The following is a 288,358-nucleotide window of genomic DNA, read 5'->3' on the forward strand; positions in this document are numbered from 1 at the left end:
CATAACACAAATACTGGTCTGTGCACTGAGTACCTTCATGGGAGCTTGAGGGAAAAGAAAGCAATCTCTTATCAGAGAGCTCAGTTCTCCGTGGGTGTTGGTGTGTGCTGATGTGCAATAGCCTTTCTGCTCCTCAAGAGTGGGGAAGTGGAAACTCCCCACGGATGAGACTCTGACCTGAGGAATTTGCCTTGTAAATTACACAGAAGGGTCCAACTGGTGAGAAGGTTTTGTTTTGTCCTCCTGCATTTTTTTTTTTCATTTCCTCTCCTCCCCCAATCATATCATATGCAACTTGCAAGGTATATACTTAAAAAAAAGAGGGAAAAAATATATGAGGATTTAAATCAGGGCTATTATATCCAATCCCCCTTTACTCTGTCCTAATTGAAAACCATTTCTGGCAAATTATGAGAATTTAATTATTGGAGCATGTGAGCTACTAAACTTATGTCAAAAACCAGATTACCTGAAACTTAAGCTGCCTTGAAACCTTTGTCATCCCAGTAACAAAAGCTGGAGGTACAGACTAAGTATCATCACCTTGCCCTGCTAATACCACTCTTCCTCAGGAATCTCAGACATTTCCTGCATTGGGGATCCAGAGAATTTCTCATGAAAACATTGCCCAAGACCTATTTAGGCTAAAAACATCTTGATTTATGGCAACTTAAAAATATTTTCAACTGTCTGTTGAATCATTAAAAAGCACAGAGAGTTTTGCGGGCATGTGTTAAGGAAGGAGGAAGAGTGGCTTTTTGTTTAATACTAGCAAGTTGGGTGTTGGGGTTTTTTTAATAGTAAAAATGTTAAGATCAGGTAATCAAACCAAATATGGATGAAAACATAGGTGACACCTCTCCTTTCTCCTCCAGACCCAATTTGTCCCATGACTGAGAACGTCAGAGGGGCAAGCCTTGCTCAGAAGGCCCATACAGGGCACTACAAGCAGCCCTGGACCCCAGCTGTCTCCCATGGGAGAAGGAGGGTAGAAGAGGTGTCCCACCTGGGACATCCCCTGCCATGGTCCAGGGGGCCTGCTGGGGTGGTGCAGGTGGCTGTGCTGGGCAGGTGCAGAGCGGCATGGCCATCCTCATCACACTGAAACGAGTGTTTGTGGAATGAGGAGAGGCATAGCGAGGACGGGCAGCGGCCATCAGCTGCCACAGCCAGAGGTCGGGGTAGCACTGGACAAAGCACCGGGGACCAGAAGCTGTGGCTTCCTGTCATTGTCCTCCCTTTCCTCTACCACACATCTGTCTCCATCCATTTTCCGTAAATCTTTTTTTCTGGTCCTGCCTCAGGAGCCTGGTGAGTGTAGGTGGGGTCACCATCAGGGTGCCAGGTGCCCTGTGGCTCAGCTTGATGAGAAGGGCTCTGCAAGGTGAACAAGCTCTTCCTGCTGCCAACTTCGGATGCAGTAGCCCCAGCCTCGCCTCCTCAGTGCAAGGGGGGCTTTTCAAGCACTTTTCTCCCTGGCCCAGGTTATTAAGCCAAACCATTTCCCCAGATGAGGCAGGCACAGCTAGGGACAGAGCAGACGCACTCAGGGTGTGAGACGGCACTATGCTATGCACTACAGAGCATAACCAGAACATAAATAACTTTTTTTTAAATTAACCTGTTTTTCATCTCCTCAGCCTCCCTTCCCCAGCAGGTTTTCCTTGTCACAGGAGGTACCTGCTGGAGTTGTATCTCCAGGCTGTTAGAAACAGGACTGGGTAATTGGTTTTGGGTGTATAGTTTATTCAATAAAAAGGCCAACAGACATTAGCTAAAACCATTCACAGCTAAATGAAAGTAATGGAAATTACTAATGGAAAATGGTTTTAGCCATGAAAAATTGCTGAGAAGGTTGAAGCTCTTCATCTCAACATTTCTAGAACAAAAAAAAATTTTTACCTGCAGAAATTGTTTCTAATCAAGAATTTTAAAAACCAGAAACAATACTTTCAGTTTCTGCTTTAACAACATGTTCAAAATATTTGGCTTAGCCAAAATAATTTTTTAGTGAATGCATTTTCATTCTGGCTTCCCCCAAAACAATTTGGGGGAGAACATCTTTGCAATGGCTTTGCAATTGCAATTTGCTCTGGAAGAACTTGCCATGGCAGAATTAACAGTGTCAGGTAAAACCCTGAGCCAGTTTTGGAAATGTTCTGATACACATCCCGGCACTGATCCTGGTGTATCTAACAAAGTACCCTGTCCTGCAGATATAGCTCTCCTCTCCGTTGTCTCCTCAAGGCTCTCTTGGTGCGGTCTTGGGGGGCTGTGACAGGCCCTCACGCTTTGAAACCTGGGACTGAGTGGACAGATTGCTTATCTCAGCTGTTGCTGGATGGAGAAAATCCCCTGTCTTGTGATCTGAGCACAACGAGGCTTCTTAGAAAAATATGACCTTCTGAAATCTCTACTACTAATCACTCAGAGAGCAATCATACCCGACAGAAATCCTCTGTCTTTTGTTAGTTTCCTGTAGCATCATTACTCACCACTTCTGGAGCTTGCTTACCCTTTTCATGTGTAGGACTTCTTTGTTTGAGACACTTTAGTATTGTGTTTCATGTGCTTGAAAGTATTCAGGCAGGACTGAAGCTGAATGGTGCTAGTCATTTCATAAACAACTCGGGGAAATACCTCCCCCTCTCTTGACAGGTTTGCCATTTAATCTGAAGCAAGATAGGACAAGTGAATGCAATGAGTTGAAAGAGGGAAGGCCACGAGAAAGATGTATGGCTAATGTCCTTGTAGAACATCATTTACCCCTTGAGCCTCATGAAATATTTCCAGAAAACACACACATCTGACTATCATTCAATTCAACCTTTAATGGTTGCCAAGTTTTTTGGAAGGTTAAAACAGTGCAGTTCTGAGGAAAGATTTGGAGATGTTTCTGCTTGTGTGTATTCATCTAACCATGTACTTCAAGTGTTTAAGGTTTGTGTTTTTTTCCTGTTTTATTTTTTCCTAGACTGATCTCATCTGGGGACAGGATTCTCCCTGCCTTGTCAGAAAGAAGCTTGCACATTTTAGAGGCACTTGTCTAAATAATAAATATGGTAACAATTATAGCAAAGCCCCTTTTGACTTTGACTTATCAAACTGGGGTTACATGCAGTAACTGCATCTCAGTACTTGAAGTTCCCAGACATTTCCAGTTCTAACAGGCGATCTGTCCATCTTTATGTGTGTCCCCCCCTCCCAGTAAATGAAACACAGCAAGCCACTTTTTGTGTACCTCTGTTTCCAGAGAAACATTATCTCAAGTAATACGGTCTCACCAAGTCGGCCCTTGCTAGTCCTAGTGAAGGACAGAGCTACCAGGGTAGCTTAGTTTCTTTCTCTGTGGCAGTGGTTGCAGCTGAGACATTGACTAATATGTGGGGCAATCTGAGAAGAAATGAGGAGGGGTGAAGGAAATTCCATCAGATTTTGGGGAAAACAAATAGAACTACTGATGTAAAAAAGTATATATGTTATGCCATAGATAATTTTTAACAATATTCTGTTATTCACTAATAATGCATAATCAAATAACACAACCTGTTATATGCAACATTAAAAAACATTTCTCAATGCCTGTTTACTTTTGCTTGTGCTTTTGGGTTTTTTTATTAAAAACCCTGAGATTCAGCTTAAATATGACTTGTGTTAGCACAAGTTTATTATGAACACATGTGAATGTTTATGTGAATGTGCCAGTCCTGGTGGCATTATGATTGACTGTACTTAACAGGAAAGAGGAAAAAATACATTTTTAGATGTACTATACTCCCCATAAAGATGAAAACAAGCTGAAGAAGTCATGGCAAAAGCTGAACTTTAATGAAAAGCATTTTAAATGTCATGCATATAATACAGGTCTTTACTGATGCTTGGCAGTAACTATGCAATGATGACGAAGGTGGGATAAGCCATGCTCCTGTTGGCTTGAGGTAGTTTTTAAGGATGCTCAGTGTGGGGATGTTGGCCCATGGTGGATGGCACTTCTAGGCGCCTTCGGTGCTGAGCATTTTCTTAGCGCTGACCAGGGTTCAGAGCAGCAGCGGGGCACTGCTGCCCCTGTGTTTTTCTGAGAACGATGTACAGCTGTGGGATGGCTGGGGGGAGAATTAAAATACAAAGCCTTCACAGGAAAGCTATACTTTCTGGAAGAAAGCAAGCCTCTGGCAAAGCAGAGAGACGAGGAGAGGTTTAATTTTGCTGTAAGAAGTGTTTTCACAGAAGCTGGTTTGGGTTGTGTAGCTTTTCATAATACCATCTCTCATGGAAGCCAGGGGGCAGCTTCTGGGGTCCGGACAGGCCTGCTGCTGCTTTCATATCATGAGCTGTCTGGGCTTTTCAAGTGCAAGGAGTTCAATTGCTTTCCCAGGAGGTACGGCTAAAAGGCCTAGACATAAAAGCTAACAAAGGTTTATCTACTGAAAAATGGAATAAATATGCGTGAGTAACTAAAATCATGAGGGCAAGTACAGTATGTGAGTCAAGAGTGATGGCTTAAGTGTCTGACTAAGCTGAAAAGAGAAATTGCATCACCAAAGCTTTGATGACTGTCAGAAGAAAAAGCCACTTTTGACTCTGCAAGGTTGAACTAAAATGCTGAAATCAAACAGAATTTTCCCATGATTAATTTGAAAGTTTGCTTGGATTCTTTCCAAACTTCTCATCATGAAGCAATCTCTAATGTATTTAAATATACACAAACTTATATTTTATAAATATAAAACTATATATCCATTGAAGTATACTCATATATATTGCAAAGTGTATGCTTTCCTCTCTTCCATAAATGGAGCAGATACTAGACATTTTCTCTCAGAAGAAGCACATCCATAACTCTGTTTATTTGTGACAAACAATTAAGAAGTGATAGATGCAAAGATTATTTAACAGTGGTAGATGCAGACAAATTTATCAGAATCAATATACTTCATCACACGGTGCAACTAAATGTATAAGTGTAAAATAATTATAGCAAGGTACTAAGATATACCAAAAAAAAAAAGAAAGAGAGAGAGAGAAAGAAAACATTAAAACATAACACTGGAAGAGTTCCAAAAGAATTGGCATAAATTCACGGAAAAAGTTGCGCCAGGTCTCAAAGTACGTGTGAAATAAAAAATTGAATAAAATAGTCGTGTGTGTCTTTATTGGGAACCATATTTATTCCAACTAAAACTACATTACTGAATATTAAAAAGTAAATCACATTACAGATGTCTCCACATTGTTCTAGCATCATAAAAGTGGACTATTAAAATTTCATTTTCATGTTCAGTGTTGCTGATATACACTTCATTTACAGTAAATAAAACACATGTATTGGGTTTATAACCGAGACCATTACTGCTGTATAAAGTGATAGTTGTTTGGTTGAGTTTCCTCTGAAGCAACACACACCCTACATTGCCAGGTATATATTCATATGAACAGCAGATGTGAAAATGGGAACTCCACTTGCCATTTTTAGTGTGGTTTCATAAAAAACAGGCAATGTAAGGGATTGTCAGAGACACCATTTATTGTGATCCCTGAAAATGTTAACTCCTTGTTTAAAATTCCCCTCATACTATCCAAGAGGGGAAAAAATCCAGATTCTCCTAATTCACTCATTATTATAAGCCATTCTGGATGCTTCTGCAATCCGTAAATTTCTTTTCCATCTTACTCATTCGGTATAAATAATTCCTGTTTCCTGAACGTTTGTCCTTCACTCCAACCTTCTTGCACTGCTAATACCTAGACGAAGAGACTTCACCCTCCTGTGCTGCAGAGGCCCTTCCTCTTCCTCGAAGCGGTCCTTGTCTGCAAGGGTGTGTTCCCCAGTGCCTTTCTGGTCAGGGCCTCAAAAAATTATTTGCAGGACTGATAAGGTAACCTAGCAATCTCTTTAAGAAAGATCAAACATTCAGAGTGGAACTCCCTTCACCTAACGTAAATGTATAATCTGAACGAAAACTGAGACTCCCCATTTACATTTATGGTGAGAAATAGGAACTTCCCTGGTGTAGTTCACTGTATGCTCAGACAGACATCTGGAAACAGATGAGTCATATCCTGGAGTGCTTTAAAGGCAATCTGATTGATTGCTTCAGCCCTAAATGTCTGAAGTTGAGTGGTAAGTGTCTTACCACTGGTGTCACTTACCGCTGGTGGTAAGTGTGAAGCAGTGCCTATTTCCCCCTTGTTTCCCTCTTCGTAGAATACCATGTGCGTTCTCTGAGAACGCTGCCCGTGGTGGATCAAATACTGAGGATAGCCTTTTGCAACCGGGGGTGAACTTGAACAATTATTTCCACAAAAATAGCCATATTCAGGTCATTCTTTCAAACTCAAGGACCTTTACAAAAGCAACTATTCTAGTGGTGATTAACTACAAGATGGTTTTGCTTTGGACTACATAGGAGAAGGCAGCAGTCACAGATGAGGTTCATAATGATTAGAAAGAAATGAGAATGTTACTCCTATGGCAACAGCAGAGCAAGGAAATATATAATGGTCAGTTCAAACAAGTCCACAAAATCTATTTGTTGAGCTAACACGACTTTAAAATATCTTTCTGTAAAAGCATTCAGTAAAATAAAGATTGGCTTCTTCAGGAGAATTACAGGAAGGCTTAGCAAGTTTGCTTTGGAGCATGTGATACTGATGTCGTTGGACAGGCTGGGGATAACTCGAGCGGATGTGTGAGCTTCCCTAAGGGCACAGCAAATTATTATTTCCAGATGGAAAGATATACTTCAGAAAATAGTTTCTGGACATTGCTGCTGATGAGCCAGGTAGGCAATAAACACTAAAATGAGAAGATGACTGCTAGAGTCTCAGGTAGATAAGAGCTGCCTGCAGTCTAGATGACAAAGCGCAGCACAGAGGCAGATGGAAGCAATCCAGTGTAAATGATTCACTTACTGAGAGCAATGACCAGACTTCTGCTGAGAAATTTTTGTTAATTTTAGAGAGTAATCCTTTTGCATCGCTATTGCTTTTGGCACTTCCCCTCTCATCTCCGTCTGTCCTTTTGCATCAAATCACATGGTGCAGCATCTGCTGTGTGTGCTAGGGAAGGTGCTTGAGGAGGAAAAGCAGCCCAGGCAACTGGAAGAGAACAGTCAGGGAGAGCTATAACCCTGGAAAACGTCAGGGTGATGGGCAATCTGTGGTAAGGCTTATATACAGAGCAGCTGGAGGCTGGTAAAGAATAGTGAGGCAACTGGATTCTTCTAGCTTCGCATAGAAAACTATCAGTCCTTTACAAGTACCTAAGGGTCAGGACTTAACAAAATAAGCCCCTCAGGTATATTTTACAAGAAGAAAATACATATATGTTGTTTGTGGCCTCGTTGCCTAGCTATTTCTCTTCTTGCGTAATGACATTGAAGATCTCAGAAACACCTTAATGTCTCAGACATGGAGATGTATTTTACAGAAGTCAAGTTTGTCATACAGCAGTATGGGTACACGGAAAGAGGTCAAGTAACGTACTGACTTTCACTCACTGTCTTAACCACGTCATGTACAGTTTGGCTATAGCTGTAATGACTGCCAAGCCACATTTCTCCAGTATAATCCAAGCCCATTTGCAAACAGAAGGGCCTGGAAAAACCTTAAAAAAGCTGTCACTTTATTTCCTTCTTCAACAAGACACAACCACAGCCCCAGATAAACTGTATGAACTCTTCTGCTTTTGGTTGTTTCTCCTTAGAAAAAATGAGTTCCCTGGGTAGAGCACCCGTGGTAGCAGGCAGCGTGTGAGCCCTAAACGCAGGCAGAGCTGGAGCATTGCTGTGACAAAACGCTTCTTCATGGAAGGGGAGGCACAAGCCTCATCCAGAGGAGACACTTAACCCTTGAAATCCGAACTCCATCGGTACTAGGTTATCAGCTGTCCTACTGATATCTACATGGTGGCACCTAGCAGATCAAGATCTGCCTTTTTTTTAGCACTGTTACAGGGGTAGCTTGTAGCTATTTTCCTAGAGCAGACACAGTCCAGGAGAGCAGTTTCTCTTCAAACCCTCCAACAATGTCAGGTGCGCAGACCTTAACGATCCTGCATAGTTTCTTAACGTTTCCCTTACTAATTAGGTGAAATCACCGACCATTAACATTTAAATAGGCCCGCTCCCAGGTGTGACAGGAATTTCCTAACGCTCAGTATGACAAAAGCCCTGCGAGCCCTCCCTCAGCCAGACACATTCCCACTTGCAAGCACAAAGTGAAAAGTCAGCGGTACAATGTATATTGATTTTAGCCAAGAAAGACGGGTTAGGTATTGCCCGCCACAGATTGTTTAGCAGAATTTTGCAAAGTCTCCGAATTTTAATTAAACCCATAAATCTAATCCAGGTTAAAAAAATAAATGAAAAGACACATTGATGTAGTATTTCAGCTGACCCTAAAAAAACCTCCAATTGTTCTTTTCACCCCACTTTTCAAAAAAAGATCGTTTCTAAAAGTACAAGGGTTGTGAATTGCAATTTTAATGAAAGCTTTCCTTCTTGCCATACAACCAGCATTATTAAATAACTTCTTTATGACGATGCGTACTTTACAGGTTTTAGATGAATACAAATTGAAATTTTATAGGCTGCAGAGAAAAGCAGACATCTGGGAAAAATCAAGTGATGATAAACATTATACTCATTTACTGTTTTGCAAACAGCGATATTCCTGAATTGCCGACAGGTATTTCAAACTGAAAGAGCACATCCAGGAATGGGAAACTTCGACACCGGCTGGGGCTGGTGCACTCCAATGCTCATACAAACAAGAGCACAATTAACTCTTTGAGGCCATAAAGATAATCGGGTCCTGTGCCCTCTAGTTCACATGCTTCTGTCAACTACTTATCCCATCTCTGGGGCTTCAGTCTGCATTAGTAATTAACATTTAAACTAGACTAATGATTGCAAAGTTTTAATCAAATTTAACAGCTATGTATGATACAACAGAGTCAAGTGGCTAAGAAACACTCAATCCTTTCTCCAAAATCCCTTATGAATGCCTTCTCTGAAGTCTTCACTCTCTTTTTTGGGACATCATACCTTAATAATTCCCTAGGAGGCTTAGATCAGTGCTGACATAAAGCAAGTGTATGGGCTAAGCGCTTCTCATCTAGTCATGAACAAGGCCTTTGGCATTCCTGGACAAGTATGGGCTGATGTGTTTCCTTCCTCACTATCCTCATGGCAGTCATCTTAGGGGTGAGGTCCCCAGTGACACCAGCAGCGACTCACCATATTGTGGGCACGTTTGGAGAACACTAGCCCCTCCTTGGGCAGGGATAAGGGAAGTCTTTTTTTAACACTGACACCTGGGGTAGATGGCAACACAGGACAGAGAGTGATGGGGCCAACAAATCCTCTGCTTTAAGATGCGTCCTCATAGGCTTTTCATTTCTGTCAGGGCTAATTCTTTTGATCACTATATCAGTCTAGGGTTTGGTGCTAAAAAAGTGCTTTTAACATGCGTTTGTCCCTGAATTTAGGTCTCCTTTTAATCAGAGCACAGCCAGTCTGCAAGATCTATGGGCATATCCAGCTGGGAAGGTGACTTAGTGTGAAATAAACCATCAGAGCATAGACTTTGTTAATAATGCCTACAGGCTGAGCATATTAATCTATTTATATTTCATGGAGTCAGTAAAGTCATCCACAGCTCAGTCTGTCTTTTAGCAGGCATGCAGTAGCACGCTTTTTTGTCATTCTTACAGATGTTCGGGATTTTGCTGTTTCCTTGCTCACCATCTCTTTTGCGTTGGGTAGGACTTGCTTTTGTCTGGTGTTTTTCTCAGGTCTGCAGCTGATCTTTTAAACAGGGCTGTGATATAAGTGGCTTTTAGTATGTTTGTATTGAAATAAATCAGTAAAGTGTGTTCTTACGTTGCATAACATCTCACTTTTGAACTTAAGTAAATCAACTCTGTGTACTTCAATTGTGTTTTCTATCTCCCCTTTTTAATCATGTAAGAGCAGAGGATGTTCCCAAGGCACATCTGTCTGGCACTGCTCTTTCCCCACTTGGCTGCCACAGCCCAGAGCGGTGCATACATGTTCCCTCCATCACAACATCGGCACCTGCTCCTTCTGTCCCTGACCAAAACCCACACCTACCTTTCTATAAGGAACAATGTGACACAGTGCTGCCAAGCATCTTACTTCAAGACCTTTATCTGTTTATCCTTAACATATATAGCTGGTACTGAGTCTGTCCAGCTATCGCAGCATGAGAGTGCTCTATGTAAACAAGGATGAGGAACATGCCAAAAGGGATGGAAGTGTAGTCACTTTTCTTTCCATGGTAGGTAATGTTGACCCCTGAAAGAGCAAATAAGGGGAAACACAAGTCACAGAACTTATTTTTCTAGGCTGACCATGCTGCAGCTCTTTCAGCACCTTCCAGGTAAATAGTGCATATTTCCTCTCTCCTCTTGCCCCTGTGCTACTAAATAATTCCATGCTGGTGGGAAGGAAGCACATTTTGGATTCTTCTCCATTATCTGCATGGATGTGAATGCAGTATTTTCCACAAAGATGCTCCATTAACTAGCCCCAGACGTTAGATGATTCATTATGTTACAGAGCCTTAGCTTAATGGTTATCTCCTCTATTTATATATTTAAATTAATTTCCCATTTTTACTTCATCTTACTTAATTGTTACTGCAATAGAGTGTAATGAATGGTAATATTAGAAAAATTTATTATTCATTACAATTGTAACGAAAAACACATATACCCAAAAGTACAAAAATCACTCTTTCCTTCCCCAAAAGATTTCTGGATTAAGAAGGAAGATATTTTATTTTCAAAACTGAGAATCAATCTCTACTGCTTGTAATTTTAACTCCAGTGCAGAAACAAAACAGGGAAAAGGGAATTAATTGGAGCCCACATTGGATAATTGGGAATGTAATGAGAGCAGCAGCTCCTGTGGTATCTGTCCATCATGAGGAAGTGAAGAGGTCACACAAGAGGGGTGCCTGAATGAGAGATAACTCCTCTTGTAACAGTCCCTGAGAAAAACCACGTGAGGGAGAGTGCCTGTATTTATTTTGGCAAAGCGGAGACCAAAATTTGTTTTCTTTTGTGTGTTTTATTCCCCTCGTGGATCCTGATGCCAGAAAACAATTGAAATTAGCAAAGGAGATAGTCATTACTATAGGTTTTGTCTGCTACAATGGAGCACAGTTATCTGGAAATTATAAAGTACTGCAGGTTGCTCCAGGCCATAAATCCTAACCCAAAGCCACGTGCAAAGCCTTGGAAAATTAAAATGCTGCAATTGGGTTTAACCAGCCAAAAAAAACAGCTGCTGAGTCACTCTGACTACAGAGTATATATTCTTCAACTGTTGAAGGATGTATTGCAGCACCCTGAGGAATGTATCAGAGGCATAAACGATTGTTAAAGCACATGTGTAAATGAGTTTTGCCAACACTTAAAACAATCTTTAAAATTATTCATAGAATCATTTAGGTTGGAAAAGACCCTTAAGATCATCAAGTCCAACTGTTAACCTAACACTGCCAAGTCCACCACTAAACCATGTCCCTAAGCGCCACATCTATTCAAAATGAAGGATCCCATATTGAAAACCACTTTTAAATTTTTTTTTCGTTAAAGAAAAGCTATTTACATGGCTGACGTCAGTCTACTCCAAAAGGAGCCATCCTAGCTCCCCTGGAAGACTTTTGAAATTACCCTGATGGATACAAAGAGTGATTAAACTCTGTTAGGTCAGCAACTGAAAAATACTAAACAAAACAATGGTATCTTTTACGTCAATTTATCTCTATATGGAAGGCTTGTAACTATTACAATTATTGTCTGAAATAGAATATTGAATCTTCAAGAAATGCGTGAAGCACAGTAATATTAGAAATGTGGCATAACGTGGGGGAAAAAAAAAACCAAACAAAACCACACATCCAACCCCTTCTCTCTAAATTGAATACAAATGCCTTTATTTGGAATCTCAGCAGTAAGAATTGACAATCACCTTTATCTAATTAAGAAGATTTTATGGCTGCATCTGGCTGGTGAAGAAACCCAAGGGGCAAGCACAAGCACCAGTTCACTGCATATCCATGATGCTTAACCACTGTCATACTCTGGTACCACCTTGGTCTATAGCACCTGGTGTGGGCCAGGGTTTGGGGGGACAGTGAGAGCAGGGTGCCCCACCTAAGCTGTGGTGTGGATGAGACTACTCCATGTCTGGCTCCCTCCAGATCACACAATCCCCACAAATGCCCACCAGACTCAGCCCCTGGGGCTCCCCCGTGCACCTTCCATGACCCACCCCCGGGGCATGCCCTGCTCATCCCCACGGATGTGTGGGGCAAGGACTACACTGGCTACAGCAATCAGGCTGCAACACATGGTCCCTGCTCCAGCAGCACAGACACAGCCAACCTTAATTTTCTGTAAGCTTTTCACATCTTCCCAGAAAAAAAAAAAGAAATTAATAAATCTGCAAACAGTACTAATTAGAGACTTGTGCATTTACAAGGGCATAGTAGTGTCCTTCCTTTGCCAGTAACTGGCTGTGGGTGCCCTGCTCAACCACCCTGCCGTTCTGGATCACTGCAATGATGTCCGCAGTCTGTATGGTCGTCAGGCGATGAGCAATGACAATGCAGGTTCGACCTTGCCGGGCGTTATCGAGAGCTTTCTGGACGATCTGCACACAGACGCCATGAAAATGCTGTTAGCACCTGGAAAGCCTTCACTTGTCATAGGAGTCACCTTTGATTTCTCACTCTTTGTTATCACCTGAATACATCTCCCATAGATATACAAGGCAGTGCATACAAGAGACACCCTTACTCAACACGATTCCTCACTGAGGTCAGTGAGACTGATCAAATGAGCATGAGACATTGAGAAGTGGGTTCTTGGGCATCCAGTTTGGGTCGGAACACAAATTCAGTATTTACCGTCAAATACAGCTAATAGGAAGACAGCTGAAGAGTATCAGCTGTCCATGGTGTTTTCTACTTAAAGTTTTGGTGTTTTCTACTTGTTTATTTAGTAGATATGCACACCTTCCTAGTGCCATTCAATTCACAGCTTGCAGCTGGAAAAGCTACCGTGATACACCTGCCCTGTTGTTTCACAGCTGAGCATTTGCAGCACGCTTGTATTGATTTTATTCTACAGAAAGCAACTAGCCATGTACGTAGACATATATATTTCAGGTAATAATCATTACTCACCTTTTCACTTTCTGTGTCAAGAGCAGAGGTAGCTTCATCCAGAAGCAGAATGGCAGGATTACGAACCAGAGCACGGGCAATTGCTATTCTTTGTTTTTGACCTCCAGAAAGTTGTGTTCCTTTGTCACCCACCCGGGTATTATATTTCTGGATGTTAAAAATTAAAAAAGAAGGCCTGTGAATCCTCTTAGAGAAGGAAGATTAGAAAATTAATTTTTTTTGTGTGGCTATAAAAATGATTAGATATTTCCATCTTGAAAGAAAAGAATAGTGCAAGTGTTTTTAAGAAAGCTAAGGTTTTATAAAAACCTCTAGTATAAACAGTTATATATACAGCCACACATATTTATACCTGGTCTGAAAATTTAGTTCCCCAAAGATTGGAATAGGTCTTGAATGGTACTACCAGTGATACGGAGGTAAGGTATCCACAGATATTTGGCCATGAGCGTATGATCATAAGAGTAATTAGAGGTTTAATGTTTACCGACATACACATGAAGAACTTGATCCTGTGTTACTTGTGAATAAAGAATCCCAAACGTCATTAGCAGTAATGAAGATGAAATATTTTTCAGCATCATTATATCATTTTCAAGTTACACAGAACTACAGTGAAAACAAACTATCAAAGCATTTTTTCTTGTTAGAGCCAAATTCTTGGCAGGCTTGAAGGTTAAATGCCATGTCATTCACTTTTGATTTATTGCCTCTTAGTATTTGTTAAGAAACACTCCCTATGTATGGCTCATCCAATTAGAAATAGAGCATTTCATTTTACTGAATTATTTTAGAAAAAAAGAGATCATATTTCTCAGAGTACCTTGAGAAGTTTCAGCTGTCAAAGGAAAAAATATCATCAAAATTTCAAGGACCTGTTTGTACATAAAATGTCCTCTTACTTTTTTCCTCATATTATGCTTTATCTACCACTATATTAATTGGAACATTGACTTTTTTGAACAAACTAACAAGGATTTTAAGCTTGAAACACACTGATATTTTAAAACATAAATTCTATATTTTTTCCTATTAAGGGAAACAAATATACTTATTTTTAATTTGATCGACATAAGTGAGCATTGCCTAGATTTCTCCATGTCACTCCAAAAATCTAATCTCACTGTGAAGAGAAGACCACTATCTCTTACCTCTGGCAGTTTTTCAATGAAGGTATGAATATTTGCCGCTTTAGCTGCTTCTTCAATTTCCTCCTGACTAACCACCCTACTGTTGTCTCCATATCGAATATTTTCAGCAATGCTGCAGTCAAACAAAATGGGCTCCTGTGACACCAGGCCCAGTCTGGACCTCAGCCATTGTAAATGCAAAGATTTGGTATCAAATCCATCTGCTAACTAAAAAAAGCAACAGAAAAATGATGCCAGGTTGACTACAGAGCTCATCCACAGATACACACTGTAAACAGGAAACACAAATTGTAACAGGAAGCCCGTTACATGTTAGATTCCCAGCTGAAATCAAGTAAATTTTGCATGCAAAATAGAAAAGAACCAGCAGTATAGATGAAATATTTCCTTTCATTAGTTTTTACATTTTTCTGTGTTTTTGCTTCCATTTCCCAGCAGACAGAAACACAGAGTGCAGATCACAGGCTGTTCCTGCAGTCCTTCCAGCCCTTATGACCACAAGAAGCACCGGGAGCCTCACAGGAAAGCCTATCCCTAAGAAGCTGAACACAACAATAAATATTCTCAGCTGCAGGCCTTTAACTCAATCTTAAAACCTCCAAGGAGGTTTCCTTGGACTTTCTATACCCACTAATGGGGACTGCATCAAAAAGCCCATTGCAATCTTCCGACGGTGATGCAGTAGCATCCCTATGGGATTACATTTGTATTATCTGAAGCATGTATCTATGTCTCTAACGTGTGAATTCATATTAATGAAATGACTTACACACTGACAAGCAAGTGGCATGAACGTTATGCCCCTGTGTGACCAGGCTGTGAGCAGCTTTGGGGAGGCAACGTGGCCTCACCCTGTCATTCTCTTCGCTGGTGAGATCAGCGCCCTGAGCCACCGCACTGTGCCAACACGGGTGCCAGTGCTGGCATGTGTGCCTCATGCACGGGGCAGGCAATGAAAGGGGTCTTGATGTTGACTACAGCTCCACTGGAGCCACGACCTCAATAACCCACACTTCTTCAAAAGGCATCTCTCCAGAGATGTTGCTAGGATCGTTTAAAGCCTCTGAAACCTTGGAAGATAAAGAGTTCTGTAGATTTAATTGTTATTAATAGCCACACAAGTCTATTTTTACCACTTGTCCTTCCACAGGGTCATAAAATCTCTCCAAGAGCTGAATGGATGTGCTTTTGCCACAGCCACTGCTTCCTACTAATGCCAGAGTCTGTCCTTTGTTAACCTTCACGTTGAGTCCTTGCAAAACTTGAAATTCTGGCCTTGTTGGATATACAAACTGGATGTTTCTGAATTCAATGTTGCCTTCAAAATTGCTCTGAAAAGGTAATAAAGAGTTCACATGCTCATATTAGCATTTATTAGCTTTAATTAAAATAACACTTGTAAGACTTGGTTATTTAAGTGAGAGAACTGAAAAGGCAGTTTGGGAGGGTGTTTTCAAAACTGCTTTTGAAGTTGTTCTTTTCATTTGCATATTGGATCAGTGTAGTATCATTATTTATGGGATGATCTGCAGATGTAAGTGGCTAGATCCTTCTGGAGAAACATTTTCTGCATCTCTTGTACCTATTTTTCACTTCAGCTTTTAAAAGAATATCTTTAGGCAAATAACAACATTAATATTTTTCATTTCTGACACATGTAATTGAGGCACTTCTACTCTTGATATAATCTATAGTATTTGCTTTCCTATTCTCACACTGCAGGTAGCACAACTTGAACGAATGTAACATAAGGTCAAGATCGGCTATGAAGACAGCAGAACTAAATTCTTTGGTAGGTAATTGACAGGCATGTAGGACAAGCTGTGTTTTAAAAAGCAATGATAGTTGTTAATTAGCTATTCTAGCCAGGCCGATTTCTAAGCACAAGTGGAAGAAAGGGGGCACACATTAAGGTAGCGTTTGGGGCAGGAGCCAGCCGTATGTACGTACTAGCAGCACTGCTACCAGTGCTCTCACAGCAGTAGCTGATGATCTAATTTAATGCGCTCAAAGCTTTGCTTTGCTGAAGTCACAGGCATCGCTGGTATTCGAGTCCAGTCTATACTAGAAATATTTTCATGGAAGTTTCATTTTACTGGGGACCTACTGCCAAATCTTTCAACGTCTGTGCCGGAGGACCCTGGTTCAAGAAGATATGTAAGTATGCTCATAACTTTAAAGGCTGAAAATCCTGTGTATAAGCTTAAAGTTATAGAAACTGGATTATGGCTTCCTGAGTAGGGGCTACCATCTAAAACCTACACAGGAAGTTAATTTTAAACTTAGATGGATGTGTAAATGTAATCCTTCCAGATCACGTAAACTGAAAGCATTTCATGCAGAAACTTGACAAGTGCTGAGGTCAGTTTCCTTAATGACAATTTTGGTTTAGAGGTGAGTTTTTTGGGATTTTTTGAGTGTGTTTTGGTGTTTTTTTTCTTGTTGTTGTTTTTTTTTCTTTTTGTGTGTTGTCGTCCCCCCCCCCACTTTAGAGCAAAACAGGTTATTCATTAAGTTAGTTTTGACTTCACAGGAGCACATTTTTACTTGTAAGAGTTTCCACAGTTGTAAGAGGATGGCTTTTGGCAAAAACTGTTCTGTCCCTGAAGGAACTAGTCTCTCTTATCTACAAAAAGAGTAGAAAAATGCATTTGTATCTTATTTCTCCTGTAAACCCTTACAAAGACAATGCAACTGTTAGTGGAACTGACATTGTCAGTGCCTTCCTGAAACCATTTAAGATGTGGGTCAGTAGAATGAGAGGTATTTTTTTTAGCCCATTCAGAGCAAAACTACATTTAAGGCTACACACTTCTGACTGAAAAATAGAAATAATATGGTCCATTAAAAAAAAAAAAAGAGTCAGTACCACTATTTTATATAATGTCTGTCTTTTGTGACAACCTAAAAAATATGAAGCTATGAATACAGTTGCAGACAATAAAACATTACTAATTTAATTCGTTTCAACATTTTCCTGAAAAACAAAAAACCCAAACAAAAAACCACCACTCTTACCAATTTTTCACCTTCTTCACTGTAACTGTCAATTAGAGGTTTTCTGTCCAAAAGTTGAAAGATTCTTTGGGCTGACATTCTAGCTTTGCCATAATCTGGTGCCAGGGAAGCAGACTGACCAACATTGATAGCTGCAAATATGACGGAAGAGAAGACTCTAAAAACAAAAGACAAAGAATCATTCATTTCAGGTAGAACAATGCATTGTTTTCCTCATGTGTAAAAGAAACCTTCAGAATAAAGTTTTTTAGCATCTTTCGATTATGAAATTTCTGGAGCTCCTCACCCCCCAAAATGTCATCCCAAAATGTCATTAGGAAGTTCTATTTGTTCCTATAACTACTTTATAGATGAGCAGTGGTGTCACATCATTTCTCTATGTAATACCCTCTCCCTGGAAGGAACGTCAAACAGCAAAGACTTCTCCAGAGTAGGTGCGCTGAGCATGGCCACATGCTTGCTGCTTCACTGCCCGCATACGCACCTTTCCCCAAAACAGCCCTTCTGCCCAAACCGCACTCCCAACCAGACTGAATTCCTGAGTCTCTATGCCCCATTACCTCTGTAATTTGATGAAATAGTTTGTATGCATTGAAATCACTATCACATTTATTGATTTTTTCTTTTTACATTTTATAAAGTATACTCACATAAATACATTTTCGAAGTTGCTCAGACTATGGGCAATGAGCCATGCCCCAAATCTGAAGACTGCCGCATTAATAAAGTAGTTTGCACACTGAGCTACTCCGTAGGTAAATCCATAGAAAGGAGCTTTTGACAGAGAATCTCTGATAAAGGAAGAGACTTTAGTAAATAACGTGTAAAACAGAAACAGCAGACACTGGCTGGGAGATGGCCAGATTTCTCGGTTAAAGCTTTCAAGCAATATAGCTCACCACCTGAAAACACAACCAATCAGCCCAGAACACATGCACACTCACAAACAAGCCCTGCAAGACCCTAAAAGCACCCCGTATCATGACATGGAACTGCCCTTAGGACAGAAAGTTAGAGCACTGTGATCCTTCATCCTTGCTTACACTATCCTGAATCTCTTCCTTTGCTTTTCCATAGCAGGGCAAGTCACTAGAGCAGTTAAAAAAAAAAAAAAAAAAAGGTAATAACTACCACATATGACCCATTTTATTAAGAAAACAAGTAGGCTCCAGCCCAGCCTAAGAGCTGCCTGCGGGCTTCCGCCAGGTCTTCCCATCCGAGCAGAGACGTCTCATCCCAGTTCGGAGCAGAGACATATTGCTGGGTATCCCCGCAGGGATTCAGACTAAGCCTCTATTTCTCAATCCATCCTTCTGGAGAAGTTTCATTTTGTGTAGCTAATTGAACGCACACTGAATCAGAGTCTGGAGGACTCTCTGCCCTCATGGTTTAGGATGCTCTCTGAGGAAATGAAAACGTCCTTTCTCGTCTGAGCTGTAAATCAGAGACCTTTGATAGTCCAGGCGAGCATCAGGCCCCTATCTGCGGTATTACCAGTTCACCAGACACTGAATTTTAACACTGTTTTGGCTGAGGACAGATTACACAATGCATCATTTTCAATTCCTTCTTTTACATTAGTTACCTTGAAGAAGGAAAGAAACAAATTAGATTTTGGGCTATTTTGTTTAAATAAAATGGAGCTAGAAAAATCTGGCATCACTGATGATTAGAATGTGTTTCAGTGGAGACAAGTTAGCAAGATGTAGCTGGTCAAACAAGGGAAACATATGAAGTTCATTTCAAGGTTTCAAAGTCATATGAGGGGAATAAAACTGCTTTATGTTGTAAAGGGTGTGGTATGTGAGTTAACTGTCAGTTCCTGAGTTAACTAGCATCAATCCAATACACTGAAATGGAGTGAACATATGTCCTATATACTAGGTATACACAAGAAAACACAATTTTCTGTAACACATATGCAGAGAATGCAGTTTATAAAGTGTTTGCATAATGAAAAGGCAAATCCTGCAAATGTTTTTTCACTCTGCATTTAAGAATGTATATTAAAATAAACCCAGTGAACAAATTTCAAAACTATGTAAACTGCTATTGATATTCTTCCCAATCTTTTGCGTATTGGATGTTTTGCAAGAAATGTATTTACAATCAGTCTGAAAGACTAAAATGTACAAAGAAAGAATTATTAAAGAAAAAAATCCCACCTATATGGACCATTCAAACTTGTAATGTATCTTTCATAAAATGCTTCTTCTCTGGTCAGTGAAGCTACAGTTCTTATGTTTTCAACTGATTCTGTTGAAATCTAAATTGGGAGATAAAACAAATAAGAGGTAATCCCTTACAACTGCAGTCTACAACATATCTCCTAAACACTCGATCTCTTCTCTAGCATTTGTTGTTTTAGATCAGAAGGTGTTTGCTTAAGAGAAGAGATTGAGGTCTATTACCAGGTGAAGGAAAGCCCAGAGCAATGAGATTATTCACCCCACAGTCACAAGACAAGGGGGGGGCTGAAGCCAACAATGTATTTGAGTTCAGAACCTTGGGCCAGCACACAGGAAGTGTCAGCAGCCCCTGCCCTAACCTGTGGGTTGCGATCCTGATGATTTAAACCCTATTTCATAAAATGGGAACAAACCCCAGTCATCTGGACACAGCTTGCACTTTTGCATGGACTAATTCTGTCTCCTGGAAGAGTGCTACCAGGTGAGTGAAGGCAGTACCCTGAAACTCTTGAGCACATTAATGGTTTGCATTTTATGATGGAATAAAAAAAGTAGCAATGTCCGGGCTTGGTGGCTCAGCCCAGCAATGCTTCTGGCCACAGCACAGAGCAGTGCAGAGCTATGCTGCTTGCCCTAGGCACAAGGTGCACCAGCGCCGGGGCTGCTGCTGTTACAGCTGTCCCTGCCCAGAAATCCTCTATGCAGGCTTTCAAATGCATTTTTATAGCTTAATTTACAGATGTTTTGTGTTATCTATGTTTTGCTTTTCTTTGGGATATATAAATATTCCCTTCATCCCCCACTCTGTCCTGTCCTCTCCTCTTCCACCTTCATTTATTTTGGATAATTGAGTCAGCTGTAATATAGCTACAGTGTCTTTAAAAGCGATCTCACACCATAACCCTGTAGTTAAAATTGGAGAACTTACTCTTCCAGCCTCTTCCAAAGCTTTTTGATCTTTTGTGGCATGACCAGACACAGAGCTAACTCTCGCAGCGTTTGTAGCAATAACGAAAGGAATGCAGGCCAGGATAAGCAAAGTTAACTGCCAGCCGTACACAAAAGCAATAACGATGGCAGTCAGAAGGGTAAAGACAGTCATAGTCATCAGTCCCAGTCGGCTTCCAGTTGCCTGAGAAAACCCCAGAAACCCCCAAACATCCATCATTAGATTTTCTTTTTGTTACTTATCTCACCACTTGAAATTGCTATACAGTCAAGGCCAGTGGTTCAGCTGGAAAATGAAACCATGCGTGGTCACATGTGTGGACATTATGCACCTACTTATGTAACTGTTCCTAGACATTCCTCCTACCTGTCAGCATTCAGGCATTCAAGCGAGGTTAAAGGAGTCTAAACAGTTGGTCATGGCAGTTGTTTAATGAAATACATATCTGGGACTTGCACTACCTGAGCCACAGAAGACTGTGGCCACTGTCACAGTAGGGCAGGTTGGCTGCTGAGTGCCCAGCATTAGGCAAGAGGGGCTTCTTTCTGACAACAGTCATCCACTGATCCATCCCACTAACAGTGGTGGAAACTACTCATCCTCAGGTTCTCACAGTGTTGCACCTGGGGTTGCGTTCTCAGAAAAAAAAAAAAAAAAATCTGAATTTGGCCACCCTGCAGAAATGCTTTATCTCAGCAGGGATAACAAGTGGGAAAGATGAACTCATACCGAAGAACTTCTGTCTCTTCCCAGCCTGTGTAACCTTTCCATCAAGAACTTTTAAAATTAGAGATGATTAGCATCCAGCATCCGGGTGGGCTCTGATCTGCAGAAAAAAGGTCTGAAAACAGCCCTGTGGAAATAGTTCATCTTCCAAAATTTGGCTTGATGGAAAAAACAAAAATCCTTGGGCGGGAAGCAAAATTCTTCTCTCTTTTGCCAAAGACTTTCCTGCCCTGAAAAGACTTTTCTTGTTCAATAAAATTTAAAATAGTAATAATTAAACCAATGCCAAGGTGAATTGTTGCCATATGTTCTAGGGGCTGCACATAAAGATAGATTTGGAAACTTCAGCCAGCGCAGCATGAGGCACAGTACTTACTTGCTGACACCCTGTAGCTCTCCAGAGAACACAACAGCTTTGGAGAGCAATTCATGGCCTTAGCTGGCTTTTGTAGTTAGGGGACCCTGTGTACCCCTCCTTTCTACTGCCCTGACAGGGTGATATAGTTCAATGTCACTGAAACAAACTGGAACTTTAAAAAATGAAAATGACTAAGTTTTGTCAAAGACTATTTTCTCACTACTAGTCCATAAGGAAGACAGGAGAGAGAAACAAAAGTCTACTGGGACTGAAAGACATAGCAGTGATTTTTTTTTTTTTTCCCCCCAGGGAGAAGGGAAGAAATGGAGAGACATTTGGCAGATCATCAGGGACTGGTGAGGTGAGCAGCAGGAGGAATTGTGCAGAATTTGCCATATTCTCCTGCCAGTGTCCAGTGGCCATCTCTCCCATACCAACACCTTGAGTCATTCTCTCCCTTGGCCATCGCCCTCCCTGGTGTTCTTTATTAAAGCCAGGCCATTTCTCACTGTTTGGCCTGCTGGTGTGTGAAGCACGTTTGGTGGGGAGGGGAAGAAGAATTCTCTTCATTAAGGTTAGTAAAGGTTTGTATCATCTGCAGATGCAACTTCTTCATGGTACTCAGATGACACCCATCACAGGGTATAAAAACCTGGAGTCCACTGATTCTGGTCCCCAGCACATACAGATTTCACTTTGCACAGTGAACTGGTCTACAGTTATTATATACTTAAAGACTTGCAGGGAGGGAAATGAAAGGTACATGAATGTCTGCTGGATTTTTCATAGTTCTCATAAATCATCAGCTGGGAAGCCATTTCCAAGTTAAGTGCACGCTATGTAAATGCATCTGCCAGTCTGTGAGGTAGATTTACTACCTTGTGTTCTGAAATAATCTCAGTGTCCCTTGCCAATTACAATTAATATTTGTAAGGAAAAAAAAAATTAAAAGTACACAAAAAAAGAATCAGCATACCCCTTTGACTTGGGAAGCATCTGTGGCAAGCCGAGTTAGCAGAATGCCAACAGCATTTTTCTGATCATCGTACCATCCAACCTCCTGCAAGAAAAGGCACTGTTACTAATTTTTGTTTCAAAAAATTACATGTTCTTATAATATTTCAGATTTATCAGGTTTACTAATAAAATGAACAAACGTTTCCAGCTCAGGTAGCATGCGGGGAAATGGAAGTACAAGTCATGATGGCTAACTACAATATTCTTCCTCTGTAGTCAGCATCTTCCAAGTAAACTAAAAAAAAAAGCTTAAAAAGTATTATTCTGTTGGGAACATGTAATTGTTCACAATCAAAGTCTTACTAGCTGTAATGTTCTTCTGAATGTGCCTATTTAGAAACTTTTATTATAAACCCCTTGGGCCTGAAGAGGTTAACTATTCTCTTGTTACAAGTTACCTATTCCATTAACTATAGAAGAGCAATTACTCATCTGTATTTGTACATACAGAAAGGAAATGAGGCCTTTTTACCTCCAAAGGCTATGGCAAGTTTTTTTTAATCACTAATTTTCCCTCTCCTAGTCCCTTTTCAGAAGTTTCTATGAACACACAGGTTCTTGTCCCCAGTGGGTGTGTGGGGTGCCAAGTCATGCATTCTCAAAACTCCTATGCAAGTAACATGAAATTGCACAAATTAACAGGAAGGGTTTAATATAAGTAACTTTATTCTTCTCATGGGTAATTCTTGATGCAATAGGGCAATTTGAATTTTTTGCAGTAAAAAATTATCAAATTGTCTACTTGCTATGGATTGTAGTATGTAGATTTAAATCTAAATAACTAGACTTAAATCTCTATATTAGATACTTGCATCATGATCAGCAAGGGGAGATTAAACTTTTTAGGTCATCCTTGCACACATAGACAGCTGCAAACTGTGTGCATGTTAGCATGTCAGAAGTGTGCACATTTGCAATGACACTCCTTCAAAATTAGACTATGTGCAGTAGCAGCACTGAGCCAAACTGCACATGGGACAGGAGACTTTCAGAAGAAGTTGTACTTTTTCCCTCAGCTAGTGGTAGAAGAGACACATTTTTGTTTTCTTTTCTCCAGACCACACAATTGAAACCCAACGTGTACCTTGTAACAGTCTGCAAAAGCCATCTGGCTCTCATGATACCCTAACTGCATAATTCATACCTGCTGAAGTAATGCTCTGAAGGACAAAGAGCGCAGCCTCATTGTTAGTGTTTCCCCAGACTTCCCAAACATGAAACCCTGGAGGAGGAAAGAGAGTCACGTTTTCTCATCTGGTGCTTTAACTCTGTTTATAAAGCTGCACAACAAAAGCAATGACACCAAAAAGTCTCCTACAACTCCCTGTACATATATAAGTCTTGGGAAAAGTGCCATTCACATTCCTGGAACCTGAAACTCTTATTTTCCCACAGAAAGGAAGCAACATGGCAAAGAAGGCAGGGGTTTTGTTGTAATGCCTTATTTGTATGCCTTAGCATCATTAGAAGATAAATCATCCTATCTAGTCGTTGGCCTCCCTATTCTGACTGCTACCAGAGACGTTCACTCACAGCAGTCATACCAATGGATTTTATGATATGGACATGAACATGCAGTAACTGTGTCCTGCAAGCTGTGGAGCAGTCATAAGAGGACAGAAAATGATGGAGTTTGTTTGGTGTTATGAAAAAGACCATCTGCTATGGAAGGAGTCTATTTTATACTTACTTTGGCAAGAGCTTATAGACTGTCAATGAGAAATGTCAGTCTTAACTTTGACTTTTAAGGCCAGACCCTCAACTTTGATTCCAATCATGCTGAATCCACATTGCCTTCAGTGGCTTATTTAAACCAATGGCAAATATGGACATATGTCTTTAAGTAAACACATCAATAAAACCTACATATCTCAGGAAGAACCTTGTCACTTCTGTGTGTTTTTGTAAGCTCTGATTGGTGTTTTGCTTCTCAAACTGCATTGATATGAGTTATACCTGCAGACTGCTGGGGAGTTAAGAACTTCTAACATTTCAGTGTAGTGACACTTACTTGGATTATGCATGCTGCTAAGGTAATCACTCCAAGTAAAAGAAACATTAAAGAAAGCACCAAAGTGTTTTTATTCCTCTTTTCTGGATCTGTTTCTTGAAAAGCCTATGCAAGAAAAAAACCCCACAAAAATGAGTACATAGACAATGAGTGCCAGTTACATAAACCAGCCTTCATCTCAAGAACTTGTCTACTTCAATTTCTCTTAGCAAGTATCCTGGATCCTGAAATCAGTCTGCAGTCAACTTTCTGTTGAGGGCCAGAAGACAGTCCAGCTTTCCATTTAACCTACATCTCGCGAATTTGCTCCCCCAGCTCCAACCATTGTTCCCCCTTTCTTCTGCTAGTCAGATGCAGTTCCTCTAGAGGGCCACTTCACCAACACTTATCCATTGGATCCATTTATACAAGTGAATCCCACCCAGAGTCTTACATAGGGAGAACTGGCTGAGCATGAGGGAGGCTCAGGACTGCAACGTCCATTTGCAAAAAAACTTACCCCAATGATTTTTCCAAATATAACAGCGAATGCAGGATGGACCCCACCTGAGATGGCAGCAGCAATCACTCCCAGCAGTACATACAGCCACTCAGGTTTGTTCAGAGCCAGGATTCTTGAGTAGGGCACAGCAGGGAGATTTTCTTCCTACAGGAAAGGGAAGGCTGCAAGTTTTCCTTGGAAACATGAAATTCCCCAGACAGTGGGTGTTCATTAGGCTTTGAGTAGTGAGCTGTCTTGGTAAACTACTGAAAGCCCTCTCTGTGCACTCAGAGTGAGCAAACGTGCTGGAGATCTGCAGCTTTGCTGTTTCGTATCCTAGAACTTCAACTGCACTGTAAAAGTTTGGAGGCAAAACTTTAACAAAAGGCTAAGTCATGAGGGGAGAAGGGCTGTGACAGTTCATTGAAAGTCAGATAGGACTGGTGACCATGAATGGCAACTTTAACACTTGAATCTTTATGAAGAACTAAAAGTCTCACTGTTGAGAGCACAGAAAAAGATTCCTCTGGTTCAACTAAATGCTACTGGGCTGGCAGTAATACAATTGGGTAGAGAGGTCATCCTTCTCTTTTGCAAACTATAGCCTATCCATCATTACCAAAAGCATGAAAGAGGCATATGTAACCGTCAGTTAGCCTGCATCTCCTTTGAAAGTACAAAAAATGCCCTGTTCTGCTTTACTAATTTATTCAAGTGTCTATGCCTCCACAGGGGGAGTTCTGGAAAAGCAAAAAATGAAAACATTGGAAATGAGACAAAATATTAGGCAGGATTACGAGTAAGTTGCTCTTGCTTCCTGGTTATTTTATCCCATGTTTCAGATGCTGAATGAGGGTGGCTAAGCCTCAACCATAAAAGTGGGCTGAGCTTTCTGAAATCGTTACAACCGCTGGATGCTTGATTTCTTAATTTTTTGTGACTGTGATGAATACTGAAGTCTTCAGCATGAACACCCACTACTTCCTCTGAGGCAGTATTAATACACAGACAAAAATTATCTTTTGAAGTTGCATAACTTTTTTGTGATAATAGGAATGGATCCAGCTCCTTCGTACTATTTGAAATATGTATTAGCTGGAAGCTATATTTTAGTGAGAAGGAATAACGATAGATAAAAATTACACTAAGGCTTCCATAAGTATTTTAAATAATCATATGCTGTATTACAGATGAGATCCTAACTCCCATAGATTTAAAAGGATCCATGCTTTTACTTCAGAATTTACATTTTATTTTTTCACTTCAAGGGTCCTGAAGTCAGATTAAAAAAAAAAAAAACCAAAACAAAAAAAGCCAAACAACTCTTCCAATAAATTTCATGCAAAAAAGCTGTAGTTCAAGCAGTACAAAATAGGAAAAAACAAAATCAAGTTTCTATTGAGCTGCCTACCCAAAGTCTGATCCAGAGTCCACTAGAAATGTGCTCCTATTGATTGCCATGAGCAAGTTTTACTCAACTTTGACAAAACAAATTTTGATTTCTAAAACCTGAACTTCCTATATGACTTTTATTTCTATATGACATTTGTCAACTAAAGTGTTTTGTCTGAATAAAAACCTCCAGAACTGGATGTTTTAAAGCACATACTAAGACTGAGAGAGAGCGAAAGAATAATGGTTCTTTTATTTAGAATACACTTCAAAATGTTAAGGTTTTGATTTTTTTTTTTCGTTTGACATAAAGGTAGTATGATATTCCAAAATGCCTTAAAACTTGGTTTGCATACCCCAGGGATTACGTTATCAACCAGTATTTACAAAAGTGAGTACCAGGAAGTAAAGAATCCTGCAAATGAAATCTCACAACTTGTTTTAATTAGATAGAATTAAAACATCAGTAACACTGAAATAATACACTTAAGTTTATAAAGCATAACAAATCAACAGCACAAGTTTTATCCAGCTCCACACTAAGTCAATAGTGTTAAAATGAAGTTTTTGGTAAGACGTACACGATTGTCCTCATATTCCTAGGACAAATACTCAGCCTGTTGACTGTAATAGCACCAGAGTAAAGGTTGCATGGCAGCCAGCTATCTAAAAGTAATTAAAATTATGTGCTTTGTGCTTATGTTTACATGTTATCACTAAAATTCTAAAAGAAAGTTTTAATACCAACCTCCAGCTCTTTTTTTTTCTTTTTTGCAGAGGACTTTTTCTTAGAAGAGCACCTCTTGCTCTTATATCTGCTGGATCTTCTTCGCATGCTGCTTCTCCTAGAGATCACTGATTCTTCAAAATGATCTTGAAGAGTCAGCTCCTCCACAAGATGATTTCTGTCATTTTCCTCATATTCCTCAGCCCCTGTGTCTTCACTTTCTTCTGATGTCCCATCATCTTGAAAATTATTGCTACAACCCTAGTGAGAATTCAGGATATACAATCACAAGACATTTGGAGCAGGGAGAAGGAAGAGTAAAATTTTTTTCTCATGAGTACTGCTATTTCAGTCATGTGATCACTGTTGCCTATAGGCCACATATATTTCAGTCTGTAATGGCAGAGCAGTAGACTATTTGGTCCTGATTTTTTTTTCCTCTTTTCTCTTTTTCTTCAAGCAGTCTATGGAATCCACCTGGAATCTAACAGTTTTGTGGTTATGCCATAATTGTGTAGTCTGTGCCTTCAACTCACTTATGTTTTTGACATATTGGATTGTGTAAATGTGAAACACTTTTATGGGTAAAACCCCCAAGAATTCCAAACCTGTGTCCATGCCCAGACTAGAGTGACTGAGCAGCTGCCAGCTGGACAACATGCAGGAACACAGAGAGAAAATGGCTCCACATACCAGCATTTCACAACTTTGTGAAACAGAGAAAGAAAATAAATAAATTTGCCCTTACCTGCTGCATTACAAGAGAATAGTAGACTCCCTTCTGCAACATGAGTTCACTGTGTGTTCCTTGTTCAACCACGACGCCTTTCTCAAATCCAGCAATAGTGTCAGCAGTCTTGATGGTAGACAGTCTGTGAGCAATCACAATGGTGGTACGTCCAGTCCGAGCCTTATAGAAAAACAACAAAAGCAATTTACATTAAAATGTGCAAGAAAACAGCACAGAAATAAAACAAAGTTATTTTAGGCATTTATGATATAAAATAAATCCAAATATTAAAAAGAATTCTTTCTTCTAAAAGTGAAGATTTTTGTTCCTGGTTTCATGTCTCTTGTATAACAGTCTAGAGGACACTTTCACTTGCCTAATTCAGGCAGAGAAAACCACATTAATCTTATTAGACAGGTAATGCAGGTATTAAAGGCTATAATTAAGGTTATTTGACTTTTTACCAAACTTGAACTGTTTGAGCTAAAGTTGCCCATAAAGTGTTTCCATGTGTATGCACGCATGGGAGGGAAATGCAGTGAGAATAGTTAGATCTTTCTCAAAATAAGCTAGGATAGCTAGTATATAAAGAAAGGATATTTTCTTTATATACTGTCCATGCATATTTTTGGAAGTATAATGTTAGCATGACTTCTGACAAGACTTAGCAGGAAAGCGTAGAGGAGTGGAGCACATCTGGGGTCAGAAATGGGTTTTAGCCGCTCCCTAAAGCTCTCTCCCAGTCTTTTGAAATAAGCTACATCTCAAATCAGGGGCCTGCTGGGATTTGGCAGGGAGAGCTGCCGAAGCCTCAGTCTGCAGGTTACATGCTCCATCCCTCTCCAGCTCCCACACGCAGGCCAGTGGTGCGCACAGTCCTCATGCAGCAAATGAGCACATGCCAGCTTGCGGCTGCTGGAGAGAGCGGCTTCCCTCCTCGCTGACGCCTGGAGCAGACGGTGGCTTGGGGGAAGGAGGAGAAATCCAAGCGGACCTCACACAACAAATATGTTCTGCAGTCAAGGAGCCTGCTGGAAGTTACTTGCTGCAGAAGTTATACATTATATGGGCACAGGAACAGGGGTGTGGGGAAGATGAGGGCAGTTTCAGTACATGAATGCTTCCATGGAGATTTGGATTCTTCCCCTACACCTGCCACCAAGTTCTCGTGGATCTGATGTTAGTCACTCAAACCCTGTCACACGAGGTCTGTCTCAGTGCAGTTTTCATGCCCGTGCCCTAATGCGCAGAGATGCGGAGCCTTCACCACTGCAGCTGGGAGCTGAGATCAGAACAAGCACAATGCTCTAAAAGATGCAAAGTAATCTGAAAAACAGAAGACTACAAGCATCTGCATATGACTGCTCAGAAACAGTGTGCATTTGTGAGGTTAATATCTCTGCTCCTCAGCTGTAAAAATAATGAACGATATTAGCACCACTTTTTCCACTCAGGGATATCGAGAAGAAATTTGTAAATCCCATTTGGGGACTACATTGATGGACATCAAAAAGCTGTGAAAAGATGAATAAGTTATGACTCGGGGATCATTTTGGTGTGTTCTGGGAACATGATGAAGAATGAGGAAGAGTATATAGAACAGTCCCCTTAACAGAGTTATCTTCCTCTATGTTATGCACTAAATGAAGCAATAAGCTTCTGGAAAAGGTTAGTATTTGATCATGGAATTAAAGAACATGCAGAAGAAAGCTAAATTATGGCTGAAGCAGCAATCTTTTAGTGCTTAACTTTGCAGCAATAATATCATTTATATACAAATTAGATTAGATGAATATTATTTTTGCATCCACATGTTACCTCAATACTAATAATATCAGTATAGTCATGTGAATATAACCAACAACTACATTTTGCCTCAGATTTAAACTGACTGGCAATGAATGTGGTAAATTCTGTACTTCCCTTGAGCCATACTTGTAACTCTTATCTTTCTGTTCATAACTGCTGAAATGAAAGGCAGGATTTTTTCACTTAGCTTTTAAAAATACATGAAAATAAATATTAGATAAATGAAACAACATTCCAGCCCAACCATGAATTTCTTTTTTAATCAAAGCCTCCAGGATCCATTGCATCTTGGTGGAAACTGCTGATGAAGGAAGGCTGTGAGGAAGGGACTGTGAGCTGGTGGGACAGCTCTGCCTTGCAGTAGCACTTGCCCTAGAGCTGTGGGGCTGATAAAAAACACAAGGGGCAGAGACGCACTATTTGTAACTGTCTCTGCTTTTTGTTCTGTGTAGGGTCTGATTTGCACTCAGTCTCTGTAAAGAAAGAAAATTACTAAATCCCAAGAACTTTCTGAAAATTATGAAGCAACTGTTCAATGAAGAACGAGTCCTAGGAATATTATACTATACATTTCTATTAATCTACCTGAAAAAGGCCATTCAGTCCTCATGCCTTGCCTTGATAAGATGCTATCCATATTTCACCAGCAAACGAACAATTGTGATTTGAGGAAGGGAGTGCAGGAGACCTTAGTTACAGTTACACATGACTGTAAGTGTCTTGGTAATTAGCAACAATGTTTAAAAAACCCCGCAAATAGACATGATTCCCAAGTAAAATTTTGATTGTTTAAACTCCCTGCTAAAACCCTGAAACATCCATTCAAATTTTATTTTCCAATATTCTTTATTCCAATGGAAAGCTGCAGTAAAAACTGTATGTTAATTTTTCTTAAGTGTTGTTGCACCTTTTCATGGTAGCTTCAATAACATGAGTCCTACCTTATCGAGAGCTGCTTGCACTATGGATTCACTCTGAGTATCTAGTGCAGATGTAGCTTCATCCAGAAGAAGAATCTTGGGATTTCTTGCAAGGGCACGGGCAATAGCTATGCGCTGCTTCTGTCCTCCACTCAGCTGGGCTCCTCTTTCCCCTACCATGGTGTTAAATTTCTGAGAAAGTAGAAAACAAAACAGAAGTTGTGGAATGTCTCAAATGAACTCCTTGCTTCTCTGTGCGATCATAAGTACTCAGCTTCTAGACAAGAGGTAGCTTTATCTGGCTGACTTGAGCATGGGCAGAGCAAACATGCGACGACACCCATCCATCTAGCCCTTAGCCAAGCACTCCTAGCCCCATTACATACTTTACATGCCTAACTTTGATCTTATGGTTCTTTAAAGTCTTGATCTTCACTGCTTGCTCAGAGAGGGCTCCAAACCCTGGGTTTTTTCAAGGCAAGCCCGTAAAATGCATCTCTGCATTTGCTGAGGACTGCCTACCTTTCCAATAGGGTTGGGATCATAGGGACCCACCAGGACCTCCAACATTGCCTCCTCTGAACCCGAGACACCTCCCTTGGAGCCATGGCTCAGTTCCTACTGACTGTGTCACTCACTCCAAAGTGGCAAGTCTCAGAGTCCACTGTAGCCTTTTATTATATAGCTGTTTAAGAGTAAATATGATCAAATAACTCTTCCTGAGAAGAAGAAACCTTGGAAGAGACTGACACACTAGAAATGGCACATGCTTGAGAGATGGGGGTCGAACTCTCAGAGGTAGTAGAAGAATTGAAATCAAATCCCAGGTGGGCACTTTTTCCACATCTTTTTAACTGCAGGACCAAAAGGAAGGACATATCATTACCCGTTCCTGAGAGTGTGTTTTGAATGACTGATCTCACTTCCTGCTCCGACCCTGAAAGGAGTAAGGCACCTACTGCTAGGAGAGGGCTCAGGCTGTGAATCTCAGGCAGAGGGAGAGCTCAAGCTCCCAGCTACTAAAAATGGCCTTGGTTCAGGGCATACTTATTTACTTCCACCCTCCATTTCCTATTGAATGTGCAGACAGTTCCTGACAAAGGATTTTGGTTTTTGGGACCTTCTCTTTAAAAGCCCAAGTCTTCCCATGCCTCATGAGATGGGTAGGGATGGTAATACAGCTGTGAAGCTTCCTTTCTCCTGAGTTAAGGCATTGACATTTTTTTCAGACTCAGGCACAAATCCTTTGAGGGCAACCAACCAAAGGCATAATATCTAGTTCAGAAAGTCCCTGAACTGAAAGCTGCTGGAGGCTATAAGAGTATCTTGGGAAGTTGTACTAAAACTTGAATTCCCATGCTCTCCCTCTCAGAAACAGGACACCGGCCTAAATGGACCTTTCATTCTTACACTCAAAAGAAGTTCATGAACTCACATCAGGCAGTCTAGATATGAAGTCAAAAGCATTGGCTTCCTTGGCTGCTTGCTCAATTTCAGCATCAGAAATATCTTCTCGGCCGTAGCGAATGTTCTCTGCTATTGTTGTTGCAAACAAAACAGGCTCCTGGCTCACAATACCGATATTTTCTCTTAGCCACTTTACATTAAGTGTCCGAATATCCCGACCATCTAAGGTAATCTGAGAGGAAAAGTGTATGTCAAAGTTGAGGAAATGCATTCTGTTAATAATAAATCAATTAATTACTATTACTTAACTTAAGTATCAGCTACAAGGACAAAAAAAAAAGAAAAAAATGTTGTCTTCAGTAGAAAACTATGTTGGGAGAGAAGTTACAACTGTAGTTTTTCCATCCACTGCACAAGCTAGACAATGATAAGGAGCAGCATAAACAGAGAAGACATCAGGTTGGGGTTTTTTTTTTTTCCCTCCCCTTCAATAACCCTGTTCAACTTTTTACCCTGTTCTCATGCCCCTCTGCCAGTTTGCTGCCCTCACAGTTGTGGCTACACAATTGCCTCCGTGGCTGGACTTTACACCAGATCAAAGAAATAATCCAAGATGACTAAAAAGGAAAGGGAAGTTATTTTTAACCTAGATGATTTGCAATGTGGTCCTATGAACACTGACATTAGTACAGGAGAGGAACAGCAAACTGAGGGGGCAGGGATGAACAGCCACAGAAACAGTAAGTTTAAGAAACAACTGTGTTGGTACTAGATAGCCATCCTGATACATTATGTATGTGGTGATTGGTCAATGTTTAATATTTGAAATGCTTATCTAGTTCCAATTAGCAGTAACAACTACTAAGTAGCATTCTTCAAATATTAAGTATAAAAATAACATTTTCCTTAAAAATATATTGTTTATTTTCCTTCTTTTTTCCTTTGGAAATTTCTTATGAGAAGTATTTACCATTTACTGACTGGATCTAATGTTTAGTGGTAGAGCAGATGTACAATGTGTAACGATGGAAACTTTTGCTGTGGGTTAGCTGATAGAGAAAAATGAGCCAAGAAAACAACCATTTAAAATAGGAAAACTCTCTCTAGGTTTTAGTTTACATTCAATGAAAAGGAAGCAAAATACTGCAGAGCACTGTTTGCTTTAAAAAGTTATACAGAACCTTCAAAGCTAATTGTTGATGAAAATAATTTTAAATTCAGATCTTGCATCTATTCAAAGATTTGTGGTATTTACTACTTCTGGCATAGGACTGCAAGAAGGAGGAGAATAATGAAGTCAAGCCAACAAGAGAAGATAGTTTATTTGAAATTTAAATTGTGGAGATACTGAACTATGCAGAGATATGCTCAAATTCAATAAAAAATAAAAATAAAAATCAAGGTTCAGTTAATATAGGAAACTCGTGCTTATCCTAACAACTCTCATCTTTTACAGTTCACTTGCAGGCACTCACTTCTCCCTGGACAGGATCGTAGAATCTCTGCAGCAACTGAACAGTAGTGCTTTTTCCACAGCCACTGGCACCAACTAAAGCAATGGTCTTCCCTGTTTGCACTTTCAAGTTTAGACCTTTGAGGATCTGGGGGAAAAAAAAAATAAAAATAATAAGTCTCTCTCTCTCTCTCTCTTAGTTTGACAAGTTTGATTAGAGAACAGTCTGTCAAGGTAACTGTAGTGATAATCAAGGCAGTAGTAAGCGGCGCAGTCTGGAGGTATGGCAATACTAGCAAGTTAATTGTACCTGGGAATATTCTGGGGCACCGATACGAAAGACTCTGCATCTATGCTTGTGAAGTGTATTAGCCTTTGAAACAGGATGGCTACATGCAACCTGCCTTTTGGGAATGGCCCCTGGATCCTTCTGGCTACCAAACCAAGCCTGGGAATTATTTGAGAAGATTGATAACTGGAACAGGCCAAGTTCATGCCAAGAAACATTTTAAAAGTTCCCTTGCATAGACCATTGCATTCCAGTGCCTGGGAAAATTCCCCAGCACACTCCAATCAACTAATATAGACACAGCCACAGTACTCTAAACTTGATAGCTCATTTTCTCCAAGTTGTGTGATCTGGTAGCAGGCTCGGGGTCTTACGTTCTCCTGCTGTCCTCTGTTTTCCAATGCTTAGACAATGGCATAACACTTAGTTATGAATCTCACAGAAAAATATTTCTAAGGTGCTAAACATTATTGCTGAGAAATGAGCCTGTTTTCTTCTATTTTTAGAATATAAATGGCTGTTTTGACAAGGTAACTGCTGGAAAGCCCTGAATAAATCCCAGTCCTTATTGTTAACAGCCTCAGCAACCTGGGGAGTAGTTACAAATTAACGATAACTTTGTTGCCATTTTCACATTTAGGAACATTTTACCTCAAAAGATGTCCATGTCATATATGAGTAATGCTGTGTAGTTGCCAAAATATTTGGCTGCTATGGGAACTCTTCTTGTTTATACCAGGCTGATTTATAATTTTGCCTACACATGTTTTTGCAATGAGAGATTAAAATAGTAGCAATATTGCTCTCCTCTCCCTGTGTTACATCCAGCAGGGTTTGTATCTCCAAGAAGCTGATATCCTGGTGCCTGCATTATCAAGTAAGAACTATATTCTGGATACCGTAATTTCTCCAGATGCAAATAGTCACAACCACCTAATAGGCTATTTCTAACTCTCTTTTATCGGGCAAGGTGTTGTCAAGATTAAAACTGACAATAACTAGACTCCTTAGATCTCTCTCATTTGGTTTAGCCTGGAGAGGGGAGATTACACTGTGTTGCATCAATTGCTTGAGAGACTGTAGACAACTTCTACACATCTTTGCTGATTCCTTTTGGCTCTATTAAATAACATTGATACTCGTAGTAGGGAGAGCTGCTGACTCAGTGGGTTTGGGAAGGACAACAAAATATTTCTTATTTCCCTCCCGTTTGGCGTGCAGACCCATAACATAGCTCATCGGCCTGAATAGCATTTTTAGGAAGAAGGATGAAGTGTCTGCTCTGTCACTTCTGATTTCTGATCCAAGAGTGAAAGAAGATGCATTACACTGACTTCAGTTAGGCAGAAAGCCTAGCTCTGGGTCTGTCCTTCAGCAGCCCCAGTGTCCTGGAATCAGATTTGATGCACCATGGGACAGATCTCAGCTGGCTGAGGTGCAAAGAGCTATCTGAAAAAATAGCCACAGTGTATGAACTTCTCCATTCTCACCCTTAATTGGCATGTCCAGCTTTTAACTGTTGACATTTGAAATCTCTCTTTCTACCTTTTTCTTCATCAAGTAACAGCAGCAGCAAATCCCTTTTCCTTTCACCTTTGTAAGTGCCTTCAAAAGATTATAAACTGTTGAATATGGTAGAGAGGTCAAACCAACTGTATCACCACAAAAGCAGATCACCATCACGTGACGTACATAGCACTGCGCAACACAGTTACTAAGGGAAGTGCACCTGGCAAAGAATAGGGACATCTGTTTATTGAACAGCAGTTTTAACATCTGCCCAAAATAACAACTCAAAATAAACTTCCAAATTTATATTTAGGATGATACGTTTCAATCCATTTGATGGCATAATTGTTGTAAAGCCTATCTCACAGTCACTTTTCACATGGGATATCACAGCAACTCAGAACAACCAAGGGACTGGAAAGAGCAACTTCCTGGGTTAACTGTGTAACGTCTGGAAGTTTTAATGACAGATCTTGAAAAATCTTATTTGGTTTATCAGAGCTCTTGTTCACAGAAATTCAGACTAGAAGCAACACATTCTTCTTAGCTTTGTCCAACACATGAGAATGGTGAGCAGGTAGCCAGTGGCAATAGAGCTAGAGCTTTGTCTTTGGACATCATTTTTTTTCCAGTAGTACACAATCTCCCAAGATAGGAATGCATTTTGCATTCAACAACAACAAGATTAGAGAAATAATATTTCAACAGAGAAATAATATCAACAACAACAAGATTAGAGAAATACAGACACAGGCTGCAGAATCTCAGTACAGTAGAATAATCCAAAATGAACACTTACTTTAACATCAGGTCTGGATGGGTAATTGAAATGGATGTTTCTGAATTCAATTTCTCCTATGAGCTTGTCTGGTTTGTAGCCTTCCTTAGAACTGCTATCTATGAGCCGTTTCTGGAAAGAAGTTTTTAAAATATATTGCTGGTTATTACACTTTTGGAACTGCTATTTCAGCTGAATACATTGTTCTCTCCTTTACTTTCTTAGCTCCTGGTTTACACTGCAGCACACCATTGCAGAGCTGCTGCATATTACTCGCAGGATGCTGAATGCAGGGGAACATTTAACTGTGAATTCTACTTTGACAAATATAGCACATTTTCAAATGCAACAAAATCCAGAGCAGAACATCTTTAATTGCAGAACTTAACTGTACTATCTTGCAACCAAAACATGGGCCTCAGTTATCCATATAGGAGGGTTTTATACTTATATCAAGAAGAACCATGTAGCCATTTCTGTATGAACTTTCTAGTCCTACTTGTTTAAAATATTTTATATACACAGATATCCAATTGCTGCATAACACAGCAAGATCAAGATAATAACAATGTGGAAACCCTTTTTCATAGCAACATCAGCACTGTAGCTTTATGTTATTATAGCTTTCAATAGCACTATTAATCCCCTTTCCACCTACTCCCCCCCCCAAAAAAAAGCCAGCTCAGCTGAAATTGTGCATACATGCATTTTTAAAAAATAGCATAGTGCCTTACTACTTTCCCTCTGCAGTTGCAAGTCTAATTTTAGAGAAAGACCTCATCCATAAATCTCAGATATTCATGCCAGCTTTCCCAACATTCATTGTAACAAATAAAGAGACAGTTTTCTTGATATGAACAGAAATATTATGGGTTTCAGTGGCAGGCATCTATGGAGTTTATGGTTTAAGGACTTTTGAGTGCTTTTGTTATGTCTCTCAAGAAAAAAAAATAGGAACAAGGGAAAAAAAATAAGTCTGGTTGAAAATCTTCTTTTCTACTTAGATACTTACCTTATTGATAATCCGATATACTTCATAGGCAGCCCCACGTGCATTAGCCACACTCTCCAGGTTGGGAGCCGCCTGGCCCAGGGAGAAGGCTCCAATGAGCACAGAGAAGAACACCTGTGGGAGATGGAGGGAAGCATCACAGTTAACAGTGATTACAGAGCCACCAGTGCCCGTGTCTTTCTAGTGCATCCTTTCCAGGAGAATTAAATACAGAAGTGAAAGGAGCATACCACAGTAACTCCTGTCTACTCCCCATTTGCCTGGGGTGAATGGTAACTACTGACACATGCTTTTGTGGCATGAATGGCTTTTCTTTTTGATGCTTTTGCATTTTCTATCTTCTACAAATAGAACAAATAACTTTCTCTGTTGCTTTCCAGATGTTCCCAAAGTTAAGAGGCTTGCAAAACTCAGTCCAGAGTTTCTTAACTGAAATCTCACTGTGGGATCCAACACACAATTAGCTTGACATGCTGTGAAGAACCATACTGAGGAGTCAGGACATCAGAAGTCACTTGAGTGTGGAAGTTAAGCACGTAGCCAAACTTTTGACGGCAAGGAGATAGTGAAATATCCTTAATACCAACTTAGACATATTGGTAATGTACAGTAAAACCTTGCAAGTAAACAACAACAAAATGCAGAGAAGACATTGTGGCTAAATGAGATCTTGAGGACTTCCAGTACATATTCAGCACACGAGTGGGATTCATTAATCCTAGTGGCTAGCTAGAATTTTGCTGGCAGTCCAAGTTACTTGTCTTTGCTCCCTGACCTCCAGCTCTGGATTGTTCATCCTGCCCTACAATAGGATCCAAGACAAGTGAGGAAAGTAACCTTCTGCAGATACTTTTGCCTCTGGGTTGATTAGAGTGGCAATTTAAAGTGCCCTGTTCAAACTTGTTATATCATAAGCTAGGTAAGATAAATGCCTTCCTTTCAGTTGTTTTATATCAAATGAGTCTCTAACAGCTAATTTAGCAAGCACAGGGCAGAAAATAGAGATAATTCTATACACCACTTACATAACTATTTTATTGAAATTACAGAGAAATTTTCAAAGCTGCATTGCTGTACTTACAATTAACACACGGCCAATGTCATAATTTTCCTCCTCAGCAGTGAGCTTGGTTCCATACCAAAATGCAAGTGCATAGGATCCAAAGATAAGAAATTCTGAAACACCTAGAGATATGTTGGTGGTAATGGATTTTTTCACTCCAACACTTCTAGCCATCTCTAAGTTAGCATCATATCTGGAAGTGGATAAAGAAACCATTAATTTGACAGGTACCACATGTCATTCTGATTGATATTTCCCAGTGCCCTGTTTTAATTAAAAGTTTTTTTGCCATAAAAACAATTAAAGTCTCACAAAGAGAATACAGATTTTTTTGACAGAGGACTAGCAGGGATATAATTCCTTTGAATAAATCTGCTCTGACATAAGCTGACAACATTCTTATACTGCTATGGAAGACATATTTAGAAAACAATTGAGTAGCATGTCTTCCATCATGATAACAAAGTCAAGATACCTCTCCTGAGCCATTTTTTTGCATTAGTCCTGAAAGAATCATAGAATCATAGAATCATTTAGGTTGGAAAAGACCTTTAAGATCATCAAGTCCAACCATTAACCTAGCACTGCCAAGTCCACCACTAAACCATGTCCCTAAGCACCACATCTACGCATCTTTTAAATATCTCCAGGGATGGTGACTCAACCACTTCCCTGGGCAGCCTCTTCCAATGCCTGACAACCCTTTCCATGAAGAAATTTTTCCTAATATCCAATCTAAACCTCCCCTGGCGCAACCTGAGCCCATTTCCTCTTGTCCTGTTGCTTGTTACTTGGGAGAAGAGACCAACAGCCACCTCACTACAACCTCCTTTCAGGTAGTTGTAGAGAGCAATAAGGTCTCCCCTCAGCCTCCTTTTCTCCAGGCTAAATAACCCCAGTTCCCTCAGCCGCTCCTCATAAGACTTGTGCTCTAGACCCTTCACCAGCTTCGTTGCCCTTCTCTGGACATGCTCCAGCACCTCCATGTCTCTCTCGTAGTGAGGGGCCCAAAACTGAACACAGGATTCGAGGTGCAGCCTCACCAGTGCTGAGTACAGGGGGATGATCACTTCCCTAGTCCTGCTGGCCATGCTGTTTCTGATACAAGCCAGGATGCTGTTGGCCTTCTTGGCCACCTGGGCACACTTCCAGCTCATATTCAGCCAGCTATCAACCAACACCCCCAGGTCCTTTTCCGCTGGGCAGCTTTCCAGCCACAATTCCCCAAGCCTGTAGTGTTGCATGGGGTTGTTGTGGCCCAAGTGCAGGACCTTGCACTTAGCCTTGTTGAACCCCATACAATTGGCCTCGGTCCATCGATCCAGCCTGTCCAGGTCCTTCTGTAAAGCCTTCCTACCCTCAAGCAGATCAACACTCCCCCCAGCTTGGTGTCGTCTGCAAACTTACTGAGGGTGCACTCGATCCCCTTGTCCAGATCATTGATAAAGATATTAAACAGAAATGGCCCCCATACATGACTGGCCACCAAATGGATTTAACGCCATTCACCACAACTCTTTGGGCCTGGCCATCCAGCCAGCGTATGCCCGTCCAAGCCATGAGCAGCCAGTTTCTCCAGCAGAACACTGTGGGAAACGGTGTCAAAGGCTTTACTAAAGTCTAGGTAGACAACATCCACAGCCTCTCCCTCATCCACTAAGCGGGTCACCTTGTCACAGAAGGAGATCAGGTTGGTCAAGCAGGACCTGCCTTTCATAAACCCATGCTGACTGGGCCTGATCACCTGGTTGTCCTGTACGTGCCGCGTGATGGCACTCAAGATGATCTGCTCCATAACCTTCCCCGGTACCGAGGTCAGGCTGACAGGCCTGTAGTTCCCCGGATCCTCCTTCCAGCCCTACTTGTAGATGGGCGTCACATTTGCTAACCTCTAGTCAATTGGGACCTCCCCAGTTAGCCAGGACTGCTGATAAAGGATTGAAAGTGGCTCGGTGAGCGCTTCCGCCAGCTCCCTCAGTACCCTTGGGTGGATCCCATCCGGCCCCATAGACTTGTGTGTGTCTAAGTGGTGTAGCAGGTTGCTAACCATTTCCCCTTGGATTATGGGGGCTTCGTTCTGCTCCCTGTCCCTGTCTTCCAGCTCAGGAGGCTGGGTACCCCAAGAACAACTGGTCTTACTATTAAAGACTGAGGCAAAGAAGGCATTAAGTACTTCAGCCTTTTCTTCATCCTTTGTCACTATGTTTCCACCCACATCCAATAAAAGATGGAGATTCTCCTTAGCTCTTCTTTTGTTGCTAATGTATTTATAGAAACATTTTTTATTGTCTTTTACGGCAGTAGCCAGATTAAGTTCTAGCTGGGCTTTGGCCCTCCTAATTTTCTCCCTGCATAACCTCACGACATCCCTGTAGTCCTCCTGAGTTGCCTGCCCCTTCTTCCAAAGGTCATAAACTCTCCTTTTTTTCCTGAGTTCCAGCCAAAGCCCTCTGTTCAGCCAGGCTGGTCTTCTTCCCTGCCAGCTCCTAGTTCAGCACATGGGGATGGCCTGCTCCTGCACCTTTGAGATTTCCTTCTTGAAGAATGCCCAGCCTTCCTGGACTCCTTTGCACTTCAGGACTGCCTCCCAAGGGACTCTGTCAACCAGTCTCCTAAACAGGCCAAAGTCTGCCCTCCGGAAGTCCAAGGTAGCAGTTCTGCTGACTCCCCTCCTTACTTCTCCAAGAATCAAAAACTCTATCATTTTGTGATCGCTATGCCCAAGACAGCCTCCAGGCGTCACATCACCCACAACTCCTTCTCTATTCACAAACACCAGGTCCAGCAGGGCGTCTTCCCTCGTCGTCTCACTCACCAGCTGTGTCAGGAAGTTATCTGCCACACACTCCAGGAACCTCCTAGACTGTTTCCTCTCTGCTGTATTGTATCTCCAGCAGACATCTGGTAAGTTGAAGTCCCCCACGAGAACAATGGCTAGCAATTGTGAGACTTCTCCCAGCTGCTTATAGAATATTTCACCTGCCTCTCCATCCTGGTTGGGTGGTCCATAACAGACTCCCACCATGATATCTGCCTGGCTGGCCTTCCCCCTGATGCATACCCGTAAACACTCAACCCTATCGTCACCATCATTAAGCTCTAGACAATCAAAACACTCCCTAACATACAGGGCTACCCCACTACCCCTCCTGCCTTGCCAATCCCTTCTGAAGAGTTTATAGCCATCCATTGCAGCACTCCAGTTTTGCAAGCCATCCCACCGTGTTTCCGTGATGGCAACTATATCATAGTTTTCCTGCTGCACAATGGCTTCCAGCTCCTCCTGTTTGTTGCCCATGCTGCATGCGTTGGTGCAGATGCACTTCAGTTGGGCTATTGATCCTGCCACCTTTTTGGGGGGAAGCCCTAATTCCTGTGTGGCCATTCTCAGGCGCTTCCATGGTTTCTAACACATCCATAACCTTGTGTCTTTGCTGCCGCATGGACCTCCATCCCCTACCTCCACTGAGATGGCAGACCGAGGGACCTCACTAGCACACTGTCCCTCAAACATTGTCCTGCCACCCCCAGGCTTATCTCTAGTGAGCCTGGTTTTATCCCTTCCCCCCTTCAAACCTAGTTTAAAGGTCTTTCAATGAGCCCTGCTAACTCCTGTGCAAACAAGGAAGGAAACCTTGAAAAAAGTCTTATCAACGTTACCTATCAAAGGTAAGGTTTAGTCTCCCACATTTAAAAAAAGCAAAACTAAAAAACAAAACAAAACAAAAACCCAGGCACTGTGGATGAAGGCAGGTAAATGAATAATAGCCAGAGCTCCCTGTGATGCCAGAGTTGTTATCTTATTGGCCATTCTGTGAAGACAGAAATCTTTCCTTTAGGTTAGTTTACTGATTTATATGGCAATATAGCATCCAAGTGGACACAGAAAACCAGTATAAAGACTGACAAATTCCATGTGAGAATTATTTCTTCTAAGGATAGTTCATATTCATTCGTCTATAGTTTCCAGCTAATAGCTTTCACTTACTCAAGCTCATTATGGAAAGTATAGCCTAGGAATAGTGTATCTTTCTACTTGTCGGTAACATGCTCAGCAGCTTACATTTTTTGCCTAATACATATTTTCTATGCAAAACACTCCCATAGTAGGAAGACATGAAATTCAGTCAGCTGGGAAGGAATCTTAAAACAATGTGCATTAATTTTGTTCATGTAAATTGCTCACATGCTACCAATGCTGTATTTGTTACTCAAATATATTTAAATCTTTTGGCTTCATTGTATTCTTAAAACCAAGCCCTACCTTTGAGTCGGCAGCATCATAGTTCCTCCAGGGAAATGAGAACTGGATTTAAGCAATGTATGCGTGACCACTTGACTACAGAGGAAGAGCCAAGCCACTGCCAGAAACAGCAGATAACTGGAGGTCCCTTGCAAGTGTAAACATTTATGGTCAGTGAAGTGAAAGGTTGCTTTTCCTAACTCTGAGGCCATCGTTCAAGAGCTGTGTAGGAGTCACAATCCACGGTTTGCAAAATGCCCGAGTCAGTCCCTGGTAGGAGTTTGCCTGTCCCTAGTAGAAGATGTTCCTAGGAAAACCACCAGTTCTGTGGGTTTTTTACATTAAATGGAGGTGCAGCTGTGGAAGAGGCTGATTGGCCAACCATGGAGGAAAGAAAAGGCCTTACTGGTACAGGGTTACCCAGGTATCAGTTATTTTGTCTCTAGGCCTCAAAAAAAAAAGAAGAAAAAGTAGTTTGAAGCAGCTCCTACCATTGGATTTTCAGACACTGGTATTTGCAGGGACCAAGAAGAAGATGGGGAGGAGAGGGGTAACTGATCTAGGCCATCTTAGGGCTTTTTTGCCTTTATTGTGTAAGCAGGAAGGGTCTTAATATAGTTGCAACTTAAGGACAAATCCCTGTAAGCAGAATACTGTGCTGTAAGATAGTCAGAGCTCCACCCATGGAAGCAAACAAATGCAGGAACAGGCTGTAGGACCTCGTGCTAGGGCTAGCATCACCTTAGAAATTTTGCACAAGACCAGGGTAAACATAAGAGTCGAAAAACATAGAGGAGATTCATGGGTCATATGGATCAGGTCTTCTGGTTTGCCTTTCCCAACTGCGTGGTATTGGTGATGCCTTGTATTTGTATACTGTATTTGTATTTGTATTATTGTTTATGATATGTGAATAAATTTGTGGTCAGCCATATCCACCTCACCATTTACATGTGACTAGGGCCAACACTGGATTAGGTCAACTACTAGTGTTATGTGCAAATCATTAAAGTAATAAAAGCCAGTGATGCAATTATACTTAAGGCTGTTATCCAGTGAAGCTTAAATATAAGCTCATTCATCAAAGATCAGAACAGCAGTGCACATGTTCTAGAAGTTAAGCAATTAATCACATGCTTTGCTGCATTTGACTATTAGGCAAAGATAACCTTCTCACCACTTTGACTTTAAATTCAACTCCAGATCTCAATCAGAGGAGAAATTTGAGTCTATGCTGCAGTGATAACACAAAATAGCCTGTATTCACTGACTAGGTCTATTTCCACATCTTTATTTTCAGGTGAGCTGTCCATTTACAGAAGGATAAAATGACACTAAGGAGAATCCCATTCCCTTACCCCTCCAAAAAAAACCCACAAACCACAGACCCAACCCACAGCCAGACTCCTTTTCCATATTTTAAATATAATTATTATTTCAAAAACTTACTTTGCTAATGCCTTCTGCTGTCCATTGAAAGCCATAACGGTCCTGATTGCTGTCAAAATTTCTTCTGCCACAGCTCCTGCTTTGGCATAAGCAGACAGCTCTTTAGCAGTAAGGGATGCCAGGAGCTGGAAAGTTGAAAAACAGATGTTATTGCAGCCTACTGAAAGGGTATGCACGCTGTACCGGTGAAAGAGAATGATCAATGTTCAAGGCACAAGACGAGGTTTGGGAAAGGGGCTCAACTCCTCTCTGTGCCCTGAATTTCCCCAAATCCAGCTCATTCTCTCATTGCATCCTCATTACAGTGAAAGACTACACGAGCATCAGATGAGCTTCATGACTGACACACTTTCCTCCCAAGTTGAGGACAGCCTATGAGCCACACTATGCGCGTGGGGTCAGGGAGGCGTGCCGTAGCTGCTCTGACGGGTGTCTCAGGTGTTCAGAAGCTAGAGCAAGAGTAGACATTGAAGTAAGCAAGGTAGTCACATTACAGCTTATTCTGCTCTTCTTCCTAGCTTATTTGAAATGCTTGCAGTACAAAAACCCCCTTAGTATTATGTGTAAGTAACCACTCAGGAATACAAGCAGTACCCATTAATGTGGCTACAACAGATCACAAAGGGAAAATGTTTTCCTATCTGAAAGGAAAACTTCTCCAGATATTTCACTAATTTTTATCACTCCAGTCTATGGCATCTGTACATACGTCCTAGTGTCTACTCTGTACACAGCATGAAACTTGGTAAATTATTTGCAAGAGATGTGGTATTGTATATGTGCAGATGGAAAGAGCTTGACATGCACTTGTGTTAAGAGGGAAGAGTAAGGGTCACAGGTGTGTGCCCAGGCTTCCCCAGAGGAAATCGCTGTGCAAGGAAGATGCTCGGATGCAGATTACCCTCCTGCCACATGGCACGAGGACAGAGTATGTGGACAGAGGAATATGACTTACAAGTATGTGCTTGGGAACCCGGAGAAAAGCTACAGGAGGAGCGGAAATCATTAAAGTAAGCACGGGGCCAACCTCCCAACTTAGAAACCACACTAGTTTTCTCCCATTCTCTCCCCCTTTCCTGTGCATAAGAGTTGTAATGTTTTTCTGGTTTGCTTTGTTTATTAATCTCCACACACTTACAGTTGACCAAACTGCTGCTGATGCAGCAAGCAGAGGGCTGACTGACAAAATCACCAGTGTCAGCTTCCACCCGTGGATGAATCCTATAATAATCCCTGCCAGAAATGTGGCAAAAAACTGTACAAATATACAGATCTTGTCTCCGATGCCTTCGTGGATGGTGTTGATGTCACTTTAAATAATAATAATAATAATAAAAAAGATTTGTTAGGTTTGAATGCCTTTCATTGTAACTCCCTCCCCCTCCATTTCATGCTGTGTGGCCTAATGTCAGAAGCTTTGCCATTTCCTAACTGGCACAGTGAAATTTCTAACCACAGCTACTGAACGGTACCATTAGTCTCTTGTGTGGCCAAAACACAGCAGAAACCTCCTATTTTTTAGGACTCATTTTCTGTATTTTCCATCATTCTCTGCTGTTTCTATGCCCCGTCACTAGGTCACGAATGACCTAGTTTCCTTATCCAGAATCCAAATGGAGCAATACAACTAAACAGCCTCCTCACCTCCTGTGACCATCTCCAAATGACTCCTTCCGCTCAGCTCTCTGAACCATTTTATGTTCTTAATTTTGGCTACAGACTCAGATCAAGGGTTATCTCCATTCTATCAGAAAAAAACACTACTTGGAAGAACCTCTGTTTTTCATACAAATTTCCTTCCACATTTTCTCTTCCCAGCACATACAGATGTGAGAGCTGAGAGGGGTTTCCTTTAAGCTTCTCTTACACCTTTCAGGACACAGCTCTGTCCAAAGCTACCTTAAATTCCAGGAAAAAAAAAAATAAATAAAAAATCTGTGTTCATGCATTTAGTCCCATTGCATCTTGGGGCATACAGTCCTCATCCCTAAATCTATTTAAGTCTATGGAAAAGCTCCAAAGACTTTAACTGACTGGACAGAGTCCAGCCTGAGATCTGGCTGGATGTAAATGCAAGCTCATTTCCATTCAATAAAGTGTCACAGCTTTCAGTGTTTGTAAACTAGCTGGAGACAGCAGAGCTGTTTATCTAGTACTGTCTGTCACATACTTCATGGACATTACAAAGCCAATGTCAGGCATTTCACAGCAAAACCCCTTCCAATGCATATATCACAGAAACTGCACAAATGAAGCTGAAAAGGATAATTAATTTCTCCCTCAGAGCTGTAATATTTGACACGGTAGGTTTGGGTTTGGTTGGTTGGGGGTTATTTTGGTGTGGTGTTTTTTGTTGTTGTTGTTGTTAGTTTTTTTTTTTAAACTCTCTATGGGCTATTCTACAGAGGATAAATGGCAGTTTTCTTTTAGACATCATACTTAGTGGGGTCAAAAATGAACAGAGCCCTCACTCTGTCAGTCTGGTGTTCAGTGTTCCTATCTGGGTAGTATCAAACCAAGCCATCTCCTGATGGAGCACTGCAAAAAAGAACTTCTGTCGGATCCTTGCTGTCTGCCTCGTAGCAGCAATCAAAAACGTCCACACTTGGATGGTGCTCAGGATCAACACAGCACAGCCAATTCCCACGTAGTAGTAAGCAAACCTGTGATAAGGGAACAAAAGGCCATATGACCCACTGTATCTTGTGAGCGAAGTCAGACACACAAAGCAACAGTTAGTCTTCATTTACCCCATCAAAGTAAATACTGAAGCCTGTGATACATTATTGGGAAGCCTTCTTGAGAAGGCAAACATTTGGCTTCTGCTCAAAGGGATAACACAGTAAAAGAAAATCCCTGAATACTCTGTTAACAAAATAACTACAAAGACTCTTACTTTGTCATTTCAGCTTCTATATCTATGCCTGGAATTGATGAACAGCTGGAAGTATTTACTGAAGTATCTGTGTGGGGGGGAAAAAAGTAGTAATATTCATGAAAGTATTATATGTGGAAGATAAGTCATGGCAATCTAGGGTCACCAGTTGTTGAATGTTTTGTATTTTGCAAGTGGGGTTTTGCAAAATACAAAATCATTTGGCAAATACACATTTATTTTTTCTGAACTTCTAGTAATTACAGTGCCTGATAACTGATGATAGAGAAGATGGTCATGCTCCTTACTATCTCACCAAAGTTGAAGATCATTCATAAAGAGCACAGCCAATGCATTGCTTTTGTCCTGTTCAAGCCATTAAAGATTGATTAAAACAATTGGGTACTTTGCAGCAGGATGAATTTTCCTCATTATATACTTGTTCAGATGAGCACCAGTTCATAGTCTGGGGAAAAAAAAAAATCTTAGCTCCTGTAGCAAAACATAACTGTTATGTAGAGAATTCTAATTTTAACTTTTTACCTTCTGACATGTTTGATTTCACACCGCTTAGCACAAAGCTGTTTGTCATATCTCCAAAGACAATGATCATAAGCGGCAATCCAGTACCATTTGCAACAGCTGCAATCAAACCAACTACCATCAAAAGGACATCCACCCAATCAGCATAGCGAAACTATGTGAGCATTAAAAAAAAAAAAAGAAAAAAAAAAAAAAGAGTGAAGTTATGCCTGACAGTTCACGTATTTGTTACAGTACAGCAGACTTACAGAACATGCTTTGTTTCTACCTACATATTATAAGTAGCAACAACACTCCAACTGAAGGTATACTCAAAACATAAGGATTTTGTAATAGGTCCCATACATCTTTAAATCAGTATTCAGGAAGGCTGCTAAGGGAATATTGGCAGGACACATGGTTCTTCCCCAACTCAGCAGGAAAAAAACCCGAAGTGTATGTCCTACATGTTTCTAAGTGATGATCTTCTCTGTACAATATATTGCATTTTGTGTTCCAGTAAGTTACATATTTACTAAGATAATGCCTTTGAAATGTAAACAAGAGTGAGTTATTGACCAGCACCTGGCTTATATCAACCAGTAGAAAATGTTTGCAGCAGAGATTGTATCTTAAGGCTTGTCTACCCTTGAATGTTTGTTTGGTTTAAAGAAGGATGTGAATTTAAACTGCTGTAGCTATTCTGGATGTGGTTAATCTGAAATCAGAACATTTTATTCCTGAGTGTCCTAACCCTCTTCCAAAGTGTAAATGGACATGGAATAAACCAGAGAAGAATAAAACTTCTCTTGTTCCAGAAAAAGCAAGTCCACGTGTAAGAGTTATTTGGGAATAGCTGTTGTACGGAAAACTGACACAAAACCATGCCACCGGTTCTCTCAGAGAGCAGATCCCTCAGACGTCAAACACAGGATAAATCCTTTATAAATAGAGCCAAGGCAAGGGCCTGTGCAGTATGTATGTATGTCCTAGATCAGCCTCAGCAGGGGTGAGCTTCACCCTCCAACAGCACTAAGGTTGAACTGCTGTCAGTGCTAGCAATACACTGAAGGAGGAATCTGACCTAACAGGGCAAATTTTAAAGAGGGAATCTGACCTAAAAGGCCAAATTTTAATCAAAGGTCTCAGGCTTCTTCTCTGGTTTTTGATTACCTATTAATTGCAATTCATAAAGAACTCAACATGAAAAATAAAGAAAATAAAATATAAAGCAGACCATCAAACTGGACACTAACCAATTCAAAAATGCCAACCACCTGTTTCTCTGCCTTCTCATTTTCCTTCCTAGAGGAAAATACAAAAGACTAATTAAGATGAGTTTTTTTCTAGCAAAGCCATATTAAACTCTACCCCCGCCATACACCCAGTACACCAGCAGCAAATGTGTTAAGTTCAAAGAATACCTACTTTTTTTTCTTGGGCTTTAACTGGTCATTTTGTTCAAGATTTTCATCATGTTGGAAAGACGGGTTGTCATATCCCTTGCTTGCAGATTCTGTGAAACAAAAAGCAGACTTTTTTTTTAAACATAATAACCCATCTTTTGTACCAGTTTCTTGCAACTTTCCCTGCTGATTCTTTTGCATTTAAAGCTTAAAGTGTAGTTTTTCTTATGTTCTTGGAACAGCCTGGTGAATTTTTCTTGAAACTTCCTTTTTCTTCAATTAATCTCCTGTACTCCAGAAAAAGGCTTCCAGCTCCATTTCTGGGATGGAAACAAACTTCATTTTTACAATTAAAATATATTTATACAGAAAGGCTATCAAAGACCAAAAGCAAGAATTAATTAATTCTGCAAAGACCTACACAACTGAATGCAAATGAGGAGAAGTCCTACTGAAATAAGTGGAACTGCTTGTAGTGAAGGCTATAATTGCTGTAGGTAACACGGAAGAGATGTGAGTTAACTGAAGAATCTTGTCTTTCCCTGTAATAACCATCTTCATTATTCCTTTGTATTGCAGTAGTTGCCACATGTCCTACTTCCTTTGTGCTAGGAGCTTTAGAAATCTACACGAAAGAGGAATCCTACCCCAGGAAGTTTATGATTCTAAATGCATAAAATGAGATGTAATAAATGGATAAAGAAACTGATGATCAACCATGGTAGGGAGCCAGCTGTGAATCACACAGGGAGAAAAGGGCTCCACACACCAGCCACCCCCCATTTACATTTACCTTAACTTTAACTGCTGACTCACTATGAATAGAATTTTCTGCATACTGTTCTTAATGTCTGTCAATGAAGACTGGTTTGAAGGCAATTTGAAGGCAATAATGTGTTTCCACCTTACTGAGCTTATCTTAAGAGCATTTTCATGCCTAGGCTAGGACCCACCTAAATAGTTTTACCCATGTAAATGAATTTTGTTGAACTTGATGGAATGATTCATGCATAAACATTTTCCAGGTGGTGGCTTTAGTTCACTGGAAACTCGTTGTGTTACCTCCTATAAAACCACTATGGCAATCAGGAAAGACTTATAATGTACCTTTAGATTTGGAGCTGTGGAATATATTCCTCAAACTCACACACGGCTTTCGTGCCTGTGGCTTACCAGCATCAGAGAGGTCCTTTTCTGTGGAATTCACAAAACAGTCCTTCATTGTTCTTTGTTGTGTGCTTATGAGATAAAGTCACATTAATCAAGACCTGCATTAAAAAAAGCAACAAGAACTTTAGAAATAGTAGATATTTAAAGAGTTCACATTAAAATATTTGTGGGTTTTTCCACGACTCGTTACATTTTGGCCTCAACATTGTCCTACTTAAATATAATGACTAAAAAAACCCCCCCGTAACAGCGTGATAAAGAACTACTTTTCGTGAGATATTAAGAACAGTGCCAACTATCACAAGGGAACCTAACTCAGTAGCCTGTTTTGGTAGTCTTTTACGCTAAATCCCTAGATCATTCATATACAAATTATTGTGGATGATCTATGACAGAATAGAGGATTTCCCTCATTATCTTACGTTTGAGTAAAACTTACTGAAGAGTTGTAACACGATCATGATTATAATGACAAAGAGTAAAGATACATGTACGCGTTATGCCATACACCAACTAAGCAAGATTTAGAGGCGGTAAATGACCAATGCTCCAAGTTTCCCTGGGCTTTTCTTCTTGATGTATCACATATAGAGGTTAAAAAACAAGCAAAAAACCACACACGAATTTGATGAAGGCTAAAATAATAATGATAACAAAATGCGTAATCAACCTGACATTAAAAAAAATAATAATTTTTTTAAACATCCTTTTTGCTAGGTTTCTGTCTGTGGTTCTTTCCCTCACGTTATTTCGGCTTACCTTCACAACCCACGCTGTGCCCATACGTTCGGGCCACTACGGCCCCTTACGGCCGGTGCGGCGGGGCGCGGCGCCCCCAGCCCCGCGGCGGCTGCGGCCGCCAGCCCGGCCCGCTGCGCTGCGCTGCGCTGCGGTCCCCGCGGGGCGGTCGCTGCGGTGCGGTCCCTGCGGGGCGGGTCGCCCGCGCCCCGGCCACCGGCTTTATAGCGGCGGACACCGCCCGCCCTCCCGCCCTCGCTGCCTCCCGCCCGCGGCTCGGGTGTCAGGTGAAGGTCGGTGCCGCAGCCGGGCAGCAGGCGCTGCGGACGAGGGGCCCGCAGAGAGATTTCGGTCGGTGATTTCGGCCGGCGGGCTCCTGCCCTCAGCAGCCCCCTCGGAAACAGCCCACAGGTCTGCGGCCCTGCAAGCCGCACGCAGCGAGCCCCTCGGCCCCCTTACCAGAGTATCGCTTTCCGGCTTGAGCCTCGTCATTACTAAAACTAGAAGAATTTTAGTTTGGAAAACTGCTGATAAGCAGAGGTGAGGGGGTATTTGAAGAGGAATCACTCGTCCAGTGAAAAATTCAGGCTTGTGAAAGCTATCTGCAAGGTCATACCAAATTTGGGGAATTGCTTCACTGCGTTGGGTGAATGTCAATGAAGAGTAAAGATATGCTGGTGAATTTGAACTAAGAATTGTTATTACATAATAAGAGTTTTCATTTCCCACTTCTAAATGACATGAAGATCAAAGCTAGCCAAATTTATTATTGTTTTTACAGAAGCTAAGCATCACATTTTGCTCATTTAATTCCCACCTTTTTTCCACAATTTGTGTGGGGTTTTGTTTTTGCAAAAGTATGACTGTTTCTTGGTTTGGGTTAGCTCAGAGGGTGGTTTTTCTTTTTTTTCCTCTGAAGAAATCAGGTAAACAAATTAGATTTTCTGTACAACCCTAAAAACAACAGTTCTTCAGCTTCCCCACACGCACATATTGGAATCTGTATCATTTACTTCCAGTAATGCCTTTAGTGTTTATGAAAACTAAACTCCTAGTCATTTTCCCATCCACTCAAGTGCCATTATCGCAAAGCCAAGTCCCAGATAATTAAACTAGTTACTCAGCTGAAGTTATTGTCAAGTAACAAGTTCAGGACTCAGCCTAATTTAAGCTTCCCTTTTCTGCCTTCCCCACAGGATTCAGATTACGTTTTACATGTTGGTTATGATGCCCTGAAAGAACCTCAGAAGAAAAGGCATTATTATGCATCACTGCCTCCTGCGCACTGAGACCCTGTATGTTCAGTTAGATTTAAACTCCTACATGTCAGACCTATTACTTTTTTAATACTTTCTTGTCTCGTTAGCATTACCCAGGGTTTATATCACAGACTCAGCGTTAAGCCTACAAAACGCACATCCATGGCTCAAAATTAATGAAAAGCTTTGGCTTCTGCTGCCATGAAGAATCTGAATTTACAGATTTTTAGGAGAAGAGACAGAACAGCAAGCTGAAGTACTTCGCTGTCCCAGCCCCAAGGTTCACAGCTGTATGCAGTATTTCCTTCACCGAAGGCAACAGGTTTTTTCTTATTCATCTCAATGGAAGCAAGAACAATGCCTCACCATGTCTCAGTTTTTGTTAAAAGAGCTGATTAGCTATTATTTTCAGAAGAAATAACATCACATTTAAAATTTTAAATGTAGGGACATCCCACCTAGAAAGCAAATGCCTGGGTTTGATGATGGGTGTGGGGCTGACAGAGCACATGGATAGCAGAGTAGAGGAACAGATGTAGTATGAACCCACAAAACTCTCTTGGACCAGTTTTCAGAGGTGCTAAGTACCCACACATCCTACTTGGGATTGCTGGCAGCTAGAGAGTGTTTGGTACCTCTGAAACACAGACACTTTCACTTTTCAAAACTTCTTTGTCAGTTACTCACACACAGTAGCAATAAAGTGTCAATTATAATTCCGATCCATTGCTCTACACAGCACATGCCTGGTAAGAAAAAGCCTCAGAGTTCTCCTGCATAGAAAAGACAGTCCAAAACGGGTGTGCGAGATGAGCAGGGCAAACAACTGATAGTGCAGAAAAGAGAAGCTTTCTGAGAAGTTCAGAAGAAAGCTGTTTCCTTCTCTCTCGCCCCCCTCCCCATTTCACCCTTTGGGAGTGATGTTATACTCTATGCAGGTTAATGAGCATCTCCAAAGGTGGTGGTGGGGGGAGGGCAAGGGGAATCCCAAATCATAAACAAACAGATAATGATTATAAAAGATTAAAAAATAAAATGAATAAAAGGAGGAAGAAATAGCTTCCTAGAAAAAGATTCCTGATCTAACCTGCTGAGAAACATCAACTCGTACTCTAATTACAGCCAACTACTCTGCGCTTAAATAAAAAATAAATTAGCACAATCTGACATTTTCACAGAAGCAAAAGTCCTGGACTAAAACATGCGCGTGTCAAGCAGAGAAGACTCCCATCAATAAAAGAAGGCAGAGAAGCAACACAGGAAATGGTAGTTTACAATAATGCCCTTGTAATTTTGGGGAGGACATTATGATAAAATATCATAATGTGATTTGGAGGGGAAATACTCTTTCTTCTTTTATCCAAAAATATTTGTGTAACTTTGGAAAACACTTGCTGCGTCTGAGAAGTATTCTATTCCAACAGACAATATTCACCCATGCCTCCATGTGTTTGGTTCATCTGTCCAAAAGCAGTCAGTGACAGGAAAAGCAAAATTAAACACAGTCAAGCATCATTAATTAACACCAGCCATAACTGACTGAACTAGAAAAGATATCTACTTTAAAGAACTATTAACCATAAGCACAACATGATTAAAAACAAACAAACAAAAAACCCCACCAAAAATACCCAAAACACAGGCTGGAAACGAGAACTCATTTCCCCAGCAAAGCATTAACACTGAAGAGAATACAATGTATGGTATGCAAAAGTAGTAGACACCCAACTTTACTGGAACATCTCAAAATAAGAGTCAAATACAAAGAAGGTGTATTGTATTTTACAAGTGTCATAGCTGCTTATTGCCTTTTGACTTCTGCAACAGACCAGAAGAGCACCAACAAGACACCCAGCCTGCACCCAGAAGCCACACATGGGGAGTCAGGGCTAGTTTTTGACCCGTTGCCTTAATTGCAGCTGACCACCTACCTTTCCCATGCAGCTGGGTTGTAATTAACAGGATGGAGCTATAGAAGACCTTTATCTTTACTTACTGTTCTTCAGTGTTAGTTGCTTTGTGACTTTTGCTTTTTCATCTGCGTTGTACCTGTGATTCAGCCAGAAAAGACTTGCCAGAATCACTTAAAACATAAAAGAAAAAGCTCCTGTTTTCTTATTTACTTGTCAGAAATCGGACCAAAATGGAACATTTATACTGTAGGTCTTGTAGGCTTTGTGGGCTCGTCACCATTAGTTGTAATCAACTCCCACATTTCTACAGCAGCACAGGGCCATATGCATTGTACTCAAGCTCAACAGTGATATTGTTAATAACCTCCGGTAGTGGCTGTAGTCATGGCACAGTACTTGCAGCCTTACTCTCAGAGAGGGTCATATTTTGGTGGGCATAAAAGGAGTGGCTCATTATCATTGGAAGTTCTTCACTGAATTTACTGAGTAATAGGTTATGTATGTTGGCCATTTGGGTTATGAATGTGGGACTTATGAATATATCCTACATAGTTAACTTTTGTCAATATAAAGATGAATAGAAAGATTCTGCCTAAGCTTAAGTAATGTCTGGGCGGGGAAAGGTAGGGTTTTCTCCATCACTGCCTGACTGGTCCAGGTTGGGCTATACAAACTGGCAGTACCGAGTACCCACAGGGAATGAAAAGGACTCTCTTGCGGAGCAGCTGTGGGCTTCTGTGTCTTTTAGAAGATACAGTTTTTTCCCCATTCTCTGTCACAGCAATCCATGCTAAACCTAGCTGGGGTAGTACAAAATAGAAAGGCCCCAGTTTCAGACTAACAGCTGGTGCAATGAGAGTGGGGTAAATTCTATTGACTAAGGTAAGCTTAATTACACCATTGGTTAAGCTAGTCAAAAAGTTTGGGGATATTAATCACATTTACAAACTAGAAGTTAAGAAGTTTTCTAGTTTCTTTACAGGGAGCAGCTAACTAAAATGTTGTAATTCTCCAAACCAAACCCAGGTTATATGTATACTACTATAGCATTGGCAACTGCAGAGCTATCAGGGATTTGGCGCGATGGATGGAGAAAGTCTGGGTAGAGGTGAGTGTTGGAAGAATTAAAAATCAGGTAGAGTAGAGTAAAGAAATATGTCACAACACTTTTTGAAGTTTCTGAGAAAGTCTGAGCTATGTTGTCCAAAAGTCCTTATGCTGTAATGAAGCAAAACAATTATTTGCGGTTTTCCTGAAATTGGGGAGCGGGAACATATCTGATTCTTTTAACTAAACAGAATTATATCAAAGATAGCTATTTAATCATAATTGTTTCTAACCAGAACAACTTGCAAGAATTTATTGAGGCTGAAATGGTTTTACAAGTTCTCTGTAGTACACATTTGCTTTTTTCTTTTTCTTTTGGCTTTTTTCACACATTTTCACACATTTTGCTTTTTTCACAATGCATTTTATTCTCTCCTATGAAGTTTGCACATCTGTTTTAGGAGAGACTTAACTGATAAGTATGAAGAATTTGCAGATTTCTCAAGTAATTACTATAATTCTTCTTGCCTTTAAAAAAATGTCACGTCAATGTGGTTCATTGCTTTCCATAAAAGAAAATACCCATTTTTTTTTTCTTCTAAGTAATAGGGTGATATAAGTAGTAAGATAATAGGAAGCACAGAAGGCAGACTTTCTGCTGAACCCTTTATATACCTTAAAAAGGAAAACTTAATGCATTATCAAAATGGTGAGTTAGACTGATAAAGATGTATAGAGATAATTCACAGGACTGAATGTCAAGATATACACCTATTTCAGAAAGACAGGGAGGAAAGAAAGGGAAAGGGAGGAGGAACTGCCTTATGTAAGCAAGTTACTTATTCTAAGGCCTTCCCTATATCAGGAGAAAGACAAACCAATGGTTTTTGGTCCGTCACACCAGGAATATTAGGAAGATGATGTTTCATTAGTCTAGCAAAAGGAAAGGACTAAAGAAACCGTTACATGCCTGGATATCTGTTGGGCAACACAGGCCCCCAAAAAATTCTTGGAAAGTGCCGGGAACAAAATTTTCTTTTAAGAGGTGAGAGAATTAACTGGAGATAGGCTTTTCTACATTTCATCCTGAGAAGTAGAATGCCATCAAGGAAGAAAATTTGGATGAAAGTTCTGGTGAAATTATGAAGTTCACAATTCTTTAGGAAAAAAGAGAGGAATGACAACAGAATAAAGAAAATAAGTTTGAGTATAGGAAGATTATTGTTATTCATGGAAAGGCAGTCTAAGGGCAAAGGGGATAAAAAGAGTTGTCAATTCATATGAACTTGTTACGGACTTGAAACACAAATTAGAGGTCATTCTTTCATGCAGGAGCACAGGATACTATCTTTGTGTAGGAATAATCTATCAGTAAGTAGAGGCTGGCAATGACTTTGTAGGCAGCTTTTCTGCAGAATAGCATCTAGGAGATATAGTGGATGGAAAACTGAACAGAAGCCAACAATGTCAAACTGCTGTGAAAAAAAGCAAAATTCACAAAAGCACAGAAGAGTCATATGCAAAACACATGGAGTAGTGTTTTCTCTGCTTAGCTCTGTTAGGTCCTCAGCTGGAGTGCTGTGTCTAATTTTGGTTATTTCAAGAAAGATGTGGGTGATAGGAATTATGGAAGAAAACAAAATTAAAGGGCTATAAAAGACATGACCTCTGAGGAAAGACAGATGGAACTGGGTTTGGTGTAGTGGAAAATATGCAATTTAGTTTAGAAAAATATGAGGGACTGTTGCAAAAACAATGTAATCCAGTGTCTTCCATATCTACTGTTGCACTGATTTATGGTACGAAAGACAAAAAGTAGGTAATAGGAAAGTGGCATTAACTCTATGGCTAGTTAAGCACTGGGCCAGATTACTGATGGCATCTAGATTCTTGTTTTTTTTTTTTCTTTTCTTTTTTTTCAGGTCAAGTCAAGCAATTGTCTACAATGAAAAGTTTGGTATAGATGATCTTGCCTTGAGGCTTGGGGAAAGATAATAATTGTCTTCTGAGATCCTCATCAGCTTTATTTTCTCTGTTGGGCTAATAAGCATAATGAAGAACAAACCAGAACAAAGCTGGTACATCTTGTATTTTGGCTAAAGAGATGAGGTCAGGTATAAACTGAATCTGTGGAACAGCTGGCAACAGTTTTGGCAAAGGTTTCTACTGTTGAGAGATGGGAAATTGGACAAATGTCAGAGCACTTAGAAAAGGTGATGTAGAGGTGAACTCTGGTCCTCAGATACATCCTCAGGATGTATTTATAACGTCCTTTTCTGCAGCTTCTTCTAGCATATATCTGCCAGGTGCCATCTCATGCACTGTCCAATGACTTCACTACCTAGTCCATATCCTGGGGTGGGTCATCAACATGGAGTACATATTAATTAACTTCCAGGCTTCTTTTTGGAGTGAACTAATTAGTTCACTTTCAGATGAGTTTGCTCTCAAAAACTAATATCTATAGGACAGTTTTGGTTCTTTCCATCTTCTGTAGTCCTGGAAGGCCCTTGTGCCCTCATTTCTGCACACCACCATACCATATCCTAGAGCATGCAATCCATATCCTTCACTTTGGACTATAAAAATATCTCTCTGTAGTTTTGCTTTCTGTGTAACATCACTGTATGAGCTCAGCACTCATACACAGCACTACAGACTGTTAAAAGACAAGAAGTAATCAGTATGTCTTAGGGGTTTGGGTGCACCACATGAGATGCAAAGGAAACTCAGATTAAGTGGTAGACCATAGAAATGCGGCCAGTCCACTCCAGAAGGGGTATTTCTGAGTAGAATGGATAAAAGCTGTTGAAACCATGAAGGCCATGGAACTCTTGAGGAGTTAGATATTTTTAGCGGTGTAGACATAGCTACTGATACGGTTTGTTCACTGGTAGGATTTCATAGTGTTTTACTAACATAGCCCTGGGATGAATGAAGTTGTGTGGGTAGAAACCACATATTCTATTTCTGAAAGGTCTTATTCAAGGACTGTCCCATCTCACATCAAAAAGTTAGGTGATGGTGAATTAGCAACAGTTCACATATGAAAATGTGAAGAAAATATCAAATGTCTTTACTACAAGGGTAGCACCAGCGAAGCCCCTTTCTTTAACCTGAACAACATTTTGAATGTGCTGCACAGCGCTGGACAGGGTGTGGGCAACGTAGAGAATTTAAAATCATTTATTCTTTAATCCCAGACTCTCAGAGGAAATGAACAAGTGACAATTACTTTCCTTTAAATATTTCTCAACACAATGTCAAATGTCGAGGGCAAGGACCTCTCTCTTTTGCTCTAGCTTTCCCCCTCCAATAATCTAGCATTTTGTAGATTTTGTTTATATTTACATATATAAATAAATATATATATAGTATTTAAATAACATGACTCAATCAAACAGGTATTATTCATACAGGTAGTATGTGTTTACTACTGAATGATGTTCTGATTAAATGTTTATATGCTCCCAAGGGTCAGTGAATGCGGTCCTTTTCATCTAAAGGAATCAGTGTAAACATCCCTGCTCACCGAGCATGCACTTCATGACTCTTATGAGCACATCACTGAGTGTTTCCCTTGCCAGGACAGACCACGGTTAAAACGGAATGGTTTTTTTGCAAAGATGTGCGTGGGCAGCGACCTTCCACTGATACTATTTAATCTAGGAAAAGGAAAGTTTAAAAAGCAGAGGCAAAAGATAAGTGTTTGAAGATAAATATAAAGCATTTAACCCTAACTAAAATAAAACTTAAGAAGACAAATAAAAATGGGCTCCCTATTTAAATAACATACATGGTTACCTTCCTGACAGATGAAGAGGGTGGCTGTCAGGACTGCGCTGGAGGTGATGCCACGGGGTTCAGGAGCACAACTGGTCCTAAATCACCTGCTACAACACCCTCCCCCACAGTGCTCCACACCATGGTTGTCCTCTCTTCTGAGAGCTGCAGCACCTGCCTGTGCAGCCGGTATCACCACTTCCCTCACTCCAAAACCATATTTTTCCTTTGTTTAGAAGTTCCCATTCCTTTTTCTGTGCCTTGAGTGTTGAAAATCCTAGCTATCCCCTAACATTACACCTCATGGTCACCTCCAAGTTACATGGTTCCTGAGGGCATGAATGAGAAAAGGCATCCTAGGATTAAGGAGGAATTATCCTGGAACAGGGGAGATGGGGCAAATTTCTGAAGCCAGCTGCCCTGTACTACTTGTGCATAAACTACAACCGATCACCAGAATAAATTATCCTAACTGTAAACCTGGCTTAAATCTCTTGGGTTAGAGAAGATGTTACTTCTGCTCATAAAGTTGCATTATGTGGTCACAGTATTGTTTTCCCTTGGGATAGCTGGGTTTTTCACATGACAGCCCATTCACACGCACTTGTCCATATTCTCTTCTGAGGAAATATGTTTTGGCACTTCAGACAACAGCAGTAGGATTTCTGTCAACCAGTGGTTCCCGCATCTCAGACTGCTGTGTTTGTGGTGGCCAGTCCTGATGCTGGCTTCCACAGCACCAAGTTCTGGTTCAGAGGGAACAAGACTGACTGACAGGGCTGAGAGAAGGAACAAAGTATTACACCTTGCTGATGTGTAGACAGCTTGTGATAAGAGGCAGAGCAAGAACTCCATGTTCCAAAGCTGACTGAGTCAAACCCCAGTGCTTAAAAGGAAGATGCTGGCATCTTCTAAATATCCTCCCCTTTCGAGCACCATGTGGTAGACTCTCAGTTATCACTACAATCTCCTTTTCCTACTTCTTTCTCCTTCCACTTGAGAAGTAACAGTATTCACTGACCTTAGTTATCTGAATACTCTGCAGATTGGGATCTAAAACTACCCCCTTTTCCCATCAGTTCCTGGCCCACTCCTTCGGCTGGGTGAGCAGCGTTTAGGAGCATGTTTTGTCCAGTGTAATCTTTAACAATTTGTGCTCACAAGAGTGAAGTAAACCCTTCATGTGGACCAGGGAGTGCTCAGGCAACTAAGGGGGCTAGTGAGATACAGATACTTGTTTTTATCCTGTTGATGTAAACCCTAGATCAGGACTGTCTGTACTGCTTTCATGCAGTGCTGAACTTTTAGCTCTAACTGTGTTTGCAATATTAAACTAGTTATGTAAGTCTACATTTCTGTATGCATCACTGCACAGTCATGCCTAGGCTTTTACCAAACCTTCCTTCTGTTGTACTACTTTCTAAACAGATTACAAGAACTCTAATGAACTTCTGGTTGGATCTAAATTAACATGGGCATCAAAAAGGTCTGATGAAGGATATTTCCTTTTAAGGAGGACTTGGTGCTTCCAAGGTATGCACAAGAACATACCTGAATAGCTCTTAAAGATTCAGAAAACGGTTAGGCTTTTCTAGTTAGCAACAGACTGCCAAAAAAGATTAGACTAGCAGAGACTAGCTTTTGCAAGATATTAATCTTCTTTTATGTGCCTGTGATTATGAGAGAAAGGGTAGGAACACTGAAAAATAACTGTAGTTGCTGCCATGTATTTTTTAATTCTCCCTTATTCTTTTCAAAAGGATGTCAAATTATCTATGCTATACTACCAAAATCTATTTGAAGCTCCTGAATGGTCTCCTAATTGTCTAATGAATGACTTAGTACAGGAATGAATTCAGGTAGTGTATCAATTAATTAACTGGCCCATAAAATAACTTATGTTCAGAGAAGCGATACTTTGTTTTAAGGAATCTTTAGGTGCATTGCAGAATGATAGTAAAATAGGCTTTCTAAAAAGTAACTATTTGGGATCAGTTTCACCAAAAGTAAACTAAAAGAAAAAGAAGAAACTCAGTTTTAAAATGGTTGTTACTCAAATATTACTTTGATTTATTAATGGATAAAAATTTATTTAGGCCAATGAAAAAGGAAAAAAAAGATTTTTTCCTGCTGTGCCTCCTTATAACAGTCTATGTAATTCACTAGGACCCAGTTGTACTATTCTGATGAACTGATACTTATGGAAATAATTAGAAGATCCCAGCTGCACTGCTCATTACTAAATATCCTTGAAGTCAATATGCACTGTGTTTTTTCCTTTTTGATGTCATTCAAAAAAGCTTTTAATGAATTACAAGTAAATTCATACCATATGTCCAAGACAGCAATCAGGAGGAGCTTTCAGACAGTATCACTGTGAATGCATTGATTTTTTTTTTTTTACTCTGTTTATATTGGATGCTACCCTATAACCAATAAGAAGACACAATCTGAACATTTATCATTCACTTTTACACCTCCAAGCCATTTGTATTGTAATGCTGTGGAATAGCAACATTCTGCAACATTCCCCTACCTATAAACCTGGTAAAAATTAATCTAGGCTCAGAACCCAGTTATTTCTCCTGAGAGCCTGGAGATCTATTTATTTTTTAATCAGGAAAGCTACTATTGTCTCTTTTCCAGCCCCAGACCCCAGTGTGAGCTTATGATAGCTTTAACCAGAGTGCAACAGGGAACAATCCCTCCCTCGCCAAAAGCACATAAAATCCAGCCGTGGAACAGGACAAAGCCAAGATTTACTGAAGTGCTAAAACCATTCAAGAAGGAGGGAGAGAAGCCCTTCTCCACCAGCAGCTCAGACTGTCGGACACACAGCATTTAAATTCCTTTTCTGCTGGATGTGTGTCATGGGTTTGGCTCTGAGTGTCCCAAAAGAAAAGGGTGCCCCAGTGCCAGGCCACAGGTCCCGCTGCAGCAGGAGATAGGAGACGAAATCACGCTGGTGGGGCGTCCAATAGCTGGCAGGGCACTTCGAGTCCTGCTTTTGCTCCAACTAATGCCGAATTATGTACACAGCATGAAGCAGTTTTACAGGCGAGATTAGACACCTGGTGATTAGCAAATTCTCCTTGCTAGTGGGGGAGGATTAAAATTCTCTTTGGAAAATTACGGGACTGCACTTGGCTCTTCTACAGCCTACACAGGGAATGGGATTCAGCTGACAGACTCAGATACCTACATTTATGTGACTACATGTTGATGCCTGCATATGAACTATGTGTCCAAATTCCCATTATGGCCAACAGGAGTCTAGTCAATAATGTAGATATCTACTTTAAGGTGAGCTGACCAGATTTCTGCACTCTGGATATCTCACTTGCTCTATAGACTAGAGCTTCATTGAGAATAATGTGAGCTGGACACCTTCTTTACAAGCAGACATCTAAAATGATGTGTTTGAATGTGGGAACTGTATCCCAACTTGAATATAAGGGGTACATCATGACATGTTTGCAAATGTCAACCCATTTTTTTCCCCAAGTGAAAGCCTGTAAAGAAGATGGTTCACGATGATCAAAACTTTCAGTAAGCATGTTATTTGTTTAAATAATCAAAACACAGAATTCATTCAGCTTTAACATCCTCTTGAAATGTTGCACTGAATCACAGTAGTCTTAACTGACATTCTCATGGAGACCAAAAAATTAGGTCGAGTTTAGGCTAACTGTGCTTCTTGCTGTCTGAGTCTCAGTACATAAGGCTCACTCTTTCAAAAAAGAGCATCTGACTTACTTAGTTGAACCTTGCATTATAAAAAGCTGTGCTTGTGGTTGTTTCCTTCTGACGATTTTCATTTCACATGTTTGTGAAATGTTTACAGTAATCAACAGCACTGAAGAATTTGGTAAATATTATGGACTTGCATTTAGTGATTTGAGTATTTACATGCAGAAAAGTCATGTGGCTTGTTGTGTCAGTGGTCACACACATGAAAAAAGACTAGCTAAAATCCACAGTTTTTAAACTATATGTATTAATTTCTCCTGCTTTGATGGTCTGTTTTATATAAAGCTAGGAATGTTACTGTGTCGGATAAAACTTGGTTACTGATGTCCTCATTAAAATGTCTTAATTGAAGAAGAAAGACTGCAGTATCATGGGCAAGACTTATCCTGCCCATTGAGGCACATTTAATACAAGAAAATAAAATAATAAAATTTGTCTACACCAATGTAGCATAATAGTGCCACCGTAACTGGCAAGGAAGAGTTACAAGTTGAGTAGAGAGTGAAGGAGAGACATATATCTTGTTTTCCTTTGTTTTATTTCTAAGAATCACAGTGACAGTGGAAAGGACCTGTTATAACTTTAAAATTCCATATAGATTAATAGTAGGAGTGACAAACTGAAGTAATTCTAAAATGCTGCTGTCATGACAGCCTCAGTATTTCTATGGTTGAATAGTTGAATAGAGCTCAGGTTATTTTCTGGTCATTGTCACCTCCACAAAGAAGGAATCTCTTCCCATGGATTTCAGTAGGAAGAGCACCTTGCACTAAATGTAGCAATCAGGGAAGTTTTCAAAATGTATTTAAAATTATTTTGTGGGCAAATTAATTTTTATATAGCTACGAAAAGGCAATGGCTTTTCATATATAGTTTTTATTAAATAAAATTCTCCAAATGGCTAGATTATTTTTATACTCTTCAAAATACTACACTCCAAAAGCTTTCCTAAAAATATTGCAAAATGAGGGTTCAAAGGAGCTTCCTCAAGATAGTATTTGAAACTTCAAGTACTGAGGAGACATGAAGATGGAAATTAAGGAGTGTTATTGTATTACCAGCAGCTGCTTTTATGTGCATATCATGAACTACATTAGACTGAAGTTCTTCCACCAGAAGCTAGAGTTCATAGGAGAGGCAAATCAGACACTGAAGTGGTTGATTCAACCTTGATTCAAGGAAGCGAATGTGGAGAATTAAACTGATACTCCACACAAAACCTTCCTTATGTTATACCCCTTATTCCTGTTATTCTATCACTTTCCTGGGCTTATAATAGCAACTTCACTCCGAATCTTTCAGAAAACAATTGTTAGAGATGACATGATCTAGAAAGTTAGGATTTGTTTGCTTTTTTAGCTCTCTTACCGCTAACTCACACGATCTTGGGCAGATCACTTTCTCCCCCTACTTATTGAAAAAAAAAAGGAAGATTTTATTGAAGTTATTAAATATCTATCTATTTATGAAATTGAATTTATGAAATACACCTTTCCTGATCCACAGAAGTGCTGTAAGAATGCAAAGAAAGCTTGAAGTGCCCAGGTTGTACAGACAGAAAAGTCAGATGTGTACCTGATACTGAACAGGTTATCAGGGTTCGAAGCACAATTGCTTTAAAGGCTACAAAATCATAGGCAGTAAATGCAAAAAAAAAAAAAAAAGAAAAAAAAAAGAAAAAAAAAGAAAAAGAAGAAGTGCAAGAGCTACTATTGCATTTTATGAAAAAGTCACCTTCCCTCCTTCATTTGCTCTCCTGTATGTTGGTGGAATTAGTTAAAAGAGAGAAAAAAGATCTCAGTAGCTGAAGCCAGCACTGTTTCTTATCTCAGTAACAACCCTGCCATGACAGTAAAACAGTAAGGAAACACCCGTGGAGACACCGTAAGAAAAAGCTGAACAAGCTGGTCAATTATCAGTATGCAGGGACACGTGCGTATACAAATACGCTCAGCCTGACTTTGCAGCAGCCAGCATTTGCAGTCTGGGCTCCAGCTGAAACATGTAATAAAAATGTGAAGGGCAATCTAATTAAAAAACTTGAAACACTGCGCTGAGGTCATTCCTGTTTACCTCCCACTATAAAAGACGTGCCCTCTGTTGCATGCTATATAGTCATAAACAACCCTATAGAAAGGCACTGTGGCAACCAGGATACCTCCTGCTCTAATTCCTGGGGCTATTCTTTCTCCCCTCTGTCCTCAACCTCCAATAACTCCTCCTTTCTGCCACCACTGACCTCACCAGCCTTCTTGGGCAGCTACTGGCAACGCTCAGCCGTGCTTGTCCCTGCCTCGTGCCTCTGAAAGGTCACCAAGGACAGGTGCCCTTGCTGCTGCTCTGTGTGCCACCAGCGAGAAAAGGCAGCCGGAGGCCAAACTTTACTCTGTAAGAACTGGCAGAACAAACCAAAAAATCCCTGGGCATCGAAGGAAAATGCAGGAGTTTCCCTCCCTTCTCTGATCACTCTCGGTATTCAGCCATTACCCGCTCACAGCAGGAACAATTTTATTCTTAGAGCTGTTATTGCTTAACACCCCTAAATTAGTAATACCTGAAGTTTTGATAATGACTGTCATCTGAGACTAAAGATGTTTTGCAAGCATTACATTATTGGCTGGGCTTCAACTTCCTAGTGAAGCAGCAAAACCTTTTGTCTCCCTTATTTTATATCAAGAAACTGGGGAACAGTGCCTGGGTAGACAATCAGTTAAGTCAATCATAGTAAAGTAAACTTAGCCAAGACATACTGAGCCCTAGCATTGAGCTCCAGCTACAAAATCAAGCATTAAAATCTGGAAAGTGATGGTAAAAATATAATTTGAAATACACAAGTGAAATTTTAGGATATGAAGTGTCCCTCTCACCACAACGCCCTTGATGGTTATGAGCCATTGTGGGATATGCAGATGGGATATATTTGGTGACTGGTTCGACCGATGTTTAGTCTGAACTTTGCTACTAAATCTCATCTCCATTTAATGTGACAATTATCAGAATCAAATTACACCTAAAACCTTTGATAACAAATTAGTAGCAAATAGACTGGAAGTTTATACAGTGGCAGGCAGATAACTGGATATAACCACTAACAGAGAGAGAGATGCAATGCCTTCCTCCACCAAAGGGGCCATAAATAGGCAGGGAGAGCACTACTGATTTGTTGGAGCAGTCAGAAAATGCTAAAATAAAAACACAGTTCCTGTTTCTTCTTATCATTTAGAATTTGCAATTATTACGCGAGAGGCGCAGTACCCTCACACCTTCATTCGGTTACTGTTATTCTCTCCCCTGTAGACTGATTTTGTATGTGAGGAGCAGGAACTTCCCTTGAGCCAGAGAGAAAACTTTAAGTCAGGTTTCTTAACTGCCTTATCTGTTTTACAACTCCCTTACAAAATGCACTATCACTGCTTATCAGATGGTGGTTTATGTTTAATATTTTCAAGAGATAAAAAGGTTGTGAACCAAGAACCCGTTCCTGACATTCACACAAGGTGACAGAAACAGAGAGTGGGGTTAATTTCAGCTTATTTTTCAGTATAGAAAAGCTGCCTTTTGCCATGCACATCATACTGTAATGAACAGTCATGGCAAGACATTGTGACGAGTAGGACACATCCCTTCTAACTCCCATTCTAATCCCCTTCCCATTCTAATGTTAACTAATTAACCCAAACAAACATCACTGACAGAGGGGCTAGGCAAGCTGCACAGCTGCTTAGCTGTGCAGAAGATAAGAGAGTTGCCCAGGTGCACAAGACCAATATTTAGAAGCCGATCATTACTGGGTACAGCTCAGCAGATCTTATATTTTACCAGGTTGATGTATACCAACAGGCAGAGAACTCAAAGAACAATCTTCACATTGCATTGGATTTTGCTGTATTGTAAGTTGGCCCAGGGGAAGTACACTTACAGCCTTGTAGGCAGAACAGAGTCTGTAACACCACAACAAGGTGATGTAAGGATGTAAAAGGTGGCAAAAGGATGTAAACAATTTAGAGGTATAAGTTTGTCTATTATCTCAGTTACTTTCTTTCTAAAAATAAATTTTAGACACTTTTCTAAATTTGTGTCTGTCATAGGCCACAGTTTTAGCTGACACAGGCATGCTCTTGTCCAGGAACATGCACAGGCATGTGCTTTGGGCGGTGGAGAGATCAACGTTTCAGTTTTAAGTTTTGGAAAGTGGTCTAATTTCTCAAAAATAAAACAAAAACTTCAGAGTTACTGGTGGAAAATGATGTTTTTCTTCTTACAAAAATCATAGTGTTTTCAGGGAGGTCATACATAATATTGGTAAGTTACCACCCATTTCATACCAAAAAATTAATTTCCCATACACTATGGAGCATTTCCAGCCTTAGTGATAATGTGTGAATGTTTGTTGGGTAGAAATGTAGTGAAAATTATAAATTACTTTCTGATAAAATGACCTGCTGCAAAAGTCAAGTCTTTGTCATATAATTTAATATCTATAAGAACAAGGATTATTATTTACTTCTTCATGATCAATGTATACTTCTATGTATTCCTACATGTCTGTGCTTAAGCGATGGGAGTCTGAAATACATAATAAAGATGAATTTTCTATCATTTTCTCCAGCACCTAGGAAAACCATGCCCAGGAAAGTTGGAATTGTTTCATGTTTCCCTAGAAGGGATCCACAAAGCTGAATCTTTCACTCCTTAAAAAGTATCAGTTCCCAGTTGTCCTTCTGACCTGTCTTCAGTGAACCAGATTCCAGCCAAATTTGACATCTGCTGTATAACACTTGAAACATTTTTCCTATCAGTGTGGCATTTCAGCTGGAGTTTTCCAAAATACATTAACATTTATTTCATTCCTTTCTCAAATTATCCCAGTAGATAATTTCCTTGTTATTTCCAGTGCCTGGATTGGCAGGATTTTACCTGTAAGACAGTAAGGTTGACCTTAGTGTCACAATAACTTTAAAATGACAAGGTTTCTAGACAGTGGATTTCTGAAATGCATGCCACTTACTGAAAAATCAAATATCAATACAGATAAATTTATTATTTTCACCTGATAGACTTTAGATGTTTTCAAAAAACTTCTATAAGCCACTGAGATCTCCTTTATTCCATTTTATATATATTTCAATTATTCCATTATATATATCAGTTCTCTCTTTAGACGCATGCAAAAGCCAGTCCTTTAATAGTTGATTTTTATAGAATGTGTAATGATGAAAGGCCTAAAGAAGAGGAAGACAACTGACGGCTGTGACAGGGTTTGCACAGGTCTCACAGCCAAACATTTGTTAGAATCTGTTTTTACTCTGGGGTTACATGAATTATGAGTACAGCAAATTCTTTGCCAAAGGGAAAGCAGGATAAAATACAATGAGATCTTTCTAAAGTTGATGACTTTTCTTGATTAGACCACTGATTTCTTATGTGAGGAAGATGTGTCTGTTCCAGAGTACCTGCCATTCCTTAATGCATTTGCACACTACATGGAGAAGTGCAAGTCAAACTGGAGCAGGTGCAGATTTGTACAAATATTGTGAAGCAATAACTGGGCAAGCAAAGGGGATCAGTATGAGGCTTTGTTCGAAGAAAAAAATATTAATGTGAAGGGAAAATTTTCTCCATGATCTGTTTTGCTTTGTGGACGCAGCTGTTCCCCAAAACTATTATCCTGCCCTAAACGTGGCTGGATTGCAATTTGACTTTACTTCATGCAAAGTTTGGGTGAATGTTTCCCTGCAGGTCAGAAACTTTCTCTTGCTTCAAGATCCTTTTCCAGGTGTATCTTTAGGCTCCAAAGCAAAATCCTTATGGATGACTGTGGCTTTAGCTATAACTCGTAACTGTCATTGTTGGAGGCACTGTGACAGTTCTAAACACAAGTGCTACTTCGAAATAAGTGCTACTCCGAAATTCAGTCACCTTCTGATCCAGCTTACTGGACTAATGGAGGTGGCCTTAATATGTAAATGAAACAGAATGGTCAGACTTTTTAGCTAAGCTTGAAACTCATGTATTTAAGTAGAGCAGGACTGTATGCCTTTTTCTCTCCCACACATATAGTTAGCTTAATTTTTGTCCATAAGCTGCTATCAGTAATTTGCATTAGTGTATTTATCAGTTTCAGTATATCAGCTAAAAATAATAAAATATTCATTTACCCTTGGGAAAACAAAGTAGGACCATTCATATAACGCTTTAAAACATGGTTTGCTTCATTTACTGTGTGCAGTTCCTGTCTCGTGGAACATTTGTTTCTTAGCATTTCATGCCCTACTCGGCAAATTAATCACATGAGACCTCACTGGCACTGCAAAAATCAGGGCTTTCTAACTTTGTATTTATTATATGTTCAATACCTGAAAGGAGATAAAATCATGGAAAACGGACTCCACTGTGTAAGTCACGTGAAGGGGAGATGGCCAATTCAGAGAACTTGCAGACACACTGCATGCTTTCAGGAAACTAATAAAAAACCTTCATAGCCAAGGGGCAAAAAAAAAAAAGCAACCCCAAACAAATCAAAACCAATGGCCCAGAAATGTTAAAGCAGATAGTGCTTTTCTTGGAAGTTAACTATTTACTGCTGTTACCTTCACTGAAATGCTGATTTCTTTCTGATGCACCATTCAGGTGTCAGATAATGGAACTGGATGACATAAGAGTGTATTTGGGTTTATCCCAAACTCAGTATCCAGCATTTTTGGATGTTTGCTCAAGTTGGCTCTCTTCTTAGCAATGTTTATTTTTCATATCTGCTTATCTCAAAATTGAAGGACCCAGCTGGGACTGCAAGTAGAAAAGCCAAAATGATGTTGGAAAAAATTATGCTTACAGTATTTCTAAATCACAGAGCACAGTTAAATCTCTAAAGGAAGATTGCTTTGGAAAAGTATAGCCTCCATTTGCAACCTGAAGATGTCCAGTTAGAAGTGCTTTACAGCCTGCACTGCAGTTCATGGTACAATTCCGTAATTATATTAATTAGGAAGGATTTTTCTTTATGCTGACATCAGTGAAGGAGAACAGGAAAATAAAGAATATTCTTAAAAAAAAAAAAGGGGGCCTTACTTCATAATTTAAATGATCCAAGCCTGTATAGTCACAGTTGGCCTTCTACTTATGTATTTCTGAGAGGAAGAGAAAGCCAACCCCGCAAAGTCTGGTCCAGGAAGCACTTCACTACAAGCACCTGGGTAGCTCAGTCCAGCAATCCTGCCCTGAAGTTGCATCTGAAGAGACAACCGCATCCAAATTACCACACAAACAATTTTTAAATTGCATCAGAGTAACAAATTCCATGGCATTGTACATTTCAGCCAAATACCAATGTCTCCTACATTACTGGAGAAAAAATTGTTGAACCTACTTGCACGTGCAGAGTGGTCCAGCTGACAGCAGTAGGGGTACTAAAGGATACTGTGCTCTCTGTGATTGATGAAAGAGGCTGAGGTTATTAATACTGTGGAAAGTATTCTGTTAGGTAATAAGCATATATGAAAATTTCTTAAGTACTTTGTCATATCTGGACTGATGCTTCTGCAAATGATTTTTTTGGCTTTTTTTTTTTTAATGGGAGACCACATAATCCAACAAGCATGTAGGGAGCTAATACCAGGAAGAGGTGGGCATTATGGCTGAAGGGAAGAGGAGACGAGCACGGCTGGTGGGCAGAGAGGAGAGCTGTGTAGCTTCAAGGGCAGTGGCAGCTGGTTGATATGGCAGCTGTGTTGGGGCTGCCTTTTGATACAAGTAGTCTTGTCAGGTTATGCGTTTCCCATATCAGGCAGAGATGGCTGGAATGCTTTACCTCAGTTTGTGTAGCTTGAGCTGTTCCAAATATGCACTTCATAGATTTTTCATTACATTTTTGAAAGCTCATTAAATGGACCAAAAAATATTAGAAAATACTACGGTCTGATGGCTTTCATACCTTGCTCAGCTTGAGATAGTATTTACTCCATGCTATCTGATCTGATACAGCACTTAATGAGGAAACAAAAATACAGGCTGCTTTGAATTAGTCATTAAAGTATGGACAAATGTAAAGAAAGAAGCTATCATTTGGTCGAATCAGTTTGTCTAGTACTAACTGGAAGGCCTCTGAGGGATACCCAGAAGTAAAGGGGGAAAAAGAAGGTTTGCCATAATAGAAGGCTTATCTTTTCATGTTGAGTTAAGAACTCCAGATGTGCAGACTAAGTGTTATGTAAAACCCAGAATTAACTAGTTTTTCACACTGGCTGGATTTTGGGCTGTAAAAATTGATCAAGTAGTTCACTGAAAAAGTGTACAGAGTATATGCAGAAATAGCCTAGCTTTTGTTGGATGAGTAAAATGGAAAAAAAAAGTGGAAGCTCTATGAGGGGAAAATTGTCCAGCCCACTTATTGAGGAAAGTTTAGAAAACAAACACATCTTCAGTCAGAATTTCTAGTGCTGTATGAATAAGCCACTGCAATAACTAGAAACCGTGACTTGAAAATATGAATGGGACCACATTTGAAAAGGAACAACACAAAATCAGATTAAACTTTTCATCCATTTTGGTGATTTGTACTTTTGTATTGAACAAGTATGCATGGCATTTGAAGCCTGGAGTTTTCCCAAAGCCTTCCAGTGCCTCAAAACCATGATAGGACTCGCTCTCTTTGATGAAGCTGGTTAGAAAGCAAATCATGCAGCCAAGCAGTGAGAGGACCAAGCCTTGCACTGTCTCGCTGAGGTTTGGACACTTGCTGGGTGGCACTGAGGTCCTGGAGCCCCTTCACTGCTCTGGACTCTTCATCTGCAGATTGAACTTAAAATACAAATGCAGAAGCTGGAAGCAAAGGATAGCCTTTAGGAGTCTGCCTTCCTTGTACTAATAGTCTGGGGGTACAGCTGGAGATACCAGTACTGGAGAGGAGTGGCAAGGTGTAGTTCACACATTTTTTCAAGTGCCCATTGACTAACAGCTTCTGGGAGGTGAACATTTGAAAACCTGACCTTATACTTGGGAGCAGACACATTTGTCAACATTGTCACTGGTACCTGCAAGTACCTTTTGTACAGGTGCAACAGACTGTATTACCTGGTATGAATGGCTGTATTTTTCTTTAGAGCTCATAAATTCAGTGTCAGTGGGGGAGGAGAGGAGGGTTTCTTGCACGGCAGGTCTTCCAGTTCTACAAAACACACTACCTTCAACTCCGGAAATATCTGCAGTAAGAAGCAGCAATGATGTGGGAATAAGCTCCACATCTGCTTGCACTCAGCATTTAACCCACCCTGAAGCAGGCAGGAACATATCTACTCACTGCCAGCAAAGCCACTTCCCTGCAGCTGACCTTAGACAAGTGCTTGTTCTTGGGTGTCCCCATCACAACTTCATTGCTGTCTTGCCCAAATTTCCTTATTTTCTCTCCTTAAAATTAAGCACTTCCTTTTCCTGCCCTGTGTTAACTGATTTATTTAAGTCATACAGCTTCGTGCATTGCATCTGACATGAAAAGGATGGATGTTGGTTAGGGCATCTTTGTGCCACTTTAACAGAAGTAAAGAAAATACAGTAACACAATTCCATCGTCTTCAGCAAAAGACTACTGGGTTGCTAAGCAGCAGCATTTGATTTGGTGCTGCCAGTAGTTCCCAGATCCCACCAGCAAACACTCAGCAAAAGCCTTTCTTCTAGTTTTTAGAAAGAAATTAAGGCAGCCTGTTAAAAAATAATAAAAAAGTAAATGAATAACCAGTTAAGTCACCAGAAGTTCCTAAGTCTGTGATTTTATCTCAGAAAAAGCTGACAATGGTTCTGTGCCCATTTTATTTTACAAAAAGGAATTTGGAATTAAAAACTACCTTAGAACTTGCACAGTCAATTTTTGCAGGGAGCAAACTTTCATCTGAATTTTGTTCAACCTGTTTCTGCACATGCATTTTGTCGTGTCACGTGCTAGTGACACGACAGCAAGTCCAAGAGATCATAGGCAAACTGAGCCCATAATGCTACTCTGCCCTTAAGCTTTGCTCTCCCATCCCAATGCTGGCCTGATGATCAGGTCTAGCAAATTGCCTGTGACCAATTTTAATTTACAGGATCAGAGTGAAGTGTCTACCTGGGCAGAGGAGCTCCCAATGATTTGGAAGCGAATTGCAAGAGAGAGGACTGCATAGCTGTGTAATTGCAGGAGATGCCTGCCTCTCATTCAATACTTAATTACTTTTATCTTAATTCACCTTTGATTCATGGTAAAAATGAATTAATCTAGGAATTTCTGCAGTAAGGTGAGCTGAAATTTGTATTAACCTTGCTCCTTTGTGTCCTGTTTCTCTTTTTACCATTCATGGTGATGAATTTTCTCCATGCTGTTACTCTCAGTGTTTTAGACTAACCCAAATTAAAGTACTTCGGTGACTTAAAGCGTACCTACAGAAAAAGGCCTGGCTTCTACATTGCTCTGCCCTGCCCTGACACAGCCTTAGCCCTATGACATTTCTGTACACAGTGTGACACTCTCCATGGGGCGTGGGGCCTCTCTTCTCCACTTGGTGATCCAGCTCGCACAGCTGCCACCTGGGCCCACATGTGGTGGTGCGTGCCAGCACACATCTGCCCTCCAGCTGGGCTCTTCCTGGATGACCACAGAAGCCCTGCTTGTACTTTGCTCATCTGAGCATGAGGACCTTGTTGCAAGTTGTCCCCAAATGGGACAAAGGTATTTCCGTAAAGCTCTCCCATAAAAGAGATGGTATGAAATGGTAGCAAACTCCCTAAGAACAAAAGGAAAGTCAAACCCATCAAAATAATAGTTATTTGTCAAATCAACCAAAACCAGGCAGAAATGAATCCTGGGAGCTTTCAACAGGAGAAATTTTTTTAGAAGCCGTGACAGCTAAAGCAGTGCTGGAGCTACTTTGATCTGTAAGTTACACAATGTGTGATTGTTATTAACATTGACTGAGGATCATCTCTTCCAATTAGAGTTCATGCCTCTTGTAACTATTTATAATCAGTTACCTTATTAGTAACTCCACCTGTAACCAGACAATGTGCGTTTATGACCCATCATGGTTAGGTATGTACAAAAACCAGACCTTGAGCTGACACGTACACACCAGAGGTGGTCAGGGCAGAGAAACAGTTTTGAGGGAACCACTTTAAAATCGTCTTCCCATGTCACAGGAAGGCCAATGCCAGATGTGATGGGCAAAAGCCCGTACCTTTCAACACTATCAATGTTTTAATAGTCCACAGCTTGTCTACTTAATAGTTCTGCTTCCTCCCCCAAAAGTTAGTGATGCTGCAGATGTGGAAAAAGACAACGAGTGAATGTGAAGTTCTGGAAGCAGCTTCATGAAAAATTAAGGTCAGGTAGCCTCTTACAAATTAGGATTATCCTGCAGGTAGTCTGCTTCTCTTCACAGTTATATAAATCGGCAATCACAGCAACAGAAATAGTCCTAGGAGAGCAGGAATGTTAGAAAGAATTTGGAGAACTGTCGCGTCACAAGACTCCAGACCAGTACTGAAAGTGGGCAGTAGCTGCTGACTGGGTCCTGAGCTTTCGATGCAACATATTACTGAAGACTTTTAAAGTAAAACCATAATTTCTCTAAAAGTGAACATGAATTCCTAAGACAAGAGAGTCTTACACATGAAAAGTCCACTGGAAAACACAGCAGGAAAATGATATGTGGAATAACAGTACTAAAAAGGAGGAAAAAGTCTATTTACCGTAACCTTAGATGGTGAGAAAAGATGAGTGAATACAGGTTACCAAGTAGCTGTAGGTCTGGATGTGAACACAAAACAGTGCAGCCAAAAGCAAACTTGTTGCTGAGTTCTAGTAGTTTATTCCTGATGCTGCCTCCCTGTCTGAAGTTTTAGGAATCAGAGTTTCAATTTGTACACGTACTCATTACTTGTGACTAATGAGACAGCACAAAAAGAGGTTTGGCATCATCCCCTGGGTGGTGACCACTCAGGCTGAGAGAGAAATTAATTATCGAGAGCAATTTGTGTCAGGGTAGCTCACAAATACTACTGCTACAGAAGAATTCATAGCTGGAAGAAGACAGAGAATCGTCTCTGAGGATTGCTTTTGACAAAGTTTTCCTTACAAACTTGATATCATGGTAATTGCTTTTTATGATAAATGAAAACGACTATTTAACATTGTGCTAATAAATGTGTCCTAAGGAGAGGTCAGGCTTGGCTGTTATCTTCTCTTATACATAAGCTGTAGATGGGGCAAACGTACAGTCCTAAAAAGCATGAGCCTGACTCATCATTGTGTTTCTGCTTTTACAGAGCAGACCCAGGAAGATGGCCAGGGCATATCAAAACTATCAGAGATTAGCTTTAACTTCAACAGGAGTTCATGCCTGCACAGCCAAGAGCTTCCTGAGGAGAAGGGACATGGGCAGCCAGGCTTAGGAAGGCAAAAATGAAAGGGAAAGGAATGGAGGGAACCATGAAAACCCAGCACATGGGAATCTGAACACAGTGGGATAACTGAAGCCACACACACACCAGTGGGCTGAAAGCTCAGCCCAGTGACCGCCATCTTGTTTGCAGGTCCAGTCTTCACACCAACAGGGCAGCCTCACCAGGCGGAGGGTGTTTAGCGTGCCTCCTTCCCCTTCCACCTCCTTGTCACCAGGCATGCAATTCATCTGCTAATTATGCACAGCCATGAGTGACCATGCCAGCTCAGGGCCCCAGTCCCAGCTCAGAGCCCCAGTCCCAGCTCAGAGCCCATGTTCTCAATGCCAGTGACCGCTTAACGCTCACGCTGGTGCCAGCCTGCAGTGGAGGGCCTTCTCGGCTTGGGAAGCTGAGGTGCTGCCAGGAGCAGAGGGGGTACATGTTTTTCATCTGACCTGACAAGCTACTGTGGATAAGGTTGGCTTAAACCTCAAAGGCTGCAGTGTGGCAGGGTGTATTGGGGTCTTGTGGTGAAAAGCACTGGGCTTCTGGGGTGTAGGTGGCCTGTTCCTGTGAAAAGTAGCAGAAGTCTCACCACAGCTGAAATCACTAGGGCTTCACCACAGTTAAGGAACTTAGATGAATGAACTGCTCCAGGATGGAGGAGTAAGGTTTTGAAAACCACGAAGTGTCACTGAGGGACCAGCTTTGAATTTCTTCTGGTTAATACATACCATGGGGAAGTTTTGAAAACTCCAAAACCCCTTATATGCCTTCGGAAAACTCTCCCCCACCAAGTCAAATGCTCAGGAGTTCATGCAAATTGGAAAGTTACTGTAACAGCCTCTGAGAGGAAGACTTGCTCTAGCTAATGATCATGGCCTTTTCTTCTTCCTGCTCAGATTTGACTCAAAAAGCTGCACTAACACTCCTAGCAATATGGTGAGAATGGAAAAATATCCCTACCAGCAATTCTCTTCATTTGGCTCATTATTAACTACATGGCAAGAATATTAGCCATATTAAAGCACTAATACTGCTTTGTTCTCTTGGTGCTAAATAGGAGGACTGCAGTTTACTGTAAACCCGTAAAATATTCATTTAGGCTGTAAGAAACTGTTAAGCTTTCCCAGACCACATTAGGTCACCTATTCAGTAAAAATTCTTCAGTAAAAATTCAATAATGTTTCTTCAAGAGGGCTCAAACTGAACATTTTTCTCCTTTGATCTGAAACATGGTCATCGCAGCAATGCTGATCTCAGCCACAAATCTGTATCCACACCTGGCCCCAACTTCAGCTGGATTTGATCAATGGGATCCAGGCAGGAGGGGTGGCAGAGGTCTGCCCGGCAGACACACGCTCAGTAGGAGTGAAATAGTGATGACTGTCAGCACTTCCCTTCTTCAAAGGGCCCCAAAACAGTGAATTCTTGGTCTGCCTCAGGCATCTGGGTCTTGCTCTTGGGGAGGATTTCCCCCCCCCCCCCAAATATTCAAAATTGTCATTTGGTCTCCTTAGAGTTTTGCCATTGAGGAGGTGAGAAAAATTTGGCTTGGGAAGCTCTTGCTTCTCCATCCCTCCTGACTTCTCGATGCTAGGCTTTGTTTTTTGTTTTGAGTTTTTTTTTGATATGCATTGTTTTTTTATAACAATTTAGAAAAGAAAGAAATCAACTAGCAGAGAACTTCTGCATTTAGTTGTTATTCATCTCTATTCTGAAAATAGATTTGTATATATTGTAAATAATAAAATAAACATAGCATAACTGGATACAATATAATATATGATACAACATAACGTTACATAGCATAACATAATATAAATAATCTATACATAATGTAGTATTATGTACTCTCTCCCCACTTCCCTCCCCCCCCCCCCCCCCATTTTTGAAGAACTGGTGATACCTAAAATAAAAATAATAGTATGAATGTTCTTTCCAGGTGTGGAGGTACGGTGTGAACAAACACTGTTTTGTAAATGTGAGCTGTGTGCATCAGGGACAGAGTATGTCAAAAAACTCACTTTCAGAAGTGACCAGTGATTTTTCTGCCTCATTTTTAAGAAGCCTTGAAAATGCTGGGTTTTTGCCAGGATAAAAGTTGTTTAAAGTTCCTCTTAGATTGGCCCTCTAGGAATCAAGACACTCTCTAAATCTCTAGCCACCTTCTGAACTTCAGGCCAAGATACAATTTTGTTTTGACCAAAGAATTTCCTTGTGGGGGAGCCTTCCTGTGTCTCTGTAGCAAAAGGATTATCAGCGTGTTAACTAGTCTTTCATATCACAGCATGGTGGAGTACATAAGGCACTGATGTGCAGTGATTCATGTCCCCGAAAGGCAGCACACAATTACACAGAGATTTCCCTGGAAGTCCTTCTTGGCATAGGGGAAGTTGCTGCTTGTGTTCAAGAAAATATGTTGGGAAATACTTAATCCTCGAGGAATCACATTGAGATATAGTGAGTCACACCTATGTTGGGAATGTAGTGGAGAAGGGAGACGGGGAGGACGAGCCAGAATGGGGGCTGGATTGGCTGCTGTATGTGGAGTAGGGTGCTTTGCGTGGGGTCACAACATGTGTTTATGCCTCTCCTGGAAGGACTCCACAGCTGGACTGCGTGCAGAGCCCAAGAAGCTGAAAAGCTGCAATTAAACCCAAGTGAAAATAAATGGACAGTCTATTTGTTGAGAGAGGCGGCCGGGCATTCCCCTCCCCTTTGCTGCCAGGGTCACGAGAGCGCAGGGCTCCTGTATGAGAACCAAGCTGTAACTGCTTGCTGGGACTATGAGATTTCCCTTCGTGAGCCGTACCCGTAGCATGAGGCCCCCACTCTATTTTAATGATGCCCTTTTTCACCAGGTGACAGTCCCTAGGATGTGCAACTTCGTCTGCACAAGATTATTGTTTCAGGGCAATGGAAGGTCTCAAAACACAGGAGTAGGAAAAGGAGCCAGAATAGTCCATCAGAATCCATTTCCCTTCTCCAACACTGTAGCAACTGTGCAGCATTATACCTCTGACTTTTTTCCCTTGCATTTCCCCTCCACTGAGCACCTTCTGCTTGTTTTTTTCTTTCCCACATGTTGCTTTTTTTCCAAATTGGAGGCTTCATATGGATACCAGAAAGTTAATTTGCGCAATGAGGCTTTCCCCCCAAACGGGCTTGTGGTTCACCAACAAAACGTTGCAATCAGGAAGGTCCTTCTTCCTCAGAAGTGATCACGGTAGACTTTAGTTTGGAAATGAAGTGACCTTTTCAAGTCGTGACTCATGGCCACATTTCCCATTCTACTCAGTACAGACTCAGGCAACAAAGACCAGATCTCACCTTGTGCTCCAGAGAATTGCTTTAGAAATTATGGTGGTGAAGCAAGTGAGACTGATCCTATAAGAATGTAATCATACTGTAAGATTATTTTGTCATATTGTCTGCTCCCTCTGACTCTTTCTTTCAAGTCATCAGTCAACATCACAGAGATGTTTCACGAACCAATTTATAAACTCAAATACGGTTGTTATTACAAAAAAGTTATATTGGGAACACTTCATCAAAGGTTCTGCCACGGTCCATGGGTACAATAGACAAGCTGAGTCAAGAGCTATGTTTTTCTTGTCTCACTGTTGTCAATGGTCCATGACATTTGATGACAGGATGTGTAGTAACCTGTAACTTATCTCTGATTGATCCAGAAGGATATATGGCACATCTTTCTTCTCTTTTGGGCCTTCAGTTTGAGTAGGATATTAGAAAAAAAGTGTGAATAGAATTAACACTTTTATTACATATAGTAATGGGATGCAGCAATGGAATGAACATTGTACATTACAATAATTACGTATTTTTTTAATAAGAAACAAGAGATACCAAATGGTCATGTGGAAGGAGAAGAACTGAGTTAACCTAGCTAGCCACTGGATGGCACAATTGCTCTATTTAACTATTGCAAAACTGGGTTGTTTTTTTCTTCAGCTGCAAGTGAATAAACAAATCAACCCAGATGCAAGGTCGTTATTTACAGTGTAATAAACCAAACTAGAAAACCAAAGTCATACACCAAGTAGGAAGTATAGTTTGTCATTGCACAATTTATGATGTCCCACAAACACTACTACTTTAGTAGATCAATCAACCAAAACAACTATTTGAGCAATTGTCACAACACTGAACTTTGTTTTCCATCCTGTTTATGCAGCTCCACTGTCTTCAAATTCATTTAAAAAAAAAAGTAAAATGGCTGAAAATATAGAATTATAAAGCTCTAACAAAATGAAGTTAGGCTTCCTGATCAAATACTTATTGTTTTAAAAATAAATTACAATTAATAGGTCTAAACATTGAAATTACAGTAGTGTCCCTAATTTCCCAGTTGAGTTTTTTGGAACCTCATTGCCTATTTTGTTTCAAGGCCTCTGTTTCATGGTGTTGAGTGTACTGTAATTACTTTTTTTTCTTGCTGACATTCTTTGGATCCACACCTTTTTTCCTCCCTTGAGGAAAAGTGGGGAAGATCTCTATAAGCCATAGAATGGAAGGCTATGACATATGATGTTTGCCTTCAGTGAGATATGTTACTAGTTAACCCAAGCAGTATTTTGAGAAAAAAGCAGTCATATAAGGCTCATATTCAACCTTGGTAATACAATAATAATACACAGCAACAGCAGCAGCGTCCTTTTGATGGGCTTTACTGGCAGCCTATTGCTCATACGGGACCTCTCCTCTCCAGCTCCATTTTCAGCTGTGATTTTAACTGTTTTTTCATGGGAAGATATAAACCCAGTGACAACTGCAAAGTAGGTGGGCATCATTGTTTGCCCAAATCAACCACAGAAACAAGCTCAAGAACTGCTCATTTAACTTTTATTGTGTTTTTCTAAAAAAATAACAACTAAAAAAAGCAGGAGAAAGAGATATTTGCATGATCACATAGTTTTTCAGTTGTCCACTTGCCTTTAATAACTTCTTAGAGATGGCAGCAGCCTACAGTTCTTAAATGTAGAAATTAATCCCGGTTTGGGGTGGAATAAAATGGTACCTGGGGACACAAGCCATGGAAACAGCAGTGTCCCCTTACCCTTCCGAAAGCTGGCTGTTGCTGGCCTGTCAGCACACCAGCCTGCCAATTGGTGCACGCATTGCTTCAACCTCTGGTCTGCCAACCAAGCAAACAGGGACATGAGAGAGGGTGCTGGGGTTATCAGGGAAAGATGGGGAGGCTTCTGGTGGATGGAGAGCAACCAGACTTCATCGGATCCATGACTCATGCTTTTTAAAATTTGTTTTAAAGTCTGAAAGGCACAATCAGATGCCTAGTTTCAGACACAATTAAAAAAGTGAGGAAATAAATAAGTAACAATAACCGTGAAGGCTGTAGAAGCACAAAGCCACGATGGAAAGGCTGAGAGTAGCTCCAAGGGTTTGCATGTGGAAACGGTGGCACGTGGCCAGTTCCAAATCCCAGGGACGCCGCTCTAGCAGCAAAGCAAATTCTTTAATAGGCTTAATTCAAAAACAGAAGAATAAACAGTATTTGTACAAATAGCTGACCAGTTCATGTGTGGAGGAGGGATCTCCTTGACAGGGAAAAGGAGTAGTACCCCTGAGACCTAAAACCACGGGATGAAACTGAAAAAAAGCCTGTACTTAATATTACCAAAAACTCCTACACAAACCTGAGGCATGAGCGTAAAGGAAGAGCTTGCTTTTCTGTAAGGAGAAGAGAAGTCCTGGCATACCACCAGTCTCTAGCGCACAAGTCGGTTCTCCTATAGAAGGCATATGAGTTACGGATCCTAATTCTTTCTCCTCAGAGGGTTTGAAATGCGGAAAAAGAGGCGAAGAGGAGTATGATACACTAATAAAGAGGGCAGCGGCTGACTTGTGTGGGCGCTGCTGCTGCTCAGCAGAGGGGCCGTGGTGATGGGGCACTGGTCGCAGTGCTCAAATCCTGAGCTGGGGCTGGAATCCCCCCATGGAGCTCCTCCTGAGCTGGCCCTCGCTGGCCCCAGCCCTGTGGCACTGCTATGCTGCTCTCATCCCCCTTGTGGTTTATAAACCAGCTGCTACAGAAAGTGGGGAGGAAAGCGTGATAGGTCAGAGAGGTCCAGCTGGGGGGTTTTTGGCTGGGTGGGTCCTACCCAGCCCTCTACCTTGCCCCCCGTCTGCTCTGCATGCATCTGTGCCCATCTGCTTGGCCCTACCCAAATAATGGAGAGCGGGTTCTCCCACTGTCATTCTGGGGCACCCACCAAATGCCCCCAAACCAATGCTCCTCCTGTCCACAGCATCCCAAACGGATCGTCCTCACTTTGGTGGATGCCTTGGGCAGGGACAGTCTTTTTGTTTGGGGTTTGTGTTGCCCACAGCACAACGGGTAAGTAACCAGGATCTTGGCTGCTCCTGCAGTATAACTAATAACCTCACTTTGAATGGAGTTAAAGGTACATGTGGAGTTATTTGGACCTACTGAATCCACAGGGAAAATCAGCAGTTTTCTGGTGTCTCTGAAATGAAAGCTTTGTGGATAAAAGCCTTCCATTCTGTACATCCAGTGCTTATTTCTCATAAAGAATTAAAACAATTATCAAGAGAATAGAGCCCATAGAATAAATACACTGTAGGCCCCTAATTTATTCTCAGAGCTTTACTGATGCCGCAACCCACAAACAGCAACAGATCTCTTTGTGTGAATTAAAGCTTATATTCAGTTACAACCATCTGTTTACAGTGCAGAGGCCTGATTCATTATGGCATAACTCCAGTTTTATAAATGGCATTTAGAGTAACATTAGAATCATGCTTGGATGAATCTGGCTTTTTAATGTTTTAATAGTTTTTTTTCCTTAGCTATCAGAGTTATTACCTGTTGAAAAAGTAACAGATGAATGTAACTTTCATGGTCATGAGTCCACTAGAAGAAATACACCGCAGATCTACTGCTGCCTAAGAAAAGGACTGTGACTATGGACTAAGAATTGGAATATGTTATAAAACGGAAGTGTTGGGCAATATATTTGGGATAGTTAATATTTTTTGTGGTGTGCTAATCTGTCATTAAGACTTAAATGTGTGATAGCTTTGTGGGATGTAAATATAGCATCCGTAGAAAGTTTATGAGTGCATCTATACTGGCAAGCTGGTGTCTTTCATGTTTTGCTCTGAAGCCATGTTCTCCTGGTAACCCAAATGGCACATGTCCACCTGAAACAAGCCACGCGGCTCCCCAGGAGGGGGAGGCAGCCTTACTCATGGCACACTGCTGTTGCCTTTCCTGCAATGCCAAAATGACAGGTCTGTGCTACACAGTTTACACATGAACAACCCACACATCCTGGCTGGAGGCACAAAGGGCTTTCTGACACTGGTGACAAAATAGTGCAAAGGAAACCAGTATGAGCTGTCCTTAAGGTACCTTCCTGGGTTGCAACATTGAGATTCTTGTAAACCTGATGAAAGCACAGTGTTATTGACATAAGAGATCTGCTATTGATGTAAGTCCCGCCAGATTTTGCCCTTCCCTTTTACTATCTTAACGCAAAGTGAACAACGCAAACATCAGAACCTGCACCTTGCCAATATGGAGAACACTGGTCTCAGGAGAGGTTTGTGTCCATTGTTCCCAGGTTAGTACATAACCTATTGCAAGATTAAGTTGTAAGGAAAAAAAAGTGGTGTTTTTTTTTTTTTAAGAAATACCATCCCATCTCCAGGTCTCTTCTGGGATCTTAAACTTATAGAAATACATCCTTTACAAATCAAGCTAATAATGTGTATTTTTGGAAAATATTCAGTTTGTGTCTTAATCTCGGACTTCTACCTTTCTTCTTGTTTGTTAAACAAGCTAAAAAGCAATCTCAAAACATCGGAGAAGGCACAGATGCAAAAGTGAAGTTAAACTCAATACTACTTTTCTTTAGCCTCATTCTCGACATTTTTATTACATAAAAATGGGAAATTAACACCAGATTGAGGAATCTTCATTCTTTTTTTTTTTTTCTTTGAAATATCAACATTACTGCAGTTTCACTTTAGACTGTCAGTCAGTCCATTTTTTCACAGGAAAAGGAAACAATTAATAAAAAGATACCCATATCTAGTGTCTTTTCCTTTTTCTTCCCTATGAAATCAATCTACCTTCACTGCTGTAGTATCAGAATGCCTTCCTAAAGTTATCATGAGTGGCATTACATTTTGCCTTGTTTATAGAATCTCTCTGTTATATTCTTCTGTTTAATATTTAAAATAGCTTGGAGCCTTCAATTTGATTCTGAAATGCAATAAAATATTTGACAGTGGATTAAGCTTTCTCATAATCATACTTTTCCCTGCCAAACTCTATTTTTTTATAAACTATCGGTCAGCAGTTAAAGGCTTAAGTCTGTCTCTCAGTTATAGCCATTCCTGCAGTTGTTTTCACCTCAAAAATTTATGACAAGAGTTTTCCCCTTAGGATACCAGTTTAATAAGAAAAATGTTACTGCTGCATCCCAATAGTTTAGGCAATATTATAGATGCCCAGAGGGGGAAAAACAAACAAACAACAAACAAACAAACAAAAAATAAAACACATTTCTGTATGACCTTGAGCAACATGCATACCCATTTTATGGTTTCTATTGTATTTGTTCAAGTTTTTTACACAGAAAACTCAACTGTTTTTTCCTAGTCTGTCCAGTACGTGCTAGTAATGACTCGTGCCCATACAACCCTGGGCTACAATCTCCTAATATCTTAATAGGGTCACTTCTGCTTGGTGCCTCAGTGAGAAACCTCCAAGGAAAGTGAGGGTTTGGGAGGAGGTGGCCCTGTTGTCCCCGTCCCTGGCAGAGCAGTGGGGACAGTGCTGAGGAGATGTGAACCAAGCACTTGTCACCAGCACTGAGGTGCTTTGCTCTCTGCTCAGCTGCTGGACTGTTAAAGCTGGTGTGTCACCGATATTTCATCCTGTGGCATTACAATCTCTCTAGTTAAATTCTTGCAGCAATTCAGCCAGGAGAGCCTTTCTTTATAGCCCCCCCCTCCTCAAGTGCAGCCGTGTTAGGCTGCATTTTCAAGATGTTTCAAGATGAACATGGCTGAGCTCAGCCCAAGGAGACAGTCACGTCTTGGGACAAGCCTGATACAAGCTTCGCTGTCACTATTCCACTGAAGACAGAATACGGCTTAAAAGTAAGTTACTAAGAGTAAATTTTAACTTAGAGTTTGTAAATACACTTCAGGATCTTCTGGGCTGAAAATGTTGCAGTTGTAAACATGTTGCTGTAGTGTAAAAGCCGTCCATGCTGCGTTCCCTTCCGTGCTGCAAAGCAGAGCATTTGCTTGTTGGATATGAGGGAAGTGATGAGATGCTAGCAGATGGGATACAGCGTCTCTCTCCACTCCCCAGCACTTCCCAGTGCGCCTTGTGAAGGGCCACCTGAGTAAAGCATGGGCACGCGCATGTGTAATCTCATCCCCTCCTCTCCCTGCCCTCTGCCCATGCCTCCAAAGGCAAATCAGACCTGATTTCACACCCACCGCAAACACTGTGTCAGATTGCCAAAACTAGGACTGGTTCAGAATGGCTGTAAGGTTCAATTTTCAAGTTTTTATAGTCATATGTGAATAATCCTGCATAATCACTTATGCATATCTAGAAAAAGGGCATAGATGCCAGCTGTGTTTATTTTATAATATTTTATCTTGCTAGCTCTATGGATGCAGTCTGTACCTGGCCTTGGACGCTGCAGTTGGAACAGATCTCGTGTACACACGAGGCTTTCCTTGGGAAAGTCACAGGAGCTATCCTGTCCATGGAGCCAGCCCCGGCAAGATAAGGCCTAACCACATTTTGTCCTGTGTTGTTATTTTCTTATGCCTTGTGGCAGTCTCCACTTCTGCCCAAGTTGACACTGCATAGAAAATTTTCTACGCTGGTACTCCATGCTTTGCTGACATATGGCGGACATCAGTCTGTTGTGAAGTTTCTCATACACTTGCAATATATCCCCTTTAAATTCCCTATAAATTAACAACTCCCTTCACAGTATTTCTAAATTGCAGTGAACCAAGTTATGCTTTGCAACTCCATGGACATGGAGGATGTTACCCTGGTGTAATGGACAAACTTCAGCTTAATGTGGGAAGGGGAAGACTGTGAGAAGGGACATTTTTCATAGGAAATGTGAGAATGGACTATATAAGGAACATTTGACACTTCTCTGATACGTCATATATATTCCACAAACTTTTCAAACCCAGCTCATGAGTGGGAAGAGGGCATACATTGCAGAACAATTGCATAATATTTGGTCTAATATTGCTGTGTGACGCTTTTGGCCTGAAGTGATCTTGTGACTGTATTTCAGATTACCCGTGGTCTTTCTCAAGAAACCTAATTAGACTTCAAAGATGTTCCCACTAAATTGGACTCTATAACTGCAGCAATAGGAATGACATCAGAACCTTTGGAAAGGAAAAAGATGAAGACTGCAAGAAAAAAAATGTAGGAAAAAAGCTTTTAGGAGGCTATTGACCATGGGCCAAACCATGCCCTCAGCTATGTATATGCTATTCCCATTGAAGCTAAGGGGATCTGTATATGCCTCAGAGCAGAATATGGTCCCTTGCTTTAGATGGCAAAACTTTTCCATGGCCAGATGAGAAATACACATTCAAAAATCAACACATGCTATAAATTTCACTGTATTGAGTTTCCTTATATAGCTATTTCTTCAATGAAGAAGATGTGTCTGCTTTGTAAAGGATTTTGAAAATCGCAGCTTCTCCTTCCCAGCAGATTCTTAGTAAACCGTTGCTAGCAGTACCGCTTACCACTTGCATACAGCCAGCCTCTGGAAGTAAATGCAGGTAATATGGAAGGGAACAACAATGCCTTCTTGGGAGTAACGAGGCTCCACATTGATCACAGACTCACAGACCTATTCAGGTTGGAAGGGACCTTGTGATGTCCCTAGTCCAATCTCCTGCTCAAAGGAGAGTCAACACTGCATCAGATTGGTTCGCTCAGGACTTTGTCCAGCTAGGTTTTGAAAACACTGAAGGACAGAGACCCCACAGCTTCTCTGAGCAACCTCTTGCAATGCTTAATTACCCTCAGAATGAACATTTTTCCTTATATCCAGTCTCAATCTCCTGTTTCAATTTATGTCCATTATCTCACCATGGACCTTGGTGAAGAGGCTGGCTTCATCTTCTTGATAACGTCCCCATAGGCCCTGCCAGGCTGCTCTTTGGTCCCCTGAAGTAATCTCTTCTCCGGGCTGAACAAGCCTAGCTCCCTTGGCCTCTTCTCACTGGGCAAGTGCTGCAACCCCAACCATCTCGGTGACCCTCCACTGAACTTGCTCAAGGTTCTCAATGCCTTTCTTGTACTGAGGCCCTAAAAGTGGATGCAATATCTAGATGTGGTCTGATGAGTGCTAAGTAAAGAGGGACAATCGCTTCCATCATTTTACTCACGACCCTCCTGTTAATACAGCCCAGGATGCTGTTGCCTTGCTCTGGTGCCAGGGCTCCCTGCTGTCTCACATTCAGCTTGTGTCCACCAGGACTCCCAGATCCTTTCCAGCAGAGCTGCTCCACAACCAGGCAGACCCTGACCTGGATTGGTGCAAGGGGTTAGTCAGCCCCAGGTGCAACACTTGGCATTTGCCCTTGCTGAATTTCATGATGCTCCTGTCGGCCCATTCCTCCAGCCTGTCAAGATGTCTACCTTAATCCAAATACTCACCCCATGTGGAAAAGCCTTAGAGATTCATACTGTGGAAAATATCTTAATAGATTTCTGCCGTGCTGACTCTTAGTTTCAGAGTTATCCCAGTAGTCTTTTCTTGTTTTTTAATTTTCCACTTCTTGGGATTCAACAAACGTAGGAGTGCATTTGGGCCTGTGCTGTGCCAAAAGTTGGAAGAATCTCTGCCAAAATTTTTAAGTTCAGAACTTTAGACTTTGAACAAAGCCTAGGAGTGAAATAATGATTTCCCACCCCCAAAAGACCATTTTTAAGGTGATAGTCAGTATAGTAGAGGACATGATAATCCTTGTTTTAACTGTTTTCAGATGCACCCTTGTTTCTCTCTCATTTTAATTTTTGTCTTAGAAACAATCCTTCCCATTGCCATAGTTGTGCCTAATTAAAAATTCATCTTATAATTCAGGGAGCCTCACTTACCAAATGACCTGGTTATCATATGATGTCATTTACAGCAGGACAGTTTAGGGCCCATATATAAAAACTTTATCTTCTATGTGACTCAGGCATAATCCCTTAACTCTAGCCCCCAAACCTTGAAACCTCCTCAGATTTCTGGACTCTTTCTCTAAGATCTACTGAGTTTGAATCTAAGTTACCCAACCACAGATTAAGGTTGTTTTTTTTTGTTTACCCCCTCCCCCAAAAATATTTTTGCAGAAGTGCTGAAGGTAGAAAGGGATAGATCCCAAAGGATGCAGAAGCAATGCACAGGAAACCAGGCTTAGACACTGAACGAGCTGTGCTATGAAGCATGGGGAATGGACAGAGAAATTTAGCCAGGAGGTAGCAGTTTTGCTGAGCAATTGTTGTGATGTTATAGGTACCTTCCCCATTGTGGGAAGTTGTGGACTGGCTAGTAGGTAGAAAAGCTAAAAAGAAGTAATAGGCTGAGCTAGGAGCTAAAGACCTTAGTTCTGTTACAGGAAAATTAAAAGTATTGCAATCCTTTCAGTTGTAAATATTATCATCTCCTTAAATAAAATTTGTTTCCACATCCCTCTTACAACTCTGCAGGTTGTAGGACTAATTCAATATCACATTTAAGAAATTTTCCCTTTTCAAGAACCCTCTGTATAGAGCCAAGGTGCTAATTAGCCAATCAAGTAGCCAACCAAGGGCATTCAAGGACAGCAACCCAGTCTGGGAAGAGTTTGGGGGGGGGCGAGTGAGAAGAGGCCAGCCAGCCACAGGTATAAAGCCAAAGGCAAGGCGAGGATGCCTTCCTCTGTTAAGGCCAGCTCTAGCACAGAGTGGGTAGGAGTCTAGAAGTGGCTGGACAAGACTTTTTGCTCTTGTAGAGAGACAGGAGCAGAAGAGGTTGGTGGCTGTCTGGTTTTTGTGCTATGAGAGGTTAATGGAAGAAGGAGCAGCTGGCAAAAGAGACTGCTTTAGGAATTGCTCTTGCGCCTATTCAGAAAGGTGAAAGGAAAGGAGAACACTAGAAGTACTTTTCCTGCAGGGAGAGAGGGACACTTATATGAATGCTTCCCCTGTGGGGAAGCCAGCATATGTGTGTATGGATATCAGGGTAGGGATAGCTGACCCAGAGGAAAGTGGGCCAGTGGAGATGTTCACTGAGGACACATTGAGGTTGCTGAACAGTTTAGTCTTCAAAAAAGCAATTTACTTCTGCTGAGACCTAGGCTGACAGAGGAGATATCCAGGAATGTCATACTGGCAAGTGAAAGGAAACATGACTCCTGTAACAGGTTTCTCTTAGCTGGATTATGTCTATGTGCCCTCTCTTAATGCGAATGCCCTTCTGGAATTAGGATGTCCAGCAGGAAAGGATGGACTCTAGGTCTGAAAAAATCTGGCTGTTCTCATGGACGACTGGTATAAAAAGTAAGTGCTCATTGGAACATGGTTCTGGTGCTGTGAGAGCACTTGTCACTTCTGTATCCCTAAGGTAAGGAAGGCACAGTGCCGCTCACCTTCCTTGTGAATACTGTAAATGAAATCCTATTTTAACGTCTTGTAGGGAGGCACCCTGGGGAAGTGAAGTATCTGAGAAATATCATTCCAAGGCACATCTCAAAAAGATTCTACTTAAAAAAAAAAAGACTCTTCAAGCAAGTCCCTCATACAATAATCCTTAGGATTAGCAAGATTTCGAGTATGCTATACTGGTGACTTCAGGAATAGCTATGTATAAATTGACTATAAATTTTATATCCAATAAAATTGCAATCACCCAGGTGTTGTAATCATAGCAAAATTATACTACTGTCTTCTTTGCCAAAGCTTGCTTAAGAATAACAATTCCCTTATCTCGCTGGTTCAAAGGACACTGCAGACTTCACTTTGTTGGCAAGCACCTGCATTGGCCTAGAGAAGCAGTAGTAACTGGGCACTGACCAAGTAGGGAGTAAAATTTGGCAAGGTAAAAGCACTTGAATTCCATACGAACTAGGTCACCAAATGTATCAAATAGCTTAAATGGTAGTAATTAAACTCAGTAACACACTTTCCTTCAAGACATTTCAAGTGATGTTGATAGCCATTTGTTTTCCTGGGTAGTACAGGAATTTATAGTGAATTATAAATTGCATTATTTTCAGGTAGTTCAAATGCAAACTGTTTTTTTCAGTGAGTGAAAAGGGGATAAATAGAAAATGTAAGAATACTCTTGCTTGCATAAGTTGCTTGCATAAATGCTTTGTGATCCAAGAGGGAACATAGCTAAGACGATAAATAAAGCTTCTTGTGTTTTGGCTTGCCGAACAGGTCCTGTAAGATATAGTTTTTTTCAAAGAAGGAATATAACACATGTTACATTAATATTCCTAATATGTTATATATCTGATCTCAAAGGGAACCTTATGGACTTGATATTCAAAGATGCTCAGCATGCTCACTCCCAACATGGTCTTCAGCTGAACCATAAGGGCCCAGCAACTTCACAGAATTGAACCTTGGACAAAATCTTTGAAACCTAAGTTATCTTTGGGGTTTGGGGTTTTTTTTGTTTGGAAATTATTCTACTTGGTTTTCATTTTAAGCAGTATGAAACACTCAGTCTGTTGTATGGCATTAAATCTTCTTTCTGAGAATGCCACTTTTTTTGGTTTGCAAAATGATCTGACACATTATCTTTTCTTTCTTTTGACCTAGCGATTCTTTCCTTTTTAAAAAGCAAGACCTCACTTTCAAAGGCATGAGGAATAAATTGGTTAAAGAAATATTCATTTATTATTTTTAACATCATGATTAGAACCTATTCATGAACCAAGAATCCCTGTGTAAGGTGCTGTGTCTGTCTTCCATGATTTAGGTTTAATGTGCAAGGCAGCAGCCAAAACCAATAAAAGGGCAAAGACTGAAGGAGATGAACATTGGGGAACACTTCAAGTCATGGTTTCAACATGATAGCAGCCTAGCCATTAACAGAAACTAGGATATGTATAGGAATTTTTAAAGCAAGATCCTGCTATGCATGAGAAGTTAGGGGAGGAATCCCATTTTAAATATGTACATAAAAGATATGTGAGACTATATCTGTATATATAGTACATGCATTTATATAGTACATGTATTTATATAGTTTGGTCTAACAGGCTATTTAGCAATCAGAGGTGGACTTCTTGATGCTGAAGGAAAGTTAATTTGGATGGAATATGCAGACACACGCACACATAAAGGTATACATGAAAAAATATTTACAAATAATAAAAATTGCCATCAGAATGGTGGTGCTGGAATGGAAATGTGTCTCTGGGTTCAGAAGCTGTGAGGGTATCAGATTTAAAGGTCACAGGAGAACCCCTGCAGGTATCTGAGGACTGGCTAGTTCACCAAGAAATAGCCCTGACTTAACATTGGAAAGGAGCAGAGGAATGTGACTGCATCTGACCAGGCTCAGAGATGCTCTGTTTAGCTTAGCACTACAGACTTTAGCTTGTTCCTGTCTGCCCAAAAACTAAAAAAGCTCTCCTCCTCATCTGTTCGCCGATGAAGCCCTCTGATTCTTTGTCTGCAATTTTCAAAGACAGCACAGTGAGGACAATTTTCTCTGATAGCCCAATTTAGATATGGAGAGATGCACAAGAAGCTGAGAAAGTCGGGAAGTATTTATTTCAGCTTTTTTTTTTCTTTTGCACAGGAGCCTGGGCACAGCTGCAGAATGATTCAAGGACTGAAGCCAAACCACAAGCTGTACACCTTAAACACTGCTGAAGACAAAGGTAATCTAGGTAGAGAGCACCATGTCTAAGTTGTGTCTTTAAAATTCCTGCTTTGTCTACAGCACAGTAAAGCAAAGGTGTGTCTAAAATCTCTGTGGAAAACCCATCCACTGACAGGTCCCCTGTCTCCTCAGCAGTTCAGCCACATATCTTACAGCCTCGGTGACGCTTTCAGAATGGATGTGCTAAGGCTATGGTCAAAGGCTAAAGAGTAGGAAGGCAGTTTGTGGGAGAAGCTGCTCCTGTAAGCAGCTTAGAGAGCAGAGGAACCCCCCTCAGAAACACGTCCTGGGCTCTCCAGATTGTCGAGGCATAAGCAAGACGCTTAGGATGAGGCTTAGGGCCCCAAAGGGGGACTTGTCAAGCTGCAAAGCTGAAAGAAATATATCACATGAACTGATTTCAATAAGCACATGTGACCTAACTTGGCAATATTATGCTTTTGTGGTTAATCATTTAGTTTTATCAGCTTGCATACACATCATCTTTATTAAACAGTAACTGTCCTTCATGAATAATGCAGTTCAAGGCCAAGAAAATAATCAGAGGCCATATTATGCTCTGGGCTGAGTAGATGGTGGAACGGTTTGCAGAAAGGAAGACACTGCTTTCTGCCACCCACCACTGTTTCCCTGGGATGAGGGGCCAGGAGATGATAATGTCAGGGCCTCTTCAGTGCTAATAAATCAGACTGGCAGCTTATGTCTAGATAACATGAATTCTGTACAGTCCAACCCAACTTGGAGCACCCCGAGACTCCCAAGCAGAGGATGAGCAGCCAGAAGCCCCCGCACCACACAGACAGTACCTGTGCTCTAAACACAGCTTCAGACCATTTGGGTTTCTGTAAAACTAGACTTTTTATTTAATTCATACAATACATTTAAACTGTTTGGTTTTAAACCCAGGGTAGCAAGAATGTATTTCCAAGGTTCTTGTCTTTGTTGTACACCTGAAAGCAGAAGAAACCACCCTCTTTTCAGATTAATTCCTGACTAGTCAAAATCAGTCTGTTAACAAAGTTTTTATTCTTAATTCTAGTTATTGCCTTTTGGCTGTCATCATGCATATTCAGATCTTCACTCAAACCAACTGTCCCTAATGCCGAACTGTTCTCCTCCCATCCTCTCTGCATATTGGATCAAACTCTGCAGCTACCACAAAGGGAATCATGCAGGGAGAGAAATTCTGTAATAGCGTGCACCTACATGACTGGTGTCAAAAAAGTGGCTGAAATCCGGATCTCTTTCCTCCTCTGGCTTTAGAGGCTGTAACTTAGGTTTCTTTCCTCTTTGGAGAGACTGAGCAGCAAGCCTTTTTCTTGTCAATGGTATCTGCAACAAAATAGCAGTTGCGTTACATTAAAGCCAAATTAGGGCACTGTTGTGCCCTCACTGACAACTTCGTGGATGTGAATAAAAATTGGCTAAATACAATGCCACTAGTGTCAAAAACCCTGTCATTATCTGGACATTTTAAGGTATATAGGCATGATTTAATTGCTGGATTTCAGGACACAGGAAGAAAGAAAGACTTCATACAGATCACTTACTTACCATCATTCCACAACATATAGGGTATGCAACACAGCTTGGTGCCAGGACCACTGTCTACAGGAGACTCAAGAGTCAACACTAACCTTAGTTTCAAGATTACTATCAAACAGCAACATGAAGCCCTATGTTGGTAGCTCAAGTTATATGCTTAAATTATATGTCTGAAATTCAGATCTAGGTTTATGTTTACTCTGAGTCGGTGACAACATTAATGTTCCCTCAATAAAGAGCTTTCAAGGAAAATGTGTATTTCTCATTTTGTAGGACTGGTTGCATGTGCTTGCTCTGTGTGTCAGTGAAGGCTGATGACTCCTGCCTCTGTGAAAGGAAATTTCTCAGCCTCAATCTCATCAGGCATATATTGGGATTATGTTCCTTGCTTTGACGGAAGCAACAAAGATGAACAGATTGTCCTTGTGATATTTACTTAGTTTTCTTTCTAGTTTTGCTGTCCACCTTTTCCCAGGTTTTTCTATTGTATTGTTCAGTCCTGGACACTAAGTGATGTGATGACTTAGCATGTATCAGTTGTCACTTGATTCTGGCTCGCTCTCTCATCCCCAGAGGAAAAACTAGATCATGTTAGAAGCATGAACAGCTAGTTTTACCACTGATGTCTGTCAGGTGTCTTAGTGCCACAGCTGTCTCTTACTGAGGCATCATGGTCTTAAAGCACAAATTTTGAATGTCCTTACACACAGCATGTCTGAAGTCCATTTCATGAGAAATTTCGTGGCATCATGCAAAGCAAATCCTATTATTGATTCTGCTCGAGAACAGAACGTGTGCCTCCTTCCCCATCTAGTGATGCGTTTTCACCAGTACTCACAAAGCAACCTATGCCTCCAGTGACTGGCGTAGATGAAGCATCTGCGGAGAGATTTACCCATTCCCAGAAAACCAGCTCCTCTACCACCCAACAGAGCAAAGCAGAAGAAAGGCTATCGTAATGACCTATCAATCTATAGATTATATTTCTACAAGTATCTTCTTGTCCCCTACAAATTGCTAACTCCTCCTGGTGTATTCATGTTTCAGTTGGATGAGGCAAGGTAAGCCAGCTGCACCTCCAAGCTGCTAACTGCTATCGTGTTCCTTCCCACCTTCTCAAACTTCATCCTGAACGTGCATTCATCTGTTTGCCTACATCTGATAAACACGGTATTCTTTGTATTTTATCTGTCCTGACAGAGTATTATTCCATTTAAAAATTACTGTAATCATATGCTTCCCTTTGCAGACATTTGTGCACCTTAATGAAAGTGCTTTGAATTTTTAAAAGGAGGTGAGCATCTCTTCCTTAACTTATCACAGACATATTAAACATTAAAAATCTGAAAAATCCATATGGATTAAATATTGATTTTATTTTTTAGAGAGCAAGTACAATGATGTTGCATTAAAATAATGCTATGTCATAGTTGTTACAGCTCTGATTGATTGATAGAAAAATAAACATCTCAATATACTACAGTGTCAACTCATTAATAAATATCAAAATAGAAGTTAGTAGTCAACTGAAATTAATAAACAGCTATAAAAGTATACTATTTTAAATAATAAAATATTCAGTATATTTCCAAACAAAAGTAGTGATTTAAAAGTATCATTTAAAATGTAAAATGAACAGTAAGAAGTTATAAATTTATTTAAAACCTCTTCCCTTACTAACATTCTCTATGCATAAAATCTAGAGAAACATTATTTATCTGTATATACTTTTTTTACAAAAGGTAGTATATGTTAAATAGAAAGTTAAAAACTGTAGTATTATTAATAGCTGGCACACCATTGCTAAATAAGACACTTTAAAGTAGCTTTATTTTTTTAAGCAGTAGTAGGTAAAAGTGAAGAAGATGTTAGCACAGTAAATTCATCCAACACTAATACCTTCCCAAAAAAATCTTTCATCTTTCAACATCTCCAAAATATAACTGAAACACCCCAAATACAATATAGGTATCAGGATGAAATGTTAGGATTTGGGTAGAAGCCATTATTTTAACAAATGCCAGACTTTTTTTTTTTTTTTTCAAATAAGTAGGTACCTTTTTTTTAAGAGTGTGTGCAGAAAAGGAAACAAAGAGAACATGCAATCCAGAGCAGCATTTCTAAAGCTTAAGAATCTACTAATTTTTTTTCTCCCCCCCCCCCAAAAGGCCAACCATTCTGAGCTGGCTTGCACTCAGTGAAACCCCACTGATTTACCTCGCCATAGAAATGCATTCACGCTAGCTAATTTTAACCTTTTTTCCCCTCTCCATGAATTTCAGTTCTCTGTAAGATCCATGTCTGTGCATCGGAGCAGTATCAACATCATCATTAAAAAGTAGTGTTCTTCTTAACTACTCCGTTTCTGCTTAGCAAATAAATCTTTCCCCTCTTTTGCAAATGGACAGCCAGAACACTGGCACTGTGCTTCACTCAGAGTCGGAGCAGAGTATGTGTCACCCAGCACTGACTCAGCATGAATGCCTCTATGAGAAGTGCCCTTTCCCAGCTACAGGTTACATTCCTTAAGGCTGGCTGGTGGACATCCTGGGACTGGTGGGAAGTCAATGGGCAGATGCCCAAAGACTTCCCAGAAGCTTTAATGGAGGTCTGCAGCATCCAGGTTTACAGTATGTACTGGCACCGGCAGTCCCTTGCTGTATTACATGCAACCCTTTTTTGATGAGTAAAGATGCGAAAAGCCTGCAGGGCTGAGGATAGCGTGTGGCCAAGCGCCTAGGACAGACACTGTACTACCTCTGCCAAGCCAGCCTACTCTGAAGAGGCTTCCTGCCCTGACAAATGGGAAGTGTGGTCTCAGAGCACCATCTCTGTAGGGATGCTGTAGGATCATTCCCAGTTCTGGGAACCGTAGCACGCATTGCGCCTGCCGAGGATGCCATCCCTCCACAAGTCCCTGCACAGGCAGCAGTACCCTTGCATCTCTCTGCCTTGGGCATCGCTAGGCCCTATGGCAACTTTAGGACTAAGGGTTGCTTGAAGCTGCTTCACACGTTCACTCCCACAGTTTGCAACACATGTACATTTAGGATGCACACTAAGCAGGAAACAAATATTATATATGATCAGACTGGGAAAATAATTTTTTCCACTGCAGTCTGAAGAATACTTTACATAGCAGGTTTTCATGACACCATAGAGAGGAAAAAATAAGTCCAGTTGAAAATAATGGATAAAATGTAAACTATGCCTATACAAACGTCCTTCCTTTTTAAGGTTCCCTTTCAACATTCCTTGTGAATGTAAGGGAATTTCAGCTGGGCACAATGAAAATTCCTCGCATACCATGTGCACGTTTTCTGGATGAAACAGCTATTTTCCCACACACTTCTGTAGCAATGTTATTAACGTACTCATGATGCTTGGAAATAATCAATTCATAGTATTTCTTCATTTTAGAGTCTTCAAAAAAATCTGAAGTCAAATACACGCTTTTTAATTGCATAAACATGTCATTTCTGAAATGTTAGACAAATAACCAGTTAAAGGTAAAAAAAGTGGGATTAGAATTCGAAAATTATACATATGGATTTTAACATTAACAAATACGCTGTGAAAAGTCATGCACATGCTCTGTTTGTGGAGCAAATCTAAAAGCAACTCCCAAAACTAATGATGAGATGCAACAGTGTCTGCTGGTATATTTTTGGGTATAGGCATGCAGTGAAATTATTTGACTTTTTTTTTTTCACTTTTTGAAGAAGCCTAGTATAAGAAGTTTTATTTAAGAAGTTTGGAACATTCTATTCTGAGGCTAGATATTTTTTCCCCTATTTTTACGAGCATCTTTGACGCACAATACATTGAAAACTAATATGAACTAATTTGTCTTTAATATCTCCCATATTAAGCACTATAGGAAGCAGAGTCCTTCTGCAATCGCTGAGGAAATTCCTTGTGAATTACAGGCTGCTTTCTCATTTAAGGTCATGTGCTGAGGGAACACAGCTCCCTAAATAGTGAGGCTTTTGTTGGGCTATTCATCTCCTGCAGCAGCTCTTCTGAAAAACATGGTCAAAGGCAGGGGGAAACAAGTACCAAGCAAAGCCAGAGTTTCTCATGGATAGATTCCATCCCTAGAAACAAAGCCTCCTCCCAAGGATCCTGCTCTGTATAAGCTCCCCATGGGCCTTCTAAAAGCCTTGACCTGTCACATTAGCAGCAGCTTATTCTTTTTCACCAGCCTCCTCCACAATACAGAAAAACCATGAGGGAGATGCAAAAAAGCTTTTTTTTTTCTTTTTTTTTTTCCTTAAAAACCTTTTTTTTTAATATACTTTTTTTTAACCTCAGGACAGCAAGCAGCTTACAGTGCAATTTGTCCTGTGAGCCTGCTCTATTTGACCAGAGCATTTAAAACATTCAGGAAGGTGTCTGATAAGGAAATACTGGCCGTGCCCCTTCACGGCAGCACTGCAGAAGAAAAGTAGTAGCAGTGTGATGTGTGTGGAAGATGGGTGTTACAGCTCAAATCTTTCTCCTACAAAGAACCCAGCTCCATTGTCCTCTACCCACATAATTTAACTCCCTCTAACAGTGAAAAGTAATTTCTAAAGAAAAAACATTAACTATCACTTCAGTAAATGCTTTCAGGGCCATTATGGGGAATACATCTGAGGAATCTTTTTTGCCAAAAAAAAAAAAAAAAAATTATCACACTGTTTAAAGAACATAATCACATATTTTGTTATATGCTCAGATATTCTCTGCTGAGCTTTTAAATTTGTTTTGTTTTGTTAAGTGAAATAGATACCCAGAGACTTTTTTTTCCTACTCACTTAAAAATACAAATGAATTGTGACAAGGCCAACAGCAGGTAAACCTTTATCGATCTTTTATCTTAATCCCACTGAAACCAATGGTTTGGAATCTGTTAATTTACATAAAAGGAAAATAGCTCTATGTGTTTTAAAAGAAAATGAAAGTTTAAGGTATACTTGATAGATTACAGAATGAATCTATAATTAAGATATTACAATGGAGATATCACTAAAATCAGGGTCAGTGTAAGGAACCCCCCTTTTCTTTAAATGAGACACTTTTACCTGTATGGTAGAAAGCTCAGGGACTACTTTGAAGACTGCTTTAGAAATATTTAATAGTCCAGTTTACATTTTTTTTTTAAACAAGCCCTAAAAACTAAAGCTTTTATGACAACTTAATGGAAAGCCCACTGTCTCTATATTATTTTTCTCGATCCCTCAGTTGATCCGCAACCCAATAAATTAATTGTGAACACTCACATAATACTTGTCATTTGTTCTGCATCCTGCCTTCCTTTCACATGTATACTCCTCAGATTTCAGTGGGGATTTGCAGAAGAAATACAGAATAGGAAATAAGAATATATATTAATTTCTAAAAACTGGATATAAAGAGGTCCTGCTTTGTTTCTGTAACTCTTATCTATGACCAGTACAGACCAATATTTAGTTATCAGTAAATAATGTTGCTAAAATGATACACTGCATACTCTCTTCTGAGATGATTTTTTTTACTAGCAAGATTTTAGTGCATCAGAGGTTGATCGGATTTTCGTAGGGTTTTGGCAGCATAAAGTCAGTAAATCAGACTGTTGGCTGACTCTTCCAACTAGCATATAACAGTAACACATCTTCTACCACTATAGTCAGGTTCAGGGGTAAGAAAATGCTTCTGCTTGACCTTGTAGCTCAAATTCTGCTCTCAGATAAACTCATATTGGTCCCGCTGCATTTAGAAGAGTTTTGCCCATTTCTGAAGGCAGAATTTGATCCCACATTTAGTCAATGAATGTGTTCTTTTGAGAAAAAGACTCCTGTTTTCCTCACCTTCTTCCAAATTGCAGGTTCTTTTCCACATCACACTGGACACATTTCTCAATGCACAGTCACAAAAATTGGAGTGGTTATGTAAGAATTCACGAAATCTAATCCTGTCAACTAATTTACATAGGAAAAAAGAGCACGTGTGTAAAATCAGACTTATGTCTGATGTCATACAAAAAGAACAAAGCCCTTATTTGGCAAAACACTGACATGTAGCTAGCAAACCAAACACAGCTCTGCTGTAATTTATCTGCTTGCAATGGAGTTGATGGTGCTGACTCCAAAGGTGAAGTCAGCCGGCAGTGATCATCATGTAGACTGTGCTGTTCAACAGAGGAACTCTCTCATTTTCTGTAGCCACTCAGTTTCCAAAAACCTTAAAATTCTTATATAAATTTTTATGTTGAAACAAGTAAAAAAGCTAAAAATTACTCTTTATCAGATATAAATTATCTTTAAATGACATAATAATGTATAAAAAATTATATATATAAAATTTATCTGCGTATGTGTGCACGCATGTGTGTGTATACACACACAACTATACATCCACACCAGTAACTACGCACTCATTTAATCCAGTCATTTTTATTAAGTAATGAGAAGCTAAGAGGATAAAGCAGACAAATCAGTGGAATTTAGTCAACTGAGAGAACTATAAAAGTACCGTTTACTCTATTTAAGAGTGTTTGAATAGTTTTATCTATTGCTATAATATACAGCAATGTTAATATTTCAGTCACAGCTTTTGTCCATTCCCACAGAGCACATCAGTACTAGCTACATGTAGAGTGAGATCAGTGCTTTGTCAGACCGGTTCATATCTACATTCTAGGCCATAACTAAATAAATTAGAATACGCTAAAGTGCTACATCAACACTAATGTTCCTGAACAGTAGTAACGCACATTTCTCTTTCAAAAATAAAAAAAATACAGCAGCTATAGTTTCAAACATAGTCACATTACGTGAATATGCTTACATGTCACTTTGTTACAGTATTCAACAAAATGCATGACACAAAACTATACGGCAACAGTCAAGACTCCAACTGAGTACAAAAGGTAACTTTTTAAAAGTCGAGCATGACGGAAATAGACATTTGCAGAAAACACACTGTCTTCAGAATTCACACTTGAAAGTTTCGTTTAATCGTAACTTGCTGATGTCGATATTTATTTCCTCTGGTTTGTCACGTCTGTATGTTACTGTTCTTGTACAAACAGTAGGCAAAAACATCTTATCCTTGAAGGAGAAGATACAATTTTTATCAACAATTAGCTAACTTTTATGTGCAAGAAAAAATTACTGAATATGATGGCTCTGAAATCAATTACCTTCTTTGTTGCAGATACTCTGTAATCAGCTGAAGATTTAACTTTATTACTACTTCCCTGCAGAATTATCTGCCTGATGATAAGGACAACAAGCAACCCGATCAGAAAGGTAACTATAAAGATTATGGAAAAGACTCTAAAGTAGCTTCGTCCAGAGAAACATTCTGCAACGAAAGGAAAACACAAGTGTAAAGCCTAACGTATGGAATAGGCACATCCCTCAAACACAGTTATATCCACCACTGCATAGTAATGTCACATAAATGTAACACGAGCCTGATAAAAGTTAAGGAAGTTAAGGGGAAAAGTTGCCATATGCAAGCTTTTAAAGAAGGGCATATCACAAAAAGCAATTCCGATTAAGATCCACTGTAGAAAAAAGGTGAAACTATTATTCCTTTAATCTACAGAACTAAGACTCGGGCTTCATTGTGTTGGCCACCGTAAATTCTCTGTAAGCTGGTGAGTTTATAGCTGAAATAGAGAGGATGAATAGTTAGAGATGTATGGGGCCAAGACAGTTTAATGTTCACAAGATTACAGTGCAGATCATTGGCAAAATACGAAAGAAAATGTGGTTTCTTGAATCTTTGTCCCGTGCTCTCCTCATTGGTAAACCTCTCTCCTACAGCAAGCTTTCCTTTAATTAATACTAAAGTTATGAGAAAAGTATTCACAGTTAGTTTTCTCATTTATGAACAACTGTAAGATAAAAAGACGTACAAGAATGTGAAGTGACAAAAGGTAACCATTTACCTGCATTTTTGTTGCAGTGTGGACTGACTAAGCTTTACGAGATTTTATTAAAAAAGAATTTATTCTTCCACAGCCCTCATAACTGTGCTGTTTTTTATACTTGAAAGGAATATTTAAACGTTACTGAATGTGAGGTAAGCATTCTGCTTCATTCTTCTTCATTTCTGGTAATGTCAAATAACATAAGCATATCCAAAGTAATAAAACATACAGATGCCATAACAGATTTTTATAAGTATTTCTTTAAGCATTGCTCAGGCAGGATTCATTATTATTAGATATGACTTCTCAAGGAGCTGGGAAATCTGATTTAGCAATGCTTGCCCATCACATTTGCTGTTATTATTTATCTTTTACTTTCCCTGAAGCTATGAGTATTTTTTCTCTTTTTCTTGCTTTCTTTCTTTGTTATTGTAATAATATGACACACTTTTGAAAGACATTGTAACAGTGGTGAATTCAATTATTAATCCCAACAGATTTTAATCTCTTATTAAAATTACCTAGAAAATGTCACATACCTGAAGTTTGGTCAATATAATGCAGCAGGTAAGCGCACGAGGTTGTGCACTGGTCAAGTTTAGCTTGAGATGCATTGTTAGAATGATGGCACTGAACACAATTCCTGTAAAATAAAAATTAATTAAAACCCTATGTCTTTCTTTGCACTACCCTTAAAGAGATTCTAGCAACAGGCTGATGTATCGCTTGCACATAATGCTTTCCTGTTGTTAGTAAAAACATTGTGACATTTATTTATTTTTTTCTGAAATGTGATGCCTCCCTCAGCATTTTATCCCTGTGATGCTTCTCAGAACCAACTAGTCAGAAGTCGTAAAGTAAAACATGTCTTTGGCTTTGAGCCACCTTCATCTGGCCCCTGCTCTGCATTTTGTGATGTGTGCTTTTCAGGGGGTGTAGCTAAGGGTCCAGCACCCTTTCTTCAGCTGTCAGCCTCTAGTTCAGTCCTAGCCTTTCTTGTCTATCAATCTCATTGGGATACACGCTGGGACTGAAGGCAAGAAATAGGTGTAGGAAACACAGCTTTGTTAATAATTTTTTGGATGCTATGTTAAGACAAACCCACTTAAGGTCCTGCTGCTGGGCAGTTCAGAGGGTCAGCAGCACAGTGGGAGGCAGCGCTGTCAGTCTTGACATCTTCACTTTATAGCCTTGCAGAAGATGGACATCACAAGTGATCCTGAAAAGGCCCTGACTGAATTTTTAACAAAGCTATGTCATCTTCTGAATTTATTAAAGGCACGCATTTCACAGCGACTTTGAACAAGGGTAAGCCAGCAAGGCTAACTGCATTTTATCTAGTGAAGTCTTAGCAGTCACCTTTTCAGACATGGCCCAGCTTGTCTCTCCAGTATATTCCCCAGATGAGCTATAATTCAAATGAATACGAGTAAACAACAATGCTGTTTTGATGACAATTCCCTTTCCAACTCAAGGCTGATCTCTCACCCTCTCAGCCACACTGGGATGCAGAAGAGTACATGTGCTGACGGGAGGGCATAGAAGAGCCATGCCTTCATTGAGTCTTTAAGCCAGCACCAGCCAGTGTGCCACTGACAGCTTGGTCTAGTTTCTCTCCTCCCCGGGCTGCTCATTTCGACCTCCACACTGTCCCTTCCTTTACATGGCTAAGGAAAAATGGCATGCTTTAAAATTAGCACAGCAAAGACTAAGTGGTTTAAAACTGAGTAACGGAGGATGTTGTTCTCTGTGTAAGACCGGATCTGCTGAGCGATGGCAGTGATAATGTGCAGGTACTGCTCTTGTTCCACACCTCCTTCTTTCAGCTGAGAAGCACAAGGAGTGTGCAAAAACAAATTTGGAGAATATTATTGGACTTGCTGGCATTCAAGAGAAGGATCTACTGTCCATTTTTAAAATTCCAAATTTATGGGCTTTATTTCCTACCCAGAAGATTTCATATGAAGAACCATCTTTTAATAAATACATGAAAAAAAAGATACTCATAGGACACACCTCCTTTGACTTCAGAAAGCTGAAATTTGGACACAGACTGGTGAACACAGATATGGACATGCAATTCTCTTAATTGCCAGTGTGAACCCCTCAGCTACATAGAGAAAAGTCTCAAGTATGAACTGTTTCAATTTCCTACAGTCTAAATATCTAAGAAATACAGCACATACCTAGCCAAGCAGAAATATTTCTCCTGTTTTCAACACTACAGAGTTAAAAAGTCAAGTCTAGCAAAAGAAACTTACCAGTTTTCTTCACAGGCTTTGTTACAAGTAGGGCAATATTCACACAAACGGCCAAAGCTTCTTGGATCTGTGCACTCACACTTTCCACATACACATTTTCCTCTTCCACTGCAAATCTGGCCCTTTGAATTCAGGCAGTGCTTTGCTGATTGTAATGAGCACTGGCAACGGTCACCTTCCCAGCCAGCAAAGCATTTGCATTTACCAGCTTCACATTCACCATTACCTACAACATCAGATAGCCTTGTGTCATATGCTTTTATGAAAACATAGAAAGTCAATTTTTATATGCACACGTTTGTATTGCTGGTGCTTTACGTTAAACAGAGCTAATTTAGACCTTGGCTTGCTAATTAGTTTTTAAGTTAACAATTTGGGCTGAAATTACCAGCATGATACATGTTTATGGCTGCTGTTTCTTGTTAAATTGAGCAAAAGCTGCTACCTTGATGTCATCCTAAAACGTTTTACTAGAATTTTCCCTGTTGCCTTGGATCAAAGCAGTGGTGATTAAAAATTACACAATGACCAGGAAAACAGTCTTCAGGCAAACTAAACAAACTTCTCTTTAGCCAGAAAGCATTCAATTCAAATAAACAGCACGATTTGGTGGAGGAAGGAGTATCAAGTTCATGTGCACATGCCAAGTTGTTTTTTTTCTTTTCTTTTCAGAAGCATGCATGACAGCACTGCTTTTCTGCCTTTCTAAAGGACAGATGACTGAGCTAGACAGGTGGGTATGCTGTACTTATGAACTGTAGGTGGTTTAATAAGAACTTAAAACGCACAGCCTCAAGGATTCAACGGCTATGAAGAACCTCTAGTGGCCTTTACAATTTTCCAGGCAAAGCAGTGGGAGCTTTAGGGCAAAATCCATGTTTTCCATGTTGTAGCACATTTAGGCAGGTGCACAACTGACATGCTGATAATGTTTAGCCACATTTTTACAGTGTGTGAGAGCACTTTTAGGAAATCTAGAAATAGCACATAAAGCACAGGCAGGTCTAGCAAATCTCATGAGGTCTCCTCAACCATGCCTCAGCAGTACCTAAGTTTCACCCACACTGTGATGGCCCTTCTTGCGCTCCAGGGATCCACAGAGCCGCGGCAGGGACACAGTCCCATCTAACAGACAGGATCCCCTACATGGGACTGAGGCCAAGGTATAGGCTGTCCCTTTTTTCACCTGGGCTGGGGAAAATGGAGGGGGGAAGGGGATCACAGGACATCTCAGAGAAAGGCTCTGCACGGGAAAATATCCCATGAAGAGGCACACTGCTCAGCCATGGCCCCAGGTGGCAGGTTCCCCTTGTGGTACGCTAGGGCAGGACTCCATCACATGTGACAATCTCCAACACCTCTTAGACAAAGACCTCCCTGTGTCCTCTGCCGACCAGGGCACCACATCTCAGGCTTTAGGAGCTTATAAGTTTGAAAGGTCTGCTTAGGTTAAGAAATAGTAAATTTGCTAAGTTGGTTGAGGGGAGGGAAGAAGAGTGAGAAGATGAACCGTAATTCTTTGTGTTGGAATGAAGTATTTAAAGGATTAGGTAACATTATTCCTCTTCATTTTATGTAAAGTTCACAGTCACCAGCACAGCAAAACTAAAATAACTCTACTAAAGTCCATGGTATTACTCTAAATTTATCCAACTGCGGTTGAAAAAATTGGTCCCTCAATTCACTCATTGGTCAGTATACAGTGAAATTAAAGGATGCAGGACAGCAGTACAGATTTTAAAATATTTAATTACTTCTGGGGGAAAAAGTATTCTGGTAGAGATAGAGTAATGATACTGATTCAATCCCCTTTTTCCTTAATAACTCTAACTTAAAAGTAAGTGTTTTTTATTTTGTTCATATGCAATTTTCATTTGCATGTTTTCTTTAAAAAACATAAAGTAGGCCACAAAAAGAATAAGAATTTCTAACAACTCTCCCTGTTTATGTTTCATTTCCACTCTCCTCTTTGGAGCAGGTGTTCTGAACAGTGTCAGCATATATATCAGCATTTGAAATCAAGTGACACTGTATTTCTGACAAGATTGATTTAGAGTGTTAGAAAGTCGGAACCTCATCTGGAAGTTATGATTCCTCCTAATCTCTTAGTATCTCATATTCCCATTAGACTGAAATGTATCAACTTACTTTCTGGAATAATGTAACTGTGTTATCCAAGATATCAGTATCATTACCTCTGAAGAAGTTTGAAATTTAAATCTAAAAATAGCTAAACGTGGAAAAAACTCAATAAACCCCCTAAAAAGCAGTGCTGAAGTTTAGAAGACAGTGCATAAGTTTAGAAGACAGTGCATATCTTTGTGGTGAAGAAAGCCCAGGAGCACGAATTCCTACCGGGCTGTTCAGGACATTTCACACACTAATTCTGCACACACAATTCTTGTACTTGACAGCCTTTTATCATTGTTTTCAGCTGCATCATGTATATAAGCTTCAGAAAACAAACCAAAACAAAACCAAAATACAGACATAAACTCTGCAGCTTACCAGAACATAAGTTTCCCTGGTGATAGGGGCAGGAAAAATCATCCATTTCACAGTACTTGCCATACACCTTGCCTAGCTTGTTTTTGTAGCAGAAACATTTTCCATCTATGCAATTTCCTTGACCACTGCAGATGGGCTGGTCCTGGTGGCGTCTGCACCTCTCAGAGGGAAGCGTATCTCTATTAGAGCTACAGTTATTGTCACTGCAATGGGACTGTTTGCCATCAGAAAAAGTTTCATCAGCCCATACTCCTTTGTGCCTTGCACTGTCTCCATACTGACAGGCACAGCTTTTCTGCACATTAACAATGGCGGTTTCATTGAAACCAATAGGTTTAAGTATTGCATATTTTCTTCCTCCAGTTGTATCACATCCTTTCATTGTAACTGATACATTGAAAAGTACCTAAGAAGAAATAAAGACAGATTTCACATCATTATTATTTCCTGTAAATTGCTTAAAATTTTTAACACATAAAGAAAGCAGAATCTTACATTACGTACGAATGTGCAATAGCTAATAATAACAAAATACACAGTGGCCACTTGTCAAATATGATATATTAATAATGATAGGCATCACAAATACAGTTAAAACCCTAACATTAGAAGATTGACAGCAGTCTACTTTTCATGTGAAGAAAGCATAGTTCCAGAAGACAATTTTAATACAAGTTAAATAGTCATAGAATTACCATCATCATCCTCCTGATCTTATTGAATGTGTACATTCTGTGTATATTATAGAAATACTAGATTGAGCAATACAATACACAAACAGCTACTCTTCATAAAAAGAACCTATAATGAATGTTCTTGCTGCAGAAATGGTCTGTGCAAATAGAAACCACACAGGTTTTCTGGATGGCCCTATCTACTCCTACTAAAACACAGAAATGGCTCACACCTTAGCAGCAGCTTATTTTTGCCATTCCGACAATGGGGATTGAGCAAGACAGTTTGGCTGCTCTTGCTGTGGCCCTGGGCAGACCAAGTGCTGCTTTGGGGTGGACCCAGTGCCTATGTCTTGGCCACATCATGGCCATCACCACCATGCCCCAGGACCTCACCCAGGTACCCAGGACCTTACCCAGGTAGCGCCTGCTGCAGCAGCAGCCCCTGTGGCTTTCCAGAGTCCTGGTACAGGACCCCAGATCATTTTGGTAGTTAGGTGACTGCCATAGAGTTTGCATCAATCGCTACCAAAACTCTTTGACAGCTCTGACATCTGTGATACTTTCACTGGATAGAAATCTTGTATTTCACAATTGGGTTTGGTTTTTTTTTTTGACTGGTAGGCTTCTAACAGGGTATTCTCACTAAGGCTATTTAGCCTGCTGACAGAAAACAACTCTTCCTCGCCTCCTCACAGAGAAAATACAATCAAGAAGAAAAGGCAAGAAAGGAGCCGAAGAGAAGCAAATACCTTTACTCTTTACCACCAAAGAACAAAGATTTCCAAATAAAAAAAAAAGAGAAAACCTAAGGAACAGATTACATACAAGGTTGAAACTACCCGCAAAGACTAAGACCATTCATTTCTCATCGCTGTCTCCCCCTCCTGCTGCACCCCCACACAAGAACAGCCGAGCCCTTGGGGACAATGGTGGCTTTGTGGCAAGCGGGGCTGCAGCTGCCTACACGGACAACAGGAGAAGAATGCTGTGCAGAAGCATGCGCTTCTTAATGTTGTATTGAGGGGGCACACAGGCTTTGTCTCACCCTTTGCTTTTCTTCTTCTTGTTTCTTAAATGTGCCACTACACACATAACCCCTCAGTTGCCTACACTCTCTGTGCATGAGACTTCTTCCCTTTGTTTATGGGGCAAAAGTGTGGCTATGCGCTAATTAATTCATACAGCAGGTGTGTATCACATGGGGAGGACAGGCTGCAGCTAGAGAATGTGCTTTTTATTCCACACAGAGCCCTGCTAGAAAATATCATCTTCATGTACCACACACTACTGGAGGAATGGCAGGGAGACGGGAGGGAAGGACAAATCATGTCTTGCGTATGAGCTGTGAAATTTGATGGGTCTGAACACAGCAGCAGAAAGATTAAACATATTGTGACTAAATAATTACAACACCGTGAACACTGACACTCGCTAATAGCCAAAGTTAGTTTTGCACCCTGAAGAGGCCGTAGGATTCTTCCAGAATATAATACACTTTGTGTTTTGGTAAGAAAAGGAAGGAAGAAGGATTAGACAATGAAAGCAATGTAAAAATTAAGGAAAAGCATTTTGCTTGTAAACAAATACTGAAAGCAGGATTTACGGTTAAAATAAATTAATCTCTTGAGGATGGCTCATTTTCAACAGCAATAGAGGTTTAGGACCACATGCAATCTTTTACAATCAACTGGCTTGGCTTTTTATTAAAAAGAAACAGATATAAATATTTTTCTTTTCATTAAACAGAATGAATTCCAGCCCTCTTTCTTATGACATGCACAGGGAACACCACTGGAGAAGAGATGAATTAAGATGAGAAACATAGCAAATCTCCCTTAAACTGTAGAAGTTAATCAGCAGCGAGTCATGCAGACAAAATTCAGAAGAGCATAAAATACATCTAAATGAATGTATTTAAAATTCACACATTTAATCTACTGATTTGTTTTGCTATTTCTACACACAGACACAAGTAAAATCACACCAGCTGAGACGTATGTACATGTCAAGAAGGAAAGAACTCCTTGACCCTGCTCTCCAGAAACACAGACCTCTTCCTGGCAAGCTAAATGAATTACTCTACTAGTCCAAGCAATTAAATAAATATATCAAGGCACAGATAAGTTGTTCTGGGAATAAAACCATGTTCTTTATATTAGCCAGACATCTTCCCCCACATTTTCACGGTGCATGATGCTCCAGTTTTACAGTCTGTTTCATTCAGTAGGTGGCACCGATCCAAATGGGGATAAATAATTTTATTAATTTGATTTATAAAATAAACTAATTATCCACAACCCTGAGTGTGCATGAAGACTACTAGGGCAAGGAGAGGGAAAGGTGGCGTCTCGTACAGACCCAAGAAACACAAATTCCAATGACTCTTTTCCACTGGGTGATTATCTTTCAACCTCTTTACGTACAGATTTCATCACAATGAACGTGGCCATTGTGCCCAGTGGAGGACAAAGGAGGACAGTTTTAATGGACGTTAGCTTTCAGGAAAAGCTTTGAGCCTTAGTTCCATGAGATTAGTGAGAATTAAAATAAGATTCAGGAAAAATAAAACCAGAGAATAATAGAGAGTCTGTGATCATTAATCACATAAATCCATTTTCAGTTTAAGTAAATCCCAAGAGGATTTCACACCATTGAAACCCAACCAAAAAGAAAAATAAGTATTCCAGTTCCTTGAAGAACGAGAACTATCAACATACTTCTTCATTATACCCCACATTTTTACATCCTTCCATGCCAGTTTTTTTACTTCCATCAGGACAGATTGCAGTGATATTGAAATGAAGACCTTGGATCTGGTTATCCACTTGAATTTTCACTTCAGAGATTAGTTTCTGTAACCAGAAAACAAGTTTCAGTCGCATTGCATCTCAACATATAATGTGCATTAGTGACTAACACCAAGTACAGCTACTATGTCTGACTAAAAATGAAGAAAGCTTGTCTGTGTGAATAAAGGAATGAATTAAAGCATTGTTTCCCATATAAAGACCCGATTACATTCCAAATATACACAACCAGTGAACTGGTAATTCTGATAAAGAGGATTACATTTTCCAGATAAAAACATTTTCAGCTTTTCTAAAATGGTTTTGAGACTGTATTTTTGGCAATTTGAAAATCTATTCTAACAATGGTGCACAACAAAAACTGCTTATTGTTTAAGAGACTACAATGCGTTTTAGCTACACATTTAAAATAAAACAGTAAACATACATACAACTATTGTTATCCAGCAGAAAAGGTTCCTATTGACTTGACACTTTATAAACTTCTGATATTTTGCATCTGTCTTGGAAAAGTTTTCTCTGAACAAACCTTAGGGTGATCTAAAGACTATTGGGATTATTCTTACTGATTTATTTGGGTCAGCTAGGACTATATAAATCAACAACTGGTTGATTCCCATTAGGGCTTTTTACAATATAAAGTAATGAAAAAGCCAGCTACTTTGTAACTTGTATTTACTGCATGCTCTAAAATCCTACTTCTCTACAAGAAGGAATATTGCTTCTTGACCTTTTAAAAATTTATTAAAGCTCTGTATAAACCTATGAGCTGAAAATTGGACAAAGAGATTATTAAAATTCCTGGCATATTAGTATTTAAAAAATTAGTTTAGTGGGATATTTGTACTGCTACAAATGGAAATTTAATTACATGAATCTGAACACATGTTTATCTTAGTAACTTTTTGAAAATTAGTGACTCATCTTTGGCTTTTTAGCCAGGGATTTTCAGCCAGGGTTTTCCACAACTAAGCCTAAGGTTTCCCTGCCTAGAACAAGAGTGCAAGAAGCCCGCTGTCATCAAACATCAACAGTAAATTTATTTTCTTATCTAAGTACTTTTGCTTTCAAGAAAACAAAACATTCAAGCCCTGTCACTGTGTGTTTGTATATTACAAGCCCCTAAAACTATGATAAAAATCTCAAAGTATCAAATCCAATGAAGTTTAGGATGGGAAGGAAGATACTGTCTAAAAAATGAAAATAAAGCAAGAGCAAACTGGGGGTGGCTGGAGCAGGAAAGTCCCACAGAATCTTCCATTGAACTAAATTATTATTTTGTAAATTTTCATTTCCTCTCCTTGAATGTTTGCCTTACACTGCGCTCTCAAAACTGGGATACAGTTTAGGATGGACAGTGTAAAAGTGGCATACACAAGGACTATGATCTTAAAAATTATTTGCCAGCAATTTCCTGCAAACCTCCATATTCAAAATGAGATTTCTCGATTTTGTAAGAGAAAGTACAATATCAGTGAGAACTGCTCTGCAGTTTGATTACACCTAACCTCCTCTGCTTTTGAATGTCTTTGCCTTCTGCACAATGTTTCCAACATGACAGTGAGAAAAATGTGCACAAACCCACTCTATTGACGAGGAACAGCCATGGGACTTGGCTCTTCATTATAGCCAATTTGCTGAAAGCAAATAGCCTGATTTAGATGGTTAACCTAGTACAATGGATAATTTCAGCCTCCCATGTCCAACTAATTAAAAATAATGTGATACATGTTGATACCTTGCATATAGTTTTGTAACTGATTTTTCAACTTTTGGAACTTGCATGTTTGTGTAACTTGCACACCTTAACAGCATTCAGCCATCTAACCCATCACGTTCATTTTGATGCTGCTCTATGGGCTCCCTGTGCTCTAGTACATCGAATGTATACTATGTGGCTTCATTTTCAAAGCTGTTTATGCCCCCCCTTACCAGGCTATCTTTCATTCACTATCAAGATGCCAATTTCCACTTTCAAGCTGCCACTCCCTGACAATCATTTGTGGAAAATGACTTTATGCTCTTTCCCATAGTATTACTTTCTCTTTCCCGTACTATTACTTTCAGTTAAGAACTCCAGGCAGGAGTTCACAAAGCCATTTCCATTGTTCTCTCCCAAATCCCCATCAAAACTCTTCTTCACTGCCATGCCTCAAAACCCTGAGTCATTACCCTGCTTTGTGCAGTGTAAATCCTGCTTTCCACAATATCCACTGTTGTCAAACTACCTCCTTGTAAATTCCCACCTGTTGTCCATTTTCTAAGAATTATGCTGTAAAACCCTCTAGATACCGCACTATCTTTTTGCTCTGAATTTATATGGTGCCTAGACAGTGGTGTCTGGTCTGTAATTAAAGATCTGAGATGCCAAAATTCAAATAAGTCAGACATTTCTTTTGAAGTTACATGGCAATGGGTGCAGAGAATCAAACAGCATACTTAGAAGCATCCTTAGAAAGGAAAAAGTGCTAGCTCTTGGCTTTGAGATCCCAACAGCCTGGAAATTTGAGAGCTATCATGGGATACTGTCACCCACCAACCTGGACATTCAGAAAAGTAGGGAACATCCTCATGGGCTTCAGATAGAAGCCAAGATCCTGGAAATTCCAACTTTAGGCTATGAAAGGTGAAAAATCCCTGTACAAATATGGCATCCAACATTGTCACTCTCATCATACCTGATAGGCTTCTACCACCAAATCATTGAGATTTGCTGCTTGTGATTCGATCTGTCTTGCAACAGTACCAGGCAACAGAGGTAACAGATCCTATGAAAAATACAATCATTTATGCACAGTTTTAATTTTTAATATAAATATAGGGCTTTCAAAATTGGAAAAAGAAATCAGGTTTCTAACCTACTTTATACCAATGGAACTGGCTTCCTTGAACTGCAAAAATAACATTGATGTTATTGTCAATCAATTTTTCAGAGAGCTGCCCAAGAGATGGATGCTCCTGCAAAATACAACAGAAAAGAGAAGACTGCAGATTAGTAGGGAAAAAACTTATATTTCACATATGACACAATACAGGATTACAAAACCACCCCAATCCTTATTTCTAAATGTACAGAGAAATGCTAGGCCTGCATCCAAAAGAATGGGATGTAACAAATAAACAGATCATGACAAAAAAAATCATCAGTGCATCAGCCAGACTGTGACAGGCTTATCTGTTGCCAACTATGCAGGGGTGCTGCACAGTGGGAGGACTAACTCATACAGTACTATTTTGTGGGTTTGAGTCTGATGCTTAAGAAATATAGCTATGATGTTGTCCATGGTCCATCTAGAAGAATAACAAGATTCCTGAGAATGATAGGTGGGTTCTTGTGCAAAAGTCAGGGAGAAAGTACAACATGTGGGCACTCAGATGAGGTGTGCTTTTTGGAACAGCAAGTTGAGTAATTAAAAATTTGTTTCTCAGAAATGTATTTTGGCACCAGGGATCAGACACATCAGCTAAATGCAGCCACTGGGTCAGGTTCTAGCAATGTCAGTATTCTGTACATATCTTACGGCTGACAGCCTTCTCCTTCTCTGTATGTCCGAGACCTGCCTTAGGAGTGATGTCTCCAGTCCTCCCCGCAACGACCTGCTACATTTTCTTAACCATGCTTGTGCTTGAGTTGTGCATGGGTTTCATGTCTCTTCCCCAGTAATGACATTGCTCTATTTGGTGAAACACTTATTATGGCATGTCCTGTGCCAGTGACCTGCCCTTCTACACTTCTCACTGAGAGATCTGACATGGATTCGAGAACAAGAGGTGCATTGCTATCCCTTCATCCAAGATCTGGGGAAGCACAAGGGTGTCTGTGTGGTCCCAGTGGGCTTTGTACACCTGGCCTATGTGAGATCCCTCCAGTTCCAGTACTCTAAATCAAACTCTATCTGAAAGTCACCACTTATTTACCATATATCTGTGAATACCTCTCAAGAAGTAAATTCAATACTTAAAATTAATGACTAAACATAGAGAATTGACTGGGGCATTGGCCTGTGTTTCCCCTTACAGAGATTTCATTCGGACACCTCCACTTATGTCAGGTCTTCAACCTCTTTCCCCCAGATACTTCTGTTGTCTTTCTCTTCCTGATATTTTTCACCATCTGCCTCATATTGTCTCTCTCTTGCATAAACACACTCTGTTTCCCTGCACAATTCATTTCTCCTCAGACTGCCACTTGTTACTCAAGGCACCCTGCAAGTCAACTGCTCTCCTAACAGTAATCTGAATGCCAAGACAGCTGAAGCAAAATTATGCAAGGGGGCAAAATCCGTTTTCCATCATATTGCACCATTATAAAGAGCCTCATATAGAAAGAACAAAGGACTTTCTTGCTGTAGTTTGATCTTAGCCAGGGTCCATGCCTCTCTCAACTTTTCTACCCTTTGGTAAGAGATTATATTCCTTAAGATAAGTGATGAAAGGTAGCAATAAACAGGCTTTCTTACAGCTGCAGCTAGGGAGTGTGCCATATGTGAGGGTCCAGTGAGCATGCATTCCCACTACACAGCAGTTGTGGGTGAACTGCAGCAGCAGTGGCTTTGTTGCCATTCTCAATAGCCTGCAACACAGTACTACAGCCTCCTGCCTTCTCCATGACCACAGACCACAGTGGCGGGGCCTCCATTGTGCTGCACAACCCTATAGGCCGCATGCAACTGTCTGGAAGATCACAGACACACCAAGCGGTCCCAGGACACAGGCGAGTGAAGTCAGATGTTCTGGAAATACCTCCTGCACTATAAATGTGTGAAAGATGGGGACAGTGTTGAGGTATCATGAGATGGTGGTCAAATAAGTCAGTCTTCCTGCGTAACACATGACACTAGACATGTCCGAATTCCAGCAAAGTGGCCATTCAACGTCTCTGCAACTAATGGCAAAACTCTGGGATCAACGGTATCAGAAATGGGTTTCCAAGCTCTCATGAGACAAAAACTTATTCAGATGGAGCTTACTGAAGTCAAGAGATGACACGTATAGACGTGCAAGGGTTGCAGGGACTACATCTCCAAACTACCTAGTCTGTTTACAAGAGTACTTGTCAGCTCTAGCTCACTAGAGTGTCCAGCTTGGTTAGTAGCACATTGAAGTCTCACTTCAGATTAGAAAGAAAAATTTTCTTTTTATTAGAAGAGACTTTAAAAAAAGCATCAACAGACCCACACCATCTTTTTCATTTTAAGCATGTAAGGAGATGACATAAGGAACTGTTGGTCACTCATGGAGCCTCATTTTGCTTGCTGTAAAAACCTTGCTGTACTTTATGTATTTTATCTTATCTCTTCCCACTACTGCTCAGGTGAATGTACTTTCATTTTACATCATCTTTCTTGTTCCAATTACATTATTAATTTTATTATTTTAACCTACTGTGTTAAGCTGAGAAGATAACTAATACTAAGTTAAGTATTTCAGAAAGGGAGTTAACCAAGCACAGATCTAATTAAAACGGACTAGTTTTCTTTCCTGTCTTATGCTTTTTTGCTGACCTCTGCGTGAGTGCTTAGCAAAAGTTAGAAAGAAACACACAGAAAAGTGACTAACTGGAAACACTTCTGATGTAAAGGTTAAGCTTATGCAAATAAATAAGGCAAAGTCCTCTTAACTGGCACAAGGAGGAAATAAAAATATGCCAAAATGCAATCTTCTCAAGACTACCAGAAGCTAATAATCAAAGTAGGAAAACAATGTGATTACAGACAGCTCTTTAATTTAGCATAGCTCAACAAAATTGCATTGATAAGGAAAAAAAAGGCAAAAATATGTTTCATATGACGTATTTCTTAAAAAGCTAACAGCCTTTCATGACATTTCATTTAAATATCAAATAGTCTCTTTTCCCCCCCCTGATTTTACTTGTTCATGTGAAGTGTCTTTATGGCTTTCTATGACTAAAATAATCACAGGCTATATACCACTGAGAAGAAAAAAAAAGCAGGAAACCAGTACACCTCACCTTACAGACACTATTGCATTATGTCAAATCTACTCCAGAAAATATCTAATACTGAGAAAGAATTCCATTCTACCGCTTTTCTATTACTAAGTGCATGCCCACTATTACATATGGGCATGCAAGAATTAGCCTGCGGTTGAAAAATATATGGGCTAGCAGCCAGAAAACACATGGGCCAAAACGTGCCACCACAGATCTAAGCATCTTTCAAGGTCATTTCCTTTGCGTGGCTAAAAAGACTACTTCATTTCACAAAAGGCATCAATAGCAATAATCATGGAGATTTCTTATTCTATATGGGACAGTAAAATCATGATCTTTCAGCCCAGAATCCAGAAAACACTTTCTTCAGTCAGCCATCAATCTGTCTTAGTTCCTTAGAAAGAGATTAATTAATTTTGTCTGTATTTTATATTGGTGAGGTTTTCCAGCTGAAACAGAAGTTAATTTCTCAAGCTGGACAGAAAATAAATATAGTTGTGGGTTTTTTTCTGAAACAGACAATATCTTTATTACCAGAGGAATCCTGAACATCAGAATAAGATTTGTACCTTCAGCAACTGGTAATAAGCAGAGAAAAATTCCTCTCATTTATAGCACTGAAATTAGGGGCGGGGGGGAAAAAAGGAAGAAAAATAGAGATAGGGACACCATAACCTATAAGTATGCTCTGCTTTGGGAAAGGAAAGTTTCAGGATTATTTGCTTTAAGTAGAATAAAGGAAGGGGTTGTTTTTATCCCAGGGACACTGCAGAAATACTGAAACTGAACAGACTGGATAGAAGGAAACAAATAATCCTGACATCTGTGAGGGAATATCCAAGAGGTGACAGAGGGAGTATATGAATGCAAGAACATCAGATAATCGGAAATCCAAACAACCTTCCTGTTAGCACACGCTCAGCTCTCTCCTCCGCTCAGCAAGGTCCCGAACACCCACTGATTCCCAGAAACCTCCCGTATTTCATGATCACACACCATACAGGGGCTGCTTCCTGCTGCCCCACCATCCTTGTAAACACCAGCTGCTGGGATTAAATTCAGGTCTAGCCTAACTTACGTGTAGCCCTCACTGACTTCACTAGCACATCGCTGGCTTGGGCTGAACACAGGCTATATACTGTAACTAAGTGCAGCTAGCACTGAGAATAAAACTGTAATGTGCTCTAACGATACCACAGTTCATGTTTCTGTCTTCTCGTGATTACATGGCAATTAAGTAGTGATTCATGTTTCTTAAATAAATGATTCATATTTATTTAAGGAAATAGCCAAAGCAATTAAAAACTACAAATCTTAGAAAAAAAATGCCTGTCTTCAATCATTCATGACTACTTTATAGATTCCTGAAGAAATTATTTTGAAAGCTAAAAATATCTGCTGAAAGCGTATTATTTCGCAACAGATTTGATGCATTTTTTTGCACAGGTATGTATTACCACACATTGGTTTTATACTGTGAGATTCAAATGTATTTAATGCTACATTACTACAGCAAAGCTCTGTGGCACAAGAATATTGTCTAGTCCATCATGGTTGAATTAGGTCATTGCTGTTGTACGTCTTCCGTTTTACTCTTACCAAGTCTTTTCAATCAATGCAACTCTGCATCTTCTGACCATAAAGCGTGACCACGACCTTTGCCTCATTAGCAGGATCATGCAATCCTTACATATGCCTGTAAGAATTGCTCATCATTATGACATGGTAATAAAAAACCACACCAAACCCAGTAACATATTCTCCTCTGCTGTGTCTCAGACTCCAAAATACTTTATCCCAGACAAAAACAATGTCAATATTTACCAGTGATTGATTCTTCATTTCACATCTTGCCTACCTGGGAAAATACTATTCTGGTAACTGAATTAAAAGCAATGCTTTGGCAGCAATCTAAAAACCTCATTTATGCAGTTTTACACTGCTTTCCTGAAGGCAGAATGTATGACATATACCTTACCATACTCGTAGCTTTGATGTACACATTATCTTTCAAATGACAGTTTCCATCATGGGGAATTACAATCCCTGCTAATTTACTATCAAGGGCCAGATGGGAAGTTTGATCTGTCATCACAAGAAGCAGTCGCTTTGCTTCTTTGCGCCATCCAATGTGGCTCTAAAAAGAAAACAAAATTAAGCATAAGAAAGCAGTAACTACCTATTTTCTAAAATAACAAATAACAAAAAGAAAAATTAATCTGAAAGTCTACTTTCAGATATTACACTGCTTAGCAGCCCTGAGTTTAAACCAGGCTATTTAAAACATTTTGTGTGGAAACATATATCATGTCCTACATCTGAAAACTACTACTGCGAGGCAAAGATCCACTTACTACTTTCTTCACTTTTTGAAGAAAGATCTCGCTAAAATACATACAAGTTACGCATTATATAGTGGGCTGGGGTAACAGCTGCCATATCGTGTGTGTCACTATCACATCCAAATGCAAATGCATAGCATTTGTGTAATTCTCTGGGATCCAAAAAGCATTACAACCAAAAAATACACATTCATTTGTATTGGTACTTGGTGCCCTCTTCTATTTTTACTTTATATTTATTTACTTTATATTCTCATCATTCTGTAATTTCCTTTTCCTACACAGCTTTCCAGAAAGGACATTGGCATATGATCAACCAATAAACTGAAGTTTGAGTGTCTTCATGCACCTGCAAATTGAGAAATTCTTTATTATGCAGCAAAATACTACCTCTATCCACCATCCTAAGGGATTAATAGCAAAGTGGCACCTGTGGGAGTGAATTTAATGTGTTTTAGGAATTCAGTAATGTGAAGGAGGTAGCAGGGCAAGCTTATATCTAACTGGGTTAGATGCCAATTTGTATTGCCTTAACATTTATTTCCCTGCAAGGAATAAACGTCTGCTTTATATCAGACTTTAGAGGCACACATGAATCACCTCATGTTCTTTTTCATTATTCCCTCTCTTGATTATTCCATCTTCTTCACGGATTCCATTTTTCCTCCTTTTTCCTCCTTCCTTGCTCCTCCTCCCTACAACACTGTCTCATCTCCATCATTTCCCTTAACGCTGCCAGGTATCTTTCATCTCATGTGAAATGTGTATCTGCAATACAGTCCATGTATTCAGCCAGGCTTCATGACTTATTCTCTACCTTTCCTTTCTTTGCTTTACAAAGAGGGATTTAGCTCCCTTCTCAGGCTCACTCCCTGCGAGCTCTGAACAGGGAAGGAGTATCTCATAACATTAGGGATGATAAGTACAGAGGGGTGTGGTGTCTTTTCCTGCTTACACGTTAGGCATTTAGCCTCCCTCAGACAATCCTAGGCAGCATTCCCCTAAAGACAGGGTATCTTAAGTTTTATTTATAAACAGGTCATATTTAAAATAATCTCAAATTCTCCTCCAGCACTGTACAAACTTCTTGCTCCCAAGACTACATAATTTCATTTTCTCACCTCAAGACTCCTACCTACATATGTCACAGCAACCAAAATCTTAAAGAAGCTTCATGCCCTAACCTGCTAGTGCTTGCAACAGGGCTGTATTGGTTAAAGCAAGATGGAACAAGTTATAAAGTTCTATTGTAGGCAAAATGAGTGCACATTAATATAAATTATAGTTCATGATAGTAGTTATGAATTACACATTGTTCTCATCCATTTTGTTTCACAATTCAGTTAGCAGGAAAGCCTCCCCATTCTCATGAATGTTTCAATTCTATTGTTTTTGGAAGCATATTTTATTCTAGAGCTCACATGTCGTAAGTGTGGAATGTGTCCAATGAGAAACACTGATTTTAAGGAATTTTTCCAAAGCTTCAGAATAATTTTTTATAACAGCTGTGATCACAATGTCTGTGAAGAGTGGCTTTTATTTACCTGTTTTACAACTCATCAAAATGTGAAAATAAAATTGGGGCCAAAGTATTGATTTTTAACACAGTCTGGATTCCTTTTTGGCCTTGATTCATTCTAGTGCTCCAAAAGAGGATGTGAAGATGGAAAAGATAAAATAATTGTCCTGACATCATCTTAAGAGATAAGAAACACACCAAGCCTGTGATTTGGACAGGAGTTGAGTTACTTTCTTTAATAGCACCAGAAAGAGTATCTTATAGAGCATGAGCAAACCCATGAATCAGCCAACTTTCAAAATTTTTATTGCACTACTATGCATAGAAGAAAAACAACATGCAAAAGACCCCTTTAGAGCAAACAAATTCTTATTATTTAATATGCTTATAGCTTGGGAACTACTGATGCAGATCTTTTCCATCCTTTTCTGCATGGGAGAGATGGTGATGAAATTTTATCAGTATAAAAAAGTTAATTTTTAGTTGATTTGAACTCTTTAAAAGATAACACTGAAGTTCAATTGTTTTCCTTATCTACATGAGCAGGTATGTAACTGATCCTTCAGTTTTCAATACATTCTGAAGTAGAAGAAATGGCAAATGGTATGTTTTGACTTAGGAACACAAGGAGGGCTTTAATAACTTTGGAAACAAATTTTGTAATTGGCTGAAATGAATACATGTCCTGTTCAAGCAAGAAGCAGTTGCTTTCATTGTCCATCCTACGTTGGTTAGGCTGGTTAAAGAACATCATTAACCAACACTGAAAAGTATTTCCTTATGCTCTCCTTTGTCAGTTTCAATGGGAAACAGAAATGTATAGCTAAAGGGGAAATAATGGAAAAGGAGGAAGAAATCTTACTATTATCAGTCCTATAACTGACATTTTGAATTCAGGAACACTGAGCACTGTTGTACCAATATATATATATATCCGTGTCTGATCTACCATTTAGTCTTTTGTTAATAAGCTCCTTACCTGGCACACAGCTGCTTGGAGCATCGCATCAAAACCCCCTTCAGGTGTATCAATATTCCCAGAAATCTTTTGTTTATTCACTGCATTTCTGAATTCTGCTATATTGTCGGTCAGGGATAGCACGTGAATATAACCGTGAGGAGGCATACAATCTAAATTATAATCACTGTACAAAAACAAAACAAAACAAAAGGTCTAACACATTCCACATTTTCCATTTGAAGGAGACGTAAATATTCCCTATCAACCCATAAAATCCTGTTAGTAATGAAGATGTAAATACGCACAGCAAAAGAAATACTTAAAGAAAGAAAAATAACTTCAATGAGATTAAGCTCAGTGGGGATTAGTTTGAATTTACTACGAACAACAGATTTTTTTTGTATGTTATGGAAATGTATACAATATAATTTAGTTCCTATAGTAACAGTACACATGTAGTGTTTCTGTACAGAACAAGAAGAAACATGAAGTGAGCGATGGTATGAGCTCAGAGACTATATCATCCCTTTTGGAACATCTGTGGAGCGGTACAGCTTTGCTTTTCATTATCCTGAGAAAGGGCTATTACACCACAGGATTAAGATCCTTTAATAGCTCAATACACGGGCTACTGGATCAAAACTAAAATAAAATTTAAGTTCCTACATCCACTATTAGTAAGTAAATGTACACAAAACTATTGTTAAGACCAGTGACAGTTACCTCATTAAATGGATGGGAAACTCAATTTACTGTATCATCTTAGTTGTAAAAGATAATTTTTGAAATTATATTTAAGGGGAAAAAGAATGAAGTCTGACATAAGTAAGCTAATGGCATAGCACTTGTACAGGTCGCTGCTCTGCAACCCATTTAGGGCAGTGGAATTTACAGCACAAGCTGAGGTGCTCATCTGATTCAGAGATGCTGAGCAGGTTTCATCTCACTTAACTTCCTTTGCGTACAGTGTAGGCATCTGGACTATAACCTGCCTGCCCCCAACTCAATTTACAGTCAGTGAAGAGAAACTGGCACTGTAAGGATTAATACCTCTGCAAATGTCTACTTTTAGGCAAAATGAATCATGTCCTGGCAGTGCTACCTGATCTCCACTGACTGTATAGACAGTCCAGAGGACTACTTCAGACATAGACATTTATGTCTATCCAATGAAGTCCACTAGTAGTGCCCAATTCAAAAATCACTGAAATCAAAAAAGATACTTATGGACTTCACAGAACTTTGGATCACGTCTTCCCAGGAAAGATAATAATGAGCAAGAAGATATGAACAGTTAATATTCACTTTTCAAAGTATTACGGTTTATACAGACTTGAATTGATTATGCATAATCTTGTTCTTCAGAAAGTTTTGGAAGTGATCCCTCACATTATGTAAGTGTTGAATGCAAGGTATACAAGACATGGCATGAAAAAAGAAATGTAAGCCAGAACACCTTTCTTATTTTAAATGGGAGTTCATTCATATGACAACTGTGGAATTAGATCAGAGGATTGCTTTTTTTCATTACATAAGCTGAAAGTAACTGCATCACATCAACAAAAGTAGAGATTTACGAAGAGTTAATGAATACACAACCTTATACCAGAAGAGAAATCCTAGGTCAAAAAGTACAAAACTTTGTGATGAATCTAGGCAACGTATATCCAAAATAACTAAGACTAAGAACACAACAGTTGACTATAAAATTAAATGCAAAACATATTCAAATATACCAAAGCAGCATGTTGTTTGCATGGTTTTGCTAAAGAAAATATTCCACATTTTTTCTGATACAGAAGCAGTTTTTCTGAAATCACTCAGCAGGTATTTCAGAAGTAATCATTGTACAATAACTTTCAGCATTTTATTAGGAACTTTGCTGGAGAACCAAGCTATAATGAAACAAAGACAGATTCTGAAGAGCTTTAAAAATAAATATGCATAATGCATATTTGTGGAATTAAATAATTTCTCGGTGTTACAGTAAATATACAAAGACTACATACCTGCATTGGTTATGGATTCTACCTGGATGAATGCTAATATAGGGTGACACAGTTTTATCCACATAGGATCCAAATCCAAGTCGAAAATCAAGAGAAATATTCGCCATCTTTTTAGATAAAGCAAATCCAACGGAATTTAGTTTTTCTATATTGTTGTGCATAGAGGCTGAGACGTCAACTAAATAATAAAGATCCACAGGGTATTTCTCTAGAGGACGAACTTTTAACATAAAGTTTGCTTCACTTCCTGATTCAAAGGAAACAAATAAGTTTGTTTATTATTTTTGAATGGACACTCTTAAAAATACATTTATTTTTGCAGCAACCTCAGCACAAAGTTGTTTGTGTCAGCAAATAGAAAAACAAACAAACAAGAAAACCTCCCAACAGTAAATGAAACTTTGAAGCATCATTCAAAAATAAGCCATGAAGAGGCTCTTTGTAGAACATCTTGCTTTTTTTTTCTTGCAGGAGCACTGTGCGATTTATTGTAAAAATCTGCTTCTCCCCATTTTCTTTTAAATTCCTCGTTATGCAATCCCTTTGGCATTATACCAAAAAGCAGTTATGACTCACAAATGTCACAGATCTGCATACAAATTGTGGGCAGTCACTTCAAGGCTGACACTTCTAAGTATGTAAGTGTATCCTGCAAATAGTTTGTCATATGAGTCTAAAACTAAATGTATACCATAAAGACAGCACAGCCTGAAAAACTCACATAAGTTATGCTTCAAATTTACACCAATCTACTTCCAAAGATTCAATGAGAAAACTCAGTAGGATCAAAATATTTTTTAAAAAAAGAGGTTTTAATATTAAAAAAATCCATCTTTTGGTGTACACAAACAGAACTCTTCTTTTATTTCAGGATGATAAATGTCTGTCTCTCCTGCAGAACTACATCACGCTCTCATATGTAATAAAAACGTTAATGCTTTGGAAGCCACTAAAAAGAGTCCCCACATTTTTGCTTGCCTAATATTCTGTAAAGCCAGCAAAAAGAATGATGTGACTGAAGTATGGGCAAGGTAGGTACAGTAATGCATGACTTCAGATTGTTCACCCAAAGCATGAGCTCACAGAAGAAATGAGGGAGGAGGATCTTCGCGTGATGAGTGCAGAATGTAATTCAGTATTATGCAATGAAGATACAGCAAAGGACAGGAGGAAGGGAGACATTATAGAAGAATTATGCAGGTTTTTAATAAAAGCTATCTAAACATATTCAGAAACAGTTTCACTAAAAAAAACACCTGAAATGTGACTTATCTATTAATGACATTTACTAGTGCATATGACACTGCTAGATAGCATAATTAAAGTACATGTAACAAAGATCTGACCCAGAGAAGTTAAACATGCAAACTACTTTCTTCCAATGGTCTTTGAACATAATCCATCTGAAAATTTCAGGATTTGTCTGTATCAGGTCTTGCATGAAGAAAACAGAATTTCAGTGTGCTATAAATTATGCGTTTCCTCTTTGCCAATGTAAATTGAATTACTTTTTGTAAATGACACTTGCAGGTCTCCAGTTTGCATGCAGTGAAATGCTGAGTGCAGCTTTTATTTTTTCCCACATAAATCCTGACAGTTGGGTATATGTAAACAGTGACAAAAAAACCCAGTATCAAAACAAAAACATCTTTGTCTGCATGATTATACTGTATCAAATTTCTGTTTTGAGGCACAACTATAGCTATATATCTGTGCATTTCCCTGGGGAGTAAAATACGGGCAGGATGTCTGTATATCAAAAGTTATTCTTCTGGAGTCCTCAGAATTTCAGTCTTCTGCCTCCCTGATGCAAGACCTTCAGCAAAGCAAACTTAATTTCTCTATTTACTGGCAAAAAGGTTCATTAAACCAAATTTTAGAAAGCCAAGTGTTTTCTATTAATCCACTATGCCTTTGGAAATAAATGTGATTACAGACATTTCTAGAGCTAGCTCAGTTCCTGAGACCATTTCTCAGTACAAAGCAGAGTATCAGTCATTTCTTTGGAAGGAGAGTGGGGAAAGGAGAGGAAGTGCTGATGTTACTTTCTTAGTTTTATTATTATAAAGATAGAAAACCAGAGGTCCTTTGTGCTTTACACTCATGCAGATCCTTTCTTTTTCTCTTGTAATTGACAGAAAATTATCTTTTATGCAGTGAAGATCAGCAAGATACTACGATAACTCAGACTTTTCTTACTCACTTTATGTTTTTCTATAAAAGATTGATCCCTCTTAAATGACATATTTATTTCTCCAACTATTGTTTGCAAAAGAAAGAAATAAACTAAATTTTATGATATGAAATATACTCTGCATCCCTTTATATCACCTTCCACTTCTGCTGTTGGCTACAGCTCTTTTAGAGACAGAGAACATACATTGATTTAACTTGAGTTCAGCTGAGGGCAAATAGAGATATACTAGAAAATCTCAGATCCATAAAGGGACTTGTAGGTTCTGTTAGGGCCAGGTGTCTCACATTTTATAAATGAAATGTTAGGCAGTGAATACCTAAGTCTCCTTTAGGAATCCAGTCCTTTCTTATATATTGACTTTGGTGTCTTCATAGTTGTCTAGTCAATGCACTTAAAAGTAGCCAAATAATCAAGAAGCTTATAAAATGATGAATTTAGGAATTCTAACCCAATTTACTTTCAGTAAGGAATACAGTTTATATGCATGTAAGGGAAAACTATTTGTGTAAGTGGCTAAAGAAAAAGAATCAAGAAACCACAACAGAAAATACTACCTAAAATCCCTTTTCCACTTATCACTTGCATTATTCTGATGTTCAGCTGTGTTTGACAGAAACACTTCTTGCTGAAGACCATACTTGAATATGGGAGCCACACCATCATAGTCCTACAATATAGCATCATACTTCAAAATTCCAGCCACTTCTTCACAAAATATTTGTACTTAATATCATTGTATTTAGTTTAAATTGACTATAATATCAATGTGTTAGAGACAACCCAACCTGGACGCAGTTGGACTGAAACTTTTCCTGGTGTCACTTGTGTATTTGTCTCATGGTCACTAGGTATTGTGACATGAACTGTGGGATTTTCTACAAAATCTGATTGGCAGCCTCTTTTCATTAAGTTGAAAACAGTGTCACAGCGTCCTTTCTGTGTTGCGTCGGCAATGAAATCCTGTTTTATAAGAGACAAAAAGTACAAAACAATCTGAGCTGAAAAAAACAACTGTAATATCTTCAAAGGAAAGAGAAAAACAAAATAATAGTCTTTGAAACAATAAAATAACTACTATAATTGCACAAATTGTAGAATGAGTTCATGGAAGCCATATGTTTTTAATAAGGGCAATGACAAAATATTTAAATTAGAAGTTAAACCTAATTGCCACAATGACTTTCTTCTACAAAGGACAAAACTTTTGTATGAGAAAGAGGATCTTGCACAATCAGAACAAGCTGATTTTGGAGAAAAAGGAAACTATGTACTGTCACTATGTCACTAAAAAAAATTCTGTGCTATGCTATGAGTTAGTTATGCCAAGAAAGTGTCATTCACACAACATTAAAACAGGTTAGTTTTCAGAGGAATCCACTGGTAATGTTACTTAGGCTAATATTTAAAAGTAGCAGCAGAATTCAACTTTAGATTTACCTAACCTGAATTTGTCTATCACAGATGTTTAAGTTTCACCCCATACCCTACACCAAATCCAAAGACCAGCTGGACTATATTATTTCAATCCCCAGACAGAGGAAGCTATGTAGTACAAGACTGGATAGTTTAAGATGCCACCAACATAAAAAAGTCCCTGTAACAACAGAAAAGTGATTAGTAGTAGGATGATCTCAGAAGCAGCACATCCTTTGTTGCAGTGAAAGGGCAAAGTTGCCAAAATTGTGCCAACATGATCCAATGCAAAATTCCTTCCTGACCACAAATCTGATGATTAACATGATCCTGATCGTGCAAGGAAAAAAAAGACAAGATCTTTTGTACCCTTTCAAAGCATTGGTCCATCCCAGCCACAGCTGGAGACCAAACAATGGACAGTCTCTGATATTTCAGAGGCAGATGGGGAAAATAAAGAATCAAAAAGTGCATACAGCCAATTGTGTATTAGAGAACAGTCACCCAGACCCTGAAAAGACCAGAGAAAGACCCTGAAGAATGCGACTCAACAGTCATGTATCTTGTTTTCCAAGTTCCAACTCATTTTTGTAGTCTACCGCTGATACATTTTTTCCATAACCTTCTTTAACATAGACAAGAGAGACTACTTTTTGAGGTTACTGCTATTTATATACCCTTTTTCATGTATATGCATTTCAAAAAGGTAGATTTTTAAATGTACAAAGAACTTAGCTACTCTCATTGTTATCACTAATGACTGGTAGATATGTAGCATTTTCTGAAGTTTGCTGTGTGGGGATATAAAGTCAAAGCATCTCAAGTGTTCCTCAGGGCTGATTTTCTCATTAAAAACATTGTTTAGATGAAGCAGGCAGGCTAAGCTGAAAACTGCTCCTGTAACTTTACTCTGGAAAATTTCTGCCTGCGTTAATATGGGTTTTGCCATTCCACAACCATGGACGGTGCACGGTGAACCGGCTATCAAAGCATGGTCTAAGAAGGTTTGACAAACCCCTGGCTTCCAGGAACAGCTTTCAGGATTGACATGAGAGGTGAAGCAAGACAAGCAGGGCAGAAGTGAAAGCTGGTCAAATCTGAGTGTCTAGTTAGAAGGAGATTTACTGCAGCTCCATAGCACTGGAAAGCTAAGAAGTGCTGTTCCGTGATAAATACAGATGTAGCAGAATAAAATCGTGCCCTTTGTAAGACAGGACAACAGGCCACAATAATGGACCACTCCACATTGTAATCCATTGTGCCACCTACACAAGCCCTAAAGGCTCCTCTTGGAAAATAAGCGCTCCATGCCTCTATTGCATTACTTTTCCTTATATTTGTTTCAGACTAAGTTAGTCATTCCAAGACACAGTATCTCGGATAAAGTTACACCAGTGCCTTACACTCCTCATCCCTTCCAGGCACTCCCTAGGAATTTATCTACCTTCTCTGCTAATGAAAGCTACTACAGATAATTTGCATGTGACCTTCAAGAGCGTATGAGTTCGTAGTTGCCAGTGATATTCCTAAAAACCTTGCTCCTCTGAAGTGCTTAAAATGGTCCAGCCTTACTCAAAATCACTTAATCAACTGTAATTTTCTGACAAACAAAACCAGAAATTCCCCTATTCTTAGAGTTCACAAAGCAATAACAATTTCAGAATAATTCTTGCTACCCAAGATCTATCCTCTGTGCTAAGTCTCAGAATTGATGTTTCAAGTGTCAAAATAAGAAAGTATCATTTTTTCCATTTGTGACAGGGTCATAATATATGATGAAGTCAAAGGTAACTCCACTGTTAGTAAAACCTTTTGCTAAATGGAATAGGCATATATGTATAGACTTGCTCTGATATATAATGAGGACTTAATATAAATTACTGATAAGTAATTTTGCTTTTGAAGCCAAAAAAGTTGAACTCTCAAAGTTACTATAAGTCTGCCAAAGCTCTCTATGAAGCAGATGGAATGCATTAAAAAGTTCTCACTTTATTTAAAATTACTGCAATTTTCCAAATAAAAGATTGTATTTTCTCCTTTGGAAACAAAATATATTTCACATGATTTCACAGGTTCTGTCTCCAGAGGTCATTTAAAGAGTTTCTTGCTATTTCTCACTATAATTTTCACAGCTTAAAAGTCTTTTATCTTTATAAAGATCAGAAGCAGCTAAAATATAAAGTCAAAAGTAAATAAGAAAAATGCCATACCTCTTGAGCACACCAGCCACACTCTGGACCCAAAGCAAGACACTTTGTGCATGTTACTGCATTTGAAGTGGCACATCTGTTTTCCGCTGCAATGAAATATAAAACCAAACATTCATGATTTATGATGATATGTGGGAATTGTAAAATACCTGATTTTAAACCAAGATTTCAAAAATTACTTCACCAGATTAAGAGTGATGACAACGTATCCAAACAGAAGTAAAACAGAACAAAGGCAGCCCAGAGAGGGAACACTTGCAGCATTTTTTTTATCTACAGTCTAGAACTATATGTACAGATTGAATAAACTCCATTCTCAAGGCCAAATTTTTAAGATCCTGATTTAGAATAATTTTGAAGTGAAAGTTTATTTTTGGCATGTACCTTGCTGATTTACTGCCTAACAGAAAAAATTTACCAGGTAGCTTATCTCTTCATAGACATTTGCTTTTTAAGTCATTAACGCTTGACTGAGTTATTCATTATTCACTCTGCATGGAACCCAAAATATTTTCTCACCTTCTATAAATATTTCCCCTCTGCATTTTCTGGAATGAATAGTTTCCCAGAAGAGGCAGATTTTTTTTTTTTTTTTTTCAGAAGCGAATACAAATTTATTCAACATTACGTGTGTCACAGATTGAAGACACATCATCCTGTACTAACAACTGCAAAAATTGTGCCTACTAACAGGTCTATCAGCAAAGCTGTTTATACCCTTTTCACAGCTTTGTTTTATAGGTCACTGCTTAAGTTACTATTCTTTGCTACGAAACTTTGGCAGTCAGAATTGAGAAGAAGAGATAGCCTTTTCAAGGGACTTAGTCACCTCAACTTCAATGTCAGCATCAGCGTATCCTTTCAGCACGTTCAGCAGAAGGCTCTTGCAGATCAGTGTGCCTCTACACGAGACAGAATTCACCTGCCAAGAGCTATGAGGAAGGCACATGACCTTGAGTAACTGAGATCCAAGGAACTAATCACAGCTTGCAAGTTATTAGTATCAACAACATATATACCATTATCAGAATTAACAAGATAGAAAAGCCTAGTACAGCACAATTGCAGCATTATATTGATAACATATAGGTTAGTGGCAATTTCATTAATTTCAAAAGTCAGACCTATATTTCTATTTCATATAAACTGCTGTTGACAATTTTTGCCATGCAGGCAATGTGAGAAAAGAAATGTATACGAAAGGGGGAGAAACTCTGAAGATATGATAAAACCAATAAGCTGAAAAGCAGCCCTGTAAGGTGCTGGAACAGAGGGAAAACTGATTAACGGGTGGGAGAGGTGGGCAGGGATAAATAAAGGAGGAGTCGCTAAGGAGAGAGAAAAGAACAAGACAAAATCCAAAAGGTTTTTGTTTGTTTGTTATAAAAACAAACACAGCAAGTTTGACTTGGATGTGAAATGAGGGCAAGCTCATTCAGCACTGACACAACAAAACTTCTTTGCATTTATAAGAAGACGGCAACAGCACTTTATGTTCTGCAGTCTGAAAGAGCAGACCTGGAGGCCATAGAAAAAGTTACCGCAAACTGCAGGAGAGAACGAGGGTGAGGATTCCAGGTAGGTACCAACACGCACAGGGTTGTAGAGCTTGCCACAAATCCCTTTCTAGACAGCATTGGTAAAGCACAAAGACACAGGATGAAAAGTTGTTGAAGGAGTAAAAATAAAAGGAATGTAATTTTTCTTGGCCCAGAAACATCACTCCCATCTTCAACTGGATACCAAAGACAGCAGAGATGAAAGGCATTACAAGAAAAAGAGAGTAAAGTGATGGATTCAGTAAAAGTGTCAAAGGACAAGGAAAGGTAAGAATTGCTGATATGCAGTGTAACAGTGGGTAAAGACGACCATGGGACAAAACAGGGAGGAGGTGACGTGAACTTTGAAGTTACCAATCAAGTAACATCCACCATAAGAGACAGAACTGTTCTGGTAAGAATAAATAGTTGACAGGAAGAAATGAGAGGCCTGTGTATCTAGCTACACAGATAAGGCATAAGCCAAATTAATTCCTGATCATCGTAATCAGTAAATCAAAGTAAACCAAATAATGAGCTTGGCCTAATTCATTTCCTGTAGTAACTTCTGAGACTTCTTTCTTAAAATGTATAATCCTATCCATAGAACACACCCTTCCCAAAATTAAATGCCATTGACCGTGTAACAAAACATTCATGTCTTATTGTAATGTGCACTTGCTAAAAAAAATAGTATGTGTCTATGACTGGAACAACTGTACTGTATTTCCAGATGCATCGGAAAACTGACTGAAAAATAACTGTCCCAAATTTTTTTTCTGTATCGTTAGTTTAGGTACTGACTCTATTGAAGCTTGATTTAGTTTATTAATACAACATACATGGTAAAATATGGGGGGGAGGGGAAAGCAGTGTGTCTTTCTAAACTGCTAAGGCAGGAGAAAAGATCTTAAAATCCAGTTTGGGTTTTCGATGTGATCATGGCAGATGAAATGCTTTAACAAATGAGATATACAGTATTGCTGGATGCAAATCTCTTTGCTGATAACTCGCCAGTCTCAAGAGCCCCATTTTCACAACATGAAGTCACAGACTGGCAATTGACAACCTTGGTACCATTGGCTCAAAAAGCTGATTTTTTTGGACTAAAGAGAAACTTGAAAAAGGTTTATTAATGCCTGAGACACATTCTGGCTGCATCACTATTGTAGTTCCCAAGTACGTAGTCCCTTATAGCAGTAACATTCATGGACATGCTTTCATTCACCAAATATTTATTATTTAGTTATAAGCCTACTCTAAAACCATAACTGATTTAGTATAAGCTTCTCAGTTGCTTTTAAAAATCATATGCTAAAGCAAGAAACATTTTTTAATGAGTTGGCTGAAAAAAGAACTGAGATTTTTCCTGCCACTTCACCAAAACCAGAGTCCAGACAAGACTGAGTTACTGTTCAGCCAAAGCTAAGGGCAAGTTTCTACTGGCTTAGTTATAACTGATGTACGCCAAAAGGTATTTTCAACAAGGGCCAAATTTTGTGCTGGGAACTGCACAGGCATATGCATGTAATAAAAAGTGAGTGCAGCAGGTTAAACTGCACTTTTCCGGCCTCCTCCACAAAATACAACCATGCTCCAACGACTGCAGCTACTTACAGTGATCACAGGTGTGGCAAGCCTAAACTCTCAGCAGCAAGAGGGATCAGGGCAAGACAAATATCATATATGTTATAATCATATCCTGCCTCCCTATTATGAAAATAACTTTATCATGATCAGGGTATTTATCTCCGAGATGGAATAACAGTAACGCACAGTGGTGTTTGAGAGGGGATGTTAAACAGGTTTTCAAAGGACAGCACTTTGTTCAAGTACAGCCAAGAATTCAGATTTATATCAACTTCACTGTTGGTACACGTTTGTGCTGTTTTTGGAGGGTGTACCATTTGCTTTCTTAAAAGAGAAAGCCAAAATATAACTAGCAGCTTATACTCCCTGATCATGGTCCTCAGACTGTTGAACACCAGTCAAGGCAAGAAGATATGAAATTAACTAGCCTCTACAGAGTTTTTTTCCTTAAATTCTGTATCCAATCTTGTTCTAGGGCAGTAATCAGCCAGGCTGTCTCTCTCCACAGATAATGTGGCCTTCAATAACTTGTGTGTAGCATCACTTCCGAGGAAAGTCGCAGCTTTTATGCAGTATACTGCAGTTATCTTCACCTTTCTGTCTTCAGGAGCTAAACATGACTCCTGCAGAGGGGACAGGCAGTAACTGTCCCAGCTAACACACAGCTTCTCAATTCACTTTGGCTGAACGTGCAGATACAATGAAAAGCATTGTAAAAATGTTACAGAGGGGGAATTTTTTCCATGATTATTGTGTCTGACACTTACTTGCTCAGATTACAAGGAAAAAATGAGTGCCTGGGCTTTAACTGCCAATCCTAAAACCTAATCCTGGAATTAGGGTTTTTTCCCCCTTTTTTCCAAACAAGCAATAATTCTCTCTACCCTTTGTGCACAATGCCATGCTTTAAAAGCACGCTTTGTCACCACCAGTTTTTCCAAGAGGGTTACAAGGTACGCCTCAGCATCAGCTTTAAGAGGTCCTCACCCTTGCCCAGAAAAGGACATTTCAACTTGAAAACTGTACACCTATTATGTTTTACAATAAATTGCTAAGATTACTTGAGCAAAAATACCAGACAACTTTTCTTCCCTCTCCCTTTTTTCTATTACATACTGGATTTGTTAATTGGTTTCACTTCTCTATTAATGGTTGTCCACTTCAGTTTCACTATTCAGACAGGAGCTAAGCTGCACACTGATTTGAAAATATCCTTTACCAGCAAGAGAAGCTGCAGTAGACTAAAACTCAACATGTAAGAGACACATGTGTTTGCTAAGGAAAAGATGTATAAAAGAAAGGTGCAAAACATGACTGGCACTGTTAAATCCTGAGCCCTGGAAAAATACTTCTGTAAACCTGGCAAGTGAGTAAAAGGAAAAATACTTCTGTAAACATGGCAAGTGAGTAAAAACACCTTTCCATTAAAACAAACAAGCAAACAAAAAAACCTCCAAACCAAAAAACACCCTAGACCTTCTCTTTCTACTAGTCATTAAAAAAAATAATCAAGTGTTATAGTGTTCCTAGAAAGAAAAATGGAGTATACTAGAAGAGATAAACCATAATGCAGTTATAGAGAAGATAGGAGATATAAATGAGACATAAATAAGAAGTATACATGCATATCTGGATAAATGCAGTGAAAAGCATCATTAGCGAACAAGTCCTGATGACTGATATGGGTTCCCATTCCTAACTCTGCCAATATCCCCCCGATAGTTTTGGGGTTCCCCAATTAATCTGCATTACCATATGAACACAGTACCCTATGAACATGAGGGGCATTATGGGCAGTGACACGAATTATATAAAAAGCCATCAAATGCAAAGTAATGCAGCAGTCTGCCTCATTGTACGAGAGTTCATGCCTTTGCAAACTATGCAGCAAAATAACCAAGATCTTCCTTTTTTGCACATTGTGCAAGCTCTGTGTGACGCCACTTGAGAGAACTGATTCTGGATATCAGCTGAACAAGGCAAAGGCAAAGGAGGAGGAAAAGGGGGAGACCTCTGTCAACACAGCATTAGGAGAGCTCTGGCAGAAAAGTACAGTCGTAGCTGATGCTGGAGGACAGCAAATGTATCAGAAGTCTGCTGTGTAATGGCACGTGGAGATGGAGTTCCTGTGTATGGACACTTCCATAATTAGGCAATGGTATAGACACTAGGCTTCAAGGAGGTACTCTTGACACCTCTCTCAGCCTACATGTATCTTTCTTAGCCTCATCTCTCTGAAAAGTTCCATCACTTCTACGAATGTTGCACATCATTCAAGAGGAAAACTTGGAGCACAGAAGCCTCACACAGATGCATATAAACTCAAGTTTTTCATATATATATATCACTTTAGAGGATTTTTTTATTTTGTCAGAAAGATGCATATAGCAGCATTTTGGAAAAGGTACTACCCAAAATAGCTACTGGTATAGCAGTTAGGACTCACAAACACAACATTCAAACCACAGCCTCAAACATGACCTTGACTGTGGGAGACAGAGCTATTGACTACTCCAGACCGACTTTGTTCCCAAGCCGCAATACAGAATGAAAACAAGCAATGTAACCTTGAAATTTTTCACAACACAATTTTCGTTTCTTGGCCAACTTTACTTGTAGCCTCTCCTTTCTATGAAACTTCCTGCTTTTACGGGAGATGGTTAAATTTTGTTGATGCAATCCATGCCTGCAAACAATGAGTCAAAGACTATTTGGCTTCTGAAACCAACCTATTCTGTCTCTTGCAAATAAAAACATACAGGACAATTTACTCTGATTATATCATTAGAAGAGACTCATTTCTCACAGCCATTAGCTTTTATGGCACAGGTTTGCACCAATAAAAATGCAAAGCATATGCAACCAGAGAGCTTAAATCTTTCCTTATTAAATCCCTTGATTTAAAGGGAACTTCAGGATGTGCGGAGCTGTGTTAATTCCCTTGTTTCCTAGGATGGGATATGGGCACAGGAATCATTACAGTCTAGTCATTTCCAGCTGCTAGAATCTCCCTTGGAGTTGGCCAGCTTGGATACGGTCATGCTGCTCGAGCAAAGCCTGGAATGGCTACTGCCGTATTTCATTGCTAATTTAATTTCTTGTGTATCAGTAAGCACTGCTAGCAAGTAGCACATCAACAACCTAGAATGGTCAGTATATTCCTGTGTATACTATAAAGTATTTACCTAAATATGAGGTCATGATGAATACAAAGGTAGACACAAGTGACTATTTTTTGCCTGCTTAAGAAGTTCAACCTTGAATAAAAGCCAAGTCCAAGCTGTATCTCCCACTATCTTCTATAGCTCCACCTCCTCAAACCAGGCCCTCAACTCCCAGTTGCCTCCCTAGTCTACCTTTCTATTGCATATATAGTCTTCCCCAAATTCTTGCTTTCTGCTCCATAAGAGCACTACTTCTTCCTGCCTCAAACCCAGAAGCAGTGCGGAGAATGGGCAGCAGCTCAGAGCTATTTCTTCACAAGGAATGTCACCATAGACCACCAGATCCACAGGTTCTTAGTCCATAGCAATGCAAACAGCTCAATTCACTTATTTTTATCTGCATACATTGTGAGTTGGAACAAACCTACTCTGTATTTCAGACCGTAATTCTCAAAGCTGAAAACCTACTGGAACCAGTCCCTCAATTCTGAACACAAAATGATAACTGAATTGTGCTTCTACAAAAGTTTTTCCTGAAAGAAACCAAAAGCCCCAAACCAAAAACTGTGTGCATGTGTATATTAGGAAGACACGTCAGGGTTAAAACAAAACATTGAACACATAATACATAGTTTACACTCACAATGAGAAAATCTCAAGAATATTAAATAAAAGCTAAGACTGGTAGCAGAGAGGATAACCACCACTCCTTAAGGACTTGTAGTATGTCGTGCACAAGTTTGGGAAGGGCATTTATTCAGCACAGCTATTTTAAAAATGTTATTGCCTTCTGGAATACAAAGTGTTTGGTATTTGTTATTTCAGTAATTTGCTTTTCAATAGGGTTTTCAATCTCCAAACATGGTTATTGGCCCTGAGACAAATGGAATGTGGTAAAAACTTTCTGGGATTTTCTTCTAAATTATTTTTGTTACTTTTATGCTCTTTGAATGCAGAAACAGTTAGATGTCAGATTTTAATTAACTGCATGATAACACAGCACAAAAGACTCTTAAGGTCCCATTTGATGATTAACAGCTGAATTAAAAGTCCTTCAAAGGTCAGTTAAACTAGAGTGCTTTTCTGAATATATCAATCAAAAATGGATGAACACAAAGATCTTCTAATAGAATACTGAGAAATTAGTTTCTCAAATAGGAGATACATGCATTGTTCACAAACAAAAAAACCTGAAACCCAACCATACCTCTCTAGGAACAGACACTGGCCAACCTCTATTTTAAGTTTATATAAACCTTTATAATTTGGGGGCAAAGATTACACACAACATGACTGCAGGCTATAAAATATGCAGACTCACATACTAACTATAACTACTGGTGCACACATACTGTTTGAATGCAAGCTTCTGCTTGTGCTTCTGCAAGTAAGTACTCACATATGTGTATGGTCTGCAGGTGCAGTTTAAATGCTCTGTAAGGGACAGCCTTCAAACACACAAATTCAAGATTTTAAACAGGTAGTGGTTTATTTAATGTTCTGAAGTAATGCCACAACATTTTTGACAGCAAAATGCAATCCAACAGTTTTGCTTAGACTGGAAGAGCGTGCTTGCTGATGTCATTAGTTTTATTTAGGTAATTTTGCATCATTTGTGCCAGAGTGTAAGTTGTCTCCAGTTTTCGTATTTCCTGGGAGTCCTGTTTGTACAAGAAGATGGGATCCTGGTTCAGCTTTCTAGCAAGAAACTCCCATCCAAGAGAAGCAAATTGTCCTCAGCACAGTACTAACCCCTGTCACCCTGCAGAGATGACATGGAAATAAATCATACTCTTAAGTACAGTAGAAGAAGTGGAATTCACTTAGCCTAATTCCCTTGAACACTGAGAAGGAACAGAATTTATTTTGGAAAGGGCAGTTACTGGTGTAAGCAGACTTGGACTACTTTTGTGATGTCACCATACATCATGCAGCTGTATTCATAACACAGCTACAACAACAGCAAAATACCAAAAATACTTAAGTTTTCAAGATTTGAACCCAATGAAATCCTGCTGCTAACAACTTAACTCCCAAGTCAGTGGGCAGAGAAGGGGCCTGAAGAAAAATAAAAATCGAGCATCCAGGAACATCATTCCACCTGCCTGGTGGTGCTACAGGCAGTACAGCTACAGAATTTTCCTCCTCCAATAATTGCAGTTAAAATCTCTGTCTTAATATCTCTTGATAATTATAAATACTTCAGACTCTACTGTCACCATGGGTAACAGCAGTTAAGAAGTCACCACAGGCATATGACAATGAAGTCATGGGAAGCACAGAAACATATGAAGAAAAAAGTCAATTATGAGCTTTGCAAACTTTTCAATTTAGGCAAATATAGCCTCAGCTAGAAGTTGCTTTTTTGGCAGCTTTCTAATGCTGTAATTTCCAATCATCCTGAAACACTTACATTTTGCTCAAGGGGTTATTCTTGTTCTGCCACCAGAACAAGGGGGAATCCTGAATGGCTGGCAAGAAGCTTACTTTTCTTCTTGAAGAAAGGTTCCATTACAGTGGACAGTGAACTAATTCATTAGAGCCCTACTTCCTTCCCAAAAGCTCAACTAAATAGCCCAAGTCCATTTATGTAAACTGCCAAAAGAAAAAAAATTATCTTTTAATAAAGTTCAAGTGCTTAGAAAAGAATAACAGACCATATCCTGCTTTGTCCATCATAAATTATGCCTATTTAAGCAGATCAGAAAGAAGTATTACATCTTTCCACTGGTTAGACAGAAGTCAGCAATTAGTAATGGACAAATACAGGAGCTTTGAAGACAGATTTTGCTGGAAAGGAGGACGTAAGTAGAAAGAGAAACACTGAGGCCTTAAGAATTTGATTAAAAAAAAACACAAAAAGTTTATTACACAAAGGAATTGATAATCTTCTCCAGAATTTTGTTTTCATTACGTTCAACTTGAGAAGCCAGATTTATACCAAGATGTCTGCACTACCAGTTACAGTAAAAGCACAGGATAGTTCACATATATAATTCTTGAAAATATAACATATGATTTTAGCATCATTAATGTATTTTAAGAACACTGAGCAAACTTTAAAGCTCAGGACACAAAGCCATTCCACTTGTCTTTTTTACCCTGACAGAACTCCTTAAATCCCAATCACGGCCTAAGACACACCTATCCCGATACTAAAAAAATTGGTTTTGAAATATGCAGTTTTTTTAAATGTACACTGGTGATAAATAAAATAATTCATGTATGTAGCGTAGATTTTATTTGTACAATAAGGCTAATGTTTCTTACATCAGGCCTGTTCTAAAGAAGTGAGATCCCTAGCTTCTAACTAAGGACTTACTCTCCAAAACAATGATGAATCTGACTTTCTGAAAAAGTCTTGATAAATATCAGCAGCCCATGTCAACTTACACAATTTGTAAATATAATATCTTATGTTTCTCTTCTCATACCTCCTACTGTAGATTAGTAACTAATCCAAATTGTCCCAAATTCAAGACACAGTTAACATGGACATCATGAGTTCTTTCTAGGGACTTGAAATATATTACCAGCATTTATGCACTTTGGAAGTACAAGGGAGATTATAATCTGACATTTTAATGTCCTCTTGTTGAACATGCAAGGAGATGAGGGCTTATTTGATGAAGATTTTCTTAAGCTTCCGTAAAGCTCACATTCTGACACCTTTCTGATGCTCTGGGGAGGTAAATTAAACTTAGATTGTACTTTAATGGAAAATCAAATTCATTCATACAGGCCTCTTGACTAATGGGGTATAATTCCTGCTTGCTCAGTTGTTGCAGTTCCAGCCCTCAAAAGTTTAAGGACCAGAAAAGAAGCTACTGCTTCTTCAAACTACTGTACAGAGTATTCCTGCTGCATGCAATCTTCAGGCTGCCTTCACAACTTCATTCAGTGACATGTCCTAAATGACATAGAGACAACATTCCCAGAGCACCAAGAGTGTGGTTACTGCTCTTCTAGTTGGTAAATTGCCCATCTCCTCTCTTTTCCCAGTCTCACCCCATCTCCAACATCTGTAGCACGGAAACATTGTAAATACGATACATGCAACCACCAGTATCATTCAACTTGCAAAAACCATAAAATAAAAAACCCTACCACATAAAACCCCTGAAGACACATGAAATTGTAACAGATTATGAGAAGTGTACAATCTGCAAAGCAAATTTATGCATACCATTGGCATAATATGCTCCTTGGGCAATGTGCAGACAAGCAAACCTCCCCCTCACTATTCCTCAGAACTGCAGCCTACAGCCCTCTCAAATACCCAGGTCGGCTTTCCCGAAGATGGTCCAATACCCCCAGGGAGCAGATCACCCACGCAGACTCAGGAAATTAAAAATGGGTTTTCTCTTCTTCTTGGATTGTTTTAAGCCTTAGGAAAAGCAGAACTGTCTCAGTGCTGAGTATCCCATACAACACAGCTTCTTCCACTGAGCCCCAAAAGGAAATGGGCCAGCACAGAAGAGAAATCAACAGACAAACACCGGTTAGACCTGTCATGACGTATCATTTATTTCAGACTTTTTTGTGTGTGCAGGGACATTTCCTGACACCTCTCTCCAAAAAGAGGTCTTCCATAGCTGGTTTGAATGGCTTTTCCTATTCCTTTGAGAAGTAACACAGTAAAGATTTATGAAACTTTCTAAGTAGAGGGAACACACATGAGAATCTGATGTGACAAGACTGGCAAAACACCAAAGACCCACATGAGAGAATGTTAATGAATCTGTTTGGCATCAGAAGTCATGCTATTGGGATAAATCAATTAACAGTTGTCCCTGCCATGATCACAGATCCTCTACTTTCCTAAAACCCCTAACTGGACTTTCCAAATGACACTCTAAAGAAGTCAAAATACCAACTTTTAAAGGGTCAAGAGATTTGTCAGCCATGACTATGTAACAGAATTGCTGTGTGACTGTTCTCCAACTCTAAAATTCGGAATAAAGATTTTCATGCCATCCCATCCCTGTGTGCACATCACAAGTAAACTCTGTTTACTTGAGCTTCACACAGGAATGACTACCTACATATTTCTGAAAGCACCAATTACCTTAGTTCTCAAATTTTAATATACATAAAAACTGTTTTTGAGACACTGCTGAGATTTGAACCAATGTCCTCTGTTAACCTTGACCAGTCAGTCATTCCTCAGTATTTAAGCCCTACATATTCCATGTGCTTATACAGCAGATAAAAACTAAAGAGTTTCAACAGTTTAGTTTCTGAACAAGGCAAGGGAACTGACTGTCTCCAGTGAAGTGAACACTTACACAACTGGTTAACACAATGCATACACATGCTCTCACTGTAGAACCCTATTCAGTTCACTGGTTTACATCTTTAGGAGTTTGTCAGGTTTTAGTGTTCAAATATAAATTTGGGATCTGTAGAAATCACTATGGAACTAACTCCATTCTTATGTCAGCTATTTGTTTTAGTTGGCTTAGTGAACTGCAAATTTCCTTTGGTGAGACTTACTGAACAAGGGACCCTTTATAGAAGGCGGCAACACTAAACCTTTTTATCTGAGCTTACAGAACCTTTAATTTGGGACTTGCAACTTTACAGCATTGTGAGATTTCCTTTTGCACTCCTCGTAACTCCAAACCCAGGGCCAAACTCTACCTTTACTTATCCCCAAGCAGTAACTCACATCTCAAACTGCAGTTTGCAGAACAAATACCTCAGGTAGCATCAAACTGTCCATTTTTCAATTAGAAGAGCCACAAATGCTCCAACAAGAATGAATAAACTTGAGTTCCATGTACATTTCATATTAATTCCAGTCTCTTTTAGAACTAGAGATTCAAGGCAACAGTTATGCAGGTTCTGCCAATTCTGCACATAAATAAACTGAACTAGCTGACGGCACAGGAACAGCACGATGCTCTTCTCCATGCCCAGCACTGTCAATGCAGAAGCAAAGAGGAGTGGCTGCTTCAGCAAAGCTGTGCTGCCAGATAGCTGTACATGGAGCTGCTGCTCCGAGTCTCTCGGAGCAGCCTGCAGAAGTTCAAAGAAACCAGGTGGTGCTGCACTGGCTGATAGAGCTATCACAACCAAAAGTAAAAAGCACACAACAACAACAACAATAATAATGAAAAATTTCATGTGTTCATTCACAGGGAAACAAACCAAAACACTCTTCGTGCTTCAACTGTGGCTCTAGCCTGTAAAGTGATTATGTATGAAGGAAAGAATTCAGTGTGACTTTCAGCTTTCATGAATTAGCAGAGGTTTCAACTGAAGAGGAAAAAAACAAGGTCTATCTGAGTTACGGTCTGCGCAATCTGGGAGCTGTTGTCACGACAGACACGTAACCCATGACGTATCACTCGTATATTTTCACTATCAAGTACAACAAAGAGAGCAAGCATCCTTTGGCGCAAAAGCCCCACGCACAATCTTCCCCTATGGCATTCTGTTCGGATGCACTATTTGCACTAGTGTGTACCCACAAGCTACACTCATGAGCAAGCACAACACTGCACTCAGGCACAGAACCATCCTTTCCATAAAGTTTCAATTAGCCTTTCAACTCAATTACACTGCATAAAAAAGAATCTGGGATACTAAATACAAGATGTCATGTTTCCTAAGAAATTTAATAATATTATATTTTATTTTTCCTATTGACATTTAGTTTGGTTTTGAATTCAAAATATGAAGCCAAAAAAGCAAAATAAATTATCCTATGAAAGTTAACAAATTATTCCATTGTTTTTAATAGCACTGGGCAAATCCCACTGAATTAGGCATGAAGTTGTCACATATGCAATAAAGAGCTTAAGACTAATACATTGTTCCCATTGTAAATCTTATTTTTAGAGGTTACATGTTAACATTTTAAATTAACTCCAGGCTTAAACTTGGAATATGCAATTATTCCATAAGGGGGAAAAAAAATAAGGCAAGGTGATTGACAACTCGATCTGCTTTTCTGACCGCTACTAGTTAAATAAGATCCTCTATGAAATACTTGACTAACCCAATAGCTCTGTCTGATCAACTGCTGTATGATCTAAGGCACATTTCCACAAACTCCTCTCAGCCTGCCCACATCAAAACTGATGCCCGCGGGTTTGGGAAGCCCTTCCACAATTTGAGGGGTTACCCACATTTACCAGAGCCTCTGCCACCATCAGTACCACAGCTCCCGGGGAACTGTCAGCATACAGGTTACTCCAAGGTAAAAAGAAGACAATCTTTGCATAACTATCCATTTTAAACCCTGCCGCTAAATGCCATAAATACGATGTAAACCCGAGTGTTTTCATTCCTAAGAACTGTCCGTCCGCAGTTTTGTGACCCCCGAGGGGGTCTGTGTGCCGCTTCTCGGAGGCTTGCGGAGGCTGCCGGGGCAAAGCAGGACCCGCAGCAGCCTGCTGCGCGACACTCCCCGCGGGCTGCCCACGCTCCCGGGGAGCTGCCACGGCTCCGCAAAGGCTGGACAATTCAATCACGGGCTCGCACTAGCAGTGCTTAAGCAGTGTGAAGTTCGGGCAGGGGCCAAGCGCTCCAGCCCGGCTCTCCCCGCAGGTACGGCTCTCCTTGGGCGGCCGGGGCGGTGGGTGCCCGCGGCGCCGGGCAGCCCCAGCTGTCAGGGCTGTGCCCCGGGGGCAGCGGCCGAGCCCGGGCAAGCTCTCCGCCCACGCACGGCCCCCGCGCGAAAACCAAACCCAACCACAACCCCAACCAGCCAAGGGCACGGCGAGCAGCCCCGAGGGGCTCGGCAACTTACGGCGCTGGCAGAGTCCCGGCACGGCCGCCAGCAGCCGGGCCGCCCCCAGGAGGGGTCCGGGGCCGCGCTGGCACTTGGGCACGGAGACGATCCCCGCGGTGAGGCACGCCAGCAGCGGCACCCACATCATGCGCCGCGAGCGGCACCGTTCCCGCTCCCGCTCCCTCGCCCTCTCCTCGGGGCCGCGTCTCGGCGCCGCGGCGCGCTCAGTCCCGGCCCCCGCGGGGGCGGCGGCGGCGGCGGCGGCGGGGCCGGGGGAGGGGCGGCGGCGGCGCCGGGCCCGGCACAGGTAGGGCGCGCGGCGGCGGCGGGGCGGGCGCGGGCCGCCGCATCTCAGGGGCAGCGCCCGCCGCGCCCCCGCGCCCCGCGAGGGGCGGCCCCCCGGCGGCGGCGGCGGCGGCGGCGGGGCCCCGGCCGGGCGCGCAGGGCGGCCCCCTCCATCCGCCTCCAGCCCGGCGCGCAAGGGGCGCCCGCCGCCCGCCCTGCCCGGCCGCGGGGAGGCACTTGGCAGCGCGCGGGGAGCGGCGGCGGCCCCGCACCTCCCTCAGGGAAACAACCGCCCGGCGGCTGTCCCCGCCCCGCCGGCTGCCGCCCCCCGCTGCGCACCCCCGCCGGGCCGCCGCGCCGCCAGGTGGGCGCTGCCCGCCGCCGTCCCGAGCCGCCGCCGGGGCCGCTTCTCGCGCCGCGCCGCGGGGCCGGGGGGGGGAGGCACGGGAGCGCGGCCGGCGGCGCTGCGCCGCCGCTGCCGCCCAGGCCGCCCGCAGAGCCGTCGGGCCCCGCCGCGGTCGGTGCGCGCCGGGCCCGCGGGTCCCCCCGGTTGCTAGGAGACGGCAGCGGGGCAGGTTCGGCGGGCGGGGGCGGGGCCGGGCCCGGCGGTGAAGTCACTGCGCCCGCCCGCGCCTCTTTGTTCCGCGGCGGCTCGCCGCGCCTATTGTTCGCTCCGCCGCTGTGCCCCGGCCGCGCCAACGGCCGGCGCGGGGAGGCGGGCGAAGGCCGCGGGCACAGCGCTGCGCCGCTCGCCCGCCGCCTCGGCCCCGCGCGGCGGAGGGCGGCCCTGTCAGCAGCCCCCCCGCCCTGCCGGCGGTCGTGGCCTTCTCTCCGGGTGAAGCCGGCCGCCGCAACCGGGTGCTCGTGCGACCTTCCCTCCCGCCTCCTCATCCTCACCCGCCCGTCGCTGCCCCCGACCTCAGAAACAGCCCCGCGTCGCCGCCCCCGCCCCGGTGCCGGCAGCCCGCCCGGCCCCTCGTGCGGGCCGGCAAACCGCCCTCCCACAGCGCAGCCCGTCGCCCCCCCCGCCGCCGCCGATTACTTCACGTTACCTAAAAATACCTCCCCTCCTTTTATCGCTCCTATCGCCCTCCCTGAGTAATTTCTGCTCGGAGTTTCCACCCCTTCGGGCGAAGTGGGAGTAACGCAAAGGTTAACCGTGCCCTGGGCCGGGCGGAAAGTACCTCGCAGTGCGGGCCAGGAAAGCCCCGCCGGGCCTAGGTGTGTTCTCCTGCCCGCCCGCACCGCCCAGCCCCACTCCGCTTCCTGGCTCTCCTGTCGTTAATTTTACTGTTTTCCCCTCGAGGGCTCCGCTCCCAGGGGAGGCGGTGGGTGGCGTGTTCCTGGCAGGTGAAACGCACCTGGGCACCTCGTCCTGTCACACCGGGTTACGGGCCCGGGTTACGGGCCCCACCGCGGGGGTAGGTGTGCCGGCCTCGGGCCTTGGGGCCTCGGGGCCTCTGGGCTTGAGCACAAAGGCAGCAATAGCCATCACTGTGTCACCACGTAATTTCTGTTACTACCAAACAGATGTCAGTGCGCGCAGGATCCCAAAACAGCGTGCACGTCTGCCTGTGCAGGGTATAATGTTAATAAATCATGCAAATGCAACCAGTGTAAATACTGTGCTGTTTCACAGTCTACGAATGGAAGGCTGTCGAAGCATATTCAGACCCTGCGCTAAGCCTTGCGGCGCTGAGATAAGGATGGTTTATCATCTGCACGTCAAAGGTCAGAAACTGAACGCATGCTGGGTTTGTTCAAGGTCTCTGAGGGAGAGACAGCAATGGAGCAGTCCTGCACTCCCACTCTTGTGAGTTTTTAAACACTATCATCTTTCTGCTTCATCTTGGAAAAATCCCCCATTTCAGACATTTGAGTGTCATTCCACAAGCGGCCACAGCCCAAATGGGGATATGGTATATGAGAAAACCATATGCAGTGATGGTAACATAAAAGGGTAGCATCTGCATGACTTCAAATATCGTGGCATTCTTGACCTAAAAGCTCTGTGATTTCAGAGGTCATAATCTGAAACTATGTAAGTGGTGAGCTACATGTCTCATGAGAGCTCAGCTATTTGAAATGGGATGCACTTGTGACAGGTGAACTAAACTCGATTTAGTCCTATTTGACACTACAATGTCTAACTCCTGGGTCATGATGTTGCAAACTCACAGTGATTCAAGTGTATCTAGAAAAAAGGGTCCAGGATGAGACATAAAGAAATTCAAGGAAGTATCTTTAAACAAAATCTCTGCAGAAGCAACAGCTGCTGAAACTGAGATATCTCTGCTTTGGGATTTTCTCCTGCAGAGTCCAAGTAGTGTTGATGGGAGGAAGAATACAGCTAATACTCCATATGTATATATTCTGTATGAATCTCTTTATCAGATCAGAATTTAAATTATCATAAGCATCATAAAGAAAATATCTTTGTTCTCAACAGCATGAATTATCTTGTGAATTTCTAAGCATAGGCTGTTCACCATACAAATAGGAAATGGAGTCCTTGCACATACTACTACTTATGAGAACGATGTCCAAAGATTCAGCATTCTGAGCAGAAAGACAACACCTACAGTCTAATGTGGAAGAAAAAGATGTGTAATTTTGAATATAAAATCTGAGAATAAGGTAACCAAAATGAACACACTCTATTCATTAATTTAAACACGGAGGAAGGGGCCAAAAATGCAGCTTCTCCCTATTTCTTTAGCTTCGTTCCTCCCATGGTGGAAGCCAAAGACTTAAAAATATTTGATTTGCAGTGATAGCATCTTTGAATATATTGTTGTTTAGGCAGTGTTTATAATGCAATAATATAAGATGCATCCCAAAGAACATTATGCAGGAGATTTGAATAATAATTATAGTTTTACAAATGGAGAAACTGAATCATCTAAGGTCACATAAGAGACTTTTAACAAGGAGTTTAAGACCACTGGAACTGAATTTTAAGTGTCAATCCATTGTCCTATCCACAGGACCATGAGCGCTTGAAGTAATGTGGTTGTGTTTGATGATGTTTGGTGATGTTTGAAACTCAGCTGCACAAGTCTCCAAGCAGCCTGGTCTAATTGGACCTGTTTTAAGCACAGGGCTGGTTAGGCCTCTGGGGGCTTTTTCCAACCTAAGTTATTCTATGAATTTTTATGGTGGAAAGTATGTAATTCTCTGTTCTTATATTACATGTATACCCAATTTCTTGAAGTGTTATAACTGTGCTTTCTTTCCAGGATTTACATTTGCTTTATTGAAAACAAAATATAATTGTCTATCATAGTGCTGGCAAATAGCCTTTCTCTTCAGGAAACAGTTTTGAAAATGTTGCATCTGCAGTGAATGTTCACTAGAGCTGGTCAAAAAACCCAAAGCATTTCTTACAAAAACCATGTTCCTTTTTTGGTTGAGTATTTCCAACCATCTTTGATGTGCCATTTCATGGGGGAGAGTCCAAACCGAGATTGCAAAGGGAAGAGTGATGGTGTTTTACAACTTCTAATATCAAAACTTTTTTAAAATGAAAAATGCATTATGTGTTCATTAGCCTGTCACGTGATTTCTTACATTATCGTAGCACCTTAGATGTGATTAAAATCCCCATAGAAAGCATTTTGGTATGCTTAAATTAATTGCAGTTTCCTCCAACTTCCCTATTTTAATAATTTAAAATCCTGCTGGAGTACGGTAATTGTTTTGGATTTGGTGGCTTCACTTGGTCCCCCTGACATGCAAATTGTATTTCTTTGCTGTATAACTAAGTAAAAGGATCACATGCTTGTCTGTCAGATACAATTGCATTTGCTATAGCTTGGGTTCTTTTTTTACACAACATTTGAATCTGCATCTGTTTCATATAAAGAAGTCAGTGTATTTTGCAAATCTTTCATAACCCATCAATTTAAAATGATGGAACAATTCAAATTCAGTAACTGTTCCCAAGAAACAGATTGCCGAGGAATCATAGGCTTCTTCCCCAGCAGTGCGGGCTATGAACAATCTACCTATGCTGTTTTTTATACCCAGTAAAATTCTATATAAAATTCCAACTGCCCTGTGCAATACACAAAGTTTTTAACAAAATGCAATTTTGTCATTTTGACAAAGTTGTGATGCATTTCCATATAAGATATTAAAACTATGCACATTGTTTCTCATTTCTAGGCTCAGTTCTCACTGTGAAAACTGGTAATGTTGACTTTCAAAATAGAATATTTACTCCCCAAAATAGTATTTTTCATTATTTTTTTCATGAATGCCTACCTTAGTTACCATTCCACACTACTGAACTTCCTGGTGCACATGGCACAAAGAGAAAATGGTGCATTTTAAGGAAAAGCAATAATCCAAAATTACCGATACTCTATTCATAGTTTTTCATGAAGGCCATGTCCATTGATTTCACATGGGCACTTCATGTGGGCTTACAAATCTTGCCTGGGTTTGCAACTTCAATGGCTTCAGTAGGCCTGCATGAAACAATCTGGCAACACCTGAAGCTTTATCTTTTTGCATTTACCTTCTTGATGCTAACAGTTTGGTCAATGTCATGCAGAGACAGGTGGAATAACACCTTCTATTTTCCATATGTTCAGCCTGGTGACTTGTGTATACTGTGTCTAACTGTTGTTCTTATTCACCATTTATTTGTATGGGTTTAATTATATGATGATTTTTTTTCTGGTGTAAGTGCCGGCAATATTCCCTCCCTTCTGCTTTTCTGTAGAGAATTACTTGCAAAACCCCAGCGGTACACTTCTCTTCCTTTCTTATATAACCAATCAAATTCTAAAATTTGTATATTAAGAATAGAGTATGTAGGCCTCTAGAAATCCCAGATCTTGATCTTGTATGCTTCAGTGCTTGCCAGAAGCCCACTGAAGAAGTGTGTGTTTTAAGACAATAAACCTGAGATATTTCACACCATTGCGAGGAAAAAAAATTGCAATGCAGGTGGATTCTCAACCGAAATGGTCAGCATGCAGTTGAGACAGAGACAGCAGTGGCTTCTCAGGTGAGAAGGTATCAGTCTGTTTAGGGTTTACGAGGTCAAAACCAATGCTTTAAGCTCTATACAGACATTCATTTCCTAGGACATCTGTAGTACACACAGCTGATCTGTAAATTAGCAGAGGGGGGCCTCAGTGAAGGTGCCCTAGTCCTCTCTTTAAGAAAGAGTAGGGTGATTTTTCTAGAGACAAGCAAGTATAAGAAATTATCTATATAATCCAGCTAAGATGCTCAAAAGCATAAAAACATGTATTATAACAAGTGGTCAAAGCTTAGGGTTGTTTATTGAAATGCTCTAATAATCTCTTTCTGGAAGTATTTACTGAAAAAACCCCTGCAGTACATTCAGTTGAACAGATGTATTCTGAAAGAAGAACATTTTAATTGTTGTCACATGCAGAGTTTTAAAGAACACTGTTGCACTAAGATTTTTTGGTACTTCCACAATGCTTTTTTATGTGACGGAACTGGTATTTCAGATAGAAGTGTCTTCTTCCTTTTGACAAATAAACTTGTGGTGTGCTTTGAGAGCCTTTCTGACTTCAGACAGAAGAGCTCCCCTGTGGCCTGTCTTTAAAGTATAAAATTTACCTGGGGTTCTTCTAAATGCTGTCATTAATATTTTCCAGATATTATGTCACAGATTTACAGGCACTGCGGCTTGATTTCTGGAAGGAATAGGATAGAAAAGCAGTTAGCCAGATAAGTTATTTCATTAACCTTATTTCAGTGGGACTTTCGCCTGAAGGACTGAAGACCAGACCCCGTGTTACTAATCTTTGTGCCATTTTCCTGTTTTCCTTCAATGAAGAATTTCAACAGAGAATGAAGAGCATATATTTTACTTAGTTTTATATTCACAAAGGACTGCAGCCCACCCCAAAACAATCATTACAATTTTGATGCTAACTGTATGGTTTTCCAGCTCCATGCAGAACGGGTGAAGGCCAGGTTTTTCTCTTGGTAGATGTAGGTGTAGATCCATGGAGGCTAAGGCTGCTGAGCTCCTCTGGAAACATAGGTTTCAAAGGATAGTTTGTGACATAAACAAATAGCATTTTCATTTCTATAGAGGAGCAACAGCCACTGTGAAGCTCAGCAAGTCATGCACTTTTATCAGATTTTTTTGTATTGTTGCAAGCTGAAACTATCCACATTACACTGACACTCCATGTGTTTTTGTTTCTTTTACCTCCACCCATTTCCTTCTGTTCTTGTTGCCTGTCTCCTATGTTTCTCCTGGTACTTGAAAAAGGTATGTAATCTCCACTTACTGTCAAGAGCCAGCTTCGGTGCCAGTCAAGTGATTCTGTTACACCTTGAGTTTTTTAATTTTCTTCTTCCTCAAAATTTAGTTTTTCCTCTTTTTTGCATTGATGACTGTTACTCCCATTCTGCCTCCCTCCTCATCTGCATTAAAATTATTTTTTTTACTCTTTCTTCTCATGGTTTTTTTTTTTTTTTTCTCCCAGTCACTTTGGATGGATCCTCAGATGCTTTATAGGCCTCTTGCTTTCCCCATCTTCCTCCTTTCTGCTTCTCTCACTTCCCTAATGGAGTCCCAAGGTCACGACTGCTGCTGCTGCAGCTATCTCAAGCAGCGCTGCAGTTTCTCCCTCATCCTCTTTCCATGATGATTTCAGCCCTTCTCCATCCCTAGGATTTAAGATATTGGGTTACCAAAGGGGGAGATGAGTATTCCATAATAATACAGCAGGCCTGACAATATTTTGGAAAGTTTTCAGAGAAAATTCCCAGGTAAGTCCCTGTCACCATTAGCTCACTCGTATTTCTCAGAGGTTTCCTCTGTAATGTTTTACAAGGAACTGGTAGAAAGAAAAAGGTAGAATATAGTGGAGAAATAGTAGGAAATATTTATTGGGACTTCTGAAAGATTAAAGTTCCTCCTGAGAAACTATTGAGGAAACTAAGTGTTAGAGGTTGAAAGGGAAAGTTAAGTTGTGGTTTAGAAACAGCACTGCTATTGTTTAACAGAAATTAAAGTTAATTTTTAGCACAGTATAGCCTCTATGGATCAGACTCAAAAGTATCCTACCGTTACAATGCAGAAGTTTATAACTGGGTGATTGATGACTACAAATCATTTCTCCTGTCCATAGCTAAGCTGCTCAATCTGGTGCATTGAGTGGTGGCTGATGAGTGGAAAAATCCCACAGGCAAATTCTGTGTGTCCGTGGCAGAGGGGGGAAATGGGAGGGGTGGGGAACAGGGACAGGGACGGTGTGTTTTTCCAGAATTATCAAAGGTTTTGAGGCTCTGATAGGATTTCATCTGGTCTTGTCTTCAGCCTGGAAACGTGGTCTGCACATTACAGCCAGGATGCTCTCTGTGGGGTATTTATCTGCCAGGATGCTCTCTGTGGAGTATTTATCTGCATATCCCCTCCCCTCTCTTACCAGATCCCTGCTCAAGACTCACTGCTAACATGACAATTAAAATTAATCAAGAAATGTTTAATGCTGAAATTGAGAAAGAACGGAGGCAGACGGGGGCATTTAGAAATTATAAAAAAACCCAACAAAAACCATTACTTACTGATTTTTGTAACTGTTTCAAATATGTGTCTGTATATATGTCTCCTTGCCTCTCACATCCTGCTTATCCTTAGATGGTTATCACTTTGGCATAGGAGCACCTATGTTTGGGCAGCACCTCATACAAGTTCATCCCTACTTCTGAATTTTTTTTTATTCATATCAATAAATCTTTCCTTCTCTAATTCCAGGATCCAGTAGAGCTGTAGCTATTGGTTTTACTGTTTTTCCTTCATGCTATAATAAAGCTAAGATTCTTTTTAAAATAATGTATAATTAACTTGTGGAATTCATTGGCTCCAGATAAGAACTTTGTAGAATTTAAAAATAGATGAGATATTTATATGAATTTTATGTACCTTTACACTAGCCAGGATAAAAGTTCATAACGGAGGTAAGCTTTCATGCTTCAGAACAAGAACCAGCTGCTGTCTAGGGCTGCAGAGAAATTTCCCGTGCAGCCATATAGTGATGTGGTCCTTTAAAGATGATTTCTACCTTTGCTGAAGCATCTGGTACCGAACATTATTGAAGTCAGGATAAGGCATGAGAGGGACTATGGGATTCATGTATTGCTAAGGGATAGACACCACTTTGTTTGGGACAGACACTTCTAGCCCAAGTGGAGGCAGTCTGGGAGTAATTGATTTCTTCAATAATATTTAAAGAGTCAGTATAACCTGAGGACCAAAATTAAGGTCACGCTGTTAGCATATACTTGATAAGAGTACACAGCTACCTTAGGATTTGCCAGGCCTTACCTTTTTGTCTCAAATGGAAAATATTTTACATAATTAAGTTACAGCCAAACTAGTAATTTGTTCCTTTAGAATTTAGTTAATGTGATACTTTACCAGCAAATAATCCTCATGTGACATGACACACTAATGAACACTGGAAGGTGAGGGGAAATAGAGGTTGCAAAATAATTTAGTAAGCCTAACTGTGTTTGAAGAAAAATGTTTCTGATTAGACTTTGGCACCATTTTCCATCATGAGTGGTCTTTAATTCAAGATGCAGTGGTTGTATAAGTGACAGACTATAGGTCAAACAGGAGTGTTAAGGTTAATGGAGAAATTGCTAGGTGAAGTTGTATAGCCTATATAACATAGGAGGTCAGAAAAGATGATCATTATAATTCTTTGTTGATTTAAATTCTATCGATCTTCTAAGTGTCCAGACTTCTACAGGTAATTAACAAAACTTGGCCTTGGAAGAAAATGGAACACAAAATATTAATTTGCAGGATGTGTGTCCTGGCTGACTCTGAAACAAGTAAGGATTACATTACATCAAATTAAACTAAAATTTCACCATGCTCAACAGAAGAATATAGGTGCAAAGCTGAAGTAAAAGAGAGAACAGCCAGCACCATAAACAGTACAAATACCAGTGACATGCACCTTACCTATGCACAAACCATCATAATAAATGCCATGGAAGGTTATGATCTCAAGGGATCTGATCAAGGTATTAAACTCAAATATAACTGTGTGCCAAAGAAGACATAGACACATGGACCACTCAAAGGGATAGGAGAGAATGACTAGATCTTTTGCTCTTAGCCATTAACTGTCTCCCAGGGAATACTGCAAATACATTATGATCACAGCTCGAAAATGCACAGTTATGCATTTACTTATTACTTGTGGGTTTTCATTTTTACAATGGGGGCCAAAATGATGCTGTCGCTAAGCTTCTTCCCATGTGTGGGTGGAAACCACTAGTTCTCTGTAGACTCTTGGTTTATTTTTTAGTGCATCATTGTCAGTCGGTCAGTCCACTTCCCTATAAGAACATGAGAGGTGTCATTCCTGTAGGAGGAGAGGGTAAACTGAAAATAAAACAGATCAGATCCTGTGGGGAGTCGAAACGGAGTTGGATGTGTAAATCAGGATTAAAATTCAAAACCAAAACCAGCAGAAATACAGTTCTTTTTTGTCCAGAAATTCTTTGAGCCTATGATAGTATAGTTTTTTCCTCTCAAAATACCTTCTACTTCGTTTGTTCTTTTCTTTGCTGTTTGTGCTCCAGGATGTAAGACATATAGGATGAACATATCACAGAAATGATAAAAAGAATGTGCATTAGTATTACTCTAGAACTAAAAAGTTGAGTACAACTTTATTTCAAACTGTAGGTTGATTCTCTGGTAATTTTACATTTATACTCTGTGGCCACATCACTTCAGAGCCCTCTTTCTCCTTATTCAGATGCTCACTCTATATTCTACAGCCTACCAAAAAGTTTTGATGATATCCACTTATATAAGGAGCAAAACAGAACATTCACTGTATAATGTTATGAATTCTAGATGCATAGATACATTAGAAAAAGGTTTCCCAACATATTATTTCGTTGATAGTTCATTGTAAAATTGATAGTTCATTGAAATTCAAATTTTTATAATAGATTCAAAATATCTGTGCAAGAAGTCAGTATTGGCCACCTAGTATGGACACCATGAGTAAGAAACAATTATTTAAGTTAATTGATGGAAATGATGGGTAGTTGTAGCTAAATAGAGAGTTGAGGCAGAACTCTGCCTGTTGGTGCAAAAAGGAGTCAGTGGCCAGGGTTTTCTTTTCCCTCTGAGCTCCTGCTATTTTCAAGTAGCTTGAATTTCTAAAGAGTGCCTAGAGAGAGCAATCTCTCCTCTGTAGAAGCATAAGACCTACACAACCTGCCCGCTGCCCCCATTGTGTTACCCAAATGGTGGCTGGGCACGCCACGCCCTTTTGCTCTTGAGCCATCCGTTGCTCAGTAGTTTATGCTTTCTTTTATATTGTTTCTTTGTTCTGGCTTTCTTCTTTTACAAAAAACAGGTAATGTGTACTATTTTTTTTTCCTAATTTTTAGATTGGCTTTCAAATCCAAACTATATGCAGAGAGAAGAAATCATTCTTTCTGGAGCACTGTTAGACTGATATTCTTTTTTTTCTTGCTTTATTTTGTGTTTCTTTTTTCTTCCAGAGCAAATTTTTTTTCCCCCCTTTAATCTCTTTCAGCCATAGTGACTGTAGAGGCTGCCTGTAACAATAGTAGGGAAGCATTTTTCCATTCCAAACATAGGAATGTAGCCTATGGTATCCCTCTGGAGGAGTATATGAAACCTTTAGGTGGCAGCCAAGGGCTACAGTTTGAATCCCTAGATTTATTAGTTGTGTGGTTTATGGTTTCTACTTCAGGTGGCAAAGAGGATATGATGAAGAATTAATTTCTAATCCATCCAAAAGTAAAGCAGAAGGAATTTCACTCAGGTGAAATAATTATTAAAAAGCTGAATGTGTCTGGATATACAAGAATGCACCTGGGAGCTCTCTCTGTGGTCTGTTGCCCTTCTGCCACCCTCTGTCTCCTTCGAAGTACTCTTAAAAGCACACCCTAAAGCCCAACATCTTACTCCTATTGATAAATTTGTTATAAAAATGGCATTTAATATAGTGCTTTTGTGTTGTATTCAGAATGTGAATGATAACATGTGTTTGGACCTGGGAGGAGGTTGGAAACACTTGGTGGTCCCCTGGCATGCGTCTCCTCTGCCCCATGGCCCATCACAGCAGGGCGGTAGGGGCTGCGGTCCCCTTGCCTCCCTGGCACTGTAATGTCTCTGCAAGTCTCCTGGGTAATTTGGGGCATGCCGTGTGAGACTGCGTCTACAAAGGTGGTCATTCAAATGATATCTTCAGGAATTATATCTTCAGGCTTATTATCCCCATGCCACTCTAAAACAGGGCTTTGTGATTTTTTTTTTTTCCATGAAATGGACTTGTCAAAATCCTGAGATTAGTGTGCTGCAGTTATGCAGTAGATGTATTGAAATTCTGCTGAAATATATTCTTACAATATGTTATTAAGTCATCTAGAGATGTCAAAATATTTGTTAATGAAGATAAAACTATTTGAAAGAAACTGTAGACTCCAGAGACTTTATCTCATAGAAGAAAATGCATCTTTGTTTTTACAAATAACTGCACAGAGAAATCTTTTGGTACAGAACTTACTTTTTTTTAACTTACTGTCATTTTCATGCAAGAAAACATGGCCACATTTGTATTATGTATTTTGGGAGTTAAAACCAGAAAATGAGAGATTTACAAATAACCTCATCTGTTTATTGTACTGTTCCCAAAGTTTTTCTTTGTGTAGTTAACAACCACATGCAGATAAAAATCACGTTGTTTACCTCTGGAGTCTAAAGCAGCATACATCGTCTCACCATCCCACAGATAGGGTGAAGTATTCAACGTTGTGGTGCCAGAAGCCTACATACGTGCAGCACAAACATCCAAATTCAGCAGTGGGACAAGTAATTGTGTACTCTGATTACAAACCAGATGTTAAAAATCAAGTCGTTTAACTTAAATGACTAGTGATTCAATGATTAAGGAGATTGGTTTACATCAAGATTTGCATTAGAAAATATAACTTTATTTTAAACAGTTTGTCAATGTAGAAGGTCTGTCTGAGTATGTGGATATTTATTAGGTAAGAAGATTTGTTTTTTTCTCCCCTTTTCCTTATCTTTTTTCTTTCACATTCTGTATTTTGTGAGTACCCATGTGAATGACTGGGGACATATGTAAGCTCCATTTCCAGTATTTCTGACTCTTCAGGTACAAGCAAGAGTCTCTCCAGAAGACTTACAGCTGTTTTAACACACACCTGGACTGAGGCTAATACATCTGCCTCCCTGCAGAGCCTGTTCACTGGTTTGTGCCTAGTTAGCTCTGAGTGGAAGCAGAGTGGAAGCAAAGAGGTAAGCTTTTCCCACCTATGGAGACGTGCCATGCTGTTCTTATTAATGCTGTTATCCCCTTACTACCCTGTGTTGTTGCATGCTAGCTCACCTCCTGTTGCATAAAAAGGGCAAGCATCAAGCTTTACAAATTCTTTGCATTTTAATTGTTCACTCCCATTATCTGCCCCAAAATTCCTCTAATTCAAGTCTCTGCCTGATTGCATTCACCTCCAGGAAGCAAAGTATAAGGCAGCTAATTCAGATGGTTGAAATTGCTTGGTAAAAAGAATGGTCTGACCTGGTGTGGAATACAGCCAAAATACTATAAAAGATGCCCTTGGTATTCAGGAGGCACCAATAGATGTTTACATGATAAAAAAAGATAAAGACAAAAGTCTTCCACCCAAAAGATACCCACTCCCCTTAAGTGTATATTCCTCATTACTGGCATTTTGTTTGTTCATGTAACAAAACATTGGAGGCTGACTTACTAGAAGCAGAGTTAATAAATTGTCCACTTACTTTTTAGTTAAATAATTTATTACTGCATAAACATTTTCTTGAATTAAAAAATGCCCATCCACCTCCTGTTCAGCCCTGTCTTGGGGTAAAATTTCTTTGGAGGCTCTGCCTCATAATAATGGTTTTCTAAGTGACAGTGACCAGCTGGGCATTTATGCTCTGCCTTATGCTGAGCTACGCTAAGTTGTTTTGTGACACATCTCCCTGCCTGGGGAATATTCGGGATATGGGGGTGGTTTTAAAATGTTTGTTTGGATGAGATGAGAAATGATCTCTGCCAGAAAGAAGGGGCCTAGTGTGATGGGAGGTAAGAGAGGACGTGTCCAGTGTGGTGAAGAAGGAATTACGCATTAGCTCATATAAATAATAATAGCAGGTGTGGGTAATTGCACTTTAGTAAAACCGTATTTGAAAGCAGTTAAGTTGTAGTTTCTTAGCAACTGCTGCTGACAGCCACATTTTAAGTGGCCAAGGCTTTCAAATTAGGCAACACCCATAGACTGCTATACAACAGCATTAAATGGAGAGAAACGCTAAAGCAGAAGTGTTTCTACTCTCTAAACAGAAACACAACAGAAGGCCAGAGCCACAGAGGAGGTGATGAAATAGAAAAAGCAGAAATTACACCTGCATTTCTAGGTAAGCCTTTTCAGGAAGAACTGCTTAGGAAGAACTCTTATGGAGAAAGGCATGATCCATAGCCTACTCAATGCAATGGGTAGACTTTAGGGAATGTTGGCAGGGGCATAATTTGTATTTAGATAACTTTGTTATTTTGTTAACATATTTTGTTATGTCTTTTTATGTATTTGTCATGTAAAATCTATGTGTGTGCATGCAAAAGATTTTATTTTATGGGAATGAGTGTATCTATGCTTAGTGTGAAATGTAAATGTTGTAAGTAATGTTAATCACTTAAGACCATGCTTCCAACAAGATGATTTTGGATGTTGGGTAAGAACATTACATGGAAGAAGATGGTGCTAAAGCCAACCAAGAAGAGATGAAGGATAGTTAAAGAGAAGGAGTCGGAAGGGTTCATCTTTTTGTCTAGTTGATGCAAATTTACATTTGGCTGATTCATCCTGTAGTATCTGAGTCATCTTCAATTCCTCATGGATGCTCCACTGAAAGCACTATTTCTGATTGTTAATATTATCCCGAGTTAGCTAGGTCCTATCCTAGCAGTCAATAACATGCTCTTAATTCATTATCCATAGAGCCAGCAAAAAGTTCTTAACTATAATTTTTTTCCTCTTTTGAAACCAGAATGCTTTCTGGCAATACATAGGCTTGGATACATTGTCCTGTGGAAAAGTTCTCCAACCCAAGATTGAAAAGCTAATGTATTGGTTAAGGCACTCCCTGGATTAACAAACTTCAAATTCTGGGCAAGTGCCCTAACTTCTGGCTTACTATTTTGGTGAGTGGGAATGTCTATCTGTTTCTTACACGAATGGTATGGTATGGTATATTGTGCCCTTATTCCAGCTCTGTAAAACTCTTCTTACTTTTTTAAAGCAAAACTTATGTATGCAAAAGAACAGTGGAATTGCCTTCTACAGGTTTTAAAACACCTTAGATATTTCCATATTTTCTTCCAAGTGCAAAGCATATTTTTCTGGCCTGACTTTCTTTAACATAGTTATATAGAAAAGACATTTGTGAAAAGAACCTGTTCTAACATGACATGCCACTGTGTCCTTCATGAGGACAATGTAGTGTTTATTTAGAATGAGATGAGGCTATACAAAATATACATAGTACCAAAGACTGATAAATAGTAATATGGTTCCCTTTATTCAGTTCACTAGCTGTTTAACTTTTATCCTATGTATCCTCATACAACCTCTAGTATGACATAGATTCCAATATAACCACAGTTAAAAGTCATTTAGTTGTTACGTGATCCAAAACACATGCAGTATTCCCAGGGGCTTCCTATGATGCCTCCACACATTTAGAGACAGTCCTTGGATTTTAAGAGAAGACCTTATTTATCCATGACTGTTTGCTATTAGATGGAGAGTCTCCAAATATTCCTTTGTCAGGAGAAGACTTTTAGCCTTTTAATAACATCTCATTGAAGTATCTATCCACCAGCTTTTAAAAAACTGCATGTGAGATTTGCTTGATCACTTTAATTTATTGAAATGAGCCTGATGTTGTTTTTTCTTCTCACATTTCAGTGTTTTATTCCTGACTTGCTTGTTAATTCTCCTATTTCTTCATGTGACATAAAAAACATCTTTCAGTATTTCACCATCTTGTTTTTTTAATTTATATTCCACAGAGTTGATGAATGCCCATGATTTTCACTGTGGGATGGTGCACAGATGTTACACTGCAGGATATATTTATCAGCTTGAATTTTAGGACAGAAAACACTAAAACTGCATGAACCTGAGTAATAATTTAAGTTGTCTTCAGTACCTTTAATTCTGATGAACATGCTCCTCTTTCTTTCTTCAGGTTTTCATAGTTTTTTCAAGCAGAAGCACTGAATTACAAATACAAGTGGACTCTGCAAGTGAATATAGTCTGCTGTACACTGAAACCCAAATTTTAAAAAATGCCCTGGGATTCAAAGTACCTCGGTACTGAGCAACACAATTTTAGATATCTGATTTAGACAAGAGCTGATTTTCCCTCTAGTTCCCGCTGAAATCAAGTGGATTGCAATCTGAAATCTGAAGATGGTTGACGAGTTTAGTGCACACATTTCAATAATAAAAGCCACACATGCCACATGGGATTTTTTCTTACAGAAATCCCATTTTGGTTCGAAACAAAGCTGCCACCCTTTTCTATGTTCCTTTTTTTCCTAGCTGAACCAGGAAAGGTTGGCTTAAATGATTAACAACAAATCGTCACAGATACTGCCTAATTTCTTTTTTTTTTTTTTTTTTACTTTGTGGAATAGGAATGTATTTCTTTTGATACTTTTATTCAAAATGAATTATACCATCTTTCTTTACTCAGTAGCTATTTCTCAGTTATTTTTGTATCATTCAAGTATATTGTTCTGAGTGATATTCAGAAATCAATTCCATAATTGTATGTCCTGTTTACTTATACCATGTATGTTTTTAAAGCTGTCTTCACTGGCTGATGGCAGGGCACCTATCCCGTAAATGAACATGTTTTTGTAGTTTAAAAGAGATAATGCTGTCTCTATACAGCCTATGTCTATTATTGCCAATTAAATCATTGACACTTCATTTCTCTTTTTATTGTCTGTAGCCTATGATTGAAATGCAGCAGTGACTCACTGTTATATAAAACAGGTCCATATTTTGCTTCTTAACTTTATGCTTCTTTTCAAAGTATGGGCGTGCCAGCTCTAATGTGCATGTGGCATCATTGGGAAGGAATTTGGAGGCAGAACAAAAGTATTCACTCTTTTCACCAGAATATTCCATCTATTTAAAGATCATAAAGCAGGCAGATGGGAAATGCCTAAAAAAATACAAACCCAGGGGAAGCAGAAAAAGAACAGGTTGGAATAGACCATCTGTGAAAACTTTTTGAGTATCAGATATAAGACTTGAATAGCTGGCATAGAGAATGAAAGCTTCATTACCTCCAGATGATGCAGATGCTGGGTCTGCCTTAAAATATTGCAGAATTGTTCAAACTTCACAGCAGTAATTCTGGTAAGTTGGATGAATGGCATTGTCTGAGCTGGATTCAATAGGCTGACACCACCTGAGCAGTTAAACAAAACAAGGGTCCTTCCTTTTATGTCAGTTTATACACAGGCTTTTCAGTCTTGTTATACTGTGCAATGCAGGAAAGCTGACTTTGGTGAGACAAATTTGGCAATTCCATGAGAATTCCTGAAATTATTTGAGTGAAAAACTAGCTGGATCATTTTACTATGAGACTTAAAACACCTACTGGTCTATGAAAACTCATGGTAAAAAAACATGCTATATAATTAGGGATAATTTTTTTCTTAGGATTTTTTTTCCTCTGATTTTTTTTTTTAAATTTATTTTATTTTCCAGTAGGTTCTAATGGAAATATCCTCTTTTTTTTTAGTTTTCTTTGGGTGCATACATTTGAAGAAAAGAAGAAACAATTGTTTCATTAGCATTAATGCTAAAGTGCACTAATATTTTTTAAAACTATTTTTAACACAGTTATCCTGTAGTAAAAAATAGTTCTCAGCCATACAATATTTCCCTGAGATGAAAGAGAGAACAGCTACAGATATGAGCAGGAGGTGATACTGGCTATAATTTAAAGACCACCTCTAAAATGACCTGTATTATCTTGAAAGTCATTTTAAAGTCATCTTGCCCTGATCTCATTCCCCCTCTCCTCATGAGATTTTTGTTTGTTGGGGTTTTTTTAAGTGAAGGTCCCAGTTTCTGAGCAAAAACTTGGAATGTGTGTATATGGCAACGTAATTAGTGAATACAGTAAGTGAGCCATTCAAATTGGAATGAAAAATTCCCCACTAGATTTTATAACAGCTGCTGAAGTCATGTGGATAAGCCTGCTCCCAGTCTGAACATCATGGGAAAGAAAGATCAAAGGATTGTTCAGATCTAACCATGTCTACAGTGGAGTAAAAGAAACAAGGGCAAAATTATGGGGGTTTTTTCTGAGGTTTTTTCAAAGTGCTTTTGTCCATAATTATTTCATAGAGAACAGAAACCTTGTTTTAAAAATTTCAGGCTCAATTTGAAATTATTCACCCAGATTCGCCATAGGAACAAACATGTTGCTATGGAGATGGACCTGAGCGAAGACAAAATATAGATACAGATAGATTCCCCAGAGGAATTAATTTGAGGCGTAAGTACACTGCTTAGACAGTATAAACACTGTCCTGGTATGCCTTGTTTTCTCCTTCAAAAGTACAATAAAATATCCCTAATCCTAAATGGTCTGTTGTGATCATGAGCCCATGTGGAACTTCCAAGAGAGAAAGGATGAGTGCTTCTGCTCTGAAACCCAAGCATCTGCCACTTGGCATACACAAAAAATCTTCGTTAAGCTTTTGGATAAGAAGGCCTCTAAACATACAGTTGTGGAAATGTGATTCTGTACCTGAGAAGCCAGCACAGTACACATGAGCTACCTACCTGGATCATTGTACTCCAAAAGTAATATCCGTGAAAGTGACACAGTCTCAAATAATCAAGGAGAAAATATTATAATGATGTTTCTCTCCAGTAACCAGTAATCCAGCGAAAGGAAAACTCATGCTAAGGTCAGCGCTACATTTATTGAAGTGCACTATTTTACCTGCATATGCTGTCTAAAATAATAGCTTCTATTTCAGATTAAATATCTCATTGTATTATCACTTTCCTCTAGCTCTCTGTGAAAATGGTAAGAATCCTAGCACATTGTATCAAAAAGGATAGGTTAAAACCACTCCTGTATTTTTTCTCATAAGCATTATTTTAATAGGTCTCTCATTTTCTGCAAGTAGCTTGTGGAATTCAATATACACAGCCTTTTATAGCATTGCATCACTGTGTAGTACGACAACATGAAGAAGAAAATATTCAAGCTATAAATTAGATAGACCTCCTTCATGGATAACCCATTCTTAACATTACATCTGGAAGCTATTAAAGCATGTGGACTTCTCTTTAGGGATGTTTTAGAGACAATAAGGCACAGATTTTAAAATATTTCTCTACAGCTGTGACCACCAACCAGGTTTTTGAGTGAACTTGACTGTGTTTTATTATCATTCCTCTATATCATATGTATTACCTAATATAGATGTATATGTATGCTCAGAATTAATCTCATTAGAGAACTAAAATATTTGGAAGACCTTCCAAATAACTGCTGGATCAAGTGGGAAGTAGGCACCAAATTCCCTCCTCCTGTATAGGCAGAAATACCTCTTTTTAAATGAGTTCTAGTTCCTTGAGAACTTAATGGTTGAATGTGAGTTTTCTGGATCTCTTACTTTTTCATTTCTAAAACACATTTTTGGAACACACTGACACCGTTTTCAAAAATGGTCAGTAATGTTTGATTAAGATGGAGTGTCACCTCCTCATTCAGTTCTGGAGGTAGGTTGTTAAAATAATGCCCTTAGAAGTTCAGAAATATTATTTGAGCCTATTCTTTACCTAAACACTAGCTGGGCTATTAGGGGCTCACTCTTAGTCACTCTCTCACTAGTAAGGTCAGGTTTAAAAGAAATATATGTATGCTTGTGAAGGTCAGTAACGGGGAAAGCTTAATTTCCAAGAACTACAAATGTTCCCAGTGCTGACTGAAACAGGCTAATTTATGTGTGTGACATAAATGATTTGGTCCTTGGAAACACAGAAGGAATTGACTGAAGTTTTGGTGAAGTTTAAAGGGTAACCAAGTTTCTGTAACCAGGGTATAACTAAGAGCTTAAACAGGAAGGGAAGATGTTAATGCTGCATAAAAGATAATTAGTTTGAAAGTTTTGCTTTTATTGAAAAAGGTATATATATGCCACAGACAGACAGGAAAAACAGGGGTCAAAAAGAAACATAGCAAATCTAGCCTCTGGGAACTAGTAAGAGTCACAGCTATATTAAAATCCCATCAAGCAAAGAATGCACACTCCACGCTACATAGATAACAAATCAGTGGACGGTGGCAAGGTTCTTTAGACAGAAGCAATGCTTTAAATGATTACACTGTCAGGCAAGCTGAGCTACTATATTCAGAACAAAGGCACTTTCAGCGTTAGCAAGAGAGACATTAAAACCAGATGCTTATTTCTAAATAAGCATGTGGCACCACCATGTATTCTGGATCATGTCAAATTATTTGGTGGTGGTAGAGCATGGCAAGGAAGTGAGATATTTGGCTATGACAACATAGAATAAGATAACTGGAAGCCCAGGAGCCAGGAACTGGGGGGTAAGAGGCGATGCTGGAGCCTCTCTTTCATTGCACAGAGTGAACTCCCCTTTCGGTTACGCTGCTGTCACTGGTGGCACTGGTCTCCCAGTCAGAGGTGAGGTCTCCGGGGCTGATCCTGCATGCTGCCAGGGTGCACGAAGAGCCTGCCAGATGTTTGCACAGTGGCACAGCTGGAATTCTTGGGCTGTTTTGGCAGGGCCAGGATAGTTCCTTACCTACTCTGGGTAGTCTCAGTCTAGAAGCTTTTTGGAATAGATAACGCTCTGCCCCTCTTAGGCAGATGTGTAGAGACAACTGTATGCTGGCATACCCCCCTCAGAGCAGACTTTAGGGGCCAATCTGGCTTTTGTTGAAAACTAGAACATGAGAAGCATAGGGATGGCTGCCTTTCTGCTCTTGCACATTCATTTTCTACTGCCTCTCAAAAGTTTCAGTAAAATACGTAGTTTGGTACATATGAAACCTAAAGCAAATTTCCCGGAAAGCCAGGTATGAATAGTCTCTTTACATATTCTCAACGGGGAGAGAGTTTTTAGTGTTTTAGTTTAAAAAAGCACATTAAGCTACCACAAATGGAGATTCTTATGTTACTTGGAGTGTGTGAAAACAGAATTCTTTGTAAACACAAACCCACAAGAAGGGTTGACATGCCCCCACACACAGTTATACACAATGACCAAAAAAGCTCCCCCGCACTGAAATGTGCAGCACAATGGTTTGCACACAAAGGTGATAAGCAGAGCAATCTTAGAAGACAAAGTCATATCATGAAATCTAAACTAATGAAATACAAATGTCTTACCAAATGGAAAACAATTAAGTAGAATCTTTGAAAAGGAAATGATGGTTTAGTGGCATATAGTGATATTAATGCTTGTCTAGATTTTTCCGTCAAAATATGACATCAAATATCAGTTTGGGGGAATCCATATTATATTCTAAAGGAAAGTTCTGTTTGTACAGGTGTTCAGATTCCTACTGGTGAAATCCAAATAATATATATAATTTTGAGGTTTGGCAGTTTAAAATTTACTTAAAATTGAAAGTGAACTACAAGCAAATTTTGGTTCAGCTTGGAATAATAGAAGCGAACAAAACTGAGCAAAGCAAGATGTAGGCAAATATAAAAAATGAAAAAGGTACCTGGAGCATGATTTTACCATGAAATAAATCCCAACGGGAACTTTCCACTCAAGCTTGTTGAAATTTGATTATTTTAGATGTTCAAATATTTTATAAAGGCAAGTACACATGCTTTCTATTTTCTAGATGTAAATACTGAGGCCCTGAACTGACTATGGCACATTTTTATGTTAGTGACAGTGTCATGAAATGAACATAAATATTTTTATTCTCTGTCTCCAGAACCCCAAGGACTAGAGGCTATAACAAAAACTCTGAAGAAATTAAGTAGTATAACTTTTCTTTAAGACTGAGCTTTTGTTAGAGTGATGAAAACAATACAAGATCATTTAATCAAATTGAAAAAAAATCATAATTTAAAATATTGCTAAATAATTAGAATAATTAGAAGACATTGTTTTCCTACAACTGCACTTTCTCTTGCATGGTTTTCCTACAACTGCACTTTCTCTTGCATGTTAGCATTAGTCCAAAAAGCACTGTAAAATATCTGAAGCCTTGTAATGAATTATTATTTCAAGGCAGGGATCCAGTGTCAGAACAGATTTGACTCAAATCAAGCAGTATAACTTCCCATGTCGTAAAAGGGGTGTGAAGCCACTCAGTGAAGCCACTGAGAATATTGTTCCAGCCTTGTCGCTGCTAATCAAACAGAAGACAATAATTATGTCAACAGGTATTTTATAATTAGATGTCCTATATGCAAATGTCAGATTGGAGTGTAAAAATATGAGAATCAGGAGCAATAAAGTAGACCCTTTTCACGTTATGCATATTTCTGACAGCTGACGACCACTCATAAACAACCAGCCAGTCTCCCCAGAACTTTCACATCTCTCCCCCATTTTTGTATTCAGCTTTTCAGTTCCCTATCTACCTCAATTATCACCTTTCCTTCTTGTCTCTTTTAGGTTTTAACGGTTTAATATGTTACGGTTTCTTTATCAACCAGGTTCAGTACCACCTTGAAACTTTGACATCAATAAAAATCTTTCCTTTTTTGCTAAACCAAGGGGAAAAACACAGTTTTTTAATATGAGGCCATAACTTCTCTATTCCAAGAGAAGATTCATTACTCTACTGCTAAGGAACAAACATATGGTAACTAGACAAGAAAACCAAACAGCTCTTTTCTAGTTCTTTAACTGCTTTATTTATTTTTTTTGGGGGGGGGGAGGGGGGTAGTGGGTTTTTTTTGGTCTTTCATTTTATCTAATGCAAAGCTGTCACCAAGCACCACTGGGCATGACACCTGTTGCCGTGATATATGTAACGTGAGCTAATGATGTCCTGCCCAAAGAATTTCCTGGGAAGAGCAAGCTGTCAACGTGATTACTGAATGCCTGCTTCACAATGTTTTGACAGGGAAAAACTCATATTTCCTTATATTAGCACAAAACCCAAAGCATCTAGATCACGGACTATTGCAGAGATTAGAAGGGTTCATGTATGCTACAAGAAAACAGGCTTCCAAACTGTCTAGAAAGGTAAATGCAGATTTGGTGTTGAGAAGAGGTCAATGACATTTCCCTATCCTCTCTCTGCCTGGCTGAACACAGTGACTGAAGGGATAGGGGGCAATGGCGACGAGTTCCTGCCCAGCGCAGCAGACGTGTCTCCTCTGTGACACCTTCCCAGGTGTCCTTGCATAACAGGTATGAGGCTCTGCAAGTGGAACCGAACAATAACGAGGATGATGGTTCATCTAGCTTGGAGGTGAAACTAGATGTTGCAGTTAAGTCGGCCTACACCTTGCATCAAAACTGCTTCCACAAAGCAAAAAAGACTGGTCACTGGTCTTTTTTTTAAACAGACTCCCTTCTGAAGAGAACAGAAAGCCCAGTATGCAGACCTGACCCACTTCTTAGGGAAGTCTGCTGCCTCCCTGGAGCCTGGGTTAAAGATGTGAAGAGAAAGCTTCCTACCCTGGAACGGCCCTCAGATTACTATCCAGTATTGATTTGGTAGGCAGCAATGAAGTTGCAACAAGAAGTCTTAGGGCAATCAAGAGACACTTCAGGGACTTGGAACGACTGGTTAAGGGATCAGGAGCACAAGCTGTGTTCTCGTCTGTCCTTCCAGTTGCAGGGAATGATGAGGGAAGAAACAGGAAGAGCCAGCAGATCAATACCTGGCTCCGAGCCTGGTGTCACTGGGAGAATTTTGGTTTTTTTGATCACGGGTTGGCCTACATGACACCAGGCCTGCTGGCGACAGATGGGGTACACCTGTCTCAAAGCGGGAAAACGATCTTTGCACAGGAGTTAGGAGGGCTCACTGAAAGAGCTTTAAACTAGATTTGAAGGGGGAAAGGGATAAAACCAGGCTTGCTAGAGATAAGCTGGGGGGCGGCACGCCAATATTTGAGGGACGGCGTTGTAGCGAGGTCCTTGAGTCTGCCATCTCAGTGGAGGCAGGGGGTGGAGGCAAGGGATGGAGGTCCATGCGGCAGCAAAGACGCAAGGTTATGGATGTGTTAGAAACCATGGAATTGCCTGAGAATGGCCACATAGGAATTAGGGCTTCACCCCCCAAAAAGGTGGCAGGATCAATAGCCCAACTGAAGTGCATCTGCACCAATGCATGCAGCATGGGCAACAAACAGGAGGAGCTGGAAGCCATTGTGCAGCAGGAAAACTATGATATAGTTGCCATCACGGAAACATGGTGGGATGGCTCGCACAACTGGAGTGCTGCAATGGATGGCTATAAACCCTTCAGAAGGGATTGGCAAGGCAGGAGAGGCAGTGGGGTAGCCCTGTATGTTAGGGAGTGTTTTGATTGTCTAGAGCTTAATGATGGTGGCGATAGGGTTGAGTGTTTATGGGTATGCATCAGGGGGAAGGCCAGCCAGGCAGATATCATGGTGGGAGTCTGTTATGGACCACCCAACCAGGATGGAGAGGAAGGTGAAATATTCTATAAGCAGCTGGGAGAAGTCTCACAATTGCTAGCCCTTGTTCTCGTGGGGGACTTCAACTTACCAGATGTCTGCTGGAAATACAATACAGCAGAGAGGAAACAGTCCAGGAGGTTCCTGGAGTGTGTGGCAGATAACTTCCTGACACAGCTGGTGAGTGAGACGACCAGGGAAGACGCCCTGCTGGACCTGGTGTTTGTGAATAGAGAAGGAGTTGTGGGTGATGTGATGCTTGGAGGCTGTCTTGGGCATAGCGATCACAAAATGATAGAGTTTTTGATTCTTGGAGAAGTAAGGAGGGGAGTCAGCAGAACTGCTGCCTTGGACTTCCGGAGGGCAGACTTTGGCCTGTTCAGGACACTGGTTGACAGAGTCCCTTGAGAGGCAGTCCTGAAGGGCAAAGGAGTCCAGGAAGGCTGGGCATTCTTCAAGAAGGAAATCTCAAAGGTGCAGGAGCAGGCCATCCCCATGTGCTGAACTAGGAGCTGGCAGGGAAGAAGACCAGCCTGGCTGAACAGAGGGCTTTGGCTGGAACTCAGGAAAAAAAGGAGAAAAAAAAGGCATTTTACAGGTAAAATGTAAAAGGATGCATTTAGTAGCTATCAAATGAACATTTTTTGTTGTATTTGAAAGTAACAACTTAAAATACTACTTTATTAAATTATAAATTAAAGTATGCTACATCAAAAATGCTTGCTATGACCTTTGGAAGAAGGGGCAGGCAACTCAGGAGGACTACAGGGATGTCGTGAGGTTATGCAGGGAGAAAATTAGGAGGGCCAAAGCCCAGCTAGAACTTAATCTGGCTACTGCCGTAAAAGACAATAAAAAATGTTTCTATAAATATATTAGCAACAAAAGAAGAGCTAAGGAGAATCTCCATCTTTTATTGGATGTGGGTGGAAACATAGTGACAAAGGATGAAGAAAAGGCTGAAGTACTTAATGCTTTCTTTGCCTCAGTCTTTAATAGTAAGACCAGTTGTTCTTGGGGTACCCAGCCTCCTGAGCTGGAAGACAGGGACAGGGAGCAGAACGAAGCCCCCATAATCCAAGGGGAAATGGTTAGCAACCTGCTACACCACTTAGACACACACAAGTCTATGGGGCCGGATGGGATCCACCCAAGGGTACTGAGGGAGCTGGCGGAAGCGCTCACCAAGCCACTTTCAATCCTTTATCAGCAGTCCTGGCTAACTGGGGAGGTCCCAATTGACTAGAGGTTAGCAAATGTGACGCCCATCTACAAGTAGGGCTGGAAGGAGGATCCGGGGAACTACAGGCCTGTCAGCCTGACCTCAGTGCCAGGGAAGGTTGTGGAGCAGATCATCTTGAGTGCCATCACGCGGCACGTACAGGACAACCAGGTGATCAGGCCCAGTCAGCATGGGTTTATGAAAGTCAGGTCCTACTTGACCAACCTGATCTCCTTCTGTGACAAGGTGACCTGCTTAGTGGATGAGGGAGAGGCTGTGGACGTTGTCTACCTAGACTTTAATAAAGCCTTTGATGCTGTTTCCCACAGCATTCTCCTGGAGAAACTGGCTGCTCATGGCTTGGACGGGTGTACTCTTCGCTGGGTAAAAAACTGGCTGGGTGGCCGGGCCCAAAGAGTTGTGGTGAACAGCGTTAAATCCAGTTGGCGGCCAGTCACAAGAGGTGTTCCCCAGGGCTCAGTACGGGGGCCAGTTCTGTTTAATATCTTTATCAATGATCTGGATGAAAGGATCGAGTGCACCCTCAGTAAGTTTGCAGACGACACCAAGTTGGGCGGGAGTGTTGATCTGCTTGAGGGAAGCAAGGCTCTACAGAGGGATCTGGACAGGCTGGATCGATGGGCTGAGGCCAGTTGTATGAGGTTCAACAAGGCTAAGTCAAGGTCCTGCACTTGGGCCACAACAACCCCATGCAACACTACAGGCTTGGGGAATTGTGGCTGGAAAGATGCCCAGCGGAAAAGGACCTGGGGGTGTTGGTTGATAGCTGGCTGAATATGAGCCAGCAGTGTGTTCAGGTGGCCAAGAAGGCCAACAGCAACCCAGCTTGTATCAAAAATAGTGTGGCCAGCAGGACTAGGGAAGTGATTGTCCCCCTGTACTCGGCACTGGTGAGGCCACATCTCAAATACTGTGTTCAGTTTTGGGCCTCTCAATACAAGAGAGACATTGAGGTGCTGGAGTGTGTCCAGAGAAGGGCAACGAAGCTGGTGGAGGGTCTAGAGCACAAGTCTTATGAGGAGCGGCTGAGGGAACTGGGGTTATTTAGCCTGGAGAAAAGGAGGCTGAGGGGAGACCTTATCGCTCTCTACAACTACCTGAAAGGAGGTTGTAGTGAGGTGGGTATCGGTTTCTTCTCCCAAGTAACAAGCAATAGGACAAGAGGAAATGGCCTCAAGTTTCACCAGGGGAGGTTTAGATTGGATATTAGGAAAAATTTCTTCTCTGAAAGTGTTGTCAAGCATTGGAAGAGGCTGCCCAGGGAAGCAGTTGAGTCACCATCCCTGGAGGTATTTAAAAGATGTTTGGATGAGGTGCTTAGGGCCATGGTTTAGTGGTGGACTTGGCAGCGTTAGGTTAACGGTTGGACTTGATGATCTCAAAGGTCTTTTCCAACCTAAACAATTCTATGATTCTATGATTCTATGATTCTATCTATGATCAGTGAAGCTGGAAGCTGGAGCTGTGATTACGTTCTGTATTTTTTATATACAGGCCCATTGTGCAGAAATGCAAATAAGGTGAGAATGACAGCTGGGCATTTTCTGATGTGTAGTTTTTCCTTTGGAGAAGATTAATCTGCTGAAAATGGAAATATTCTGGGGATGTCGATCTCTGTAGACACTTGTTTGGCTTTTCTACAAGGTGGTTTTTATACCTTGATAGCTGACCTAGGCACCAGGATCCCAGGGTTTTCATCAACTTGTTCGTCAGAAACTTGCTGGTTCCTCAGTCCCAAGCACTCAGTCCTTCCAGGCCCTGCAATGCAGCGTGTGAAAGGACTGGGAAGCTCAGAGCCCCTAGGAACTCACTGCCCAAACACCCACCCACTAAGGAGCCCAGGCAACATTGTTGGCTTCAGAAACATGGAGTCAACCTTTGGAATGTTTTGCTTTTTTAAAAAATAAAATTATAGCTTCTGGACTCCCATTAAAAAAAAAAAAACCCCACTCAGCTTTCAGAATTTCATCTTGATTTATGATTCTTAAAAAGTAATGATATTTTTTTATGGAAGCAGAAGCATGCTTCCTGAGCAGCTTCAAAGATAAATGTTGCCTTGAAAATGACCAGAGATGAATGATGTGAAGACAAAATGAAAAAAAACCAAACCCAAAATATATGAAACTATCTAAAATAAAAGATGGGAAAGCTAAGTGGAGATGGACAAGCTGGAAATTATTATTATTACAATTGATCAGCTGGGTATTAAATGCAAGAAAATGTATTAGCACTAGCATGGCAATGCAACCCTTTAATAATATTCATAATAGCAGGTAAAACAGAGCAATTTCATATCTGTGTTTTCTTTTTGTTTTTTCCCTTTGCATCATCATCTGTTGTATTCAGCCTAGAGCTGCATGTTTACGTAGCATTTATTAGTATAACACCAAGGGCAGGACTACTCACAAAAAGATAGTCCTCCTAAGGTGCATCTCAGGATTATCAGCTTTTTGGAACAAAACCCAGGGGTGAAATTCTGGCTTGATTTATATCAGTGACAATTATTTTTAATGAGACTATTATTGCATTCTATTTTCTTTTTTCAAGTGTTATGCGGACTGATGAAATTAAGTAGTCTTATTATCTTATTTTGGAGTTAGCAGATCTCATTCGTTACCTTCAAGTTGACCACAGTTTCTTTCAGTTCTTTCTGTTCTTTCCTGTGATTTCTTTAAACTTTTATAAATTATTTTTTTTGGCCATGATGCAATTTTTCATTCCACATAGCTTTTTTGTGAGAGGGGTTTCCTAGACTGTGATTATAATTTCTTTGCTTACCTGCTCTTTTATGCAGAACTCTCCCGAGAAATCCCATTTTCATTCTATGCAGTAGTCATTCTTCTGCCCTCTTTGCTGGCCACCAATTTGACATGTACTTTGTGACCTGCTTAATCATCGTCTAGTTCACTCGGCATTGCAGTTTATTTAGTGTATTCCTGTTGTGGGGATTTTCCAACTTCTCATTCTATTCATCCTGACCAGTAACATTTAAACCAACATTGTTATTCACAGTCATTACCCATCAGCTGAGGTATTTGAATGCTTGTGTAATTTTTATATAATAGAATTTTACTGGGCTCTTTTTGTTTTTCTCATCATAACATATAATTCTTCTTCTGCCAACCAATTTTAAACCATTTTCTTCTCATGTAGATTTCTATCAGTCTAAATAATTTTTCAGTTATTTACTTCTGCAATATAATATAATGATAGATTTGCAGAAAATTCTTCTGGAAAGAAGCCTCAGGAGGCATCTAGTCCAACTTCCTGCTTGCAGCAGCTATGAGGGCAGACCAGGTTGCTCTGGGCTTTATCGTGGTCTTGAAAACAAAGGATGGAGACAACACAGCCTCCTCATAATCAAGCAACCTGTTTCAACTGCCTGTCTGTCCTCATGGTGAAAGTTTTTCCTTACATCTAGTCTGAACTTTTCTTGTTTCAATTTACAGCCATTGTCTCTCATCTTCCCCCCCCACATTGCTATGAACAGCCTGGCTCCACCTTCTCAATTCCACTCCATCTTCTTGTAGGTAGTCCCTTTGAAATCCCCTCAGCAGGATATTCTCCTTCTTTTCTTTGGCCACAGATGGCCACTGAACTGAAACCTTTGTGTTGTTTGGTCATTGACCATCATCTTAAAAACCTAAACTAATGCCAGTATGTGTGATTTTTCTACCACTTTACCCTTTGCTGCAGTCACATTGTGTCCTTTGCTAGCCTTTTCACACAGAAGTCAATTAATTTACTCCAGTCAGTTCTCACAGGATCACTTTACCATGTTTTAGACCATTTTCTCTTATCAGTTTGGGAAATGATGGCACTGTTGTTGCATTTAATTAAGTGTTCACCCCCACCTTTCCAATGTGTATTCTGGCAATAGACAGGTGCTGGACCCTGACTGACTTTCTCTAGGCAGCGTCCTTTCTGGTTCTGAAGCCAGGACATTCACTACAGACCTTGCTGCTTTTTCCTGGGCAGCCCACTGAGATTTATTATCAGGCACTGAACCTCTGGGATTTTATCACTCATTTAGTTCAGCTCCATCTTCAATTCTTCCTTTTTCTTTTCAATATTACATATTTTTGGTGTTTTGTTTTGTTTTGTTTTTTTTCCAAATAACTGCAAATAAAGAGTGAGATATCATGTGTAATGGGAACTTCTTTTGTCAACTAATGAAGCTTAATATTCTTGTTTGGAAATCATAGTTCTTCTCTTAGGCAGATGATGTGCTGTACCTGATGTCACACCTGCCCAGATCTGGTTATAAAGAGTCACATTTTTATACCTTCACCTTAGTTTAGAACACCTTCCCAGAACAGGGAAAGTAATAGAAATGCAGTTTCTATATGCAGTTTGCAACATTTTCTATGCATAAAATTATTCCTTAAACTTCCTTAGGCCAGCTTTCTGAGGCATATCTAAGAGACTAAATAGATAAGAAAACCTAAAGCAATTTATGAAATTAATCTTCTCTGATATCCGCAGCCAAGACAAAAGTCTGCCTTTCTTGCCATATGCTGTGAGTCTCCCCACTTTAGGAATCCTGGAGTCAGGATTAGCAGAGTGCTTTGTGTGAACATTTAAAATACACTGCTTGGAAAATTTTGATCCATCTCATCCATTGACTCTTCACAGTTATACTGAGTGAACCATAGAAAATTCCTTCAGGATCTCCAGGAAGACTCAGAATATTTTTTTATTGACTTTGATATATGTAGATATAAGACCTTGTCAAGAGCTGATGGACAGTTCTATCTTTTCCTTTGTGTATAAATAAAACAGTACTGCACCTTAGAATCAAACCCTAAGACCTGTGAGAGATTTAGCAGGCAGGTAGGTTCTGCATGCTGGCTGTTGAAAAGCTTCATTACACATAAAGAGGGTAAGTTATGATCAGCTCTACAGATTTTTGACCAGCATGCTGGAAAAGGATTACTAAAAGTGGCAGCAAGCTGGTCATGAAACTGTAGGGGAGCTACTTTAAGTGCAATTTGTCCTTCTCACTGAGTCTGATTAGCTGATTCATTAATTTTAGGCCCTTGCTGTGTTTTTGCTCTGTATATATTCATGTTACAATTATCTTAAATCATAAGATAATGAGTTACTTTCAGAAGGTTACCCAGTAGGTGGCACTCCCCATCTGACTTAAAACTGAACCAGAAGCCAAGAAAGGAGAACCCATGGCAGACACAGGACAGGGCAGACCTGTCAAGCCTCACATCCTGGGTGGTAGACCCATGCCTTCATCTCCATCCCTACTTTTCCACACAGCACATGGGGGCATCTTTTGTGCCTTTTCTGTTGCCCCTCTTGCAGAGGAACCTTTCCAGATTTCACATCCCTCTCTAGCAGCTTTATGCTGTGGTTTCTTCCATATTGCATGGCTAGAAAAAGGCTGAAAAGTCAGACTGGTGCAAAGGAAACTGGAAGTAGCAATGACCAGAAAAGAGCTGGAGAACATGGCTGAAGGGTGACGTGGAAGTCTGTAAAGTGCATGCCTGAAGAAGGCTAAGATAAGCTTGGCATTTGAGTGAATACAGATAGATTGACATGCATACACATCTGTCCCAAGATGTATAATTTACATCTCACTCTTCTGTAGGTTTTTGTGACCTTTTCAATATTTCATGTTTTGCATAATTAACATATTTCTTCTGGTTAGAGAGGTTGAAAGGTTAGAAAGGTTGAAATCAGAGATAAACCCATCTCTCCATTGAGTCAACTGATTAAAAAGGCACAGTGTGACACAAATTAAAATTATAATTAATGGAAAATATGAGACAGAAAAAAGCATCAAGCATGAAACAAAATGTCAAGTACGTAGAAAAGTTGACTGTGAGGTTGCTTCTGCTTAGCCCCAGAGTTTCTCTGTATTTTGGTGACTTTCATCCTTCTACCTCTCATTTTTCCCATTGGGAAACACCTCAAATGTCTTTTACATTCTTCCTCTTACTACAAGGTCTGTTCTCTCTGCATGTCCAATAGCTTTACTATTCCCAGGTTCCCAAAGAAATTGTCGTGATGGAAGAGACGTGTGACCAAGGTGACCAAAAATTGTCTCCCTTGTGAGAAAATGGAGCTCTAGATTTTGGGAGACAGCTTGGATGACAGTAGCATGAAGTATACAATTAATATAATAATATATAATATAATTCCTTTGTCAATACATAGTCAAAGAAACAAAAAGTGATGCTTCAGTACAAGCTCTCATTTCTTCACAGCAAAACCCATCACAATAAGCTTGTCTTCAACTCCCATGCACATGTTGTCAGAGGCCTCCTCTGCTCTTTTCTTGCTTGATCTTACCACCCTACTTCCACTATGTACTCTTCCATAGTAATTTGCAAATGAAATCACCCCTGGACAAATCATACAGGAGTTTTAAATTTAAGCTAGACTTTTAGATATTTATCTTCTACATAAGAACACATTAGAGGAAATTCTCTTTGATATACTGGAGTGAATATTCCTTACAGCCTAAATAGAGCTACCATTTTGTTTTCCTAATTGAAGATATACTTCAGAATAAAAGAATATGATTCTTGATTCCTGAGTACGTATTTTAAACTCTAATGACTAATCATGCAGCTGAATGTTCGTAGCATGATAGGTCATTCTACTAATGTTTTTATTCTGTTAATTGTTCTAGATTGTTCTTCCTGACCTGTGTCTGTTCAATAAATTGGTGCCTGCCATTATGTTTTGCAGTTTATTTCATGCACAGAAAACGAGGATTACGAAATACAGAAACCCTGTGTTTGATAAAGACACATCAGAGGTTGCCATATTAGAGACTTAAAGCCACTGTGTAGAGTTAAAGGATTGACAATTTGAGAGGTACAACAGGATTTTATTTTCTCATACGATGCTGGTGAAGTGCTGAAGTGGTATGTGTATGTGTAAGAGTATGCATTTTGTGTTATTAAAATCAGAAATCCTTATTTCTCATGGGAAGTAATTACTCTTTTACCATTCAGGGATGGGCTTTTAGGGCAAGAACATGTGTCCTTTATCACAGTCACCAAGAAAAATGAATGAACAATCTGTGGTATGGCTCACAGCTATGAAGCGAGGGATCAATTGCAGCACATTTTCCAGTTGCTGAGTTAAGTATCACATACATACATATGTCATATGTTTGTGCATTTGTATATGGCCCTGTTCTTTCAGTATGTAAACTCTAAACAAATTCTAAATTTACGCTAAATAAAAATGAGAAAATGCTGCCACAAAGTGTGGATTCCAGAATTATTCTGTCCTAGGTAATATGCCAAGAAACAGAGAACTACTGATGGTTTCTGTTACAGGGTCATTACTGTCAAACTCAAGCCCTCAAAATAATAAGCCATAGCTCATTTTCCCAGAATTGTGAAATTATATCTTCTTAATTTGCCTGTCATTTTTTAATCTTTTACTGTTGTTTTTTGTTGGGTTTTTTTTAAGCTTTTCTCAATCTATATAACTGCATACATGTAATTTTGTATATTCATGTCTAAGTGTATGAAAGTCTGTGCATAGTTCTTACTTTTCCATACATATATTAATTCCAGAGGAAAATCACTCCCTGTTGCACACACCCGAAATGTCTGTTTTCCATAGCCTGTCTGGCAGAAAATACTTTGTTCTGTTGGGACCATGATAACAGGGAGCTATATGAACTCTTTCATGTCTGCATGTATATTCTCAATCTTCCATTTACAATGACCTATATTGTATTTTAGATCTTTCAAAATGATCTGATTAAACAGGTTTGTCGTGACAGTTAAAAGTAGCCTAATTTTTTAGTAGTTATCATATATTAAATTCCAAGTTAGTACCTTAAGTCAATTTATGGGCAGTGTCTTGCTTTCAAAGACAGAAACTGACAAGTCTGTAATTATAGTTTGTATAATTTCGTCATTTTTTCCCAGCAGGAATAAATATGCAGACTACATGTATAATGCTTCATTAACAGTCTTATAAAAAAACCCCTTCAGTATCTGACTGCATTAAAATTTTTAATTTATTTTTTCTTATAATCTGTAAGATAGAAAAATCTTGTTATCTCCACTTTATACACCAAAAAAAGGTAGAAAAGATAGAGAAGAGAGATTAAGGTGTGACCTTCAAAAGGTTTTAGTTTCTTAAAAAAAAAAAAAATCTGACTTGTTCAAGGTCATATGGGAAATCTAGAGCAAAGTGAGGTCTCAGATTCCAGGCTAGTGCCCTCCACACATTGTATAATATGCTAGGTAATATACTTTATACTATATACCTTTAATATACAGATTTTTCCTAACCCCTTTCTGAGAATTTGACAAGTCACTTGATTAAAGATCCATTTTTCAAAGCATCCCCATCCCAAAGCTTCCTCAGGTCTTAGACCCACTGTTTTTCATATGTATGGGTTGAGTCTATTCTCAACAAAGAAAAACAGACTTTGCATTTTTTCTTTCATAAATTCAAGTCAAATATAGGAAGCAACAAACACAAATGCTGAATTCAAGGTTGTGCAAATGCAAAAGCTTAGATGTAAAACTACACTAGAAGAATTTTTACAATAACCTTACGAACTATTCAGAAAGTTATATTATTCCAGGGAATACAGATCATCAAAACAAAAATTAAGTGTGTAAATCCTGTGCATTCTTATTAGGAGGCTGGCTAAATGAGAAATATTTGGAACTACCACCAGCCTTTTATTTGACAAAGTTTCCTTCTCAGGACCAGAATGACACCATTATTAACTAGCTTTGTTTTTCTCTACCTGTTAGAGAAATCAAAGGTTTCCATAACCCCAAATGGAAAAAAATAAAAAGGATTCTATCAGTCCATTTCCTGTATGAGATGCTGATATACTGATGATGGGCCAAAGTACAAAACTTAATGTGCAGACAGCCTGTAGTCTCTTAGTTGTTACTATTTCTAGGGCTAAAAATTACACAACAGAGTCTTTGATATTCTGCACACTATGGCAAACATTAATTCACCAGGTGAATAGCACATTCACTTTTTATTCTGCTCTAACCTAATAAAATTCCCACTACACAAGATTATGTTTCTAAGTGTATAACTGAGACTTTGTTATAAAACTTGGTCCTTTAAATTCTTTGAGAGATTATTATCACTTTTGAACCTGCTGAGCTAAAGGAGTAGTAGTGGCTGTACCATGTGCTCTGCAGTGTACAAATGGTTGTGGCACCTTTCACTTTCCTTTTATACCTAGGCTGCACTTTGGAGGGGCAGCCTGTGAATTATACATTGCATTGACAGACACACATTAGGTAGGCATGACTGTAAACTATGACTCATATGTATTCTCATGATTATAATGCACTTTTCTCCTTGCCCCATGTTGCAGGCTGAGTAGTCAGCCAGGCAGCTGGGAATGGCTGCTCCTCCTCTGCACACCAGGGAGCTTGAGCAGCAAAAGCTTCTCTCCAGGATAAAGCACCTCTGCATTATTTTGCACCCCAATGACAAAAGTAAGCTGGAATTTAATTTATTTTTGAAAACCCCTTTTGTATATTACCTCCTTTGATGGAGTCTTGAAAAGGAAATAAGAATCTTATACTAAGTGGTTTTATAGCAAGTTTACTTTATCCATGGTCTGATCCTTCAACAGTAAGGAGTATAACAGAGTCCCCCTCATACAAAATATTACTCTACGTCAGTGAGAGATATGCCTTCAAAACGTGTAACAACTCTGACTGACAACCATGACTTTTTTTGGCACTGAGACCTCTGATGAAAGACTGCAAAAGAAGGCTAGGAGTGGAATTGTTTTCCTGTAAAGGGAGAAGTTTCTGAGTCCTAATCATGCTGAAAAAGAGGCATTTTAATGGAACACCTAACTTGTTACAATCAGCTCCCAAGACCAATACTTTCTATTTCAAAGTGACAAGATGTCCCTACAAAGCACAGAGTTAGCCTTTTTTGTTTTTTAAACAAACCCATTTTTTTTACTGCCAATAATGATGAGAGACCTTCCAAAACTTTCCAGTTCTGTTTAATTTAGCCAGTATTTTAAGGCACAGATTCCAGAACTGTGGTCTGCAGGCCACTGGTGGCCAATACCCAATCATACTGAACATTGAAGTATATACACAAGTCAAATTTTTGTACCAAGATTTCCCATGAGAAACTTGGAAGATCAATAGCAGTCACTTGTTCTGAACAGCACTAAAAAGCTTTAGTCACCCAGAGTTACTGGATAACCAGGAACCAAACATGCATTAAGGCTACTTTAACTATTTTCCTGAACATTTAATTGTAGCCTGAAAGTGATAATTTCATCCCAACAGTCATTAGCACAAGGAAAAGGTGCTACAATTAACATCCCACAGAGGCCTGGCAAATATCCCATCAAACATGAGTTTGCATTCTCTCCACCTAATTAAGACGGTAGAGAGGTGGTCTGCGTGCCCACTCTTCTCTACCGTTCCCTGCTCCATTGAAAATGTATGTTGCAAAATCAAGGGCTCAGAAGTTAGGAAATATTGCAGCTAAGATTCTTTTTGTGCACAGTTACATGATTTCAAAGTATTTTTACCTCTGTTCCAGGAAGCAATTTCTTTCCAGATCCTGGTGATTCATGGGATTAACAGGTCTCAAATTCCTTTAAGATCCTCTTACATCTCCTCCAGTGAGGGGTATTTCACGCAACCCCAAAAGTGTCATCATTCTCCCCCTCTTTTCTTTGGGTTTCTTCTGCGGTATAATTATTATTAGACAACAGAGCAGATGCAGATCTGAAACAGGTATCCCCCAATATATTTGTAGGTTTTCTGGAGCAACACTACTATCTGTTTGCAGTGAACCTGGCAACAATCAAGTATGAACCCTTGAGTTTTATCTTCAGTCAGTATTACGAAAACACAGAAAAGCTGCTCTAGAAGAAGAAGAAAGTTCTTCTTTCTCCCTTAAGATAACACGTGCAGTCTGAACATCAAAGATGACAACTGAAAAAGAAGCAAAAGGATGCATAAACTCTGCTAACTTAAAGACATTTAGCAACATTTCAGTTGAGTAATTGGGCAACGTCATTTACAAAACCCAGGGATCATTACCATTTCATGGGAAGGGGTACCATGGCAACAGAGACTCTTCTCTTGCCATCCTTGGCTCCTGAAGCTGGTGAGGTTACTTCAGCCAGCTAGAGCTGCCGCAAGCCCCTGGAGCACACCGCTTTGCTCACGACGATGTCACGACTTGTGCAGAAAGCTTCTTGTGTGCCTTCTGTGTTCACCCTGTTTGCTAAAGAATGATATTATAGGGGGCCTAGTGATAAATTATGTTTAACACCATACTGATGCAAAAAAATCAGCCTTCAAGTATTTGTAAGAGCTGTGTATTGTTCTCTTAAGCCCGATGGGATTTAAAGTGGTCCTCAGGTCTTTTTAAAAAGGAAAAAAATAATTTTAAAAACTGTCTTACTGTTAATCATTGCATAAAAAATGTGTTGTCAAGAGAAGCCTCCATAACAAGCATTTTCTTGATGCTCCTCACTCAGTTAAAGTTATCACATGGCCCTACCAAGCCTTTCTACATCTTTCATCTCATTAAAAATTCCAGAGTTGATTTATTTCAGCCCTTTCTCCCAAACTCTTCAGCTGTGTTAGCACAGTGTTCTCTGTACAAACCATCCCTGGCCTGCTTTTTGTTGCTGCAGTATATTAGGCCAGTCTTGGCTCTATAAATTCTCTTCTTCACAGGCTTGGCCATATCTTTGTCTCAAATACTCTTACGGCATTTATGGAATCCTTCATTTTTCATAGATCATAAAGGTAGAAGGGACTGTTGTCATCATCTGTTTTGCCCTCCCAGATAAAACACTCCACATAATTTCTCTGAAAAAGATTGCACTTGAACCATAAAACTTCGCTTGTGCTGGAGGATCTGCCCCAGCCCTCTCTGATAGCTCTCAGTAGGCTTCCCGTCCAGGAATGCCAGGCAAATATTTTGATATAATATTTTCCTCACTTTCTGGACTCTTGTCTGTTGGCACTATTTCTGATAGTACCTCAGTAGTAAAGATCTGCATAGCAAATTGTATGGTTTATCAAAGGTGGCCAGGTGCCAGGCCCGTTGAGTACTCTGAAGGTCATCACCTGCAAGCAATTGTAGTGTGCAGGATCCCTCTGCTGCTCTCTTAAAAAGCTCTGTTCCTGGAACGAATGCTGCAAGGCACAAACATACCTGATGTACAACTGCTTGCTTATTTTTGTGTCTAGCTGGAATATGTAAGCCAGTGATAGATTGACTCCATTTTTTTAGTATGATAATTAGTGACCCGGAATCTAAGTTTTAAAAGAATTTTATGTAAACTAAAACAAAGCTTCATTAGGTTTTGAAAATTCTAAGTTTTTAGAAAATGCTTTATAAACTTCTTTCTCACTTCTGTTTTCCTCATCAATAATAGTTAATTCTACATCTAATGATAAACATAAATTCTTCCTTTGAAATAGGAGTTCATTGACTGAAATATAAATAAAAGCAAAATATGCTTTTATTTCTAATTGTATTATCTTGTTACAAGGATACTCTATGAAAATGCACATGCTTTTCTGGTGACTGAGTACACTGTGTTTCCAGCCTTGTATTTCATGAGGAAAGATCTGCTGTTTCCATAGGGGGGGGAAAAAAAAAGCTGGCAAAAGAACATGTTCTGGAATAGAATTATTCCACTATCAAACTAATGTGAGTTTCCAACCGTTTTTGTGTGTGCGTGTGGAATAGAGCCCTGTTATAGCAGGTTTTTTATTGCAAAGCTTTTAAAGTATGACTCATGGGTGTTTCGTCAGTGGAAACGTTTGTAAGAGATGTTAGAGTATTTTTTGTTTTCAAGGTGTCTGTTAACCCTGATTTCAAATGTTTATATACAGATCACATTCAATAATCTCTTGATTCAAATCATCTGAAAGTAAGTTGGTGGGGATAAAAATCACTTCATCACATTTTTTGTTCAACTTTCCCTATGACATCTGTTACAGAATAGAGACCATTTTTTAAAATAATGCGTGTTACTGTAGAAATTGAATTTTAAACACTTTTTTTGTTTAAATATCTGACATCAGAAAAGCATGTAAATGCACACTTCAATTAAATACAAACATTTCAAGTCAAACATATGGCTAAAAACTTTTATGCCCCAGAGGTTAAATTAATGATAAAAATTATCAGTACCACTGTGAATACAATGACCAATGACTAATTGGGATAAGGTCTTTATAGAAAAAGTAACAACAACAAAAAAGATCATAATATTAAGAAAGTTGTTAAGGTATACATAAAGCCATTATGCATCCTGAAATGATCATTTATTTTACTAAGAAACATGGCAGTAACATCCAAATACTCAAAATCAAAACCTAAACCTCTATTAACTCCGGGACTTATAGAACAATGTAAAGTTTTCTCAAAATAAGTGGGCTACTGCTGTTCTTCATGGTGAACATTGACTGAGTAAAGGATAGTTTAAAAAGAAATCAGAAGGAGAAGGAAAGGGACAAGGAGAAAAATATACCTCTTATACTTCATGGATGTAACCAGATTTTCTATTTAGACCAAAAAACCCTGAGATGTGGCTCCTGGCTTTTTACTTTTTAGAGCCACTGTGTTCCTGATGATGGAATGAAGAAAGGACAGTTCATTTCGTAGTCCTCTGATTTGGTAAAACAGTGTTTTATCTATCTCCAACAAAGTATTCAGTTAAAGAAACAAAAAGTATTCTGTTGAAATTATGATTTGGCAGCATACTTCTCTCTCTCTGATTCATCAATATTTTGCTGATGTTTAGAGCCACAAAGACATATTTCATTTCTGGTAATGTTGCTCTTTCTCATGAAAATGAACCTGAAGCATTTGGCAGGACATCTCCAAAAGTAAATAAATAGTAAGGTTGTTTCTTTTACCAGACATAGCTCTTTGCCTGGTTTCCTGCTTTTCAAAAAACAATAAAAAGGGAGGGCAAGTGGTAATTACAGCAAGGCTGACACTTAGTGAAAGTTTGGCCTATGTCATTTGGGAACTTTATATGAGGCACTGAGGTAAAGGTGGATCTTGTGGTGAGGTTAGACTATGATTAAAAAATCTCCATCACTCTTTGCAAAATCTGTATGTGACTTCAGGAGGATTTTTAAGTAGAAGAAAAGATCAAAAGTTTTTAGTCAAAACCTCTGCTTAATTACTTTTTGCTGTTTGAAACAGTTTGAAATAAAACTATTTTTTATGAAGTTCCCAGACTTTTTGAGGAAAAAGAATATTTATGGGAAATGTTTTTAACCTTTTTTTCTTTCTTTTTTTTTTTCCTTCTTTTTTAAAAATTCTATTTTAACAAACTGATTATAACTTGTTATCTCAGAACCAGGAAAAGATACTGGACAGATAAGAACCTAACTTTCTAACTTTCCCTTCTGTATTTCAGATGGTTTTATAAAGAACTGTTAACAAGTAAACCCAAATTCAACTAAACAGTTTCATTTGTCAGGAGTCCTATATATTAAAAAGGAATTCCATTTCTAACAAAAAGTGAACCTTTTTTCTTGGTGTAGTAATGGCTTATACTTACCAGCACCTGAAACAAGAATAAACAGTGCTGGATCCCAGGAAAACATTTCATCAGAGGCCACTGAAGCCTTTCCTTCTGTGCAACTCGGTAATTTGAAGACTTTCAGGGTTTCTATTTTGAAGTCTGTGACAATGCAGTCCATTTCTGTGGTTGTGCAGCTTTTAATTGTGAATAACTTCTGATTAACTACTTGGAAGAAGCATTTACTTAGTCTAGGCCCCCTAATCAGAAAAGAAGTTTGAGGCATCAGAGTTCTTACTCTTCAAGCAACCACAAAGAATGCCAGTGACTTGGTAAGTTTTCAGTATTCATAGGAGAAAGAAGGAAAAAGGCAAATGATAACAAAAATCTGAGTTGCATACATCATCTTGCAAGACATAGATTTGCACCACAAGATCACTGTACAGAACAAGCTGAAGACATGCCTGCCTCTCAGAAGCCAAGTGCAGCTAGATTCAACTGCTTTTTGCAAGCAGATGCTATCCTGCTACTTTACAACAACTGGAAGAGGGTCAAAACAAATGCACAATTCCAGTTACTCAAAATGAGATAACCGAAATCATGGATCTTAAGTCTGTGAGGGCTATTTTTGCAATGGTTTCTTGTAAATAGTGTCCAATTGTAGTTGATGAAACAGCAAACTTCCCCAAGAAAAAGCAACTGACTTTGTTCAAACATACATGGATAATGACAGAAGTTTCATATAGAGTCCACAAGATTACTCAATGTGGAGAAGTAGTTATAATGGTTAAGTTACAATATTTTATTCAGTCCTGAGGCTCAACAACTGTCCTGGAAACTTCTGCAAGGATACCAATACTATGGAAAGCTTAGTACCATATGTAGCAAAATGGAGTTGGCAAGGGCTCTGTTTGCTCATCACAGTGCCCGTGCTGGGAATTTGGCACGGCTTCAGACTGTAAAAATACTACTATTGTATGTGATATCCCTGTAGTTGTTTACCAAACTATCAAATTTAATGACACAAATGAGATGTTATTTTTCAGGCCAAACAAAGAAGAGTAATGATGACATGATAAGGAATTTGACCAAAAGGATAGCATACATGTGGAGGAGGACTGGTTTTAATTTCTGAACTGACTAGAACATGTTGCAATAGGAAAACTGGGAGACATGCAAAGAAAGAATTTAAAGTGATTGTTTGAAGTGATTGCAAAGTATTGTGAGTTTTAAAAATCACCCTCTTTCATACTAGTTATATGGAAACATTCCAAAGAGGGTAGACCTTCTTTCCAGTACAAGTTGCAGAAAAAAAGGCAAATCTTATTTCTGTCCACTCACATTGCTGAAATCTAGAAATAAGATACCCAGCAAAGATTAGCATCTTGTAATTCAAATGGCAGAATGGGGCTGCAGTAGGAGGTTTTTCATGGTACAGTTTCGGATTATGTATGCAATGAGGAGCACTCACCTGATACGTTATGCTAGAAGAGCTCTAGCTACAGAATCCTTGTCAGAGAAGCAAGGATAAAAATCTGTGAAGGGTGTAATTTCTGAACTGCCACAGACATTTTGGCAGGAATGATTTGCCAAGGGTTATATTCTAGGACAAATCCACCAAAAAGATATGAAGTTAGAAATTCTTGGAGGTGCCTGAGATTCCTAGGAAGAGGAAAGTTCCAAAGAAAGCGTGGATTACAAATAAAACTAGACACTCAAATTCATCAAAGTATTTTATGACTTTTTCATTGGCTCATAAATACATTTCCCAATGTCCAGCACTCAATCAAACTTTGAACAGAAGAGGCACCAATTATATAAGATCTGGAAATTCATAATGATTTCAGCCTTAATAGAAACATGCATGCAGACATGCTTTGGATGAATGGTTATAATTGCAACTATGATTGACTGATTTTCCAACTTTATTACTACATTTCCTTTCAAGACTCATCTGCTTCAATGCATGAGGAAGATTCTGGATGGTGGAAAGGGGGATGTGAGGTTGAGACCTGAGTCGAAGGGGCTGGCATGGAAGTAGCACTGTTTTAACCAGAGAAATGAGTCCTAGAAGAAGGCCTTTCACAGGGAGCAACCCAGCACACTCCCCTACTCTGTAACCAAATGCTCCAGGTGCAGCTCGTCAGCAAATAAACAGTGGTAAAGGAACTAGAGTGAAGGCACTGCACGGCAGTTCATGAGATGTGGCCCAAGCTACAGAGGAGGAGGAGACTGGAGTCACAAGCATGAGCCTTGACCTCTCTGTGTGCGAGGCTCAACAGGTCATATCTGTTGCAAGACAGTGTCAGCTCACAAGACTGTTAGTCAGATCAGAAATATGTATATTTGTTCAACCAAACAGCAATATAATCTGGCTTTAAAAGCAGCAAAGACAGTAACAATGGGCCTGGTGGCACAGATAATGAATGCTGTTCTTGGGCGTATTTAAGTACTCTCTTCATTATAACGAACTGTAGCTTTGATCCACAATTTAACAATCATGACTGAACTTGTATATGATTTTACATGTTTATGAGGGGAAAAAAGTGATGACTTACAGCTTGCAGATGTTGCTGAAGAATTCATTTCAAGACGCTCGTCAGGAAGATCACTCTCTGGACTTTTTTCAGATTTGTAAGTTGTTCTTTTCCCTCATATTTAAAATATTAATGTTTTAATGAATAGTATTTTACTATGACTAAATTTGTCCACTATTAATAAAGTGAGATAGTGAGCCCCTATTCCAAAAAGTATTTCTTTATATAGAAGTGAAATCTAAAATGCCAGTAAACTAAGGCAGTGAAAAGAGTAGCTAATAATATGAAAGCAAAAATGTAGGTTTTTATATGGGCAAGTATTTATGAGCAATTCTTATGTGTTTTTGCATTTGCATTACTATAGTCTAGAAGTTTTACTGAAGCGTGCCAGAATCACTGTCCAATTTAAGTATGTATTTGAACTTGGCCTTCAGCAAGGACTGCATGCAAAGGGAATCCTCATGGATCCTCTGACATCCAAACTGTTATTCAAAACCATCTTACTTCATAGACGGATTAACTTTTGTGTGTGTGTTTACTGAAAGGCAGCTGGGTTTTTTTGTTACACTTTGAGATGGCTTTACAGCCCTTTTTGATTTGCTGTTCCTACTTGAACTTCCACCCACAGGGCAGTGTCACTGCTGGTCTAAACTCAAAGTTGTCTGAAGTCAGCGAAGTCGCAGCTGTTAACACCACAATCAGCTTTGGCACAGAACTGCAATTTCATCATCCCTGAATAATCACAGCTTCCTCACTGCATTTGTTTTAAAAGCCTAAGAGAATTGTGTATGACATTGGAAGATGCCAGGTTAAGCGCTGGTTGTATTATTTTGCTGGAAAATGTTTCCTGAAACCACCCATGTCATTTAAAGAAGTTTAAAGCAATTCGTTATTTGATCTTATCCTGCTCCTGTGGGTGTCAAAAAAGATAATTAATTACATTCAAAATGAAGGCAACAGGAATGAATCTTGCAAGATTTCTGAGTGAGCACTCCCTTGAGCCAGTCAGCACTGAAAATATTCAGTGCATTGCAGAAACCTGCCTTCCAGAACAGGTTCCATAAAGGCCTCGAAACCAAATATGCTCCTATTTCCACAGCTTTCAGTTAACAGGGACCTAGTGTGCTGAAGCAATGTTCCATGTTTAACAGCTTTGGTGGTAAACGTAGGAATCAGATCCTCAGAAGATGTAAACTGGAATTACTCGCTTCGGCAGAGTTGTTCTGATTAATAGCAGCTGAAGATCTGGCATTATTTCTTTTTTATAACTGCATTCTCAGCATACGCTGTACTTAAATCATACTATTTATTATACCTTGCAGGTTTTCTCTAAGCTGGCAAATCATTTTTACTTGGAACCTCTGAAAGCCTTAAAAGAGAAAACCTAAAACAAAGAGAAACATGATATTAACAGAAAATGAGGTCAGAATCTTGTCATCTTGCACTACTATTATTCCCTTATTAGCAGCCTCAGTGCAAAAAATGTCAATACATGCCAGGGGTGCCAGCAGTGGGTGGAGGGCTGCTGTACAAGCACATGCTGCTCTGCTAGCATAGGCATTAGTTACAGTCATTATGGTAATCAAAGGCAATTGGTGGTATTACCGAATAAGAGAATCTCTTTTAAGTACCATGGGCCCAGAGCTGACAGGCAGCTATTCCCAGAGCTGGCCAGGTCTGGGAGTGGCTTTTCAGCTGAAATGCTCTTGGCTGCCAGCCCTATTGCTCCTAAGGCGGCCAGAAATGATCTTCCCTTTTGGTAGGCAACATTAAAGACCATCCAGGAAGATCTCAGGGCCATTATGTGTGCTTCAGGTTGGCCATGTGAGGTCACTTGGGAATTAAAGCCAGGTCTTGTGTTTCCCTTGCAAGGATGATAATGCCAGGCCTTTTCTGAAAGGAGTGGGGATGGTCTGCATTAGGAAGATGTGTGATGCGTTCACAGTGAACCAGAAATTTCTTGTTATAAAAAAAAGATTTCAGCTCCAGAGATAGTGTTTTGCAGATCAGGTGGGTGTTTGTAGAGCTGTTGGAAAATTACATTTCAGTTATTAAAAGGTGAGACAGTATTATCAGGATGGTGACAGTGTTTGGTTAGTATCAGTTGCTTGTGGAGCTGAGAGATACATACTCCAGAGCTTAGATTCCAGCTCAGAAAAAAACATATACATATGCAATGTGAGTATGATAATGCTGTTCCTAAAGAGCAAAACATCAAAATACACAGTTAAACATGCATCTGAATTGCATCAACAACAAGATTATCTGATGTTTTGCTGACTCAGAAACTTAATTGAACACCTGAGTGATTACATAGCTGAATAGTTTCTTTATCAGTGGTGGTTTTTGTTCTTTGCATTGTTATAAGATTTTCCCTTGCCTGCTGTACTTGACAGTGAGAAACAGAGTGCCCTTTTCCAGGTAATGAGTACACAGAAAGTGGGATCCACAGTTCTCTATCTCAAGTCTATGGCAAAGGCATAGTAGAACTTAACTGGTTAGAGTTGCTATAAAAATAAATATGGTCTAATTATCTAAGGGAAATAGATGAAAAATGCAACCAAAACCTGTAAATTTTTAATCTACAAAATGATGTATAAATAACTGATGAATAAAACCTGATCACTCCAAGTCTCTTATACAATTCTATGATAGTTTTGCACATACTGTTTTTCGTGCTGCAGCCACTATCCAAACCCTGACTCCTATTTCTAGTTGTACACAACATTCAAAAGGAAATCTTTATATTTCTTTATCTGATATACCACACAGTAAATGTGACTAATGAATACTTATGGTATTAGACACAAAGTATCGGGTATGATATGTCAAAATGTAGTAGACCTACACTATTGCATCAGTTATTGCAGAAATATGCAGTCATCTGGCTTATTGTAATCATAGAATCAATCATAGAATGGTTTGGGTTAAAAGGGACCTTAAAGACCATCTTGTTCCAACCCCCCCTGCCATGGGCCGGGACACCTTCCACTAGACTAGGCTGCTCAAAGCCCCATCCAACCTGGCCTTGAACACTTCCAGGGATGGGGCAGCCACAACTTCTCTGGGCAATCTGTTCCAGTGCCTCACACCCTCATAGGGAAGAATTTTTTCCTTACATCTAATCTAAATCTACCCTCTTTCAGTTTAAAGCCATTACCCCTTGTCCTATCCCTACATGCCCTTGCAAAAAGTCCCTCTCCAGCTTTCTTGTAGGCCCCCTTCAGGTACTGGCCCACAGTAATAGACCACATTTCAGGGAAACCTCACAGTTTGCAACAACATGCTGTGATTAAGGATGCCAGGTGATTGCAAAAAGGGACTAGAAGTCAGCCTTTAGCTCCATTCACAGCTTCACTGCTGACTTGCTACTTAGCCAGTTTTTAGGTCACAGTTCAACAAATCAGTTACGTTTGGGTTTATCACTAAATACAGGCTAAAGCATTACTAAACTTAAAATAGGAGAAAAGTTTTCTACTAACCTGAGGAAATGTTCTCAACTGGAGGAAAAGAAAAAAAAAAAAGCCCTCACTTTACAATGAAGAAAGCACTGAATTTGCAGCCGTAAGTTTTCAGGGCTTATTAACTCCTATATTAGTGGAGATATAATCTGTGATAAAGGGAAGAATATTTGGTTTATAGGTAAAAAGTTATAATTATGCTGTAATTGACAGATATTTAGCAAATAATTATTCAAGTTGGTAAGAAGATATAACACAAAAGTTTTAATGTGTTTGAGCCTTTCCAAAATTGCATTTTTATCAGTCTGAAGTAAAAGGAAGAAACCATAGGTAGTAAATACTTACTTTCAGTTTTAAATGGCATGAAGAATGTGAAACTCCTATTATTTATGCCAGTGTTCAACCCCTATCTAACATGGAGACAATCAGTTTTAAGTTTGTAATGGTGCTAGAATACATTTTTCAGGTCTTAGCCTGGTAGTTCAAATCTGATTTTCAGTAGAGCCTGCTTTCCATATAGGCACCTAAACAAAGGCTTGACTTTCAAAAGCATCTGATATCTCCTGACTCCCAGTGAGGCATTCGTGGCCAGATTTTCAAGTTCTTAACATACTTGTTGCTGAAAAACTGGTCCATGTTGACAACATATATGGTCAAAGCTAGCCACCTACTACTTAATTCACCAGAGCTGCTTAGGATCTACAATGAGATCACATTCTGATTCTTTATGTCTATGTTGTATAAATGCACATAAATATCTTCTTTTTTCCTGTATGGGACATTGACTAACCAAGAGAAAAATAAAAATGTATTCCTATGAGCAAGAGGAGCTTCTGGAGCTGAATTTCTCACAAATTTGTGTTTTGAACCTGATTTTTAACTGTTAAAAAATGACAAGCCCTGAAACCTTCTCTGGATTTTGTGTTTTCATAACAGTCCCTCTTTCATTTGTTGCTCTCTGTGTGATTCTCTGAGGTCTAATAATATAGTAACCTTTCCTCCACAGAGATCCTTAGCTTTCTCTTTTACCTGGATGAGCCTTTTCAAGAAACTTGCAGCATTCTACCAAATCTGAGATGTCTGTCCCTGCATTGAACTGAACTGAGCTGAACTGGCTAATGGATTCACAAACTAGCGGTGAGGAGGATCAATTGGAGTCTTAGACAGACACAGCATGGTTGTATAGACCCTGTTTCCTGAGGAAATCAGGCTAAAACCAACAAAAACATCTTATTTGCTTCATCTCTAGTAATCAGTTATTTTCTACCCAAGTGTGGCTGAGTACAGTGTGCTAATCATTTCTAGAAACATAATATAAGAAAATCTGTGATGGAACAGTGTTTTTCTTGCCCTGCTGCTCATTAGTCTTTAAGACATGAACTTTTTGGCATGGACCCCATTCTTTTGCCTTGTCGCTCCTGCCTGCAGAATTTTTTTTTTTACTGTCACATGGAACATCTTCCTTGGTGACATGCAATGTAAGTGAAGCGATCCATCTTAACAAGTCTGTGGGATTTAATGAGGAACTAGGATGTTGTGGTTTAGCTTCACTCGGCAACTAAGCACCACACAGCTGCCCGGTGGGAAGGGGGAGAGAATCGGAAGAGCAAAAGTAAGAAAACTCATGGGTTGAGATAAGAAGAGTTTAATAGTTGGAAAAAAATAAAAAATATATAACAATAATAGTAATAGTAATATTATTATTATTATTAATAATAATAATAATAATGAAAAGGAAAACAAGAGAGAGAGAGAGAGAAAAGAACAAAACCCAGGGAAAAAAAACAAGTGGTGCAACTGCTCAGCACCTGCCGACCGATGCCCAGCTAGTCCCCGAGCAGCGATCGCTGCCCCCCAGCCAACTCCCCCAGTTTATATACTGAGCATGACGCCGTATGGTATGGAATAGCCCTTTGGCCAGTTTGGATTAACTACCCTTGCTGTGCCCCCTCCCAGCTTCTAGTGCACCTGGCAGAGCATGGGAAGCTGAAAAGTCCTTGACTAACGTAAACATGACTTAGCAACAACTAAAACATCAGTGTGTTATCAACATTATTCTCATCCGAAATCCAAAACACAGCACTATACCAGCTACCAGGAAGAAAATTAACTCTATCACAGCCGAAACGAGGACATAGGACAAAAACAGGGTTTTCCTAACCTGAAAGATGTTATTCTTTGGCCCAGTCTAATGCTACAGAAGTAAGTGCTATGCGGCCCTGTCATCTACTACTATGTCTGCCTCGGATCTGGAGGCATCACTGCAAGCACTTCTCCAGGACAGGTCTCTGCAAATCACTGCTTGGGCCATGGGATTCTTTGCCTGTGCCTTATTGACCAAGGTGGTAGGCTTGCATGCTCAAGACCAAGGTGGTAGGCTTGCATGCTCAAGCCAAATTTGTTTTCCTTCTTTTGAGGTGACCTGGTGCCTTTTCTCTGTGGGAATGGAGTAAGTGAACCTTCCCTGCAGAGCGCAGCAGATTCGGCTGTGGGAGAGAGAGGTTTGCTAGCAACAGAGTGAAAACGGTGTAAACACAAAAAGAAATTGTTTGTTTAATGAACACACTTTGTATAAAGTAATCTAGCAACTAACAAGCTAAACAGCTTTAGTTACAGAGAGGAAACACAAATGTTTTCATGGTACAAAAGACATCTTGTGAGTCCTTCCCTAGGGCACAAGTTCCAACCCACTTGCTAGTTCAAGAGAGAAAGAGATCTTTCTCTGCCACTTTCAGAGCCCTTCCTCCAACTCCCTTTTGGCAACCATATGCTCACCATTCAGGAAAGTTCCTGCCCTGATATTCTTCAGCCCAATTTGCCAGCTACCTATTCATATTAATGTTTCGATTGGATAATCCTCTTTAAAGTTTTCTCTTCATTAGAAAAAAAAATATCTCTTTTAAAAATAATGTTCAGTCAGCATAAGGGCATGGTATACTTATTCCTTCACTAAGACAAATACTAGAGGAAGCCAATTATTTTCCTTGAGTTGTTGATATGTGCAAATCAGAACAACTGTGTTTTCACTAGGACTTTCTGGGTGGTATTTCCACCCCCCCCTTTTTTTTTTAAAACAAATTTCAGTTCTTGGTCCAGCTCACCATGGAGAACTGATTCAAACTTTTTTTCCCCAGGGTGCAAGCAGATATAGTTAATACAGATATAGCTTCTGCTGCTCAGTATAACATCTTCCTTACTAACTTTCATGCTGCACAGTGTTGTTTCAGTTTGGCCTATTGCCTGCAGCAGTTTCAGTACATATTTTTGCTGCAGACTTTGGCTGTAGTTTCCCATACTGTAGTACTGTTGCCACAAGTTCTATGTGTTTATTAAAAAGCAATGCCACAGATTTTTTTTTTAAACCAAGTCTTCACCTTGACTGAAGTCTAAGAGATAGCCCGCTGAGGATACAACATGCTTTGAGAGTAGTTTTTCTGATGTCTAACATTGCACAGAACTGTATCCTGCCCTTCAGAAACCAGGTAAAAGCTTTCTGATTGGTTTGGTTCACTATTTATCAGGAAAGGTGGTTTTGCCTGTCTGGGTGGAGTATTCATTAGTGTTTGTAAAGCCTGCTTTGTATTAGAAACTTTTGTTAGTATAAGTAATGTCCCTTAGGAATGTGATTTTTGGCAATGTTTGATACTGGCAACAGCCCTAATGTGGACACAGAACTGGCAGAAGAAGTGCTTTTGCTGGTATAGATTATACTCAGGGCTCTGGAATCAGTAAAAACAGCCAAAACCGCTTTTGCCAGCATAACTATACTATTAAACATTTTCTAGCATAGACCTGGCAGAAACCAAATTTTCACCCCCACACCGTTCTTGGTTATTAAATGTTATTTCGCTGGGAGGTATACCCAAGCTGCTACCTCATGTGTAAACATCTTTGGCCAGAATATTCTCTGCCATGGAAGTTTTTCTTCCACTGGGGGAGGGGGGGTAGAGAAAAAAAAAATATATATGACCACATCTGAATGGCCTGACATTGTACCTTTGTTTCCTCTCACACGTGCATGCGTAAATCATGGTGTAGTGGCCACAGCTAATTTTCATTGGAAATCATTGTACAGGTAACTGTCATGTAGCCTAGGGTTTATGGTGACCCTCTTCTAACAGTTTGATGGGCAGGGGGTTCAGATTTGTTTTCTCATGAGCTTTAGGAATGACCAAAACAAACAGATGAGAGCAATATGTAATGTACACTGAAGCCTTGGTGTTCAACATTCTTCTGATGAGAACTGCAGCAAAACTGAGATCAGGTCCAAAAAGATATGCTACTTTCTGCCCCAGCTACTCAATCCATTGCAGGCAAATGAAATATGTTTACAGACAGAACCGAAGTGAGCCCTTTGACCCTGCAATCATTGCTAGGTTTAGCCGTCAAAATATGTAGTTATTGAAACAAACAAACAAAAAGGAAAAATCAGTGAAGTGGAAAGCACATACTGTAATCAAATAAAAAATGAAGACACGGCTGCCACTTCCCATATATGTTATGTTACGTCAAGCCAGAATGTGACTGTTTATGCTCCCAAGCTTTCCAGGATCCTGCCACCACTACCAGTAAGGTTGCAAAAGCCAAAGGATGTGGCTTGGCGGCATTTGCCCACTTCCAAAGTGAGGTAAGTATCCCATGATGTTGCTTGTGCCCTGGAGTTGGCAGCCCTAGCTGCTGCAGACCAGCTCTCCTGCTCTCCTGCTCTTGCTACGCTAGTCACTGCGTTCACACGGGCTGCCCATCGTGTCCAGCTTTCATCCAGGGCTTCCTACATACATGTGTTATCAGCTTCCAAACTTTCCATTTGAAAATTAACCATAGGTCCCGCTTCTGTCCCAAAATATTCCTCCCCAAATTCCATTGATTTCAATGACAGAAATATATCTGAGAAGTGGATTGAGCTTAGCAAACAAAAAATGTGAAAAATATATTGCCAAATGAGCCTGCGAGCATCTGCTATTGCTTTTGTCTGCATGTACAGCATGTGGGTTTCCCCTGTACACAAACAGTGCAGTTAATTAAACACATGAAATTGCTTATTAGCTGTCCACAAAATACTCTGCATTCCTAAGACCTAACAGTCTAAATCCGCTTTCTGGAAGACTTTGCCTTGAAAATGAGTCAAACTGCAGAAAACCACAGTGTCTCATCAAATGATGTTCAAAGAAAAGTTGTTGCAGAGTATGGGTTTCAGCGGAGTCTGGAAACGGAAGCTGACTGGTCAGATCTGTTTTTGGAGAGGTAGCAGGGTATGCAGTGCTGTCTTTTAAACACCTACTTGAGTTGCCTTCAAGGTAAACTCCATTATGCAGCAAGACAGAAGTGGCAGAGTTTAATAAAAATGTGGGAACTAATAATTGGTCACCCTTGTACAGAAAACCCAGATATACTATGTCAACAGTCAAGCCCTTTTCTGAGGCCCAGAGGTGAACTGAAATCTTGTAGCTGCTTTATGTGGGTCAGCAGGGTCCCACCTGCAGGGTCCCACAAAGCTACGGGTACAAATAACCTCGACAGTGATTTTCTAGCTGAGAAACAATTGGGAAGCATATTAGATTTAATGAATTTTGATTCATCCCTATGAAAAGGCATGTTAAAAATCATCAGTCTAAAATTAAGTCTTCCCGTTTAAGGTAAAATACCACTACTATTTTTTAAATTATTCTTTGAATCAACAGAATGGATTGTCAAAAACATCTGGATCTGAAAATACTTCTACTGGGAACCAGCATTTCTGTTATGAGCTAATGATCCATTCAGAGAAATTAAGTCTGGAGAAAAGTATCTTATCTAAATGGAAATTTTAAGGAGTAGTCTGAGATGACAGGAAAGGAGTTGAAATTTAGAGTTTGAGATACCAAGATCTTAATTTATTATTAAATTATATTAGTTTAATAATATAATTATAATTATATATACAGTATGTTTCAACTGCTTTGGGGTGTCATTGTCATTAGTATTAGAGACACATGATAGACAGTACCTACCTCAAAAAACCCCAGAAAATGAAATATATAACAAAAATTAAATACTTGCTTTCTTAATAGGTCCGAGTAAGCCACTAAGTGTCTCTGGAAATGTTTTTCTTCTCCTTCTGGTGTCTGACAAGGCTTTATCTGCCCTACATATTCTATTTCTAGAACTTCAACTTCTAAACTACACCTTTAGAGAGGCAGTGGGAGTATAAATTACTTAATTTTTCTGTAACAGGTAGTGTTTGTACAAAGTGAATAACCCTGCTGTGTTACTCTAACTTCCTGCTTCTGGCAGCGGGACAGAGCTCTCTCAACAATATATCTAGTTGTTGAAGCATTTGGAGATGGGGCATCTCTTTTTTCATCTTTGTCACAGTCAATGCCTTACTTTATTATACAAAATAGAAGAGGTTCTCACCCCAAAATCCCATATGGTCAGGTGGGAAAGGCTGTTTTCTGGATTATGGCAGGGGGAGGGAAAGCATTCAGTTCTCTGAAGGAATTGAATGTTGCTGCAATGGATTGACCATTTAGCTGAATCAGCGTTGGCACCATTTCAACTTCATTTTTTTCCAGATGAAACTGCTGAGTTTCGCCCCACTTTGCTACCAGCCCTGGTCAAACAAAACCACTTATTTTGGCAAGTAGCTTATTTGGTGAAAATTGCCCACCAGTATTGACACTATCTCCTCCATAAACAACCCGGATTCTGCCTTTCTCCATTTTTTTATCCTGTTTGATTTATACTTTAGCATTTTGGAGGCAGGCTTAGAAAGTGTGTGAAGCCTCTTTTCATCAAAGGGGAGTTTCAGCTGTGAGTCCTAAGTGCCACAAAACCACAGGCAGCAAATAACAACAGGACAGGGAAATCATCTCTTCTCCAACTCCCCGTGACATTCCTGGTGCAAAGACCACTTATCTCTCTGTGGCTATAATCTTTGTCCCTCTGATCTTTATCAACTTTTTCCTACAAAATGCTGAAATCAATGAGAAATACACCTGCAATATAACATCTGGGAAAACTTGCTATTTCCTCAAGGTCATGGAGCCAAAAAGGAACTCTTCCCCCCTCGCTCACCCAAATGTCTCTGCTTTCTCTCCTCTGTAGATGTTTTCTCAGGCCGCTGCCACCCCTCCTTCTCTTGCTTCCTCATACCCAGTTGTCAGATTCTCTCACATGCACAGAGATGCCCAAACCGGTCATACAGGTTCGTGCGATTTTGATCACTGTATTCATTGCCTGTAAATCTAATTATTTCTAACCTTGACCTTTATCAGAAGGCCATCCTTTTTCCCCCTCCCCGCAAGTTGAATATATCTGCAACATGGCCCGTGAAAGTAGAAAACCCTAACTCTCTTCCAGCGGCACACAAGGAGCACACGCTTTCTTCCTCAAACCTGTTTGTGCGTATCTCTCCTCCCTAAGGCGAAACTCCCACACCACCTCTCCTGGTTTCAGGTGTAATCATAAACCCGTTGAAGGCCATTATGGGTAATGTAGTTCCTTCACTGCCTCCTGTCTGTTTGAACAAGTGGTGCCAGGTACCTGCTAGACTGCACATTCCAGTAGGCATTGCTCAGCACCCCTAAGAGGGAAGCTCGCCAGGTGTGCTCCCAGCACCTACCCGAACCTTGAGCACACCGGAGTTTTTCAAAGCTGGAGCAAGAATAAGTGCTCTTTCAACAGTGCTGATGTCTTTACCAATGCCATAATTTGGATCTAGGAGAAAGCTCTTAGTTTCCAGAATGGTGAGTTTGCTTTTTTCCTTTCAAGTATCTTTTGCTGTTTTTGTTTAAAATACTTTGGAAAGGCTGAAATATCAGAGTATTTTTTTACCTAGTACTAATGCTGCAGTCCGATACCCTCTTTTTGGCCATAGGTAGTGCCAGGTGCCTCTGGAGAAGGTACAGAACCTGTGTACATTTTGAATTGCACGATATTGTACCCTAGGGTGCTTTGGGATGTGTGGAGAAAGGCATGGCGTTTGCTAAATGCTCATGATTGCCTTTCCAGAGAGCGTAATTAATGGTGAACCTCTTACAATTTTAAATCAACCAATATTAAGATGGTCTTCTCTGTCTTTTTTCTGTTGTGAAATAAGCTGCTGCAGCTCTGTGTGTGTGTGTGTGCGTGCATGTGTGGGGTTTGGGATTTTTTATGTTGGTTGGTTGGTTGGTTCAGTTTTATTGAAGCACTACATGAATTGAAATACTCCTCTTCCTGTATGCAGCAGTTGGACTGGCCCCTAGCTTTGTGAGTTGGGTATCAGGAGCATGCAATAGGGTGCTGAACACTGCATAATGATCCTCCCTGCTAACAAGGCAGCTATTAGAAATCAGGAAAATAGAGTTTAAAGAGCACATATACTTCTGACCTTTAAAATATTTGTTCTCTATTAAAAGAATACTAGAAAGGTAATATCTCCAGGCTAAATGGAAGCAAGACCTCCGTGGAGGAAAGACCTATCATGCTGACAGACCTTGAACCAGCTTCCTTTATGGCTAAAAAATGACAAGCAGAGCTGGCAGGTCTGTTTAAAAATAGAAACATTTAAATGAAAGACAAGAAAGAAACAGTTCTTGTTCTCTTCCCACCTATTATTACCACTCAGCTTATAACACCTCTTCATTGATACAGATTTCTTTTTTTAAGGAGACAGCTTCAAAATCTCAACAGCTTGGGAATAATTTTTGACTGGCTTTACTACAAAATGGCAGTAGGCACCCTCCTGAGTAAGAGAGAGGGAGGGAAGGAGGGAGGGGATCATTTGTACTGAGTAGGTCTTGTGGAGGCGCAAATTGTCACACTGGCAACACTTTCCCTAGCCCAAAACCATGTATTTGACAGTGGTTAACGTGAAATTCTCCAATGCAGAACTTACACACTGAAACCAGTTGCACAGTCTGTGTCTGTGTTGGGTGGGAGATATACAATGGGATTTACAACACAAGTACAAGACGGTTATTGTCATGTCATTTAAGTGTCAACACTATAAAATAGTGTTTACCTTGGGTACATTAAAACCGAGGAATACCTACAGTCGTATTCACTAAACTATATAGCACAACAATATCCTGTGGAAATGTGTTCAACAGGCTAATTATATGTTGCAATAGAAGGCTTATTGAGCATTTAAATGTTTGGTTTAAAATGTTGTGCTGTCTCTCTTCCCCCCCTTTCTCCCCTTATTATAAGAATGGCTAATTGGGTTCAATGGCACTCTTTGTTATTCAACTTCCTTTTAACTCTTTATCATAGTGATTTTCCACCTGTGGCCCAGGAATATTTGTGTTTGGTGGACTGTCTCTGAGAGATTTCTATGAAGGGTATCCAAGGGAAGAAAAAACTTTGAAATTCACTACCTCTGAAGTTGGATGCCTTTCCTATCTATTTTCTACAACAGATAAGCTCTTTGAAAGATACATGTGTTTATGCTACTGTAAGCTTTGGCATAAGTCCCTGCAGGGAAGTCCACCCTTGAAATATGAATACAAAATAGGTGGAAGAAACACCAAAAGCACATACAATGCAGAAATATAAATCATGTCGCTGTAAAAACCAAAAGACTGTTTTTTTGTATAGAATAGGCATTTAGTCAACCTAATTTGATGGTCTCTAAAGGATGTCCTGTCTGAAGAGCTGAGCTCTATGGCAATGGCAGCTGCAGTATGGCAAATTTCTGCACCACAAGCTATGGTGTGTACTTGCAAAAAAATTTGTAAAAGAATAAGCATAGCTCTGGAACTATAGGCTCTTCCATCCCTTCTTCTACAAAATACTACATAGGTTCCTAAGTTACCTCACAGATCCCACAATGAGAAATGGAACATGATTGTAGAGGAGAAAAGGAGCTATTTCAACAGCATTTCTTTCCTGACATTCCCATACTCTGCTGTTACCACAAAAAGATTAGTCTAATTTGACCTTCTATCTTTTTAAGTACTTCTATGGAAGCCTTCTCGTCTCATCTCTTACTCTCTTTCTTGAGTTCTTTTCAGTTCATCTCCTTCAACTCTGTATTTTCAGGAGTAGATAGGGTTTTTTTTCAGAAACTGAACTCCAGAGTAAAGATGAGATCATATACTCATGGATAATATATATATATGTATTGGCTCTCTAATATTTTATCATATTTTCATCTGCTTCTCAGTACAGACCAGTATCTTATTTGCATTTCTGCACTTTGAGCAAATATCTTTGTTAAATTGCTTTTTCTAAGAAACTACAACTAGTTTAGAAATCAACATGTAGGAGTAATTTTAAATTGCTCCTCTGAAAGCACCTTTTCATGTTCTTAGCTACAGCAAACTTAATCTTATGCTGTTCGATTCATTAGGGTTTCCAGCAGTTCTTCATAGTCTGTCCTAGCGTTAATAACCTCAGTAATTTCGGTTTGTGAGCAAACACTGTCATATCACTTTCCGCTGATCTTCCCTTCCCACCCTCCTGAATTTACTCAAAGTGCCTATTGCATACTTCAATAAGCTGCACTGCACTGGAGCTCTTTCCTACCAAGGAGCGGTGGTGAAGTGGAATCAAGGCTTTGAACCGCTGAAAACTTCAGAAAACTGAAACAAAGTTTTATAGCTTGCAGCAAGTCATTTTTCAGCTCTGGTTTGGTATCCTCATGGTGGAGAGGAAAAGCTTTTAGGTTTGGATGTATCCAGACATCCTTTTCAAAGAATTTTATAGGAGGCATATACTGCTTAATTTCTGTAACAGTAGGAGTCCTTTCCTTGCATACCTGAACTTCACCTCGTAAGCCAGCCTGCTCAGGAAGAAGCTGGCTGATTATTTAGTTGAAAGCTGCATTATGTACCCCCAAATGCTGCCTCCCCCTTGCTGTGTGGGTGACTCTGCAGGCTGAAATGCTCTGGAAACCCAGTGAGTATTCTGGCAACCCAGAAGAGATTCTTCTAGGTCTTCTGCTTGGGATATGTATTTACAAAAGACTCTGAATGACAATTATTTGAATCCAAAATGTAAATAGCTGAATCTCTTTGCCATTTTCTTCAGCTACCTCAATGGGGCAAGGATCTTTTTGAATTTTTAGAGGAAGTCTGCCTTCACTGGAGACTCCGAGTACTTAATAATCTTTGTGTTCCTCTTTACAACATACCTGTGAGATAGGGAGCTGCCATTTTACTTTGGGTAAGTTCTTGCACTACGTTTAAGCTGCTATAATGGCTACCTGCTGCTGAATGGGGCAGTCCCATTTCTCATACCTTGCCATTACTTCCCACAGGCCAGCACAGGTGAACAGTGACTCATCGGTGCCTGGGCCAGCTCCCTGTGGGACCAGATAAGCACCAGTGTTGATGCAAAGGAGACACAGGACTGCTGCTTTCTGGAGCAGCCAGCCAGCCAGCCACCCAGTCAGATGGCATCCCCAAGAGCAGGCTTAGCCTCAAGCGCAATGCCATATGATCTTGTCTCTTGTCTAATACCTTAAAAACTTGGGAGATTTGACCTTAGTTCTATCCCAAGCTTGCTCTGAATTAATTCTTTAATCTCTGTCTCTCTCTCCATGGAGGCATATAATACTTCCCTGCATTAAATGGGAGTTCACAAGTATTTAAATTGACTCTAAAATGTACTTTAATCTGCACTGACCTCTAGTTAGATATAATGGTATTAATTCAGGTTGAGTCTTTACTTACTAATACAAACTGCCAACAGCATTGCTTGTCCATTGTGCCAGGCATCTTGCAATCATGCCAAAGCAAACAGCTTCTTTCCCACTGGCTGCGATGGGCTGTATGGCAAAACATTCGCACAACAACTTGACGAGGAGTGGTTCGAGTTCCCACCTGAGTCTATGTCTGTAAAAACCCAAAAGTTTCATCAGGAGACTCGAAGCTTGTGACCCATCAGTGGTAGATCCTACAGCCTAATTTTGGTCCTATAATCTAACTTTGGATATGTATTTATGTGGAGAATAAGCTGTATTTCTACATGTACTAAGCTGTGTAATTAAAAGGAAATGACTTTGTCTGAAATAACTGGGGGGCGGGGAGGGGCAGCTGGCAAGACTTTTAGGTGGTTTGTTTTTATTCATACATGATCTCATGCAATACCAACTCTGAGCCCTGAAGAAAAGCCTATGATGTGATGATAACCTTTTTATGAGTTCACTCCCTCTGATCCACTAGCCTTAATTTAACAGGATCTCTGTAAAGGTGGGAGGGATGTGATGCAACAAGGAGACAAGAATTCTCAATTTATTCATAGTACTGCCCTAATTCCTGCAGCACACATTGTCACCTGTTGCTCCATGTGAAATTATAGTGCTACGAACATGAGTAATGCCCGTTTGTTCTTCTGCTCAGTGATTTTTTTTTCTTTCTTTCTTCTTCCCATTTGAAATGTGGTCTGTTCTTTAGTGTGGGCACCAGTTCTTCACCTCTGGACTGAGACTGTTAACTTGCTTCCAATAAGCTGTGTACAACCATCAAGTGAAATGAATAACATCACAAATACATTTTTAAAATCTCATTAGCTTTCCAAGGAAACATCTAATCGTTCTTAGCAGAAGCAGCTTCTGATTGAAGTGTTCATAATATCTGTCTCAAGGGGTGAGAAGAAGAAAGCTAAACTCAAACCTGTCCCCTCACTTTCTCTATATAGGACAAACAGACTACTACAAGGTAACAAGAAGCGAAGTTGTATACCATCTACAGCTAGGTGGTACACAGGACACGGGTTACACTAACTGAACCAAGCTTAAAAGCCTTCAAGCTAAACTCCATATAGTTTTGAGGAGAGTGTGGGAAACTAGCATGGCTTCCCCAGTGAGATAACTGCTTTTTTTGGAGCATTCAGAAGCGTCTGGACTCTGAGGTGTGTGTGTGAATCTAGTTGTAAGTGCTTAACGTGTGCATCATCCTAACATAAATAACTGAATTTCTTTATCTCATCAGTGGAGAGCAAGAGATGCATTTAATGGCTCTCAGAGTTACCTTTTTGTCTGCCAGAGCACAGGTACTTATGCTCTGCCAGCTGGATCCCACCCACAGTTACTTGCCTGGCTTGCAGTGTCGGGTGGCTGCTAATATGGCTGCTGAGCAGAAAAGTGCTACTAATCTGGAAAATATGTAAGAGAGCCCTTCACACCTTGGAATTCCTTGGTGTATTTTTACCGGTAATGATTGTACTCCAGTCACAAAACACACAGGTAGGAGGTATTGTATGCACTAGTGACGTGCTCCCCAGAAAAGTAAGAATTTCCCTAGTTTTCCTCATCTCATATAGTATATGGTAGCAGAAACAGAAGGACAATTTGTTTGAAGGCTGAACTTAATGGAAGTTGCATTCATCATCACTGTGATTTATTTCTTTACTTATTTCTTTATTTTTAAAAAAATAATAAATGATCTCAGACTTCTAAGTTAGGCTACTGGTCAGTTGTTTTACCAGGTAAATGAAAACATGGGAGAGAGAAAACAGTGTGGGGTGAGTGTTTATCTATATATGTCAGTAATTTTCTGCTACCTATTATACATAGCTGCAGTTTCCTTGTATCTGATTTTGGTATGTGATTTCTGCTCATAGCTGGAAAGGGAGGCCAAACCTAGCAATGCCAAAGGCTGTCAGGAGGTGTTATGAATACCTGCCTTGCTCTCAAGGTAATTGCCTTTTCAGGGTGTGAACACTTTGGGACAGAGAAGGGTTCTTGTGATATTTATACAGTTACTTTCAAAGCCCTGATCTTGGTGGCAGTTTTCTTCCCACGGCACTCGCACGTCCTGTGCCCTGTCACTGATTTCCTGAGTGGTCTGGGACAAGTTGTTTGGAGCAGGATTTTTAAGGGGTTAGCACATGTTTACGCAGTTCTTACAGTAGGGGTGGAAGACGCTGGAATGTGGCTATCAGTCTCTTTGTGTTTTAGTCTTTCCATCTGTAAACTTGTCTATCTCCATTTTTCCCCCATCCCTGCCCTTCCTTGTCTTGTGCATTAAACAATCAGTTCCTTGTGACCAGGCTGTGCTTGCTATGTATTTGTAGAAAGCTTAGCAGCGGGACGTTATTCCAGCTAGTTCTACCAGGATATAAATGAAAAAGTAAAAGAAAACCCTGGTTTGAGTCCCAACAGAATATAAACATCAGCTCTGGGGCTCAAAATTGGGATTTTTTCTTTAAACAGTTTCAGTTCAATAGTAAGTATTCGACTTGGCACAATAACAGCTAGGTAAAAGTCTGTAGCCTTGATTCTGCATAGGAAGAGTAAAGATGATTGCTTTGTTTCTTTTGGCTTCGAAATCTGTGAATAAATCAAATTTAGTGATTCTGAAACAGTCTGACAACTATAGGAACTGCCAGGTTTTGAGCTTCTATGCCTGTGGTGCTGAAATCCATGTGTCTTGAGCCCATTTTCTCTTGGGACAGGTAGATCTGGGAGGCTGAAAAACCTACACATTTCTTAGGTGGCAAATCACCTCTCTCCTAATATGGAGAAAGTGGAGGAAAGCTCCCTCTCTTTCCCTCCAGGCAAAAAATTCACATATGGATTACAGTTTAAGCCTTAGGTTTTTTTAAGGCTAACCTCTAAAGAACTTCAAAACAAAATTACTTGTGTGGACGCTAGTGATTCGGCATATGAATGATGATGACAGACATTGACTTACCATGTAAAATCTTGCTAAAATCAACAATGTGAGATGAATTTGCACTGTAAAATAAAATGATCTGAACTAACTTTCACAACAGAACAAACTGTTTAGCTATGTTTGTCAAGACTGTCTGGGCATACAGTCATTTCTGCTTGGTGTGAAGTTCTCCTGAAGTTCTGAAGACTAGAACTTGCACCAAATTAGACAAATATCTTTACATGTTCTTACTGATGATCTGCTGACTGATAATTCTCACTTCTGATGGATGTGACATAGCTATACAATAGCTAACAGAAAAATGCTACACTATAGAAGTTTTTTAGATCATGATGATTCAAGTTTTGGGCAAAGTTGTACACATTTCTCTTTATTACAGACGAAGCAACCTATACACACATCAAGGTGTGCGTTTGATTTGATTTTTATAAGTGAAATGTTAAAATTATATCTACACATTATGACAGTTTTATACTTTCAGCTACACCATTTCAACTACAATCAAGGAACCCCTGACAGTGATAGCAAGGATATATGTATAATGGTAGGAGTGAGCTGCTTGATCTAAACGGTCTTTCAACTGCACTGTAAATGCGTTATGTATGTTGGTCTCTATAGAAAACCCATAAAATAACAAATATGGTTAGAAACAAAACCAAACAGTAGAATTTTGCATAGATGATTCTGCAGTATTTCACATAACACACATTTTGGACCCTTATTATCTTGAGAGGTAGGAGCTAGTTAAAGGTGCAAAACTCGAGACTTGCTGCCAAGGAGGTGAGATGGGTCGGGAAATGCTTTGATCATCAAAGTCAGTGACCTTTTGGAAAAGCTGTGAATGCTTCCTCCCACGTTTCAGTACAAATGGAGCAAGGACAGTAAACTTACAGAGATGAAACCAGAAAAATTGTTTCTTTAGGGTTGGCATTTGGAAGGTGTCACTGAATAGGCTGAATTCTCTGAGCTAACACATGGCAGGTGCCTTCAGGTTCCTAACTAGGAAAGTCAAAGTACTAAAAAGCTGTTCTAAGTGTGGTCTGGATTTCAGCTTATTTCACTTGTAACCTCGTACTTAGGTTCTTTCTGCCTGATGCAAAGGTTACTCTGCTATTGCTGATCAGACTGAAACTGGCCAGCTAGAGGAACTCCAGCTTCATAGAGGCATTGATCCCAAACAAAATGACCTGTGCTGGTACTTGTAGGGACTTTGCACGACAGCTGTTTAGTGATATTTGAGACGGTTGTCTGTTCCTTTCAATCTTCTATAGCCAATGTATGGGACACTGTTGGTAGTTTCCTCCAGCAGGGAGATTAGCCTCCCCTCTTGCAAGACCGGCTGTCAGAAAAACCTCAACTCTGGGCAGTGCATGAAAATTTCCTTTCAAAGTAATAGTTGTGAAATTAATGTGGTTTTGCATGATGTTTAAATATCCTAGTGGTCTCAAATCAATTTTCTCTAACATTTTCTGCCTAGACAGCAGTTTCACTTCATGTACCAGGTGATTATTCTTTCTAGTGAATAGAGCATCATATGGCTGCAGAGATGGTTTTGGGTGATAAATGATGCCCATGGTTTTTCTGTGTAGGAAGCCAGTGAGGTCAAAGAACCGCAGCCTTTACAGAGACTTAATAGTATAAAATACTGAGCTCGCTCAGTCTATATGAGATTGGAAGGTGAGCATGCTCAGTGAAGGGTGAGGCAAAACAAAGGATTGACACCAGGATCTTCACAAGGCTGAACAGTGGCCAGGTCTTGCAGTGACCGCCATATCAGTGAAAATGAATTTACTGCATATAAAAATTCTTGAAGGAGTGGAGGATTGATGGAGTTGTGGGGGTTTATTTGGGGGGGAGGGGGAGATGGGACAGGATGGGGACAGACCAGGGGTGAAGGTGGAGATAACATTTTGAAATGCTGTGATTATATCTAAGAGTTACTGACCTGCAGCTCTCCACTTCTGCTAGAAAGGCAATAACTTCAGCTGTGGTGAAAAATAGTAAAGCTTACTGAGACAGAATAAATGAAATAAAAAACTGGGCACATATTTTGAACTGATAGAGTATAATCCACAGCATTTCTGAATCATTTTCCTGAAGATTTTCTGCAGGGTTGTCTGAGAGGCACTGTTTGGGAATTTGATAAGCTTGTTTTTAGTCCAACTTTCTGAGCAATTTGTAACTGTATCACTCCAGCCATTATTTTTATTTGAGGGTATCAGCCGGATTTGTTGGGGCAGATTAAAATTTTTCTTCAACTAAACTGACTATTTTTTGTGATGAAAAAGGATGAAATTTATGGTAATTTAGGGATTGGTTTTGGGTTTTTTTCCCTTTGACATGTGACTTGAGTGGAGAATCTTCTTTATTATAGAGCTTGAGCCACTGACGCCCTCATTTTCTGTCCTATGCTAATTGCTTCCACATCTCTAACAGTGTCATAGCCAGTGCACCTGTGCAGGGTGTTAGGGGAGGAAATAAGAAATAAGAAAACAACAGCTTTAAGCCTTCTTTCTCTTCTCACCACTGCCATATTAAATGCAAAGAAGAAATAACATTAAGTGCTTTCTTCACGACAAATGGCATGGAAGGATTTTATAGAGCTGAGTGGGGAAGAGTTCTTGAATGAGTAGGCAACGATCTGTGTATAGTGCCTGCTCATGCTGCTGCTGAGCAATTGCAGCTCTCAGCTGTTTCATCAAATTTTGCCCTCAAAAGTCAGTGGTGTTGGCTCAGCAGGAAGAGCTGGAACCAGTGCGGAGGTAGGGTGCCTGTAGCAGCCTTAGGGGTAGGGCTGTTAGGAAGAGCGAGCTGGAGCTGCGCTGTTGCTTTTGGGGGTGAATAGAGACAATGGGAGATTAAAGTCAGCATAGGAAGGCCTGGGCTAACATAGGGGACTTCTCTGATTTGTTGTACGAGCAGTTCATTGATCGATTTTGGAGGTCAGCCAACTGGCTGCTGAGAACCTCAGGAATGATTTCTGCCTCTGAGCCCCTGCAGGGAGGCAGGACAAGGGAATACGCATCCTTAAAATGCTTCCCGTGGGTAATATTATCCATCGCAATATAATAGTGTGGTTTTCCTGGATGGGAAAATTAGCTTTCCACTGAAGTATTGCATCCAGGCTAATGGTATGCGTCACCAGAGGGAGAACTGCTGCTGGAAAGGCAGTTGGACACTGTGATGCAATGGAGAGAGCAAAGGTGGGTAAAGAATATAGGGAGTGGAGGAAGAGGAGACCTGGAACAACTATCTCGCACAATTCTTACTTTCACTTCTATGAAAGAAAAGAAGAGAAAAATCTTTGAAGAGTGACTTTGTCACTGCTGCATAAAAGTGGATGAGATTGGACATATTATTATTCTTATCATACCAAACAGTAAGGAACAAAAGTATAGATGCCCTCTTCTCAACAAGTAGGAATAAAGGGTTCAATCAATAAGCCTGTAAGACAGCTAGATTTAAGAACTAAATTCAGACACATAAGGGCATGCAATTTGTTGGGAACTTGTTGCCGCAAATCTTCTTGAACTTGACTGTTCCTTTAGAAGAAGATCCACAGTGATACTGTTGACTGATGTATTTTATTTTTTAAAAAAAGATAAAATCACTCCTATTTCGATTATAAAACTATCAGCAATACTGGAAGCAGCTCTTCCTTGTTTTCGTATGTAGGACTTCTTACTTCTTCCTCTGAAACATGTAGTCTTCTGTGATCAGAGATGGATTATTAAATGGGATCTGATATTGCATGGCAGTTTATCTTCCTCTAACTTCATTTTTGTTGCTGGATCATTACTATTTTAGAGTCGATCTGGCAGTCATATTATTTCAGTAAAAGTATTCTGTTAACACTACTATTAATAAGAAGTAGTTAAGAGTACAATTCAGAGATTCAAATGTCCTTCATTAATAGAGAAACTATCCATTTAAACATTAATCCCATTTTATAGAAATAAGAGGGTTTTTTGCTGTTCAAGAGCATGTGTAATTGCTATCTAAAGGGAGAGTCTGCAATATAATGAGAGGTACTGGGCTTGGCTTTTAGAGAACAAAATACATTTTTATGAATTCCCCTCCCTTCTTCCCTTCAAAATTAGTGTCAAAAATAACCTTAAAATATTGGCAAGTGTAACTTAATGGACAGCTCTGCCTCTTATTAACAACACAGGCACAAATGTTTTAAATGCAATGACGCCTCGCTGCTGCAGAAGAGTTCTGACCAAATTTTGGGGACTGTAATTGCCATAAAAAGCAACAAAGAAAAAGTGCACTTTCTGCAGTATACCCTGGAAAGTGTCCCTGTGATTAAGACTCCCTCTCTGATGCTCTCTTCACTATGTTCCTAAAGTGCCAAGGACTATTAAACAAGTTCTTCAGTCAAAACAGATCAATACACAAAAAATAGGTATCCGTCTTTCCTTGTAAATATTATCACAATCTATCAAACATACTATTTGTGCTGTTACATATTCCCTGTGTCTGTTATGTGGTCAGTCAAGTAGAGCAAAATATAATTTGTGGATGCACTGAAGAATGATTATGCTTACAGTTATTAACTCTCTAAACTAACCTCTAATGACAACCAGAGGAGTCCTTGCCAAATGGATTTACTTTCTTCTACCATATTTAATGGAATTATTTTCCCAACACAGGTGGCTGCCTGTTTTATTCATTTTTTTCCATGTTGAGCTGGTCACGTGTCACCCATCTTCCATTGTTTCTGCCCTCTCAGTATCGATGTCCCTTTATATTCCCTAGGAGAGATGGAACAAGTCACTGACTTGAGTCCTGTCTTGTCCCCCTCTCCTGCCCCCCATTCATGCTCTACACAACTGGGATTTCCTCTTGGCTAGTTTATACATTTTGAAAGCTTGCCTGATATAGTTTAAACATTGCAAAACAAACTCTCTGCATGTATTGCCATGTTAACTTATTTTTTTTGTGGGGGGGGAGTGGTGTGTTTTGTGGTTTTGGTTTTTTTGTTGTCCCCCCCAAGTTAACCTACACCAAACCAAAGTGGTTCCATATAAAAAGTCCACCTGACAGTGCAGGCTTTCTGACATGTTTTTCCTTTCCCCTGGAGCAAATGTCTGTCATGCTTATGGAAAGAGACCTTCCTAGTCCCCTATCTCATCAAAAGCACAGTACACTGCAGTGTCCCCTGGTATCTTTCTCCAGGTGCTCACCTCAGTTTGCTGAAACCAGAACACCAGAAGAGTAAAGGCACCTTGTATGTGTCTGGATATCAGGTTCAATTTACTTCAAGGGTCACATTGCATGTTTTGCCCATAAATCTTCAATCTACGTCTGTCCAAAATAAAGCGTCAGTATCCAGGCAGCATAACTGACAGGCAATTCAGTTTTACCGTTGGATGTTCAAGAGTGGGTCCTGGCATAGTGTCAGCCACATCACTTTGTTATATCATTTTTAGTGTGGAACAGCAGAAAAACCATCCTACGTATTTGCAACATATCTAGCTGATACAGGTGCTTAAAATCTGTTGTTAATTACAATTATAATGTTAAGAACTTAAAAGAGCTCTGAGCGAGTAAAACACTGGCCCTTCTCTGCAGGAGGGTTCCTTGGTGCATTCTGCTTCGCCCCGATGCTGTGAAGAGAGTACAGCTCTTGTAGGATTTCTGTTATCACATCACTGGACGAGATGAGACATTTAAATGTTGAAAGCCAGGAGGGAATTTTCCCCTGTCTGTGCTCAGCCCTTAAATGTAAAAGTAATTATTTCTATGAAACACATAAGTCTGAAGTGCCTGGTCGTCAGTTCCTAATGAAGAACTACTTCACTACTTGACTTGGGTCTGATTGTCTGGAAACTGTTATCCTTTACTTGCTTTCTGGGTGGATAGTAAATGTGCTATTTTCTATATATAACTGGAAGAGTGTTAAACAGTAAGATGTTGCCAAAATCAAGTCTTTGGGAAGAGGAAGCCTCTTTTTTTTTTTTGTCATGCCTCTGTGACTCTGAGGCATACAACGGCTTTTCTGTTTTTTAAAAAAGAAATTTCCTTTATTATCCTTGAAGTTAGCTCTGAGATATTGTAAATCATTCACTACTATTAATACCACAGCTACTTCTTTCTCCCACTGCTGCTTCCTGCCCTCAAAGACCACAGGTTATATCTGTGCCTCTGCAAAGCTGACTTTTGGCACTAATAGGCAGGGACACGAGCCTTTCCTGGGGAAGAGCATGATAAACACTATGCAGATTTGGGAGTGCTCTCTAAGCAAAGCTAGTGTGCAGGTGTCTAAGGCTTTATCTCCACTCGCCACTGACAGGTAAGCTGCTCAGTTAAAGACCCAGTATAATTCCTGCACGCAGCCTGGATGTGAGAAAAAGTCTAATTTAGTAGAAAGAGAAGAAGAAATCAGGGTAACAATAATATGAGTACTTTGGAGGTATCCTGTACTTACAACCCGTGATCACAGCTATAGTTCACAAGGATATAAATAGCTAGCAGAGATTTTGAGATTCCCAGTAGCTCCCACTCCTCTAGGTTGTTCAAAAATGTTGATAGTTGAGGTTTTTGTTTCATCCTAGCAAACTTTAAAAGTACCTAAGGGTGGGCAGCAGGGCTCTAGTTTACGTGCAGAACATGTTACTTACAGGCTTTGCCTTGCTCTGTAATGTTGTATGTATTATGGTGGCATTGAAACACTTGCAGCACCTAGAAATGGAAATTTTTACTTTTTAAGGAAACTACTAAATAGAAGGTGTTCCTTACAGAGTGCTTTCAGCATCTGTTTTGAAGGAATAATTCTGTTGGCATCACAGTCAGTAACAACTTGTAGTATTGTAATTCCTGTGAGGGAGCCAGAAGTGTTTTCATAGGACCTCCAAAAGTCAAGAAACTAGCTGTGCTTCCAAAGTATGTACGGTTACATATAATAAGTGAAAATCCAGTGTGATTTTTAACTATTATTGTTTCTAGAGGCTTTTGAGAGGTGGTAAGGAAATGAGTTCATAGAAGAATTAAGCTAATAAACTTGCAAAGTTTTCTCTGTTCAGCAAAAAGAAGAAATATTACAATTTAATAGTACAAAGTTGGATCCTTAATTCATTTGTTAATGACATCTTTACTTTCCATTTCCTGTTCTTTAAAAAGTTACTTAGCAATGTAAGTAGAAGGCAACACATTTCTTTTTTCCTGAGGCCAAAGAGAAACCACGGAGTATTTCAGAGTGGTAGCTGAAACCCAAAAGACAACATCAAAACTTAATTACACATTCTTGAGGCTTCTGGAAAGCAATATTCCCAAATGTAAAGTTTGTAATTGAAAATAAATGCTCTAGCCCTTATGCTTACAACAAGCAATTTTAGAAGCATAGATGTGTGGAATGAAAAGAAGGATACTTGCTTTGTAGAGGGAGTGTCTATGGTATAGTTGGTTTTGCTTACATAGGGTTCCCCAACCTGGCTGTTAAAGCAGTCCGTTCTGGGTTGTGCAGAGCTGAGCAGAGACTGTAAAAACCCACTTGTGAAGTTGTGGAAATCTACTGAGAGGATGACCCACTTCAAGTCCCATTTTTGTTGTGCTGAGACTACTAGCTCTACCCTTTAATGCTAGCTCAGACGAAGTATTACAAGCAGCGATTATGTCTGTTACAAGCAGCAGTGTAGACATATGTTGGGTCTGCAGAAAGCTTAAACCCTGGGCTCAGGAAGGAGTGTGAATGGCTCTGCAGTTCCCACAGGGTGATAAATCTTCCAAACTTTGAAAAAGTAGGTACTAAACTTTGCAACTATTTAACAACAGAGTAAACTAGTAGATGTATCAGTTGAATGCTTTTCTATCATTATGGGCAAAATGACAAGTAACAGGATCATACTAAAGCATTAAGATTGCTACCACGTATTAGTAAAGTAGGTAGTATAGGGTTGAAATCTCTCGAGGTTGAACATTTCTGTCTCTGCTCAGAATGACATACAGCTGCATTTCCTTGGCTGCCTCACATGCACCAGGCTAAGAGAGTAAGTCAGACTTTATCACTTCAACTGAAGGTTTCGTTTGCTATCCTTTACTATCACTAGCTACAGTACCACAGTTCAGCCCTGAAATCAAAGATTGGTAAACTCGTGTCCAGCCTCCTGACACCAAACTCTGAGCTGCATAAAGCTGTTCCAGGCCACAAGTACCAAGGGACTGTTAAAATATGACTTATTACTGTAACTACTGTTCAGCTAGAAACATGTTAATCTGCTGAGAACAGGCAGTGTTTGAGACTTGATGATGATGTGTAGTGTGTTCTAAAATGATCTCTCTTCTTTGTATTGCTTTCTCTTTAGAATTCCTTTCTTCTCTATATTTAATAGAATTAAAATAATTCAGTATACTCACTATTTGGGCAGATCAGGAGCATTGATTTAACATTGATGAACATACCTTGCTCCCTTTTCAGAAATAAACTTGTAAAGTAAGTATAACAACCCAACCTATATAACTAGCAAGTAATTTTTCCTCATGACAGCTAAAAGCGAGCCTGAGGAATGAGGCACATCTCCATCACCTGCTTGTGTTGCTTGTCTTGTCTCTGCAAATGCATAAGCTTCATCCGCTGGAAACAAAGGCCATGGATCACTGTGAATAATGGTATGGCTGAGTAGCACTACCTGTGTAAGGGGCAGGTAGGAATCTGTGGGGAGACACTGCCACAGGAGAGCTCTGCTCTTAACACAACCTGCTTTTGAAGAAGACCAAACAGGGTTAAGGTTGAATGAAAAGCAAATTGCTAGTGTCTTGCTCTGGGATGTTGATACTTTAAAAACAAAAAGGAATGTGTTCTCTCTCATTTTTGAGGGCAAAGGCAGTTGGGAAGTGTTTGCTTTCGGACTTTTTAAAAATTTTCTTCCTTACCACTATTTTAAACTCAGCAGGACATGTTTTCTTTGGTAGAGAGACTGGAAAGGGAAAAAAAAAAAGGCACACTTGAATTTTAAAAGACCTGGAAGAGATTTCTAGAGGCATCACATGCAGCAAAAATGCCATTTGCACCAAATCTGTCTCCTGACTTCTGTGAAACTGAACTTTCTACCTGAGACTTTCTTCTTCCTCTAATGCATTTTTCTTCCTCTGTAACAGTGCTGCAGCAGCACTCTGGGTCCTGAGTCCCCTGCTCTTATGGGTCAAGCAATGCACTCCAGGCTTGAACAGCAGAGTGCACCTGGCAAACTGTTTCTTGCCCTCATGCAGAAAAATGCCACATCTCTCAGCAGTCACTCAGGTTCACTCACTGGTCACCTCCATAGCTGATCTCTTTCCAGCCTCTTCACTTCTTCATTTCCTGCTCACTCCACACTGTGAGCTGACATACCATCAGTCAAATAATTCTTTGCACCATTAAGCACTTGTCAGTTTACATCTTTCTTACTCAGTAGCTACAGCAAATGAAAAGCTTAGCTTCTGATTCTTCCTATACATAGTTCCCTCTTTTTGCAGAAAAGGGGTTTCATACCTTTCCCTTTCACCACTGATCAACATGGCTTTATATCTCACGTGCATTGATCTCTCTTCTCTTGTGGATGATCGTTCTTCGGGATATGTCCAGGAAAGTTCCTAATTAATAGGGTTGTCCTATCAAAAGTTTCATTTGGGATGCAATTTTATCACAGAATGTACCCATGGAACAGGGGGAGCATTGGGTTTTCTTATTTTCCTAGTCTCATACAAAGGCACTGGGGATTTATGCATTCCCAGCACTGAGGCTGGAACACAGGAGCGATGCGACTCAACTCTGGTGTCAGATCATGTAACTCTGTTCAGGAGGCACGTTGCCCGGTACTCGATGGCGTGTGTACAGCTTGTCCCCAGCATTTCCCACATCCCTTGACATGCTGACCAAATGCGGTCATCTTTTGCCCAGGAATGTTTATATCTCCCCCTTTCTCTCATCCTGTTCTTGGCTGGCCTGAAGATATGCCTAAATCACAAGGGCTCCCTCATCATGCTCTCATACCAAAGAATGTTTTTGGAGTGTGTGTGTGGGGGGCACGACTTATTTTTGAAAGTGGTTTTCCTTTTCAGTATCTGCCTTTTCTGTCTTTGCGCCAGGCTAGTGGTGAAGGTTTTAAGGAGTTCCCAGAGGGAACTTTTAGGAAATGGCTTATTCTATTTCCAGAAATTCTTAGCATTTATAAAACTTCTATATGCAATCTCGTTGTCACGTCTCTGTCAATATACTCCCACTGTGTAAAGAGATTGTTTTTCTTTCTCTTTCTCTCTCCCTACCCCTTCCCCATGGGTTTCCTATTTTAGCCCTTGTGCATCTACTTGCACTCTTGTGCTCTTTCCTCATCCTTACTTACTGCCTCCCACTTCATACAGCTACTGAAATAATTGTGGGTGTTTTAACTATTTAAAGAACTGTTCTTAGATTTATATGCCAATTGATCAATAAGTCATCAGTCAGAGATTAGTGCTGGCAACAAATACCTTGGTACTGTAAAAAGTAGACTTTCTTTTTGTACGTTTATTGGGATTTTAGACTATGGATACCTTACACTGGTGTGATTAAACCTCCCCAGTCCCTGAAGTAGAAGCCCGAGATAAAAATCTTGCATGTTTATACAATGTGTTCAGTTTTTCAACATTTTGAGATGCAGCAGCAAAGCAAAATTTATCTCCTTTGAAGGAATCTGTACACATTATCAAAGATACTGTCTCTTATTGGAGACAGAAGGAACAGTGATATTTTTATACAGGTGTGGGACACCAGATCTTGGAATTATGGTGTTGGGATTAAGGAGGCATTTTAGTTTCCAGTTTGGTTCTGGTGGGGTGTTAATAGCAGAAGCCACAAAGTATTAGTCTTGGAGGCTAGCTTTCACTGCTATCTGAAATCAGGACTTCTAAGGCCAACATCTGAGATTTCTGGCAACAGAGGAAGCTGAAAGTCTGTACAGCCCTGTGATAGCAGAGCGGCTGGGAGACAGTCGGGCTTAGCCTGACCTCAGCCTTGAGTCCTGCCTGAGTGCAAATCAGCACCTGAACAGATTGCCATTAGCTGAAGGTAGCTCTTGTGGGAAGAACAAAAAGTACCAATTTACATTTGCAGTGGAAAAAAAAAGATGTCTTAAACCATGGCATAGTGCAATGGAAACAGACAGCTGGCTTCCAGTTTCTATTCAGTAATGCTTTGATATAAGGTATGCTTCCTTTTTCCCATAACTCACCTACTAGAACTGTAACTGAAAATTCCTTTTTCTTGCAGCCACAGTAAAACCAGGCCCAATGCGTTTTTTTTTTTTTCCATTTTAAACATGATAAAATGAGATCTGCTTAGGCTGCAATGGCTGCTGCAGAAGTAACAGGCTGCAATATTTCAGACTCCTGAACAAAGATGACTATTGTATCCTGTGGGTGGACCCCAAAAAAACTTCTGGCTTTTTTACCTTTTATCTTTTTTTTTTCCCTTGTTTTTTTAAATTTATTTATTTTTTCTTTTCTTTTTAATCATATGTCTTAATGTATCTATTGCCCATCAGCATTTATACTCCACTACGTATAAAATCAGTGAGAGGATTCTGGGAAAGTCACTAAACGATCTCTTGGTTTATAGCACTAATTTAATGAGCTCTCCTGCACAAAAAGGTCTAGAAGATTGTATTTCCTCCAGTTTCTGTTTCAGGGACACAGTAAATTTGGCATGTAGGATACCCAATGTTCTTTTGAAGACCTGCAACATCTCTTCCTGGGCAGCTGAAAATGGCATTAAGCAGTGGTACGTTGAGAGGTTCATCCTCCTGTTGCCTGCCTCAGACCAATGCCCCTCCTTCCCTGCCCTTGTGATAGGTTTCCTGTTGACTCTCTTTCAACCACAGCATCTGTTTTTCAGCTCTTATGTGGCCCAGTCCACGTGCAAACTGTGTCAAAACCAAACAGAACTTCTTGTAGCCGGAACAAGGAAGAGGAGAGACCTGAATGTCCTCTCTTGGGTTGTTGCTCTGCCACGGGCCCTATGGAAGGGTACTTTACATCGTTCTTGTACAGACTAAAAGGAAAATCTGACCTGATGTTCACTCAGGGAAGAGCATAGGAAGAATAATAAAGCAGAAATGGTTGGAAGTATTTTATATTGACTGGCAAAGGAAGGAACAGATCTAACTCTTCCCCTTTAATGATTCTAGTCAAACTTATCTGAAAACAGGAATTAGGATGTTTATTTTTTATAAAAAAGTTTTTATTCAAGACCTTCTGAACGGAAGTTGTTGTACAATTGGCTCAGTTCCAATTGCAAGATGTTTCATTATGTGAGTTATTGAACTTCACTATGGACTGGGATACCATATTGTACTGCAGCTGTAGCATCTGGTGTTTTTGCTGCAAATTAGATAGTAAGACTCACTCAGGATTGTGATGCTCTTGAGCAGACTCCATAAATTTATTCATAAACCATAACTTCACTTTTTTTTTCATTTGTGTCACATCACAGGAGCAAAGCTCAATTATTCTTCAACAGTTTCCCCTTTTTCAAATTGCATACTTGCTGATGTTTTATATTTTTAACTGTTTCCTAGGAGGAGATCACTTCCAGTAGTGGAACAGATTCCCTAACCAGTGGAGAGATTCCACGGAGCAGGTCAGAGGGGACTTTGATTGATATGGATGACCGGACACCTTCAGCCAGCTACAGTATGTCTCTCCTGCTATCTTCTGCACTAAGGCCCTCCACCTAAAGTCTGTATTTCTGCAAAACTCTCAACAGTGTCAAGAGCTATAGCTACTCTGTAAACCCCTGTACACTTTTTTTTTTTTTTAATTTTTTTTTATTGCTTGTGTTTTGTACTACTCAGGCCATCATAGATGTCCCTGGAGTCAGAACACAAGGGGTTGTCACAAGGTCCCCTAGGAGAAACTTGCTGGCATATAAGAGAAGTCCTCTGTCCCCTGCCATGGCAAATGTGGGTCAGGCAGGCTGGGAGGAAGAGCTGGAATCATTAACCTTACATGAATAAATGCTATTTAGGGTATGTTTACTGGGGTTGAGACAGGGAAGAGAAGAGGGAGTTCTTAGCCAAACTACATTAATTTAGGGGTTTAAGAACCAGGAAGGCAAGGTAATTTTGGAGTTAACTTTGGAGTCTCAGCAAAGTTGATTTAACCTCATTGCTATTTTAACCCAAAAGCTAAGAAAACATTCCTCTCCACAAGGTAGGCATTCTCTTAGCTTTTTGTCCAGTAGCAGGTGTGCGTAATGGCAAGCCTGGCACTTGCTGTGTGAGTGGGGGAGCAGGAATTATTTCCTCGCTAACCTCCTGCACCCCAGTAATCTGTGCTGTTACCTTGGCATGAGAAAGCATCCAGCCTAATGACTCAGGCTCTGCCAGAGTTTTCTGCTCAGACTTTTCCTGTAGAAACATGCTCTTTAGACAGGGAAACAAACAAACAAACCCCCTAAATTTTCTTTTGGGATTATTTAATTTTTTTTTTTAATACATAATGATGATTTGACTGTAATAGCATCACAGTGCAAGGAAAGCTTTTGGCCTGTGGGCAGAAACAAAAGTACTTTTCAGCTGGTGCCCAGCCCTGTCTGGTGGCCCTGGCCAAAGCTGGGTGCCTGAGTGGGAGGAGGCTGCCCCTGGGCTCACTCCCCTCAGCAGCTCACCTGGAAGGCTCTTGTCAAGGCAATGCTAGAGCCTTGCAGATGGGCAGCTGGGAAGCAGGTAAATTCCACTTTGGTTCTTCCAAGTTGGGATTTTTCTGGAACTGTGGAAAAACTTCATGGTTTTGGCTTTTTGTCACAATTCATGACAAATGAAACAAAAAGAAAAGTACTAACATTTCAATTTTTTTTTTCTTTTTGTGGTTGAATGCACTGTCATTCTTGCAATTGAGCAATAATTAGTAACCTTGGAGATGGAAGGTACTATGAAAAGTGTAATAATGAAGGATATAGATATGCTGAAAGAATAGAAACGCTGAATTTTCCCTCTAAAATTAAAATTCTTTACGACGATATACAAAAAAGGAAAGGTATAACCTCTGCGTATAGAAAAATAATGGCAAATTGAAGTAATAAAAACTGAAAGCACAAAAAGTTGCAGATACTCTATTCGTTGCAAGAAGTGTGAGTCTTAATCAGCCTATAAACCAGCTTCTGTGGACAGTAATGAATATAAAATATAAGGACACCTTGTCTTCAGAACAAATATACATTACTGTTAATAATGAGTATTTTTATTAGCATATTGTAATATCACTTACACACTCCTATTTGTCTATTTAAGTGCAATCTCAGAAAAATTAGTACCCACAAAAACATTTCTCTCCAAATTTCAAATTGTACAAGACCTCATAAATTATATCAATGAATTTTTTTAATGGAAAGCTAGTACAACAAATTCCACACACACTGAGACAAATTGTAAGAGTGCTGTTATCAATTAAATGCATGTGCACTAGCATGAAGAGGAATCCTGAATAATACATTTATCTGTACTGTCTACAGTGTTTGAAAAATGAAACAGTAGTTGTTTAATCTTTGCAGAGAGTTAGACACAAAGGAAAGAAATCCATGGCATTTCATAAGAGGCCAAAGATTAGTGGAATATAAAGGTTTAAACCTTATGGGACCTTAGCATACTTAATGCCAATTAGTAGTTGTAGGAGTTGATAATGATCAGCACCTCAAAGAAAATGCTTTACATCCTTCAACACGAATTTGTTAGCACTCTTTCTATTAACAAAGATTCTTAATGTTACTTAGAAATCAATATTGATACTCTTTAAAAACCTGAAGGAGAAATATATAAATGATCTATATGTATTTTAGGAGGATAAATTTAGTCACCTGTTAGCTTAACAGACTATCAGTTGGAAATGAATGGAATGTCTCAAGTCTCTGTGCTTCAGGAAATGCTTCTGTTTTTTCTTTTAAACAGATGTCAGTGAAAGTAAATTGGATTTGGATATTGACTGGTCTGATGTATTAAAACATGCCCATGCTGTTTCCAAGACTAATCCTTTCTGGAATCAACTGTCAGCCTCCAACCCTTTCGTACATGACATAGCTGCTTCAAATAGAAATGAAAATAATAAATACCTTTCGATCTTAAAAGAAAAACCCTATTTGTTGTCTAAAGTTTCTAGCAATAGTGATTCTTTGGCTTCCTCAGGTGATGAGCTAGATATCGATTGTCTTCTAAGAAAAACTTCAGCAAGAAAATCTGGACGATCCAAGAGCATCTCTGACTTCCTGGATATTGTTGATAACCGAAGATTTAATCCTCACAAGACCACACCTCAAAACACTATAGCTTCAGACATGACATGGCTTCAAAATGACCGTGAAGCCTACAAGATGGCTTGGTTGAGTCACCGACAACTCACCCGATCTTGCCTAGATTTAGAAGCCATGAGCCATAGTCCTGGATGGGCACAAACACAAGCTACAGACATTCATATAGTTTGTAAACTGAATCATGAAGGGGGTTCAGTACAGCTACCTGACTCAGATATCAACATTCATGTCCCTGCGGGTCATGTATTACCCGGGGAATTCCAAGAAGTTGGTTTAAAGGCTATCCTTAACCCTCCATCGTCATTTAACAATGAGCTGTCTAGCACCGTAAGTCCTCTGATAGAACTTACCCTGAGCAACCTCAACACAAGGGAAGCCATTTTCCTCGAGGTGAAAGTTGCAGCTAAAGTGAAGAATGATCCACTCAGCCAAGTTATGAGTGATATTGTGTGTTTTTATAGTCTCAATAAAGAAGGGCCTTTTAAGAAGCTAGAGAATTGCTACACTTATCAGGATACCATACAAGTGAAGATAACAGACCTAAGTCACGTGATATATGCAGTGATTGCTGTACAAGCAAACAAAATCCAGCCTCCAGCAACTAATGTCTGGGACTATGTTCATAGAATGGTCTCAGTTGGAATTTATGGTCCCAAATATATTCATCCAACTTTTACAGCAGTTTTTACAGTTTTTGGTCATAACTACATTCCAGGAAAACTCACAATTTGTGATCTAAAAAAAGGGGGGAAAAATATGCCTCCCATTGTGTTTCAGCTGTGGGGAAAACATACATTTCTGCTTGAAAAGCCACAAGATCTAAACATTTCTTTGGTATCCTGTGATCCAGATTTTGAAGTGAAGATGGAAGACCAAAGCAAAAATATTAAAGAGGAAGAGCTGAAAACTGGTGAAATGGTCCGCCAACAATTCCTGTTTTCCATGCTTGGATGTAGGGAGATGCATTTCTTTGTTTTCCTTGTTCAGATTAAAGTCTTAAAAAGTAGCCAAGTAACGCAGTTCCATGTTACGACTCCTGATCCAGCTCCAAAATTAAGCGGAATTATCAATAGGCCAAAGCGCTTAAAAAACCGCAAAGAAATCAAATCTGCGCCTTTGCTTTTAATACCAACAGTTAAATATCCAAAGTTTCACGATAAAACTTTGAGTGTTAATACTTACGGAGTGGCTTTGAAAACTGTGTTACGTCAAAATAAGATTGACTATTTGCTAGAATATTTTAAAGGGGACACAATAGCACTTCTTGGTGAAGATAAAGTAAAAGCCATTGGACAAACTAAAATAAAAGAGTGGTATGTAGGAGTTCTCAGAAGAAAGATTGGTCTGGTACATTGCAAAAACATAAAAGTGATTTCCAAAGAACAAGCTATGGACACTGCTGATAGTGAGCTAACAACCAGGAATCTCGTTGAACAGATTGCATTGCCATTCAAAAAACTGACTTACATCTACTCAGTAGTTCTGTCTACAGTATCAGAGAGTGTTTATGACTGGAGAGCTTTGGCTGAGGTGCTAGGATATTCACACATGTCTTTGGATGACTTTAATGAGACACATGCTGATAAAGAATCAGAGAGAGTTGCGCATGTTGTGAAGAGAATGAAGGAAGACTGCCATGCTAACAAAAAAAAAAGACTATTTCTTTATGAGCTCATTGTTGTAAGTATTGCATGAACTAACTTGGTTGTTATTGGGAATGCATTGCCAATAAACCACTCAATAGTAATGTGTGAAAAAGAAAACCTGGTCCTGTACCCTTGTAGGAATCTTGACAACCCTGAACATATTACTAAAGGCTGTAGACACCTATAGATGGAAAATACATCCAGACTCTCATGATGAATAATATTTTGATGAATTAATTCTAAACAGTGTTCTGTAAATGTTCCAGGAGCTTTGCTCATTTAGTAGGTTGACTGAGTTGGCTTTTTTTGTTTGTAAACAGCCATATTGAAATAGTTTTGTCTTTTGCCATGGAAGTCATCATGGTAAATTGCTTCCCTGAGCAATCCACATTCCCATTGTGAAGTATTTAGTACCCTTATAGTGTGGAAACTCCATTATTTATGTATCTATCTTGTGTACCCTAAGGTGCATGTCTAAGTTTGCTTCATATTTTTAAAGCAAGGAAATCCTGACCCACATGTTGAAGACAAGATTTTCTATCCACACATGACAACTTCATGGTCAATGTTGTAGTGACCTAAGGACAATATTGCAAGTATTTCAGTACATATTTTCATGGACCTCATTTGTAAGCCACTAGACAACTTCTATGTGATTCAATACTGTTACATGTGAATCAAAAGTGGATTTATTCTAAATGCTTCCAGTTAATAGGTTGCATTGTTAACCATCTTAATTTACTTATGGATCTGTGTACAAATTAATTTGGAATTAATGATTACTCAATACTGTCCTTGGCTGTGACTGAAAAGTCTACCAGCCTATTTAGGGACAGAAGAGAATTAAATTTCTCATACGAAAATAAAGTATTATAAAAATGGGTGTTTAAAAATTCACATTGTAGCCTTTCATCTAAAGCCTTTTGACTGTCCTGAATTGCAAACCTTAACAGGGTTTACTTGTCATCACTACCCTATCCCCTTTGAAGTGCTGACAGCAATTTCAGCAGGATTCAGAAAATTTTGGTAGCAGTGGCCACTTACAACTCTTAAGGCTGCATTAAACTGTGGGGAATAAAACTGAGCAAGTATGAAGTACAGTTTAGTCTGCTGTGTCTCTGTACAAGAAGGGGAGGGAGGAGTTAAAGGTGAATATGATCCAAACTTTTAATTGAATACAGTGAAACAAAGAGTTCATTACAGAACAGGCAAAAGGTGCGACATAATTAGACTAACAAGATGTCTCATTTTGTTGAGATGTATATGATTTTTGAGCTATGAAGTGCCAATGCAGGTCCCCATCTTGGTAAAGCTAGACTTAAAGCTAGATATCATCCATGTCATTTTTTGGTAGAATTTACTGGTTATTTCTTTTAATTAATCTCCTATTTTTATATTTAATAGGGTTCTTGATTATCAGAGCAAAGGCAAACTGAACAGCTTCGTCTCCACTTTGCCAAAGTGTAGGGGGATTTGGTACTGTACACTATAGTCTGTTTCTCACTATGGCTTCAGTATTTCCTTCTAGTGAGGCACTGGTATGAGAGAGTTTGGGATCCGTGTTGAGTATTTTCTGGTTAGTTACATTAGACAAATATCTTACCTACCAAAACTTCTACTGTTTGCAATGAGGATTTTAATGGAAAAATGTTTTACAATTAAATCACACAAATGTCTGATTTCTGCAGAAATGCTTAATATTTTATTAAAAATCTGTATCTAAAAACCAAGGAGATCTTCTGGATTTTGTTCTTGATCTTTCACTGAAAAAGTCAACATTTTCAGTGGAACATTTTGCTGTTCATTTGAGGAGAAGAAAAAACAACACCTATTTATCTCATTAGCTTTTATCCAAACAAATAAAGAAAGGAGAATGCAACATATCTGCACTTCAGGGTTTCACTCCTGGAACCATTTTAATTTGCTTGTTATTAAAAGCTCATTTGGCATGGAGGAGGGAAGAGCTTTATGCTTGCATTTCTGCTTAATGGTCAGCAAATTATCAGTTCTGTGGGAGGAGTAAATCAAAAGGCACTGGCTAATGTAATCAATGATTTTTCGGAAAAGCAGTAGATGAAGGACCACACCTTAGTATAACAGTGCTCTAACTTCATTTTTAAGTTTCATGTCATACTTTTAAGAAGCTAAATTTGGTGTCCCAAATATTTTTGTTGGAGAAGCATATTTTTCCTTCAGGATCTGTAAGCTTGGCAGGATCCATGTGACACTGGAATGCTGAAGCAGCTGAATGCCAGCTTAATTTTTTCTTAAGCTTGTGGGGAGTTTTCCTATGAAACTGTTGGCAACACCTTTTTGTAGGAAAAGAAATTACATATTTGTAAGAACACAAAATAGACAAAAAGCCTTCCTGTCTGCTTAGAAATGCAGAATAGTGCTATAAAAACAAATGATAATGTTCTGTTTGTAATTACTGGTGAAGGAACACTAATGAAAATGATTGTTGCAGGCACTTTTGAAAATAGATTGCCAGGGATTAGTGGCACGTCTTACCCAGGACACCATCATTTTGACTTCAGCTGTCAAGCTTGGCAAATACTGGCGGGAGCTTGCGGAGAAGCTAGCCCGACTGACAAAGCAGCAAATCGAGGCTTACGAAGTACCCCACCAAGGGAAAAATGGCACAGTAGCTCTGGAGGTAAGGCTCTGGCGTAACGGTGTGTGCACACTTGCTCCTCTACACAAACACAGACAGGGACCTTTCTTCTTCCTTGCTTAGTGCGCTTCTTTCCTTTTGCAGTTCAGCCTCCTTATTTAATTTGTAAGCCCTTCAATGCGAGGAATTCTCAGCAACTTTTGCTTGCACTTATCTAGATATTCCTTTGAGGCCAGTTGTTCAGTGTTATTGTGCCAAATTAATTTTCTGTGGAGGTCCTGGTCTCTGTCTTGAGCTTCAGCTCTTTACTCCCACCCCAAGGGCCACTTTCAGTCCCTTCTTATTGTCCTGTCCACTTGTTAATCTTATTCACTCCTCTGCTGTCATTTCAAACACAGTGAGAAAGACCATCCAGTCCTTGCAGCAGCCACTCCAAATCACCCTCAGTACAGCTTTTGCTCTTTCCACTGAAAGGAAGCTTACCTCCACCATTAACAATTTTCTCTTCGGCGCCTGTGTAATATTTGTCATCATTTAGCTTAAGTAGCATAACAAGAGGTTGGAAGCTCTGACACCAATTCTGCTTCTGTCCATTATATGAACATGGCAAATCCATGTTTTAATTTCATAGTTTTGTCAGGTAGGTCATGCTATTTATTCTCCTTTGTAAAACACTCTGCTTATACAGAAGTATGAGTTCTAAATAAAAGTCAAGTTGTCCTCTCAGTGCGTACACATCTAAGGAGCAATTTAGGTGCCTAATTATATCTCTAGTGCCCTTTGAGGTGCCCGGAGGCATCCACGCGATATCAGATATGTCACAAGACTGAGGGTAGGCCCTCGTCCATGCCTCTGAGCCGAGGGCCAGCCTGTGCTCCTGGCACACCTTTGCCTGGGCAGCCAAGTTGCTTCCTGCGTTTCTCCACTCTTACTCTAACACGAAGCATGCAGTAGATCCACTGTTTCCCACAGAGTTATGTGCCAATGACTTCTAGGTCCCAGACTGGGTTTTACCCTGAACATCCTCTTTTATAAGCTCAAGCTGACCTTTCTGCCTTGAGTGCTTACATTCAGGCTCGACTCTCCCTCTGCCTGTACTATCATCCTCTGATTATTGCAGGATGCACATGATCCAGCCTGAATTCTTTCTCTCTCACCTCTCAGTACCAAACGAATCGCCATTTCCAATTCATAGGTTCACAACTACTCAAGATAATTTTTTCTTCCTTTTTCTTTCCATGTAGTGATTCTTCCTGTTCCCTGCCAAACACATCCTCCTTTCCACAGTCTGAACCCAGTGAGTCTTTCATCTCAGTTTTATCTGCCTGGTGATAGCTATCAAGAGATTTCTGCTCTAATCGTGAACCACCACCTCTTATTCCCTTTAAATGCTCCATCCTCCCTCCCCAATCAATATTTGACCAAAATTCCATGCATTTACTTACAATGTTCTGCACTTTTCTGCAAAATTATCTCTATCATTGCTGTTTGCAAACACTGCCTCCTCCTCTGATCTCGCTTTTCTCTTTGAGCTATTTTGTGTATTTTTTTTTTAGTTGTTCTGGATACATTACTTGTGCCTGGATGCACCTTCCTCCTTAATTTTTTTTTCTCATAAAACTCTCAGCTCTACCAATCCCTAGTCTACTACTGTCTTTTAGTGAAAAAAATCACCTGGTTATTGGCTCTGTTTTTGCACTAGCTTATTCTAAAATACTAAAATCAAACAGAATGTGAATGCTTGTCATTTCCAGTATGTTTTTTTTTTTTACTGTTGTGCAGTGCCTTGTCTAACTTCCTAGATTTTGTTTTACTTACTAAGCTTTCTGTGTTTGTCTGACAAAACAACAGCTCTCTACAGAAGGAATTACAGACCTGAACAATGTGCGACTCTTACTGGTCTCCATGATATTTGGAAATGTTTTCTCCTTTGCTAACAGATAGAAGAACTAAAACAATCTTAAAACTCTTTTTCCAGCACCGTACCTTTTTATTTTTATATATAGAAATATATATAAAAATATATTAAAAAAATGTATATTTACTTTGTTTTAAATGGGTGTCTATTTCCATGAAGCCCATCTTCTGCCTCATACATCCTATTCTTTTATTTTCAAGAGTTTTTTACATTATTTTTATGATAAACTACCTACAAGATTCTCCGCCTTTCCGTGACAGTGTCTGCTGCCAGAAGACAGTACAGTCAAATTCGTCATAAAAAAGCCAATAATAGAGTTGTTCTATTTTTTAAGAGAACTTTTAACAAGCAATCAAAGATCAGAATTTTGCTTTATTTTTATGTCATTTCTCAAGGCTTAGGATGGGCCCATGGGGAATTTATTGGTTTCATGTTAAGCTTTGTAAAAGTGCTTGTCCACACAGGTGTGAGTTCAAAGGATATCAGGTTTCTAGCACTGGTATCTCATGTGAACATCCTCACCGTCCTGTGAATCTAACCTTAACTTTCAGTACTTTCTACTGAATTTCAGTGCTTTCTTCTGACGTCTGAACTTCTCAGTGCTCTGGTGAATTGAACCTCTACACACAGAAAACAATATTCTGTTTATAAAGTATCATGTATGTTGTTCAGCAAGGATGCAAAACGAATGTAGCTAATGCAGTGTAAATTCATACCTGTGTAGAGCTGCCCCCAGCATTGTTACAGGGTTAGCATTAGTCCGACTAATTTCAGAATGATTGCTGATCATCACATTTACTTAGCAGGTATAAAAGAACCCTGATTAAAACTATCCTGTCCCAGCCTGGAGTTTTCTAATGGAAAAACTTTCTCATTGATAGTAGTTGTTGGCGTGAAAACAGGAAACCAAGCAAAGATGAGGGAGTAATAAGTTTTGACTAATTATTGAGGATTATCTGAAAACATTAACCAATTCGTTACCCATCAAGGACTGTTCTACCATCAAGAGGATTGATTGATTGAAAAATGTTTCTGCTTTTAAACTTAATATTTTTCTTAGTGGGAGAAATCTAGATGATCACAGAGGCAACTTGAGGTACATACAATTGGTGCCTAGATTTTGAAGTGCTTTTCATCAGTAAATTCCAAATCACTTTACAGAGAATGTAGGTATCATTATCACCTACTCAGCAGAGGCAGTGGGAGCAGAGGGAAAACTCACACACGCGGCTGAGATGAGACTTGCCCAGCATGCTGCAGTGATTTAATATTTTGCCTGAAAATCTGCTTTGATATAATTCAGGAATGTCAAATGCAATTCAGTTCAGCCATTGCATTAGAGTATGTGGATGTGGAGAAGGACCTCCCTTAAAAGCCTGGTTTGCAGTGTTAGTTCAGTGTGGTGAGCGTGTAGGTTACTCTGACTTAATCATGCATCACTGATGACCAGTTTATAAAGCTTTTGATTTTCTCCCTCCCCCCCTTTTTTTTTTTCCTTTCCTTTGCCCCAGGAAAAAAAAAATCAGTTGTGACAGAGTAGAGGAAAGCAGGGTTTGTATTTTAGGCATATTTCAGCCAATTCTCTGATTGCACAGTGTCAGACTGACCTTCAGCATAAGTCAAAGCATAGCATCTTTTCATATGCACTGTATTTTCACATACTAGTGAAGACAGAAGGCTGTACCCCAATCCTTCAAATAGCCTGGTCCAGCAGAAATATAAGGAAAGGAAGCAGGAGACAGAGAAAAAGGCATAGCCAGCCCTAGAACATCAGGAAACCCCAGCTTCTCTTGTTGGCTACCTTGGATATCAAGCTAGAAATAGGAACACAGAAACTTTCTGTTCTCAGCATAAATACAACAGTGGTGAGTTGCTTTATTTCATTAAAATTTGTTGTAATATCTACTATTTACAGTACTACATTACAAACTTCTTTTTCAATATAGCCTGTCTAATAAAAGGAAAGAATTCATCACTCTCCTTCTTCCCACCTACCACCAAATTACTTTTCTTTCCTTCTTTCTTAACCTTATGGTTATGACTTAAGATAGACTTGCTTAAAGCAAGAAGTGGGCACCATTCATTTTGGGTAAATGATGATACCCTTCCCTCCTGTAGACCTAAAACGAGAAACTTCACTGAAACATAGGCACTTTTTAATAGCTTAAACTAAAGGCAGAAACCAGACTAATCAGACTGTGAGGCACACCACTGGGGGTATAAGTTTGATGGGTTTTTCCATTTGGGGATGGGGGAGAAAGGCAGCAGAAGTTGAGGGAGATGTTTACAGAAACTACGGTAGAGTCAATCTTGGGGTAAGTTGGGAGTTCTTAGCCCAAATATGGAGAAAAGCTCAGAACTATAAGCAAAGAAATTCTCCTGCTACTCAGTTCCTCAAGGGATCAAGTAAATAAACCTTAAATCAAGGAAGTTAGAGCTTTATGTTCTGTATCATTTGTAAATTCATAAGATTATATTGAGGAAGTAACCAATTTCCTCCTGAATTATCCTTGGGAACCATGAAAACTGCTTTTCCATTAAAAGGGAAAAAGATATTTTAAAAAATTGTTTAGAATTAAAAGACTTCCCAATCACTTCTGTATATATATAAATGTGCACACATCAGTCTATATGCTTTTATTACTATCTATAAGTGTGTTTCTGTTAAAACAGCAAATGCTAGTACCTTTTAGGAAAGTGATGGGTTTCTTTGTGGCTTTGTGTATCATCCCTGCAATTGCTAACTCAATTGCTGTTTGCAAAACCCTTATTACCAATGAGAGGTGGGAAACTAGAAAGTGGATAGCCCAAGTTAAATTTGGAAAAGCAGCAGCTGAGAAAACAATCTTTTTGTTTGTAAACTGAGCAAACTTACTCTGGACATCAGCACTTTGAAAGATGTAAGTCCAGCTTGGTATCTGAATCATGCTGTCATGGCTTAATTAATGTCACTAGGCCAATGACAAATTACACCTGCTAAGGATCTGCTTCATATTTGTTTGGCATAAAATAAACATATTGTAGTTTAAAATAAGGAGTGCTGGTAACCTGTCTTTTCCATTTCCTTTGCTTCTTGCAGGACACTTTTAAAATTGCATGTCCTGATTTTAAAAATTTAATCATAAATCTTTTGACTCTCCTGTTTTTGGAGTGTTTGGGCTTTTTTTCTTTCTTTTTTTAAACAGAGATTTTATAAATAGATCATCTTCCTGCTGCTGTTACCAGAAAACATTTTTGTGAAGATAAGAAGTGTGTTTAAAAGTTCCAGGCTAAGTAGGGGGACAGTGGGATGTTGATTAATGAGACAAAGGGAGGCATTAAACATCAAAAGCACAGTCAAATTCCAAATAGGGAAACTGCTGTTGGGTGTATGCATTGCAAAAATGACCAAGGAGAAAAGTGTTTTCCTTCCACCCCTGTGCTTTGACTTATACTTTCAGACAGGGATATATTTCGACTTGGTGATAGTCATCTGAATGAAGAATTTGTCTTTCCATTATTTACCCCTCTAAGAATTTGAGAATTTCATAGAAATGAAGTACATAAGGTTACTGGAGCTTTTATATCAACATGCCTTTTATGATAAAGCATTTCAGTGTGGCTAGGGATCAAAACTTATTTTCTTTTTTCTTTTCTATGACTTTTCTACTATTGGAAAGACTTAGATTTTTTGCTCAACAATTCAGTTTCTACAACTAAACTTTTTTTTTTCCTCCTTTATTTGTAGATGATGTGGAAACCTGCATATGACTTTCTCTACACTTGGGGTGCCCATTATGGAGACAGTTACAGGGATGTCTTACAAGACCTGCAATCAGCCTTGGATAAAATGAAAAACCCAGTAACAAAACATTGGCGAGAGTTAACTGGAACGTTGATTCTTGTGAATTGCATGGAGGTGTTACGGGCAAGTGCTTTCTCCAAAATGGAGGAAGAAGAATAGACTACCAAGATACATTTTTTGGAAAATCTCTTGGGAATCTGTACTGCTGATATTTGTGTTTCAGTGATGCTTGCAGAGCAGAACAGAATGCCATTTTTTTACCTGACTTGTTGTTGGGTCTAGCCCCATGGTTCTCAGCTACAGATTGCCATAGCTTGCTAATGGCTATTGAGTAACTAAGAAAAGAGTGGGAGATTAAACTAGTGAGGTCAACAAAAATGACTTGAATTCTATAATGTAGTTTCCAAAATGAGCTATTGCTGATTGCACTGACTTTTAGGCAGAGATCAGTTTTAAAAACAGAACTATGCATGGATGACTTCGGCCTATGGGGCCTAGGTTTACATTGTTTTCAGTGAGGTATTAAAATCTAAATATTTAATACATTAATTTGTGCCAAAACCCTTGACTCCAAGTCAATGGGTGCAGGGTAGCCTAGAAAAAAAACTTTAGGCTTTTGTCCTCAACTGTGACAAAATTCATCTCCCGTTCTCACAAAACAGGAATTCAACAGTTATTTGCACCTGGAAAAGTAGGTGTGTGCTGCTCAGTCCTTCCAAAACAGCTTCTGGTGTCTCTTTAGGAGACTGGAAGAGAGACATGCAATTTAATGGACAAAGGCAATTGGTTTTGATTGTTTCATTGATGCGTTGATGTAACTCAATGGGGTTTGTCTTTTCTTTTTCTTTTGAATTCCAGCAAATTTGTCTAGATTCTACTGAGCAGAAATTCAGGAAAATTCAGGAAGACTTCTTGGTGTACATTGCCCATCCCTCTGATCATTTGCTTATTCCTACTCTGTTGTTATTAAATAGGTAAATAAGAAAGAGTGGCTTTGTAGGTACAAGGGCTGTAAACAGTTCATACCCACTTCTGTTGGTCATTTTCTTCTACCTTCTACCTGTATGAGGAATATGGGTGATGGCTATTATTTTGTCAAAAAAAGTTAACAGTGAGGTGCTTTTTAGATTAATTTATTTATGAAGCCATTAATTATCATTAGTCATATGTTCTAAAAAGAACCCTGCTTAGATACTATCAACAAAAATCTTTCAGTTACTGAGTAGCTTATTACAAATACAGAAAATACAGGCTGAATAATAGCTACAGTCTAACCAACTGTATTTTATTTAATTTTTTAAGCATAAGATTTTAAATATATTTTTAATTAAGTGGTAGATCTAAAAGGTTAAAGCCATTTTGAGCACCTTTGAGCAACGTTCATTCAGAAACATCAGCAAATACTCATGACAACCAGTTGAAAACAAAATTGGCATTCTGCCATCACTTGCAGTTGACAAAACAAAGCCAAATTATTTCAGGAGAACCACAAAGTAGTAGCATTTCAGTCCAGAACCTGTACTTCTGCTGTTGATTTCTGCTAAGGAGGGATGTCTTGTGATTTAACATTTAAACATTTTTCTTCTCATCCCCTTTCCTCCAACCTGCTTTGTTTTCTACTTTCATTAAGCTTTCCCAAAGCATGCACAGCTCAGGAAGGAGGCTGAGGAAAGAGCACTTGCTCCAATAATAGGAATGCTCACTCACCAAAAGACCCTTTAGCATCAGGGCATGACTGAATTAGCATGCGTGCAAGTTATCTGGTTTTGGTGGACTTGCTCCTGATTTTCAACAGAATGCGGAATTCAGCCCACGGAACAGTCATTGTCTTTGCTGATCAAGGAAAGGTGGAGAAAAAGGAGTCCGATTATCAGAGCTCCCTGTTAGCACCTATTTTATATCTTGCCCCATGCAGTTTTAAAAAGAGCTGCAGAGAAAATATAAAATTACATTCTCTTGTTATCTGTATTTCAGTGCAGAGACCAGCTGTTCTTTCAGGTCACACATCATCTCCCTGCTTAGAACTGCAGGGAAATACTTTTTTGCTCCCTAAGAGCTGAAATACCAGAGCAGATCATGGAGCAAATCTTTCAGCTTAGCCATGTTCTCTCACCAGCTGATCTTCATGCATCCTGGCAGGCCATGCTCCCTTACTTAAGGCCCTGTTAAGCCACTTTTTTTTCTGGTTTTGTGTTTTTTGGGTTTTTTTTTAATTTTTTTTTTGTTAACCTGGCTGCAACAGCTAAGCAACTCAGCTTACTCCTGCTTTTGAAGACAGGTCTCTGCTTCCATCCTTTTTTTGCGCATCTTCATTTCTTACCTTTAGTAAATGTGTGTTTACTACATGCCCTATTGAAAAAGAAAGTAATAGCTTAGTAATAAAAACGGGAAAATACATGACTGAACTACTAGTCAAAAGAGGGGAAAAAGCTACCAGAAGCACCCATTCCTAGTTGTGTGATTCTACCACATATGAAGAACAAGCTGCCCAAAGCCGCATCTGAAGAACAATCCATCATGAGAAGGTGGCCAGTGATCAGGAACTTGGGAAGAGAAGTGCTCAGGGAGCAGAGGCTGCTATCCGTTATTCTCATGGCCAGACCCTTTCCTTGCTGTGAAACAACAGCAAAGTTGTTTCTGTCTTGAACGAGAGTTGAATTTGGCCCAGTAGATTTAGCAAATATTGACTTAGTGAGTCAGTATTCTCCTTAGCTTGCAGAACTATGCAACTAGTCCTCCAAGTATATTTCTTTAAAAGGGAATTTATATCTGTCTGTAGTTGTGCCATACTCCAGGGTCTTTGACTGTGAGCTTTGGTTGCTAATTGCACTCCCCGTTTTTGCTTTAAGCTTCTATTCATATGAATGAAATGTGCACTCGTGCAATATTCTGTTTACTTTAGCAGCCCACACTGGATATATTAAAAAAAAGAAAAGGTATTAAAACCCCATATTTTATTTAGTGCTTTAGTATTCAAAACCACAAAATGCCAGCTGAGAGTGGAAGCAGCTGCACTCAGCGGCAACACTCAGCTAGGAGCACATGGCTGTGGTAAACACACTCTGTTCTTGACCTTTTCTCCTTTCCTCCCACCCTGTCAAGAGAGAACAGCTTTCCCATGAGCCTGCACACATACCTTCTTGGGTTTCTGCAAAGCGGGATGAGATTAACAACTCCCTGGGAGGAGACAAGGAAAAATACCAGCCCCTGGTCCTTGCCTCAAATGACCTTCTGTTTCCAGGTTTCCCAATTTCTTTGTGTAGCCTGGGGAAAAGGGCTGTGTCAGCCAGTTCCATTTCCCTTTGTATGTGTAGGCAGAAAAAACCTCTTTCACCATCCTTCTAACCTCTGAATAGGTATGTTTCTTAAGCAAACAAGCAAATGAAAAACTTGCGAGCTCACCAATTGCTTTACAATTCCACCTACCCATGAAAGCTGGAAGAAAGTTTCCCTTGGGTATAGCTGCACCTGAATGGGGCAGACACCTTCCACAGTAGGCAGTGGTAAGGAAAATCTAGCTGTCACTCACACTAAAAATTCTGGGTTTTTTCAATGAAGTTGGAAGCCATTCCTGTTGTTTACAGTGCAGAGGCATCTCAGCTCCATGCCATTTAATGGCACAGTGCAGTGACATATTTCTAAATTAATAGCTGTCAAGACAGGAGAGAAAAGGCACATTATTCCCCCACATAAGTTCCAGTCCTCCAGTTGAGTTTGGAGAAGGATTCAGTTCCTTAGGTTTCACTTGCTTTTTTTGCAAAGCAAAGGTTTAGGGAAGGAAAAGGAAGTTTCTTTTAAAATATAAGTAAAGGGCTCCTCCCCAGGCCAGTCTCCAGGCAGCAGGTTGGATGCCAAGAGCAAGCTGCAGGTTGAGGGCAGTTCTTCATGGAATTGTCCAGGGAAGAAAAGGGAAGGAGGAATCAGCCATCCTTCCTCCTACTGAGGCCAGAAAAATTGGAAGAAGTGGTCAAGGGTCTCTTAAGTCTTTTTTTTGTGAAAATGACTGATTTTCACAAATTCTTCCTGTAAACCTAAGCTGTGTGAAAAGCAAACACTAAGCATCTCCAAAGGAGCAACTCTATTTTGCTGTGTTGAGCTGACTCTAAAGACTTATTCTTAAAGTACTTCTGGACTCAGTAAGTGATCAAGTCAACAATGATCTAGTAAATAATAAAGACTATTGTTTAGAACTGAGATGGCAATACCATGTTCCCAGCTAAACTCAATGATCCTGCTTTTCCATCAGCTAATAGCTTGTTCAGCTATGGACAGCTGAATCAAATAGGAATATAAAGCTTTGCTGTTTTGTTCTGTTTGTGTTGTAGCTATGAAAATTGCCTATGAAAAGACAACACAATGGTGAGTAAGGGGGTTGGATTCCCCCTCCCTCCCCCCCCAGGAAGAGCATGTAGCAAATGGTATTCTGCACATTAGTGTGAAACACCAACTGGTCTATTAAATTCTCTGGAGAAGTCCTAGAACAACTGTAGATATGTAAAGAAAACGTTAGTCGAGCATGGGTGATAACCATTGTTCTTGATAGTTCTGCTGTCAATAAACGTCTACAGGCAGTATGGGATACAGTTCTTCAAATAACCTGTGATTATTCTTAGTACAGAAAGCATCATTTTATATTTGTTGCCAATGTGTACATATATATTATATATTTTTTTTAACTTACATTATATATTTTTAAACAAAATAAACTACGGAAAATTATATTGTCCACTGTAATCTTGCATGGATTTTATTTTGCTTTTGTAAGACAAAGAAAAGAAGAGGAAGATGGCCAAGGGGTAAAAGATCATGGTTCTGTTAATACTAGGGAAACGAGCAATGCCTTTTTGCACATTTTTCTTCATTTAAAAATTCTGCGTGTTAAAAAGATGAATGTCTCAAGACTCACAAGAATAAGCTCTTGAATTTTCGCTTTTTTTGTTGCAGAATCATGAAAGTAAGTTTGAAAAGGCGAATCTTTGATTGAAAAGGTCAGTCAAAACTAACACAAGCTTCTGAACCTTCCATAGAAAGAAATAATACTGCTGATTGGTTTTAACTGAACATTTATCTCAGTTTTCTCAAATCAAATTGTTACTTATGATCCTTTCGGTACAAATTGTCCAGGAATACAGTTTATATCTTCAATCCTAAATTTATGATTAGGATTTTAATTTAAAACTTAGTAGCAGGAATTACTATACAGACTGGAAGTTCCATTTACATATCCATTCTGAATCCCAGGTTTTAAAATGTAAATGAACTGGCCTGCCAGGAATAGGGATGGCAGCACAATAGTCCCAAGAGAGCAGACAAAGCTGAAGTGCATTCAGCTCCACTCCACAACTTCAGAGCTTTAAACATTATGTTTGTGGTAAATTCAGAACAAGATCTAAAATATAGCCTTGTCAAATACAATACCCTGAGAACAAAGGGAATCAGGAGTGACAGGGAGGAAGTGAATAAGCAATGACTGTTCAGTATGTCTCATAACAATGAAGTTATCAGCCAATGGGTTTAAAAATAAGCAAAAGTACCTTTTCACACAGTGAGGACTTGGGGAATGCATTGTTAGAGGATATTGTCGAAGACAAAAGCATAAATGGGTGCCAAAGGCAATTAGTCAAATTTATGGAAAAAAGTGCCTTGTGGATATGGTGGTTTGTGTGCAGCCACCAACTTCGTATAACACAGAATCAGATACTGAAAATGCAGCAGGGAGAAATGTTATCCCGTGCTCACTTTGTTTCTCACACTCTCCCCTGGAGCTGGTGGGGTTGGAACAGGCAGGCACCTCCTCTCACCCTGACTTTCCCAGCACTCTTACAAACACGAGACGCGCAAAATCCTCACATATCCTAGCGGGCTCCTTTCTAGCAGCCCGCCTCCCTTCTGCCCCCAGCCACAGTGATAGCTCGTCAATTTATTCAGCAACAACCATGGCTCCTCTCCTGGTCCATAGCCTCGAGTGCCAAGAGCAGCTGGTTGGACTGAGCCATTATCCTCCGACCAGCTGCGTCTGGCAACAGGGTTGCTGATGGGGGAGCACGATCCTAAACTTTAGGCAGGGAGAGAGCAATTTAGCCAGACTCCTCAGTGCTGGCCCTGCCCCATGACCTTTCTTCTCTCTCAGGATCCAGCATAGCCCTACTTCATGCACCAGAGGGAAAAACATGAATGGGGGGAAGGGATGAGGGGGGAAAGGAGTGGCAGATTTTAAATGAAATCTGACACGAGAAAGCTCATTTCTTAATTCTACTCACAAGTAGGAAATGTTATTATTAGAGTCTGAAACCATTTCATATAATGCCACCCTCTATTCTTCATACAAAAGCCTCTATTGCTATTAATAAAGGAGTTTAAAAAACCCAGCTAATGGATGGTTTAATAATGCTGCTTATAAAACTAATTGTGTGTAACTGAAAGCTCTCCCTGGGGTCCCATTTGCAGGAGGGTGAAATAGGATTATCAAATCTAAAAAAAAATAAAAATCCCAAAGCCCTGAAGCCCCAGCAAGAAGACGTCACAAAGTAAGAGGGAGTTGGGACATTTTGCTGAATAAATTACAGACCTTAGTCATCAGTGCCAGAGGATTATCTCATAGAAACGGAAATCTGAATTGGCTCCGTATGCCTGCTAGCATTGTTAAAGGTTTTAGGTCAGAAGCCCCATTTTCATACATACAAACAAGTCTCTTTACCTGGAGACCTCCAGCCAGCAAGATGACTTCAGTGGCAGATCATATACATTGCATGTCATGGTATCAAACATATCAAACTACTGTAGAAAAACTAAATGGACCTTGCCCTTTTCTTATTATTTATTTGCCTATAAAAGGCCTATATTGCTCCATAAAGCAAAAGTGATGGTGCAGCTGAGATGGGAAGAATGAGAGCGAGCTGTGCAGACTCGTGTGGGAGCTGTCTTATGCACATTCTTATGCACACATGTCTTATGCACACTTATGCAGGTGCTGATTAGAAGGGTTCACATTGGTGCCTCTGTTGCACAGACCCCTGTGCGACCCATGCTGCCAGCCTGTATTCCCAGGCTTGCTCATCCCTTCAAAACTTCTTGCCCTTCTCCCCCGAGATGTCCTGGACAGGACATCTGCTTGACCTGGCTGGCAGCCATTCAGCATGGGCTCCCACCCCACCTCACATCTCAGCCATCTCACATCTCACCCTGGCCCACTGCTCTGGATCCTGGTATTTTCTGAGACCCCCATTTCTTCTGACCCCCAACCTCCTGCACCTTCTCCTTCCCCCCAAAGCTCCTCCTAAGCTGGATCCCCACCTCCAACAGCCTCAACCCCCCAGGCTTTCTACCCCGGCAAAGCACGTCTGTGAGCTTCTCTCCAGCTCCAGACTGCCCCATGCCCACCACCCCACAGCCCTGTATGTCCTTGCTGGGCTTTTACAAACCCTGCCATTACTCCTTGCTTGTCCTCTGGTCAGCTGCCTGTGATGCTCTCCCATTAGTGCCACAGTGGCTGAGCCCAGCCCTTCATTTGGCTCTTTGCTCAGGAATAGATTCCTGAAGAGGATGAAGACAACCTGGACACAGGCTACCCCAGCCAAATAATCTGCCCACGCATAACTCTGAAGGCAGGAAAGAAGAATATATGCAGATAAAAATCAAAAGAAAGCACAGAAATGTGATAGTCCTGACTGTTAATAGACAGAAGCCAAAGACAAAGGATGATTTTTGACCCTAGACAAAATACACCTTCCCACAGGTTTCTGGTTTCTTGATATTTTATATATTTTTAATGAATTAAGCCAAGAAATTTAGCAGCAGTACAGTAGTTAAGGCCAGTCTCCTGTTTTAAACAGTGCCTTTAACCTCACATGGCTTTTGTCCTTTTGAAAGACTTTTTACAAGTAGGATTTTACTTTGGAGATTGGGTTGCATAAAGGTAAGCACTGCTGGCACAGAAACTCGATGTGGTAGAGTCTAGGAACAATGTTGATGGAGCTTATGTGGGACTATTGCACTCCTACTGAAATTCGTGTCACGTTACTTCACCAGAGAAGGAAAATATAACAAAATACAGGACATGGAAGACACAGTAATTAAACCCACTACAAGATATTAACAGCCAATCAACACATTTCAAGCCCTCTTCACAGTTTATTTTTGTCTATTCTAAAGTATGTCTGGAAAGGAGGGGAAGGTAAAAGAGGAGAGGGGGAAAAAGAGAGGTTATTATTACTTGGATAATTATTATTGCTATCTATTTGTACTACATCAATAGCTTGTTTGATGCTGAAGATCTATTGTGCAGTCATCTCCAATATCGGAAAGTGAGAAAAAGCACAAGAAGCACAATGAAGCTAGAAAAACTTTTTTCAAGGTCACTCAAAGGATATCTCCAGGATTTTTCCAAACTCTAGTTCAGGCCTTATCCATTGGGCATTGCTTCCTTTATAGTTATCTGGCTTACTATGAAGCAGTATGTTAAGAAATACTGGTCTTTTGGCTGCAGCAAGGTTCTTCACAGGAAGCATTTGCAGGCTGTATACAGTGAGCATTTTTTCTGTCATGTAACCAGACACATATCCATCACCTAACCAAACTGTGGGCATCGTCTGCACATGGTATCTATGCATCACACTGCACATGGAGAAAGTACACTCCACCTGACTGGTGGTGCACTCACGTGAGGGGTCGGTGATACCCTCATACCATGTGCAGATGTGGGATGGACCTTTAGGAGAGAGGAGCTAGCCTGGATTGCAACTGTGGGCCATAAAGTGGGATGAGCTATAAGATTAGCTATGTAAGCCATGTTTTTATTCACTTACCAGTGGACCTCTGAGACAGGATGTTTTTGTAGAAATCCTGACTGCTGTAATTCTTTTATTTCAGTCTTGGCAATGTACATATGGCCATTAAAAATAAAAGCTGGGAAATATCTTTAGCAGACAAAGGCATTGATAGAGGAGTGTCTCTCTCTCTCTGTGTAATTACCAGCTGCAAGTAAGATCCAAGACTGTGTAACACCCAATCAGCAAGTTTGTCTTGAGAAAAGTTAACATTTAAATAATCCAAGAGTCTTAATGTCAGGTGCATCTCCAGAATGGGCAGCAATGAAAATTTTGACCACTTTTTATTAATTGAAATATTATTTCATATTTCACTATGTAATTGGATCATTCCCAAAGTGAACAGCTTTCTTCTAACGGTATAATTTCACATGAGCTCTCTCTAGCAGACTGGTTCTTTCAAAACAGATATCACTGAGTGTAGGAAAATAGCATCCGAGGCTAGTTAATCTAAATGAGAAATCTTGAACCTGGGCCCACCTGTAAGCCTCCAAATAAGGTACTGTCTTTGCATACCTATTTTTCCCTCAAGTCCAATTATTTTTGTCCTCAGGGATACCCATTAACTTAGAATAGTGCTGCTAGCTCTCTCTTTTTCTCATTAAGGCAGAAGGGACTCATTAAAAGATGTGTATAAGCTAAAGATGGTCTGGCTCTTCATTATGTGCAGTAATAATAGTTTTCACTGTACCTATTAAAATATCTTAGTTATATAGCCACTTTCGCATGTATTCTGCTGGTTTTATGTCACAAAGTGTTACACTTTTAGGACTGTGGTCTTGCAAATGCTGACAAAATACCCCCCCCCAAAGCCACACTATTTCCCTATACTTCCCTATACTAAATGGCCTATAACACAAATCATCAAAATTTTTTCTCTTTTTTAGAAAAGGACCTTAAAATTCCAAATTTCCCCTCCTCCCATTCCCCCTCCTTTTCTGTGCACCAGAAGGACACAGCATTTGGTATACAGTACACAGGAACATTTTTGTGGGAGGTACTTATTGAAATACTGGCAGCACATGACTAAGATTATAATGAGCACAAAAGTGCTTACACAAATGCTAAACGGAAGCCAGCATAGTACAGAGTAACAGGCAGAGAAATAATTGCTGAGGTTAGTTATAAAGTTCCTGTATGACGTTATTAGTTATGGCCCACCAAAATTTTGCAAAACAACTTGACTTAAAAGGAAATAAACACTAATGTCAGCCATTGTCTCAAGTCACAGACTAATAAAAAACAGAGTGAGTCTTCATTCTGGAGCTTTTTCTTTTTTCTGTGTTTCATTTAGTGGAAGATGCCTCACAGTTTCCATGCATGAATGCAATAATAAAAAAATATGGATTCCTTTTTCTAGCCTTGTTTGGTTCATATACAATTCTGGAAAATATTCCTCTGTGGCTAGTACTCCCCTCAAGAAAATCAATCATTTCTGAGAACAATACAGTAATCAAGGTCTGGCTTGCATAATCTTGCCTGTGCTCCTATTTGTAATTAGCTTAATTAATGAAGGACAGGATCATGGGAAAGTTTAAAAAGTTTAAGTATCTACAAAATACCTACAGACATTAAAGTGATGGCATCCAAAATTTCAGTCTTCAAAATTCTCTCCTTTTTTTCTATTCCAATTGCCGGTTTGGTTTTTTGTTTTTTTTTTTGTTTTTTTTTTTTTTTAAAGTCTGTTTTACTATTTCCCTCTTCACTGTCACATTAATATCAAGACTCATTAAGATTACTTTAAAGGCAACACATAACACTATAACCCTGTCTTTGTCTTTCATTACTCTTCTATTACATCTGCACCTCCTTCTACCTCTTTGCACAACTTGGATATTGATGTAAACAGTGAAAAAGCCGTACTGTGGAGATTTGTAGTCTGATGCTGATAGGACGCAGCTGAAGGTCAGGAGATAATTTAGACCAATATATTTAAAGGGATTTATCACTGTGCTATTTGTAGTAACTGATCCAGAAACAGGCAGCATCAGTACTGTTATGCTAGGCATTGCATAAAGTCAGAGCAAAAAGCGGTTGTCAAGATCTCCTTGAAGCAACCTCAGAATGCAACTGTAAAGGGCACAGAGATGGTTTTCATCTATGCAGAAAGGTCACAGACATCCACTAATTTATGACTGTCATAGTCCCTTTGATCATGATTGTTGTTTTAATACCATTAGCCATCTGATTCTGTAACAGCAGTTTGAGTACCACAGACCTAGTTCTCCCTCAAACAAGGACTGTACACACATGAATATTCATGATCCACTGCACAGGACAAGTCAAGGTGATTGGCATGAAGTAAGGAACAGAAATTCATGTGTTCTAGCCTCAGTCATTGTCCCAGCCATTGCTTACATTGGCTCCTCCTGTGATGTTGAAGACATGACAGTCAATATTTTCCTAAGCTGAGGGTTCAGACTGACCCAACTACCTTGTTTTGAGCACTATCAGTTTGTCTGCTCCCATTACTCACTTGTCAGAGCTCACATAACTGTCAGTATAAATTATCAGGAACAAGAAATGCAAGTTCTTTCCAGAACTGTCTGCTTCACTAAGTGCTGTGAGCTACTTCTGGAGGAGACTCGGAGTCCAAACGTGCATCTCACTATCTTGCTACAAGTTGAATTGTTTTCGTGGTCACCAGCTTCTATTGGAAGAAACTTATTTCAGACAACTGTGGTACCAGGTCTTTAACTGGCCCATGCAGCTGGAATAGTGCTCTCACTTTACAGATCCTCTGGAGGGACCCAGGGTGCTCCAGCACAGAGATTTGTCACACTTATATAAGGAATGCCCTCCTGCTATTTACTTACCATGAGGTTGCACTTCATTCAAGGCAAGTCAAGGTAATATTCAAATGAAAGCACGCGTTCATGCAACTCCAAAGTAGGCAACACAGTTGCACTTATTTATACAAGACAGCTGAAATTTGGAAAAAAAACCCCGTGTGCTTCACGGACTTAATAAAGCAGAAATGTCTCTCTTTCTATACCCCTTATAAAACTGGTGTGCTGTGGTATCTTGTAAAGGTGATGCATACCCCAACTTCCTACTGTTACAGAGTTGATCATTAGGCAGATCTCAACAGAAAGCACAGCTGTGTCAGTGGGGCATGTTGACTTTTATAGCCAGTCTCCTCTTCAATGCCTTTCAAGGGATTTGGACAGATTTAACTTTATTCTTTAAAACTTAAGAAGGAGATTGCCAGCTGACCAGCTAAACAAGTCATTGCTCCTTAAAGGGTCAGTGCTTACAGGTGCATGGCCCTTCTCTCTCCTTTGCAATCCTCCAACAAATATCTGAAATTTACTAACCTGAAAGAAAACTAATCCCTTGTTTTCCTAAACTAGTCTTCTGCTGATTCAGTGAGTTGAACTGGCTGCCTTCAGTGTCAGAGCACAGCTCAGCTGTCTTGTGAAATGCCACCTCAAATCCGTTTCTTGGCCAGATGTCTGGCCATTCTGAATTAAAATCAGCATGGTGTCATTTTCTTGGAGAAAATTACAAGGGAAATGAGAAAAAGAAAAGGGACTAGGGTGATCAACAATCTCTTTTAAGGATGGCACAACACATGCTAGTACAGGTACTGTGGCATGTAATCATAAGCACTCAACTGGAAAACCTTGGCTTGGCTGCCCATGGCTGAGCACCCTGCTGCTGTTGCAGGGTTTGAAGCAGCAGCTGCCCAGACGGAGCAGGAGAAGCAATGCTACGCCGGGCACCTCAGCATCGCAGGACACAACATGAGCACACTGAATTGGGAAGGTTAAGGAAGGACCTACAGCCTTCCTAGGACAGCACCATAAATCTGTGGCTGATTCGTTCAACACCAGAGACTACCTTCTAAATTTTCCACTTCTTAAACTTTAGAACAGATATAAAAGTTTGTTTATCAAACTCACATGGCTAGTAATTATAAGTCAGATGCACAGCACCTGTGTCTATCAGCCCAGCTTCACTGATTTCAACATACACTAAGTGAGGCTTGGATCCAAAGTTTTTAAAGTGGTAATAAATATATACAAATGATATAACATAAAACCCCTCTGCTTTTAAAATTATTTTTAAAGTCTTGTTGCAAGTGTGCTTCAATTTTACATCAGTGACAGAAAAGAGCTAGCTACCCCCTTCGCCATCCAAACCAGAAGCAGGCTCTGCAGCACGCTGGAAGCTGTGGCAATTGCCATTGGAATTTTATTGCAAAAGCCAGCAGGTATTTGGAGACACATTATAAATGGCTTGCTGGTTTTGCGAAGCTGTTTTTATATGGTTAGCTTCTTCTGGGACACATACATCTATGACACAGCCTAGGTAACTAACTGTAAAATGTCCATTTGATGTCAGCAGCAGAATGCCAAGAGCAGGGTAAACTGGATAAGATTTAAAAGCAATGCCCCTGAGGGCAAAGAACAGTAATTATTTTTCAGTAACACTCTGTTTTTTTGACTGTGAGCTCTTTTCTTTCCAAAATATTCACTGATCATAAACTTAAAGTGCTGGGATTTTTTTCACTTCTCTTATATTGTAAAATTAGCTGAAAATATGTTTAAAATTATAATGAAAAAATATTGGTGTTTACTCAACTGACTGAAGTGTATGTTTCTCATGAACGATAAAACAAAGTCCAGTGTGGAGTGTGAGCAGAAAATATTGGCACCACTTGTTGTGCTCTTGACACCTGGGCCTCAGACGGAGCCTTTTGCATACAGCTGGACTATATCTTGGATGCTCACCATCTTTAGATGTTTAATTCACTCTTTGTGATGGTATTTGCCAGGCATTGAATAAAAGGAAGACATGCTTCTCTCTCTTTTCAAACAGGTGCCTTTGCAGAGAGAAAAACCCCTAAGAAATACAGAACAATTTTCAGAGATGTCCAGTTTGGCATAATTTTAACATCCTGGTTTAGGAAGGGGCATCACCTACCCCTTTATGGACTTTGAATGATAGTTTAGTTTTACACCATAACAGACCATAACAGTAACAGTTGTTCGTTCTCAAGTCAACTGAGGGATGCCTAACTGTGCACACGCCATATGGCACCAGTAAGACTTTCCAGCCTAATTAAAATGGAAAGCAAGACAGAACATATTGTTTGTATATTCTTTATTATAAATAGGGATATAAAGTTGTTTAGACACAGATCAGAAATTTTCTAAGCACTGGAGGCTATGTTATTTTATGTTGTAACTAAGCCAAATGACCTCACTAGAGTTTTCACTGTTCATATCTGCAATGAATTTGACTCTCTTGGGCAAGGACCTTTTTCCTTCTTTTAATGAAAACCACAAATAACCTAAGTCAAATGACTGAGCCAGATTCCACCTCATAGAGTGCTGACTTACCATTTACTAGTGTTAATTGAGCAACACAGATATAAAATGCTACAAGCTCATAATATTAGTACTTTATGCTCAGAGACTACTATACACGTTTTAAGACACCTAAAACTACACCTGCATCACCTGTGGTGGTTAAACGTTCCAGCTACCTCCTGTTAAGTTCTCAGTAGCAGCTCAGCCCAACCTCAGCCCTTTAGCTTTGTCATGTTAAATGTGTCTCCATCATTCCGCTGTTTCTAAAAATAATTCTGTTTTGCCCTATAAGCAAAGTAGGGCAGGAAACCTCTCCTATAGTATGAAGATCTTCATACTATATGATGAGAAACGCATAATTAAGAAGACGAATACCACAGACTTCTATAGTGAGGAGGCAGAATCATGGCAGGAGATCCAGATTCAGTTAAAACAATTCAGAATTCCAGTAACAACTACTCAGTTCAGGATGATGTTGACTTTTTCAAAAAGAACCATGGGCCATATGTTTTCTTATGGACAAGTTTATTTTTCTTTTCTTTCTTTCTTTCATGCAAAGAAGAAGGTCATCCTGACTAAACTACCATGAACTTGTTTAGAGGGGGGAAGTAAAAAACTATCTAACACCTCAAAATAACCACAGATATTTAGAATATTGCTGTTAACTCTCTTAAGCTTTTTATTTTAGACTGCTTAGGTCAAATATTCATCTCCTTGTCATGTTACTGTTTGACCATGTATTTCTTCACATAAAGATCCATTTACTCCATTTTACCTTTTTTTATAACTTTTACAGTTTTTCTTAATTTTAACAAGGAATTTAATTATATTTCATTTGTATTGATGCATTTATTACACAAACCAAGGTGATAAATAACTTTTTGTTTACATGATTAAGTGTAAATGATACTTTGGTACAAACAGGATTTGAAAAAAATTTGATGAACTGGTTGAATGTGCATTATTTGTAAGAAATACATAGAGTTTTAGTAATGACCACTACACTCTTTAAGATCAATTTTTACACATTACTTATGGGGAAGAAAGTAAAGAAACTGAAGTTCAAGGTAATTAAGGGATGATGGAATTATGATGGAAAATTTTCTGTCATGTATTCTCTGTTAGTCGAGTTTAATAAGATGACTACAAACATCCTTCTCAACAATAATATACATCTGGCTGTTTTTCATTATTCTAGCAAATGAAATGTGTCACATCAAATGAAACAATGTGAAAGGTGTCAATACTAGCTAAGAGTCAGCATAACTACAGCATAACTAAAATAAAGGGTTAGTTTTTCCTTTATTAATTCTCGCTATTTTAGTCAAATAGCTTTTAAATCTAACTGGTAGTCATTAAACATAGATAGAAAAGTAAGTCTCTTTCTGCACTTTCTCATTTGAAAAATGCTGTAGCGGAGATGAGAAATATCACAAAACCTGAACCAAGGTGAACAGAATGAGTAGAAGTACCTGAATACGTGTACAATGGTTTTAAAATATGGCTGGTAGTCTCCGGAGAGATTAAATGAGAGCAGCAAAGGTGACTGAAATGCATGTCAGAACTGATGGACTTGAATATCATGTTTTTCAATGATAGTTCATTCAGTAACTTGCTTATTCTTTTAGGATTTTTGCATTGTGTTGTCATGGAGTTTTTATCTGGCTCCTGAGCTGCAAGTGCAGGTTACAAGTTATACATGATTTGTAGTTGTACAGCACTTTGTCAGACTCACTGAACTGAAGAGTCAGTATTAGTATGTTAATTAATAACACAAATTTCATACTAGCCATGATATTTTGCTGCATCTGAAAGCAAAGCCTAGCCTATTACTGTGTGGTCAATTCCCCAAGTGCAAGGAGCCTTGCCTTCTTTTTGTGGCATAAAATACATTCAAACTACAGTCATATCCTCATAAGTGCCCTGAGCCACAGATGTTTTATGGGACCTCTCGAAAAGGAGACAGTGGAGAATATCTTTTATCTATGTTGAAATGAAAGCATACACTTCTGGCACCATCAAAGACAAAAAGCCAAGTCCTGCTACTCAGTGTGCCCACTTTGTGCTGCTCTCCTCATCAGCTTCATATTTCAGAGGAAATAAATTAGAAAATAATAAATACAGCTTCTGCAATGAATTAGACATATTTAACACTTTATTTCTTATATACAGTTCTACATGATTAAATTCACTCCCAAATCTTTTGCTTTTCATAAGAAAACTCTATAATTTCAAATAAGACAGTACTTCAAAGGAAAGTACTTTGAAAGCTTTCTATGTATCTATTTCAATACAGCTTGCAGCATTTGTTATGATTGAGAAGTCCAGATGATGAATGTGATTTTTAGAGGACTAATCAATGCCTCATATTCGCACATATATATGTATGTGCACATATATGCGCACATATGTGTATGTGCTCATATATAAATTGAATGTTACTGAATAAATAATCCAAAACCAGGTATTGAAAAAGTGCTTATAGTTTGGATCAGACTCATTGGGACCACCACCAGAAAAACATTTTATATGTTTTCTCAACAACAATCTGCTTCTTAAGGCATGGAGAAGCACTTTCTATAACAAAAGCAAATGAAAAAGAGACATTCCCAGTGTGTAAGACGCAGGTGGCCTAAGTGCTTAGCAAAAGCCAGAATTTAAGGTAGTTAGAATGCTGCTACAAACTATGGATCAACCCTTCTGATTTCAAAGAATCTATGTTGACTCTCAATAAGTGAAGTGCAAATCTCATAGGATCTTTTTCTTTTCTTTCCTTCTTTAAGAAACCTCAAGTATTTTTTAATAATTCTCAAGGAAGCCATGGCTTTGGAGCATCCTTGTCCGCAGACTACTATGGAAATGCAAAGCCATAAGATCTTGCTTTGTTTTACACTGCAGGTAAGCTCAGACTAACAGGGGCTCTTGAACATGGTAACCAGCATGACGAATTTTGCTGCCTCCTCCATCAGCTTTGGTGCCGTCTCTGGAGAGAGACACTAGGAGCGTGAGCGTTATGTCCCAAGACGAGGCAGGAGGAGAGGAACATAGGTTACCTCCCTGTACTGTATGTGATTTGTCTGACACCACATGCATGCACGACAGGACTTACAACAGCCATGTGCCAGCAAGCAACCACAGTCATTAATCTTTATTTTCACAACTGTATGGTGCAACCATGACTTTTTATTCTCCCACACTGACTTTGAGCAGTATCATTCTTTTTTGGCTAACAGTTGGTAAAGGGCAGAGACTCAAACAAGATGTTGCACACAGGTAACGCCATCTTCATGTCATCTGCTGGAGAACAGCACTGACTAAGTTTCTGACAGCACTACCATCTGAGTACCCTCACTCTCAAACCTGCTCTTTGTGCTGAAGGAAAACAAACAGATTACTAATGAGACTCATTGCACTGTGTGTTAAATAATATAATAAAATTACCGTAAGCCAGAGATCCCACTGGAACAGTAAATCCCACAATCAGCTAAGGCGTCCAATGGGAACCAGGAGGACTATGCAAACTGTTCAATGGCAAAGATACTGTGTGAGCACAAACCCCATATTATTCTGTTGCTCTAGTATACAAACTGTAAGTGCATAAGATAAGAAACTGCATGTGCTTCATTACAGTTATATATGGGAGTCAAGGCTAAAGCAGAATTACAATATCTAAAGAGCAGAAGAGGTCAATTAACTCTAACCAGCATGAACAGAGTAATTGGGAGGTAGTTTTGGGATGCAAGGCCACTTGTACCTGAATAATTGCATCAGTAATACCAGAATGGGCTGAGTTTGCCTAAATAAAGGTGTTGGAAACACTGTGTTTAGACGTGCATGTAGCAGAACTGGGACCAGTGAAGAAAACATAGTCAGGAGCAGGATGGTAGGTAGGGTGGTGAAAAAAGATAATAAAAAAAAATAAATTGTAGACTTAAGTGGAGAATAGAGGGGTAGTATCTTCTGACAATGGGAAAGCAGATGACTCTGGTGGTGGTGAAGATGACCTGCACACCCAAGTCCCATGGGATGCTGGGGAGAACCCCCTAGACAACCCACTGGGCTCCCCATGAAGTGTATGCCCAAAACACTTGGCATGACAGGGCGGAGTAAGCAGGAACAGACTTGCACCCTAATACTAAATGGAGAAGGGAAAAGAATAGTGCCTGTGTGTGACTTGCAAGGGTTCTCCATAGCACTGCAACTGTGACTTAATACTCCTAGTAATATAGGTGTGTTTTTTAGATAATTAAGGAATTATTAGTTTCTTGGTAGTGTGTTAATTAGTAAGCATCATAACCATCTAAATCAGTTACCTCTCAAATCTCCAGTCCTAAAGGGTTATAGTCAGATCTTGGCAGTAACAGTTGATTTCCATATTAACTGGGGAGAGCATAAGGCACGGTTATCAACTCTCACAATCTTAATCTTCTTTAAACCTCCAGTTTCTAGAAGTTTATGATTAAGAAAATCTCAGTTTACCTTTTATTTTAGGAATTTCTGTTCAAGTGGTTGCAAAGGAAAGAGTACAAAATATATCTGAAGTGCATATCTAAAAGCTCAGAAGCCAGAGGGTAAATATAAAGAATTTGAAATGTCTTTTACAACCTGCTTTTTTCCAGATAATCTCATCTCTTTCTGAGGTTTGTCTTACAATTATGAAACTCTTGTGATAAACAAGTGTTAGTATAGACAACACTTGACACTTCTGATATCCTCTTAAATACCTTATGTTTCTGCTGCTTGCTGAGAAAAGATAATGAAGAAGCCATACAATTGTAAGATAAATTTGGTGAACTTTCAGATACATTTTTAGAATTGGTGAAGCAACATGGGTGACACTTGCCTAGAAGACATTGAAAATAATTTCTCAAGTGGGGACTATTAATCACCACAAGAAATGAAAAAAAGAAAAAAAAAAAAAAAAGTTGTAAGACACAAGAATACCGTCTGATAAATCAGAATATGACTGCAAATGAGAGATTTGTATCTAACAAAACAGCCACTTTGGCAGCTATGTAGAAAGATAGATTTGAATTCAGCATTGAATTACTGGCGTGTATCAGTTTAAGCAGCAGAAGTGAATGTGTAAACAGAGAGATGAAGAGTTTTAATAAACTAATCCTTATAATAACAGGCAAATTTTCTTTAATAAGATTAAAGACAGAAGAGAGAATGATACATCTGGGCAAAAATAGAAACTTAATTTTAGAATCCTAAATCCATATTAAAGGTGCCCATGGGTGGAATTCTCAAAAGTGACAATAAAATTAAAAAAAAAAAAAGGCAAGATCTACTGAAGTTAATTATTTTTGTTTTCTTCTATAGTTACAGTGATTTAAAATATGGCTTCTTAATTTTTATTGATACTGTTTTATTAGATCAGTACTATTTCCTTAATAATATTTTAAAATATTTGATTACATTTGATTACATTAAGCTTTTAGTTACCTTTAGAAAAATAATTCTGACTGGGAATATTGGAAATCAGTATAATGAGTTCCATAGGTCTCAGAGTTTTGATTCAAATCTTTAAAATCATAGATCATCTTGTTATAGTTTCATTATGACAATTAAAATCATCAGGTTGCCATGCAATACATTTCTATGTTTTAATGAAATGAAGTGGAAAATAACACAGTAGGCTCATGTGATAAAAGAAAAAACTCCTCTTTAGCATCCTTCATCCTCCTCAGTCTCCTTCCGATGAGCCAAGCTTTACAGATGAGAAATGAGCCCATTCCAGATGCCTAATTAGCCCCACAGTCCATTCAGTCTTTGAGCTGCTCGGCAAGACTACCAATAATGGAATCAGTTTTGACAGTGATTTTTTGCTTAACAGTGATGTTAAGCTGATTATAATGCTAAAGACTGGACTGAGCACACACATGCATTTTAAATAGACCATTGAATAGAGCTAGGCACAGCTTTAAGATGGATGATTTATTTAATAGAAACTCTTTTACAGAGAAATCTTCCCTTCTCCCAATTGTTCAAAATTTTAGGACAAAATTAGGACAAATTTAGGAAAAACAACAATGATGGGTAAGAAAAAGCCTCCTGAAGTATTGGAATATTTTTTGACTTTTTCTAAAGAGAAACAAATTGGCTAATTTAGATGTTCATTAGAGAAACATGACTTTCAAAAGTGGAAAATAAGTGAAACTGAAATGCAGGGGTTTTTTTTTTTAAGTATTAGTTTTAGCTAGAAAAAAAAAGTATTTTGAGTCTACCTGATGATTCTATTCGATCAGTCACTGAACCAGAATAAATCAACCACAGAATGATTTGTACAACTTTACTGGAAAAATTCTGGGATCCCAGAGCCGGAAGGCAGTCTATTGCATTCTGCATCAAGTATGCGGGTCTGGTCCTACTTTTGGGCTTTTAAACTTGCCAGGAGATTGCAAAAGTGAGAGTTTTACCAGTGCAGTGTCAGAATACAGCTTGCATAGCTAATGCAAGATCTCTCTCACCCAATGCATTTAGAACGAAAGGATAAGATTTTTCTCTAGTGTCTGTAACATCCTATCTTTCCAAAAGCCAGCCCCAAGGTAACCATTGCACCTCATTTCTATTTTTAAATCCTTTCCGGTAATGGTAAAGGAAGCATTTACACAATGCACTGCAGCATGCAGTAAGTAGGGGTGATCAGGAAGGGTGATGCTGTCTCAGCTCGAGGGTCTGTATTACAGTATTGATTTAACTGCACAAGGTTAACACTGAGCCAGCCCTTCTGTTCTGTACTCATTTTTCAGATCTTTAACTGTACCAGAATTTGTGTCTAAGCTGAAACCTATCCCCATGACTTATGCTGTAGAAATTGCTTACATTAGTTATCATGTCCCACACTTCTGAAGGAGAGTTTATAAAGAGCTCTTTGAATGCAATGGATTCATCAAAATACAGTGATCCTTTCTAAACTGAAGACTGAGATTTTCAAGATGGACTAATGACTTGAACTAGCTGTTTTTGAGTCACCAATTTGAGACAAATTTAAAGGATTGTGTTTAAGAAAATGTTCTTTTAAAAGCGGGCAGTTCAAGTCTTTAGTCTGCTAAAAAGCTTGATCAGGATCAGTGGTTTGGGCCACTCTGATAACATTATATTGGTAACATGAAGCCATTTACCGTTCTTCAGTGGCTTAAGCTGCAATGAAAATCTAACTACTGTTCTTTCAAGTTTTAACATATTCCTTCCCTTAAACATCTAACTACTAAAGAGTTTTAAGAATGTTGTCAGGTTAAATTACCACCCAGTATTAAGTTTCTAGAAGGCATCATACTAACCATCTTTTTGAAACCTTTTAGATCACTAGTATCCTCGTTCTTGAGCATCTGATATATAATACATCTTTCCACAACACTTCAAGGAATGGGGAGTTATATTTATCCTTATTTTACAGCTGGAAAACTGATTTACCTGAGGCCAAATAGGAAGCCTGGAGCAAAGGAGTGCAATGAAGTTCTCTCTCCCATTTCTCCATCAGCCTAAAGCCTGGAAGAGCCTTTGTTTCCTTATTTTGCTCTTATAGTACTGGAAAGAGAACGGCACTGTCTGTTTCATTATTTCAATGGTTACCAGACATACAGTCTGAATACCTAGTGTTTGACAGTTAGGATGTAGTGGATTTTTTCCCCTTCAGCAGCTTTTTCTTTTATGCTAGAGAATTAGCGTAGTAATGGTAGAAAGATGCAGGAGACAAACTATTTACCTTTGCTCTTGACAAAGTGTGAGTTAGGCTAAGTGACAGTTTTTATTTTCCACACTGCAAAATGGGTATTAACCAAATTACAAGTGTGTTAAGAAGATTCAGAGTGCAATTTAGCTTAACTTCCACTGAAATCAAAGATTTTATGCTCATCCTTAAAATACCTTGCTAATTTGACCCTTTACCATCACATCTGTAGTATTCACTACAACGGTGAAGTATTTATATAGCACTGTATATCAACCTTAAATTGTCATGTTTCTAAATATTTTACTGAATATAAAATTAATTTGTAACACCCAAATGAACATATAAATAATTGATTCTTGCAGATGCATTTATATTGGTTTCAGAAAAAGAATCACAAATAAAATATTTGGGCATTATATAAAAGCCATCTTGCCTGATAAAAATCACTAGTTGTCAAACTAGTATGTTCCATCAAGCTTTTCAGCCTTCACTCTCCACAAAATTCTGTGGAGTGGTTGTCAAAAAATATGAAAAAAAGATTCTGTCTAGTTTGATTTGATAGGATTCTAATTGGATAAGTAGATATTGAAGCTACTGTTTTAAGGGAAGATATGACTATTGCCAGTAACAATTATTTTGGAAAACTTTACTTCTGCTTGATTACTTAAAAAGAATGCAATTAGAGTACTGCAATTATCCTAAGCATCACAGTAGCAGCAGAAACCATTAAGTACTACATTTTGTTTTTCCCTGTTCTATTTTTCAGTTGCACCTCAATTAAAAAAATATGCTAATTTAAAGGATACTGTCAGTCTCCTCACTTTCTAGTTGCATCAGTGTTCCTACCAGCAAAATACTCAACTGTGTTAAAAGGGAACATAATTAAAAAGTTGATGCATCTCTTACTGATAATTGCTCAGTCTTATTGTAATACAGTGTGTTGGAATATATTACCATGGCAGGAGCAGTGAGAACACCTGGGTGAACTTGACTTGCAGGAGAAAACGTGTGGGTTCGTTATCAGAAGCAACCTACTAGTAAGCATGAACCCGCTGCTAAGGAGGCTGTGCAATCTCCACTTTTAAAATGCCACAAACCTGGCTAGTCCCACCCTGGAGTGGAGGAATGGGGTAGACAACTTTTTCAGATCTCTTCCAATCCTGTTTTTCCATAATCCTGTGATTTCTTGACATATGAATCTGTAAAAAGTATTGACTGTCCTTTTAGATTTTAAGATGAGCAAAGGCACTCCGGAGTGAGCATCCACTTGTCTCTAATCCAAGAATTAAATTTTTGTTTTCCAAAACTATCCCATCTGTATTCATTACATGAGCACACAATTAGAGTGGTTTGGAAAAGGCTGAAATCCAAAGCACTTTCCCAGCTAACTCAAAAGAGAAGCACTAGTTTAGACAGGGGAGGGGAAAGATTGTTTCTGTAACATCATTTCAAAAGAACTTTATAGCAGCTTGTTCTGGTTTTCCAGATTAGATATTAAGAAAAAGGAATCAGGTGTCATAATATGCTCTTTTTTCTAGCACATTGGCTGGTATTTTTGAAGAGTGAGAGGTTACATCTAACTGTTCCCTTGGACTACTCTCTCTATACCCATACATCTGCTGCCTCTTAGATGTCTAACTACTACATTGCTAGGTCCTCTGGGACAAGAATATATTTCTGTTATAAATATGAAATACCTAGTACAGTATTTGATTGCCTTGATGGATTCATAACTGGATTTCCTAGATGGTACAGTAACACAAAGAACAGCAACGATAAGATACAAGGAAGACTAGTTCCTCGGTAATGCAGCTGATAATTAAGTGAAGTTTGCATATTTTAAGCAAGTTCCCTAATCTCTGCCTAATTATCATATTTAGTATCTTCTTTGATCATTTTGTTACACATCGTTCTTTATCTTATTATAGATCAAATAATCTTTATGCAGTGAAACTCCTTTAACAGTGCTAGCATATCATAGTACAGTTATGGGGTGTGTTGTGACTAGAACTGGCATGGACAGACAAGCACGAAGAGCTTTTAAAAGCTCTATTGCATTCTTTACTGACATTTTGCTGTCATGTAAGATTTCTTATATGTGTAGCTTCCTACCTTTTCTGATCAATTAGTTGGCTTCTTGTCACTGGAAGATGGTGAGCTAGTCTCAATTATACATGCATAAGTAAGTTAGTTCTTGGCAGTCCCACATAGACATGAAATGAGTACAGAACGTTGCACTGCATTCCCCAGGAACACAAGTTCCTGCAGACACAGTATACCCATTTTCCATATTGGTCCAAACAGACTACCAGTGAGCTCAGGAAGACAGATCAAAGCTGAGGTCTGAGGATCACAGTAAACAGCTTGTTTCTCCAACATGATGGACATCTGTACAACAATGGAAGAGTCCATCTGTGCAAGAAACACAGATTTATGGGATAGTTCTACCTCTTCCAGAGTGCCTATGCATAGTAAGACCAAAACTAAAATAAAAGAAAATAAAACCTGAACCTAAAAAAAACCAAACCAAAACACTCCCCCAATCCCTCTACAACAAAGACAGACCCCCCCGCCCCTTGTCAAAACCCAACTCTATAGCATTCAAGTCTTCCTATGCAGAAACAATGAAACAGAAGAACAACCTGCAGTTATTATATTACTTAATATTAAAGTCTTCATGTACCAACCTCAGTGCAACGTTCCTTAGGAAAGGTTTCTTAAGTTGCAGAAAACTTTTTTGGTCAAAACAACTGAGCTATCACAGAAAAATACTATTTGTCTTGTAGTTTGAAGATTCAGGTGAGAAGTGAGAAACCTTGGGTTCAAAGCCAGAGGTGTCGTAATTCAGACCAGGAAATCTGAGTTATATTGGCTATTCCATGCATTCATGACCCATGTGTAACCTGACTTTCCTTACAGCCAAAGTCTTCGGTACCCTGGGTTAGATCTCATAATCCAGTATTTCAGAACTGGGAGAGAAACCTTAGGAAGGTTCTGTTTTTTGTTGCCGATCAGCACATTTTTTAGAACTGTCATGTAATTCTATGAGGCAGAAATAGCTTTTTAGCAATAGTAAAAGCAAGGGTGGGAAAATGAACAACTTGGCAGTGCAAGATTCAGATCTGGGTAATGTCCCTGCCCACTGCTGTGTGATACTGAAGAGCCTGGACAAGAGTTTTTAATGAAAACCCTAACTGCAGCATTTGCAGTATGCTGCAGACCAATTGATGGCCTCTGGCATACCACATAACAACAACAATTCTCCTGAGTTTTTGTGCAAAATGCCAAATTCATCTGTGTTCTTCAGGTTTGCTGTCTATGGTAGATTTTCTTTCCAGTTAGATTACCAAAGACACTGCATAAAGCAATGTATTATTTTAAGGGATTTTGCAACACATTAATGATAGCTCTTCAACTGCATATAGAGGTTATTCTCTGCCCATGCTCTGCTTTGTTAAATTTGTCATTTTATAACCACAGTAAACCACAAAGGCATACTTCAAATTATTTTCTTCCTTTCAGGTGTTGATGTACAATTTACCATGTTACCTGGAGTAAATTGCTTCCAGTGTAGTGTTTCTGCAGTGCTGAAATTAAAGCCTTCATTGTTTTTAGCATGTAGCTTGGTTTCTGAGAGTGCTAGCAATGAAGGCAGACTCTAGATGAAAGACTTCAGTAGTTCGAAGTCACGTTTGCTATGTTGCATCTCGTGCTCAGAAATAAGCTGAATGCTTTGAAGCCAACATTTTGCCCCTGAAATCACACTGACACAGCTTATCTCAAATTTTCATGGCTTCCTAGCCATTAGAGCAAGAAAGAAAATTGATACCAAGGAAGTCATTCCCCCTTTTCCATCTACATTCAAATGTTAGAACATAAGACCATAATCATAGGTCACTTAGCAGCTAAAATCAATACACTGCTAACTAAGCAAAATTTGAACACCTAAACTCTGTAAAACAAATCAGAATAAACTACAGTTTTCCCAGGCATCCTAATATCATTGAATCTGTGGGAAATCAGGAACCTCTTTGTGCTTAAAAATCAATGAAGTGGTACTTTAGCTTGAACAACAGCATAGAATCATCTTGAAAGAAACGTCAGTAATATGAAAAGACAGTTATTAAGTATTTCTACCACTCAGGTGAAAAAATCCTAACAAATTCCTGTGGTGGAGTATGTAGCAATATATATTGCCATGATAAAAGACAGCAGACTGGTCTCAAGTGGCTGTAAGTGTGCAAGGTGAAGGAACAGGTAATTTTATTTCCTCATTTTGCTTCCTTGGTTTTTTCAGCAGAGCTGGAAAAGTCTATCTCTTCAGGAATGATGAGAAACCAGATAAACAACAAGGTGACCCTGTATGAACAATCCTTTCATCTAGTTAGTGCTACAATGAAAGACATCCTTTAACAGGATAGAGTCTTTCTGTCAACACCTAGGACCTGACTCAAAGCATAACAAACACTTCTCAGAAGTCTAAATAGATATAAGGTTATATTGCACTCCTAGAGAAAGAAATTATTATCTTGCATAATTAAGTGAATCATTTTGGTATTGATTTAAAGAAAAAAACCTCAAATTAATAAAACAACAGTTCTCCCAAAACAGCGGAAACTTTTCTGTAGGGAATGATGTTGTCTACAAACCCTAAACTTTTCTCTAGGTTCAGGTATTTTGAATCCCCGGATTTGAAAAAGTAGCAACAGCAAAAATAAACTTTACCAAAGTAAAGCAGATGAAAAAATCTCACCAAAAAACCCATCCATGCAACTCTTTTAGAAAGACTGTAGGGAAACTTGTAAATGAAGCCTTACAATAAGAATTTGGCAGAGTTGGGGTTATTACACATTTTATATAGCTATTAGCGATAGCCTCTAAAACCAAGTCTAAAAACTTAAATGCAACTTGAGTTGATGGTAATATGATTTTACCTATAGCTAGTGAACAATACAGTAACTGTATTTAGTTTATCCATAAACTGGATCTGTTAAATGTGTTTTATTGGTCCTAACGTTGAACAGCATATCTTGCACTGCATCTCAAAAAGCCACCATTGTAGATGAAAATAAACCTTATAATTTTATCATTTCCATTAAAAATTATTTTAAAGGGACAGCTCCTTTGTACCTTCTATTCTGTCTGAACTACTCCATATTTATCCACACAACTCTGCTCATTAGTGCATCATGAACAAAAAAGCAAGTTGCCCTTTATTAGCATAGAACATAAACAATGTTGAATCTCCATTTTATTTTGCTGCTCTTTGATTTGCCTCTCTCTTATTACTATTTCATTATTTTATCATGGCAATGAAATGTAATAAAATCTCCCCAAAGCACTCCTTATTATTTGTTTTCATCACCACAAGCTTGTTAATGACATGTGAGGAAGAGAAACTAAACTTTCTCCTCCTCAGTGCTACATAGTGACTCCAAATACTACAATGAAACCCCAAAATGATTAACAGCAAGTGTCTATCACTGATCTTACAGTTTCAATTAAGGACAATTAATTTGGTTCATACAAGTCCTTGAGACTTAAAAGAAGGGACTGTGCTCAGAAGCTTGTTTTTCTCCCATCAAATGCGTGTCTGAAAATAGCTAGGCATTTTCCAGCCTGTAAAACAATTAATTCCTAGATTAATCTCAATTTATTTTGAGCATTGTATTTCTTGCTGTGTGTTCTGAGTCACCCAGTTAACTGAATATCACAATTTCCCTATTTGCAAAATAAGCCTGATATAACCTGCCTGATGAGGGTCTCCCAAGGTTACTACAGTGGCCACAAGTTACAAGGCACTGTAGAAGAACTACAGGTCTGTGCTTTGCAGGAACATAATCATGATTTCTCTTGGCTTAAAAGCAATTCCATGAATCAAAGTGCTTTGTGCAATCCTGAAATGAAAAATGCTACATAAAAAAGTTATTATTATGAGTTTCGCCTCAAAGCTCTTAAAAGCTCATATTTCTTTTGGATAGAGGTGGTTATGAGATTTTAGCTGTAATGCAAAAGAAAGTGCCTTGCACTCTGTTGAACTTATTATCTGTTGGTTGGAATTGGCATAGCTTCCTCATAAACCACAGTTACCTCCAGAAAAATTATTTAGTCAGTGAAAAGTTTGAAAGATATGTGCAGTGACATAAGTGGACCTATATGTCCCACACTGGGACTTCAGCAACATATGCCAACATTTTCCATAGAAAACAAGATGGAATAGGGGCATATAAGAATTTGACTTTACCAATACTTCTGAAGCATTATTTCAAGTACTGGTCATTAATCACATGTATTTTTGTATTACTGAGTTTATCTATAGGCTCCAAAACCATGGAACTTCACAAGGACTCCACATCCTATAAATGTTTGCCAGTATATAGACCCAAAGGAAAACAAATGAACATCACAATGATATTAAGCACACATTGATTTTGACATGTTATTTTAGTCCCATTAATTTTGGCCACAAAATTTATTGGAACAGACTTTTTTTGTTTAGAAAAAACAGTAATGTTCACATTTTCCTTCTGGGCCAATTGATATATGAAGGCTCTGAAGTGCTGCTGAGCAAAGTAAAGGTATATTTTCTAGGAGGCTATAAAACTGTCAGTTCTGGCTGAGATGTTTCTGAAACAGTCTCACTACCTGATGTTAACCTTTCACATACCATCACTGTATTCCATATGATCTGACTGGCTTTAATTATCTCACTCTCCAAACAGTGTTTTGGTTAAGCATTACCAATCAAGGAGGTCTAAATAGTCAATTCTTCGCTTTTTAATGCAACACCTCCACATATGTCAATACTTCACCTAGCAAATTTCTGTGAACCTTTATGAAATTTATGGTGATTAATGTCCATAGCTGCAGTTTTGAATTTCAGAGTTACAGAAATAAATTTAATCCCATGCCCTTGCTCTGAAGGATTACTGTGAGACTCCCAGGTGCCTGGGCATGAGCTGGGGTCCAGGCACCCAGTGGAGCTGAGGCAGGGAGCCCTTGCTTTGCCATCACACCAGCTTCCCAGCCCAGCTGTTGTGGGACCACAGGGCTTGCAACCCACACCATTAGCCCTCTTCTGTCAAGGTAAATTTAAACCCTCTTTTTAAAAAAAAAATGAAAATGCAAGCATGGAATGGTACACATTTTTCTTCTAGCAGCTAAGTCCAAGCCTGGCCATTCTGCAAAGGGATTTCACTACAAGGAGGAGGTAAGTTCTGGAAAACAAGCTGGGTATTCATATTGCAACTTTCCTGCTCCAAACCTACGTCATTGAATAAGAGGTACACACGTTCCTACACACGTTGCTTGCAAACATTAGTTCAATGACATTCAGATAGACTGCATGCTCTGTTAATATCTTAGCAGAGCAGACTAAGGCAAAAGCTCCACAAGTCAAGGGATGCAGAAGCTGCTGCCCCATTCCTCAGGCACTGTCTCACTGTTAAATGAACAACCAGCATGCTCCAGCACCAACCCATGGGGAAAAAAAATTCTGGAGGTAGAAGAAGGAACCTGGAAGTCCTGCAGAAAAAGGACTTCTTGTATTTTTTGTGAGAGGTCAAAAATAAGCAAGTGTATCCCTTGCTGATATCACCCTGGGCTAACAGAAATCCGTGACAGGGTTCCTGTATAAATACCACAAGACTCAGCAGTGGCCCCTCATTCCTGCGCAATGGCCTCTGCCTTAAGCAGAGCTTTTACAGACCAAAGTGTCAGACAGCATCAGTTACAAAAAAATGCCACTAATTAAAAACCTGTCCTAGAGTGCTAATTCATGTGGAGACGTTCCTTTCCCAGGGGAGGTCCAGCCTGGGTGATGTGGTGCTGGTGTAGCCCATCCTAGGGTGGCCCTGGGCAGCAGTGGGTTGTGGGCACTGGGGAGGACCAGCCACTGCCTCGGTGTCAGGCAGGGAGCAACCCGAAAGCTATTGCCAGCCTGGGACCCCCTACGCCAAACCATCCTCCAGAGTTATTGTTTCTGCAACAGCATAGTTGATTATCTAAAAATGAGGGGATTGAAGTTACGTGCTCAAAACCAGTAATACCACAGTCACTGTAACCAGGAGACTTTTAAAGCATTTCTGTGCAAGATACCCGCTTTATTCATGCCAAGCTAGAGCACTATAAATTATAGGCTATAAACTTCCCCTACCCTTCCTGTGTCACTGCCTCTGCTGTAAGCTAGGCTTTCTGAGGACTCAATTTAAATGCAGGATAAGGTAGCAGCTCAGACTGAAATTTCACTTATGTTTTATTATTCAAAAGAATTCCATAATTGATCTCTTAGGGGGTTGGGAAAGCAGGGATTACCTATTTCTGAGGTGATGGAGGCCGTGCTAAGGTCCTAGAGATTTGTCCATGCCATAGCTTTGTTTTGCTGCTTCTTTATAAGGTGATGCAAAGCTTTTGGATACCAGCCTCTGCATAATGATCTCCCCAGTAGCAGTGTCTCTCCCCGCTTACAAAGGCAACGCTGGCATTGCTGCAGGGTCTTCTGTGGGCTGTTCTCTTTTCCAGTCGTTGTGAACACTTTGTATTTTAGCCACCTTTGCTCCTCTGTTCCTCCAGGAGTTTTAAAAATTATCTCACAATGAAGTTTTACACAGATTCAGCATCAGGTCTTTAAATAACACGCGTCTACCTTTGGGAAAGAAAATAGCACCTTTTCGGTATCAATGTTTTTTGCAAATATTAAGACTAGCGGCTGCTTGCTGCAGAATTTAGTATTTATGACTTCTGTTGGGAAAACAATTCATCCTCACATCCATTCATGCAGAGCACACTAAGATTTCTTTTGAAAATAAAGGAGTAAATAAGCCATACGTATTTATAATACACTAAAAACTTTCCAGTTATAGCACAGGGATCAGTTGAGACACAGAAATTGGGACACTTTCTCTGTTTACCAAAGCCACCCTCTTTTTTATTCAAATGGTGAAACAAGACTTCATTGTATATGTGTTGCAGGATTAGCAGCATATTTTAAAGGTAGATATAGATTCAAACACATCAGTCAACTTCTAGCTGTAAAAGTGACTTTTAGGGACCTGAAGGAGAAAAACAGTTGTCTTAAATCAGCCTATTGCTCACTGTTCATTGACAATGAGGAATGCTGGTATTCCTATCCCCCTTTGTATCTCAGTTCCTTTTGTAGCATCAGCTCCTTCTTTCTTTTTCTCCCCCATTATTTTCCCTCAAATTTCTGGTCAACCTGTTGTTCTGTCATGATGATCACAATTTACTTCTTATTTCTCCGGACTATGGCACTGACTGTCATCCAGACTGGGCAAGGAAAAGGGGAACAGGGGAAAGAGGATGAAAGTCGGGTGCTGGTGAGATGCCCCAGGTGCAGGCAGCAGCTCTGCCTGTGAGCACTGACTGACCCGGCAGGAGCAGAAGAGTGACAGAAAAGACTTTCTCTCCTGAGGGACATTTGAGGTTTTTTCATAAAGCATAACGTCATTCTCCCTCTTCGCCCCTCCCCTTACATTTCCACCAATACAATCAATTTACTTTTTCATTCACAAAATGTTTCCTTTCCCATGGTCAATGTTTCTTGAAAGTTAACATTTTGATATTTTCTTCTTAGCTGTGCAGTGAGAGATTTCCTTAGACATGGTCTTTTAGCACCCCCTGCAAGGACACTCTGGAGTGTCCTATCTCCAGAGTTACATTTATTACCATTTTACTTATTTTCTGGTCACAGGTGGTGTGCATGTTTCCTGGTTGGTTTCTGTTTATCAACAGTGAGCAAACATTTTTCTTCAAACCCAGCTTAACTCCACTTTGAGGACAAGTCTTACTAGATAATCAAAGCTTGAACTGCACAGGAAAAGGAGGTGGAAAAAGAGGAAGGTGAATAGGAGAAGGAGGAAAACACACAGGAAATACGAGGAAAAAAGTTACAAAGTAGAAAGGTGAGAATAAGTATGAAATGGAAAGGTGAAAAACCTCCAGTATGTTTTAATTTTTAGTCAAATAAGAACATAGGTCTGACCTACAAAGCCTACTGACACATCCTATCCAAATGCTAGACCCTCTGCACTCCAAGACAGGAGGCATAGGGAAAATCCCTTTCTAAGTGATTTTCTAAGTGATTTGCTAGTACATGACAAACGCTGTTACAGTTATGCTACAAAATCACTTTGCGTGTATTGCTGCTGCTTCGACAAACAGGCTACTAACTGAGTTCAAAAGAGTGGTGATCGGGCAGTCAGTGAAGATTGAAACTTTATGAGGAAGAAATGTTTAGATTACATTGTATTGCATCATATACTTACTTCCTTAACAATTGTTTAAAAAAAAAAAAGGGTCTGGCAAGATGAAAGAGTGAGCCATGAAGCATTAAATCTCATTGTCTTTTCTGCATTGCCATGGCTTGGCTAATGTTCAGCTACCAGCTAGCAGTAATTGAATACTCAAATGAGGCTGTTTGTACTTGCTGAATATACTGTTTGAACACCCTCTTGGTATTGTGAAGTGGCAGCCAGCTCCTGGTGAGGCTGAGAAACCCTGCTGTTCCTGGTGCCTGCAGGAAGGCACAGAAATTCGGGGGAAGCTTAGAATGACAGTGGTTGAAACAGAATAGTCCCCTTGCTACCCTTTAGCAGTGTGGACTTGTTGCCAATACAAGGTAAGCTTTGCCATGATATGCTAACTGGAGCTGGGACAAGACAGTGGAGGAGCTAAAGCCTCAGCTTCGTTTTGAAACAGAAGGACTATTATTAACTCAAATGTAAGGTTCTGACCCAAGAAAATCTGAGCTATATTCTAAAAATGCAATTGTTAGAAGGCTAGAAGTACATCAGAGAAGAAATATCTCAGCCTTATAGCCTAGGGAGTAAGGAACTCCTATGAGAGGGGAAAACCTACTTGTATCTGTTTTGGTATTTTAAAAAATAAATTATTATTTTTTTAAATTCAGTGATGGCGTCATACATTCATGTATCCCCATGGAGCATGCATCTTAACTGGTAGAGAAAAGACCTTGTTTAAGTGCCCTGAGCATTAGCCTGCGGAGTCAAACACACAGGCATTCTCCAACACTAACTTCATGCTGGTTTATAACTGTGATATAGGAGCTCCCCTCCAAACTTGGACTCTTCCCTCTTTGACGTCTTTAAAGCAGGCCAGGGCCCTTTCTGCCCCTTTTCCCACCCAGGAGGCAGCTGCCAGCTACTTATGGAATTCAATGTTTAGTGATTAGGAAGTGGGAAGGTGTAGAAAATTGTTACAGGGAATCTGTCAAAAGTTAGTATAGCTGGAGGGTGTATATATAGTACAGCATCCTGCACATCCCACTGCTTTATTTCTGTGAAGCAGTTAAAACATCTCCAGCTAAAAAAAAAAAAAAAATAAAAAAAAAATCAGTTTTCCTTGGAGCAGAAAATTATTTTATTACAACATGGCAGCCTCTTTGCTTTGGGGTAGGGTGCCAGTGCCAAGAGTTCTGGCTTCTTGGTGTTAATCAGCCCTCTGAAATTGATACTGCTTGAAGAAAACTACTCAAATTTTCTCAGTTTTCCTTTCCTTCTAACACCTTTCTGTGTTTTTTCCTGTCAGACATCTGTACCCTAGTTTCTTTGTGCTTAAAAGTACTTACATTATTATAGATAGGATATCTTTGGTCAAGAGGAAAGAGTTCATCTGATAAACCAAATACATTTTCATTCAATTCCATTTCTGAAAAACCTAATATCACTGATTTTTGCATAGGGATCCCTGGGTCAGCCAACTAATCAATACGTTATGCTAACTCTGATCATTTACAGCCTGACTTAAGAAGTAGTAATCCTAAAGATCTTCAAAGCAGTTTTCAAGAGTTAATAACTTTCACAACAGTGACAAAAATGAGAATAGATGCAACGTGCTGTTTTGCCAAGTGCAAAAGATTCGAGTTTAGAAAAGGTGCCGCAATCCAAAATGATAATATGAAATCCATAACCCCAAAAGAGACCCCTAAACTCCACAAGACAAAAAGCAATCCTATTAAAAAAAAAAAAAAAGAGAAAAAGCCTAAATTATTTTTTAATTGGAAGACTTCTGTCTCTGTTTCTGAAAATGTAAAGTGAACTCAGAGTAAGTTTTCAAACTTTCCCATGCAGTTACAGGCCTAGAGATTTCACCTAAATGAAAGCAGACAGTCTTACAATCACCAGTCTTCAAGAGACAGGTCATTAACTTAAACAGCAAATGTCAGGAGACTTCAGCTTAAAATCACAAAGTTGGCAGTGCAGAAAGGCATGTTCCCTGCAAATCAAACCTATAGAGTTCAGGCACATTTGGGTTCAATGGTCCTTATTTTTAGCACAAATCCATTTCAAGAAATACCTTTAAGTGTATTGGGATAAAAGTCACACATCAAAAGGACAAGAGTGGTGTAGAGGAACCCTTAAAGGCCCGTAGTAAACTTGGAAACTTCACTCGCTGTCAGTCTTGGGTAGCAGCATGGACCAAAGTTACAGCTGTGCCATCGGAGGTTATCACTGCAGCTCCTCATGTGGGGTGATGGTGGGAAGGACAGGGTGTCTCACTAGTACCCAGAAGTTTTGGATAGTGCTGAAGAAGCAATTATTTTGATTTTTGCAAAGCTTTAAAATTGTTGAAGGGCTCTCCAAACACTGTAACTGTTGGAGACTGGAAATTCCGAAAGAGTTGAAGGTAGGCAGTAATGATCGTGTAATGAATAACCTTGAGCATGACTGGTAGAATGTCAATGAACTTTGTGTTAGAAAGGAGGTACTAAACCAGAAAAGAGCAGGAAAGAATATTAATGCTCAATCATGTAATAAGTTCTCATCAGATATTAGATTTCCCTAAATCAAATTGCGTAGAAAATGACTACTATATTACCTCAGTTACAGTAGCCATTCTAGTTATACAAGTGCATAAAACACAATAAAAGGCTACAGTCATTTGTAAATTCCAACCAAGACCCTTGCATGCAATTTATGGTACTGCGCACTGTGAGGAAATAAAAAAACCAAAAAAATCTTTACAGAAGGAAAATCTATTTTCCCTTGAGAGAAAAATGAGCTTATTAACTGACAGCCAATACTTCTGCAAACATCTCTACTTTTTAGTGTTCTTATAGCATTCAGAAGATTCCTTTGTACTGCAGCTCCCAAAATTCTGTAGTAGAGTGCAATTACAAATAACAACAGTTCATGCTTCCATTGCACCTTGTCTTCTGTTGGAACTTGTCTATGATTTGCATTAATTAAAATGCCAGAGCTTTGCCATGAGGTAGGCAAGCACTATGGTCTGGATTCAAAAAACTCACTAAATGCCAAAGCAAAAGCTCCTACTGGCTTACCTTATTAGAGCTTTTTATATCTGTGCCATAGACAGCAAAGATGATTCTTCAGGTTGGTCTGTACATCTCAGGCCTGGTAAACATGAAATTTAGGCACAGCAATTTTTATATTTTTTTATCCTGGAAAAGAGTATATTCTCTGTTTTTATTTAACTTTTTATTTTTAAAATTCATTTATTTTAAAGCAGGATATACCAATACGAGTCAGTCACTTTGCTGTAAGACTACACCTTGGAGAATCATAGCAACTGCAAAGCAAGTTACCCCTTCCTCCTAGAGTCTATGCATGCTAGCTTGATATCTGCTAGAAACTAGGCAATGCCTTTCTACAGGTGAAAGGAGTTACACAGCTGGCTTAATGTTAAAGATATGTCCTTGTGCCTTTAGCATATAATCCTGGTAATACTCCCACAAAATTGAGATAAATTAATAACCATTTAGGTACTTTGCACATTTCCCTCGTTAGAATGCTGCTGAGGTTGCTTTGCTCCAGATGAATTAACATGGGTATGGTTTAGTGCCTCTAGTTTGATAATAACTATGTTGTTCTAATTAGTATTTACTAGGTTTTGGTGTCTGTTCATACTTCTTGATAAGTTTCTTCCCAGAACTATTCTAGATACTAGAGTCTCTTGTTACAGTAGTATATGAGACAAATAAATATTCAGAATCTGAAAGACACAGTGTCGATATAGTCACTTGATGTAGCAGAGATGGGAACTTATGTGAAGCATAAATCTTTTGCAAATGTCAGTTTTCCGTCATGAACTGGAAGGACCTCTTCTCTGGATAGTTGATGAGAAAAATATAATCACCGTTTCTTCACTTGCTTTAGCAGTTATTCTGAAAAGATCTTGATAGATTTTAAAGTCATCCACCATATAGCATACTGATGATATGCAGTAAGAGAATAAGGAACATAAGGGACTTTATGCTGCTGTTGGATAAATACCTTTTTGTCTACATTAGCTGCTGGCTCCAAGGTGTCCAGATGCCCTTGTGTTCAAGGCTCTTAAGCTCATACTGGTTATTTTGCTATTGATTGCCAATCATTTCTGTTTTTTCAAAACTTTGCTGTGATAGGATCAGGATTTCCTCTATAGCAAGACCTGGAAGCAACAGTGAGAGAGCCTATCATGTCAGAGAGCAGATGGGCTACTTGGCCTGCTGATCCTGGCCATAAGGTGACTTGCTTCCCATCGTACATTATTCCCAGGACACTGGTGAAAAGAATTAAACCTAGAGATGAGGTTTTGGTCAGAGTCCAACAAAGTCCCCTATATGGATCCTGAAATCTCAGGGTTTTGAGAAACATCCATCCTCATCCTAATTTGGCTAGAAAGTTTAGTAGTTCTCCATACCATGAAGGGCTTAGGAACTTTGGGGAAAAAATAAAATAAAAACCTCAAAAATTAAATAAGCAATCAGCAGCAACAAAAACCCCAAACTAAACTCCCAACCAAGTTTTCTTTGAAAGTCAGGGTTGGAGTCAGACATAAACTACCCCAGAATTTTTATTGAATAGTGCAGATCACAGGTTTTATTTTCTTCATATTCATTTATTACACAATATCTTCCCAGAATTCCAAAATTGTCAAACCTAAAAGCAAGAATTGCTCTGAGGTGATCAGGGCACACTGACAGTACTCTATTGAAATTAGTGGATTCTTATTCTTCTCACTGTCTGACTAAGAGCTATCATCATTTCATCCAGATGCTTGTATTAAGGTACACCACTATTCTCAGCTCTCAAAAGGACTCAATGAAAAGCTTAAAAACTGGAGAAAACACACTGTTTTCTTTGTGAATGTATCCTCTCTCTTTCCCGACACATCTGCTTCCCTCCAAGCGGGTAACGCTCCCACCAGAGAGGTTTGCTCACCCAGCTGAGCAGCACTCACCGCCAGCCAGACATGACTCATCATGTGCCCTGAACGAGCCCCAGCTCGAGACCTCCATGCAGATGTCCGATCGAGCATTAGTGTTTTGCACTCTTTGCAGCCCTCAGAGTTGACACCTAAGCTAAAAAAGCACTCGTGGTCATGCTTATCAAGTGCATACATACTGAATTTCCCTAATTAGAGGATGAATGGGTAGAAATCAGCTAGTGACCTTTTTAGTCTTCTGGGGGCATTCCTAGAGCAAAAGGCTCTATCCAAACCTAAAAATATATTTCTATTCTAAATATGTATTTTTTCTCTGACCCCTCCTAAACCTGCTTTCCAGATAAAATAAAAAGCCGTCTTAACTATTTTTACCTGATTTCCCTGGAAAGGGTTAGATTTTTACATTATCTAGAGAAGGAATTTGAAGCTCTCTCTGACTCTGAATAAGATTTAAGTCATTGCAGCCAAGGCAGATTATTGCTCATATCCTTTTATGAACAGGCAGAGCATGAAAAGACATTTCTATACAGCAAATCCACGTAATAAACTATTCCTTTTGACAACTTGCACTGCTTCAGCCTCTTGGATTACTTGCTTGTGTGACCTCAGCCACACACACATGCAACAGAGCCCAAAATAGATCTGGAAGATGAGTCATGATGTTCAGGAAGGATTTCAAAACAAATGAACCTATTTACTCTTGCAGCTGTCTCCTGAAGCTAGTACTATTTTACAGTGGTGTTATTCTCATTTTCGTGATTTGTTCTCATTATCTGCATCTGAGAAGTTAATTTGTTTTTGTTTTGGGTTGCAGGGGGTTGCATCAGGTAATTAAAACAGGAATTTAGTTCTTCAGAGGAAACATTTTAGGAATAAATATGCCACACACATTCTGGATGATCTAAAATGGGAACATCATAATTAAGACATCCTCAACATTGTAGGGATTTTACTTCTTGCTTGCCAAATGCCATGCAATTGCACAGCAGTTTAATTCAGCATTGGGGAAGATATGAAAGAATGTTTTTCTGTCACTGCACTAGGGATGCTCCATGCTTTCACCAAATCTACTACACAATATGCATGCTAACATGTTATATTAATTGTTTATATCTATTTAATATGATGGCAGTGCCGCAAGACTAAAAGAAAAGGTCCAGTCAGGAAGTGCGAGTATAAAAGTTTGTATAAAAGCGTTTTTCAGGTGGACACGGCTCTGTTTCAGCACAAATCCCAATGCCTTCCAAAAGGTAACAAAAATTTAAGTTAAGAAAACTCTCAACTTGGCCTTTTGACCTAACATTATTTTTCTTTGACTAACAATGGTCTTGTGTTTCTTTTAAATAAAATTCTTATTCTAAAATGGTTCTCACATTTGACTGCCAAACCCATAATGTTTCAGCAAGTCTCATTATCTCCTTAATATGATACTGCTTTAATCCAAAAGCGAGATGATGCTTTATTTTTAATTATTATTATTTTTAATAAGTTCACCCCTAAAGACATAAGCCAGCTGCTCTTGGCATGATAAAATGTACATTAACTTCAGTGGAAGCTGGATCAGACCCTAACAGCAAAAGATAATTACTACATAAATCTTAGCACCTCATATACTTCCAGTGTAGCTAACTTAAATGGCAAAATCTCTGCAAGAAGATTATGGACCTAATTATTTACTATGGTTTACTATGGCTCTATATAAACAAATCAGAATTTATATCATGGAAAGTGAGAGGCAAATAAGCCTCTAGCTGGCAAAGTAGTAAGTGTTAACATTTATGGCTGAAATGATGATGTTTATCACATGTGACCCTTGTTGCCAATCAGTAGGTTGAAACGAAAGGGGGCATAAATGATTGGTTTACTTCAGTAATGCAAAGAAGGGGCGAGGGAAGGCTTATACTGATGTTGCTTGTACCATGGATTTAAGATCACCAGGAATTACCTGTTTACTTTGCAAGCTATGACATGAAAGAAGGGCTATTTCTCACAAATTTTATGATAATGCTTTCATTCAACAAGGTACATAAGATGAATTTACCGTTAAAATGTGAGAATGCCACAAAAAATGTTGACAGACTTCTATTAAATGTACAACCTAATATATAGCCAGCAGGCAACAGAGGTGACTTCAGAAGAACTGTAATTCACCAAAATGACACTGAGTTTTATTAATTACCTCCTACAGCTTATGCTTATAGAATTTAGCATTTGCATTAATACTGTTCAATTTGCTAAAAAGATATTTACATTTCTGAAATGCTGCTGATCAATAACTAAGCTGATGCAGACACTGTTTGTAAAAGACTTCATCCTAACTCCCTTATGGTACATCAGACTCCAGGCAGGCGGCAAAAATAGCATCATAAATAATATAAAAGCATGAATACACACTCAGTCAAAACAAATCAATAAATGAATATTGATATTAAGTATACGAGCAACAAATATATCACTAATTACAAGAAAATAATAAGAAACTCTTTTGTTTATATTTTGCAAGCAGAAATTGTGTCATTTACTGAAGATCACTTGTTTCCACTCTTGAATTGGGGTCCCCTGCATTTTTTTTAAACAAAAACAAGTATCACCAGTATAAATTGAAGATGAATAAAGAAGTCATAAAAGCATCATCCATATTTGTAGATGTAGTCATAAAAATCATCAGCTGTTTTTGGCTTTTGTCAGGCTAGATAATGTTTTGGTTTAACCAGTGAAGTCATAGATGAGCTTGCAGAATGCAGTGATCATTCTAAAAATAGGATTTACTCTGGAAAAGACAGCTTTGGCTCACTCAGCAGACTGTGCCTGTTACTAAGCAAACTTAGTAACAGGTATAGTTTTGAACTCTTCCCTTGCTTGCTTTGCCTCTAGAAATTTACACTGCTTATCTTTATAGGTACAGAAATTGAAAATTGCTATTAAATTTTATTGATTTTTTTTTTTATAGCAGACTAGGTGACTTTATGATGTTTTTAAGAATATTTTACTATCTTATATATGGAATAAGTGCTTACCTTCCCTTTTCCTTTGAGTAAATTTCCATGGAAACTGAACACATTGTGTTCTCCTGCTGACTGCATTTCTTGTCTACCTGAGATAGCACTTTGATTCAATGTGCCCTCCTAGTTAACTAATTAAAACCATTGTGAGGGTTCTCTAAAGTCTCTGCTAATCTTTTAAAAAAATGTGCTAATGTTGTGAATTTAATTTAGCATACTTGCAAGGAAAACAATAGTATTTTCTGATCTAGCTAGATGCTGGTACTGCTCAACTGTTTCAGTGTAGTCACACAACTTCAACAATATGTGATGAACTGAGGTCTATCATCAGCTCTCACTTGGTTCATGACCAGCTATAGACCCTTCAGTATGCCATTAGTTCCCCACTTAACTGATTGTGCCTTTTTTAGTGACAACTGTTTCCCCCACATAATTTCCCAGTCCCCATTCTCTAAGCCATTGTCCTCTAACTTGCAGGCATCACAAAAAAGACAGTATACAGTAGTTCTTCTAAGCCATAGCAGGCTGTAGCATTTTCCTAGAAATGTTCCTTTTTAGGATACACAGGTCCTGCTAGGAAAGGAGTAATGGGTTCTGATGACTCACTGCAGAGAGCATTTCATTATATCTACCCAGTCTAGGATGGATAAAAATGGTTTGGGAATGGGACCTATATTATGGGATGAATAGACTTGTGATAAGAGCCATAACACCCCAAGAACTAAGCTTAATGCTGATAGCTTTTTATTTGCTTTGCTAATGAAGCCAACCCCCTTCATCCGAAAAGGTAAAGTGATTATATTCCCAGATAGTAGATTTTGAAGAAGTCTGTGACAGGTACCTCTACACAATACATTTATTCTTTTTCATCCTAGTCCATCTCATCACAGGCAGAACTTTAATTGTAGACTTCCCTGGAGAACTGGGGGGGCGGCAAGGATCAAGGAAGTAACAACAACTTGTTCTTATGCATGACTTTGGAATGAGATACAATAAAGCATCTCTTGCAAATCCTAAGTGACCACAGACCAGGACTGAAAGTAAGCCAAAAATACATATATGAGAAAGCAGAAGGACAGAACTGTTATAAGCTACACATTTTTAGGACTTAGGCAGCGATAAAGAAAACTGGAGAAAGTTCAAATAGTGTTTCATTTGACCTGCAAGGGCACCTACTACAGGGTCAGGGAAGAATATAAGGATGCTGTCTTCTGAATGCAAATAATACCTGATTCTGACACACGAGAATTAATATTCAACTGTTTTTACTTAACTCAGACTTGACAGATTAATGATGAAACTTCAGTATGACATCTGAAGGGACCAGTGTTTTGGTAGATAAAAAACATGTCTTGATGTTCTTTTAATTAGATTGTACAGTGAGAAAATGAAACTAGAGAAGACTTTGCAAGTGGTCTGAATCAAAACCAAACCTAACAATGTCAAATTCTGGGTTGAGAAAAAGGAGAAGAGAGTTTGGTCAGGAGATTATGGATGATTAAGTGAATCAGGAATAGTTGTAGAGACAATAGTAAGACTCAGAACAATGAGAATTTTCCAAGGCAAAGAAGTCACCTTGCTCAGACTAAATCTGGGCATGTTCTTTGATAGTTGTATTAGAGAGGTTTTCACACTCCTATGGGCCAAATAATGTCAACAGGTATTCCTTTGTATTGCTAAAGCCTCGGGATTGTTTGAATCAGGGAGGTCATGGCCGTGCTGCACATTGGCAGGAGTGTATGGCAACACAACTACCTTGTCACCTTACATACCTCAACAATACTTGCCCTGTAGCATCCTGACTTCATACGTGTGCTCCCTGCACATGTCATGACCCCACCAAAAAGATTCATGAAAGGGACCATACACTACATTTCTGCTTAGCTTCTTTCCACTTGCTGCACAGCCGTGCTGCCTCTTGCTACTGGCTGGGTTGGCAAAGCGCAGACCACAGAAGATGACCTCAGGGTCATCCATGCCCTACTAAAAATGACCAGAAAAATATCAAAGAGCAGAGTTTTCCATCACGGTCCTCTCCCTAGGTCTTAAACCTGCAGCAAGAATGAGGCTCATCCAGTTTGGATACTGCTTACTGCGGCTGGGATGTTTAGCAGGAAGCATGAACTTCAAGATAAAAAAGGCTGCATTAGAGTTCCTGGTGAGGAACTGGTATCTGCACTATCCCATGAGCTCTCCCACCACACACTTACAGTTTCACCCTCTAGGGCAGCAGCAATGCCTTCATGAAGCCTGGCTCCCCTAATGCTATGGAACCAGTTTGGAGTTACAAATCTGCTGTTGGATTTGTCACGGAGAAAGCAGATGATGCCATCTTACAGACTATCCATCCTTTCATGCTACTCATTACTAGCATTCATGTGGCTTTCAGACAGTCTGCTTCGCAGGTATTTTACTACTGTGTAAGCAATGTACATCGCCATATGCTACATGCTACAGCAAACCCTCAGTTATATGGATGGGAAATCCTGATCCTACAGGTCACTGTCAGTCACTGGAGGTGATCAGTAGAGACTATGATGAGCAACAAAGGCCAGTAAATCATGTCTGAATGTTCAGAACCCAGGTGTCCCCTCCGGGTACACATGGACAGTCTTTATTCCTAATTGTCAAGGAGCAGCAAGGGCAGGTGCTGCTCTGTGACTCGATGGAGCAGGGATCGAGGAACAGCCCCACAGTGCCTGAGCAAGGAGAGCAGGTCTGGGATGGTAAACAAGGTCATCCAAGAGTCCAGTCATCATCCAGCAAGTCCATGGTGGTGAGGCAGTTCTGAGGTCAAGCCAGAAAGTCAAGTCAGTGAATCAAGGTCAGAGCAAGGGAGGTAAGAGAACAGCCACAGATAAGGCTACAACACAGCTTAAAAGCAGTTCCTGAGCCAAACACGGTTGGGGGGTGAAAGCAGGAGAAAAAGCTCCCACTAAAGTTTCTTGGCAGAGTGTTCTCAAAGAGTTCAAAGCTGGACATTGACACCTTTACCTATGTGCACGCTGAGTCCAGGCAGCCAAACGCCAGTGGGAGGCAGATGCTCTTAGTGCTCTGACTTTAGTGACAGCCACTGATGGAGCAAGTCTTCTGTGTTTATTTTGAGGATGGTGGAAAAGGACAGCCAGACACTTGGTGATTATCTTCTCAAAGATGTCTCAGGTTCTGGAAGCTATATGGACTTGCCTCTGAATAAAAGCTTTTGTCCTAGACTTCAGATTTATACCTTTCAGTTTTTGAAATTTGACCCAGCATGATATGCTGGTTCCTAGAAACCAGCCTGTACCTGCTTGTTAACTGTCTCTTCAAATTCCAACAGTAAATCTTCTTGCAGCAAAGCCACAAGTACAGGCCTGGTGCAGGAATACCTCAGTTTGAGCACTGTCCCTCTAAGCTGATAACAATTTGTGCAGTGATATATGGAGCTATGGAGAGGATGTCTTGCATTAAACAAGGCAGAAGCATTTAACCACTGGAGTCCATACAAACCTGAGGTCTGTTACTTCTATAGGATACCGGGGGGTGGGATCTCAAGGAGCACTAACCTCTTGTCCAGGCTTCTTCAGAAAAGGAGCCATTTAGTTCATTCTTGAGTGAAATCCAGGCATGCATTAACATCCACTGAGAGGATAATCTGGGGACTAGAATCTCAGTGCAAAACATGCATAGAAACTTGGATAAGCACACCCTCTATAATGTGTGGGCAATGCTCTGGTAGAGAATGAAAATGACAGAAATCTTAAATAGAAAGAATGCATAGTCAGAGTCTAATCTGTATTTAGCATGATTTTATTACAAAATAGCACTTATTTTTTCTGTTTAAAAGAAATCTGCAATAACAACCTCTGGGCTGTGCCCCTGTTTTGTGCTCCAGGAGCACAAAATACTCATGCTCCTGGTTAGTAAGGATAAGAGAGAATAAAAAGACAGAAAAGGCAAGACAAAGACCATTCTGTATGATTTGATGTCCTAAAAGCATGAAACTGATACTATGCTTCTCTTGGAAACAAAACAAAAAACCCACAAAGCAAAAAACCCCACAACATTTTCAAACAGGATTGAGTCACAATAGATTGCCCCAGGGTCCTGTAGGGTTGTCACTCCAAACAAACAATGCTACCAGAAATAGGTGACATATTCCTCAAATCTGACACACCATAAAGAAAATAGTCTGTCACTTTGCTCAAGAGATTCACTGCTAACAACACGCAGAGACACCAGACCTGAGCAGAAATATGTGGACTTTCCATCTCCTGATGGAGATGGAAAAAAACAGCAGATCAGATATCTTTCATAAACTCTGCATGCTTAATACATGGTCCCTCAGGAGATAACCAAATACTATAGATAATTTTGGTAAGAACTAAAATAATTATATTAATTATATATAATTTATAAATTTGGGGGTTGAGTCTTAATATTGTGCCTTGGAAGGAAATGCATAGCGTCAGCGTTTGTGCCATGTGGTATAAACAGCTCTTGTACCAAGTGCAGTGCAGCACTTGGTTTTTATGAACAGTCAGGTACAATATAAAGCAACTTTCTTTTAAAACCTGATATAATAAATGATTGTTAATCATTACCCATTAGACTACATGTCCCACTGTTTTCCACTAACAATTAACCTCCAAAGTGTTTAAGTCACTTTTGGAAAAATCTAGTGGTAATTGTAATTATTTCAGGTTACTCTAGAAAACTGCATCTGGATGGTGGTAAAAGAGAACTCTAGACTTTGTGTCTGGGCAATGTTTGGTCTCTCTCAACTAGAAAAGAGTCAGCAGGAAAAGCAATTGTGTCTTCAAAGAGATACACTTTTCTTAGGGGCTGATACTGGCCACATCAGCCATTTGCATCCCCTAACTCCTGTTATTCTTCATTATTTTCATTCACCAGTAATCTGAACCATGTGAAGGGTCCAATCTACTACCCCATCTTTCACACATGCAGCACAAAATCTTTAGCTTAAAGATGGAAGAATAATTTTCATACTTACGTCTTTTTTTTTTTTTCTTGAAAGTTCAGGTGCAGGCAGCCCCCAGTGGAGCCCAGGGTTTGTTTCATGCCTATTTTTATATCATTTCTGCTTTCCTGCAGAATTTGATAAATGAGGAGTTGCGGAGTTGCTTATGGGAATATGATTATGCAGAATTAAATTGTCAGGCTCATTAATTATTCCAATTAAACACACAAAGCCAAGCGAAAGGATTCTTGTGTCCCCTACAATGAATTGTGTACAGCCAATCTGCAGACATTTACATTTTTATACTCTAATAAATGCATCTTAAATGTAAACATAATCACTCACAGAAACAGAGCTGGAGTTTGACTCACAGGGGGCTGCAGGCAGAAACCTCTCCCATTGGTACACTGATTTTTGCATTGCTTTCTGATTTAGCCTAGCAAGTCCACCAGCCACCCTAATGTGCATGTGGAGCCCTGAGCACTGCTGTGATTTCTCTCGCTTTGCATTTGTAGTTCATTAGGGAAATATGCAAATCATCTCTTTTTACCATTGTGAACTATTAGCTTACAAGGGAAGATAAAAAAAATATTTGTCTTGTGTTCACCCGTAATTATTCTGGCATGTTAAAGGGAATGGGGGAGAGGAGGAGTCTACAATTTAATTCTAATAAAAATACCTGTCACACAAATAAGAAGCATGCTATCAGCTATGTTTTCTTCTGAAGACACTGACCCATTCAGCATTATTTAATTGCAAATCTTACATTGTGGGCAACCACTAAAAATAAAACCATCAGTGAAAAAGAGCACATAAGATAGCAATAATAAGGTAAAACCAGGATAAAATGGCAATAATGATTACCTCCACAAAGACTGTCACTTTGTCAGGTTTCCAGAGAAGATAGAATATCCTTCCTTTTTAGCTGAGAAAATGACCAATTCATGCAGGAACAAAATTAAGAATATGATGGACTCTTTCATTACTGTTGCTATTTACTAACATCCACCCCAATAAGGGGGGGAAAAAAAGAAGCATGAAGTATCAAACTGTTGGGGAAACTGCTCTACATTTTTGTTTCCATAACAAAGAGGCTGAATCTTTTCTTGAGGAACAAACTCTTCTTTGTCTGAACTTTGAAACTGTTGCACATACTCCCCCAGTAATGTCAAGAGAAGGTCCAGGAAGGGAAAGAAAACAAAACAAGCACCCCAGAAATACTACAGATGGCAAGAAACACAGTCCTGAGCCCAATATTAAAGGTTTCTTAAACTCCTGGTAAGAAGTCTTGTTTAGCACTGTATTCTTAACTTTTCCTGGAGGTCAGTTTAATAGCTCGCTAAATAATGCTGGGAAGAAACAACTCTTTCAGAACTGACTTTCCACCAAGCACTATGTCACTTAGGCATATTTAGCTATGCAAGTTATATAACTTCCCCTACTTCATCACCTGAAGACTTCAACTATTTGTTTCTACTATTACCTCCCTACTTTTCCTACTCCAGTTCTATAAAGGAGTTAGACTAGTTTGTTTATGCACCTGCATATAAAGGGGACTGTAAAAAAGCCATATTGAAGTTTTATACTGAGCTCCGACAGGATGACTTTTCCGATCATTTTCACCTCTACTCTCTAAATCAGTAAATACCAACCTTTTGGATCAACAGGCCATGATAAACCCTCAAAATTGTCCGTGGACTAGCATATACCTTTACCAATTTCTGACTTAGAAATGCTGCTAAAACTGTCAGACCTATTTGTCTGATTGGCCAAAGGGAGGTTTCACAGCTCCTCCGAGCCTGTGCCCACCTCAGAAAGGTTTGGGAGGAGAGACAAAAAGAGAGAAGAGTGATAAGTTCTTTCATTTGGAACAAATATAAAAGTGGCTTCGAAACAGCAGAAATCTTGACCTGTACTCTGGAAGCAAGAAGGAAACCAATGTGTTAGCTTAGAGCTCCTTCAGGCCACAGAGCTCACAGCTTTACATTGGTATTTAACAGCAAGGTGGACAAGTACCCTTGGATTTCACCAAGAGAAATCCCAGCTCAAGTTTAAGCTTCTTATTTCATACCCTTGACAACTAGTTTACAAGAAAGGTGGCTCTCAATTCTACATTGCAGCTGAGCTTGAACATTTTGGGAAATGTTTATGTATGGCCTCTGCAGTTCTCTTGATCCTGGATCCATAAAGTAGAATAACCCAATTTCTTCCAAGTTTACAAATACTGGTTACCTCCACAAAGATCCTTTCTGTCCAATTCACCATTTTATAAGGCTCTCTGACCTGGAGTTACGTGCTGCAGTTTCAGGGTAATACATGTCTCTAACTCTGTTCATCTTCCTCTGGGAGAAATCCTCCACCTGATTACTTGAAAAAATGCCTGGGGACTTCTTCAGTTTTCACTGGTGCTTTTGACAGTAACTGGAATCAAAATAAAGACTCTTGCCAGAAGGGCTTTAAAGAAGTTTTTGTTCAAGCGTCACTGTCTGCACTCTGACTGCTGACATGAGCCCTTCACCAGCCTGTGGGGAGAAGTGATTAAGACTCACCAACAGATAAATCCCACAAGGATTAGACTCATCTTCCTGTCACTAACAATGACATGAACACAGTTTTATTGTAAGGATGAATCAAAGGTTATGCAAGAAGGCTTTTTCCAAATCCCATTTCCCCAGTGCAGCCTCCACTTACTCAACAGTTGCTAGATACAAAACCAAAAACTGGAAGTCCAAGAGTCCACCACATTCGCTGCTCATAGCAGTATTTGTGCTGGTTTCAGTGCATATTTTTCTTTCAGGTAGGGAGGGTACACAAAATCTACACTAAATAGTGTATTGAAATCCATTCACCATTTCTGTGCCGTTGCCTAGGGCCAGGTTGGAAATGCAGGACTAGTCCCCTGCAGCAAAACTTCAGCTACCAGTTCAGAAGCAATGACTTCCAAGGGCCTGATTCTCCCCAGGTGCTAAATGTAATTTCTTTGGACTCAGACATCAGGGCCCTTTCCACCAACTAAGGATCTGTGCAATGCAGTACAATTTGCAGGATGGCAGCCTGATCTGAAGTTAAGATTCCTGATGTTGAGTGTAGTAAAAGTACCCCCTCCATTAGAATTTAGAAACTGTGAAATTCAGAAATTGTGAAAGAGAAACATCTTTTAACTCTGTTTACTGTCTTGCAAGCCAGTGTTCATGTTTATTTTACATGCACTCACATTCATCTATTAAAAATGGATATATAGCAGCATGTGTTTTCTTTCCCTCCTATATCATTTATAGTTTGTTGCTTTCCATTTCAAAGTATGTATTATTGAACAGACCAGATGATGAATTTTTAATGAATTTTTGAAACAGAAGCCAGACACAGAAGCGCTGGTTAAGTAAATTGTACCTATAAATAACTTCATAACAAGGCCAAATATACAGTAAAATGAAGTTTGCATAAATATCTCTTGATCTAACGCCTGTGGTTCTTCCCACTAACATAAATCTCATTAGTCACAGACATACTGGGTATGGTATTTTCAAAGTCTTTGCTGCTTGGGCCAGTAAATATTCCCCACATGGTTGTGATATTTCTTGTACAAACAGAGGATTAATGTCAATTGCTACAAGTGTGAAGTGTTCCAGGACATTTTAAAGGGCAAGACTGGTTCTGGCCTTCATCCATGTACTAGCTCTGAGGAAAGGGATGGTGGTCTCCAGGGACACATACCTTCTGAGAAATTACAGGCAATCACAGGCCCTTAGTTATGAATTTAGAAATGTCAATGTTTATATTTCAAGAAATTCTGTGTAACCCTAAGAAGGCAGGGAAGAAGTGAGCAATTCTCTATTTCCTATACAGAATGAAATTTCTGACCATCAAGGCTATTAGAGAAAGAAGTTCACCATCTAAAGAAGTGACGAATCTTTTAAATTTCCCTATATGCTAAAATCTGGTGGGAAAAGAGAATTGGCTTTTCTATGTCCTCCCTGTTTTTATAGCTTGTATGTACATACAATCTCCAAAATACTTGATTTAGCTCTCCAGTTTCAAGGAAAGCATATAGTTCTAGGCTTTGCTCAGAGTGCCTATTTCTTTAAGAAAAAGCTGAAAATATATCTGGCAGAAGTAGAAAGAACCAAAAAATCTAAATAAAGAATCAGTTCAGAAGAACTCTTCTTTTTCTTTTGTTTAATTTTGTCTAATTTTAAATCCAACATTTTGGTAAGTAGAGATTTGCCTGAATAAGTTTCCTCACAGTATAAAGCTTGACCAGGACGATGCACATAGCACCTAGAACTTGCTGCTCTAAGTGATCTCTGCATTCCTCATCATGTTGCTGTTTATTTTTAATTGTTTTTTCAAGAGTCAACAATGCAGTCTGTGTAAAAGTGTCAGGAAATTGTTTAGCTCTGTGACAGTTTGATATGTCGCAATTCAGAGTATTCTGCAGAGCTCATAAAAAGGAAACAGTATTTGTTCAGTATGTGTCTTTCTTACCCTACACGTCTTCCTTTCCCCCTAATTCTTAATCCCATATGAAAGGAAAAGCATGAAAAAATACTAAAGGGAAATCCTGGTGATAAATTGCATTAGGTTTAATACCAGCCATTTTATGACCTTCAAACTCTTGTTCCCCATTCAGAAAGAGATCTGGCTGCTTTAATGCTTACAATGTCAAAAGAGATGTTGCTCTGTTGCTCTCTCTGTTCTGGGTTCTCCTCTATCATCATAATTTTCTTTACTGTGCTCTTTCAATAAGATTTTCAAACCTCATTCACATCACTTTCTGTGTGAATGATAGAGCTTCCCAAATTTATCCCAAGTTCTGTCTCCTTTACATTAAAATCCTCCTGTTTTTCAGAGCCTCCATTTTGGTCTCAGCACCTAAAATCCAGAATCGTAGCGGTTCTTATGGTCATAATTTGAAATACATTGATTTCCCTGAGAGTCGTTAACTTTGTCCTTAATTACTCACTAACTCAAAGGGTCTCCTGAGCTTCATGCAGATTGTATGGTCCTTCCTGTAGAGGGACTATTGACATATTAACACTACTTATGTTAACTCTCTCTTCCGTATTTGGGTTGTCCTGTTCTGCACAGCTATAAAGACAGACATTCAGTGGCATATGAGGTATACGCTATCTCAGAGCTGCCAACTGCACATGGTGAGAAAGTGCGCTTAGGGAAAATACATTTTTCAGCTATTCAGTTTTCTCATGTGGTTTTTTTTTAATAGAACATAATAGGAATGCACAACCCGTGTTCTCCGTTCTGTGTGTATCTTCTGTGTTCATTTAAACTTTGTGGTTAAAGGGGACTGAGACAGGGAGAGCTGGACCATTTGGGGATAAGCTGCAGAAATGAGATGAATGTGTAAAAACTAGAACAAGTGTTTCAGTAGCTATTCTTGCAGCGAGTTGGTCACCAGAGGCTCACTACAGCATTCAAACCTTTTACCTCTTGTGCACGCTGCTGCTAGGCTTTTAGGAAAACCATAATGTAATGGTCCCATTGGAGAGTCAGGTCATCAAAAAGGGTCTTAAAAAAATGAGCTAAAACATTGTTGTTGCATTTAGCTAATGGTGATAACAACCATGCTTTAATTTGCAAGTATATGAACAAAGGCCTGAATTCCAATCAAATTAGGAGAAAGAAAAGAACGAGTTTAATCCTCTGATTTTTTTTTAAATCAGAGAGGTAGGAAGCACAAGAAGAACAGAAGGAATCCTGCAAGTCAATTGGAAATCTGTTTTTTTCTTTCTTAAGCATCAAACTCTAAAAAAAGAGGATTTCTTAAGCTATCCAAAAGCACATGGTTCTTGGTCAATTAAAAACAAATAAAGTCTATTTTTCTCCAGATTTGCCTGAATTTTGCAGAAGATATACGTACATGTTTCATTTTAACAGCACTGTGTAATTCTGTCACTTTAACTGGAGAGAGCCACTGCGTAAGCAGTTAAACATACGCTGAAATCCTTGCAGATGTCTCTATAAATAGCCTGCCTTGGACAAGAAAGATTTTGCTTGAGCATAATTGATTTTCATAAAGGATACCAGACACAGTAGTTCCCTGCAAACATTCAATGTTCACTAGCTATTGCCTTTTTCCTGAAAAACTTAGCATTTGCAGACATTTGGAATAGGAAATAACTTCTGTCACAGACCTTACAGTGAAGTAACTATTGGTAAAAATGTTCTTTCCAATGCTGACCTTTCAATTTGTCTATGTGGACATACCCAGGATGTTATGAACTCCAGCTACAAATTAATGACAAATTAATGAAGGGGTTTTGCCAGCAATCTTACTTATCTTATTTCTTATCCAAGAGTTAAGGTCTTGATCCAGAATCCGTTTGAATCAACAGAATTTCATTCTAGGTTCAGCTGCCTACAGATCACACTCTTAACTGAAAATCATACTCATATAATTAAGTATATTGAGTATATAATCTCTATAGTCACTAGAAATCCTAAATTGTCTTAGAATATATTAGCTTAGAATACTAGAAAGTAGTATGTAAGTTACAACTGGAAAAGGAAAAAAAATAAACCACTCTGTACACAGTTTAAAGTAGAACAAACCTCTAAATATTGCAAGACAATGACTGATCTTCTAACTAACAAAAAGCATTTATTTGGCTCAGTAGTGCAGGAAAATAACAAGCTGCATGGGATAAATGATACAACCCATGGTTTGTATCATAAGGATACTTGGTTTTCATGTTGGAAATTCTGTTGCCAAGCTATACCTTTAACTGTAAGTACTATAGACTTAAATTTGCTCTCACTGAGCTTACAGATATAATTTCTACTTATGTCAAAGGGATGGGTATGGTATGGAATAGATCAAATATAACATTAATACCTCAGAAAAAAATTAAGTAGTGTAGTCAATTGTTGGGTATGTGTGCTGGTTTTGACTGGGATAGAGTTAATTTTCTTCATAGTAGCTAGTATGGGGCTATGTTTTGGATTTGTGCTGAAAACAGTGTTGATAACAGAGAGATGTTTTCATTATTGCTGAGCAGTGCTTACACAGAGTCAAGGCCTTTTCTGCTTCTCACCCCACCCCACCAGCGAGTAGGCTGAGGGTGCACAAGAAGCTGGGAGGGGACACGGCTGGGACAGCTGACCCCAACTGACCAAAGGGCTAGTCCATACCATATGACCTCGTGCTCAGCATAGAAAGCTGGGGGAAGAAGAAGGAAGGGGGGGATGTTTGGAGTGATGGCGTTTGTCTTCCCAAGCAACCATTACGTGTGATGGAGCCCTGCTTTCCTGGAGATGGCTGAACACCTGCCTGCCCATGGGAAGTAGTGAATTAACCCCTTGTTTTCTTTGCTTGCGTGCGTGGCTTTTGTTTGGCCTATTGAACTGTCTTTATCTCAACCTACGAGTTTTCTCACTTTTACTCTTCTGATTCTCTCCCCCACCCCACCAGGGGGGAGAGAGCGAGTGGCTCTGTGGGGCTTAGTTGCCAGCTGGGGTTAAACCACGACAGTATGCTAAAGAAGTCACAACAGTCTTACGTCAACTCCCTCTTCTTTATAAGGCATATAACATTATTCTTGGATTTCACGTGAAACGTGGATTGATAAAATTTTAAATGCCAATGTATATGCTATAGTCTGTGTCTGGATATTATACACATACACACACACAATAATAGTATATGAGCAATATACAGTGTAGGCTGAAGATGTTTAGTAGATGCTTTAAACACCAAGATTTTTCTCATCAGGGAATCAGTTACTACTAACTGAAGAACATGCTTGGCATTGTATTCCTTGAAATTTACAATAAAAGCCAGAATAATACAATTTTTTTTATAATAAAAACCCCCCACTTTTATTTAAAGCTGTATTATTTTAAAATAACTCATATTAAAAAAATATAAGCCCATAACACTTTTAATATTCACTGCAATAGTACTTTTAATATCCAAGCAGGCAAGACCATGGCCAAAGCTGTCTGAGACCTGTTTCTCTTCCATCTCCTCCTTTCAGTATGATTTTTCCTTGTCAATGGATTGCACCTCAGTTTCCCCCAAAGTTAGATATTCCTCGGTTTGGAACAAAAGATGCAAAGAAAACTGACAGATGGTTTCTTGTATTCTGTTGAATCTCCTGTGCATTTATATATAGAGCATTGATTATTGAGTTTGAGGCAACTGAGAATTTTAGTAAAAGGAAAGAAAATTGTAGCTATCTAAAAAAGGCGGGGATTTCTATTAGCCAAATGAAAGAGAACAGCACTAGAAAACAGTGGAGTTTTCTGGTCTAGGTAAAAAAAAAACGCAAAAACAAACAACAAAAATATTTGACATTTTAAGTATACTATTGAACTGGAAAGAAATAAAGCAAGTGCTAAACGCTGCTGTTGCCCATTGTTTCATTTTCCCCACCAGCAACAAATTTATTTTTCCAAAAGCAATCTCAGAAGTGTTAAGGAATAATTATCTTTGACTGCATGGCCTAAAACTCCCTACAACTCCCTCCCCCCCAAAAAAAACCCAACCCAAAATGAAAAAATAAACCCAGAATTGACTGAAGGAACTAGAAATGTACCACCCGTAATATTCTGAGGACTCCACTGTGAAAGTCAAACAAATTTTTACTCTGAGACAATCCAAGTAATTATTTTTCCAAACCCTTAACTCTATTCCTTTTCCATCCCATTTCATCTAGAAATGGAAAAATAAAAGCAGAGGGACCTGATTTTCATTTATAGTAGGTCCCTTCTCATGGTGTCTGATAGTTAAAGTAGCCTAAAAGAGTTAATTATATCCTGGCCTATTTTGAGATTCTTGTACTGGCTAGATGAACCAGTGCAATCACTCTAATGTATGCAGAAGCTGAACAATTAAACTACCTAAGATTACACAAACAGCCACATTTGGAGCAAGAATTAAATTCAAGACCTCCCAATCTTGTCTTTGAACCTATCTTCCTTATAGAATATTATCTTTGAAGGTTTATTTTCTTTTAATACAGTGTCTAAGACTTTTTTCCACCTGCTTGCTTGGTGTTTTGCTGAAGGTGTTCTAAGTCACCTGAAATACTCATTTGAGACAGTAAAATATGTCCTCTCCCTAACTTTATCTAGCTCCTTTGCAGAACAGTTTAATGTTCTTTTAAATTCAAAGAGAGACAATTTATATCACAGCCACATGTTCAGTCACAAAGAAAGCAAAAGCCATGGATAATGCCATAAAACTAGTACAATTGATTTCTAGTGATAATTAGTTCAAATTAAATTAAATTATGTGCTTTCTGGAAGTTTATGAATTCTGATTTTATTGTTTTCCTTTTATTACATGCTACCCAGAGAAACATTTTTTTCCTGAAAATAATTCTTATTGTACAGAGATATAAGAAATAAGTGATAAGGAGCAATCTGCTTTAGCTTTGAGAGTACAAAATATTGAAGGAGAGAGATTTCTAATAGATACCAGAAATTGATTACATTAACATTACAATTGATTACAAACCTCCAAATATGAATCTAATTTTAAATTCTACAAGAAACATTGAGTTTTTCCAGGCACATATTTCAGAAAAGTTTACTATACACGTGGTCTACTTGTGGGATAATAGCTGGAGGTGACTTAGAAATTAAACTTATATTCACACTTTTAGGTAAGGTACAGCATTGAAGAATATTCCCGGGTGGAATGCGGCTGACATGCAAGGGCATTCCATGGAAGTTCCCTAGGCCTGTAACCTTAGACGTCGGTGACGCCAGGGGAGCTTGGTGTACTGACTCTAAGAAGGTACTGTTCGGAGGGTGGAGCGGTGTGGAGATGCCGCGGCCAGGCTCTGCAATTAAATGGGAACTCAAAGGTATTGTGTGTGACCAGTAAGCTGCACATTTGCTATCCTGGGCCAACAGTCTGTCATGTTTCTGACAAAATGCTGTCCTTTGATGAACTTTGCTCATTATAACATCATTATAATACCAAAACACACCTCCATCCCAAATGCTACCCGCCTCCAAGGTGCGACCACCCCTCACTGAGCTTGTGCTTTGAATTTTTCCTAGCCTGTACCTTTAAAAGCGAAGCGAGAAAACTTTACACCAATCCTAAACAAAGATGTATGACTAGAGTCACTCAAACTCCACCTGAAAGGTAAAAGATAGTATAAAATGGCTTAAGAGAAAGAGAATGTTAGGGAAGACACTATTGTGTACCACTCTGACCTCTGGGATCAGTTGATGGGCTGAGCCTCTCTTCCCCCCTATTAGGACACCTTTGGGTAAGATTTGAGCACTTGGTTATTCCAAGTGCCTCCCCAGGAAACTTAGAAATCTCTCTAGAGTTGCTTTATCATCTTTAACACGTTTATAGCCAGCAGCGTCACTCATACTCTTGGTATTTGCACATGCTTTGCAGACAGTAAATTTATCACCGGTAATCCAAAGAATCTGTGTATCTGTTGCTCTAATAAACTGCACTCTTTATTAATGTGGCCGTGATAGTTCACGCAACATGACTAGACTGGGGGTGCAGCGCATTTAAATTAATGCTGTCGCCTTTATTCTGATGAGTGGCTGCATATACAGTCCTTAGAAAATAACCGTTGACCAAGTCTGAGACTAGGACTGGACTTAGCCGCACCTAGACTCCTCTCTGAGGAGGAGTTTAGAAAGCAAGGGGGTCCTGTCTGAACCTCGTGACTCAACGGGAGGGTTCCCCCGCCCCCAGCCACTCCTCAGACTCCTACACAACAGTAACTCTTAACGCAACACTACTTCATATAAATAAAAAGTATGCTTGATAGTAAATGCTGTATTTAAATGCCCAATTCTTTAGATACTAAAATCTAGGTTCTAGAAATTCCAGGGATATATTAAAATATAGAAGAGCAAAACTCACCTCACTACTAGAAATGGCACGTCAAAGTAACTTATGCTCATTAGTAACTGCTAATGAGCTAATTAAGGTTAAACTGCTTTGACTAGTGGAATTTCAAAGTCCAGCAAAGTAGATACCCAAAAAGAAAGACACCATACCCACCCCAGTTTCTAAATACACATGCCTAAAACCAAGTTATATTAGCATACCTGGAACAAGAGAGGTTTCCCAGGAACACATTATTCAGAGCAGGCAAGGAGGGACCCAACAATCCTTTGCTATGGCTAAATAACTGTGGGGAGAAAAAGTTCCCCATCTGGCAACAATGTTCCAGATTACCATCCTACCTCACCTGTGGGCAAGGGGAGACCTATTGACTAGTTTCAGCCACACAGGTAGATGCTGGCCAGCTTGTTTCCTTCGGGAGGAGACAGAAATTCTATTCCTGCATGGCTTCACAGAAAAGCTAATGAGAGCACGTTAGCGGAATTGCCTCTTTGTCAGGCTGACTACAGTCCTCAACCAAAGGACAGCCACCTTGGAGCTCATGCTAATGTGGCAAAAGATCTCCACCTGACCTAACATTCACATAAGTCTACACTTGTATTGATTATGTCATACAGATTATGAAATAGACATAGTTAAAATAATAGATGTTAAAACAAAAAATACTAATCAAAGTATAGGAATTGTTCTCTTCTAAATACCAAACTGAAGCTTTTAGTCAGCACTTAAATTTGTTTTTGCTTCAAAATGGGCTGAAAGCTATGTTATGAAATATTTACATTTTACACAAAGCTGATCTTTAATCAGCTTTGAGCTGAGCACTTGCAATCCCAACTGCCTTCTGCAAGAGCTGTGATTGCCAACGCATCTGAAAGTCATTTTAGGAGCATAAAAGAAAACAAAAAGAGAACTGTAGCTTGATAGTCTATAGAGTTCATTTTGCGGCCCACAGCAGCGGTACAGCTGACGTAATCCCATGGGTTGTAATTCCCCAGCGCTCCTGCCCTGCAGCGGCACGCCAAGCCACATGGCCAGCCTCCAGCCAGCTGCTTGGGCACAGCTCTGGGGTGCAAGCAGGTATATCTCCACCCTGCAGGATTCCAAATTAGTGCAAAGCCTTTTTTTCTGCGTGTGACAGCTGTGGACAAGCCAGCACCACTGAGAAGGCAGCCATCAGCCTATGGAAGTTAACTGTGCAAAACCTCTCAATGTTTGGTTTGACTCAAAGGGCACAGTTTAAATCCCTTCCCTAAAGGAGTATAATTGCTGAGTTCCAGTATGGACTGAAGAGGTCTGTGAGGCATATGCAGTAGTAGCATATACACAACCTGGTCTCATCGGAAGATATACATATTGAAGGAATGATGATGGCTTCTGGGAGTTTGAGAACTTGGAAATCAAATATGCTTCAGAAAGTCATGAAGGCAAAATACAATTGTTTGATAAAAGAATAGTCTTTAGTGCTGAAATGCAAATATTTTTTATAGACATGCAGGTTCCATGTACTAAACACATTCTTTGAATTAGTTTATTAATTTCATTCTGTGCTTTTCTTTATCCAATGTATTTCATGATTTTAGATGCAAAGACAGTACTATAAGTAATAGTATACATTTGACAGAATCCTGATTTCTATAACAAAAAAAAATTACTTTTGTGGAAATGTTTTCCCTTCTATGCCCTTTGTGAGAGAAGATTTTTTTTTTTAAAAAGATTGTTTTACTTACATCAAACAATAAAGCAAGAACTAAACAAGTTTTGAATACAAAAGTGAAACAACTACATACTAGCCCGATACAAAGCAGAAGGAATACTTTTCACTGATGATGAAAAACAGAGTGCAACATTTATGTGACATCTGCTGGTTTGACTCAGAGCAGAGCTGGAGATCTGCTGAGGGCTGAGAGTCAGACACTGGGACATGCAGTCAGCCAGCCTTGCAGTGGGAATTCCCCTTTTGCACCATGTCAGGGACAATTGAGTTATGAATCTCACATCTATAGCAGGGGTATACCACAAAAAAAAAAAGTTATAGCCTACTAGCCAGTAAAACATTCCACATGTAGGTACAGGTAGACTGGTAAATGTATACTTTGTATAGCATTTGCTTAATCAATACGAGGGTGTAGTTAGCTCTTCGAGTAGAACTGAAACAAACGTCAAGTGGGCCTGTTGAGCTCTGTCCCAAATAAGATTGGGTGGATCAGCTCAAGAGATAAAGGAAATCAAGGGGGTTGGCAATGGACCAAATGATAGGGGAAAGGTCCTTAGGTTATTGTTTTGTTTAGGGAAAACATGTTGGTATTTTTTTTTCTCTCTGTGTTTTCTTCCCTCAAGTAGACACTAAAGAATGGATGTAACTTGATGGAAGATTCTGAACAAATAGGTCTGGAGTATAAACACTGGTGGTGCACACGGATATAGCCCAGATTCTCTTTGCACAACTGTGCTGGGTAGAGACCAGATCTCTTTTATAGGAGGGATTTGTAGACCTCTCTGCAAAAAAATGGAAATATAAGTTCAGGGTGACTTAAGAGGAAAAGTTAATGAAAAATAATTATTGGTGTTCAGCATAGCAAAAAAATCAATAAACCAGAATGATGTAATTTAAACTGCAATGGTTTTTATTCTCCCAGAATCAGAGCAGCCTAGACACTTTCTACACTTCTCTCTAAGTCCCTGACTTCTTTGAAAAACATACCCTAACATCTCTTTGGTTGGGTCATCTTGTTGTCTACAATTTTTCAAACATAAAATTCCTTTGTATATGAACAATTGGGTGTCAGATAAGAATAAAATAACATTTAATAATGAAAGACCTTATTCAAACTGGCATTTTTATGTAGACCTGAAAACTAAAGGTCTGCATTTACCAAGATTATAAATTGCATCTTCTTCCTACCAGGTCTCCATAGAAACACATTTAGAAATTTTTTGTCTAACAGTTAGTAAGCTAGCTAGTAAACTGTGGATTCTGAATATTACTATTCTGCAAAGAACCTGTCTTAGTGAAAACAGCTATAATTCTGTGGAATAATGAAGTAGTATTGCCTGATTAAAAGCAACGTTAAGATTTCTGTCTCTTGAGAAACAGCAGGCTTCAGGGGACAGTTCAGAAATTAAAAAAGATGATAATGAACTCCAGGGATGTCAACAATGTCATTTCCAAACCACATAGTTCTCTTATTAAATTTGATGTAGGATACACATGTAATCACACGAATACATGTGAAAGACTCTAAATCAAGGCGAGAGGCGAATCGAATAAGGTTGTGGTTCTGTAGCACACAGGAAAGTCCAAGTAACTATTTAATGTTACTGTCCATCCTATTTAAAGAAATTTAATAAATATGTAATAGGTGACTACTGAAGGGGTAGTTGAACAAAATGTCTATAAACAATGTTCCAAAGTAGAAGAGAGCTGGGCAAGGACCAAAGACTTTATATTTGTTGTAAAGACAATGAAATTACCACTGAAATGTCTTGAACCTGTTTCATGCATCAGGGAGTGCCTTACTTTAGGACTGCTGAACTGGGACTACTTCACCAAACACCCCAAAGGACTTTCCTCAGACAGTACCTAGACAGATTCTAGTCCTAAATCCAAAATGCCAAACCATGCTCCTCAAGTCCTCATAACCATGGAGGTTTCTAAACTGAATAGGCAGCTCTGGTTGCCCTGAGGAGTGTCCATGAGCTTGTAGTTCTGCATTCACTGCATGGCCAGGGAACGGTGTGCCCTTTTCTGACCCACTGGGTCCACAAATGGGGGAAAGCTGCTGGGCACCTTGAGGAGCCTGGTGGTGCTTAAGGTCTGTCTTTGCATTTCCTCAGAAAAAGGTGAGAGCTGGACTGAAGGATCCTATTTTCTGGATGAGTTTTCTAAGCCCTGTGTGGAGGGTAATGGCAGGAGAACCACTTTCACTGGCTGCTTCTTGTTGTTGTTGTTGTTTTAATTGAGTTCACATTGTTTGATAATTGCCTAGGACAACTTTAAGTGCTTGCCTGCATAGGGTGTTGGTTCTCAGTGCTTGGAGCTGTCAACCTGAACTTGGCTTCAACTTTCAGATCCGGAAAGGGGTGACATTTCAGACTTGTATTAGGCATTGCCTTTTTCTTAGTTGCGTGATGTCAATATGATTTCTCAGGCTGCCATGCTGCCCACCACACTGCATAGGGAATATAAAACCTAGAACAAAGTTGTTAATAATCTAGATGCCCAAATCCAGGCTTTTGTTTTCATATTCAGGATTGGGCCCATAAAACCAGCATTCAAGTTCTAGCCTTACAGCATTGCCAGAGGTTGCAACTTTGCATGCAGAGCTACCATACTTCTCCTACCACCTCCCTGGCAGGTACAGCAATGGAGGAAGCAGTGGCTGTCTTTGCTTGTAAAGGCAGAGTAGAGTGGAAACAAGGTGGATACCACTCTGACAGAGTTACAGACAAGAAATAGTCTGTGTGAAAAACTTTCAAATTCCAACTCCCCACTCCCCCAAATGAATGCAATATAAGTATAACATAAGCTTGTGCCCTTGTATGAAGTATAAACAATATAATTTCCTGGTTATACCAAAGGAGTATACACATTCTGCTGTAAAAATACTCACAAATTTAAGCTTCTGCCCCTGCCAGTGGATGCAGTGGTTAACAGCATCTGGTCCTGCACACTTCATATAGGCCCTGCATCATGGGTTAACACACCCATACAGGTTTGGAGGCTTATTAAGATCTCCAAGCCAATGAGCTTCTAAATCCCCAAGCCTCTTTAAAGAGCCTGTGGTATTTGATGCTGAAAAAATACAGAAGTCAGAGAATTCTGGATGTACCATAATGGTGTACTGGGTTTAGCAGAAGCGTTAAGTTTCTGGAATCATTAACTGTCTTATAGTCTGTAAACAGTAAACTGCATTTCTCTTTTGGTTGCAGAAAGACAATTTTCTTTCTTTAATTTTGCTTTTAAATATATCCATAAAATGCAGCACCATGGATGTGCTGTGCAGTTACATTAATACACAGAAATTTCATTTTTGTGCAGACATAATTTTCTTGGATATACGCAGCATTCTTCAGCACCTTATCCCTGATTTTCTCTATTACCTTACTATTTTAAGGAGCAATTTAGGTGAAAAGAGGATGGACTAAGTTTAAAGTCTTTAACCTGAGAATCTTGCCATTAAAATCCAACGCTATAAGCAAGATGAATGTAATAATAGATGACTAAGCTTAATAAAACTTCTGGTTTCGCATTCGAAATAAACCGGTAACTCACAAGGCAGTATACCTGTAATGTAGCAAGTTGCACTTGATTCTGTAGAGGCCAGATCCGGTACTTATTAAATGCTGCATCTCCACTGGCTTCAATGAACGCTGCACTAGTTCCTAATTTTGGAATTCTATTTTGGGTGGTTTAGTAGTACTTCTAGAGGTGGCTGAAATGATACCGAAATATGAGTTCCTGAAGTTCTTTCCTTCTAAAACCAACATTCTTTACCTAAGCTGGCTTGGACCATGTTTTAGAAAGCTCTTTAGAGAGGGATAACTCAGAAAAGGAAAGTCTTTAATGCAGCAAGCCCCTTAAAATAATTCCAGGGAGGTGGTTATCTAATTCTAATAGCCACTCAGCCCAGCAAAGATGCCCAGTGGCATTCCTGCTTTTTCACTGATTTGGCCATTAACTCAGTCTCAGTTATAGTTTATCAAAAATCAGTATAATTTTCTTCACCTAGGCATGTTCAGGTCTCAGAGTGTTGAGATCCTCTAATGAAAATTCTCAATAAGCCCAAAGTAGTGAAATAAAATATTTTAAAAAGTTATAAAAAGTTGCTTACGAAGAAAAGGTAGAAACCATTTACTGCAGTTTCTTGAATCACTCA

The 288,358-nt window shown here is 39.6% G+C and overlaps 3 protein-coding genes and 1 long non-coding RNA gene across 7 annotated transcripts; 2 read left to right on the forward strand and 2 right to left on the reverse strand.

Moving 5' to 3' along the window:
• Positions 1-12,034: 12,034 nt before the first annotated feature.
• ABCB5 (ATP binding cassette subfamily B member 5) lies at positions 12,035-98,083 on the reverse strand. Its single transcript, XM_072854164.1, has 30 exons — positions 97,527-98,083; positions 91,924-92,049; positions 49,879-49,973; positions 48,728-48,815; positions 48,556-48,604; positions 47,321-47,474; positions 46,799-46,865; positions 46,374-46,565; positions 45,041-45,212; positions 43,903-44,027; positions 38,229-38,403; positions 37,148-37,261; positions 36,157-36,267; positions 33,582-33,707; positions 32,135-32,338; positions 30,721-30,891; positions 27,989-28,150; positions 27,262-27,501; positions 25,140-25,286; positions 24,641-24,745; positions 23,774-23,851; positions 22,589-22,672; positions 20,508-20,711; positions 19,556-19,656; positions 18,041-18,181; positions 17,391-17,547; positions 15,506-15,703; positions 14,373-14,579; positions 13,222-13,368; positions 12,035-12,686 (listed from the first exon to the last, which is right to left on the reverse strand). Exons 3-30 carry the CDS (start codon positions 49,925-49,927, stop codon positions 12,489-12,491), a joined length of 3,966 nt encoding a protein of 1,321 aa, XP_072710265.1. The 5' UTR covers positions 49,928-49,973; positions 91,924-92,049; positions 97,527-98,083; the 3' UTR covers positions 12,035-12,488.
• Positions 98,084-98,648: 565 nt separating this feature from the next.
• Positions 98,649-141,344, reverse strand: ITGB8 (integrin subunit beta 8). Its single transcript, XM_072854163.1, has 14 exons — positions 141,074-141,344; positions 127,023-127,108; positions 124,185-124,359; positions 121,203-121,449; positions 119,212-119,377; positions 116,350-116,508; positions 111,281-111,376; positions 111,097-111,186; positions 108,329-108,463; positions 104,935-105,340; positions 102,427-102,652; positions 100,705-100,808; positions 99,428-99,591; positions 98,649-99,335 (listed from the first exon to the last, which is right to left on the reverse strand). The coding sequence occupies exons 1-14, from the start codon at positions 141,201-141,203 to the stop codon at positions 99,213-99,215; spliced, it is 2,307 nt and encodes a 768-aa protein (XP_072710264.1). The 5' UTR covers positions 141,204-141,344; the 3' UTR covers positions 98,649-99,212.
• A 1,703-nt stretch (positions 141,345-143,047) lies between these two features.
• On the forward strand, positions 143,048-157,364 carry LOC140647112 (uncharacterized). Of its 2 annotated transcripts, XR_012040673.1 has the most exons (5): positions 143,048-143,153; positions 153,526-153,668; positions 154,738-154,811; positions 155,442-155,595; positions 156,645-157,364. It is a non-coding gene; the product is annotated as an uncharacterized lncRNA (long non-coding RNA). The 2 variants fall into 2 exon arrangements; XR_012040672.1 differs by lacking the exon at positions 143,048-143,153 and having other exon boundaries at positions 152,834-153,668.
• A 25,855-nt stretch (positions 157,365-183,219) lies between these two features.
• Positions 183,220-231,257, forward strand: MACC1 (MET transcriptional regulator MACC1). 3 transcript variants are annotated; one of them, XM_072854165.1, is made up of 5 exons: positions 183,220-183,476; positions 213,959-214,073; positions 216,326-218,364; positions 220,798-220,986; positions 226,590-231,257. In XM_072854165.1, the coding sequence occupies exons 2-5, from the start codon at positions 214,043-214,045 to the stop codon at positions 226,803-226,805; spliced, it is 2,475 nt and encodes an 824-aa protein (XP_072710266.1). In that variant the 5' UTR covers positions 183,220-183,476; positions 213,959-214,042; the 3' UTR covers positions 226,806-231,257. The 3 variants fall into 3 exon arrangements, with proteins under 3 accessions (XP_072710266.1, XP_072710268.1, XP_072710267.1); XM_072854167.1 differs by lacking the exon at positions 226,590-231,257 and adding an exon at positions 224,528-224,600; XM_072854166.1 differs by lacking the exon at positions 183,220-183,476 and adding an exon at positions 187,938-187,977.
• Positions 231,258-288,358: the final 57,101 nt, after the last annotated feature.

The sequence above is a fragment of the Ciconia boyciana genome, chromosome 2, assembly GCF_034638445.1.
Source record: "Ciconia boyciana chromosome 2, ASM3463844v1, whole genome shotgun sequence".
Classification (NCBI taxonomy): Eukaryota; Metazoa; Chordata; class Aves; order Ciconiiformes; family Ciconiidae; genus Ciconia; species Ciconia boyciana.

Excerpts from the sequence above, each read along its gene's own strand:
- ABCB5 (XM_072854164.1), bottom strand. The coding sequence starts at position 49,927 with ATGAAGGACTGTTTTGTGAATTCCACAGAAAAGGACCTCTCTGATGCT. Across the intron at positions 48,605-48,727 it reads TTAAAGCCCAAGAAAAAAAA|GAAGGAAAATGAGAAGGCAG; the intron begins GTAGGTATTCTT and ends ATTTTCCTCTAG. Across the intron at positions 14,580-15,505 it reads ACCCTGTGGAAGGACAAGTG|TTAGCAGATGGATTTGATAC; the intron begins GTAAAAATAGAC and ends TGCTTTTTTTAG.
- ITGB8 (XM_072854163.1), bottom strand. The coding sequence starts at position 141,203 with ATGATGTGGGTGCCGCTGCTGGCGTGCCTCACCGCGGGGATCGTCTCC. Across the intron at positions 124,360-127,022 it reads GTGGCTGGTGTGCTCAAGAG|GATTTCATTGCCGACGCAAC; the intron begins GTATGGCATTTT and ends CTTATAAAACAG. Across the intron at positions 102,653-104,934 it reads CCAGGGAAACTTATGTTCTG|GTAATGGTGAATGTGAAGCT; the intron begins GTAAGCTGCAGA and ends CTGATGTTGTAG.
- MACC1 (XM_072854165.1), top strand. The coding sequence starts at position 214,043 with ATGGATGACCGGACACCTTCAGCCAGCTACA. Across the intron at positions 214,074-216,325 it reads GACACCTTCAGCCAGCTACA|ATGTCAGTGAAAGTAAATTG; the intron begins GTATGTCTCTCC and ends TCTTTTAAACAG. Across the intron at positions 218,365-220,797 it reads TTCTTTATGAGCTCATTGTT|GCACTTTTGAAAATAGATTG; the intron begins GTAAGTATTGCA and ends TGATTGTTGCAG.